Source organism: Crotalus tigris, unplaced genomic scaffold (genome assembly GCF_016545835.1).
Source record: "Crotalus tigris isolate CLP2741 ecotype Arizona unplaced genomic scaffold, ASM1654583v1 scf7180000017964.494433, whole genome shotgun sequence".
Taxonomy (NCBI): Eukaryota; Metazoa; Chordata; class Lepidosauria; order Squamata; family Viperidae; genus Crotalus; species Crotalus tigris.
This window is the reverse complement of record NW_024096747.1, coordinates 139,074-406,089: the sequence shown is the minus strand read 5'-3', so window position 1 is coordinate 406,089 and position 267,016 is coordinate 139,074. Positions and strand designations below refer to the sequence as shown.

The following is a 267,016-nucleotide window of genomic DNA, read 5'->3' as shown; positions in this document are numbered from 1 at the left end:
CCCTTTCATGTTCGTCCTATTTAAAAATATGTTAGGCCACATACCTATATTTTTTAAGCCACCTAAAACCATAGAATTCTTTTTAAACAGAAGTGTGGCATAGAATTCTTTTTAAACAGAAGTGTGGGGTGGTAAAATTAAGAAGAGCCAGCCTTGTAAGACGTTTCACACCAGCACTGTTTATTTGGGGGGCAGCTCTCTGTGAATTGAGACTGCAGCCTAGACTTATTTCATCCTAGGAAAAGAAAAGCTCTGTTATAATCCCCTCTTTGTTCTCTTCTTCCCATCGCCAGCAATGTTTGTACAAGGGGGAGCAAAATGGTGAAGGGCCAGTTTGTCATTCAGTTAGAATTCTGATCAAAAATAACACTATGAAGATTCATTCAGCATGGCCTGGGCAAAAGTGAGTGTGGAATAGCCATGTCCTACAGGACAATCCAACCTGGTTAGAAAACTGAACACAAAAACTCATGGAAATGTTATGTGGGTTTTTTTAAACATTGCAAATCCAGGCAAAAATGTGATGTGTTTTGAACTTACTCTTCAAAATGTATTATCAATGTATAAGATGAAATAGATTTGCGCCATGTTGTGTAGCTATGTAATTGGTAGCCCTGATAGCAAAGGAATAATTTGTGAGTCTGGAAAATAAAGCTGATTTCCATGTGGGTTTTCCATCTTTCTAAATTTACTCTTGAAAACAGGTATGAAATGTGTAAATGCAGCAAGAAAACCACCCACTCTTTGAAATTGATTAGTTATATTGGATACATCATATATAGCTAAAGCTGACCGCTTGTTTGTTTGTTTAATGGATTTATAGGGCCATCCAGCACAAACAATATTATTTTTGACAGTGTATAGCAATCAGGTCAGAAAAGATCTTTTACTGAATGTGGGTTTGTGTGTCATTGAGTCAGTTGTTGACTCCTGACAACAGCCTTGACTAGTCCCTGCAATTTCATGGCAAGATTTTTGTAAGTGGTTTGCCATTGCCTGCTTCCTCAGGCTGAAAGTGAGTGACTGGCTTAAAGTCATGCAGCTGGCTTTGTGCTTTCTCACAGTTTCCCAGTGTTTATCCTAGTGTCTTAACCAGGATACCAAACTGGTTCACTTTTACATTTTTAGGACAGCATAATACCAGTATTATATGAGTAGCATAATGTATCCTGAATACTATTTTGTTCCAGTCCAAATAATTCCTCATTTCCTTTGCAAAAATTCAATGTGTGCAAGGAAAGAGTCACCATGAATCAAACTAATGACCTATCCAGTATTTTGCCTGGCAGAAATTAATCTAGATTCTTGTGGAACTGCTTAGATCTGTAAGAGGTTACTGTACTAATGAAGTGCTTCATTCCTTGCCTTTCCTCCTGAATTTATTCAGACATACTGACGATAATCTCAACATGAACCAATGCTGAAATAAAGCTATGATTACTCCTGTTGCCTTTGAAATTTTGTTGCCCAAAATATAATATTTCAAGCATTTGCCTTTTTGCTTCCAGGCCAATTCTTCCATTGCTGTCCTGTCAGTTCTTCCATTTAAGAAATTGGCTCGCGATGTTAGCAGCTACTACTGAGTATGATGCTCTCTGGCGGGAACAAGATGGGGGTAGTTCATCTGTCTACTTGACTTCTAACTGGCTTTTGATACCGTCAACCATGGTATCTTTCTGGAACAGCTTGAGGGGCCGGAAGTGGGGGACACAATATTGTCCCGGTTTACTTCCTTCCTCCAAGGCTGTTTCCAGTGGCTGTTGATCAGGAGCAAAAGACCTGCAGGGATCAGTGCTTTCTCCATTCATCTGTATGAAACTGCTGGGTGAGATCCTCCACCACTCTGGGGTGAGATATGTCATCAGTATGCTGATGATACTCAACTGTACATCTCACCCATGGTCAGATAAGCGATACTGCAGTCGCCCTCTCTCGGTGCCTGGAGGCTGTTGAGGTCTGGGTGGGGAGCAAAGGTTAAAACTGAACCCTAGCAAGACAGAGTGGCTTTGGGTGTTGGGGCTCTTTGGCTTGTGGGGAATTACCATCTTTGCTCATAGATGGGGTTGCAGTTGCACTGCCTCAGGCAGATGTGGTGCTTAATCTGGGAGTTCTCCTGGACTTCTTGAGGAGTGGGAGGCAATCATGTCCAGGAGGGCTTTTGCACAACTGTGTGTTGTGTGCATGTTCCTGAACCAACTAGTCCTTCTCACAAGTCACCCGCACTATGGCCATTATGTTCCCACTTACATGGGCCCGATCTTGAAGAGTATCCAGAAGCTTCAGTTGGCTCAAAATGCAGTGGCCCAGATAGTTTTGCCAAAGCCCAAATTTATGCATGTGTCACCTCCTTTACAGGCACTGTACAGATTGCCACTTTGCTTCTGGGTGCAATTCAAGCTTCTGGTTATCCTCTTTAAAGCCCTACATGTCTTGGGGCCAGGTTACTTAAAAGGTAGCCTTTTCCCAGTTACATCTACCCAGCCCACCAGAGCGCAGAGCACATTGTGGGTCCCATCTATTAAGGAAATACTTCTCTGGGACCAAGAAGAAGAGGCTTCTCTAGAGTCTCCCTCCCTCTCTCCCTCTCCCTCTCTCTCTCTCTCTCTCCCCCTCCCTCCCTCCTTCCCTCCCTCTCTCTCTCACATTCTCCCACACATAAGATTAGTCCCTATTTTATTACTTTTTCAAATAGTCCTGAAGACATGGTTCTGTCAGTGGGCTTGGGGACCCTGGGTTGATACAAAGCCAATCAAGTGGCTTGTTTGATTGCGCTTGACACCATGGGAAGGGGAGGAGATGAGGTGTTGAGGTTTTAAAGTGGGGCTTTACATTGCTGTATGTCACCCAGAATCACCGTGTATGAGTTGGGGGAACAGTATAAATTTGTTTAATAAATAAAATACTGAGTAGCTAGCAACTGCTATCTTTCCTTTCCCCACCTCTATTCTCTTTTCACACTTAGAATTGGCTAAGATCCGCAGTGCTTGTCTGCCAGGTGTGGTTCCTCTAAACCTGCGAAATATTTTCAACAAGTTGAGAAAGTACTAATATTGCCAAAGTGCCTGATAAAGCTCCTCCAAGATATTGTACAGGAGAATGAAAAGGTTTAGCCAAGTGCTTATATATTGATAAATGCTTTTGTAACTGTTAGAAAGCAAAGGAGACAACTTGCCAAACAATTTGATTGGCATAGTGCAGGCCCGGCATTTTGTGAGATACTGTTGACTCTTGTGTTGACTCAGTGAATTTCCTAGTAGGAGATACAGGAAAACTAAAGGCTCTCCATGTAAAGGTGCCTTTATATATTTCTGTGTGCATGTGTTTTTCAGCCACTGTTTAGCCTACATATGTGCAATGTAGTCTTTTTATGTCATTTGATGTTAGCTCTTTGTTAGAGAATTTTAATTTCTCTATTGGTGAAAAAATAAATCAGAAGCTCTCACAGTTGACTGCATTTAGCTGATTCAAAATAACTTCTTTATATTCATATAAAAATATTTACAATACCGTACATTCTTCTTTACATAGCACAAATGAAGACTTCTTCCAGAGAGATACAGAGACAAACCAGAGACTGGAAATCCAGCTCCTAACTCAATACCTTTTTTGCACAGACTCAGTAGCACTTACTTCACATTAGCTGACTGAGTTACCACATGACTCTTCCTGCTCATGAATATTCCAACACTCCTCAAGGAAGTACAGACCAGAAGCAGAACAATGAGTACCAACTTTATCTCTCTTGTAAGGTTACATTAACAAAATCTTGCAAGTTTGAAGCATTTCTCTCCCGCTTTCCTTTCTGGGAAATTAGAGGGAGTCCCTTCTGAAATGCTTCCTATATCTTCCTTCCTTCTGTGAGCTGAAATACCTTTTACATATTAGTTAGATAACCTTTATTGTCATTTTTTTCTATGGGCACAATGGCTCACATTAAAAATGAAATTTAGTTGCTTGCTGTCAAAGTGTACACATACATAACACACAATTAAACATACCATATACAACATATGTATAGACCTACACCCTTACATATACGTAGCAAATAAATATTAAATATTGTCCATCTTGAATACATAACGGAAGGAGGAAGCTTTAGAATTCACAAGGTTAACACTGTATGGAACAAAACTGTGACTGAATCCGGATGTTCTACCATGCAGCCTCCTCCCAGAAGGTAACAAAGAAAACAGGTCGTGAAGAGGATGTGTAGTGTCCCAGACAATCTTGTGGACCCTGCTCAAGCAACGCTTATGTGCTATGTCCTGGATGGAAGGGAGGGAACTGCCAATAATCTTTTCAGCCATCCTCACCACTCTCTGCACCGCCTTCCTGTCTGAAGCAGTGATACTTTTAAACCAGACTGTGATGCTGTATGATAGGATGCTCTCGATTGTCCCTCTGTAGAAAGTGGTAAGGACAGGGAAAGGAAGATGAGCTTTTCTCATGCGATGCAGAACATGCAGGCGCTGCTGTGCCCATTTCACCAGTGTCTCACTGTTGAGTGACCAAGCCAGTCTATTTGTTAACTGCACACCTAGGAATTGGATGCTGGTAACCATCTCCACAGGTGTATCATTGATGCACAGAGAAGTGTGGCTGTGCCTACTTTTTCTGAAATCGACAATGATGTCTTTGGTTTTTCCAGTGTTTGAAACTAAGTTGTTTTTCTTACACCAGTTCACCAAACCCTCAACCTCCTTGCAGTTGTTCAGTTGTTGTTCAGCCTGCAACTCTTTTTCCTATCTCCCAAGGTCATTCACACATACCATTACATCTTGATTTCCTTTTTAATCATTGCAAATTTTGTACCTTTTATACATTGGGTATTTCTTGAAGTGCTAAATGAATATGGACAACCTTGGTTCTAATGTACAAAATGCAGGGACTTTGTCTGAAAGGAGTTTGTCACTTTGAAGTTTTTGATATATTAGTAGTCAGTGGACTAAACCTGCTCTGTTACCTGAGTCTCCAGAACAATATTGTACTTGGATTGACATTTATAAATGAGTCAGATACATTTCCTCAAGGATGTATGCGTGTCCTTAACTTACAATCATTTGTTTCAGCAATTGTTCAAAATTATGACAGTGCTGAATTAAGGGACTTACAATTAGTCCCCAGTGTCACAGCCATTGCAGTTCTCACAGTCTTATATTGTTGGCAGCCCATCCATGCTTAATGATCACATGGGCACTTCAACCTCTCGCCTGATCTCTGCCCTTTTAGCCCCCTGCACTTCCCAGCCCCGGCCAGCCTATCCGATCTTGGCCTTCTTACTCCTGTCTTGCTCTTTTGCTGACAAACATGTCTGGCTTGACTCTATGCGAAGCAGTTGCTGGTCACACAAGGCTTTCTTCCCCAGATCACACATGGTGGTTTCTTTGTGAGATCTGGAGAAAATGGCCCCCCAAAGCCAGCAGCCGTCTCACGAAGTGCTAGGCCATGCATACCTCAGCAGCAGGACCAAAGACAGTAAAGGGCAGCTGGGGGCAGCAGAGCCCAGGGTGGCAGGGGTCTCAGAGTGTGATATTTGAGGGCAACTTTGGCTAAAACTGAAATGGGGCAGCTGTGGCTTTGCACCACACTGCTGAGTCAGGCTGTGTTTTGTACTGCAAAGGGTTTTGTGCTGCACTTAGGGGCTTTTGCAGCCCAGAGCTTTGCACCATGCTTCTGGGGCAGCTGAGGCTTCTATGGGCAGCTGTAGATTTGTGCTATGACTTAGGAACTTGTAGCCCCTGAGCCAGGGTGGCAAACAGCCCCAGAGCTTTCCCCCCCCCCAGTAGTGGGGTGCTTACTGTCACACGAGGCATGGTCCTGGGTGGCCAAAAGAGCAGAGATGGGACAGGGAGAATAGGCAGTTAGGGGGAATTGAGGAGAGGCAGTTCCTTACCTTGGAAGAATTGAAGCTCAGGGCTGGGAGGGACCAAGTACAGAATGGCTTAGAGAGGGATGGGTCCTTGAGTAACAATCTCATCACTTAATGATGGGAATTTCTGATCCCAATTGCTGTAATATCATCACCCTTAGTCCTGGTTCCAGTGTAAATCATTGACACTGATTTGTATTTTTTTTTCTCCCTAAATTGTATACAGGCCTTTTTAAAAAAAGCAATTATGAGGATCTAAATTGTTTCTTATCTATGATGAGATAGCTACATTTTCTCTGTGACACTTGTAAAATCTGTTCAATGCTGAACTGTGTTCAGATTCATTAGTATTCTTTAATGAGGGGGCTTTGATTTTTACAAAGATACATGGCAGAATTTTAAATAATTGTTTTTAACGTTATATTTAAATTTTAAACTTTTTAGCAGCTTATCTTTTTAATGTATCAAATCTGATATATATTTTTTTAAAAAATCCTTGTTTTCAAGAACTATTTCTGCTGCAAGATCTTCTACTATATATCCACCTTCCTCTGAGTCTGAAAATCGTTAAACTAATTAATAGACCATAAGATACAATCAGCATCTGGAGGGAAAAAGTTGGTCACAATCCCTTGATTTTTTTTCTCACTGAAATTGCTGCATATTTTGGAGCTAGTGGGTTTTTTTCTGAAGCTCACCCATCACCAGCATTTCAGACAAAAGGCAAAGCTTGCCTGTTATTAGGAAAAAGCGAGTGCTGAATGTGAAAAGATGGGAATAGAAGGGGTAATCAGAGCTATCGCTATTATCCCAGCTGGCAGTTCCAAATGTCCTGCCTGCTTTTAGAAAGGAAAGCAAGAAGCAACCATGAACTTAGACTCCCATCCACTTACAAGCCTCATACCAGCTTGTTACTTTTCTCTAACATGTCTTTGTTTCACACAGCCATAACTACAAAACGCTTTCTTGTAATACCTTCCCATTTCTACATTAGCTTTCCTCCATGTTTCTAACCTCATAGCTTTTTCTAGATTTTCTAACAGTATTCTCTCCCTTGCTTCACAGATTAGCCAATTGTCCTGTCATGGATCATTTCTTTAATTTTATTAAGGATCTTGATAGCATACTGTCTTCTGATAACTAATACCGAATCTGAATAAGGCTGTAAGCTCCTGTTTTTCTTCGCCCTGTTATAGAAAAATACTGAAGTAGCTTTTTGCCATGGGAACATTGTGATTCACTTTGTGATGCTAAAAAATATTGCTGTCTCCTCTCCAACCCCCAAATTAAGAATTTGTAGCATTTGTGCTATTTCACCTTCCCCAAGATCGAGGATAGTTGAAGATACTGTTGCAATATACTGTCTGTGGCTGTTATTTTCCCTGGAGAGAATAAATCAAATTAAAAATCAAGGCTCTGCATTCATAGAAGCCAAATCATGCATGGCAAGGATGCCAAGAGTCTGTATTAACATTCCTCTCCTTCAGTTTATCTTGTTTTGGATTTATCACAGAGGGACTTTGGATCTGTGTTTCTTCACATGGAAGTACTCTGAATGCTCCTGGGTATGGAGGTGAAAGCCCTAAGGACTAACTTATCTTTTTTTAAGAAGTATTCTCCTAACATTAGGGTGCCAAATACCAGGTGCTTCTTCACAACAGCTGGAAGAAGAGAGAATGCACAAGTTTTGCCCAATCCCAGCTCCTGATGGCAATAAACATCGGTTTCAAGGCAGCTGATATGATGCAGAACTTATAATTATCTTTCAAGTATACGCTCTGAGCTGCTGGAAGTAAATATTCCGGCTTCTTTCTAAGATATAGCCAGCTTAATCCTAAAATAGATTTCATCTGGAGCAATTACAGTGGAAAGTTATTGATCTGTCCAGAACTTGGGGGGGGGGGACAGGATAATGCAGGGAAGAAAAGTAAATCGGACTAGGCAAGTAGAGAGTATTGCCAAACATGTCAGTTTTATTAAAAAACAGTTTTACCCACACTTGTCCCTAAGGATACAGCTCTACCAAAGACATAATCATTTTCCATCACTCTTCCTTTATGTATACCATATATATATATAAACTGTGAGTTTCTGTATCTGGTCCCTACAGCTTTAAGGATTATAGAAATCATGTGTTTTGTCTTTCAAAACTGCAACCAGGAAGCAGGTTTATAGAACATATCCCCAAATCCATAGATCTTGGAAAAGTATGAAGAATCTATACCCTTCAAATAGAGTGGATCTGTGATTCCCCCTAGTCTCAGCCAACATGCCCTGACACTGCAAGGACCACAGTGCAGAGATGTGCATTGATTTGAATCCAAGCTCAGTGTTTTCTGAGTTCATATAAATGTAAGGAAAACATCAAGATTTTGCACTAGAGCACCATTCAATTTCAGTGAGATGAATACATCTATAAACTCTCCCTTAGAGTGGAAGTTTGGAGCCAGTGTGCTATCCCAAGTCTTTTACCTTGATGAAATGCCATCCGTTCACGTGACTTTTCCTGTTTTCACTGGGTAACGTCAAAGTGGTCATGGGTATAATGAATGAAGCAGAATGAAATGCTTGGACTCCTGGTTGGCCAACAAAATGGAGGATAGGATAGGAATGTGGTGAAGGGATCCTTTGAACATTGATCATTGAAAACCCATTCTGGGTATTAATGGTTTTTGTTCGCACTCTGTCAAGCAAAAAAAAACAACCCTAAAATTGCTTCCTCCAGCCTTGATTGATTGATTGATTGATTAGAGCCATGGTGGTGCAGTGGTTAAAATGCAGTATTGCAGGCTAATTCTGCCAACTGCCAGCAGTTCAATCCTGACTGGCTCAAGGTGGACTCAGCCTTCAATCCTTCTGAAATCAATAAAATGAGGACCCAGATTGTTGGGGGCAATATGCTGACTCTGTAAACCATTTAGAGAGGCTGTAAAGTCTGTGAAGCAGTACTGTAAGTTTAAGTGCTATTGCTATTAGGTGTCATCAAATCAGTGTCAGCTCTTAGCACCCATATACTTTCTTTGACCCCAACCTAGTCCTTCAATTATTCCAGCAGCACAGCCAGTTCTGCTCCAATCAAGGCCATCCACCTTGCTGCTGGTTATCTTCTTCTCTCTTACTTTTCCCAGCATTGTAGACTTCTCAAGAGAGTGGGTTCTTCACATAATATGTCCAAAATATAGTAATTTAAACCTGGTTAATGTGTGTCTTAAGTGAGACCTCTCCCCTCCCCCCCCCCCCGTTATCCGTGTGCAAATAGCAGCATTAACTTTAAAAGTGTGTGATCAAATGACATCTTTTCTATTAATTCTGGCATTGTTTAAAACAAAATAGAAAGATTTTTGTTATAATTGCTGATGTTTATAGTTTAGAGGACAAATAATGTTGAACAAAAGGAGACCAGTGGACTGAACATGCATTTCAATATAGGTAAATATTTGATTTTTTAAAATTCATCTTTTTCCAATTCAGCTGGTTTGATAGGCAGTGGTTGGTCATGCATAACAAATTTCACAGTCTCATTTATTCCAAAAAAGCAGTCATTTTCTCAAACTGTCTAACCTGATACAATGGGAAGCCAAATAATATATCTCTAATGACAAAAGTTTGTTGGACAGTGGGAAAAGAAATCTTTAAATATAGAGCTGTTGGCTGGCTTGCTCTTTTAAACCAAATGGATGCAAATTGGTAATTTTCCCATCTTAAGAAATGCTGCTGCATTACACCCTTTCCAGAATTCAAATTAAGGCAGTATCTTTTGTAGCTAATCTGAAAGCAGATTATTTTTTTACTGAACTTCCAAGAACTATTCAGCAGGCATGATGGTTAAAACAGAAGATAAGTGGCAGGAGAAGGAATAGGTACAAATAGTATTCAATCCATGTCTGTACTATTTTAGTTCTATTTTGAATTTCTCCTTTTCATGAGCTTTTGAGAGAGACTGATACTCCGGGGAATTTGTATGTCTGCAATTTTTAACATTTTGGCTGTGATCACACTATACTAGGCAATGGTATTTTAGTCCAGTCTTGTTGACCTATTTAGTCCATATAGTTAGGTTATGTGAACCTAGAAAATTGGATTAATTGAATAAGTACAATTAAGAAATACAAATAATAGCACAAACACAACTATTATCTGCAAATATAACCTGCTACGAAAATGGCTAGAGCAGCCATTACAAGTGAGATAAAATCTATTTAAAAGAAAATATGGATAAACCTAAAGAGATATGCTACTAAGTGCTTCTATAATTGATATTCCATCAAATTTGTAAAATTATAAAGCTATTTATATGAATGTGCACACACCCATCTCACTGTTTAAAACGAAGCTAAAATTGCCAGTGGCAGAGAAAGTTAACAGATCCTTGAGATTTGGCATCTTTTCCTTTCTCAAGAGAACAAGGCTTCTGCTGATCATAAGTTGCTTTATGTGACTGACAGCAAACAGATATTTCTTGTCTTTATCATCAGCTACCTAATAAATAAAGCTCAAATCTGCAAATCAAAATGATCCTTAGATAAGCAGACATAGTATTGTTGATGCCTGCTACCACCAAGAAACTGAAAATTACATTTAGTTTTAAAATAATAGCCAAGACCTATTTGAAACTTGAAAGTTTAAGAAGTTTAAAAAGTATCTGTACCTTTGAAGAGTAAAGAACTAAATGTTTAATAATTGTTTCAAGTAGCCTGTGATGAAGAATATCTCAGTTTGAGAATGATTGGTTTTAGATGAAGAGATTTTTAGTTGGTTAGTAAGTGCTTTCAAGCCAATGTTGACTTCTGGCAATTATTTTCTAGAACAATTAATCAGTGGAACCACCTGCCTCCAGAAGCTGTGAATGCTCCAACACTGGAAGTTTTTAAACAGAGACTGCACAGCCATTTTTCTGAAATGGTGTAGGATTTCCTGCCTAATCAGGGGGGTTGGACTAGATGACCTCCAAAGTACCTTCATTATTATTATTGTTGTTGTTGTTGTTATCTAGACCACTCCCTGCATTTTTCTTGGCAAGATTTCAGAAGTGATTTACCATGCCTTCTCCTCAGGACTGAGAGAGTGACTGGCCCCAGGTCACCTAGATAATTTTGTGCCTAAGGCAGGACTAGAACTCATGATCTCCCAGTTTCTACCTTGATGCCTTAACCACTATACCAAACCGATTATCTATACATGTAGATAAATCTATTACATTAATTCAGCTAATGTTATTGTTATTTATTTACTTGTTCTACACTGCCCATCTCATCTAAGTGACTCTGGGTGGTTTATAATAGCAACATTTTGTCATTGATATAACTAGTGAGGGTAATGATTGGAACCAGGGAAGCTGTGGCCTTCTGTTCTTGGATTACTAAACCATCTGGTATGGTTTTGTAAATGCCCAGCATTTCTCACTATTGGGTAAATGGGCTGAAAGTAATAAAAGTTGAGATTCTGGAAAGCCACAGCTCCCTCATCCCACATGTCTGCTCTCCAATCCCATCACAGATGATTTTGATCTTCATTTCCTACATTCATCATTTCTCGTCTCTCACATATATGAGCACCAGTCTGCCTTCAATTTGGGTTAGCTCTTCCTTAGCAGTAGCCTATGGCATAGTTTCTGAATTCCCATTTCAGGTTTTTCTTAGCTAACTCTTCCCAACGTCTAATTATTTATTCTCTCTTGCTTCTCTGACCATCACTTAGCAGTAAAGTCTGTTCCTTGTCTATCATCATATAATTGCTTCACTTCTGCAAGCAGCTAGCCTGTAAGCAAGGCACATGGCACTGCAAGCTAAATAAACTCTAGTTAACATTTATTATCAGCTACTGAGGTTGGACATTTTTGGACATCTTTAACCTTATTTCCATTCAGTCAGACTGTGCCAAAACTTATTTCCATCACATTCTACTTGGGAAGTCGCTTCTGCAGATTAGTTTTCTCTCCTCTTGTTTGAAATAATGAAAGCAGCTCCCTTCCCTCATTTGAAAAGTTCCAATAGACTTCTGCTCTTCTGAATGACCTGCTGTTTAAAAAGGTGCTAAACTTTGTGTGGTGTTAATTGGCCCGCCTTTGGCAGAGCAATCTCTATCAGGGTCCTGTAATTGGATTTTTGTAAGTTGGTAAGATCACCCCATTATTCAAACATGGAAATCTAAATGCAAAGTAATAGTGCAACTAGGATAAAATAGGCTGGAGACCTGTTAAATATTATCTCACTTGAGCAAATAATTAGATTTTTACTGCCACTGTGGCAAAGATGAAAGCTTGCCTGATTTCGTAATGTTCTTATGCCACTCGAAAGGCAGCCTGTTTTCTCCCTGTCTGTGACCATGATAGAGAATTAACTTGCAAGACTTTTCATATGATGGGGTGTCTGCAATAATAGCCAGCCTTAAACTGAAGGATCCCAGTTTTGCAGACAATGAGCATCTGAGAGTTGCCCTTCCACAGTCGGAATGGGGACAATACACCTTTGCTTGGAATTCTCTTGTAAGCTCAGCTTCTATTAAATCATTGTAGCAGCATCTGATTAGCCAGCTGAGCACTGGCTCATGCCATACACAGGACATAACCAGGGGTGGTCAGGGCTGTACCACTTGAAGCCATCATTGGAACTGGCAATGGAATATTAACCCTCGCATGCATGGCAGAATCCAATTTCATCAGCTGCCTTAGCCAGGGAGGGGCAGGAATGTTGAGGTTATAAAAAGATCTAAGATTCAGTGCCTGAGACCTAGCATGTCTGAACTCTTGTGTTATTTAACTGCAGGTGTATTGTTTCCCATTCTGGTGCCCTTTAAATAATTATAGCTTCCGACAACAAGAAAGATGACGAGATTTGTAACTTAGTATATCTGGAGGGGCCAGATGGGAAAGGAAAATTGTGACTGGATCTGTTCAAATGAGGGAGACTTTTCAGTCAAAAGGAAGACATCACTGTTCAGTCTGTAGTTTTATGTTCCTGTAATCCTTAAATTCTTTACTATATATAAGATGGTGATTCTGTGACCATTTAAACCATACTCCACTGAATACAGACTTGGAGAAGATCAATGTTTGAGGCCTATAGGCAAATATATTTCTTTTTAAAATATACAGTGAAGTATTCAAGGAGAGCTAGTGTGGCTTAGTGTTTAAGGCACCAGGCCAGACACCAGGAGAGTGTAAGTCAGTGGTGGTGAACCTATGGTACGCGTGCCAGAGGTGCTACTCAGAGACCTCTCTGTGGGCACATGCACCATGCCCCAGAGATGGCAACTGTCCCTCTTCAACCAGCCGCCTGCTAACTCGCAGAGGTCCCACATGGCCGGATGCATCCCAGCACCCATGTGCTCACTGGCCTCTGTGTGCAGGGGCCGATGGTGTCAGGTAGCAGCCACCCCAGCTCCTGCCTCACCTTTCCCTGTGACAAGGGCACCCCCACCCTGTCTTGCCTCGCCTCACCCCACAGGATGAGCCTCCTGCCCACCGCCCCACCTGCCAGGGAACCCCCTGGATCTTTTCCAACCTTGCACGGCTCCCACAGAACAACATCGAGGTGACCACGCCCACCTTGGCCACACCCACCCAATCTGCCATGACCACCACACCCATGCCCACCCAGTGGGCCATGCCCACCTGGCACCCGGCAATAAATAAGTGGGTTTTGGGTTGCAGTTTGGGCACTCGAACTCTAAAAGGCTCGCCATCACTGGTGTAAGTTCTAGTCCTTTCTTAGACATGAAAGCTGACTGGGTGTCTTTGAGCCACTCAATCTCTCTCTCTCTGCCCCCAGCACTCAGCAACAAGCTGGTCTGTCAATTTCTGTTTCAACCAATGGATCAACACTCTGTTGATTCAGGGGTGAGAGGGAGGGAACAGATCTTGCACTTGTGGAAAAACATTGGGGGGGGGGAGTGAATCATTTATACCTATTCCTTTGCTATAACACATGTCCACCATACGTGGTAATAAGTACCTGACTTGTGTTTACATCTCCAACATCTATCTGACATATTTTTAAACATTTTTGCTAATCTTGCTGGTGGCAAGTGCCATCCATAAAACACTTTATATAAGTTTTCTTTGTAAAAGATTGACATTGTCAATTTATAATTTCTTTCCCACAAGTTTTGCCATTTTTCTAAATCTATATTATATCCAATTTTTTGCCCATGTTATCATTGTATCTTTTACTTGTTCATTTTCCATTTTCAAATTCAGTAAAAAGTTATACATTTTCTTAATTAATTTCTCATCAGAGGTTAATAATATCGGGTCAAACAAGGTCTGCTCTTTGTAAAATCTGTACAATTTAACATCTTTATCATATCTCTCTTACATTTGTAAATATGCACACCATGATAAATCAATATCCTGATTTTCCATCTCTTGTTTAGATTTTAAATTTCTTTCAGAATTTAGAATATATTTATATGTCCATATTTTTTCAAAACTAACTAAATTTGGATGTATAAATGCTTTCATTGTTGAAATTCATCCTGGAATTTTCAAGTATATTTTGTTGTTGTTAATTGCGAAGTCGTGTCCGACCCGTCGCGACCCCATGGACAATGTTCCTCCAGGTCTTCCTGTCCTCTACCATCTTCTGGAGTCCATTTAAATTCACACCTACTGCTTCAGTGACTCCATCCAGCCATCTCATTCTCTGTCGTCCCCTTCTTCTATTGCCCTCAATCTTTCCCAGCATTAGGCTCTTCTCCAGTGAATCCTTCCTTCTCATTAGGTGGCCAAAGTACTTGAGTTTCAACTTCAGGATCTGGCCTTCTAAAGAGCAGTCGGGGTTGATCTCTTCTAGGACTGACCGGTTTGAACGCCTTGCAGTCCAAGGGACTCGCAGGAGTCTTCTCCAGCACCATAGTTCAAAGGCCTCAATTCTTTGGCGCTCAGCCTTTCTTATGGTCCAACTTTCACAGCCATACATTGCAACTGGGAAAACCATGGCCTGGACTATACGCACTTTTGTTGGCAGGGTGATGTCTCTGCTTTTTAGTATGCTGTCTAGATTTGCCATAGCTTTCCTCCCCAGGAGCAAGCGTCTTTTAATTTCTTGGCTGCAGTCCCCATCTGAGGTGATCTTGGAGCCCAGAAAAATAAAATCTGTCACTACCTCCATTTCTTCCCCATCTATTTGCCAGGAATTGAGAGGGCCGGATGCCATGATTTTGGTTTTCTTAATGTTGAGTTTCAAGCCAACTTTTGCACTCTCCTTCTTCACCCGCATCAAGAGGCTCTTTAGTTCCTCTTCACTTTCTGCCATTAGAGTGGTATCATCTGCATATCTTAGGTTGTTGATATTTCTCCCGGCAATCTTAATTCCAACTTTTGATTCATCTAGCCCTGCCTTTCTCATGATGTGCTCTGCATATAAGTTAAATAGGCAGGGTGACAGTATACAGCCTTGCCGGACTCCTTTTCCAATTTTGAACCAATCAGTGGTTCCGTGTTCAGTTCTCACTGTTGCTTCTTGACCCGCATATAGGTTTCTCAGGAGACAAATGAGATGGTCTGGTACTCCCATCTCTTTAAGAACTTGCCACAATTTGTTGTGATCCACACAATCAAAGGCTTTTGCATAGTCAATGAAGCAGAAGTAGATGTTTTTCTGGAACTCCCTAGCTTTCTCCATGATCCAGCGTATGTTGGCAATTTGATCTCTAGTTCCTCTGCCTCTTCGAAATCCTGCCTGTACTTCTGGTAGTTCTCGATCCACATACTGCTGGAGTCTAGCTTGTAGGATTTTAAGCATAACTTTACTAGCATGTGAAATGAGTGCAATGGTGCGATAGTTTGAACATTCTTTGGCATTGCCTTTCTTTGGAATTGGAATGTAAACTGACCTTTTCCAATCCTGTGGCCACTGTTGAGTTTTCCAAATTTGCTGGCAAATTGAGTGTAGCACTTTTACTGCATCGTCTTTTAAGATTTTGAATAGCTCAGCTGGAATACTGTCACCTCCACTAGCTTTGTTGTTGCTCAGATTTTCTAAGGCCCATTTCACTTCACATTCTAGGATGTCTGGTTCGAGGTCAGTGACCATCTCATTGTGGTTATCTGGGATGTTAAGCTCATTCTTGTATAGTTCTTCTGTGTAGTTTTGCCATCTCTTCTTAATCTCTTCTGCCTCTGTTAGGTCTCTGCCATTTTGGTCCTTTATCATGCCCATCTTTGCCTGAAACGTTCCCTTCATATCTCCAATTTTCTTGAAGAGATCTCTGGTCCTCCCTATTCTGTTGTTTTCCTCTATTTCTTTGCACTGTTCATTTAAGAAGGTATTCTTATCTCTTCTAGCTATTCTCTGGAATTCTGTATTCAATTGGGTGTATCTTTCTCTTTCTCCTTTGCCTTTCGCTTCCCTTCTTTCATCAGCTATTTGCAAAGCTTCTCCAGACAGCCATTTTGCTTTCTTGCATTTCTTTTTCTTTGGGATGGTTTTAGTTGCTACCTCTTGTACAATATTGCGAACTTCCATCCATAGTTCTTCAGGCACTCTGTCTATCAGATCTAATTCCTTAAATCTATTTGTCACCTCTACTGTATATTCATCAGGAATATGATTTAGTTCATACCTGAGTGGCCTAGTGCTTTTCCCTACTTTTTTCAATTTAAGCCTAAATTTTGCAATGAGAAGCTCATGATCTGAGCCACAGTCAGCTCCTGGTCTTGTTTTTACTGACTGTATAGAGCTTCTCCATCTTTGGCTGCAGAGCACATAGTCAATCTGATTTCTATGTTGACCGTCTGGTGATGTCCATGTGTAGAGCCGTCTCTTGGGTTGTTGGAAAAGAGTGTTTGTTATGACCATCGTATTCTCTTGACAAAATTCTATTAGCCTGTGCCCTGCTTCATTTTGTACTCCAAGGCCAAACTTGCCTGTTATTCCGGTTATCTTTTGGCTTCCTACCTTAGCATTCCAATCCCCCATGATGATAAGGACATCATTTTTTGGTGTTAATTCTATAAGGTGCTGTAGGGCTTCATAGAACCGGTCAATTTCATCCTCTTCAGCACCAGTGGCTGGGGCATAGATTTGGACTACTGTGATATTGAATGGTTTGCCTTGGATTCGAATTGAGATCATTCTGTCATTTTGGGGATTGTATCCCAGTATTGCTTTTCCTATTCTTTTATTGACTATGAAGGCTACTCCATTTCTTCTGAGGGATTCTTGCCCACAGTAGTATACCTGATGGTCATCTGAGTTAAATTCACCCATTCCTATCCATTTTAGTTCGCTGATTCCTAAGATGTCGATGTTCAGTCTTGTCATCTCTTTTTTGACTACGTCTAGCTTGCCTTGATTCATGGATCTTACATTCCAGGTTCCTATGGAAAAAAAATCTTTACAGCATCGGACTTTCCTTTCACCCCATGGACAGTACTAAAAGGAAGTATATTTTACATTTTATTTTTTCCCATGTTAGTAATAGTGCATTTCTAATATAGTGGTTGTGAAAATATTTATGAATTTTATTTTTCCCATACCATAAGAAAGACCGCCAACCGACTTGTAAGTCATGTCCCTCCAAATACAATAACCTTTTATTTCTAAGAGTTATCCATTCTTTTACCCATGTTAATACTGATGCTTGATAATATAAAACTCACTCTGGCAGGCCAAAATCTCCATTTTCCTTAGCTTCTTGAAACATTTTCAGTTTAATTCTAGCTTTCTTTCCTTGCCAAATACATTTCAAAATTAAGGAATTTAAATCTTAAAAAAAATTTCTCCAGTTTTATAGGTATTGTTTGGAATAAATACAATATTTTGGGTAATGTATTCATTTTCACCATAGCAATTCTTCCTATCATTGACAGTTGCAAGTTTTTCCATTTTTCCAAGTCAAGTTTTATTTGATTCACTAATTTTATATAGTTACCTTCTTTTATCATTGAACATCTTGCTGTCAGGTATATTCCCAAGTATTTAATCTTTTTGACTATTTGTAATTCTGTTTTCTCTGATATATATATATATATTGTTTATCTGTAAGATTTTTGACTATCACTTTAGTTTGTTTTTCTGTTTATCTTCAGTCCTGCTATCTCTCCAAACTATTCTATCTTTTCCAATAATTTAGGAATCATTTCTAAAGGTTCCTCTAGGATGAATATCAGGTCATCTACAAATGCTTGCTATTTGTAAGTTTCACCTTTTATTTCTAGTCCTTTAATTTCTGTGTCTTGTCTAATATTTCTATTTAAAACTTCCAAAGTTAAAATAAATAGCAATGGAGATGGTTTCATCTAGTAAATTGTTTATCTTTTTTTCTTGTGCCTTTTCTTATGTCAAAGTTCTCTGTTTAATCCCCATTTACAATCATTTTTGCTATTTGTTTGTGATATATTGTTTCAATCATATTTATAAAATTTTGTCCAAAGTCCATTGTTTTTAGTTGTTGAGTCATAAATTGCCAGGAAACATTATCAAATGCCTTTTGAGCATCTAGAAATACTAGTGCCAGTTGTTTCCCTGGATGCATTTCATAATATTCCAATATGTCCATTATAACTTTTAAATTATTTTTTATTTGTCTCGCTCGTAAAAATCTATTTTGATCTAGATGTATAAATTCAGTTAGGAATCTTTTCAATCTCTCCGCTATTATTGAAGTAAAGATTTTATAGTCCGCATTTAGTAATTATATTGGTATGTAATTTTTTTATCTGTGTCAGATCTGAGTCCTGTTTTGGTATCAAAGTAATATTTGCTTCTACTCATGTGTTTGGGAATTTAGCCACCCAAAAAAAGTTCATTATACACATCTTTCAATGGTACACTTAATGTATCTTGTACACATTTATACAACTCTGCACAGAGCCCATCTGGTCCTGGTGTTTTTTCATTTTTTTGTCTTCTTATAGCCTATAACAATTCCATCATTGTTATTTTTTCCTTTAACATAGTTTTGAAATTTTCTGAGATTTTTGGTAAATTATTTTTTCCATATATTGAATTGTTTTCTCCCATGAAATTTCTTCTATATCATACAGTTTCGCGTAATATTCTTTAATTATCTTTTTTATTTCTTTATTTTTGAATTGTAAACAGCCTTTTTCATCTAGTAAATTGTTTATCTTTTTTTCTCCTTCTGTTTTTTAAGTTTGTAAGCTAGTCATTTTCCAGGTTTATTTTCATTTTCAAAAAAGTTCTCTTTTGCTCTTTTAATTGGCTATGCCAGTTTTTCTGATTCTATTAAATTTAATTTATTTTTATTAATTCCATTTGTCTTTTCAGTATTTTCTTTTGTGGATTTATTTGTAATTCTAGTTCTAGTTTTTTTAAATTCTTCCCTTAACAATATATGTTGTTCTCTTTTTTCTTTATTTTTTTTCGCCATGTATGTTATAGCTACACCTCTAAAGTATGCTTTGGCTATATCCCATACATTTTGTAATGTTGTATCTTTTTTATTTTCTTTTTTAAAAAGCTCCATTTCTTTTGTTGCTAATTCTATAAATTCTTTCTCTTTTACTATGGATTGGTTCAAGGTCCATCTTAGTTTTTTTTATTCCTTTCCATGTCATTTTTAAAGGATTGTGGTCTGCCCAAGTGCCTAATTCTATCTCAATTGCCTGCATGTTAGTTCTTAATTCAGGCATCATCCAAATCATGTCAATTCTAGACCAGGATTTATGGCTATTCGAGTGAAATGTATATTGTAGTTTTTCGGAGCTGGTTTATCTCCAAGTATTTTGTACACCAATTTCCTCTATCGTGTTAAAAAAAGTCTTAGGTAATCTTTTTCTTCCTCGTTTTACTACTTTTATAGTCTAGTGTCCTATCTACTATTGCATTTAAATCCTCTACTAAGCAAATATTTTAGTATTTCATTCCTACTATTTTTCTATGAAGATTTTGATAAAATTCTTGTTGTTTATTGTTTGGTGCATATGTTACTACCAAAAGTATCTGTTTTTGAGCATTTGTTCATTTAGTTTATCTAAGTTGTTTTTTTCTCTCTTCATGATTTTTCTGTATTGATTCTTGGATTAGTTGTAGTGTGGCTTGCATCTCTTTTTGAAAGCTGTTTGTTTTTTCTCATTGTAACATTATTTCAATAGATCCCTGACTTGCTGGACTAAATATTCCAGAAGAAGATGCAGAAGCGATTTTTTTTTTTTTTTTTTTGTAATTTTAGTAAAATTTGGTGCACTCATTTTTCAATTGAGCAGGTTTTGTAAATCCACACAGAGAAAAGGAAAGAGAAAAAAAAGCCAACTGCTGTCAGGTCCAAACTCCCAAGGCTTCCCTTCTTCTTTGTCGTCTCTCCAGGGCAACTTTCTAACCCCTTGGGGTCTTCAGACAGAGCAAAATTGGGCTAGGAAACCGGAGCTCCAATTTCTTTCACCCGTCTTGTCCTGACACCAAACCGGAAGACCACTTATACCTATTCCTAATATGTTTCCATATATCTATTTAATTGAATGATTGAAAATTTAGTCTGTTAAGTCAGAAATGAAGGTAAAATCTCTTGATTTCTATGATTACTTTTGTCTCTTAATTGATTAAAAATCCAAGTTGTGCAATTCTGCAACTCAACTGCAGGTTGGAGACATTTAACGACAATATTATAGATTGTTTCTAACCATTATATGTCTATCTATAGTGAAGAACACCTTCTGATTTCTCTCTTGATTGCCCCAATCCAGCAACTTGCCCACAAGAATCTGAATTACCAAATAGGAAATCCAAGACTCAACGATTTTGTCAGTTACCACACCAGGAATGTTTTTGAAGAGGTAGCTTCAAAATCTATTTTATGTTGAGTAGATATTTGAGGATTCCAAAGTAAGTCCCACTGTGGTCAATAGACTTGCCCTTAAATTTGATGTACCCAACTATCTTCAAATAACAGAATCCCCACTTGTAATTTAAAAATGCTATACAGGCCTCATAAAACCAGAATCACTGTTCAGAAGTGGAACATTTCATAAATGAAAGAGATTTCCCAAATGCTTGATTCATTTAACAATGGCTCAGGAAATATAATGTCTTTTATTCAATTGATTTTTTTTCCAATGCTTTTTTGTTGTAGTTTTGTTGCTGGCATCTAGCAAATGAGCTGTTAGCGCTGTTGCAAAAGAGCAGTGAAATTCCGTATTAGGAACAAAAGTGAAAGAAAGTGGTATGTTCATACTACAATTTGTCTGACAGTCCTTTTCCAAGAGATATCTGATGTCGCTGAAGCCTGAGCTCAGAATAATACATAAATTAGTCCCCTTGTACTGGAGTCAGCAGATGTGGAGAAGATAGGTGCAAGTAAATGAAACTGGTCTCCACTGGCCTTGAGGGAGTTGGCAATTCTTCCAGAAAAAGCTCCTGATTTTTAAAGTTCAAATTTAATTCTTGTAACAAGCGAATATTGCTCCTTGAAAATAAAAGGAAGAGAGCTCTTCATAGTGCCATATAGATATGAAAGAACCTAGGTTGGTGTTGTAGCTAATAAGATATAGATGTGATTCCAGCTTTTATTTATTTGTTTATTGATTAGACTTATATGTCACCCATCTCACCTAGATTTGCAAATACAATGGGTAATAAGAATCATTTGCTAACCAATGCATGCATTTACGACTAAAGTTTGTATGCCTAGCAAAAATGCACATGAGAATAATAATAATGCTATCATAGCTGTAATGAGACAGCAGTTACCAGTGATCTTCATACTCTCTCTCTCTCTCTCTCTCTCTCTCTCTCTCTCTTTTCCTCTTTTACCACCTCTTGACCAATATGGAGCTCCCCCATAACTGCTATTGACATTTTAAAAGAATGATCCTATATTTTACTAGGGAGGTGTCAGATGCAGGGAAACAGAAAGAGGTGATCTTTGCTAAGGACAAAAAGAACTTCCAAAATACAGGACAGAAACATCTTGTTTTCTTAGTTATCTGATGCACACAAATGCAAGGAAGGTATTATAAGAACTAAAGCAGTGGTTCTCAACCTGTGGGTCGGGACCCCATTTGGGGTCAAATGACCATTTCACGGGGGTCACCAAACAATGCAGTCTGCCATTTTTTTCCCCTTTTCCTTAGCTGTGCTACTCCCTTTTATTCTATTGGCTTTTGAAAGCCAATAGAATACACTCTCTTGAATAGAGTCTAATTCTATTGGCTTTCAAAAGCCAATAGGAATTGTCCAGGCTGTCTCTGCCCTGCTGAGCCCGTCAAAAATCCCATTCTGCAAACGGTGCTGCACCAGTTGAGTAGTCCTCGACTTACGACCAGTTGAGTAGTCCTCGACTTACGACTGGTTGGGGGTCGCGGCATTAAAAAGGTTGAGAACCACTGAACTAAAGGAAGATTCAATTGCCAATGTGGATAGGAGGGATCTTAGACAAATATAGACTAATATACTTTCCTTCCTGTTTACTTATTGAACCAGACAGCGCTCAATAAGCTAAACAGAAGTTTAGGTAGAGTGCCCCAGCCATGCTGAGGAGTCCCCTTGCTTTCATTTTGATATGAAAAATGCCATAGAGGGAAAAAAAGTCCAGTTCTCAAACAAAAAAGGAAGGAAGCAGTCATCTTTCGAAATATACTCCCATAAAAAAGGAATATATATCCCAAAATGTTGGGCGAGCTCAATAAGATGATAACCACTTTGAAAATCATTTTCTTGCTTTTTAATTACTATCTAAGGGTGCAAGAACACTAAGTTGGTTGATATTCCATTTCTGTTTTGTAACTGAATTTTTTTTCTATTTTCTTTCCATCTTAATTGATATTCCTCATTTGGGACTTAAAGTATACATTCATTTACAATCAGACTTATCGGGCTTACCAGAGATAAGAAACACTGTTTACAAATAAGCAATAAGAAAAGCCCCAGAAATTGTTTGTGTCTTTAATGCACTAAATGCACAAGTATTTGTTTCCCTTCATCATTCTGGATGGAGAAGATGGTTCACTGTAGAATGCACATATAAAAATGATGCCAAATGAATTGAATCCAGTCTACTTTTGAATATAAATTTTAGTGAGCAAAAAAGGAACAAAGTGAAAACAAATGCCGTGCTTCCTATATTCAATCAACACTGTATACATGTCATTTTAAAATGCAATTTTCTCCCTCTCTATTTTAATTTGAAAATGAGCTTCCTGGAAAGTTAATTTTTATCCACCCCCATCTTTTCTGATGACTTCAAATCTATTTTGAAGAGAAATCCAATTGCAGCACTATAAAATGAGAAGCTCCAGCTAAACCCACATTGTTTGTCTGGTAGTGACTCGCATCTTCCTTGCATGCTAGCTTGCCAAAAAGTAAATACAAGGTTAAAAAAGGAATGGTGGAGAGGAATGAATAAACTGGGCAGCATACAGGCACTCAAGACAGATTAAGGATGCTAAAGTTTCATCAGGATATTCCATGCCTACCCTCCTCAGGTTAGTGCTCTTGAAATGTGCTGAAAGAGAGACAGTATGATGTAGCGGTTAAGATGTTGGATAAGGATCAGGGAGACCCAGGTTCAAATCCAGCTTCAGATATAAGAAGCCCATTGAGAGACTATGGTTGTAGGGAGAAATTGAAGGATGGAATACTAAATACACCAAATTTAGCTGCTGCAGGAAACGTAGGATAACCTCCACCATCATCCACATCACCATGATGTAAGATGTTGACCAATACATCTGGAAAGCACAAAACTGTCTGATGTCATTCTAGATCTAGTGAGCAATACTTATTATGTACAACAAGAATTTATTTGAAGCCCCTTTATTATATTTTTCCTCCAATCATCTGTGGTTTTCTCATCTCATCTCATATATCCTGCTACACCACCACAATCATACACCCATACTATAGGTTGGGCATTTTGAGATAGCAAAAGATAGCCTCAGATACTAGTCTGTGTTCTCACAGCATATTAAATCACAAACTGGTCAACTATTTTAACCAAGAGTGCTGTTTGAAACCAGACCCTGTGCTTAATAGTTGACTTGATGTATGTTGTGTAAACTCAGGAAATTGGCTAATTGAGCAAACATTGGTTCAGCAAGCTGTGACTAATCATAGCATGTGAACACAGCCTTGGTGAGCATCACAGGAAGTGGTGGAGCTGAATCTGAATTCTATTGTAATTCATAATCTGATTGTGGCTGAGACAGCTAACCTAGGGTGTATAACCAAGACTTGGTGGAACCAGAAGAGGGATTTTCCCCTCCATGAGATATGTCCACTAAAGCAGGGGTCTTCAAACTTGGCCTGGCTGAGGAATTCTGGGAGTTGAAGTCCATAAGTCATAAAAGGGCCATGTTTGAAGATCCCTGCACTAAAGGTTTAAGCACGGTACCAGCTGCAACTATAAGGCAGGGGGGATATAGTAGCAGTTGTCAATCAGGAAGTTTTAACAGCTTTCAGAGGCACTGAAATTCCTGTAATTGAAGTTCAGTTTTAAGGAGCAGATGGGGTTGTTGTTGTTAAACCAATCTCCCTGCTGTGAGGAAATATCTCTGCCTGCCCGGCTAATAATCCATCATGTGGTTAGTTTTGGAAGACTTCCATTTGCCCTCATGTGATGTTCTAGAGTTCATGGACACCAAGGTCCTGTCACAGTTTACTGAGGGCTGATTCCTACAAATCATGGAAACGGTATATCAAGTCACCTATGTGTGAGCTGAGTGGCTATATACTGTACATTTATGTAATATAAAATTAATAAAATAAAATATAACAATAATAAAATAAAAAATAAAATACCTTTGCATAATTTTGACATGATCTGAAGGACACAATACTTAGTCCTATATCACGATCAGATCATGTTCTGACTGTTTTTAAATCAGTGCTGCTTCCCCACGCTCTACAGAAATATGACACATTATATCGGTCTGCTATAGGTGACTAATGGACTCAGAAGGGTTTCAGAGGGAACTTGTTTTTTTTTTCAGAGAATCTATTGGACAGTTATACTGGACAGATTATGTTTAAAAGATGTTAATGAAGGAATGACAGAGGTGGAACAAATTTTATGTGACAAGATAGAAAAACTACAGAATATGTAACTATAAATGACAAGAGAATGATTTGGAAAAGGATATACAAAAAAAACTTGTTGAAGATTTAAAAATTAGAAGGGAAATAACAATGATAAACCCAGAGAATGACTTAGAAAATATTTTCTTATTGGATCTACAAAAGAGTCTTAAAGACTTGAAAAAATCTGTGCAGTGGGATAAAGAAAAATTGAAGAGAAATCAACCCTACAACAATATTTGATTGAATTAAAGATTAAAACTTTTAGAAGTAAGACATTTTTTGCAACCTTCTGGTAACCCTTTATGGACTTTTTGCTGACACTAGGATTAAAAAGTTAATGTTTTATATATTTGCTTATAGATAAATGATAGGATGTGGGATGAAGAGGTATCTATTTGTAACCTTACATGGGATGAAGTTACTAAATTTATTTATATTTCTTGTGATGAAGGTTGGAAATTACTTTTTATATATTTCTTTTCTTTTTATTATATTCTTTCTCTTTTTTTTCCTCTTTTTATTCTTTCTTTCCATTCTATTTTCTTTAAGGCTAGGGTTAAAATTCTTAGCATTTGTTAACCAAGGTCAGTTATTATCAATGTGCTGATGATCCTCAGTTCCACTATATTCTACATAGTGATGCCCCTGAAGACCACTTCGAAGCTTCAAGTGGCAAAAGCAGTATTGATGATATGCCCCCAGAATACCTCTGCTTTGTGAGCTACACTGGTTACTAACATACTTCCAAAGTACAGTTCCAATGCTGGTGTTACCTGTAAAGCTTTTCATAATATACAGCCTTGTTACACGGGGGACCATCTTTCTTTTATAGCAGTGATGGCAAACCTTTTAGAGACCGAGTGCCCAAACTGCAATCCAAAACCCACTTATGTATCATGGGGTCCAGGTGGGCGTGGCCCATTGGGTGGGTGTGGCCCATTGGGTGGACGTGGTTGCAGTGGTAATGGCAGACTGGGTGGGACTAAAAAGTTCAATCAATTCCAACTTTGCAAGATCTTTTTTTTTCCCCACGAGAAGTTGAAATTGATTGATTGAATCTTTTTTTTTTTTGTACACGGCGAAGGCCTAAAGCAAAAAGGTTTTATAAAACCCAGCTGAAGGCCTAGGACTGGGGTGACGGCGCCCGTGCCCAAGAGAGGGCTCTGCGTGCCATCTGTGGCACGAGTGCCATAGGTTTGCCACCATGGTCCTATAGTGTCTACCCATCCTGTAATATCTGACAGAGTTGGCATAGTTCAAGTGCTGTCTATTAAAGCAATTCACTTGATGGAGCCCAGGAGGTGTGCCTTTTCTATGACTGAACAGCATTCCCCCAGAAATCCGAAGAGCGTTGACTCTGCTCTCTTTTAGAGAACCATTAAGGTCTGGACCTTTCTTTAGCCATTTGGACTAAGGTATGGTATAGAGTCATTGTGGGTTGATTTTGCTGTTTGTGGCTGTTGCTGTTTGATCGTATCTGTTGTCTTTTTTCTATGAGCATCTTTTCCTTTTTGAGGTTTTAGTTTCTGTATTGATTTTTTATGATTTTAATATGACTGTTGCCCAGAGTCATTCTGAGTCTACAGATGTGATAGATTGATTTTAATTAGTTTGCTTTAAATCTAGCCGAATTATACTCATATCTGCAGGACTATTTCCATACTGCACAGCATCTTTATATATATATATATTAACTACCTTTTCTAAAAGCAGCAATATAAACTCCCCCCCCCCTTTGCTTCTCATTGTTCCTTTTCTCAATTCCCAGCTCCTAATGCAAAAACAATTTAATATAGAATTGTATTTAATTCTTTAATGGGAACTGAAATGATTCACCACTGTAACCGAAAATAAGCTTTGGTACACCCATAGGCTACACTCATGACCAGGAAGCATCTATTTTCAGTTTAGTTCACTGAACATTTCCATGTACTGTAGGTTTATTCTTCACCATCTTCTTATGTCCCTCTTTCTACTTACTTCTTCCTCTGCCTTAACATCAGCCTTGTTATCTCCTCTGGACTAATTTGAGGATCCTTGACATCTTTCAGATGTCATTTAATACTAGATTCCCCCCCACACACACACAAATAAATACCATTGAAATTAAATATTTTTAGGGTTCCCTTTATCTCTAAGTTTACATGGGTGGAGTTCTTTTCATTTTCTTTGATGAATAGGTGATGCAGCTAGAGATGTACCAGATAAGGGAAGAATTTCTACATGTGGTGAACCTTCAGTATTTTCCACAGTTCCTCCCTCTTTCCCAGCCACAGAGAAAAATCATTACAGGAATATTACTAGGACTGCCAGATCTAGGCTACTAAAATCCAGATGACAATTCTGAAGAGATAAAACTTCCTTTGCTATCATGTGGTAGCCATTCAAACTTTTTCAACCTGCAGCAGATAGCCCTAATATTGTAAACAAACAAACAAGAAAAAAAACCATATGATTAACTCAAAGACAGAAGCAAAGGTGTTCTTGTCAGCCTTCTATGTGTTACTCACATGCTTGCTATAGCCTTATCTGTATTTTGCAAGTTTGGAGAAACCTAATGGTGTCAGAAGAGTTGCAGCTTGACTCTGTCTTCCTTTGAAGTAGGTGACACAATATTTCTAAGGATGTTAAGTGGTAGTAGCTCACTCACAATAGTAAATTGTGAGTGAGCTACTACCACTTAATATCCTTAGAAATATTGTGAGTGAGCTCAGTATCCAGGGTCCTGAAAAAGTGAGTGTTTTTAGAGGAGAGACAGCTTAAGAATTGCAGAACTTATTAAAGAGAAGTTGCTGTTTGAGGTTTCTAACAATCCAAGTCAGATTAAGCTGCTTATTCTACTCTTTCCATGTTTTATGCTGTGCTTAGTGCTGTTGCTTCATTTAATCAACATTATTAATAATGAATCATATCAATTGCACTTTGTTTTCAGTATGCTGATTCCCTGATCAACTCCTGGAACCTGAATTACTATTGCTAGTAGAACACACAATAAAACAGAACCAAATGAAGTACTTGCTGTCTTTGCAGGATGTACCAGCCAAGAGTATGGTTACAATTGTTGAATTATACTTAAAGTGCTTTGTTTCCTGTCAGAATATTAGCACCTTAGAACATATTAGACTATGCAAGCATTGAATGTTATTTTTAAAAAAAACATTTTAGACCTTGCTCAACTGTGGACATTGCACCTTTCCTACTACAGTAGCCTGTCACTTTTCCAGCTTTTGTGTGAAGCAGAAAAAAATGTTTGCTTTAATGAAACAAATAATTAAAACAGTGCTTCTTCAGCGCAACCCTTAGAATCATCATCTTCTTCATCATCATCATCCCTTTTTTAGGCTCATATGGAAACTGAAAAAAAGATGTAGGCATTTGAATAAATAGAAGATATAATAGTTATTGTTTTCCAACAAGTAATTAGCACTATAACACCTCTAGAAGGTAAAAATTATATCTTCGAAAACAGGAGTAAGAACCTCTCAATTGAATCCTTACAGGAGCACTGATGATGTTACCTAGTTGGGTAATAAAAACGTCTGCAAGAAAACAGCCAAGCTCAGAGAGCACCAAGGACCCCATAGTTCAACCCTTTTCTTCCATAAGTCCTTACTAATTTAATTTACTGTATAAAATTCAGCTCCTTTGCCCACATGTATATATTAAAGAAAGGGGAACTCTCTTTAACCTGACCATGTGTGCAAAATAAAGCAGTGTTGCTCCATTGGGTTTCCTCCAGAGGACTAAGTCAACCATGCTGGCTGCGGATTCTGGTACCTGTGCTACTACCACAGCTGGAAAGGGGCCTGCCTAAGAGGCCTGGGTAGAAGAGGCTCTCTAGGACACGCCCATGCGACCAAACACCCTCCTGGATGATCGCACAGCCTTCTTCGACCGATTCGACATCAGCTGCTTTGGCATCCCTGATTAGATCCCGGAGTTCTAAATCAACACGTTGGACAGCTCCCTCCACTGTAGAACGCCCCTACTGAATCCAGAGCGATCCTCTCGTAATCCCAACCGGATCTTAGCGGCCTTTCTATCCCCATCCCTTCGCCAGTCTTAGCGAGACGATCGACCCTCTTCCCTCCCTGCCTCTTTCCTCCCGACCCAACCTGCCCACAGTGAAGATGGCGGAGGGGTTTGCTTCACCCGTCTACGCTAAACGGGTGGGCGCTACCACGGCAGGGCGACAAGAAGGGGGGTAGGAGGGCGGAACGGACCATCGGGGCAGCCGGGAGCCATGTTGAGGCTGCAGGAGGCGGCGATGCTGTTGCCACCGAGCAGTGAGAGCCACGGAGAAAGCAGCGCCGCCGCGTCCAGATAGATGGTGGCGGCAACCGAACCTGGGAAGGCGGCAGAGCCCGAGGCGAGGCGGGGCCGGGGGAGCAGCGCCAGGCCAGGGCAGCCGGGCAGGGGGGCGGGGAAAGGGCCGAGGGACCATGGCTGAACCGCCGCCTCAGCCTCCGGGACCAAACCAGCGCCGTCCTCGCCAGGACCGCCGCCTGGAGCTGCTGCTGCTGCTGCTGCTTCTCCCTTTGTTTCGCTTCAGCTTGGGAAAGCCAGCGGGCAGAGGGGGCTTGGGCTGCGTCCACCGGGCGAAGCCGGAGAAGCCGAGCGGTGGTTGGCCGGGCTGCGCTCTCTTCGGGGAACTGAAGGAAAGCTCGCCGTCCGCCAGTGTCCAGGAGGACGATCGGGGCTGCGCGGGTTCCCTCTCGCAACCCCTGGCGGGGCAAGGGAAGAAGGACAGGTTTTCTCCTGGTGGATCCCTGACCCCACCTTGGGAAAAGAGGACGATCCGCTGCCCGGTTGGCGCCCTGGGAGATCCAGGCAGCGCTCCCTCATGCTCGTGGATTATAAACGCTTCCGCGCTTCTTCCGGATCCCCCGAGTCCGGCAAGGCTCGGAGAAAGCCGTGCGCGGACTACCTGGGAATGCCTCGTGAGGCTCGCTGCGGTTGGGGTGGATTCCGCGCAGATGGGCGTCTACTCAAGCCCTTCCAATCCACGCCTTAGTAGGGGGGCGAGCCAGCAGGACAATGGGGTGTCCAGTGGGATGAAGTCTCCCTCCCAAAATCGCCGGGGCCCGACCCCTTTGAACAGGACTGCAGTCTGTATCCAGCGGGTCCACCTGTGTGCGAAGCCATTTCGCCGCCTTCGGAACTGCACCGACCGCTCCTTACTGAGGAGCTCCGAGCGCTCCGCCACCAGAGCTAGGAGAGAAGGCGGCAGTCCCGCCATGCCTTCGTGGTTGTCCATTATGCGACTGGCTTCCTTTTCCCGCCCGGGAGCCCGTCCGCCTTTCTGCAGGTGGTTCACCTTGTTGACCTGCCTTCAGCTCTGCCTGGGGCAACCGGCGCCCCGTGGAATTTCCTTCAGCTGCTGCGCCGGCAAGTGCTGTGGGAGCAGCCCAGAGCAATGCTGCCTTTGTACCTGGACCAGAAAAGGCTGGGCGAGAGCTGTTTCGGCCCTTTCAGCAGCTCGGACAGCTCCCTGTGCTTTTCTGGGAGCCAATCCGAACGTAGATTGGAGAAGGCGCGATCTCCTCTTTTCTTTCCATCCGTTTGACTCTACCAAAGGCTGTTTAGAAACTCTTTGTTTTGAGGTGAATTTTAGGAGTCCGTCAATCCCGGAATTCTTTCCTTCCCTGCCGTTAAAATGCACTCATCCAGCTATGCAGAGTGAGATAACCTATTCCATGTGTGCCAAGAAAAGGAGACGAAGACAAGGGGCGCCTCTGTCCTTGCCGAGGGTTCGGAGGGCAGCCAATCGTCACCCCCTCTTCCCTCAGTATAATTACCAAGTCCAGGTGGCTGAAAACCAGCCTTCAGGCACGCCAGTGATAACGGTGGCAGCCCAAGACTCTGATTCCGGGGAAGCTGGGCGACTGGTCTATTCCATGGATGCTCTGATGAACAGCAGATCTCTGGAACTGTTCAGCATTGATTCCCAAAATGGCCTCATCAGTACCACTGAAGTTTTAGACAGGGAAAATATGGACCTACACTACTTCCGAGTGACTGCTATGGATCATGGGATTCCCCGTCTTTCTGCCACCACCATGGTTGCAATCACAGTTGCAGACAGAAATGATCATAATCCAGTATTTGAGCAGAGTGAGTACAGAGAGACAATCCGGGAAAATGTAGAGGAAGGCTATCCCATTTTGCAGCTGAGGGCCACCGATGTAGACTCTCCACCCAATGCCCATATCAGATATCGATTTGTAAATGAACAAGCTGCTCACTCTGTCTTTGAGATAGATTCACGGTCAGGGTTGATCACTACAAGTGGGCAAGTAGATAGGGAGAAAATGGAGAAGTATTCTTTGGTGGTGGAGTCAAATGATCAAGGTAAGGAGCCTGGCCCTCTATCCTCCACAGTTAGAGTGTATATAACAGTTCTTGATGAAAATGACAATGTCCCACAATTTAGTGAAAAGCGGTATATAGTCCAGGTAAGAGAAGATATAAGGCCCCATTCAGAAATTTTAAGAGTTACCGCCTCTGATTTAGACAAAGACAACAATGCTTTAGTTCATTATAACATCATCAGTGGTAATAGTAGGGGGCAATTTTCAATTGATAGTGTGACTGGGGAAATACAGGTGGTAGCTCCTTTGGATTTTGAAGTTGAGCGAGAATATGCCTTGAGGATCCGTGCCCAGGATGCAGGACGTCCTCCTTTGTCCAATAACACAGGCATGGTTAGTATCCAAGTAGTGGACATTAACGATCATGCTCCTATCTTTGTCAGCACCCCCTTTCAAATATCTGTATTGGAAAATGCCCCTTTGGGCCATTCAGTAATACACATCCAGGCGGTGGATGCAGATTATGGAGAGAACTCGCGCATCGAGTACAAGCTCCCTGGCATCTCTTCTGATACGCCCTTTGTAGTGAACAGTGCCACGGGCTGGATTACTGTGAGTGGCCCTTTGGATCGAGAAACTGTGCAGCATTACTTTTTTGGGGTAGAAGCCCGGGACCATGGCTCTCCTTCTTTATCTGCGTCTGCTAGTGTCACCATCACTGTCATGGATGTAAATGATAATCGGCCCGAATTTACCCAGAAAGAATATTTAATTCGCCTCAATGAAGATGCTGCTGTGGGGACTAGTGTTCTTAGTGTAACAGCAATTGACCGGGATGTGAATAGTGCCATCAGCTATCAGATAACAGGTGGGAATACACGGAACCGTTTTGCTATCAGTACTCAAGGAGGAGTGGGATTAATCACCCTTTCTTTGCCCCTGGATTACAAACAAGAGAGGCGGTTTGTGTTAACAGTGACAGCCTCTGATAGGACCCTGCATGACAACTGCCATGTACATATCAACATTACAGACGCCAACACTCACAGGCCAGTGTTCCAGAGTGCCCATTATTCAGTCAGTGTTAATGAGGACCGTCCAATTGGTAGCACGGTGGTAGTCATCAGTGCCACAGATGATGATGTTGGAGAAAATGCCAGGATTACCTACTATTTGGAAGACAACATTCCCCAGTTTCGGATTGATGCAAACACTGGTGCCATCACCCTGCAGGCAGAGCTGGATTATGAGGACCAGGTTACCTACACACTGGCCATTACAGCAAAAGATAATGGGATCCCCCAAAAAGCAGACACAACCTATGTGGAAATCATGGTGAATGATGTCAATGATAATGCCCCTCAGTTTGTGAGTGCTCACTACCAAGGTGTCATCTCAGAGGACAGCCCTCCCTTCACAAGTGTGCTTCAGATCTCTGCCACCGACAGGGATGCCCATGCCAATGGACGGGTGCAGTACACGTTCCAGAATGGAGAGGATGGGGATGGGGATTTCATTATCGAGCCCACCTCTGGGATTATTCGAACCATCCGCAGGTTGGACCGAGAAAGCATTCCTGTTTACGAACTTACTGCCTATGCTGTGGACAGGGGAATGCCCTCCCAAAGAACCCCTGTCCGTATTCAAGTGTCGGTGCAAGATATTAATGACAATGCTCCGGTCTTTCCAGCCGAGGAGTTTGAAATCTTTGTGAAGGAAAACAGCATTGTGGGCTCTGTGGTGGCCCAGATCACAGCCCTGGATCCAGATGAAGGACCCAATGCCCAGATTATGTACCAAATTGTGGAAGGCAATATCCCTGAAATCTTCCAGATGGACATATTTTCGGGTGAGCTCACTGCCCTCATTGATTTGGATTATGAGACCAAGCCCGAGTTTGTCATTGTGGTTCATGCCACTTCTGCCCCTCTTGTCAGCAGAGCTACAGTCCACATCAAACTCATTGACCAGAATGATAACAGTCCCATTCTGAAAAATTTCCAGATCCTCTTTAACAATTATATCTCCAACAAATCCAACACCTTTCCTTCCGGTGTAATAGGGAAGATCCCTGCCTATGACCCAGATGTGTCTGACAGACTGTTTTACACCTTTGAACGGGGAAATGAGCTGCACTTGTTAATTGTCAATCAGACTAGTGGGGAACTCAGACTGAGCCGTAAACTGGACAACAATCGTCCCTTGGTGGCCTCCATGTTGGTGACTGTCACAGGTAAAGATGATTTTTATTTTTTCAATATATTGTATCGAAGTTGGTTTTCCTTGAATTATAAAAATTAAACAGCTTGTTTGCTTTTGCTAAATCTATGGAAGCCAGAGATAGGAGAAAGCAAGTAAAGCGACTTCGATGATTATGTTAGCAGATCTTTTATTTATTTTTTCCTAGTTTCCTTTAGGGTGTAATAGTTCAGTGGGCACCAAAAAGCAAGATTTGATTGCTTCCTGTTATCTCATGGCAGACTCATTTCATAATATATTAGACAAAGCCAGGTTCCTGCCCTGAAGAGTTTTCAGTCTAAATTAGATTAAAGTGCATACAAAGGAAGGGAGAAAGGATGTAAATTGATAAGTTAAACCTGCCTGCTGCACAGAGAATGGAGATGCTTCCTGCTTCATTTCTCTGTTTCTTTTCATGCAGTAGCAATATAGTTAAACCAAATATGGACACTTGGAAAGTTATAATGATCCTCTGTGGCTTTTGAGCTAGAGAGGAAGCATAAGTTAGCAACAAGTGATGAAACTGGGAGTTTGACTGCAGCTTTCTCTGCCTACAAGATAATTGGAACTTGGGAAAAGGCAAAAATAATTACTCTGAGGGGGGAAAAAAGTATTAACGTGTTTTTGAACTAAAATTGCCATTTTGGATTATGTTTTCCTATTTTGCCACTGGATTAGCCAGTAACATGAAGGTGATCAGAGTTTCATATGGATATCAGGCAGATAGATATAATTAAATATTCTTTGTCTGGATGGGAAGAAGCCTTGATGTAGATTTGAAACCTTGCAATTTGTTCTTAGATGTTATGTTCTCTCTCTCTCTCTCTCTCTCTCTCTCTCTCACACACACACACACACACACACACACGCACGCACACACGCACACACACACCCAGACCTGAATTATTTGGGTGGCATGAAAGGATTTATCAATTTAAAACCATTTACGACCTGCCTTTTCTCTTCAAGGCAATTAATGCAATGTATTCCCACGATCATATTCTGCACATTTATTGCCACTTATTCAATGTGTTTGGGAGTTTGGCTGAACAGTTCTGAGCTTAATGCATTGCATTAAATTCCTTAAATAGAAAGGCTCAGCCCCCAAACATAAATTCATAATGAAGATAATGTCTCAACTTGGACAGTCTCTTCTCCCTAAGGAGCAAAGATTCACAGAACATAACTTCTAGGCACATTTATAACTCCAGTGCATTTCCTTCTAAAAATGAAGTGCTGGATATATCTGCCAAATATATCTAAAGCTTCTGTATCAGGTGCATTTTTCAAAAGCCATTGTCTTTCATTTTATCTTATCTTCCCAAAAAAAGCAAGATAATTTGGTTAGCCCCCCCCCCCCGATAATTGAATGGATTCAGCCAGCAAGCCAAATGCTTGAATTATCACTCCTCTTTACTGCAAGAAGGAAACAGTTTCCACCATTAGGTTTCTTAGCAGATTTAGCCCAGGCCTCAACTATCTCATAAGCAAGGTTTGGCTTCTTGCTTAGATTTCATTGAACTAGCCCTCTGTCATTAAATAACGTGATGAGTCTGATTACCATGTCATGTCAATATTTATGTCTTGACTATAATTTTTTCTTTGTCCTCTCTGCTTACTCTCATTATTCATCTGATTCTATTTCACGTTACATGCAAAATAATCATTTGTTGGTTTGCCTTATCCATTTTTTCCAAAATCTATTTAGAAAATAGATTTACATGCCACTTCTTGTAAATACCGACAAATTATCGGGGGGGGGGAGGGAATGTTGTTAGAACTTTATATTATCTTTACAAGATACGAGCACTGCATTTATGTAAATACATATATCTCTATAAAATAGCTGTTACAACCATTTCTTACATTAAGTCGGAAGGGTTTACACCAATAGCCAAATGCAGTCAAGGAAAATATATACAAGACCAAGAATAGGATTCTAATAGCCTGAGGTCTTCCAGTTCTTTCCTATAAGGCCACCACTCCAAGATGTAGAGCAGGGGGGTGTCAAATTGCCGGGCCATAGGCTGATTGCATCATACAGAGGCCGTGCCCACCCCAGCTCCAGCAACGCAAAACAAGTCACAATACGTCGCGACACGTCACATGACGTGGCGAGTTTGACACCCGTGATGTAAAGAACTCATATCCTGCTTCCCTTCCAGAAGGCTATCAAGACCTAGCTTTTTCTTTAAGCATTGGGCTAGGATGGAGGATGAGACCAGCATTTGCATTCTTCAGGTAGCCTAATAGTATGTAAGAGTTTAAATGCTGTTGCATTTTTAATTGGCATGCTCGGTTGTTAGCCGGTTTGAGATGTTTTATAGAATGCGGGTGGAAATGTCACTTTAAAAAAAAAAGTTTTAAAACTTATCCCTAATGATGCTTAAAAAAAATAAAACAAAATCCTAGGGTGACTTAAAGAAAGCATGTGCAAGGAGGTCCTCTAGAAGGAGAAAGAGGAGAGAAGGTTGCCTCTATATCTCACAGCCTTAGTTACCCAGCTGTGTCTAGGGAGTCTTGCATTATTCATGGCCATCTCCACATCCTAGTTAACTGCCTCCTTTTTCTTCCTGCCATGAGATTATTAGGGGGAAATGGCTGGGGAAAGGCAAGCCCCATTTCCTTCCGAAGATAGGAGTAGGCCAGGCTGACATGTACAGGGTAGCCAACTCTGGCTCAATGCGTGATTAAGGTTCCTCAGGGGTTAATTGTAACTGCAGGGTAGTGCAATATTATATTCATGCCCTGAGAGGGAGGGGGGAGGAGGGATGGGCGTGCAGGCTGATGATTGGAGAACCACACTGACCTTTCCTGGAGTCTGCCAGGGTGCACTCAAGTAAACTCAACCTCTGAATCCACTTAAAGCCTTGCACAAAGGCGGGAAGAAATCACATTTTCAGGCTTCGCATTACATTCACTCAGAACAACACAGCTCTTGGAATGAGGATGTTATCATTTTTTCCAGTGGGAAAATGAGGAAAGAAAAGCTTAAGCTCGGGAAGGCAAAAGGCATGTAAGAGAATTAGGCAAAGAAACCACCCCTCAGGCTATGAATAGGGGAGGGGCAGGGAAGGGAGGGGCAGCCCTGTGCCTCTGGTTGAATTTGATAGTTATTCAGGGTGATTTTGGCCCTTCCGTTGGAGAACAACCAATTTCTTGCAGATTTTACATCTTATTATTGCTATGTTTTAATTCAGTTTGGCCTATGGAACAGCTTCTGTTCTAATTTGATACAGTGGAAACCAGGACCAACCTGATGGTTGAAATCAATGAACAATTAGTCAGGTCTAGAGAGAAAGGAAAGGGGGGTAGTTTGTGAAATGGATGGAAATCTTAGCCTTACTGCATTACTCAATTATGCATGACAGATTGTAATAGAAATGCATTTGTTTTCTTGTAAAACAGGATACAGTCAATTTTTTGTTTTCTTTTAAAAAGCAATACTGATATGAGAATGTAGGTAGGTTTCATTCCAGTGAATGGATTTTTTTTATCCCTTCATTAATTCTAGCCTCTGGGCATGCTTTGGACATATGGCATCAATTTCACCCTGGTACCCAACTAGAATTACCATGGTTAGCAGCTAATATGGATATCGATCTATTTCAAAAGAGTGATATCAATTAAGTTCCACTCTGCTTTTGATGTCATCTATCTATCTGGGTCAAGTAAAGCTGGAAGGCTAGTTCTGATTCTTGGGCGAAATCCAGTTCTTGTTTACTGTAACTAATGCAGCTACTATGTAAGATGTGAAGTAACTCTTGTTTCATTTGCATCCACCTGGCTTTGGCAGATATCTCTCTGTTGTTGTTAGTTGCGAAGTCGTGTCTGACCCATCGCAACCCCATGGACAACGTTCCTCCAGGCCTTCCTGTCCTCTACCATCTTCTGGAGTCCCTTTAAGCTCACGCCTACTGCTTCAGGATTCCATCCAGCTATCTCATTCTCTGTCATCCCCTTCTTCTATTGCCCTCGATCTTTCCTAGCATTAGGCTCTTCTCCAGTGAGTCCTTCCTTCTCATTAGGTGGCCAAAGTATTTGAGTTTCAGCTTCAGAATCTGGCCTTCTAAAGAGCAGTCAGAGTTGATCTCCTATAGGACTGTAGTGATTAAGAAAATTGCTGGAGGAGCCTATGCCCTAAGGCTCAAACTTGTAGTTCCAGATAAATCTTCCCAGCAGAGATTTTTGATATCTTAAAAACTATTGAATATTCTGCAATGCAGAATTTATATTTACATATACATACAAATAAACTTCTGTGTAGATGGAAGATTCATGTTAAGTGTTAAAAGTGCGGGAAATAATCATAATGGAGAAAACAGAAACAGAAACAATTAAAAGTAAATATGGTTTTTAAATTACAGTGATCATTCACCATTAATACATTTCCAAGCCCTAATAGTTAATATATGTGAGGGGATTAAAATATTTTTACTTGGTTCAAATGATGTATTGCAACTTTTTAGTAAGTATAAATTCAAGCAGGTTTTTGCTAGATTCAAAATTCCTTTGAAAGGCGTAGCTGCTTTAAGTTCATTGATTGACTACCCTGAATGTTGCCATTTCTGATGTCAGAATTATGTACAATTATTGTTTTGCATTGAGAATGCTGTTTATTTCTCCTGTGTAGAACGATGAAGGGCACAAATAGCAATTCTGTAGTATAATAGTTAAGGAGTTGAACTGATACTAGAGAGAGACCTAGGTTCAAATTTACTCTCAGCCAAGGAAGTCACCAGGAGACTTTGAGGCAGTTTCTCTCTCTCAACCCAACTTACTCCCAGGGAAGAAAATGAAAGAGGGAATGTTATGTGTGCTACCTTGAGCTCCTGAACAATAGACAGGGCATATATTTAAGAAATAAATAAATTGATAACATATAACTTATTGAAAGATGAATGCTTGATATTGTGGCTGAGCTTTTTGAATCCTTTAATGGTTGAGGAGAGGTTGGGATAGAGTTGATTTCTGGGCCTGTTACCAAGTTCATGTCCTCTTTTGATAACTTCAGTGTCATCCCTTGTTCTCAATTCTGAGCAGCATCTTCAGATTGGGGAGCTGTCTGAAAAATAAAGTAGGCAGCCCAATCAAGGCTTGTGACAGGGAAGTAACTCTTACTAAGATCATCAATGACATGTAGGAATGTATTATTTTCCCTGGGGATTTTAGATGACAAGAAGTAGTGTTTGTCCCTTTTTCCTATAACCATTCTATAAAAGATTACTCATGGGGACTTCCGGTGGATTTTGCGCGCGCGATGGCGGCTACTTTGTAGCCGTCCTCCTGGGTAAGTGTAAGAACCGCTATGAACAGCAGACATCAGCTGTTCAGCGGTTCAAAATCCCCCTCCCGGGCAAAGGGGGGGGGTAGAGAGTGTCTGAATAGTGGTAGAGCCTCTTTTGCACCCCCCAAGTTTTTTTTGGGGGGGGTGAAAGGAGTGCTCCCACGGAGTTCAGACTTGTCTCCACTTCCCAGCTGTTTTTGTCCTCAGGGACAAAACGAGCCGCTGCAAACACCTCCGTGCTTAAAGAGAACTGGTGAGTTTTTTTTTTATAAACGGACAGAGCTGAGTAGAGGATTTAGTTTTTGCTTTCTTTGACTTATTTGGATTTTAAGTTTTAAGACTTGTTTCTATTTTTATTCTCTCTTTTTATTTTTTTTTTCTTTGTTGAAAGGGAAAGTAAAATGGCGATCGGCAAATCTCTCGTTGTTTTTTTTTTGGAAGTTAGAATGCTGACCGGCAGGCTTTTTGGTGTTTCTCTTTCTTTCCTTTCCCTTTCCCTTTTTATTTTCTTATGATTGGAATGGTTGTTTTTGGTATCTCTAAGTATTTTTTTGGAACGGACTTTTTCTATTTAATTATTTTTTTTTCTTCTCCCTTTTTTTTTCTTTTCTTTGAACTCCCTTCTTTTTATTGTAATGACCCTTTTTTGAAGGACTTTTTTCTGTTTAATTTTTGCAATTTTTAAGAAGGAGTAAAGCTTTTTTTTAATTCCTTTTCTCTTCTTTTTTTTCCCTTTTTTCTTTTTATTATAATGACCTTCTTTGGAGGGAGTTATGATTTTTGAAGGAATTTTTATAATTTTTTAAGAAGGACTAAAGGTTTTTCTTTAAGATGGCTCCAAAGCGTCCAGGGATTTCTACAGCTTCTAAATCAACAGTTTCACCCTCTTCTGGGGGTCAGCTAATAACTATGAAGGATTTGCAAGATATGATGGGAGATGTTATAATTCAAATTAGGGCAGAAATGAAAAAGATTTTAGAGGAAAATAATAAGATCTTGAGACAAGATTTTGTTTTGGCTTTAGAAGGAGTTGCTTCTGTTCTTGAAAAGGTGAACTCCCATGTGGAAGAGGTAGCTGAAAAAGTGGACATAATGGAGGGGAAAATTGAAAGTATGGAAAAAGAAATGGAAAATGAGATTCTTATGCTTCAATATGGACAAATGGAATATGCCTTAAGAATTAGGGGCCTGGGAGAGTCTTTGCAAGGAGATCTGAAAGAGATGGTTGCAAAGGACTTTGCATTGATTTTGAATAAAGAAAAAGAGGGAATACTTAGTGAAATTGAAAAATTATTTAGGGTTAACTCTGTGGTGGCAGCACAGAAGAATCTGCCAAGAGATGTGGTAATTTACTTTGGTAAAAGATCTTTACGCAATGAAATTGTGCAAGCCTATTATAAGAAGAGATTTCAAATTGCTTCACAAGATGTTATAATTTTTAAGGAGATCCCATCTAAAATTTTAAGAAGAAGAAAGGAGTTTGCTTTTCTAGCAAATGAACTTAAAAAGAGAAAAAATTTATTTAGATGGGATGTTCCGACTGGAATGGTGGTGAACTACCTGGGGACATGTTATAGACTTAATACTGTTTCTCAAGCAAAAGATTTTTATACTTTGGTCCTGGGGGTATGTGCATCGCCATCTATTAAGTTTAAAGCTTTGGAAGAAAAGAATGTAGAATTACAGTTTGAAGAGCCTATATTTATGAAAACTGGCGAATCTTTGTGTGAGAGGCCTCAACAAGTCCAGGTTGAGGAGCAGAAGACAACTTGTGCAGCATACAATTCCAAAGAAAAGCAGCAACAGAAGAAGGTTAAGGAAGTTTCATATTCAGTGGTCTCTGAATCTCTGGGAGATGTTAGACCTACAAAGTCTTTGGAGCAATCTTCAAGGGTGGAATTGCTGCCTGAAATGGAAATTGGGAAATCTCAGTTTGAGGGGCATCAACAAGAGAGGAACGGGCAGAGGATAACTTGTACAACTTACAATTGTAAAGACCAACACAAGGAGGAATTCAAGGAACCCTTACCTGTATTGGCTTCGGAGTCGATGGGAGATTCAGGAATTTTGGAGCAGTCTCCTAAGGCAGAACTTGCAGCATTTCTTACGAGTTTGATACAAGAATGGAGAATGGAAATGGAAGAATGGAAGAATGGAGAATGGAAAAAACTGGAATGTGAATAATTAATAATAATACTAATATAATTGAGACTGATAAGGATGCAGTTTCTTACGGATGGAATTTGTTATTGGTGAAGATTGAAATGTTTAATGTGTTTATTATGGATAGGCGTATAAGGGAATCTTGTTGTTTTAAGTTTTGAATCTTTAATGATAATATTGTTTAAATTTGTGTTTTGAAGGGATTATAATTTGCTCATTTTACTGAGGGGATTCTAATGTTTTAAATTTTAAGTAATGTTTAAATTTGTGTTTTGAAGGGAGTATAACTTGTTCAAGTTTTAAGTATGCTTAAATTTGGTTTTTAAATATTATTAATATTTTTAAGAGAAAATAATTTGTTTAATTAAATGTCTAGATTTGTTTAGGAAAGAAAGTAATGTTTAAATTTGTGTTTTTGGAGGGAGTTTATATAGAATGATGATTGTATTTAGATTTGTTTAGGATTTAAAAGTGTTTCTAGTTTTCAAATATTATTATTAATATTTTTAAGAGAAAATAATTTGTTTAATTAAATGTGCTTAGATTTGTTTAGGACTTATAGGTTTTTTAAGTTTTTTCTTTTTGGATAGGAGAGAAGATTATGAAGATTGAAGGAAATATGTATTTACTTTAAGTTTTTTAAGAGTATTTAGTTTTAATGGTATAACAAAGGTTTATATGTTTATTTTTTCGTTTTAGGATAAAGAAAGAGGGAGAAATTAGATTTTACACTATAGATATAGATATTCAAAGAAAGTAATGTTTAAATTTGTGTTTTTGGAGGGAGTTTATATAGAATGATGATTGTATTTAAATTTGTTTAGGTTTTAAAAGTGCTTTAAGGTTTTTTTTTTTGTTTTTTTTAAATTAAGCCTGTACTCAGCTCTGGGAAGTCCAGGGGAGAGTTTGGGAGGTTGGGAAGGGGGGGGGGTGAGGTAGGGTTGGGGGGGGTATGGGAAGGGGATTTGTTTTTGTAAAATTTAAAAAATTTTCAATAAAAAAAAAAGATTACTCATGGGTATTGATACTTCTTGTTGATCCATCCTTGGACATCCTTAGACATTGTAGGCCTTGGATGTGAAATCCTTCATTTGTAGGTCTCTGATGAGTCAGAAGAGATGCAGTTGTATCACAGGTTCTGACTAAGCACGTGGTGATTATTATGGTATATTCTGAATAGAAACCAGAAGCAAATAGTTGTAGGTTTCTGATTACAGGTGGTACTTATACTAGTTCCCGATCGCATAACAGTTACAATGCTTATCAGCTAGATCAGACATGTCAAACTCACAACGTCATGTGATGTCACACAACATATCTGAGCTTTTTCCCCATTGCTAGCAATGGGGTGGGCGCAGTTTTTTTGTGACGCATCTGGCCCATGGGCCGGCAGTTTGACACCCCTGAGCTAGATAGTTGGTCTAAAATTGAAATATATGTGTCAATAACACCTATAATCCAAAAATAAAAATACCTAATGATAAAGATGTCATTACTGCATGCCAAATAGAGGATAAGCTTTCTTTGGAAGTCAATATATGTTAATGTGAATAAATATTTTTCTAGTTTAGATATTGGTTCCAGCCATCTAGCAGGCAAATCATTCATATAGTCCTACATACAAAGGCTAGAAACTAGATGCTCATCTCCTAAGTGACTGTGGGCACTGAACAGTCCAGTGGATCACTTGAATAATTGCAAGCAATTCCAGCATGCAATCAGCATTCCTTTGCAACTAAAATTCTCCATTATAATAGGAAAATATCTCAGAGAGGGGCGATAATTTGCCATTTGAATTTCCATTTATTACAAAGCAGCTGACATTCTCTAAACATCATTAGGTAGTTAGATGCACCAGCATGTGCTTGCTTTCATGCCATCAAAAAAACCCATATGAATTATTTCGCTGGAATCAATCAAAATACATTAGGCCTGAATTCACCTTCTGCCAGGTATTTTTATAAAGAGATCCCATCTTTCAAATTTGCCGCCTTATAGGATGATCATAGCTCCAGATTGGTTATTTTCAGGGAGACCTACAAATTACATTTATTTAGGTTAATTAATTAATTAATTAATATCCTGCCTTCAATATTTTTACAAATAAGGCAGCAAACATATCCAAAATGCCTTCCTCCTCCTATTTTACCCACAACAACAACAACCCCCGTGAGTTGAGTTGGTCTTTGGTGGTGTTCCCAGATTGAATGTTTTAATCTCTGCTTTTAAGGTTTCAAGGGAAGCTGTACTTTAATTAATTAAATTAATATAACACATCATGAAAGCATCTATCCTCTAGAGTGCTTCCCTTCTAGAAGGTCCATATTAGGAGTCAATTAGGTGTTTAAGCTTGGCTAGAAATTCATGGTAATAGCACTCCTTTATCAAAAACAGAGTCATCTTTGGGGGGAAGTCCAGTGGTCCTGGGTGAACTATAATTTACCAGATTCAATATATGGAAATTTCGGTGACCCAAAACTAGAATTTCCCCAAATGACTGTTGCAAGAGCCATGGTGGTACAGTACTGGTCAGAATGCAGTACTGCAGGTTAATTGTGCTGACTGCCCACTGCCAGCAGTTCAAGTCTCACCGGCTCAAGGTTAACTCAGCCTTCCATCCTTCCGAGATCAGTAAAACGAGGACCCAGATTGTTGGGGGCAATAGGCTGACTCTGTAAAACCATTTAGAGAGAGTTGTAAAGGACTGTGAAGCAGCATATAAGTCTAAGTGCTATTGCTATTGCGTGTGAACTACAGGGAAAGGAACTCATTAGTACAGATATTTGTAAAAGATTAAATTTGGTCAACTTTTCTCTGCAATTATTTCTGAACGCATTAGGAAGGTTTGGCATATGACTGAATTTGTGCTGCATAAATACAATACAGATATAGATGTAGCCAGGGTTCATCAGTTGTCGAGGACATATTATTAGAGAGAGAAGTTATGGGAGAAGATCAGCCTCCTTGTAAGTAAGCCAACAGATCCTGATTGTAAGTGCCAGTGGACTCAGGTCTGGCTAAGCTAAAAGGCTGCTCTACCTAAAAGGCAGGTGTGGGGGGTTGGAGAAGAAGGTGGAGAAAGAAGGCAAATACCAGAGCATAATGACAAAGACAAACCTGCAGAGGAAACATTGGAAATTCCCCTATCACGCCCTGTATAAACAGATTCCCCACATGGCTATACTAGCTGGTTGGGACCCAGTTCATTTATCATGCACTGTACCATATTGTAAAACAGAGCTGTTCCTGTCCTGGGATTCCTTATGTGGGGAAAAGCGGGGCCAGTGTTTCAACAAGAAGGCATTCACTGTTTTGCTGAGGCTGGGGTATCTATTAAACGTAGAATTTATAGGGCTGGAAGGAACCTCAGAGGTCTTCTAGTCCAACCCAATGCTTAAGGCAGGAGACCTTATACCATCCAATCTATTTTTGAAGACGTCCAGGGATGGAGCACACATAATTCCAGGAGGCAAGCTATTCCATCGATCAATTGTTCTGCCAGAATTGAACTGAATTGAGTTTACTGGTGTGAAGTAGGATATCAAGCCTCAAATTATACTGACTGTTCTAATTTAGGTTTTAATTTTTTTCTCTTATGTACTCATGGTTTGGATTACTGGCATTCCAAAGAGACTATTTTGTTGTTAACCTCTGACCTTGAATCTTAAGGATCTGGGAAGAATAAACTTTAGCTGGTTTTCTACATCTTTAGTGTCAGGTATGTTTGTGTTACTCATGAGTTAGCTCCTCCCCTCTCTGACTACAAGGGTTTGTGCCACAGAGGGGTGAGATCTGGCAATGCCACTGTACAATACTGTCATCTACCCAGAGGCCTGCATTATATGAGGCCCTGTTCCCCTCCTGATAGGTAACTAGCGTTCTTATTTTTTATGTGTATATATTCTGAGACAGAAACTGGAAGAGCCTGGATGTGCCTTCCAGGTCAATCAATAGATATGCATATCCCAAGTGCCTCTTCCCAAACAGTTTTGGTCAGGATGCTGAACAGCAATATATTTCCAACTTGCTTTGCTAAAGCAAAATGAAAAAAGGCACCCAAAAGACCTCTATGCTATTCCCTGCATTTGCATTAAAGAAGTATGTGCCAGGTGGCTCACTCTAATCAATGACCAGAGGTTCATCTTGATGATTGGATTGGATTTTTTTAAATAACTGCCGCAGACACATCATGAAAACAGCTAAAATGGTAGTTGGGTACACATCTGATCCTACCCAGTTAGTGACATCATTTTTCAACCCGTGATGCAAGAGTTGACTAGAGATATCAGAGTGGAGAATAAGCTGGCTGTGTGGATCCTACACTATATGAACTATGTGATAAAAATGTTAGTTCTACAAGAAGAGATTCCTTCCTGGCCGAAACGCAGTAAAAGAGCCACAAAATAGACTCTAAACTGGACAGCCCACAAGCCTCAGAATGTTTGTCACTCTTAATATTCATAGTGGAAGGAATAAGCTAGTTGCAAGCTGACCCTTATGTGCCAAACCAACTGCTGCTATCACTTGAAAGCTACATGTGAGGAAATCTCCAGGCTACCAGAGAGCGTGAATATTCACCAGCTCCACCTCTCCATCAATTGCCAGGCACTGCACTTATTCAGAGTAGCTGATTAAAATTACTCCTGGGGAGGGGGGGGAGAGAGAGAGTTGATGCTTCCAGACAACGTGGGGCCTTTTGAATGTAGGTTGAAAGGTGGGGAGGGGAAAGGGTCATTCTCTTAACCATCTGCTGCCCTTTTACAGAACAGATTGCGAGTTACTTGTAAGGCTTGAGCTATTGCTTGGATTGCATTGCAAGTATTTAGATGATATCATAGATACTAAAAAACATTTTCAAGGAAAGGATCTCTCTCTCTCTCTCTCTCTCTTTCTCATAGGTCTGGCATTCAAATCAGTTATCTAAATAGAGAGGTGTAATTCTCACGGCACATTAGTTTTCAGAGGTAAGGAGGACTTTCCAGTCCCCAAATTCCAAAGAAATGTGTTCAGGTATACATGCCTGGCAAATTTATCCCCATTTCATAAGAGTATTTACAGCCAAGGTGACATAGGTTGTTCCGTATTAACCCCTTTCTCCTTATTGGAGGTCATTTGTTCACTTTATGAATTTGTCTAATTAGGGAAGAAACAATAAGGAATTTTTTTAAAAAGTAGTATTCTAGGTGGAGAAAAGGTAACTCTGACTATAATGGCCAATACTAAATGACAGAGAGATTTTGCTGAACAAAACACTTCTAGGTAAAGATTAGCTTTTGTGTTATGATACCCTCTTTTAAGGATACAAGTTCTTAAAAATATATTAATAAAGTTATGCTAATTCAACATAAAATGTAACTTCACTAGGCTTCTTCCAACAGTGAATCCTTGTTTTCCCTATTGGTGTAGGAAGGAATAATCCATTGGTGGGACAGTCTGAGACTTCTCTTGCTCTAACATAGCCTTTCCTTTACCATTTTAATTCTTCACTCAGCTGATGACAGAGAAATGATAGCCATTTAAATAGACTCTAATATAGAAAGAGCCATAGTTTGCAAGTCCAGTACACAATGACCCTTGAACACAATAGTGTATTTCAGTGGGAAACCTTTTTGGTGGATTGTGCCCTGTGAACCAAACTTTCTTATTTTGCTACCCCTAGTTGCAACCAAATGTCACTGTTAGTCACTTGATATTTTTAATAGGATAGTTTATTTGGCATGATATTACAAATCTCTAAGGGAAAAATATGTATTTTGCATTGTAATCAGCTTAAGAAATCACAGCTGTAGCAGTGCTCTTTTCTGTGGTTCATTAGCCAATATTCTTCAGTCAGCAATAACATCAAGGTGTTTGCTTCAAAAAAAAAAAAAAAACCTATGTAAATCTCAACTAGCCCAGTGCTGACTAGGAGACTTCTAGGAGACTTCTTAGAACCCCAAAAATATTCAGAACTGATAGCACTTTTTAATTAATGTTTAAAAACATTACCTCAAAATATCTCATTTCATCTGCTGTAGATAAAGTTTCTCCATCTATACTGACAATTCATTTAATATAAGAAAGAAAAAAGTAGGGATTGCAATGCCTTGGATGGCTTTGTGTGAGCCATTTGCCCTCATCAGGACTAGAAAAGTATGGGATCTTTTTAATATCCAAATCACTTGAAATTAAGGAGAAACTTCCTAACAGTGAGGACAATTAACCAGTGGAACAGCTTGGCTCCAGAAATCGTGGGTACTCCATCACTAGACAGTCACTTGTCTGAAATGGTATAGGTTCTCCTGCTTGAGCAGAGGGCTGGACTAGAAAACCTCCAAGGTCCCTTCTAGTTCTATTCTATTCTATTCTATTCTATTCTATTCTATTCTATTCTATTCTATTCTATTCTATTCTATTCACTTAAAGGCCAACTCTCAGAGGCAAGAACAGCATTTCTTCTTAAGACTGTGAACTCCCACTGGATATGCTCTTTTAACTCTTGAACCTGTAAAGTATTCCTGGTTCCTTGAACCCCATGGAAGGTGATCACAAGAGTTTCAGTCTTGGTTGTTTTATGGTTTATGTTTCTAAGAATTCCAGGAAGCCAATTAAAATAGCTCCTTGATCATCAGGCCCTAAATTAAAAAAGAGTGACTATGATGCTTCTTGGTATAATTGCAATTAGTATTTCAAATTGAACTCAATGCCTAATTTTTCATGGGCATATTTATATCAGCTTATATATATATATATATATATAATCCCAAATGCTTAATATTTTATCAGCAACATATTGTCTGGGTTTCCAACATTTAACTTACTAATTAATACATGTTAAATTCCTTTCTCTCTACTTCATTTTTCTAGCTATTGATAAAAGGTAGCCTACAGTATGTTCTAAAATATACTGAATCTTATTTCTCTTTCATTTTCAATGTCAATCTATCCACTTCTGCACAATCTAAAAAATTTTTAATTAACTCTTCCTCCGTTGGTAAATCTTCATTTTTCCAATATTGAGCGAATACAATTCTCGCTGCAGTTAATACATGTAAAATTAGATATATACACTCTTTCTCATAGTTTCCTACATTTTATGCCTAGCAAAAATAATTCTGGCTTAAAATCTATATGTTTTTTAGTAATTTTCTCTAACCATATGTGTATTTTTGACCAGAATCTTTTGGCTTTGGGCCATGTCCACCAAAGATGGTAATAAGTGCCTGGTTTTTGTCTACATTTCCAACAGTTGCTAGATACGTTTTAAACATTTTTGCTAACCTCACTGCTTTTTGATAATACTGAAGAGATTTGCAGCTGCTGTCTTTTATGGTGTTTTTTTTAAACTGACTGTCTAGCCTACAGCTCTGCTATTTCCTCGCTGACATCTATCAAATTAAGACCAAACTCTGCTTGGCTTCACAGTCTGAGGCTAGTCAGATGCTACCATTTGCTGAAAATGGTTAATTACTATCTTGCAGTGCTTAGTATGGGCAGAGATTTTCCCAAATGTGCTATTTCATCTTCTCCATTTAAAGTTAACTAGAGCTTTTGTCTGCCAACCTGATACCTAGTTAAGAAATTTGTTTAGTAGCCACATTCTAATGACAGGTCAAAGAAAATGGCAAACCTTTTATTGCGCATTTACACAGTTCACTCAATGTGGAGGACAAGACAATTGGTATCTTTGATAGCTCTGTTCTTAACCATTTCTTTGAGTAAAGTTATGAAACAAGAAAGCCAGGTTTAGAATTCAGACTGACCAAGTAATCATATAATACAAAAAAGAAGTGTTGACAGCAGACTAAACTAAACTCTGAGCACATTTTCCTTTCCTATCCAAAGAAAGCAGTAATAATGCAGGAACACATAACCCAGCTAGCATAAGCAATCAAAAATAGATGCAACAACCAGAAATCAGTGGGAGAAGTGCTGGGTCTGTAACAATAAAAACCAGGAGTCTTCAAACTTGGCCCTTTCATGACTTGTGGACCAACTCCCAGAATTCTGGGAGTTGAAGTCCACAAATCATAAAAGGGCCAAGTTTGAAGACCCCTGGTAAAAACTATAGCCTGCTTCCTTAGAGGGAAGAGAGCTAATTATCGCATCAGTTAGCCTTTCATTTTCTCACTGTTGCCACCATGTCTCAGTCTCTAGTCTCCTTCTCTCACATGCACACACCCTGGCCTCAGCCCCTTTAACATATAAACATTTCTAGAATACCATACCTTTCAGCAAACTCTGCACCGAATATGGAATATAACATTTAGGATTTATTGTTTCTTCTCTACCTTTTCTGTTTAATACAACATTCAGACTGGTTCATACAATAATAAAAATGCAAATTGCAAACTAGAACAAATTTAATACAGATTAAAATAAAACCAGAATTAAAGTATTGTTAAAATAATTTAAAAAAAAAATAAAAGTTTGGTAAAAGATACATATTTTTACCATATTGGGAAACGTATTTCTTAGGGAGTGCATTTTAAAGCCTGGGAATCACACAGCAGAAAACCATGTTCTATATAAAAGAGATTTGAGCTTCTGGCAATAGAAGCGCTGCTTCTATTGACAGGTGAGTAACTAACAAGTTTACAGCAGAAAACATGATCATAGAGATAATCAAGCCAAAGCCATCTGAGGCTTTAAAGGTCAACAATACTTCAAATTGAGGCCAGAAGGCAACTGGTAGTCAATATAAACATCTCTGACACCATAATTTCCACAGTCAGCAGCCTGGCCACCATACTTAGCGACTACTTCTATTTCCAGGCATATTTCTAGCCCCGTGTAATGTATTTTATAGTAGTCTGGATGTGTTGTAACCAAAACATGGATAACCATTGCTAAATCTAACTAAATCAGGGAGGCTCACAATTCCTGCAGTAGCTATAATTATGTTGCTTGCCATATCAGCCACATGCAAACCTAGTGACAGCTCAGGACCAAGAAACACTCCAAATCTGGACAACTGTTCTTTCTGAGAAAGTACAACTCATACACTACAAGCTTTACCACACTTCCAAAATTCCAGCTTTTCCTTTACCTCCATCTTGCCTGAATTTAATTTCATCTTGCTCTTTCTCATCTAGCAGATTATTAAGATAGGGAATTTTTAAGAGTACTGATTGCTTCCTTAGTAAGTAAGTTAGTAAGTAGAGAGTAATAGAATCAGCTGTCATTAGCATACTGATAGCGCACCATTCACAAACTCCAAATAACTGTACCCAGCAGGTTCATTTAGATCAGGGGTATCAAACTGCTGGTCTGCAGGCCGGATGCGTCATCCGGAAGCTGCACCCACCCCATTGCCGGCAATGGCAAAACAGTGACATTGCAAGTTTGACATGTCTGATTCAGATGTTAAGCAACAGAGGATGACAAGACAGTGTCCTGAGGGATACCATAGGTCAGGGGTCTTCAAACCTGGCCCTTTTATGACTTGTGGACTTCAACTCCCAGAATTCCTCAGCCAGCATGCCTGGCTGAGGAATTCTGGGAGTTGAAGTCCACAAGTCATAAAAGGGCCAGGTTTGAAGACCCCTGCCATAGGTCAACTACCTAAATGTAAAACAGTAGATGCCTTGGACACCTTTTGAGCATGTCCCAATAGGAAGTAGCAGATTTATTTATTAATTTACTTATATGACTACCCATCTCAATGTATTTTGAGTCAGGAGAAGGCCTTTTCAGTAGATACCTTTTAGCTGCTAACTTTAGGTATGCAGGGCCACATCCTGCATTCAAGAAGATATCGATCACCTTCCTTAATAATGTTCCAGAAATTAGCTCAGGTGGGTAAAGCCTGATCAAGCAAACGATGGCCCTTTATTTTCTCCATGTACCCCATCTCCATCCATAAGATCTACAAGCTGAGAAGAATTAAGATGAACCTGACAAGCAGCTGCCAAGGTTATTTTCCTGTGACCTGACCCAACGCTGGAGTCTAGATTAAGCTGAATCTGATTGATTGATATAAATTGTTCACAGTGCGCTTCCAACTGTTCTGGCTCCCTCCTCCAGCATCTTGATGGGAGAGATACTGCACATAATAGAAAAGTATCGGCAGCCTATTCTGTGCTGACACAGTGAAGGCAGAGAAGTATCCCTTTTCTCTACACCTACCATGACAGTGTAGGATGCTAAGAGGGGCCCATTCCACGTTCAATCCATCATAAGAGTACCTCCCTTTCCATGCTAGCCTTTTACTTAATATGCTTCATCTCTTGTAGCTCCTTGATAAACCATTGTGCAACTGAGCTCTTTAAAGAGGAAAGGAGGCACTGAGGACCAATAATGTCAACTGCCCAGGCCTCTTCGGCAGATTGCCAAGGCTTTAGCAGTATATTGTCAGCTGATAAGATAGAAAATTCCCCAAGTGCATTTAGAAAATTGGATTCATTACACACCAATGGATCATTGGGATGGATCATTTTAACCGCTTCTTTACCCCTGCTGAGGTTTATAGCAGCTGTCAGATTACAACAGACTAGGGACAACAGAGTTACAGAATTTCCTCCACTTTCAGCTCATGGGCAGCAGCTGAACAGGAGACTGTAGTTCTTTGCTGCCAACAATGATCTACCAGATTTTTGCAGCTCAATTATAGTGGATCTAATATCAATCGAAACAACTCTCTCTTTCAGTTCATTCTCTCATAGTGAGTAATTTAGTATCAGGGCCCAAAGTTCAAAGTTGGATGGATCAAAATTTCTTCTGAATCTTGAGCTGCTTTTTTTCTTCTTAATCTGGGTGCTTTCCAAGTTTCATTTATTTGCACTATATCTACCAATTGTCTTACTTTTTAGCCAGTTATAAGTATAAATTATGTTACTTTTTATACCTTAAGTGCCAGGGTCTCATAGCTTCTTTTCTATAAAATGTTAGAAACCCTGGTTTGATGGGAGTTTTTTGGGAGCCTCCTAGTTTGAACAGACTCTAAAACCAAAAAAGCAATTCATGTACAGCATTTACACTTAACAATATTTTGGGGGAATTGTTTTTTTATCAACAAACGGCAATCAAATAGGCTAACAATAAAAAAACCAGATTAATCAAAAGCACAGATGAAATAAGACAGTGAATTGCTGGCTTGTTGAAATGTCCTGACAGTGAAAATGTGTTTCCAAGAAATCTTGCTATTGACTTGCTCTGAGGGCTTGGACTTTGCACCTTTAAAGGATAGGAACTAGTCATGGATGGTTCAGAAAGAATCAGCAAGCAAGAGACATTGGCTGTGAATTCCCTACCACATCAAATGTTCTCTTTTAAAAGGCTTTGTTCTCCACAGATGGAGGGCAGCACTTATAACACTGTCCCCATGCTTGTGGTGACCTAAGTCAAGTCATCTGGTTGCCTAAGAATGACAAAGCAATTCCCTTCCCTTTTAAGACACAGAAACCAAGCATTCTGGCAATTGCATCACGTCAGTTCTGGTGAAGCATAATGGTATTGTACTGAATTTATAGTTTGAAATTTTGAATTTAATCTAAAAGCTAACTAGATTCTAGGAGAGTTTCCATAAGATCGATCCTAAATAACAGCTGTCATGTTCTGAGTCATCTGAAGATTTTAGCAATAGTAATAGCACTTAGACTTATATACAGCTTCATAGTGCTTTACAACCCTCTCCAAGCGGTTTACAGAGTCAGCCTATTGCCCCCAACAATCTGGGTCCTCATTTTACTGATCTCGGAAGGATGGAAGGCTGAGTCAACCTTGAGCTGGTGAGAATCAAACTTCTGGCAGTGGGCAGAATTATCCTGCAATATTGCATTCTAACTACAGCTCCTTCTATTTTGGAATATTGTTAAAGGTCAAAGTTCCAAAAGTGCCTTCAGTGAAGCATGTGTTATGAAATTCGAGTTGAGAAGTTCTCATGGTAGTAATAGAGCCCTTATGATGGTGGTGGTGGTGGTGAATCTTCTGGTACTGAACACCATCTTTTATCATGTACAAAAAAAATATGTGGCCCTCCATATACAGTCAAAATCCATGTCCTAGTTTTTTTCCCCTATTAGTTATGTTGGTGGGGGCTGTGAAATGTTATAATTCAGTAGCATTTGAAGGTCCAATGTCCTGCAATTCACACAAAAGAAATAATGCAACTGGCATGCCAAACATCTACCAAAGCATTTGCTTCAGACCTGGGAAACTCCCCACATTTCAAGCAATGTATAGGACTTTACTTCATAGCTGCAAAAAAGAAGAGGGGGAAAAATGAACGTAATAAACAGCAGTGATCCAAAATGTACAAAATGCTGATTTTTAATTAGAAAATCCTTCTCCCTCTGTGCATTTAAAGAGTAAGGAAAAATGTGCTCTGGGTATGCTCAAAATTTCTTCAATCTGTTTTTCAAATGTTCTACCATGGGGCCAGTGGTAGGATTCAAATATGTGAACAACCGGTTCTCTGTGTGGATGCCACTTCCAGAGGTCCATTCTGGGCCTGGGTAACAAAAAAGTAGCTACCAGTTCTGCCAAAGTGGTGCGAACTGGCTGAATCCCACCACTGCATGGGGCCTCTGGTTGAAAATTGGTGATTTTGGAATCAAATTCAGGCAAATCCTGGCCCAGATCAGGAGAGAATAATAGCTGATTCCATTTCTGGGTCCAAACATATGCACATTCCAGCCTTGTCCCTGAGCCAGAAAGATCACTCAATCCTTTGCATGGAACCAAGAGGAATATGGAAAAGAGCAAAATACACCAGCCTATAGAACAGAATATCTGTAGCTCAGGGTTGATGCTCTGCGTTTCCACACATCAGTCCAACCTGCTACTAAAGAGATTAGCTCTTGTTTCATTGCACTGGTGCTTCTGTTTTCTCTCCGATTCTCCTCCCTCCCCAGCCTTATCTCCTGAGTTCCAGGGTCCCTGGTGTCAGCACTGGAGGCTCCTTTTGGATATTTGCAGAGTTGAAATATCACTCTTTAGAGGACAAACAAAAAATCAAACAGAAACAACTGTAGCAACAGCAGGGGGGGAAAACAGCAGCAATCATTAAATCCTTCTGTTCTGTAGTTCTGTAAACTACAAAGATACTGGAGAAATTCAAAGAGCTGGTGTCTGGCCCAGCAGTTGCAAAGAGAAAAGGAGACAATCAGATCTAAGTCAGAAGATATAAGGATGTTCTGCAGCAAGACCTGGTTGCTATGGGGTCAGTGTTTCTTTTCTTTCCTCTCCCTCTCTCTTTTAGAAGGAGCTTTTTCTTAAGAGACCATTTCCAATCAGAGCTTGAAAGGGGGCAGCCTTGCTTATTAGGCTTGCCTTGCCCCAAAGTAATCATTATAGGCTGTTTCTGTCTGCATTAGATCCTTCAATATAGTAGAGAGCAGCTTACATCATGTCTTGGGCCTAATTTGTTACAGCAGTTTTCACAACTTCCATTGATTTGAAGGCCATCACAGACTACAGCAGAATCACAGAATCTTAATCAGAAGCCATCTTCTTTCACGTGACGTTCTTTGAAGACTCTCTATTGTAATATTCAGATGGCTGACTAACATGTTGTGAGAACTAATGTTAGCGCATCTCCAGTTTGGAGAAGGTGCTTTAAAAAGATTGTTCTGAAACCACAGGGACAGTGTGTGTGAATTCTTTGGGCCCTTGCACACATTGCTGTGGGAAAAAGTATTTTGAATTTTTGTCCAGAGGAACCTCTCTTGCAACTCCAGCCAGATCCAAAGGTGACCAACAAAGCATTCATTCCAATGGACACAATTGCGTGTTTTGCCTCAAAGTTTAGGTTCTGTCAGCACATCAAGAGAAATTCTTTATCATTCCTTGTCATTCTGCATCTCCCGTATTTGAAGTAAAGACTCCTCCACATTTGGTCTTTTTCTTCTGGAGATTTTATGAATATATCTGTGCAGTTTTCTTAGAACCAGTGCAGAAGTATTTGCTTTAGTTTCCCCCTAGCTGTAGTTTCCCTAGAGGTCATTTATCCGTGTACTAACTAGGCTTAACCATGATTACAACCTGAGCTCAGACAAGATCAGCCTGAGAACTAAAGGGATTGACCTGCTGTGCTGCCCTGAATATATTCCTCCTTCTACTCTCATAACCCTAGGGTTTTTTCCAGTCACAAATCTATTGAGAAAACAAAGATAGGTGTCAGAACCCAGGACTTCATCTTAAGCTATATTTCATTGCTAAGTTTCATCTCTAAAACACAAGGAGAACATCGCTAATACACATACACTGTTATGATTTCCTAAATAAATATTACTTTCCAGTGTTTAGTTTGAACCTTTTCCAGACTTTCTAGTCCAATCTTCAGCGTGAAGTCAGCTGGGTGACTCTCAGCTTTAGGAAGAAAATATTCTGAAATGGTTGACAAAGAAAAATGCATGGACTTGTCCATGAACTTGCCAAGAATGACTGGCCATCCTAGTATGTTAGAATCAAATGTACACATTCATTCTTTCCATTCCCATTTGATTATTAATCACAATCATTTATTTATTTGCTTGTTGGACTCATACCTTACTTTTTCCCCAGGAGTTCCAGATGGCATATCTAACATTCCCCCCCCCTCCAATGTTTTCTTACCACAACTAGCCTGAAAGATAGGTTAGGCTGAGAGAGAGCGACTAGCCCAGTGGTTCTCAACCTTTCTAATGCCGTGACCCCATAATACAGTTCCCCATGTTGTGGTGACCCCCAAGTGGGTGTGGCCACCAATAAGAGGGAGTAGGACAGCTAGGGAAAAGGGAAAAAATGGTGGACAGCGTGGTTTGGCGACCCCCATGAAATGGTCATTCGACCCCAAATGGGGTTCCGACCCACAGGTTGAGAACCACTGGACTAGCCTAAAGCCGCCAATGAGCTTCTGTGGCTGAAGGGTTTTGAACCTGAGTGGCCTGGTTCAGGAATTCTGGGAGTTGAAATCCACGAGTCATAAAAGAGCCAAGGTTGCCTACCTCTGTCCTAGACCAACATCTAAAAACTAGACCATTTTGGCTCTGGTTAATGTTCTACACATTGAGCATGTTCATGTTGCATGTTGAAACAAGGGCATTAACATATTCATTTCATTCATGGTTGCTCATATAGCCCTAAATGTATAACATAGAATAAGATTGTAAATTCTTGCCTGAGATCTTATAAACTAAAATTTAGGACAGGGAAGGTGACAGAAGAGAGGAGGCCAATAGAGGCAGAAGTAGATTGAAAACAATGTGCTTTAGAAGGTTTTAGATGTAAACCCCCCCATTTTGATTATTCATTCTTAGATATACTAATTTCAACATAAATGTTTATTAAACTTAAAAATTTTCTTCGGGTCTTTTCCAGCTGTGCAGTGCAGAGAATGTTTTGCTTGATATTCAGAGACTGTTAGAATCAAGGCAAGAATAAGGCATGTCCAAACCCTTAGATTCTGGTCTTCCTACCCATTCATTTTCTCACATGATGGCCATATATTCTTCACCAAAATGGAAGAAATCCATTACTAAACAATGAAACAAATTTCCATGTGGATGTGGATGCAAAGCAGAAAATAATTACAATACTACGTGTTACATAATAAAATGTAGCATGTGACAAGTTAAAATAACAGCAGATCTCATCATAGGGCAAAAGGTAGCTACTCAAATATCCACTAATGATAGATCATTTTGTTGCCTATCTATTTATGTAGGCATGTCCATTCTGCCCCAGGCCTACAAAACCCTGCCTGCAAAGGAAGGATTGTTAGTTATGCTTCGCTCAGAGTAAAGACCAGGCTAGTTGACTTGAGCTATTGCCATTTTTTTTTAGGAATTAATCAGAGAAATGCTTTAAAATTTCACACTGCTTTTTTGCATTTTATCAATCACAGTTTAAGGAGATGCAAGTTTGTTTGTTTGTTATTCTGATTCTTCATTTGTTACAATTATTGAGAACCTCATGTGCTTCAGAGTGTGTGCATAAAAATCACATTTGTTTTGTTGATCATTTTCCCCTGCTGCCTGCCTTGAATTTATTTTCATTGTTGCCTTAATTCTTTACTTTTATGAAATTCTAATTATGTGCTTTATTTTCAGCCTACCCCTTACTGCAAGAGATTAGGATTTACAATTGTACGGATTCGATAAAATACTTGGCTTTACATCTTTCCTGAAATATATCACCGTATGTTGAATTAAACGGGTTAAGTGTATAGATGCAATTTCAGTAGAAATAACTTGGTGATTGAAATTTCCATTAAGCCTCTGGGGTAAGATGAATGTTATTAAAATGAATATTACAGCAAGATTAATATATATATTTTAAGAGGGATTCCACTGTTAATCCCCGTTAGATATTTTACACAGATAGATAAGTTAATGAGAATTTTTTTATGGCAGACTAACAGCCCTTAAATATCATTAGCCAAACTGAGATTACCTTATACTGAAGGTGGCTTTAACTTACTCAGTTTACAACTACAGGTAGTGCTTGAATTATGACTGATCACTTAGCAACCATTCAAAGTTACAACAAATCAGAAAAGGGACTTACATCCCAATTTTGAAGTTTCAATGGCTTCCCCTCATGGTCACATGATCCCAGTTCAGGTGCTCCACAACCAGACTGCATTTATGGCTGTTCTCCAGCATCCTGTGGTCATGTGACATCAATTTGCAACATTTTTTTTCTGTCAGAAACCAGCATTTACTTCCAGTTTCTGGCAAAAAAAAAAAAGCCCATTGTGAACAATGCGTTCAATTTAACAGCAATGTTGTTCACTTAACAACAACCACATTTGCTTAACAGACATCGTGTTCACTTAGCAGCTGTTGCGAAAAAGATGATAAGACCGGGCCCGTTCATGTGATGACCCACTCAATGACCAACATGACTTATGATTGCAATTTCAGGCTCAGTTATAATCAGTCGAGGATACCTATATAGGTAGTCCTCGACTTATGGTCACAATTGAGCCCAATACTTCAGTTGGTAAGCAAGACAGTTGCTAGGTGAGTTTTGCCCCATTTTATGACCTTTCTTGCCACAGTTGTTAAGTGAATCACGGCAGTTGTTAAGTTAGTGACACTTTTGTAAAGCAAATCCAATTTGCTTGTCAGAAGGTCACAGAGGGTGATCAGATGACCTTGGGCCACTGCGACAGTCCTAAGTAGGAGCCAGTTGCCCAGTGTCTGAATTTGGATCATGTGACCTTGGGGAGGTTGCAACAGTCGTAAGTGTGAAAAATGGTTATAAGTCACTTTTTCAGCATTGTTGTAACTTCCAATGGTCACTAAATGAAGGGTTGTAAGCTGTGGGCTACCCATACATGTTGGACTTTAACATCTACCGTACATTCTTTTGGAGCAAGACTTTCTAATGAATATTCTCCTGTTTGGGTCTATTTAGAGAGCAGATTCTGTCCTCAACCTTCATTCCCCACCCTTTTCTCCCCTTTCAATGTTAATCAAGATCTGATAGATCAGGTCTTCAATGAATTTCTCTCCTCTCTGCTTTTAGACCTTCCTTCCTTCCTTCCTTCCTTCCTTCCTTCCTTCCTTCCTTCCTTCCTTCCTTCCTTCCTTCCTTCCTCCCTCCCTCCCTCCCTCCCTCCCTCCCTCCCTCCCTCCCTCCTTCCCTCCTCTGAATCCTATATATCAGTGATGGCGAATCTTTTAGAGACTGAGTACCCAAACCGCAACCTCAAACCCACTTATTTATCGCAAAGTGCCAGGGCCACATCAGCATTGTGGTGCCCTCGGGGGGGAGGGGGTGAAGGTGTGTGGCCCACTGGGTGGGCGTGACTGCAGTGGTCACAGCAGACAGGGTGGGCGTGGCTACAGTGGGCGTGGCCACCTTGATGTTGCTCATGGTGAGGAAGCCTGTGGATGCCGGGCAGGGTTGGGGGAGATCCAGGGGGTCTCTGGTGGGTGTGGCGGTGGCTCAGGAGGCTCATCCTATGAGGTGAGGCAGGGGGCAAGGTGGGGGTGTCATTGCCGCAGGGCAAGGCAAGGCGAGGCAGGGGCCAGGGTGGCTGCTGCCTGACAGCATCAGCCCCTGCACACAGAGGCCAGTGAGCACATGGGGCCAATGGTGTCTGTCAGCAGTCACAGACTGCTGGCCCCTCAACTGGTGCACTCTGGGGCTCCGCAGTCTGCTGCCAATACCGGGCCAGCCCTCCAGCAGCAGGCAGAGTAGGGGAGGGGGGAGACATGTGACGCAGACCGCTGGACGCTCCTACTCCATCCCATCTGTTTTTGCTTGCAGTTGGAAAGCAGGTCACTGCTGGTCATCTTGGCCCCCTCGCAGATCTTGCCCTTGGCCCACGCATGGAGCCTGTTCCCTTCATGCACCTGATGCACCTTGGCCCTGCCTCAGGCCGCCGTGGTGGCCTAATGGACCTGCATGAGCTCCTGGCAGCGGCATCGGGTGTGCCCACAGAGAGGGCTCTGAGTGCCGCCTCTGGTACCCATGCCATAGGTTCACCACCACTGCTATAGATGTCTCCCTCTTGTACACCATTATTTTAGCTACATAAAGACCACAACTCAAGAAATGTAAGTTTGCTGTTAATATGTAGGATTGCAGAGCCCTGATAATGCAGCGTTTGTGCCAGTTGGGCATTCCAAACTGCTGAAAGCAGATTGATAATAAATACCTACAAGTCCATCTTTCCATTTCTCAGCTGGAGGAAAAAATAAAGAAATATGTCTGAATTACAGTATAAAGAAGGTAAATTATATGTGGTCTGGAGCACAATGACTGGACATCTTCTCTTCCAAGACCTCTTTCCCAGAGAGGGACTGTTCCATCACAAACATGTCATCCCGGAGCTGGATTCCCACCCCCATCCTATTTCCCCCACACACACAATGACTGATGTCAGGTATTGTTATGGCCATAAAGAGAACATTTTGAGAGAGGGGCCCAGCAAAGAAAGAGTCACAATGCTTCTGTGCACATAGCACTGAAAAGGAAGAACATCGGAAATTGTTTCAGACCAAGTAAAACCAATATTCCAGTTATACTGCCAGCCTTCTGTCTGGTCTAAGGTTGCTCCAGGAACTAGCCTTATCTTTATACTTGCCCTATTTCAGCAGCAGATGCAGACAGAGAGAAGCAAGGTACGGGTGAAGTCGGTTGACAGTTCTATCTGACACAATTTGCACCGCCTACATAGCCTATCATTTTTCAGGGGCAGTGAAAGCTGTGGTCCCATCACTAGCATTGAAAAAAGTGACTCCATTGCCAAAAGCTAAGGGAGAGGTCCAGCTTGTTTCTTCATCTCAAGCAATGACATGTTTGGGGCCAGCACTATGCTCTGTAGAGGTTTTAGGAAAAGAGTTTTTTTTCCAGCTCTATCCAGTGGTACCCCCAGAGATAGTCCAAGACTCACACCTTAGGAGGATTCCTAAATAATTGTGTTGATGAGCCCTGCTGTATAAACTGTTGCATAAGCTAGTACAGGGCTTTTCAACCTTTTCACCAATTGTACCACTTTTAGGATATGGCAATATTCGAGTACCACCTAGCAAGGTGTCAAAAACTTGATGACCCCAAAAAAACCTGTTCAAAGTTGCAATTGCACTGAAATGACTTATGACCATTTTTCACACTTATGACCATTGCAACATGCCCAGAGTCATGTGATTTATATTTGGATGCTTGGCAACTGATTCATATTTAGATGGTCACAGTGTCCCAGGGTCATGTGATCCCCTTTTGCAACCTTTTGACAAGCAAATTCAATGGCAGGGCTGCTGATGGCCAAGTGTTAAGGCGGGACTTCCCTCCCTCCCTCTTTCTTATGCCTACCTCCTTCTGAAGGAAGAATTTGAAACCCGCCCCCTATATTTTCTCTCTTCCATATATTCATCAAACTTGGAAAAGCTTCCAGAGACAGAAAAGACAAACTAGCTTTAAAAGGCACACTCCCCCTTTAAGAATTAGTTACTGGCTAGAAAGGAAAGTTAAGGAGCTCAGCTGGCACTTAAGGAAGAAAAAAAAATATAGTAAGTATTGGCTGCCCGCTAAGGCAGCCTCCCCAAATGGCTCCATTCATAAGTAAAGGAGTGCTACAGGCAAAATCAGGATTAAAATACTTCAAAATCCCTTGCAGCAAAACTTACAGCTAAAATAGCAGAGCAATAGAAGCTAACATGAGACATCAGCCACCAGCCAAATAGAAATTGCCAAACACTCCTTAAGAACACAAAGACCACATTGCACAAATTCCAGAACTCCAAAGTCACAAAAGCACATAAGAATCCTTCCACTTTCCATCTCCTTCCCTGTGCCTCACCTTCAGCCATTGCTGCCTTTTTTCATTCCTCTTGGAGGGCAACCCCTCCCCCACTGCATTTCTTGCCTGTTTGCTGCTGCCCGCACAAGTGGCTGCCACAGCAGTTGTAGATTGGCTCATTGCTGGCCTGCTTGATTTTCTCTCCTCTCCCCCCACCCTCTTCCTCCTCCTCCTTCTTCTTCTTCTTTCCCTTTGGTGCAGCTAGAGCTGACTCCAGCTCCTCCCAAGGCTGCTGCTTTTTTTTCTCTCTCCCTCTCCGGCCCAAACTGCCTCCATTTATAGCCTTTCCTGTCTCCGCCCTCTCTCCTCCTTTCTCATGGGGGAGGGTGAGCCAGAAGCGAGCCTCGGCCCTTTGTCTAGTCCCAGCCACTCTGCTTCTCCAGAGGACTCTCTCACAGTAAGTCCTTGCCTGTTTCTGGCTCTTTCCCTCCCCCACTACACTTGGCTAGGCAGGGCTGTGTACCACCTGCCACTTCTTAATGTACCACAAGTGATACGTGTACCACCAGTTGAAAAGCCCTGGGCTAGTAGGCAGAGCCTGCAACTCCATGGTCTTTCTTCCAGAAGGCAGCTCTGGGGATGCAAGTTAGTAAAGGTCCCCAAATGGCATAGAAGCAATCTCCAATGCACACATTCACTGTGCACCTGCAGTTCGCTATTCTTATTCCCGTTCATTTGTTTACCTGCTAAGCAAACACAATGTCACTATGTGGAGCTTATGGACAACAATATATTAATTTCAATGTAGATATCAATATGGATATGTGCGCGCACACACACACACATACACACACACACCTGCATACATAAAGAAACAGGTGTACTTTTATGGAAAAACTGCAAACATTTTGAACCTCTCTATTAAATATTTCTACCCAAAGTTAATCTGGCAGAAAACATGTTTAAATAAAACAATCTTTAATTAAATGTTTAAGCTCTTGCTGTTTGTTTTTTTTTGATCAAAGCAATTTTCCACATCTCTAAGTACTTTTGATTCAAAGAAAAATATATTTTAGTTTTTCCATTTTTTATTTTGACAACAGACCTAGTGGTTAACAACAGGAATCAATTTACATCAATGTACATTCAGAAAAATAATAAAACTAAAGAAGGATTGTCAAAAATGGTTGGGTGAGGTTCCTGAATTCTTCAAAACGTACATCTCAAAGGAATGACTAATAGGGCATGGGTAATTATCTACCATGACTAATTACCAGAGATAATGTTATCTACCAGTTATTGAAAATGCATTCCTTTGATCCTAATCTAATACATTAGCTAGCTTTACTACTATATCACGTAGGCTCTTAATTTGGAGATTGCTGAACTAAACCATCTAGCTGATTATTTGCATTTTATATTACTTTGAAATGTAATCAATATATGACTTTTGAATTAATGTATCCAAAGTTCATATTAATTTATAAACCTAGGAATGCCTGTGTTGAAGTAAATAGCGTGACTTCCTATGCTCCTCCTCTCCTGGCACACTCTATGTCCCCTCCCCAAATATAATTTCCAACCAGCAATCCTGAGGCAGGAAAATATGATTAGGAGAAGAACCATTCTCTATATAAGACAAAATGACAAACTGCATACAAGTTACTATGTCTGAAGATGGAGCACTCAGTTCAGTGGTGAATGGCAAATTCCTGTAGGGTTGCTGTAAAACATTTCTATAGTGCTGTAAATTTCCCCAGCCCTTTGCTGAGAATCAATAAAATATATCCCAGCCATGAAAAACGTACAGATGAAAAATGTCTTATGATTTAAATTACTTGAAGGATCACAAACTTTTGTAACTGAATTTTTGTAGAATTTGCCCTTAGCCACTGACCAGCAAGCCAGGGTCAGTTTATTTTGGGTTGACAGTTTGGTCACTGTAAAATTAATTGCTAATAATTTACACTCTTTTCTCCTGTCCATCCTTCATTCCAATGCTGTTTGCTTATATAGGTGACAACAACCTTTAGTCTATGTCTGGGAATTCACTATTTCTGTTCTATTCTCTTATATACTAGATTGTCATTGAGTTGTATTTTGGAAGAATAGTAGACCCTTGGAACCAACAGTCCTGCCCATAGGTGGGCAGAAAAAAATCGATGAAAATAGCTTACCTTACATAAAGTGAACAATTCATTGATCTGGTAATTGTAGATTTTGATGTGGGGGCATGTCCTAAGAAACAGCTCCCCATTTGATGATAGGGTTGCATTGTCAGCACCATAAAAGGGTTTTAACACCAACAATTTATATTGGACATAATACTAGACTCTGAAATTTAGGAGAATCAATCCACACAAAATGTTATGTAGAAAAATGCGTTCTGTTTCATGATTTTTTCTTTGAGAGGATGAAGCTTTTTCTGTGATATATTTTGGCTGTTTGTTTTCTTCAACCAGTGTTTCTTTGACTAGTTTTTCTATGCATAGGCAATTTCTCCATTAAACACGATCACATTTTTTTTAGTATCACTCAACCATTAATGAGGTAATATAAAACCTATCTTCATTATTGCTATATTAGCACAGTGGCTAAGACTTTAGAAGGTCATGAGTGGGGATCTCATTTTAAAGAAATTTCATATAACAGTTCCTGCTCAGTTTGATGTGGCCAATTCACCCTGAACATAGTAAGCCAGTCTTCAAAACAGTCTTTTGTTCAAAGACCTTGAAATAGTGTAGTGTGATAACCTTAACCTTAGGTCAGATTGAAGTTATCATAGGGCTACAACTTTGCAACACTCTAAAGCGGTGGTTCTCAACCTTTTTAATGCTGCGACTCCCAACCAGTCGTAAGTCGAGGACTACTCAACCGGTCGTAAGTCGAGGATTACTCAACTGGTGCAGCACCGTTTGCAGAATGGGACTTTTGGCAGGCTCAGCAGGGCAGAGACAGCCTAGACAATTCCTATTAGCTTTTGAAAGCCAATAGAATTAGACTCTATTCAAAAGAGTCTATTCTATTGGCTTTCAAAAGCCAATAGAATAAAAGGGAGTAGCACAGCTAAGGAAAAGGGGGAAAAAATGGCGGACTGCGTTGTTTGGCGACCCCCATGAAATGGTCGTTCGACCCCAAATGGGGTCCCGACCCACAGGTTGAGAACCACTGCTCTAAAGCCTGACCATTTTATCCATAAAGTCCATATCATTACATGCATTGGCTGAACTTGTCTATGCAAGCATATGCCAGAATTCTCCAGCCTGGTAGCTGCCCTGATGAGTCATTTACAGTACCAATAATCACCAATCAGAAAACCACCAAAAATTGAAATGGTTGAGTTCGAGTAAAGTTTTCACACTCTGGACGATTCTAGCTTGGGGTTAGCGTAATATATTTTTTTTCCATCATATGATTGGTTTCAGCATATGAAAACTAACACAAAAGTTTCAGTTGGTTGTATGACAAATGACAGTTTCATGTTCTTGTATGCTAAAATGTATTACAGGTCAACTTACGACCACAACTGAGCCCAAAATTTGTTGCTAAGTGAGAAATTTGTTAAGTCAGTTTTGCCCCATTTTACGACTTTTCTTACCACATTTGTTAAATGAATCACTGCAATTGTTAAGTTAATGACATGGTTGTTAAATGAATTTGGTTTCCCCATTGATTTTGCTTGTCAGAAGATTGCAAAAGATGATCATATTCCAAATGATACCTATTTTGAAAAAAGATGTTAATTTAGATGAATGGCAGAAGGTTATCAATAAATTTATTTGGGCAGGGAAAAAACCAAGAGTTAACCTTAAGATTATTCAAGATGTACGTGAAAGGGGAGGACTTAAGATGCCTAATTTGAAATTGTATTATGATGCTGCGGCTTTAACATTGATTAGTAATTGGATTAATTTAACAAATCAAAACATACTTTCTTTGGAGGGATGGGATTTACTATATGGATGGCATGCTTACTTTATTTATAATAAGAAAGTAAATAGGGCTTTTAAGTCCCATATTTTAAGAATTGCTCTACTGCATGTCTGGAAGAAATGTTGTTGTTGTTGTTAATTGCGAAGTCGTGTCCGGCCCATCGCGACCCCATGGACAACGTTCCTCCAGGTCTTCCTGTCCTCTACCATCTTCTAGAGTCCATTTAAGTTCACACCTACTGTTTCAGTGACTCCATCCAGCCATCTCATTCTCTGTCATCCCATTCTTCTATTGCCCTCAATCTTTCCCAGCATTAGGCCCTTCTCCAGGGAGTCCTTCCTTCTCATTAGGTGGCCAAAGTATTTGAGTTTCAGGAAGAAATATTATTATAGATTAAATTATAAAATACCAATTTGGGGAATTCCTGGACACGCAGTAGAGGGGCTATCAAGAGGTGTGAAGTTGGATAGGATTTCTTATAATCAGTTGCTTAAATTGGAAGGGAAGGATTGGCAATTAAAATCGCTGGATGAATTGAGGCAAGAAAATATTGTTTACTCTTGGTTTCAGTATAGGCAATTGTTAGATAGATGGAGTTTAGATCAAAAGGTTGGTTTTACTTTGGAAGATCAGAATTTGATAAAACAAATTAGAGATCAGAATCAAGCTCATATAAAGAGTTTATAATGTTTTAGTGGAATTGGACTCAGAGACGGAATTAGTTAAAGATTGTATGATAAAATGGGCTGAAAATTTTCAAGAGCCGATTTTACTAGATACATGGGAGGCAATTTGGGTTGGAAATGTAAAGTTTACTCAGGCTCAAAATCTACGAGAAAATTTTTATAAAATGTTTTATAGGTGGCATTTGGATCCACAGAAATTGTCTCGCATGTATCCTAATTTACAGCCTAAGTGTTGGAGATGTGGATGCTTGGATGCAACTTATTACCATATTTGGTGGACGTTTAAAAACATAAAAGCCTTTTGGATTAAGATTTGATGGAACATTCAGAAGATTTTTAATAGAAAGATAAAGTTTTCACCACAATTATTCTTGTTAGGTATTATTGTAGATTGTGATGTTAAAGAAACTATTTTAATGTTGAATCTTATTACGGCGGCAAGGTTATTGGTTGGACAATATTGGAAGAAAGATTCTTTGCCTACTATAGAAGAATGGTTGCTTAAAGTTTCTAACTTAGCAGAAATGGCTAAAATTTCTGCTTATTTGAAGGATCATTTACAAGAAAAATACATCTCGGTGTGGAGAAGATGGATAAATTTTGTACAGAATAAATATGGGATTAGAAAGTATTATTTAGTTTTTGAATAACTTAAAGTTTAAAATGGGAATTATTTATATTGTTAATTATGCTTTTGCTTGGAATTTTTTTTTTTTTTTGTATTTGAGTATTTTAGGGATTTTATTATTTGTATAGTTGGGTAAGCTTAGTTAGAATTTGTTTGTTTATTTTTTAACCCTGTAATCAGCTCTGGGAAGTAAGGGGGGGGAGGGTTAGGGTGGGGGGGGGAGGTAGGGGAGATATTGTATTGTATTAAAAATTTGTATAAAACTTTTCAAAAAAAAGATGATCATATGACCTCGGGACACTGCAACTGTCATAAATGTGAGTCAGTTGGCAAGCATTTCAGTATAAATCACATGACCGTGGGGATGCTGCAGTGGTCATAAATGTGAAAAATGGTTATATGTAACTTTTTAAAATTCCATTGTAACTTCAAATGGTCACTTAGTGAACTGTTTTAAGTTGAGGATTACCGTATAGGAATATAATAATATAATATTTTTGAGAATGCTATTTTTATGATCCCTCCTCTCCATTTTGCAGATGGGATCCACAGTGTGACAGCCCAGTGTGTCCTGCGTGTCATTATCATCACTGAAGACATGTTGGCCAACAGTATCACAGTGCGCCTGGAGAACATGTGGGAGGAGCGTTTCTTGTCACCTCTCCTCGCCAACTTTCTAGAGGGCGTGGCTACTGTGCTGGCCACGCCCAAGGAGGATGTCTTCATCTTCAACATCCAGAATGACACAGATGTTGGAGGACAAGTGCTGAATGTCAGTTTCTCAGCAATGTCGCCCCGGAGTGGCCACTTTTTTAGTTCAGAGGAGCTTCAGGAACAGCTGTACATGAAACGCATGACCCTGACCTCAGTCTCCATGCTGGAAGTGTTGCCCTTTGATGACAATGTTTGCCTTCGGGAGCCCTGCCAAAACTATATGAAGTGCATCTCAGTGCTCAGGTTCGACAGCTCGTTTCCTTTCATCGCCTCCCTGTCCACCCTCTTCCGACCTATCCACCCTATCACAGGCTTGCGCTGCCGCTGCCCTCAAGGCTTCACTGGCGATTACTGTGAAATGGAGATTAACCTCTGCTATTCCAACCCCTGCCTCAACGGTGGAATCTGCACACGCAAGGAAGGAGGCTACACCTGCATCTGTCGCCAGCACTTCACAGGTCAGGGCTTAATTCTGCTGTGATTGGAGGCGGGCTATTGGCTCCCTATTTTCAAGTGCTTCCATATTTCATGGCTCTGTTTGGGTGTGAGAGACTTCGCCCATTGTTAAGGGGAGGCTCTGCTCGCTTTGAGTAGTGACCCAACAATGCTAATTCTACAACAATTAATTTGGCAACTAGTTAATTCTGCCCCTCTTTGGTGGAAAGAGAGGGTCAGAAAGGTATTAGCAAGGGAAGGATTTTGCTGTGCATCAGATACCTAGAAGCGGAAGCTAATTAAGTTATGTATTAATGAAGATGAATATGGAGTCATGGTAAGAAGCATAGTTGTCTACCACTTTCTTCATGTCAAGAAATTTTTCAACACTCATGATAGATTTGTAACTTAACTAACCATTGGTTACCCAATTTTTCAGGTACTGGTTGTTGTGGGGAGGACTGTTTTCCTTTTGCTTTTCCATAATGGTTTGTTTCTGCGTATAGAAAGTCTTACTGAGTATTTCCACAATTGCCCATAGCTGCTTTTTACAGTCTTACTAGAAAAGCACCACATTCACTAAATACTGGTTTTTCTGAACCAGGGCAAACTTTTCGGATTGCTTTCTAGACTAGTTTTCTCTTCTTGTCCAATAGTTCAAGAATGTCCCCTCAGGAAATTTAAAGCACCTGGGAGGAACTCAGTGCAGCCATGTCAGAAGCAGTTAGATGGCTAGCTTCCTTAAATATTGAATTATAACGTCTATGCCATTGCAACTGTATGGCTCCATAGTGTGGTGTTTTTATTATGATTTTATCTTAATTTAATATATTATCTCCTATATTGTATTATCTCTATATCTTTGTCTCTATCTATCTATCTATCTATCTATCTATCTATCTATCTATCTATCTATCTATCTATCATCTATCTATCTATTTATCTATCTGCTGACACTATATTTAATCTAAATTTATATATCAGTGATTGCATGACCTCTGTAGATGGTATCTGTTAAATAAAATAAAAATTCCTGTCCAAGATAGCATGGCAAGGGAAATTGGGGTAAAGGATGAGATCAATGCCATGCTGGGTGAAAGCTGCATCCTTTTCATGTGGCTTCTAACAGTCTGGCTATAGAGGAACACAGTTATATCAAATCTTGTCAGATAACATTGTTCTCATTTAAAAATCAGCAGATAAGATCTGCCTTAATAAGTTAATTTCATCTCATATCATTATAGTGGGTAGAACAGGGCTGGATGGTACTTAAATTACATGAACACGTAACAGTGATCTGGAAAAGTTATTAGGCTTACACTTGACAAAGTTGTCTTTACTCAAAAGACAAAGTTGTCTTTACTCAAAATCATAGCAACTGTCTTTTTCTTGAGTACTTCATTATTATAAGGGTAAAAATAAAGTACCAGAGGAATAGAAACCTCAGGTTATCATTAGCAGGATAAGATTCATACTTCTAAGTCTCCCTTGAAAGCATGTTCAGCATTTTGCAACCTGTCTCATCTTTCACAGCAAAAGTACCTGCCAGTTGCCAATATAAGTTCCAACTGCTACCCCGTAATTAGTTTCTGTTTGCTGAGTTAATCCTTACATGGTATTGCCTGGGGGGGGGGGGGAATCTTCAGTTGAGTGATATTTTCTCAAGAATACAACTAGAAATAAGGAAGGAAAATAATGAGAAGTGGCAGTATCAGCAAAGCTGAAGTAAGGCAGTACTATCAATGGGTAGTTGATATAAGGTCTTCCAACAGACCTTATGTACCAGCCACTGGGGAGGGATATAGCTACCTTCCTCTCTATGCCTGAACTTCCCAGATGTACCAGGCTGCTCACTACAGTATGAGGTCAATGAACATTGGATTACAGATAGTCCTTGACTTACAACCATTCATTTAATGAATATTCCAATTTATGATGGTGGTAAAAAAAGTGACTTATGGCCAGTTCTAATACTTATGACCATTGCAGCATTCCTGCAGGGACAGGATTGCCATTTGCAGCCTCCTCAGGGGGCTTCCAACAAGCACAGTCAGTGCGGGAAGCCAGAGTCACTTAATAATAATCAGGGCAATTCATTTCATGACTGTAGCAAAAAAAAAGTTGTAAAATTAGGCTGTAATTTACTTAGTGACTGCATTGCTTAGCAACAGAAATTCTCGCCCCTGTTATGGTCATACACTGAGGACTATCTTTAGTTGAACTCTTTGGCCAAAATTAGCTCTTTAGCTATACTGTTTTTTAAGTTCTGGCATAAACTTGTTTTTTTTTTACCAACTTGTTCACTGTATACTTATTCATAATGAAACAGGAAAAATGCCATTATTGGCATTCGTAATGAATTTACTCTGAATTTGACTTTGGTGTAGCCTATTCTACTAACTAATATGATCCCTGATATGATCCCTGCACAGAGAGAGAAGGAGAAAAATCTTGGCCATCTTTCCATTTTACATATCGTCCCGTCTTCTTCTACCAGTGCAAGAGAAACAAAAACAGGGCCAAACATGCTGTTTGACAAAAAGGGAGGAAAGGGCACCCGCTTAAAATGTGACAACCTTCCTATAGACTTGTCCACTTATTGAATTGCCACTGCTGGTAGAAGAGCAAAAGAACAGCAGGGTACAAATTTTAAGAAAGTGAAAAGGCAAGCTGTGATGGGAGGAAGGAGGACCTATAAACAATAATGGCCTGCCCAACCACCCTGATGAGATTACTCTGCTTCAGGTTTTTCACAGGGTACATGCCTCTTTCTGTGGTACCTTGTCCTTTGTTTGTAGGGGACACCACAACTCATGCAGCAACAGAGGAAGTACAAGATATACCGTATATGCCGCCGTATTAGGCGACCCAGCGTATAAGATGACCCCCGTCTTTATAGCCGGGCCGCATTCCTAGAACGTCGTCTTATACGCCGGAAACTACCAGTATTTCCGGCGTATAAGACGACTCGGCGTATAAGACGACCCCCGTCTTTGGCGCCGATTTCAGCGCTCGCGGAAGTCGTCTTATACGCCGGCATTTATGGTATATTTTAATCTACTTATTTGCCTATCAAAGCAAACATCTGATGGTTCTGAAAAGCAGTCTCCAAGTGCCATTTTCTCTCCCCAATTGTTGTCTGCAATTAATTAGTAAACACTTTAAATATAGCTATTTTTACCTCTCATTCTGTGGGGCTATTTTTCTAAGGTGGGTGGGTGGGTGAGGGAATTACTATTTGTGACATTTGACACAGAAACTGGGTAGTGTCCAGTGGTGGGATTCAAATATGTGAACAGACGGTTTCTCTATGTGGATGCCGCTTCCAGAAGTCCATTCTGGGCCTGGGCAACAAAAAATTAGCTACCGGTTCTGCCAAACTGGTGTGAACCGACTGAATCCCACCACTGGTAGTGTCTGACCTATGTATTTTCCTATGGCAATGTATTCTGCAATTCAAAGAGGCCCAAGCAGAACTGGGCAATCTGCTTTGTTTGTAGAATATGATACAGCTGTTCTGGGTTCAGTAAACTGGCTCCCATAACCATCTGCAAACTAACTTCTTTGCAGATGATTTAAAATAAATCTAATTTCCAGCTGGAGGGAGAGGCTCTAGGGGGCAATTTTTCTCTCAACCTTTGCAAACCTAATAAGAAAAAAAACCCCAAGCCTCTAATTATGAACTTACTGTTTGCATTCATTTATTTAAAATATTTATATAGCTGCCTGTTGTAAGCCAAGTAGAAAACAAACAATATATAGGTATATAATAGGTTGCGTAGCCCAAGCAGATAAAGAACTAAACAACATTGCTATTTACTTATTGAATTCATTGACAGTCTTACCAAACTGAGAAACTAGCAGCCTTTTCCCTCCCCCACACGCCCCCCCCCCCTGCAGACTGAGCAGTCTTTTTAAAGGGGCAGTCATCTGGCTGCTACATTTGTCATTCTGGCTAGGCTGGCTAGGCCAGTGTCCCTTTCCTCCCCCATTGCTCCATAAACTGTGCACTTAATGGAAGAGGATGACCATCCTAGGCAGGAGAAGAGCAATATTAATCCATGGTGGCAATACTATGTGAGTAAGTCTGGTAATACCTTGCCCAACATTTTATGAGAAGGCATCAGCTGTCATGAGCGGCATTTCATGTCATCAGGTGCATGGAGTGGCTGCACCGAGGAGATATGGGAAAGGTGGAGGCACGACTGGGAAGCAGAAATAAGTTGGCCATGCAGATTACATATGAGGCAGATTGCTAGTATCTTATCAATTCACAATTGATAAAGTCCATTGTGTTTGAGAACTTCTCAGATTGCCTGAAACCTTTTAATGAAGGTCAGTTCAGCAATTTCTTACTCCATGGTGCTTTCAAAAGTCCTATTTTTCCAAAATAGCCACTTTGAGGTCTGATAGAGTGTGGTGGGAGGAGGTTGAAATGCTCTTCAGTCAAAAGTAGACAATAGCTGTGCTCCCTTGTTAGAACCTTCAAGACTCGAAAGGCACAATACAGATATAAACCAATGAATTCTCCTACCCAGTCCATCAGTAGTGTAGACCAGGGCTTTTCAACCTTTTCACCCATTGTACCACTTTTAGGATAGGGCAACATCCGAGTACCATCAGTCGCCTAGCAAGGTGTCAAAAACCTGATGGCCCCAAAAAAAAAGAGGAAAAAAGTGATAAAGTACAGGTAATCTGCAACTTACAACAGTTTGCTTAGTGACTGTTCGAAGTTACAATAGCACTGAAAAAAGTGCCCCCCAAGCCACAGCCGAGCAAGACACCTGCCTGCCCACCCGGCAGCGCTCTTCCTCCTGTCTGAGGTTTTCATTGTTCTTAGCATTTCTGTTGAGGATTGGCAATGATGGTGGGGTGGGGGGTGTTTCATTTTTATTCCGCCCGTCTGCTGGGTGGTTGCAGCAGCACTTCACATGACCCTGGGACACTGTGACCGTCATAAATATGAATCAGTTGCCAAGCATCTGAATGTAAATCACAAGACCCTGGAGATGCTGCAACATTCCAACTGATCAGCGCTTCTTCTGAGCTCAGCAGAAGCGCCAGGATCAGTGCTGCTTTCCAGCTGATTGGTGCTTCTTCAGGGTTCAGCAGAAGCACCAGGATCAGCGCCAAGCTCCACCTGGAGCCTGGCGCTGATCCTGGCACTTCCACTGAGCCCTGACAGTCCCAAAAAAGTGCTGATCAGCTGGAAAGCGCCATTGATCCTGGCACTTCCACTGAGCCCTGACAGCCCTGCCGCTCCAGCCAGCTCTCGCTCAGGCTTGTGCGGTGCTGCCACCAGTTCAGCTCATTCCCCTCCCCTGCTACCACTTTTCTAGGATGGTCGTGTACCACCTGCCAGGTGCCAATGTACCACAGCCCTGGTGTAGACATATCTTGCAGCAGAGTTTTAAGAGATCTTTACTTCTGGATTCAGACTCCTTTATTCTGGTCCATCTCATCCAGTCAAGCATCAGTCTTTCCCCAATTAATTTACTGGGCAATTTCCTCAGAGGTGAAAACCTGCTAGCCTCTGTTTCTCACTCCATTGGCTAAGCAATATACCTGAGTTCTTTGTAGCCCCCCAGCTTTCCTGCAGCATTTACCTGTATAGAAGGTGGGGAGGAGCTGGCCAGAAGATGGATGGAGTATCAAGATACAAGCCCAACCCTTGGGTGATTTATATCACAACACACTGTCATCAAGTGGTTAATTCTGACACTCCCAACCTCTACAGACATAGTTGAAACCTTGGCTGGGCAGAAGGCTCCAGGCAGGGAGAGAAGGGTCGTTATTTCTTTTTATAACTTCTGCATACTCATGAGTAGACTTTTTTCTCCCTTTTTTATGAGAGAGAAAAGGCTATCTCAACTTCGATTCATTTACTTGGTCTTCATCGACTGGCCTTTCTAAGGAAACCTTTTTCTCTTTTTCCTAACCGTGGCCACAGGCTAAATATCTTCTGTTCCATTCTGCCTCTTTCCCTCACCCAGGCATGTATCTCTTGTGTTCAACTCCACATCTTATTTTTATGTCTTTATTAACTCCTGGATTTTGTTTCTGGATCCCTGCTCCTTAGGAGAAATCTCATTTGAACAGAGATCCATGATTTTAATTTCTCTACATGCTCTAAACTGCCCTACAGCTATCACTAACTCTTAATTTCTTTGCAAATTCTTTCCTTAATGGAACTGCATCTAGATGGAGAGAGGTATGCAGTGGGGTACCCTAATATTCAGGCCTTGTACTCTTCAATATCTTCATCAATGATTTAGATGACGGGATACATGGGGAACTTATCAAATTTGCAGACAACATCAAACTGGCAGGAATAGCCAATATTCCAGAAGATAGGGCCAAGATACAGAAGGATCTTGACCAGGGGTGTCAAATTGCTGGCCCGGGGGCCAGTTGCATCATGAAAAGGCTGTGCCCACCCCAGTTCCGGCAATGCAAAAAAAAATTGCGATACGTCACAACACATCACATGAAACAGCGTGTTTGACACCCGTGATCTTGACAGACTTGAACACTGGGCCTTACCACTGAATTTTATTTTGCTAGATGAGAAAAGTAAAGTTCTACATTTAGACAAAAGAAACCAAATGCATAGATATAGAATAGGAGATACTGGACTCAATAATAGTAACTGTGAGAGGGATCTTGAAGTCCTAGTGGACAACCACTTCAATATGAGCCAGCAGTGTGCTGCAGCTGCAAAAAAAGCCAACACAGTGCTGGGCTGCATTAACAGAGGAATAGAATCAAGATCACGTGAAGTATTAATACCACTTTATAATGCCTTGGTAAGACCACACTTGGAATATTGCATCTGGTTTTTGTTGCCATTATATAAAAAAGATGTTGAGATTCTAGAAAGTGTGCAGAGAAGAGCAACAATTTGATTTGAACATCTTTATGTTGGCATTTTATGTTATAATTTGTATAAAAGCAAAACATGACTTTCTTTGAGCTCCTCAAATCAGTTAATTTATATACTGCTAAAATGGCTACTTCTTTTTTCAGCAAGAAAAGGAAATTGATTTGGTTTGCCTGTTAAAACACACCCATACAATTTTTACTTTTTGAACTAGTATATATTATACAATACAGTTATTCATCCATTTTCACCCTTCTGCAAACCGTATTTTATAATGCAGTTCCCCATCAAAACAACAATATATACACAAGAGAAAATTGCATAGTAAAAGCCATACATTAGGAAAAATTATTTGCAAAGAGGCATATATCAGGGGAAATGCCTACAAAATTTCAAAGTATATGATAAGAAAATACATGCAGGTTTTTTTTAATGGAGGCGTTCTTTAAAAAAAGAAAATTTAAGAACAAATCCAAGAAAAACTTTACAAAAATGCATATTCTAATAAAAAATCTAAAATCAAATACTGTAGTATATGTAAATGTATTTTTAAAAGACAATTCAGTTTTCATATTTTTCACATAAATGTGAAAGACTGTGAATAGAATAGAATAGAATAGAATATCTTTATTGTCACTTTGAATGTACACTAATCGGCACAAATTAAAATGAAATTTTGTTGCATTTAAATTAAAAATACAAAAAAACCCATTTACATTCTAAATTACATATATATTTTAAAAATGCTTAAGGTAGACAAAAATAACACTATAGGGTATTAAAAAGATAGAATTTCTTCCATTTTAGCATTCTGAAAAAATGTAGACTTGTTGAAGATTAGAGAAAATGAAGCAAGCACATTTCAATGATGTTAGTCGCAGAGACACCTACTGAGATAACATTGACCAGACTGAGCATCATTTGGGATTTTATTTCCCATATTTACTGCGCAAACAAGGAAAAATTATACACTTTGTGGAAAGAAACAGCAAACAAGAGACCAGTTTCTCAAACTGTACCTCCCCTTGTCAAAAGGACTTTGAGATTGCCACTGTCAGGAGCAAAAGGTTTGCCTCTGTACTGGTCTTATGAAACGATAACCAAATCAGCAATAATGAACCCTTAAGAGGTTTTCAGGTCATAGAGAAGGGTTCATATATTTCCTTCCCGTCACTTCCTGACAGTCCCCTGGGGACCTAACTTAAGACATAAGAACAAAATGGAGGAAACGGAGTTCCTAAGCCTCAATTCAGACTGAAAGAAATATGCTTTTTTCCCATGATCATCTCTTCACTTATTTTTTTTCCCGGAATTCCTGGATAAACCCAGTTTGCACCTCGGGATCAGTCACACAAGAGAGAAGCAATCACATCCAATGCCCTAGTCACCTTCTTATTCCAGATGCAGAGTGGGACTATTTACCCGGCTGCTGAGAAAATTTCCAAGCACTTTCAAAAAAGCCATCTGGATCTATCAAGCAGTTGGGGCTGACTGTTCAAATAAGGCCATCATCCTTGCAGAGATCAGAATTTGCAGTAATGTGCATCATAATCAGGAAATGATCTGAACGCAGTTAGGAATTAGTGATGATGCCTCCCATATTTAGATCTTGTGCCATCTGCTCCAAAGTAAACATTAGTTCTAACAAGTGGCTGTCTCTAGTAGACACAGCTGAGATAATCTGGGACAAATTCAGGATTGCCACAGTCATATAATCCTGAGCTCTTCCAAATACCATCCCAAGATCATGATACCAGTGTTCCAAAATCTCAGGGGTTGCCACAAAGAAGAGGGTGTCAAGCTATTCTCCAAAGCACCTGAAGGCAGGAGAAGAAGCAACAGACGGAAACTAATCAAGGAGAGAAGCAACCTAGAACTAAGGAGAAACTTCCTGACAGTGAGAACAATTAACTAGTGGAACAACCTGCCTCCAGAAGTGGTGAATGCTCCAACACTGGAAGTTTTTAAGAAGAGAATGGACAGTCATTTGTCTGAAATGGTATAGGGTTTTCTGCCTGTGCAAGAGGTTGGACTAGAAGATCTCCAAAGTCGCTTCCACCTTTGTTATTTTGATTCTGTATCATAATAGCTGAAATCTTGCAGCTCTGTAATCCTGGGAGAATCTGCCAGAAGCCCAGCAATAAGATCTAGCAGTTCAGCAAGGATTGCTGTAGGGCAGCAGGGAAACTCTTACATTTGCCAGGATGCAAACTGGAAACGTTACTATATCTTTAATGTGCTGAGCATTAGGAGACAATAAAATCATGGCATATAAATTCCTATTCCTTTCTGGATCATATCACCTGCTTTTTTCTATTATCCTCAATGGGATCATGCTGAGTAAGGCAAGCTACTGTAGATGAGAAAAGCACAAAACAGGAGTGAAAGCTATTACACTCATTGTTCCACCTTTCTTAAAAAGCTGTGTTTTATGACCCAACAGCCCCAGGAGCCTGTGTATCTGGGTTGCTTTATATGGCGCTATTATTGGGCAGGTTGCTTAGAAATGATCTAACGTAAGGGCATGAGAAAGATACCCGACATGATTTGATCAAAGGCCCATCTAGTCCATCACAGTTTCTCAGCTAAGTGCTTCTGAAAAGCTAATCAACAGGATATTAACTGGTCCCATTACCATTGCTGTAAATTGATACCAACATAATTACTCTTAGGCACAGCCTTGCCAAAGTTGATTCTGCCTGTTCTATCTGAATATCTCAAGGAGAATTTTCTGAGAATATCCTATCAGTTGGAAATACATGAGCCTTTTCTATAGTGGCCTCTGTGCTGTGGAAGACTCTTTAAAAACACATAAAATCTCACGTCATCGTGAGTAGTCACTTCCATGTTCTAATACTCCATTAAGTCAAGCTTAATTTTGCTACTCAGTGGACATGTCCATGTGGTTTCCTTTTCAAGAACATGAAAGTGATTTGCAGCTGCCTTCTTACAGTTCCTTTCTCTGCCATCTAAGTATTTGTCAGAATTGATTTGCTTAGGATATTTTTTAAGGTTTAGTAAATACATTAACCAACCAAGAGATGGTGATTAGGCTTTCCATAACTATAGGTAGCCTTCAACTTACAACAGTTCATTTAGTGATCGTTCGAAGTTACAAAGGCACTGAAAAAAATGACTTATGACTGTTTTTCATTCTTACAACCGTTGCAGCATCCCCTTGGTCACGTGATCAAAATTCAGCTGCTTGGCAACTAACTCATATTTACGACGGTTGCTATGTCCTGGGGTCATGCGATCTCCTTTTCGGTTTTCTGACAAGCAACATCAATGGGGAAGCCAGATTCACTGAACAACCAGGTTACTAACTTATCAACTGCAGTGATTCACATAAGTGTGACAAGAAAGGTTGTAATATGGGGCAAAATTCATCTCCTTCAGGGACGGTAAAGAGGAAGAGTTTTTGAATTTACTATCTGATTATCTTTCTAGGATAAAATCTGGCAAGCAGGCATTCTTCCCTCTTGGATTTAGATCTGTGTTGAATTTCCATATAGATTCTGAGACAAGGAATCTGAGATTTTTGCTATCTTGTGTAGGTTATTTTTAATCATGAGTATGATTCAGTTAAATGTAAGTATAATTAAAGAAAACTAAACTCTCCGTTTTAGCAATTCAAACAGTTGTCTGACCTCCCCTATACTATGCTGAATGAAGCTTCCCAGCACATGGTCTGAAGGAATGAAATCTCAGTTGTGTAAAAGAGTCTTGATCTCTTGTGTTCCTCTCCTCCTCCTCCTCCTCCTCCTTTTCCCTTTCCTTCTCCTTCTCCTTCTTCTTCCTTCTTCTTCTGTCTAGATCAGGGGTAGGCCAGCATGGCTGGCTCAGGAATTTTGGGAGTTGAAGTCCACGAGTCATAAAAGAGCCAAGGTTGCCTACCCCTGATCTAGATCAAACTTTAGACTGCCCAAATGAAGCCACCTTCTTGACTTTGTCTGTTGGCCAAAAATAAGTCATTGTCAGTACATTGTAATTAATTCATCAATTGCAAAGAGAAAATTCCTTTCTATCACTCTGATTCCTATTGAAAGGAAACATAGCAAGGTAACCTGACATCTTATACTGATGAAGATAGTAAGGAGTTTGGCTTGTCAGAAGAATGATGCATGTGAATGCTGAAGGTTTGGTTGCAAATTCCACATATACTGAATGGTACATAGTGCCATCACATGGCTGTTTAGGCAAATGACAATATAGCCAGGGCTAAATGATCCAAGAACAGTCTTCCCCAATTTGACATCCTCCAGATATATTGGAGTTGCCTTTAGCCACCATGACTAGGAATTCTGGAGTTCTAGCTCCACCATATACAGCTCCACTTCATATGGTAAAGTTGCCCTAGAAGCTATATATTTAGAGTAAATCTGTAGATTGCAGTTTCAGTTGAACTTTTAATGAGTGTATCACTGTTAATGGCCAATGCCAGAAACAAATCATACAATTTATACCGTCAGCAAGCATGATTGTCATGTTGCACTGTCTTTGAAAAGGATATCTTTTAGGGCTACCCAACAACTTAAAACTACCTCGTTGTTTTCTCTATCACTTTTTCACAATTGCATTTATAGAAGATGGCAGTGGTGATGACAAAATCATAGGTAGATTTTAGTATCATTAGCATGCTACACCTTTCAATATCATATCACCAAGCTTCCCCAGCCATTTCATGTGACTATTGAAAAACACTGGAAGTAGAATGTAACCTGAAGGATCTTATCAAATAGCTTCTGTTTTGAGGGATACCTGTTTTAAGTCACACCATTTGGAATCTACCACAGAAAGATAAATGGTACCAAAGCAAAGCAGTATCTTCAATTCCTGATCTCTGAGAGGATTTAGAAGGATGCCACAGTATCAAAAACCACTAATTCAAGAAAGACTGAAAGAGATACGTTTTCTCCATTAGTATAAGCCTGAAACTGGTGAAATAGGAATTGATGATTCTCCAACCAGAAAAGATGTTTTTGTAAACCAGGGACTGATGACCCAAATATGTTAGAACAGTCACAAGTAGGCATATAGTTTTTGAGTTGAAATAGCAGAAGGAAGAAGCCCAGGATTTAAATCTCAAGATTAACTTATACAGAAATCATGATTCCATTTTCTGGTGCTGTTAACTGGAAAATTTTTCACATATATAAGTATCTAATTTTTTTACTCTAAATATATTACTGTAAATATTACTTTTTTTACAATATATCTACTTTAAAATGCAAAGCAGGGAGAAATATTTGATTGCCATATCTGGTCTCAAGCTCTGGCATCAAACAAAAATATTCATGACATCAACAGATGGAAACTAATCAAGGAGAGAAGCAACCTGGAATTAACAGTTAGGACAATTAACCAGTGGAAAAGCTGTCATCAGAAGTAGTGGGTACTTCATCACTGGAGGCTTTTAAGAAGAGACTGGACAGTCACTTGTCTGAAATGGTATAGGGTCTCCTGCTTGAGCAGGGGGTTGGACTAGAAGACCTCCAAGGTTCCTTCCAGCTTGATTCTGATTGATTGATGAGAGTAGCCAACTCTAAAACGTGGCCCTTCAATCAGATGAAATCCACTCAAATTGCAATGTTTCCTCCATGATTACTATTATTTTTTCAATCATTTTACCCAACTGTGGATGTTTGAATATTGACCTCTAATTACTTTTTTTTAAAAAAGATCCACTGCAGGCTTTTTCAAAGTACAAACTCCCTTGAGCCAAGCATCCCTGCTAGTAATCCCATGGGTACCTGCAAGTAACATCCATGTTGCCACACGGGCAATAATATGGACGTAATTTGTCATTGATTTTTTTTCTATATTTTTTTCTGTACTGTCTAGACTGCCATTCTGGAACATCTCTGTGGTTCTCTATCCAGTCCTAACTGTGGTTGACCTTATTTAGCTTTCATCACAAGCCAAAGTCAACTTGGTGCTGCAAGTTGTTGTGGCACAGGGTTTTTTGGATCTCTAATCTGATTTTTTTTCTTTTAATAAAGAGACTTCATGCTTTTGCTCAGAGTGGTCTTTTTGATGTTCACAAAGGGATTTTCTAACAATTTGTGTTGAGAAGTTACAAGCTACATTGTGCAATGATGTTAGAACATACCCTCCAAACAATTTGACCGTGTACTTGGGTGTCAAAAACACAAATTGATCCAGTGTAATTAAGTAAAAGAAGTTATCAGACAGTCCCATAATTCATTTTTCTTTTCTAGCAGCAACCAGGGTGGTCTGAATAGAACAGATTTCATGCCAACAAACACACTTACACAAAAATAAATCACAACTAACCTATTAGAGTTTTGGGATCAAATTCTGGAAGGAAGTGGTTAGTAATGTGAATCTCTCCCAACTTGAAACGATTCAGCAGGCTGCAAACAGGGGCAATACAGACAGGAAAATAGTTCTTTTTTGCTGCAGATCTTATCAAAATTTATTATTTCAAATTGGCTTCATATTGCTTTATCAAATTTGAACCACATTGTCGTCCACTTACACTCTGTCTTATCACTTCAATTTCCTCAAGTCTTCTAAAGCAGACTGGAGAGGACCCTGGGAGTGATTGTGTCAATTACCTGAGCAAATACCTTATTCCATGGCATTGATGGAATCCTTGGTAGAATTACTCATAAAACTTCCTAGATCATCTGGAATCCTTATAGATCTAATTGCCTTTTCAGACAACCATCTTAGTAGGTCCAGTGGTTTTACAGAGATGAGATGTAGCCATTTAAGCAAATGATGAGTCATTTATGACAGTCGGGAGAGCCTTGAGATCCCACCAGAAATATAAATATAGCATATTAACATAATGTAACACAATACAGCAGAACATAATGTAGTATCTGTCTGATGCTCATGTGTTCTTATATGAAAGGAATCCCAGTTCTTTCTTTCACTGTAGTTTTTGCCCTATTCTGTCTCAGAGGCCCTTTGATCATTTCATTTCTTCTGCTCTTCTTTCCCAATAGGTGATAATTGTGAAGTGGATAGTCGGGCAGGACGTTGTGTTCCTGGAGTGTGTAGGAACGGAGGTACTTGCACCAACTCTGCAGATGGAGGCTTCCAATGTCAGTGTCCACCTGGGGGCTTTGAAAAACCATTCTGTGAAGTATCTGTACGCTCTTTTCCTCCCAAATCTTTTGTCATGTTTCGAGGTTTGCGCCAGAGGTTCCACCTGAGCCTTTCTCTTTCGTAAGTTCGGCTAAAAAGCAGCTTTGTAAGAACTGCCTTTATCTGCCATTGATGGTGTTGAATTTTATCTTGCTGAATTCCATTATACATTTGCCTTGACTTTCAAGTTAGATTTCTCTTTCATATTGGGTGGGGGGCATTCCTAAGATATTAGTTCAATCGAAGTATCTCCATATGTGTGAGGGTTTTTAAAAATTTTACTAGGGGAATGATTATAATTATTGCCAGCTCTCACTTTCCTTGAACAAATACTCAAATGTAAATCAAGCAGAATTTCAACAAGTACAGGTTTCCTGAAAATGTGGTACAATGATTAGTTGGGCTCTATCTTGTCAATTCTGAGGGGGGAAAAAGATGGCAAATCTACTCTTTATTGATGATTTGATAGTAATATAATTCTTCTGCAGTCCTAATGGCAATTACACCAGGTGACTTGAGTACAGTACCATTCAGAATTCAGAAGTTTTATCCTAACTTTGTGAAAATGTATCTAGTTTGCTTAAGTATGTGTGAAAATTCTAACTCTTTATATTTCATCACTAGATTTGCTACTGTAGAGCGTGGTGGTCTCTTAATTTACAATGGACGTCTGAATGAGAAGCATGACTTTCTGGCTGTAGAGATTGTTGATGGGCAGGTCCAGCTGAAGTACTCTACAGGTGGGTCTGGCAGATGGGTCCATGCTGTCCTCACTGCTGTCCTCAAGAAGTTGCCATTGTATTATCGAAAGAATGGTACTTACTATAAAAACTTTTTACATTGAGAATCTTATAGAAGCTGTACTTTTTCAAAATTAGTAACTACTGATGAATTCCCTGAAAACTCTTCTAGTGCAACAAATGAAGACACTTGAGACCCTTTAAAGTCCCTTGCCAAACAGAATAGTCCTTTATTACCAAGTGGTAGTCACATTTCCAAGCACAGGAACATTTAAATACCAGTAGCCAGGCAAACATGAAAAGCAAAATATTGTATTTTGCACTAGGCACTCTTTCAACATTTCTGTTTCCTTGGGATAGTCATTTGCTGTTGACAATGAGAAGTCGGTGTTCTAATTTTGAAGCTTCAGAGGTTTCAGAGGTGGCCTTCAGGTATTTCATTTCAAAAAAAGCACTTCAGCCTGCAACTTCTAATGTGGCCCATAATTCAACTTCAGAACACTTCTATATGCAAATTTGTAGTTGGCAGATGTTGCTATAAATGTTTGCTTTAATTAGTTGCAAGGGTCACAGAGAATTAGTCTGTAGGCTAATATACCAGATTCTGTGTTCGCACCCATTACATTTGCATGGCTGATCTGTACAAAAATGTCAGTGTGTACTTTAGTTGGGTCATGTGACTGATTCTGGAATGATAGCCCAGAAAAATTGTGAACTATATATCAACATAAAAATATATGTCTGAATGGCATGATAAGGTGGGAATATGGAAGATGGCAAAATAGTGTATCTATACATGCAGCTCTGTATTCACCTGCTTATATACCGTACATACAGTAAGTGTCCACATATCATATCAAGTCTACAGGTTACAAAGATTCAAGTGCTGTCAGAATGAATGCTAATGCTGGAAGCCATGTTCTGTTTTAAGCTGCAGTTTAAAAGCTTTACTTTCATGAGACGTAGCAATACTCCAAACTATATCCTTTATTCACAAGGTTCTGTCTGATTATGCATAAAAATATGTAAGGCTATTCAACCTTACAGACAAGGTTCAAATGGAAACATCCTAAATATAGTTACTGTACTACAGAAAATGGCTTTCATTCCAGGGAGTTAAAAATGTCAATAAGGCAGACTCCAGTCTTATTACTAAAGCATTCTTCCTTGCTTAGCTGCAGAAAATAAATATCAGATTTGTTGTTTTCACCTGGTCAAACAAGAAAAAGAATTGGTAAAAAGGTGGACATCTACAGTTATCCTTATGAAAGTTTAGCTAGCGAAAAAATATAGCTTGATGTTTATTTCCAAACATCAAAAACAGTTAACTGTAAAAGAGAGGGGGATGGGAAGGAACAGCAGGCAAGAATTTACATTATATATCTATAAGGCTTTGGAAACAGTACCTCCAGGTGGCCTCAAGAACTCTCTAAAATAATGCAAATGATCAGCTCTCTGCAAGGAGTATAAATCCTTCCATTCCCCACCATCCAGTCAAAGCTGAAGAAGCTTCTTGGATGAAAAATGAAACATCTTCAAAGAAAAATAAGGAAGTCCAGTTGCTTTGTGACAAAGCACCTTTGGGAATTTGGTGGACAGGGATAATATAACCAACACTGATACAGAAGGCATTTTTACATTTTTACATTTTACTCCAGATGGAGTAATGCTCATAAATATTGATACGAGTGTAAAATCAATATGCTTTCTTTCACAACATTCTAGCGTTTTTTTAATGCAAAAAATGTTAAAGGAGTATTATGTATCCAAGCAACCTATTTTTTCCTTGTGTATTTGTGTGTGTGTATACAGAGTATTCCTGTAATGTTGGCTTAATGCTAGTATTGGTGATGACATATGAACATTTATATAACTCCCCTTTGATGGATGATGTTCCTGCCAAACATTAATGTAGCTCACTTAGATTAATCAAAAAGCCAAATGAATGGGATTTATACAAAACCCATTTCATGGTTTTAGGGCCTAATTTTTTGTTTTTATTTTAAATTCCTACTTAAAAAAAATTCCTTCGGATCGCCTTCAGGGTCAGGATTATAGGAAAGAGTGTTACTTTTTTAACTCCTTAGTGGGCTGCAGTTCTGATCCTGGCTGTTTCCCCACGGGGTGGAGAATGAAGAACACACAAATGTCATCCCAATCTACTTGCTGTGGGTCTAATATCCCTCTGCCTTGCAGGGGAATCAAGCACTGTTGTTTCTCCATCTGTACCAGGAGGGGTTAGTGACGGTCAATGGCATATGGTACAACTTCATTATTATAACAAGGTAGGCACAAACATTTTTGTGTTGTGGTGGTTTTCTTCTTCACCCTGGTTGCATTTGGAGCACAAGTTGTCTTCCATGTGCTCAGTCCTCTTTTTCCCCAGGAAACCTCCCATATGCTTTTGTCACATAGAAAATGACTAGCCTTCAATATTGTACTAACCTATGTTTTCTTAGACAAACCATTGACACATAATGAGAAGTCCTCATTTGAGTACATTTTCATTTGGGTACAAATGAAAATGGCTGGGTCCATATAACACACAAAAGCAAAATGATGACTTAGCAGATGTGTGAACCCAAGCCAGGTCTACCTTCTCAAGCAGAGCCTGAGGTATTCTGTATAAAAACATTGATAAAAATAAGACAGATTGGTTTGGGCCAATGCTAGCATGGAAAATTACTTGTATGTCCTTTTGGCACTATAATTTCCACAGGAGACAGTGAGATGTAAATGAGATAAGTAAATATAGTAAATAGTTGGTAAATGTACAAATTACAAATGGCACAATGCTACAAAGAAAACCACAGCACTCTTTCAAATTCTTTCCCACTGGCACTTTCTGCATTTATTCCAGGCCAATGATGGTGAATCTTTTGGGCTTAATGTGTCTAAAAGTCAGAAAATGCCTAACTTGACTCTGCTAGCTTATCTCTCATACATACACAGACACACACATCCCCGAACAAAGAAGAGAGAATTGTCTTTCTTTCTTCCCATCTGGGCTATCCCAGATAGTGGAACTTGGCAGCAACTCCAAGGCAGGGCATGAAGTAGAGGCCTAGCCTTGACTTCAGCCCTAGCACCTCAACTTCAGCCCTAGTGCCACTGCTGACACTCCCAAAGTCTGCCTTGCATCATTCCCCAAGGCATGTGAACCTTGGGCAATTGTGCAATTCCCCTTGCAGCCAGGCATTCTTCAGGATCTGCCATATGCTACTGACTTTCAGGCAATGTTCTTTTTCTGCTGACAGGCCCTTGCAGCGTACCTGAAGCTGCTTCAGATCACACAAGGCCTTCCTTCTTAAAGCAGCTGTGGAGAATGCTCTTTTTTGGACTGTGCAGCCTCTGAAAACTGTATGAAAATACACCCTGCTCTTGTTTGATTTTTGGAAGGTCTGGAGGCCCGTGAGAGCACAGTCTCTCACATAATTTCCATTGGGTCCAGATGCCAGCTGAGAGTATACCCCATTCTTGCATGGCTTCTGCAGGCCGTGAAAACCATGTGAGGATGGGACATGCTTTTAATAAAAGTTTGGTGTTAGTGAACAGTGATATGTCATCTAAAACGTTGTGACATGTCACCTTTGATCTGTGTGTCATAGGTTCGCCTTCACTGCTCCAGGTTCTGACCCTGAGCAATTGGATCCCAAGACTGGGAGCGAGAGAAAGTACATCAGAGTGTGATCTCACACTAATAAATGATCTCATCTTAGGCTTGTCCTCATGTTGACCTGCTTAGGTGCCATATTTATAAGTCTGTTAGTATGGTATTCCAAAGATCAACAGAGTTTAAAGTTGTAAATGCACTTTTCAATTATATGCTTATATTTATGTAGCAAGATTTACAAGCAGGGGCTGGGGAACAACAAAGAAGATATATTCAGTGTCAGAAAAATGAGGGTTTTTAATTTTATAAATAGGTTCTTTACCAATGAAATGGAACTACATTAATATTTTTATGTGATCAAGATTTAATGATTTATTTTTTATGATTTATGACTTATTAAGAGGCATGGTGGTGTAGTGGTTAGAAAGCAGTATTGCAGGCTAACTCATTGCTCACAGTCAAGAGTTCGATCCTGACCTGCTCACGGTTGACTCAGCCTTCTATCCTTCCGAGGTTGGTAAAATGAGGACCCCAATTGTTGGAGGCAATATGCTTGCTCTGTAAACCACTTAGAGAGGGCTGTAAAACACTATCAAGTGGTATATACTGTAAGTCTAAGTGCTATTGCGATTTTAAAAGTAGCTGAATGACTTCCTGAATGTTTTTATTGTTTCTGGGGTTTTTTTTCTTTTTTTGTGTATTAAAGCAAAAAAGAGAGAATAGAGATTTTTCATTCCCATGAGAATGGAAACCATATATAAAGCTTTCTACTTTTTTTTTGAAACTTGACACCACACTGAATGATTAAACAAATATGACAACATCTCTTTCTATGGAATATTAAGAAACACCATTGTATGTGCTCGTATGCTAGTTCTCCAAGTGTAGGGTTATTAATTATTTTTTTTAAGTGGAAAGGTATAATCTAGCTGAATTCTGATTTAGAATAGTTTTAGTGGAGTGTACCTTAATCCAGATGAAATGTAACGTTGGTATTAAGGCAATACCTATTCAGCCTTGCTTTATCATTTCAGCCCAAAATAAACTCTCTGGGTTCGGTGCAAGGACCTTCCACAGACAAAGTGGCTATTCTAACAGTGGACAAATGTGATACATCTCTGGCACTACAATTTGGCAATGAGATTGGGAACTATTCCTGCGCAGCAGAGGGAGTGCAGTCCAGTTCCAAAAAGTGAGTCTTTTGTATTTTCAGCTAAAGTAAAAAGGTGCTGAGTCCATTTCCCTGTTCTGTGCTGTCCTCTTTTTCCTTTACATCTTTTTTTTCACAGCTTCACTCTAGTTCATGCTCAAGTGGGCCCTGGAAAAGGGAAAGAGGAAGCTCCATAATATGGTTTATAATACGCTGTAATTTCTGCAGGATGAGACATGTTTTCACCATTTCTCATATGATGCCTGTTCTCTGCAAGCAGTTATTCAGCCCTTGCTTGACTAAAGAAGCTTGCAAAACAGCTGCAACTAAGTTTTGCTAACCTTGTCTTGTACTGCTTTTCCATACCTGCCAAGGGGAAAAAAATTGCTATTCTGCCAGGCAGATCATCTTGAAACTTCCTGTTTGATAGCGCAATGGACTTGCTTGGCCTTGAACACTTAAGCTGGTTGAGAAAAAGGGCTAGGGGATGTCCAGTGAAGTTTTTTAACAGAAAACTTCAGTTCTTCACACATGGCTTAGTTAAATTGTGGAATTTATCACAAGACATTATGGTAGCCACTAATGTGGATGATTTGACAAGAGGAATCAGATAAAAGAAGTGGTCTGTCAAGTGTTATCTATCTTGAGGATTTTAGCATCATCACAGTGACAAAATTAGTATGCCACAAATGGAAGTTGGACATTGGAATTTATTTATCAAATTTTTAGGCCACCCAATTGTTAACAATTGTTAGTGGCAGGAGAGTAATACATCTCCATCTCCAGCTTATAAGCACTACAGAAGCAGCTGGCTGGTTGCTGTATACTCAGTAAAAATGGGCAGTAGCCTCTTCATATACTTCAGTTTTTTGCTATGTGGATTCCGTGTTTCAGTAAGCCTTAGCAAACAAAACAAAACTGCTGATTGAGCACATTTTTCCGTTTTGGACTTAAATGTAACATTGCAGAAACAGATTTATGATGTCTTTGTAGCATTATAGTGTGTGTGTGTGTGTGTGTGTGTGTGTGTAACAACTGTTACAAATACTACTCTCAGGGTTGTTTTTTTTCCTCCAGATCTCTGGACCTTACAGGGCCTTTGCTGCTTGGAGGGGTCCCCAATCTGCCTGAAAATTTCCCAGTGGAGCACAGAGAGTTTGTGGGCTGCATGAGAGACTTGTACATTGATAGTAAACACATTGACCTGGCTTCCTATATTGCAAACAATGGGACTTCCATAGGTAAGGTCAATTGTTTAAACATTCTTGATACATGATCTTTCCTCTTCCACGTCTTCTCTTTTTTCCATTCTAGTATCACAAATATTTGGATTAAAAATTCTCGGAATAAAGAAACAGCAACTGTGATTTCCCAAGTCATCATCTTAGACCACAGCAGTGTTAGCTGACTTATTTCATTAAGAATTCTGGCACAAGAAAAGTTGATCAAATGGCAAAAGACACTGTCTTATTCAGATATCTAGTGTGAATTGTATCTTTTCCATTATGAATGTCTTGGAAATCACACAGTTCAGGAATGTATTGCCAGCTCAATCCTTAGGTTTCTACCTTAGAGGTCTCTGCTGCTTGTTTGCAGTATGTCTACCCTAAATACAAGTCTAGATCCTTCCCATTGGAAAAAGGTAATATTTCACACCAGGGATTTTTGATAACAGGAGTTATTTCTGTCCACGTATCATCAAGCTGAAAATTTCCAAAGCATGTTTTCATAGTCTAGAAAAGTTGGGAATGAAGACTGAAAGAGAAATTAACTGTTATACTAACTGTTAAATTAAATGTTAACTGTTTAGTTCTTTGTATCTACTTGTGCTGTTCCTCTCTCATATGTGCAGGTTGTCATGCCAAACACTCCTTCTGTGATTCAAATCCTTGCAAGAACAGTGGCACCTGTATTGTGGGTTGGTCTTCTTTTATCTGTGAGTGTCCCATAGGTTTTGGAGGCAAGGACTGCAGGCATGGTGAGTATATTACAGAGAAGCTGAATGGGCAATTGAGCATAGGATAAGATATTTTGAGCATTAATGGGAATATAAACCAGTAGATAGGGCCCCAAGAAAGGAAGGAGATGACAGGGTAACCAACAGCTGAGTTTTCAGAGAAAGATAGCTAATAGTGTTCTTGAAATCAGACAAAATATAATTGGAAATGGCTATGTTGAATATTTTCAACAAAGTTGAAAGTTGAAGTTCCAAGGGAATGTTTCATGATCACAGTTAGTCTTCTATAAATTTCTACATGTTTCATCAATAGAGTCTATCTAAACAGAAAACCTTATCTATTGAATTCCCAGTTACTTTTGTGAAAGTAGGAATTCCTACTCTATCTGGACTCATTCTTTGAACTCCTAGTGAGAACTTTGGATAGAAAAAAGTTCTACCTTCCCATCACTTCAGTTCATCAATGAAAGCTTACAAGTGGCCATTGGCAGCCTGTGATAGCATTAGACCAGGGGTGTCAAACTCAATTTCATTGAAGGCCCATCAGCATTATGGTTGCCCTCAAAGGGCCAGATGGCATGGATGGGTGGTCATGACCAGTTTGACATGGCCAGCTCGTTGCTCACGTTGATGTGCACCTGTGGGGGGGGGGCAGGCAAAGCTGGGAGGGGAGATCTGGAAGTCTCCAGTGGAGGAAGGTGAGACCAAGTTGAGCGCCAAAGCCTCATCCACCAGAGGAGCCTCAACATCCCCCAGATGTGAGGCTGAAAGGGGGGGGGGCTGGCCTGATGAGCAGCAGACAGGACCTGGCCCATGGGATGAAAGGTGGGCAGATGAGAGTGCAGGGTAGCACAAGCTGAGCATTGGTGGGGACCAGCTCCAGGTCGCCGTCTCTGTCATATGGCATGGCTGGAGGGGGGAAAACGGCATTCACAGCGAACAGGGAGACAGGAGCATGGGGAGGCATGAGCTGAGTGTCAGCAGGGGCAAACTCCCAGCCATGCTTACCTCCTTCTCGAGGCTGCTGCTGCCGGTGCAATTCACGGGATGAGGCAAGGCAAGACGAGAAGAGGAGAGGCCAGGCAAAGCAAGGCCAGGGGTGGCAAGTTGAGGTGAGGCAAGGCTGGACAAGGAGATGAGAGGCCAAATGTGACAAAGAGAGGCTGGGCAAGGAGAGGAGAAGCCAGGCGTAACAAGGTGAGGAGAGGTGAGGAAAGGATGGGTGTGATGAGGAGAAACCGGATGTGGCGAGGCGAGGCCGGGCGTGACAAGGCAAGTGGGGCCATGTGAGGAGAGGAGAGGTAGGATGTGACGAGGTGCAGCCGGGTGAGGCAAGGAGAGACTGGGTGTGACGTGAGGCTGGGTGAGGAGAGGAAAGACCAGAAGTGATGAGACAAGGAGAGGCCAGGTGTGAGGATGCAAGGCCAGGAGGGGTAGGATGAGGCCAGGCGGGGCTGTGTGAGATGAGCTGGGCAATGCAAACAAACTGCAGCTACTGCTGGGCACCGCATCCTATGCGCATCCATGGGGAGCGCCTAGCGCAGCTGGGGTAGGCTGGGGCTGAGGCAGCAGAAGCTGGCCCCTTGCTATTTCCAGGACGGCCCTGTGGGCCAGATCTAACCACATCGTGGGCCAGATCTGGCCTGTGGGTTTGAGTTTGACATGTTTGCATTAGACACTCATAAAGGATTTCATTTTGAAACTGGAAGAAAGCACAATTCAACCTATGTGCTCTCTCCTATAGACCAAATAGGCACGTGAGAGTTTACTTAGGTATTCATAAGCATGCTCAAAATATAAAATAAAAAGAATCTCAGTCATTTGAAACTGTGTAGTCTAAAGTTCTAAAAGCATTTTTGTAGGTTTTCAAATACATTCCCCATGGTTTTGCCTTTCTACAAATAGTGGACAGATCAGTTTATTTCTTACTTGTTTCATACATCTATTTTTTTTATTTATTTAAACATTCCTATCCTGCTCATCATATATATAATTCTAAGCAATTATATAATCCTATCATTTTCACAGTAATTTGCCATTTGCATAAATTTAAACACATACATTTTTTTTAAAAAAAGTATTTTCTCCCAAAACACATAGTCTGAATGTATTTTCTCTCAAGATTTCTGAACATATTTCATTTTAAAATATGCATTTTATATGCAATTTGGTATGTATTTTGAGCTAAGAACTACATTGCAAAACGCAAAAGTGTGAAATCTGAGAGGTTAACAGTGTTCCAATCTGTTTGCATGTTAATTGGAAATGTGCCAATCTGTCAGTTGTTTTAAAATGCAAATTGAACAAAACCTTGGGCATCTGCATTTCATACTCCTCAGTTCCTGCTACAGGCACCTGGGCATTTTCAGTAAGATTATATTTCCAGCCCCATGCAGATAATCATGATATAAATGTCTCTGAAATGAAGGTAAAGAAATTGCAACAGTAAAAGTAGGGACTTCAAGCTTCCCCCATCTTGAGCTTCTTTCTGCTTCACTGAATTCCAGCATCTTCTATTGTCTTTTTCTCTAGCTATGCATCATCCTCACCATTTCCATGGCAACAGCATCCTTTTCTGGGACTTCAGGAATGAAGTTAAGATTTCCACACCTTGGTATATGGGCCTAGCATTCCGGACACGCCAGGCAAATGGAGTTTTGCTTCAGGCAAATGCTGGGCAGTACACCACCATACTCTGCCAGGTATCTACAATGTAGCTGCTCTGGATCTGTGCTGCTATAAAACCTTGTATCAGATGTTCTGTGATGCAATCATATCTAGTTTTTTTTTTTAAAAAAAACTGAGCTCTTTTGCTGTAGCAGATTTGGAACAAGTATAGCAGCAATAATTCTCTTATGTAATAGAACACTGGGACCCCACAGATTTGTAATATCCTATTTAATGGCACTATTCTATTTAGTGTCAGAGTAGAAAGACTTATTCTTAACTAGAAGAACTCACCATCTGTTTGTAGAGCATTTTGTGAAGAATTTTGTGGAGTACCCGAACTGTCTTACTCATAAAACAGAATTTGCTCTGTGCTGACTTTACCATATCTTTAGTTGGATTCCGGCCTGCTCTCCTTCATGGTGAATAGGGGACCTGGACGCTCTGCCAAGATCCTTCTGGATCAAATGCAATTGAATGATGGAGTATGGCATGACCTCCAATTTCATCTACAAGATGCTCGAAGTAGCCATGAGGCACGTTACATTATCACCCTCAGTCTGGATTTTGGATTCTACCAGGTAAGCTTTGAGATTGAAGGGCAAAATATCCATGCTGGGAAAAAAATTATCTAGATCAGGACTGACATTCTTCCTTGTAGTTCTATATTTTCCTTCCTCCAACAGTGTTTTTGACAGATTCAGGACCCTCAGTTTGACAATTAATTCTCTTTCTGTCTAACTATTTGGGATCAAAGCTGATATCCTTGTTTTAATCCACACTTTTCTTGGTGGCATTGGAGGAAATTTTGTTACCATAGTTTCACAGAGTATAAATGATAAGGAACTAAAAGATTAACCCATAGATGCAAGTAAACAGTGGTGATCACGTAATGTTCCTATTCTTGTATTTCTTTTCTAAAGGATACTGTGGTCATTGGCAATGAGCTTCAAGGCCTGAAAGTGAAACATCTCCATGTTGGGGGAATCCTAGTGTCCGGTAAAGTGCATCATGGTTTCAAAGGCTGCATCCAGGTGAGTTCCAGCAAATTTCCAAATGTCAAGTTTTCTGCATTTTTTATCTTTTAATTTAGAGACAAGCAGCATTCACTTAAATAAATTAAAACCCCTTCAAGAGCCAAAGATAAAAATTAAGTCATAGATTCTTTTTTCTCTTTCTTTTTCTTTCTTTCTTTCTTTCTTTCTTTCTTTCTTTCTTTCTTTCTTTCTTTCTTTCTTTCTTTCTTTCATAATGGCCATGAGTCTCAGTAGACTTTTCTGCTTCACAATAATTAAAATCTCTGCATAATCAGAAAACCATGAGAACATTTTGTAACAATTACTCAGTAGTTTTTCCACCCACTTGCCCCCACTTGAAAATGTTGACTAAATCATCCATTACAATGGAGAGCTAAAAGTCAGAAGAAAGTGTTCTTGGTAGGCTATGCTAGCCTAAATAATCCAAAAATCTGAAGTTCTTTCCATTAAAATCCAAATCTTTTGGTGCAAACCTGAGCTTTATTTTTCTTTTTTCATTTGGGTTTCAGGGAATTCACCTAGGTGACACAGCCATGGGAAATGCACTGCCCAAGCCCAGCAGCACTGTGAATGTAGAGGCAGGATGTTCTGTGCCCAACTCTTGTGAATCCAACCCTTGTCCTGCGAACAGTATATGCCAGGATCAGTGGCAAAGCTACTCTTGTGTATGCAAACCAGGTAGGAGATGGATAAGCAGCCTAGATTGCAAATCTTGTTTTAGTCTTTATTTCCCCCTTTTTCCTTGTTCCATTCCGTTTCATTTTATGGTCCTTTTCTGTATGTTCTGTATTGTGTATTTTTGTATCCTCCTCTTTCCTTTTATTGCTGCTCCCTAAAATTCTCCCTGTGCTCAGATGAAAGCCACCCATCTCTACCCAAAAGAGTAGGCACAAAGAGCTTATTCCACAGTGGAATTTTCTTCTAAATGTGGACATACAATAGTTTCAGAATGTTGGCTTTTGACAAAAAACTACCAGTAATTACAGAGAATCAAGGATGACGAGTGGGGTAGGTAACCTTAAGGAAATATCTGCTTAGTTTTGAATGTGTAATCATGCCCCTCCTTTTGGTCATCTCCCAATAATTTCATTTCCCCATGACACCTAGCCATTCTGAAATTAGAATGAATATTCAGTTCAGTGATCAAATAAGCCAAAATATGCAAATTAAACAAGTTTAGATAATATTCCTATTGTGCCTTTGGCTTTTTTGTGTGTGTAATTAAAGACTGGGAAAAGAATGGGAAAAGAGAATTGATGTAGACTTTGCAATGCCCTGTTGTGACCCACTTTAATAAAATTCAGGCTTTGTTCATGTTGTCCTCTTTAAAAAGGCATTAATGTTGTGACATGACTGTCGGTATTTTATTCTAGGATATTATGGTGGGAGTTGTCTGGATGCCTGTCAGCTGAACCCCTGCAAGAACAAGTCAGTGTGTAAGCAAAAGCCAGGTGCTCCCCATGGTTATATCTGTGAGTGTGGAGAAAATCACTTTGGGCAGTATTGTGAGCACAGGTGAGATCAAGGACAGTTTGTGGGTTTTAGCCTCTTACGGATCTAAGAAATGTTATTCTCATGTTTAGATAGAATTTTCTGCTCTGGGGACTCTGTGTCACTAGCAGTTAAGGGCAGAATGATGGGGAAATTAGCCTCTGATCTTTGCTTCTCATCTAACACCTGACTTAGATAACATTTAACATGACCAATTTGCACATTGAAAGCTTTGCTGCCGCTGTGTCCTGAAATTCACAAAATCAAAGGGTCTCAAGCTATTCATAGTTAGGGGTCTGTGCTCAGCTTAATAGGTCCTGCAGTAGAGTAAAGATTGGATATTATGACATGATGTAGAAGTTAAATGAAAGTGAGATGGATAGCTATAAAAATCAAACAAATAGATAAATGAAGGAAGATGATAATAGTTTTTGTGTAAAAAGAAATCCTTAAACTTCTATAAACCTTTGGTTAAAAAATGTTCCCTGCGTTTGATAGTGTACCATCTAGCCAGTATTTTCAATGTGCATAATTGGTAAAAAAAAGACATGATGACAGGCTGTAAGGAAGGCAAACCGGCAAACCTGTCTCTGCATTTTATCATCCTTCATTGCCTTCTTGCCTAGTTGTCACAAGCAAAATTAAGTGATTGTTTTGAGAATAGTTGTCTTTCTTGGGTGATTTTTTAGTTAAATGGAAGGATGGGGAGAAAGTTGGGAATACTAATGAAAAGTAATAAAAACCAATGACATATGTCTTTATTCATACTGAATATACTCAGTTATCTGAAAAAGAAATTTTGTTTTCTGTGAGCCATTCCTTGGGGTTGCCTTTCATGCCATTTCCAGTCACTGAATAGACCGCATCCCCAATTTCCATTGACCCAGAGACAGAGCAAGGAGTACATGGTTGCTGTTATTTGCTGCTTTGTCAAATGTCTGCATTTTGTGTTGGGAACAAAAACAATGCTTTGAGCAAGACTGAAGCATTTTCCCTAAGAATGCTTGCTTAGTGCTATTATTTGTCCAGTGTTCTGTTGCTTCTGCACCATTCAATAATAATAATAATAATAATAATAATAATAATAATAATAATAATAATGATAATAAAAATCAAGAAGAGTTATATCATATTGTGGGTTCCACAGTGATCATATCAGTACTGAAACACATGCAACTAATGGGAATTAATGTTATTATGACATCACAAAGACAGAGAGGAAACTAATTAATTCTGGATTTGACAGATATTTTTGTTCTGTTAACATAGACTCATAAAAATGTCTAAGGCAGGGGTTCTCAAACTGTAGGTTGCAACCCACAGAGGTCATGAGTAAATGTGAGAAGAAGTTGCAGATATTTTTGTGCTTGCACATGCAGTGCTGCATCATTTTTCAGAAGTCGCTCCCAATTTTCCTAGAGAAGCTCACAGTAAAATCAAAATTTTTTACAGTTGCTTCTATAAAAAGCAAATATCAGTCCAAAATAAATATGGATGGGTACAGGAAGGTCTCAAAAATCCAGATTTTAGGAATTACTAGAAGCTAAGCAAGCTCACTCTTCAAATATATTTTGAATTTTAATTGCTTTTTAAATTTTTAATGACAAATATTTTAGAAAAGTGTGAAGTTCTATCCTTGGTTCATCTGAGATATCAGATTCAGTTATTAGAAAAGTATAGAGGTAATCCTTGTTTAGCTGGTATTTGTTTAGTGACCTTTCACAGGTTTACAACGGTGATTGAAAAATTAAAGTATGTGACCAGTCCTCGCATTTATAACGTTCACAGATCTGTAAAAGCAAATAAAAGTTGAAGTTGCTGGTCCCAACTATAGTTGCTAAATGAGAACTTCCTGCATTCTTTTCTTGTCCAGTCCTAGTTCACTCCCATTACTAGGTTTATTCATGTGGACGGAAGTGTCACACAAAGACACTTATTTTACATGATCATAGAACCACATTGTTTGAGAACTCCTGGCCTAAACAGAGCATTTTTGTGATTGCTTCCCTCCCCTCAAACAAATGCATAAAGGGATGATTTTTCCACACAGCCTTGCATTCTAGAAGCTTGCCGAAGTATAGTGCCCATAGCAATTAAAAACTGAAATTTATAAAATATGCCATCACAAACATATCATAATATGGTATATTTCCACTAGCTGCAAGACCAACAATGAACTAGTGCCCTGGATGCAAATATCCATCCACCTGACTTTTTTCCCTGCAGGATGGATCAACAGTGTCCCAAGGGCTGGTGGGGGAATCCAACATGTGGGCCCTGCAACTGCGATGCGGCCAAGGGATTTGACCCGGACTGTAATAAAACCAACGGGCAATGTCATTGTAAGGTGAGGGGAGAGATATGCCTGTTCTGGGACTCTCTGCCATCGATAGATTTTGATGCAATATATGATTCACTTGCCCGTCACCTGTAGTATTGCCTTTCATCTCCATTCTTGGCTCTTCATTCTCCTTTCCTTCATACCTGGCTTTGGGGTCTACATCTTTCCCTGGTGTCTACTTTCTGTTTCTTCTCTGCTCTCCTTTTAGAACCCATATGGGCTCTGCTCACTGGGTTCTTGTCCATCTTCCTTTCTTCCTTCTTCTCCCAGCCTGTCTTTCTCCCATGTCAGCACACTACTCCTTGTCCTCAGTCCAAAGTTGCAGGACTCAGAAAAAAGGTCTAAACTGGTTGAGTTCCTGTGGGAATTAATCCTTAGGGAAATGGATTTTCATTCTGATGCCTCAAAATAGTGATGGATGGGGGCCATAGCAGAAGATAACTGAAAGCACTGTAGGAGCTCCAAAGGGACCGACTTTTTTTTTTTTTGTAATGTAAGAAGAATCTGTCTGTGCTGCTTTTTATCTTCCTAATCTTACTGGTTGGATTAGCTGTCATTACTTTTCTAATAATGGCCCTCTTTTTATCCCACCAGGCCTCCCCATTTCTCCTGCTGTTTCACTAGGCTCCTTGTTTTGGCCCTTTCCCCCCTGCCTGCAGTCTTGTCAGTCCTTCTCCCTTACTGCTCCTCCTCCTATGACCCAGCTCTCTAACCACCTTCCCTGCCCCTCTCCCTTCTTCCAATAGGATTTCCATTACCACCCTAAAGGGACTGACACCTGCCTGCCTTGTGACTGCTATCCCGTTGGCTCTTCCTCACGGTCCTGTGATCAGGAAATGGGCCAGTGTCACTGTCGGCCAGGTGTGATTGGCCGACAATGCAACAGTTGTGACAATCCTTTTGCAGAGGTGACTCCCAGTGGCTGCCGGGGTGAGTGTGCGCTGAAGATGGACAGACAGACAGACAGACAGACAGACTATTGCAGTGAGGTAGTGGGTAGAAGCCTTCTTTCTCCCTATCAAACAGAACTATTTACCAAATCAGAAGTTTGCCTCCCGCATTGCTATACTTTTTATGGAACAAGAAATTGAACATCTAACATTATGACCTAAAGGACAGAAATCCACATCAGTGGAAAGAGGACTGAGACCTAGTAGTTGGTAGAGATCTCTAGAAGGAGCGATGTGTGGTTCCTTTCTTCTTATGCGCCAATGGCTCTGGCACATATAAATAGTAGAGTCACACAAACTATCTTAGAATGGTTCTTCACAAGAACAGCTTTAATCATTCAGCTTAAAATTAAATCATAGAATGAAAAGGTTAGAAGCAATCTTAGAGATCAACTATTCCCTTTCAGGTCTAAAATATCTGATGTATCGTCTTTAGTTTTTCTGGAAACCAGACCCAATAATTAATATATGTGAAGACTATTTTCACATTGTCAGAAAAAAAGAAACACATTACCCAAAAAAGAATTGTAAGATGCCCAGAATTGCTGCGGAGTTAGGCGGCCTCAAATTTGGAATAAATAAATAAATAAAATACATTTATGGACATACTTATGACATAACTGGTACAACTGACATTAAAATACAATGTATTGTATTTTAATGGAGAAAAAATGTAATAAGATGTGCGAGTACCGTGTGTGTGTTAATGAAGGGCTTTGAGACCCCTCCTACTCTCCATTCTTTGGGAATCTTTAAAATACAGAATAACAGAATTGAAAGGGACCTTGGAGTTCTTCTATCTAATCCCCTGCTCAAGCAATAAACCTTATACCATTTCAGACAGATCACTGTCCAATCTCTTAAAAAAACCTCCAGTGATGGAGCACCCACAACTTCTGGAGGCAAGCCATCCCACTAATTTTTTGTTCTCACTCCCAGGAAATTTCTCCTTAATTCTAAGTTGGATATCTCTTTCCATACATTAATTTTTGTCTCGGATGTTTTGGAGAATAGGTTGACTCTTCTCTGAGGACAGCTCCTCAAATATTGGAAGATCATTAACATCTCTCTCTCTCTCTCTCTCTCTCTCTCTCTCTCTCTCTCTCTCTCTCTCTCTCACACACACACACACACACACACACACACACACACACACACACAGTTTTTCTCTTCATTAGACTAGTAAATAGACTAATACTGTGCACTGGCCAGCTCTTCAGCTGGGGCAAAGATTAGAAATTGATCACTCTCTACATGTAGCTCAATTATAACTCCAAAGAGTCTCAGCATAGTCAAGATAAGGGATGCTGGAGATGGAGTTCAGCCATATTTAGAGGCTACAAGTTCCACACTTCTAAAATGGGAATGATTTCAAATAGAAGACTGGTTTTTCTAAAACATAGACAGCTACTCTAGCTATGCATTTTCAATAAAGATAACACAGAACACTGTAGCGAATCAGTATATTTGTTGTCTGAGGCCACATTACCGAAAAATCAGTTTTTGTTATACGTCTCTCTTTAAAAATAACTATTTTTAACCATTTCCCCAACCATTTCCTCAAATTTGTTTGTATTAGAGGTTGTTTTTATCGTTCAGTTCACTTACTATATATATTCTAGCTAGCTACAAGAAATATATACGTACAAAATTTATGTTTTTATACATTGTGCCAAAGTAGAACACATTAGCTTTTTTTTGCATCCTAATACTTACTCAATTTATTCTAAAACTTTCCCAACAAATTTGGATTTAATCACAAGTTCATACAGGCTTAACACCTGGGTTCTCAATATTTTTACAGTCTGTTCCAATACTTGCTTTATCATTATGCATTGCTAAAAACACCTGAGATGTTGCACATTCCTCTTTTTTTTTTCCAATATAACATAAGTTGGTTCTGAAGAGGCTTCCCTGCTGTCTGCCTGTCCCTGCCTTCACTGAATACTATTCTATGGATCCCAACTTATTTGCTTTCCATGTTTCATTCTACAGTACTCTATGACGCTTGTCCTAAGTCTCTGAAAGCTGGAGTATGGTGGCCTCAAACCAAGTTTGGCCTGGCGGCTATACTGCCTTGCCCAAAAGGTTCACTAGGTAAGTGTACTCCTGTTGTAATAAAATTTATGGACAGAAGAGCTCTATCCCATTGGATTTCAGCTTTGTCAAGGAACTACGCATTCCTTTTTCTCTAAGGCATTCCATGTCTTTCTTCTTTCCACTCTTCTTTCAGCAGTGGCCGGATTGTCAGCAATTAATATTATTAATATAGGTTTGAAGACCTTGGAGTTTGTGAAGTAAAGCCCAAGGTGTTTTCCTGGCAATGCACAGCAGGAAACCAAGAACTCTATTATTCAGGCAGCAAATAGCTTAGTCCATATAGATTAGAATACTAACTTCTCCTTTATTTATTTGACTGATTGCTATAGTCAATGCTACCATATTGTTGATTATGAACCCATCCTAAATCTCTCAGGGATAAATTTAACTAATAGTTTAATAATCTCTCAATAGAAGAGGTTCTTCTACTATAACTATCTTCTTCTCTTACCTTACTGGTGATGAGGATAGCAGTATAAAGGGAGCCAACTAGAGCTACTGCGACCTTCAAGTTCTAGTATGCTGTGGGCAATGAAGCTTCTAAAAAACTTTGTTCTGAGAAGCAGGGAGTGAGATGGCAAAAGCCATCCAAGCCCTTATGAAAGCCGCGGCACCAGTCAAGGTTGCCATTAGCAGGGAAGAATGGTGGTAAAAGGATTTATTAGTGGGAGGTCTCTAGGTTTTTTTTTATATCCCTGCTGTTATTGTTGGCAACATGATGCCATCTTGACCTCTGAATGGGTCCAAATTTTTACATGAGTTAATTTGGGGCTTGGGCCTGTGCTTGGAAGTGATCCTTTACCAATTGTCTTCCTTTTGTTCTTAGCCATAATGTGGGGGCATAGGAATAGTACTTAAACTTATATACTGCTTCATAGTGCTTTACAGCACTCTCTAACAGGTTTACAGAGTCAGCATATTGCCCTCAACAATCTGGCTCCTCATTTTACTGACCTCAGAAGGATGGAAGGCTGTGTCAACCTTGAGCCAATCAGGATCGAACTACTGGCAGAGAGCTGAGTTAGCCTACAATATTGCATTCTAACCACTGCACCATCACAGCTCCTGGGCTGCAATTAATTGGAAAATTGAACAACGCACTGTATGCATTCCCAAGTCTGGGTGTGCTGGTTCTGCCTTAGGATAGCTTGATCTGTTAAGTCCAAGGACATGATATTCCACCTCCTACTCCCAAAACACACATTCTTCAGAATGTATACCAACAGAATAGGTAGTACAATCATCCCGTTTAACCCGTTACTTGCTTAAATCAAGAAGTATTTGGGAGCTGGAATCCCATGCTGGTTCACGCTACGAAATGTTACACAGAAGTCAGAATTTCCTACAGCATAGAAACCCATTCGAGGGCAGGTCATTCTTCATCAGATATATTGCTTAAAAGCTTTTAATGTTGTCCCTTTTCTCCACATTTTTCTTTTGTGCAGGTTTGCGAGGTACAGGTAAGGCCTGTGACTCTCCCCTTTTCCCCTCCTGCTTTGTCAGCACTGCTCTGTGTGGCTTTTCCATTCCCTGCTCCTGCCTCAGGCACCATCAGATCCACATTCCCCTCAGATGCTCCACGGGCTGCTGGCTCTGTTTTGATTGCCTTGCCTGCCTCTGGTTTCCTTGTAATCCTGCCTGACCTTCAGCTTCTTTACCTTGTCACATAACACTAATCTGCAGAAAATCCCTTGTAGTCATCTGCAACCTGCTCACGCTTATTTGTAGTGCCTTGATGCTTTATATGGATTTAGAGAAATTTTAATTGGCTGGGGAAGTCTGGGGTTCTAACTGATGGATGTCATATTTTGGTGGCGGATGCATTTGGTTCCCCTGCTTGCATATGGGCTCTGGTTAAAAGAAGAGTGATATTTGGCACTCATACATTTTTGAAAACGTGATGAAGAAACTAAGTAAGACTTTCATGAGGAAGTGAACAGCTCCTATAGTATTCACTGTCTTGATTTCAACTGGTTAGGAAAGATAGAGAAATTGCTGTTTCACTTCAGCAAAGGAGTTATATCAAAATATTATACATGCTGCCAGTCCCCGCTGTAGGGTTTATCTTTGAAAACCATATATGAAATTGCCATAGGTAGCACTTTCTAGTGAAGGAGGAAAGAAAAACAGTTGAATAAGCCTACACACCAACATTTTTTTTTTCCTGCAAGAACAAATAGAAGTCTATCTACTGTCTTCTAAATTCAGTTTTGGACATCATTAGCTCCTTCATATTTTAACAACAAGGATATTTTCTTCAGCTAGTCAGGCTGGCTTATTAATGAATGATGCCTTTCTGCTCAAATTTTTTCTTCTTCTTGACCCTTTTAAAGTTTCTTTAAAAATTTCCAGGAGTTTTTTTGCAACCAAATTGTGCAGTGCAAATTTTGATTCTGTAAAATACCAAAATAAGTCTCATCAGATCTATGAAAGTGGTTCTATCTCTCATTAAAAAGCAGCAAATATCTACACTGGTTTGCTGCTGAAAATAATTGCATCCTAGGCACAATTAAATAAATAAATATAATGGGTTGCTGTATCTTGATATTATGTAAACATAATATCCTAATCTCCTCAAGTATCTGGAATCCAGTACTTTCTTCCAGTAGCATGGTGGCTGATGATGATCAGCTTTTTAGTCTTCCACATCAATTTAGAAACCAGACTGGAGAAATTTGATTCTTAATATTGACTTATTTCATTCAGTGCTACATGTTGGAATTTTCAGCTCTTAGAGGAAAAAGTTATTTTCTATTTCTTTGAAAAGTGGGCTTTCTGAGTTGACTTGAGATCCTTTAACAAGATTGAATCTAAGATCCTGACCATGCAAAATAAGCTTGCTGCCGCACGAAAACTTTAAGGACTCCTGAAGATAAATCAATGCAATAGTGGCGATAAATTAATGTGCCTAATTTGGTTTGTAAATAGTCTACTGAATAGTCTACTGAACAGAGTTTAAATGTGAGAGCAGAAATTCATCATTTTAAGAATATGTTTGGATCCATCATGCTTGGCCCTAGCAGAACATACACATTTCAGTTTGTAAAGCAGCAAAGTGACCTGCCACATTTGGAATTAAAAAGGATTCAACTGTTCTTGTATAAATATCTTTCCCATCCAGATCATTGCTGAACACACTTCTAGCACCCCTGATGGGATGGCAGCTGGTGCAGATCATGCACAAAATGTTGTTGTTTCTGATGCTGATTTTAGCATTAAGAATGCCACAATGCTCCAATTAAGCACCTATGCTACTTTTGTGTAGTTATAGATAGATATATAGAAGGGGTGTATTTTCTATCTTTGTGATCCTGGAGGTGTTTAAATATTCTAGAAAGCTGCACGGGCTATGTCACAGATATGGACACTTGCACCCTCCCAAAAAAGAAAAAGAAGAATTCAGGCATTGTTCTTCATAATTATCCCACACTATTTTCATTGTTGTAATGTTGTTGGGTAAAAAGCAATTTCTAGCGATAGTGATGTGGCAAGAGTAACTGGAAAAAATCATGGTAAACCTTTCTGTGCTTAACATCTTATCCATTAAATTGTCCAGTTCTATTAAGTCATTTATACTTATGGATGGAAATGTGAGGCTGAGCTCACAGTATGGATAGTGACATGTCATGTGCACCTGTCTTACCTGTTCAATCGTTGGGCTTGCTACATTGGATGGCCAAGTCTAGAATCTGGAATTATTTTCTCCAGAACTCTGGTGATGTTGCTACTTGCAGCAGGCATTCTATTCCTGTTAAAGTGAATACAACCATCTTCAGATCTTGCCACCTGGTACAACATGCCATGGCAGCAATAGTGAGGGAGGGGGGGATACAGGCATACATAGGAAGAGATGTTGTGAGTTTGTCTAGCATGCACAAAAACACTTACTTCTTTAAAAACATTCCACAGCTATGTACATCTAGACAGATTTCTAGCATTCTCTTGTTTAGTTCCTGCTGAATATATTACATAATTTCTCCCTGATTTACTCATTTTTAGACAAAGATTAAGTTTCAGTCAAAGGAGGGTTAACCATATTTATCCCATACAGTGCGCTACATCAGCAATGAAATATTGCTAACACTATTTTAACAAAACGTTCCAGTCAAAGATTTGACAAATGTTCACTTTTGCTATCAGAGAATGGTGTGTTTTTGAATTTCAGTAGCACCTGACATAAATCTAAATGTAAGAACACAGGTTTTCCTTTGGCAATTCCAATTTCAGGAACATACAGTTCATTCTCAAGGATATACAAATTAGAAAAAGAAAAGTAGCATACAGAGACTCATGAAAAAAAAATAGCAAGTAAATATATGTTTATTCAGTAAATCTTCCAGACTTTTAAAAGAAATTATTGGAAACACCAGGTTGACATAACTTGATACTTTATTTTATTTTATTTTATTTTATTGCCACCAAATACTTAGAAGGCATCGTGCCATATCATATCTTAGACACATTATTGGTAACATGATGAATAAGTTCATTTCTCAGTACTGTAATTCTCCCAGCTTGATAATAATTAAACTCAGCATTTGGGAGAACCTCATAAAGCCTAAATTAGTGGAAATGAAATCAAAGTTGTCATCATAGAGAACAACATACAGCTGGTGATGAAGTGTGTGATCTATCAATCCTTCTCTGGATCTGTTCTCTCATTGGCTGGTCTTTAGAATTAGTGAAGTTGCCAAAATGCTATCGCCAAAACCATGCTGTTGGTCTGCTGCTGTTGTTTGAGTCCTGACAATCTTTTTCTGGGGAGCAACCACAGGAAAAGAGTCTTTCCAATTACCACTTTTAAGTTGACATTTTGTCTTGATTCAGGTGCAGCAGTTCGGTATTGTGACCAGGAGAGAGGCTGGCTGGAACCGGATCTGTTCAATTGCACTTCACCTGCTTTCAAGGAACTCTCAACATTGGTACATCTCTGTCTCTTCCCCCCCACACACACACACACCTTTTCTCCCCTCTCTTTTCTTCTCTCTATTCACCTGTTTTCCCGCACACCATGCTTTTCCAGAAATATGGTAGTTACATGAAATGGGCTTCTGAAAATTCAATATAAAAACACCCTAATTTAGGTAGGAAACATGAAATTCTTCCTATAGAATCAGGGCAAAACTGAGCAAATTGGTTCTATTAGCAGTACAAGCAGTGGTTGTTAGTACAAAGAGAGCATTCAAAGGACAAAGCTTGCCTTTGAGGTTAAAATGAATGAGGCTATAAACTGTGCCTTCTTGGGAAAACAAATTCACCGCTCAGTGGAGTCCCAAAAGGCAGTTAGTCTGAAATTAGGAAAGTGGAAAACTGTCTCCTTGCAGAAAGGCTCTTCTATTTTTTATTTTTTTTTGTATAAGTAGACAGATATTTATGTAAGGTGAGGGTGTTTATAATAAGGGAGAATTTATCTCCCACAATAAAATGATTGCCTATGGATACCCTTGAAAGTCTAGTATTTATATTAAGAACATACGTATCACTTGTCAGCTTATTAATGCTTACTGTATTAGTAAGAGGAAGGGCAGGGGAAACAAAAATAAATGTATTTAATAGCAATAGAGGTAGTCCTCAGCTTATGACCACAACTGCATCCAAAATTTCTGTTGTTGTGTGAGACATTTGTTAAGTGAGTTTTGCCCCATTTTACGACCTTTCTTGCCACAGTTGTTAAGTGAATCACTGCTGTTTCTAGGTTACTAACACAGTTGTTAAGTGAACCTGACTTGCTCATTGATTTTGCTTGTCAGTTGGTCGCAAAAGGTGATCACATGACCCCGGGGCATCGCGACCATCATAAATAAGAGTCAGTTGCCAAGCATCTGAAGTTTAACTACATGACCATGGGGATGCTGCAACTCTTCCTAAACCTCTTTCTGAAGATTTTTTTTTATGGTTTTCAAAAAAGGTAGTAGGAAGGCATGGCCCATCTATCTAAAATTAGATTGTTCCAACAGAGAGGGCTATTACCAAGAAGGTTCAACCACAGTGTCCTTGTTGATTGGATTCCTTGACAGTGGAACTGTCATCAAACCATCTCTCCCAAATCTTACTGGACAGGGAAGTTCAACTCTGATAATGAGGTCTCAAAGACATTCAGGGCCTGAATGATAGAAGGCTTGAAAAGTGATGACCAGCATCTCAGAAGCCAACTGATAATAAGCACCAATGATGTATATCAGAGTCCAGATTCCCAGTGCTATTCTCCTAGCTATTCCATCAGTAGCTTGAGAACTTTCCTTTCTCTGTTTAATGTACACATGTTTAACAGAGGAGACGGAGACAAAAAAATCACTTCTGAGAGGTAAAGAGAGAATACCTTCTTCTTATTTCCTGTTCTGATAGCTGGAAAGCCTAGAGAAGAACGAAACAGAACTGAACACCATAGAAGCAAAAAAGCTGGCCCATCAACTACGGGCAGTGACAGAACAGATGGAGTCCTACTTTGGGAATGATGTTCACATTACCTACCGCCTGCTTTCCCACTTGATGGCCTTTGAGAGCAGACAGCATGGTTTTGGGCTGACTGCTACTCAGGATGCTCACTTCAATGAGGTAGGAACCCCTTTTCAGTTGTGATATTGTAAAAGTGGCACAGAATCCAATTAAGTAGGCTTTTTTCTTGATGACCAATGTATATATTTATGTAGAACTTTAGGAAATTGACTCCAAGATATGCTACTCTGGGAATGCAGAATAATGTGTCCTATCAGTTGTGCTATGTGGTTATTTCTAATGCTTTAAGAATCTTTGAGAAAGAATAGTACCTTTTTTGCTTTGTATTGAAATGCTTGTGATAACATTTATTTATATTTATATATAAATATATATATCTCCTGACTTTATTATTTTTACAAAACACTCAAAGTAGTGAACATGTCCAAATGCACCTTCCTCCTCCTATTTTCTCCACAATAACCCTATGAGTTGAGTTGAGAGAGAGTGGCTAAGGCAGAACGAGAGTCTCCTGCTTTCATTGAGGAATCTTATAAGCTTGATACCAGTTGATTTATTAAAATGTAGTTATTATGTATGAAGAATTATTGCACACAGAATACCCTTGAAAAAATATTATCCTTAGTCACTTACTTACAGACCCTGTTTTGCTCTTGAGTTGCCACTGTACAAACAATCCACCCTCATTCCTTACCATTCTTCTCTGCATTACAATTATAGAATAAACTAGGGTGATGTTGGCAAAATGATTTAGCAAGTTGCCCTGGGCTTCCTGAGATTGAGATTGATGCCTTTTCTAGCATTCACATCTTATTTCCCTGCTTTTTTCTTCTTTTCCCTTTGATCGCCACTTTTAAATTTCCCTTGGTGTATCATCAAATTACTTAGATTCCCACAACAGTACTAATCTGAAAATAAAATAGCAATAGCACTTAGATTTATATACCGCTTCACAATGCTTTACAGCCCTCTCTAAATGGTTTACAGAGTCAGCCTATTGCCCCCAACAATTTGGGCCCTCATTTTACCAACCTCGGAAGGATGAAAGGCTGGGTCAACCTTTAGCCAGTCAGAATAAACATCTCTGAATATTTAGTTACCTAGTATCATGACAATGAGGATGATGAATAGTAATGTCCAATACTATATAACAGTGAGGGCGAACCTTTTACAGACCGAGTGCCCAAACTGCAACCCCAAACCCACTTATGCATCGTCAGGTGCCGGGTAGGTGTGGCCCATTGGCTGGGTGTGGCCCATTGGGTGGGCGTGGCTGCGGTGGTAACGGCAGACTGGGTGGGACTAAAAAGTCCAATCAATCAATTCCAACTTTGCAAGATCTTTTTTTTTCTCGCAAGAAGTTGAAATTGACTGATTGATTGAACCTTTTTTTTTTCCACACGGCGGCGGAGGCCTAAAGCGAAAAGGTTTTATAAAACCCAGCTGAAGGCCTAGGACTAGGGCGACGGCATGTGTGCTCACAGAGAGGGCTCTGAGTGCCGCCTCTGGCACCCGTGCCATAGGTTTGCCACCACTGCTATATAAGCAACTTTCCAAAGCAAATTTCTAGAGCACCTGATCTGTGTATTTTTCCCATTGCTGCTAAATTAATTCACTACAGTAGGTGTCACAGCAGGTGGCAGCATCTGGTCAACTTTCATTGATCTAAAAAAAAAAATTAAAGTGCTTTGGACCTGTTCAGTATTTAGATAAGAAATCACTAGGAAATTCCAAGGCTGTAGAATACAATTGTGCAAGTCCTGAAAGTATTCCCTCTAATATTCCATAGAAGCAAACGTTAAACTTTGAAGAAGCAGAATAAGAAAAGCACTGACACTTTTGGACTTGGTGTTGGAGAAGACACGTGAGAATACCATGCACAGTCAAGAAAACAAATCAATGGATCATTGCACCAATTTACTCAGAGTTCTCACTCAAGGCACAAATTATCAGATATTTCAGGCACATTACAGGAAGACCAGGCTCTCTGGAAAAGGCTCTAATGCTGAGAAAGGTGAAAGGAAAAAGGAGAAGAGGATAACCAGCAGCAAGGCAGGTGGACTCAGTTACAGAGCCAATTAGGGTATTATTGGGAGACTTGGAAGAACATGAAGATCTTCATGGTGAAAAATCTATGTTGCTGCTAGAATCAGTGTTTCTCAACCTTGACAATTTTAAGGCATGTGGACTTCAACTCCCAGAATTCCACTGGCTGTGGAATTCTGGGAGTTGAAGTCCACATGCCTTAAAATTGTCAAGGTTGAGAAACACTGTGCTAGATCAAAAACCTCCTGAAGGCACACAATCAGTCAAAATCAATCAATCATAATAGAGAAGGAAATTTAAAAAATCCTGAAAGGTGACAAGCAATCTTCTTCCATATTGCTGCCAAGAAAATTACACTGATCTGTCCATATACTCACCAGAAGTCATATTCTATATGAGAGATTTTTTTCCTCTGAATGCACAGATGAGTCCTGTATGATATTAAACTAGTGGCCATTAGCTACAACAGAGGTCCTAACCTTTTGGGCACCAGGGACTGGTTATGTGGAGAGAGGTTTTTCCGCAGACTGGAGGAGGTGTGGTTTTGTGTACTGCCTGCATCCTGTGGATGGGGCTTTCCTTGTTTGTGCGGACCGGTTGCTGGATGCCGCAGCCCGGTACTGGTCCACGCACCGGGGGTTGGGGACCCCTGAGCTACAGCAATTGCTGCCCTATGGATTCCCCAGCACCCTGCCTCTTCTCCAGCAAACAATATTTCTATGCTTTTAAATGTAATTTTTGGAGTAGTTTACAGTACAAGTTGTCATATAAAGATATAAAATGCAATTAAAATCCAAACAGTGTAAAACCAAAGAAAAATCCAAGTAGCAAAATCTGTATATGAAATCTAAAAAGAACAGAAATATCTTAAGCTAGGAATACCCGGGGAAAGGATTTTAATTGTTGCCCCATCCCAAGCACATTGTGGGTGCCACAAATTAACTTGGAAAAGGCATTTCACACTCCTTTATGCCTCATTTGGAATGAAACCCCCCAAAATATTGATTTAGATTAGGCACCCTGACCCCAAGTTTAAATCCTTTTAAGAATACTGTAGTTTGATTTTTCATTGCTTATTTGTTTTCATCTAGCAGTGGGCAGCTGGCTTTTTGCAGACTAGATTGGTAGCTTTAGGTTTCCATCATTTCTAAAGCCTCAGGATAAATATCTATAGATGTGGATAAGGATGGCTAGGCAATTAGGAGTAATTATTTAAAAACACTTTAACCTGATAGCTTGGGTTGTTGGTTTGCTTATCTGTGGGGTCTTTTGTTTTTTAAGCAATTAGCCTCTTCTATCCAGCTTAAGATTACGTCAACCAATAGATATGCTATTTTTCTTTTTCATACAAAATGATTACATACTAAGACCAAAAGTGATCTTTTGGGAACAATTTGTTTTTGCTTGGACAAAATGTTTAGAAAGTCAACAAGCATTCATTTCTTTTTGTGCCATAAAACTTCTTCGGGCTGTTTTTTTTAAAACAAAGTATCCAGAGGTTTATAGTGAAATGCATAGGAATGCATAAAAAGCAATGCTAGCCCCCCTGATTAAAAAAAGAAAGCCATGCAATCCTGAAAATAACAAGCATGCCTGATCTAGATTCCTATAGAATCTCAGAGCAGTATATTAAAGCTTCATTTTAAAAAGCTCACCTTTTATTATTCTTCCAAGAAAGTAACTTCTAGGGCCCCCATTTTACAAATTAACTGTAGAGAGAAATGGGAAATGTGTACATGCAAACTTAGGATATTCAGCCAGATGTAAGTTCCAGAAGTTGAACTGAATTTATTTCAGTTATGTATTACTGGAGAGTGATGGAATGCTTTGTGTTATTGGCCTATGTGCCATTAATGTTTGAAATTTAGAAACTTTTCATAGCAGAGTCTGCTTGTGGGACGAGGGCAAAAGACATATTGAATTTGGTCAGGGCCTGTGAAACCTTCCTGTGAATATTCACTGAATACCCTCATAAAAGAAAGACATATTTTTTTTTTTAAAAAAAGAAAAAGATGATCTGCCTATATCAGTGTTTTAAGATGTGTGGACTTCTTAAAACTGGTTGGGGAATTCTGGGAGTTGAGGTTCACACATCTTAACGTTGCCAAGATTGAGAAACTCTTGTTTTTATGTGTGATGAAAGGTGGTGGAGAGGATGGTTATATTGATTTAAATCTACCTAAACCAGGGGTAGTGAACCTTGGCTCTTTTATGATTCGTGGACTTCAACTCCCAGAATTCCTGAGCCAGAACCTTGGCTCTTTTATGACTCGTGGACTTCAACTCCCAGAATTCCTGAGCCAGAACCTTGGCTCTTTTATGACTCGTGGACTTCAACTCCCAGAATTCCTGAGCCAGCACAATTCTGGGAGTTGAAGTCCACGAGTCATAAAAGAGCCAAGCTTCACTACCCCTGACCTAAACATTCGTCTTCTCTTTAGAACCTCCTGCAGGCTGGCAGCTCAGTGCTCGCGTTGGAAAACCAGGAGCACTGGGACACGTTGATGCAAAATGATCAGGGAACTCCAGCTCTGATGGAACAGCTGAAAGACTATTCAGGCACTTTGGCCTGCAACATGAAGCTCACGTACCTCAATCCTGTTGGTGTGGTGACCCCCAACATTGGTAAGTAGAAGCCAGGTCAGGGGAGGAAATCTTCACCTTGTAACTTTGAAAGAATAACTCATTTATTTATTTATTTATAAGACTTACATACCGCTTTAAGTGCAAGCACTCTCTAAGCGGTGTACACCACTAAGCAATGTATATATATATTTACATTGCCCCCAACAATCTGGGTCCTCATTTTACCTAGCCCGGAAGGATGGAAGGCTGAGTCAACCTTGAGCCGGTGAGATTTGAACCGCTGACCTGCTGAACACAGTCAGCTAAAGTGGCCTGCAGTACTGCACTCTAACTGCTGCGCCACCTCGGCTCATGGCTCACTCTTGAAGCCAGCATGAACTGATCTTGTTTCTCTAACAATCCATGACTGTAGAACTCTTGGCTGCCAGGCAGCTATGGATTTGCTGAACAGTTCAAGGCTAAGATGCCACAGGATTTTTTTTAGCATTATTAAGAATTCTCCGCTGTCTTATCGCATTTTTATCAAAAGTGAGCAGACAGGGTTATTATTTGGATGGAACTGGAAACAAGAAGCACCTCAACCTGTTTCTAGCACATGGGATGAAGAGACAGACATTCAGGAGGAAGGAGGGCTTGGAAGGAAAAGAAAAGTGACAGCCACTCTTTCTGTACAATAACAAGCAAAGTGGTGATGGTTCCAGCTAGCTGTCATGGATCAGAGATACTTGCTTGCAATTTGCATCTATGCTGATCCACGTGAGACTGCCAGCCTGATTATTTCCAAAGTGATGTTGTATAAATAGATTCCACAGGGCATTGCTTGCCCTTTACTTTAGGGAATTGCTCCCCACGCTTGCACTGTAGTTCCAGAATGCTTGATTTCAGAAGCTGCAAGGCAAATGCATCCCTCATTTAGAACAGATGGATGATATACTCCTCAATTCACGGCAGGATCCTAAGGAATCAACTGTGGAGGAGGGAAGGAAGGCAAATGACAAATGCAGCACTGTACCATTATAATGCAAACCCCACTCCTTTTGTATGTGCATTGAGGTATTGCACACATGTATGAAAGGGACAGAGATTGCATTACAGTGATGCAACATTTTGATGAATGCTTCCAATCCTATAGATCAGATGTGTCAAACTCGCGACGTTATGTGACGTCACGCAACTTATCGGGACGGTTTTGCCATTGCCAGCAATGGGGTGGGCGCGGCTACCGAATGACATGTCCAGCCCGCGGGCCGGCAGTTTGACACCCTGCTATAGATGCTTCTGTCATTGCAAATAAAGTTCAATCAATGGAGATCGGATGTGGACATATCTTTTATGCTTCACAAGAACGTATTTCTTATTAGTGTTGTGGACAAGCTTCTGCAAAATGAGTCACTTCCAGAGTTATTTTTAAATATAGATGTGTACATATTCATGCCTCACAGGGATAACTTCACTACTCATATGTAGAGCATTCCTAAGCAAACTACAGTCTCACACATTTCTCACACCTTATGCAAAAATGTTATCCCCTATCCCTGACTCTACCCATCCTCATGCAAATGTGTAATCCGAATACCTCCATTGGGTCAAGCAATCAAATACTGTTATTCATTAGACTTGTGGTTGAACATATGGAGATCAAGAGTATTAGAAGGCTTTGTGTGTGACTGCTGGAGGCTGGGATGGTTGTAAATGTGAGAGTTAGTTGCAAAGCTATTCTTTTACTCAGTCATAACTTTGAACAAAGAAGAGGGAATTAAGCTATTTTCCAAGGAGCCTGAAGGCAGGACAAGAAGCAACGGATGGAAACTAATCAAGGAGAGAAGCAACCTAGAACTAAGGAGAAATTTCCTGACAGTTAGAACAATTAACCAGTGGAACAACCTGCCTCCAGAAGTGGTGAATGCTCTTCTTTTTAAGAAGAGACTGGACAGCCATTTGTCTGAAATGGTATAGGGTTTCCTGTCTGAGCAGGGGGTTGGACCAGATGACCTCCAAGGTCCCTTCCAACTTTATTATTATTATTATTATGGATCATCACACAGTCAGCCCGATGTTCAGACTGGATTTGGCATTTTGTCTACCTATTGTGTCCTTACCCAGGACCTGGGATAGGTAGATGTGGATGTTCGATGGTATTACAGATATCGTCGCAGGATGGAAGCAGCTCCTAGTAAGGCCGCCTTTTGCAATTGACTAATAGCGAATTTGTCAATGCCAATAGTGTGCTCCAGTTGTTTTGGGATTGCACCCAGGGCGCCTATTACTATTGGTACTACCTTTGCTTGCTTTTGCTATAGTCTTTCTATTATTATTATTATTTTATTATTATTATTATACAAAGCAGTCTGTAAGCAAGGGCTACTTGTACTTCATAAGGCAAAGAAGCCAGCTGTTCCTACCTTCAGCTTTAGAGACAATTAAACTCTGTTTTAATCAAAAGATGGCACTCTCTCTGAGACCTAATGCCTGAGGCCTCTCTTTTCCTCCCCCCTTCCCCTCCCCCCTCCCACAGTGCTCAGCATTGATCGCATGGAGAATCACACCCATCTCAGAAGACGCTATCCGCGTTATCACAGTACCCTCTTCCGTGGCCAGACCATGTGGGATCCACACACACACATAGTTCTCCCCCACTCCATCCTTACCCCCCACAAAATAGAAGGTAAGTGGCAATTTCTTCTGAACACTCCCAGGCCTGGTTGAAAGAACCTGAAAGAAATAGCCTCCTTGTCCCCATCCTTTACAAAATTTGATTCAGAAACTCTTGTTTTCTTTCTTTCTTTCTTTTTGCTATTCTTTTAGCAATGCCGTTGAAGAAAAAAATATGAAAAGTTGAGGGTTTTCATGTCTCTTTTGGACACTAAGAATGAGCTGTGACTTAACATCTTGCAAAGGTTGCATAGGTGATTAATAGCTCGTGAGCCAGAGGGTTTGTCTGCCATTAGAGAAGGTCCTAATTGAACTGCTGGTCCCTGATTGGGAAGTACCACTCACTAAGCCTTATAGCATTTATTTGAGAAGGTGGCTTTACTTCAGAATGTGTGGCTTATTATGCTCCCAGGATACAGCTAAGATTTGAATAAATCTTATCCCATCTGGAACTACCTTCCAGATATCTTAGACTAGATCTCCCATCTTCCCCAGTCCAACACATCAGGAGCAGGCAGATTGGGAAGGTTGATTTAAGATTCTTGGGAAGTAACACACTGACTGTCTCAGGCCTTTCCTTGCTTGGCCTTTGTCCTTCCTCAAAGGCAACTGTGCTATTGATGCCTTCTTGTTTTGATGTCTGAATTCCAGCTCCTACCATGACAATAGCTGCACTCATTAATGCTAAGACCAATGACACAATGGAAAGTCCTCCCCCAAAGCATTCTGTGCAAGAACCTGAGCCTGCTGTAACCATCCTCATTCTCATCATTTATCGCACCCTTGGTGGGCTTCTGCCTGCCCGCTACCAGGTGGATCGGCGCAACCTTAGGTACCAGTTTTCCTTCTGTATTGAGCTCTTTGCAGCCTGGCATGTTCCACCAACTTTAAATGCCTGTGATTTGTTTTATGAATAAAGGCAACTTGCTTGTGATCAATAACATCACAACTGGATTGTTGTGACACTGGATATCAGTATCATGTCGGAAACAATCCATCCTTGATGGTGTTTGTTGCCAAGTAACAAGGCTTCTTGGTTCCATACAGGTTGCCCAAAAACCCTGTGATGAACTCCCCCATTGTGACTGTATCTCTGTTCAGCAACTACACTTTTCTGCAGAACAGTTTGGAAGAGCCACTCATGCTAGAATTCCGCCTGCTTGAGACAGCCAACCGCAGCAAGCCCCTCTGCGTTCAGTGGAATCACTCTAGCCAGTAAGTTGACTGTGGCTCAAGTTTCTCTTCAATGGAATCATATATCCAGGTATCTTCAGGCTTCTGGAAAGACTTATGGAGCCTATGGTGCAGATTGTTGCCCTTCAAGATAGAAAGCATAGGTTCTACTCTATTATTCCACCTGCTAGTCTTTTCCAGTTTTGTTGGACTGCAAATGCCATTGGGCACAGCTAACTCATGGATTGCTATATTGAATGGATGTTGCTGTATTGAATGGGTATGATACAGCAAGTCTGTGGAAAATCCCTGTCACTGTGTCCTCCTCTCCTGCAGTGACCCCAGGTAATTCATAACTTCTGAGCTGAAAAACCATAAAAATTGAATAATTTCCAAAGAATGAGAACTGCTGTGTATTGGGATTCACAGCAGTGCAAACAGTGTCATTTCTGATTTCCAGAGTCTGTACAGAGTACTAATAAGGAGCTGGAAATCCCATCATGGAGAAACAATTTTGGCCAAATAGATATCATAGAAATTTGATGGGAATTATGTTACTACTTGGAACTGTAACTAATAGAGAATATTATCTATTCAAAAGAAATAGACCCAAGATATAAGGAGGTGGGATGGCATGGTAGGTCAAGATACTATATATCTGTGAAAAAATACTTATCACTGAATATTGAAATCTTGTTGAATACCCCTGGATAAGAACAAAAGGAGATAAAGTAAAATACCAGTGAGGTAATTTACTACACAAGTTTGCTACAGGCAGAAGATGAGGCAATTCCACGAGGAGCAGTTGAAATAGTTTCCAAAAGTACTACACAGAAATAGTGGGAATCTGGCAAGAAAACTATTAGCTGTTGAAGAAACAAAAACAATGGGAAATATTTCTGGAATTCAAGCTAATGTGATGGACTGATTCAAAATTTATTAAGCACCAGCTTTTTTATTTTCATACTTAGTTATATAAAGATTTAAGACTTCTGCTACCAAACAACAAATTGTAAACTGTTGGGAAGATACTGAAATGGAAAAGATTTTCAAGAACATAAAAGCATTTTGATAGAATCTGTGTCTCATAAAAGGGAGTTTTATTGTCTCTAAAAGGAGTAAGAAACACAGGCGATACCACTGTCCAACATAATTAGTGCAAGAAAAAAAAAAGGGATCACCTGTCCTGGACCTGTTTCTCCCCAGCAGGAACTGGACAGTGAATTCAAGATGTCATAAGGCACCTTGGGGGAAAGTGAATGCGTGATTCTAGATGACATGGGGAGAAAAGGCTGAGAGAAATCAACTTGGATCTTGGACTTCAAGAAGGGAGATTTTAATAGGTAAAAGCTAGTCAGTATATAAAAGCTTGAAATCCTTAAAGACGGACAAATTAAAGAGGGATAGGACATCCTAAAAAACACAGTACTAAAAACACAGGTATAAATGATGCCCAGAAGTTAAAAAGGGGAAACCATTTTTTTGAAGAACAAGCTCCTCGACAAGACAAGAAGCTAAAAAGAAATGTACAGTATATAAAATAGAAATACTGTATAGGCTAATAATTAAGGAATACAAATTACCAGGTCAAATATACAGTATAGGGACAAAATTAAGAAGGCTGAGGCTCAAAATGAGAAATTATAATCACTTTATGTATTTTATCCATTTCCAGACGGATGTAGAACTTTGATCTAATTAGAGCTTCTAAAACAATTTGTATTGCGCTGAAGTTGGAAACAATATTGGGAAAAGGGAGAGAATTCTAACAAGTTATTGGCTTCTAGATTTAAACAAGTGAAGTAATGCAACATTATACCACTGATTTGGAACGCAGATGGAAATATCTATACAGATTGCAGACTCATTAATTAACATAATGAATTACATTGAAAATTGAGTTTTATTTCAATCGGCACAATAACAATTACTTATCAACAGAAAGGGAGATAGAGTTGTTTTCTTTTGTCTTTTTTAAGGTGTGTTTTGGAATTTTATCTCCTATGGACTGTAGGTTTAGAGTGGATTTAGATAGTGGCAAGATTATTGGTTCTCTTTGGTCTCACCTGTGAAATCCACTCTGTCGAGAACGAAATTAATCAAATTCAGGCACCTGCTGCCAGAGGCCTCAACTCAACTCCCAGCATTCCCCAGCCAGTTGAGGTCTACCTAGTTGTTAAGGCTGAGAAACACCAATTTAACCTGTGATAATGGAAACCACGACTGGCATAAATACAGTCACTGTCTTACATTCATCACAGTATCTGTACTGTGGTGTATGTTTGTCTCTAAGAAAAAAATAAAACATTAAGAATCTTTCGTCTGAAGCCTATATTTTTATGGATTTCTTTGTAACTGCAGGGTTGAGCCCACTGGCTTCTGGACAGCACGGGATTGTGAACTTGTGTACCGAAATACCACTCATGTCCGCTGCCGTTGCTCCCAATTTGGTACTTTTGGGGTGCTGATGGACAGCTCCCACCGAGAGGTAACTAGATTTCTTCAGCAAAGAGCATCTGCTCTTCAGCAGCAAGTGAAAAAAGTATTTTATAGGGGTGAAAAAGTCAGCGAAGAAAATGCCACGGCAGAGCACACGCACACCTCGATTTACAACCATTCAAAGTTACAATGGTACTGAAAAAAGTGACTACAACCAGTCCTCAAAATTACAACTGTTGCAACACCCCCACCTGTTACTTGATCAAAATCCAGGCACTTGGCATGTATTTATGATAGCTGCAGCATCCCAGAGTCCTGTGATTACAATCTGTGACCTTTCCAAATGGCTCACAACAAGCAGCCAATGGAAGAAGCCTGATTCTCTTAATGACCTCATGATTCATTGAACATTGCAACGATTCACCTAACAACCATGGCAAAAAGATAATAAAATTGAGCATGACCTACTTAACAACTGTCTTGCTTAACAACAACAATTCTGGTCTCAGTTGTGGTTGTAAGTCCGAGGTCTGCCTGTATTCATAGAATATATTTGGTGGCTCATGTCCTTCCTGATTGAACTAATATATTTGGTCCCTCGTGTGCTTGCTGATTGAACTAAATTTACTCTGAAGGATGAGAGAATGTGTAACTTCTTCCTCTTACCATGTAATATCGAACCATTTTTTTCACCCCAACCTGTTTCCATCTTATATTATTACAGGATTAGGAGAAAAGATTCTTGAACAGCATTTACTATTTAAGATCATTACTATCTGTTCACAATTGTCACTTTTGGTTATGAAATCAGAACTTTGTGTATCCACTTTATATATAAATGTTATGCTGTATCTTACATGTTCCTAAAAGAATAGGGCTATAAAAGGACATAGTTAGATAGGTGACAGTTTAAAAAATAATTTTAAGGAAGATGTACGTAAGTGTGAAAAGAAAAAATCCCATGCTAGCAACTTTCCTTATTATTATGAAGAGAAATAAGAGAATTGTTAGCACACTTGCCCAAATTGTTTTGTCAACATTTAAATCTAGAATTATACTTTCTCCTGGTTTTCTTCTTTTGAAGTGTGTGTGTGTGTGTGTGTGTGTGTGTTCTGATCTTTCTTGACTATATATTTTGTTTGTTCATTCATAAATATGGCATACATCTGAGTATGCAATGCATACTCTGTCATGTCTAGTTCATTTCTTAGGAAGATCATAACTGACACTTTTGTTCTGCTTGCTGCGTCCATCACCATTTATCATTCTATGTGATACATGTGTATTTTTCATTTGCAGAATTGTTATGAATTTGCAGAAATAAGGGACAGAAATATTTTAAACAAAATATATATGGATTTATGCCTCAGTGAGTGGCAGCACCTGCCTGGCCTTTTCCAGAGTCTTTCCCTGAACTGGTTCAAACCTAGTTAGTCCGTGCGTGGGAAGCTACCTGGGAACAAGATTAAAAGCTAGACTGAGAAGTTGAAAAGACACCCCTGTGAGAAGACAATGACAAACACTGGTATATCATTTCCAAGAAAACAAGCTGGAGGTGTCCACAAATTTACCAAGAAGCATTACCTTTTAATACAAAGCTCCATTTTTAATGGGTTTGATGGAATATTTTCTTCATGGTGATGGAATAATGATTTTAAGATGTTGGTGTAATAGCCATCTATGATGCCAACAAGCCACCTGACTTATTCTCTTGTGTTTGGTTTTTCCTTACAGCAACTGGAAGGCGACTTGGAGACACTGGCCATTGTGACTTATTCCTTGACATCTCTTTCTCTTCTATGTCTGCTTCTGACCTTCTTCTTTCTGATATGCCTGAAAGGTCTCAAGTCTAATACTCGGGGCATTCATTGCAATATTTCCGTCACTCTCTTCTTCTCTGAGTTGGTGTTCCTCTTCGGTATCAATCTTACTGAAAATCAGGTGAGATGGTACAAAGAGGAGAAACAAGAGCCCTGGGGGGCAACATATTAGGAAGCAAATGGGAGCTTCATTGGATGGAAAACAGTAGGCTTAAGAAGACCTCATCTTGTAGGAAATTGGCGTTATAAAATTAGTGAGTTGGGGACTGAACTGACACTTGTGCTAGTTAAACAAATTGCTCATATATTGAAATATCTACATAAATCTGTCAACACAATTCCAGATTGTGGGTATCATCTTATTAGATATTCAATTTATCTGATATTTTGAAATCTTCATTCGGTATCCAGCAGTTTCTGCCGCTATGATGATGATGCCAAAAAAATGATGTTCATGGTGACATCATACATAAATGTTGTGATTATGTACTTGCAGTTTGATGTTTGACACAAGGATATAATTCATGATACATGTCTGATCATTTTATTTGTTTATTATTTTATCAAATTTATATAGTTGCCCACTCACCAGAAATGACTCTTGCTCCTGATTCTCCTCCTTCACTGTGCACCAGTTGTAATCACATTAATGAAACAATTTAGATCAGAAGGAATATGGCACTGCAATCGGACAGACTCCCTGAACTCAAAGGAGAATTTGAGAAAAGTGTTTTGCAATATTAGTTGCAAAACAAACTAGTCATCTAGAATAGGGGTCCCCAACCCCCGGTCCGTGGACCAGTACCGGGCCACAACATGCCATCAACCAATCCGCACAAACAAGCAAAGCCCCATCTGTGGGATGCAGGCAGCACACAAAACCATGCACTTTCCGGTCTGTGGAAAAACCTTTCTCCACGGAACCGGTTCCTGGTGCCCAAAAGGTTGGGGACCTCTGATCTAGAAGCATAATGTTTAAAGGACTTATTTGTATAATGTTGATTTTACTTTTTCAGTTCCTCTGCACTGTGATCGCTATCCTGTTGCACTACTTCTTTCTCTCTACTTTTGCTTGGCTCTTTGTGCAAGGCCTTCATATTTACCGCATGCAGACTGAAGCTCGCAACATTAACTATGGAGCTATGAGGTTCTATTATGCCATTGGCTGGGGGGTCCCTGCCATAATCACTGGTAAGTACAGATGTGCTTAAAACAAAACAGTTTTCTCTAGCACACTCCACGAATCTATATGCTATTAAAGCTCTTGTGTCTGTAACCCTTAACTTGGTGATAAGGAGCATCGCAGGACAAATCTTTTTTAACCAAGATACCTCAGAAGGATTAACGTATGCAAAATCTGGGACCCATGACTCCTGTGGAATTGAAATGTGGTAAATTTTATAAAATATTTTATGACATATTATGGTAAAGCATTTTATGACTTAATACAAAATGTCATAAAATATTTCCTGTTTTATGGTCAATGATTGTGCTATACAATGACTGTGCTATACATGGGCTTACTTTTAACTGATTTTTAAAGAACTTTTCAAGTGCATTAGAAGCTCTGCTATTGTTTGAGAAATCTGGTAAGGAAATATTTCTGAAACAGTGAACCATGGGCCACAGGTCATCCAGTAATCCTCAGAATTCTATTCTGGAAAATTGGTACTTACAATCCCAATACTAGATTGGAAAAGGTTGATTCAGAAGGTAGTATAGGTCCTGAAGTCGATATGTTAAACTTGTATAGTGTGTAAAGCTATGGTCTCCCACCCCGCTTCTGCTGTCAAGATATATTGGGCTGCCTTCCTAAGCAACGGATACAAACTAACCAAAGAGAGAAGCAACCTAGAACTAAGGAGAAATTACCTGACAGTTAGAGCAATTAACCAGTGGAACAACCTGCCTCCAGAAGCTGTGAATGCTCCAACACTGGAAGTTTTTAAGAAGAGACTAGATAACCATTTGTCTGAAATGGTATAGGGTTTCCTGCCTGAGCAGGGGGTTGGACTAAATGACCTCCAAGGTCCCTTCCAACATTCGACTATTATTATTATTATTATTATTATTATTATTATTATTATTATTATTATTATTATTATTATTATTATTTTGCCCTCCTAGCCAGTATAGTCGGTTGAAGATGACATCAGTTGGGGTGTGTGTGTGTGTGTGTGTGTGTGTGTGTGTGTGTGTGAGAGAGAGAGAGAGAGAGGGAGGGAGAGAGAGAGAGAGAGAGAGAGAGTTGTTGCAGCTGGAAAGCCATCCAAATTTAGGGAAAACTGCATATAATCCTTAATTCCCAAATTATATTGTATTGATTGCCAGTTCTTAAAATATGCCAAGACTCTTTATTGTATGCTCAACTTCCAGTTTAAGATCCAGTTTATTTTTATGAGGTAATTAGGAACAATGTCACAGATAAGGATTCTCAGTATCTATGCAGATAAATGAAATCTTAAGTAAGACTTGTGGATAGTTCTGCTTGCAACATTGCAGCTTTTTCTTCATCAGAATCAAGAAAACCCAAAGATGAAAAAAAAGAGCAGCTTTCCCGTAGGGATGTGCAACATACCTCAATCAGGGGCATGGAAATTGCGCTATAGAATTCATCTTTTCTTTTTTATCAGGATTATCAGTTGGTTTGGATCCAGAAGGCTATGGGAACCCAGATTTCTGCTGGATTTCCATCCATGACAAACTGATCTGGAGTTTTGCAGGGCCCATAGCTCTTGTCATTCTGGTAAGCACTTCTCATGATTGATCTATAGTAATCTGTTCTGCAAAACTCCTGAATAGTTAGAGCCATGCAGGTGTCGAGTTGCTTAGCCAGGATGCTAGACTGAAGGCCTTTCTTTTCCGTTCTCAGCATATCTGCTCCCAAATTTGCCATCCCCATACTTCCTTTTTTTGCCATGACTATGTGGACTTTTACACCATGCTCTCTTTTCTACTTTCTATCACTTTGTCTTTATTTTCCTTTTAGCAGCTCTCAAGATTAACATTAATGAATCTTTTAGAGGGGCTGGGGGACTCATCTGTTGTGCTTTTTGCACTTTTTGAAATCTCGCCCAATTCTAGAAAGGAGTTAGTGCACAGAAGGCACATGTTCAGGGTCTGATTGCATTAGCTATACCAGATAGTTATCCTTCCAAGGAAGGTGTGGGTGGAGGAGAATGGAATAGAGAGGCTAAAGTTGTGAGCAATCTGTTTTGCTTAGTGCCAAAGCTACTGTTATTAACCACTGTGTTTGTTTCCAGATGAATGGAGTTATGTTTCTTCTGGTGGCTAAGTTGCTGTGCTCACCAGGACAAAAGGAAGCCAAGAAGAAAGCTGTGCTGTGAGTATTAACTAATTGCGATGAACTGCTGAGGTAAAAACTTGCTCTGCAGCTTACCTTTCCTTCATTGCAAACCTTTGTTCATCGATGTTCACCTTCTCCATAAGTGTTTTTTCTCTTCTAATTAAAAATAAAAACTCTTTGCCTACTGTCCGTCTTGAGATATTCTCCTTTCCAGTCTTCCAAATGTCCTCTGCCTCTTCAAAAATGGTGTTGTTGGAGCAGGAACTGTAAGTCTTACCATTGCTCGCTTATTGCTTGAGCCATGTATGTTGGGGCCATTTCCTGGAGTGCTTTCTGTGTCCGTGTTTGAACCATGACCAATAATCTAATGCTACTGATCTTTCTGCAACAATGTCTCAACGTGTAGTTTAACCACATATTCTAACTTCCATGTCTGCCTCTCTGGGTGGTTCTTTCTCTCTGTCTGTCTCCAGCATGACGATGCGAAGCTCCTTCGTTCTGCTTCTAGTTATTAGCACTGCTTGGCTCTTTGGTCTCTTGGCTATCAACAACAGTGTCCTGGCTTTCCACTACCTCTACACTATCCTCTGCAGTCTTCAGGTAACTCTCTGAACTAGGTTGATAGTTAGGGGAAAACTATGGAGCAGTAAAGAGAGGAAGGTGTCTACTGGCCACTATCCTCCACAGCTAGCTGCTCCTCAGCACTTCTCCAGACAAACCTTGAAGCTTCCCTCTGAGAAACATGTCTCCTTCACTTATGCTAAAGATATTGAACTATTCTTGGATCCAAGGCACTGTGTCTGAAAATCTTCCTGCATGTTTTCATGGGTAGTCTTCTGTGCTGAGCTAGGCTGATTGCTCCATTTTTATGTGCTAATGATGTACAGATATAACCAATTTGCAAACTGAGCTGAATTTTTGCAGAAGATAGCAAGAAGTGCAATAGAGGTTAATACAACTGTCTAATGTGCAAGCAACCCGGGTTCGAATCTCAGAAGGGTATGGCTAGCTGATGAGAGCCAAATAGCTCGAAATAGCTATACTAGTCTCCCTTTAACTCTTTGTCAGTATGTATGTGTGTGTGTGTATATATATATGTGTGTATATATATATATATATATATATATATATATATATATATATATATATATGAGTATACGAAATCCCATGCACCACTTGTCCCACCGTATACATCGGACAAACCAACAGAAGAATAAGTGCACGCATTGAAGAACATAAGAACTCAGTCAAAAAAGAGGAACCAACATCTTCCCTGGTCCAACACCTTAAAGCCACAGGACATGAAATTGACTTTAAAAATACCAGAACCATTGCCAAAAGTGAACATTTTAATAACAGAATAATCAGAGAAGCCATCGAGATAGAAAAACGCCCACACAGCATGAACAAGCGAGATGATACCTCCCGCCTACCAGCCATTTGGAAACCCGCCCTTATTGACAAACGACTCCCTAACCCCAAAATCTTAAACCCCTCTGCAACTCAGACTAACCTGAGCACAACCAAACAGAACACTCCCCCAGCCCCAATCAGAGCACAGCCAAGCTCCCATCCAATCAGTTCATACCCTCACTGGCAGTTAAAAGGAAGAAACAGCTAAAACCACACATTGCTTCTCAAAGCAAGAAGCTAAAAACACCAGCCTGAAGATGACGAATGTGACTTCGTCGAAACGTTGCCAAGACACTTCCAATTTTACGCAGGAGAAAACCCGAACAACCAAAGACCTATATACAAATACCCGCGAAAACCTCAGAAAACATATATATATATATATATATATATATATATATATATATATACACACATATATATATATTCTGAGGTTTTTGCGGGTGTTTGTATGTAGGTCTTTGGTTATTCGGGTTTTCTCCCACGTAAAATTGGAAGTGTCTTGGCGACGTTTCGACGAAGTCCCATTCATCATCTTCAGGCTGGTGTTTTCAGCTTCGTGCTTCGAGGAGCAAAGTATATATATATATATATATATATATATATATATATATATATATATATATATTCTTGATAGCTGCAAATATATATATATATATATACACACACACACACATACATATATATATATATTTACTTTATTGTTTATATTTCCTGGTGGTCACTTTTTGTCTTTTAATATATATACATTATTTATATATACGCACACACATATATATATACATATATACATATACATACATACATACATACATACATACATACATACATACATATATATATATATATATATATCAAATGGAATGATGAAGGATGATAGTCTATCAATTGGAAATAAAATTGCTGGATATACAGTATTTAATTATTATTAGAAAGAGCAATTAAGGATCATGTGAAGAGGAAGGGAAGGGAGGAATAAAATCTATATATCTTTTTTAAAATTAACAGTCATAATGGAGAATCTCTAAGAGATGAGATGGCAGAAGCCAGTGGGGGGAAAATGAAGAGTGAATTTGAATGTGGGTATTAATTCATGCTTGAAGCTGCACTGTGGCAATAGGAAAGGAGAAATGCAGCCACATCTCCATTTTTATGGCATCAGTGGATTGCATCCAGTGGCCTTGTTTAAGGTTGCCCATTCCCTATTACAGAAGGATGGCTGGAAAGAGCTGCAGCCAGGTTACTGTGGCTGTACTCTGCTGATAAAATTGCTCAATTCCCTTAATATTAACTCTTCATTGGCAGAATCTGGTGTGATACCTGGATACAAATGTCTCACTTAACAATAGAAATTTGGGGTTCAATTGTGCTCATAAGTCGAGGACTACCTGTACTGTAGAGTCACTGCATTAGTTGCCAGTATATTTCTGGTGAAGCTCAAAGTGCTGAGTTTAATCTATAAAACCCTATATGGTTTGGCACCTGGCTACTTGCAGGACCCCTCTCTCCTCATAGAAGTGACTTATATAACCCACCTCCTACATGAACCCCAGAAAAGCCCTCCAGTTTCCTGAGTTAAATGAGACAATGTTTTGTAGGTGCAGTCCCCATATTCTGAATACATTCCCTCTTGAAACTAGATTAGCATCCTCTTTATTGGCATTCCAGAAATTAGTCAAAACCAAAATATTTCAGAGGGCATTTGGGAATCAAGGCATTCCATCATTTGCACTTATCTGCATTTCTATTGCGCTTTTATTGGTTGTATTTGTTTTTTGTATTGACTTTATTGTTTTAGCATGTGTTTTATGCTTCTATTAGGGTAAACATGGAGTTTACAGTAAGTTGCTTGATGGTAATTAGCTTCCTATTTGTTTCAGTACTGTTCACTTGCTAATTCACTAAGGCGTTCTTTGGCTCTATTGAGTGCTAGGGGCACAGATTAGGATGCTTCTGTTCTGATTTTTTTTCTGGTCTATTGTTCATAAATAAGCCAATTTCTCCCTCTAGTGGAAAATAAATTACATTTCTTCTGGCTACAGAACTTACGAATGGCACAGCTTATACACGGGAATGGGAAAATGCCCTATAGAAATTGCCTAATTACACATTTCAGGATTTCTCACCAGTGGCCAGGCTCACCTTTGGCTGCTGAGCACTGAGTTCAACAACCCTTGGAGGGCTACACTTTTCTTATTTCTATATGTGGGTTATATAACAGGGAGGAAGCATTTTGAGTGTCACTTCCATACACTAGGTTGCTACAGTAGATGATCAGTTCTGTTAGCACACCTCTATATCTCATGAATGTATTTGGCTGGAAGGCTGAGCTAAGTTTTAATTCTGGTCTGAGACTCTGGAGCAGGATTGCCATGAGTATACATGGTCCTGCCCCTGGTGATATAGGCAATTTGATCAGGAGGCTTTAAGTTAGTACAGTGTTTCTCAACCTTGACAATTTTAAGGCATGTGGACTTCAATTCCCAGAATTCCACAGCCAGCATTGCTTAAAATTGCCTTAAAATTGTCAAGGTTGAGAAACACTGAGTTAGTAGTTTAGCGTGATCGGTATTTTATTTACCCCCCCCCCCCAAAAAAAACCACCACCCTATCTTTTTCTCTCATGTAATTCCTGAATCTTTTCCAACCCAAAGAAATATATTTAAAGGTGGGGAGAAGCATACTTGTTCACTAACCCAGAGGAGGCTACTGCCTGGAAGTATCTCCCATGTTCCAGAGTGGTCCTCTCTCTTTTTCTCTGCAGGGTTTGGCAACACTGATTCTATTCTGCGCACTGAACAAGGAGTTCCTGGAAGCCTGGAAAGGGGCCTGCCTGGCCAAGAAAGGCGAAGAAGCCCCCAGAAGTGGCCAGGTATGGACTGGGAGGAGATAAAAAGAGGTTCATTCGTTCTAATTGTCCCCATTCAAACAGACCTTTCCCCTTTAAGAGTCCTTAAGTAGTGCTTTATTTATTCACTTGATTATTCTTTATTCTATTTATTTACTTGATGAATGAAGGCCAGTGGTTTGATATTCTTGAGAGACTCAGGCCTTCTTCCTACTACTGAAGCTGGTCCTCAAGACAATTTGTCATCTTAATATACAGACAGTCAGATAGATTCCCTCTTGTTGTCCCTTCTTCTTCCATGTCAGGGCCACAATGCCTACAACAACACAGCACTGTTTGAGGAGAGTGGGCTCATTCGTATCACCCTGGGAGCCTCCACAATCTCGTCTGTTAGCAGTGTGCGCTCAGGCCGTACTCATTCTAGCCAGCGGGGCTACCTCAGGTAGGAAGCTTCTCCGTGGCATGTCTGAATACATGCTTTGGCATGTTTGGGGTTTTTTTATATGGAAAGGTGGGATAAGTTTTAATAAGTAAATAAATAAATTGATCTAAGGAAAATTGTCTGTGGCTTAGTAAGGGTACCATTTCTTCTGGGGTCCATAGCAGAGTCCTGGGCCTTACATATTGGGTTCTGCATTTGAGCAGGGGTTTGAAAGCCACTTAGGTGATAATGCACCAGTCTCAACATTATGAGCCCCATTGATTGTTCTTCCCTCCATTCCCCAATATATGCTCAGCTAGAGTTTCATTGAGGCCTAGTGGGTATACGGGATGGGTATTGACAGAAGGAGATGAATTGTACAACAAAGTAAACCTTCTGATTCTAACCCAATAGCTTTAAAAAAAAGTTCTCCACCACTCCATTCACATGCATTTTCACTCTTTAAAATATAATAAACATGAGCTTATCTGAACCATCTCATTTCCCACACTAACCAGCCAGATGGCTTTGGAAACTAATAAGCAGTGTGGCAGCCTTTTCCTGCTGTTGTTTCTCATCAATTTATACAAAACGTCAGGTAGCCCCTGAAGGTAGCATGCCAATTTACCCCCTTTAAGTCAATCACCACATCTATAATCCATTTATACAAATATGTCACATTTGCATATTTGATATTTACCTATAAGTCCCTAAACAATTTAGGATTGGAATGCAGGAGAATACCTTACCGTCCCCTATATAGATCTTTCTAACCACTAATTTGGAGAATTTGGCTCTGCAAATTATGTCACATTCTCTGCGTCCTTTGCCTTTTACTTGACACCAATCAGGGAAAGAACCCTTTTTTTGGAAAGCCCTCTCTCCTGAAAGAAAACACATGAGTATTATTAAAATTGAATCTTGTGATGAAGATCTTTTCACTCATGGTTATTTGAAAATTGACGAGGATACTATTGTTCTACTAATGGGATTTGTATGTGTCGTATTATGATATGTCCTGTGTTTTTATAACATAAATGGAAACATGATACATATATACTTAAAATATGGCTTATTTGTCTGCAACTGGTGATGCATTGCAGTGCCAATTCATGAAGAACAACAGAGTCATTGGTGATGTGCTACATATCACCCTCCTTTGCTGTTATGCAGCAGAGATAAGATTAGTGTTGCTTCCGCACACCAGCCTTCCCTGTTCTGATGGATTGGTAGTTGCTGGGTTTCAACAACATTTATCTAAGGTACAGCAGTTTTTCATGGTTTAGAATAGATTCAGGCTCTGAAACTACTCAAAAGTGCCTGAGAGTTTGGGTTTTGCCAGCTCTCAATGGATCTACGTATGTTCTGTGTTCTGAGTTTCAGAGAGAACATGATAGCACATCAAGGCTCGGCTCTGGATCACAATTTGCTAAACCATGCTGGCCCCACTGACCTTGACGTAGCCATGTTCCATCGTGATGCAGGTCCAGGTAAGGGTAGCTTCTAATGGGTATAAAAGAGAGGTTTCCGCTCCTGGGTCTAAAGCAGAGGTCCCAACTTGAGAAGAAATATCTCTGATGCTGTCTATCAAATATTTCTGATACAAAGACTGTGAGTATCCAAAGGTTTTCCTAAGGAAGGACAGGTTTATGCCTAACCGGGTCTTTCTTATTGAAACATCTTGTTGGCACACTGACTTGACCTGGCAGGAGACTGGTCATTGTGACTGATGACGTGCTTTGTGATTTCAATTTTGCAAGCTATTTAACTTTTGGGTGATTCATATACTGGGAAGCTGTTCTTCCTTACTCTTCTTCCCCCTCTTCAAATATTTCCTATCTTATCCAGATCAAGACTCTGATTCAGACAGTGACCTTTCCCTAGATGAAGAACGCAGCCTCTCAATTCCCTCTTCAGAGAGTGAGGAAAATGTGCATCTCCGGGGCAGATTCCAGCGGCCGTTCAAAAGGGCAGCCCACAGTGAGAGGCTCCTCACCAATCCTAGCAACAATGCACACAAAGGCAAGTCCCAGGACTCTGAGAAAATGCTGAGTCATGGGGGATTGGGGGTGGGAGGGAGCAGGGCTCAGGATGGTCAGAGGCTGGGTTGACACAACCTGCTAGCTTAGCTAACTTCAGAGTAGGAAGGTCAAGGTTCAAAAATAATTTTATTTTTCACAAGTGGATCTTTTTGAACTGAGGAAGACTCCATTTTATTGTAAAGTAAAATATAAGTATGTATTCAAATCAACTTGATTCGTGTATGGCTCCTCTGCGTATAGAAGATCCCTTCCAATTCATAAAAAGTTTATAGAAATTTGCAGAAAAATTGTGATCATCTCAAGAAGATGTCCAGTATATTATTTGTAGTATAAATGTGAAATATACAATTAGTAATTCTGAAGCATAATATGCTAGTATGCATAGGTCCTAGTAACTTCACTCCTCCCATTGGAAACAAATGGATCAGCTAACCCTCAAGAATGAGAATATACTGGGTCAAAATTTTATATTAATTTATGAGATATCCTGTGCTCTCCCTCTGTACATCTGCAATGTTCTTCCCTAGATGTTGATGGTAATGATCTGATGTCCTATTGGCCAGCACTGGGAGAATGTGAGGTACACCCCTGTTCTCTCCAGAAATGGGGCTCAGAGAGGAAGCTTGGATTTGATGTTAATAAGGATACAGCCAACAATAACCAGCCAGACTTGGCTTTAACCAGTGGGGATGAGAACTCTTTCACTCAGACCCAACGGCAGAGAAAAGGTGAGCTGACTTAAAGCACAATCAGCCTACAATTAATTTGGGGTTATTTTCTCTTAGACTAACCTATTTTACATGGCTGTTTGCAGGATTATTTTAGGGAATAAAATAGGAGGGAACAGGAGGGGAAATCTTGGCTGCAAATAGGGGCATCTGCAACAACAAATGACAGTCCCTCACAGGTAAAAAGAAGTGGCCATTCAGTCACCTGACCATGCCTGTCATTTTGAAGCCAGTAACCATCACTGCAGGTCTGCTGGCTGCAAATGTGTGAATAAGGAACCCATTTACACAATTACAGCTCTATAATAACTATCAGTTGTTCATAAACAGAGTAACAAGTTACTGTTCTTGGAATACAGAAACCCCCAGTCAATTTCTCCAGACAATGCATGCTATCCCATGAGCCATTTGATCAAATAGACACTGACAAGGTTTCATGACATCCTCAGCCTTTCCCCCATTCATGGGGCAGGCGGCAATGAGGATGGAGGGAGGAAAGGGAGGAAATGATAAATGGCCAGGGCTCCAAGTCATGATTCACATTAAAATTTACAAGCTTCTCTTTTGAGGTGCTTGTCCCTGATGTTTCCCTCTCTTCCAACAATCATCTGTTTCCCACAAATTGTATACTCATCAGCTTCATTGACGTCCACCCTAGCCCTACTATCTGTTTCAGCACGGCTATCCCTTCAAGCTGATAGCCTCTAACCAATCTCCCTGCCAAGAAGGTCTATGAGAAGAAAGGATCCTGCAAAACCAAACAAAGGAAGAAAAGCAACAGGATAGAAGACACATGCCCCTGTCACAGCAAATACCATAAGTGGCATAAGACCACTCAGGTGGAAGTTGAAAAGAACATAACTCCAGGCTCTTCCCTGGCACCCAGGAAACACAGCCAGACCTAGGAAAACAAGACAGCAAACACAGGATCCCACCCATCCCGGCATGGAAGTGGTGCTTCCCAAAACAATTGTTTTGGAACACCGTTGTTTATTTACATTTGGCAGCATATAACAATGTGCGGGTGAATATGTTCAGAACTCTGGCACAAGAGACTCCACAGAGTTTTGTTTCTCCGCATTTGGAGTGATTGCTTCACTTGGAGTGTACGTATGCAGAAGAAGTGACTGAAAACAGCATTCATATAACAGATAGATTTCCATGTTATAGGTAATCCTCATTTAGTGACCACAGTTGGAATCGACAATTCGGTCATTAACCAAGATTGTTGCTAAGTAAAACCATAAAACTTATAATCTTATTTCAGCTTTCCTTTAAAGAATTGTGAAGGTCATAAATGTGAAGATTGGTTGGAAAGTTACTTTTTCATCACTGTCATAAACAGTGGTCAATAAACAAAGCAGTCACTAAATAAAGACTATCTGTAATGCCTTGGGGTCTTGCCGAATAATGCTCAGATATCCCCCTTCTCTTTTTTTTTCTTCAGTTTCAAGTTTTTTATTAATTTTACAATATTACATTTACATATTTGAAAAGCAGCGTGGCGGCTGAGCACAGTAATTCTGTTACATTTGAATATCATCAGTACAAATCTCAAATTATTACAACAAACTAATTCCCTCTCTTTCCCCCATGATATCTACTGTCATGTTCAAACCAATACAGTTCTTATTCTATTAATCAAACAAAAAGTACCTTTCTAATATTCATCAATAATCTTCAGTCTATACATATCTTAATTAATTTGACATTCCACCTTTTAGACAATAACCTAATAAGTTTTTCTTAACTTTAATTTTCCATTGATATTTAAGTTTAACGTTTAATCTTTATCATTTCCAAAGTTTTAAATGATCCCAATTTCTAAGTCTCCTATCTCACATTTGGAGATAATTTTTTTTTTCTTCCTTTCACTTCCTTCCTTTCTTCCTTTCCAGAAAGAGAAAGAAAAATTGAAAATAAACCACCAACATTTATACCACAAACCCATATACAAATTTAATTATTAGTACTTATACTTTTAAGTTTTACTTAATCTTTGTCTCAACTCATAACAATATCTTAAATTCAAATCTTAATTATTTGTAGACGTTCAGATTACATTTAATATTTAATTTTTTCCAAATTTAAATTAAACACAATTCCTTTATCCCAATTGCTCATACATTCTAATATTTAAAATACACACCTTATATATAACTTCTTCCCTCTATCTTACCCATCTAATGACAATATAATATTCTTATCTCAACATATTTCTAGATTTTATATGACCAAAATTTTCTTTATCTCAAATCGCTACAATGTCTCATGTTCAGAATACATATTCTATCTATTTAGATATATTCTATTTTAGATCTCCTATATAGATCAGATATCCCCCTTCTCAGAGGCCCATAGAAGGAGAACAGATGGCACTCCACCAGTCCTTCAGGTCCAATGGCACATCAGTTTACTTATATGGAAGGGAAAGTACATGCTACGGTAGTACTTCCCCAGAAATGGATAAGGTCACCAGTTGCTATATGAGTTTTAATTCTGAAATGCATCATTGTGAAAAGCATGCTTCCTTATAGATTGGACCTCCAGAGCAACATTTTCTCAGATATGGAAATAGGCACCAAGATTTTTTTCCTTTCTTATGTCAAGTTGCTAGAATATAGAATCTGAAACATCATGCTCCTTCCTTCCTTCCTTCCTTCCTTCCTTCCTTCCTTCCTTCCTTCCTTCCTTCCTTCCTTCCTTCCTTCCTTCCCTAATAAATGTTTTGCTCCGATTTAAAAAAAAAACATGTTTTTGCATATAAAATGGCCAAATGAATGGTTTTGTGCTTATTGAGATATTAAAGCCAAACAGTAACAGTCATTTATTGATCAGGTAGCAGAAAGAAATCAGGGTGGATTTATCATTTTTCCCTTTTCACCTGCAGTCGGAGATGAGCGCCACCCCCTATAGCCAGCAACGACTAGCGGAGTAAAATCCTCAAGGAATCCTTTCCTTTCCCTTCCTCCTTCCTCACCTTTGTTTTTTTAAGGAAGAGAAGCAAAGGAATAGATATTGGTTTGAATCATCTTGAAAAAAATGCTGTTAAAGAAAGGTTTGAATAGACGAGAGAACCAGACTGCTTGGTAAAAGGCAACTATTCCAAACAAGGATGAGCCTGATAACAAGAATCAGAAAAGGTGATTGGGACTGACAGTGGTGTCAAAGACTGGGCAAAGCAGAGAGAGGCGGAGGAGGTATAAATCAGTGAAAAACATATAAGCATTTCAGACTAAAGTTGAATAAGGAGAATAAGGAGAAAAAAAGAGTGCTGTTAGAGAAATGGGAGAGAAAGAGTTGTTGCAGGGATGTGTATCACATCATTACACAAAAAAACCTGGAAATAATTCCAAGAGGAGAGAGCCTTAGACTTCTCATTTGTTTCTACTCTGTTGTATAGGCATCCTGAAGAATCGCCTCCAGTACCCTCCAGCTTTGCAAGGCCTGTCATCTGTGGGCAGAATGACCAATGATCTTTCCTGGTACAAAACCTCCACCTTGGGTCACAGGGCGGTCCCAGCTGTTTCTTATGGCAGAATCTATTCAGGAACAGGCAGCCTCTCACAACCAGCAAGTCGTTACTCGTCCCGGGAGCAGCTTGACCTGCTGATGAGAAGGCAGATGTCCAGAGATCAACTGAGCCGAAACATCTCTGGAGAATGCCTAGAAAATATGGCAAGCAGGCACAGATCCCGGGAGCAATTGGATGCCATTATGAACAGGCCTGGGTCAAGGGATCACCTGGACACAATCCTCGATCAACATGGATCTAGAGAACACCTTGCAAGCATACCCAGCAGGCATGGGTCTAGAGAAAAAGTAGGTGAAATAGCTGCTGAACGTGATCCAAGAGATCACAGGAACACTTTACCCAGAAGGCAGACATCTAGAGACCATCTGGATTCTTTACCCTGTAGATTTGGGTCACGAGAACAGTTAGACTGCGGTGGGGCAGTAAGAGAAATCTCTAGAGAATGGCTTAATACAATGCCTCTTAGGCAGGCCTCTAGAGATCGAATGGACACCTTGCCAGCCCGAGATACTTCTCAAGAACAGTTGGATCTGCTTTTTAGAGGGCAACCGTCAAGGGACCAACTAATACCAGCTAGGCATACTTCAAGAGAGCATCTGGACATAGTGCCTGGCAGGCAGACTCCTTGGGAAAACATTGAGCCTCTTTCTAGGCAGCAGCCATCTAGAGAAAATCTTGAACTTCTCTCCAGAAGACCGCCTTCTAGAGAAAATCTAGAAGCAATCCCTAGCCGTCACCCTTCCACAGAACAATTAGACATCCTTTCTTCCATCCTAGCCTCTTTTAACTCTTCGGCTTTGTCGTCAGTGCAGTCATCCAGTACTCCCTCAGGCCCACAGACTACCCCTACCCCTTCTGTGGCACAGGGGTCTTCTACACCTTCCATGCCATGCGCTTCGCCACCTCGGTCTGCAACCTCCCACAGTATTTCCGAGCTGTCACCAGATTCTGAGTAAGTGTTTCTCCTCTACTGACTACCCACATAAAAGGAGTATGTTTAGAAATTTAAACCTTCTGATTGAAGGGAAAAAAAACATGCGGAGGAAGCTTAATTTCAGGTTGAAGGACTTGCAAAAGTAATTGCATTTGAAGGAGTCTTTGAGTTATCATAGTTCTCACTTTGCCCTGTGTACAGCATGCCAATCATAATTGGGGTTCTTCATCACCTGAAGTGGCCTGAGGCCTAACAGATACCAGGATCGACTGAAATTTCTTGCAGTAAAAGGTTTCAGCTCAAGATTTAAATAAGTTTATTTATGTATTTATTAAATCTATGTGCTGCCCATCTCCTTGGTAAGGCAACTCTAAGCAGCTTACACATCATTAAAAAATGAAAATAAAAGCAATTTAGATTTTTGAAACCAAGAGACGGATAGTACAGGAATGAGGTCTTTTTACCCTGAAAATCCCCTTCAGCAGCAAGCACTGCCTTTGAGCCCCAAGCCAACCAGCAAAATCCAGTTTTAATACCCTTCCAGAAGATCAAAAGAGTGGGAACAATTCTCACCTCCGGTGATAAGAGTATTCCACAAGGTCGGGGTCACAGCAAAAAAGTCTCTTCTCGTTGACCCTGTCCAATGGAACTCCTCAGTCCATGGGGTCCATAGCAGGTCTCTTTCAGTGGCACGAGGGAGGTGGACGAGTCCCATTGGGGGTGAGATGGTTCCTCAGATGCTTGCTGCAAAATTAGGCAAAGGAGTGCATAACAGCACTGCTTTTTTGTTTGTTTGTTTGTTTGTTTTCTGCCATTACATCTTTAGTGTTCTAATTGATGGATGCAATCTAATGCCTCCCTCCAGAATGTACTAGAATAATGCTACATCATAATGTAATGTCATTTAAAGATCATCCTGGGGAAAGATAAGAAGAGAAGGGTGCATGGTATTCCCAAGTTTCCCTTTGAGGGTCCTTCAGAAAATGATAATTTGGCCAATGTTTATCAAAAGACATAAATAGAATGTGAGAAAAGAAAAGCAAAAAAAAAAAAAAACAACAACCAAGAAATGACTCATCTTACCTGCTGGTGGGAATTTTCAATCTGCCATCACCAGCAAACAGCACAGTGATATAAATGTCAACTGTTTATGTGTCACTCTATCTGTCATAGCTTCTTCCAAAGTATATTGGAAATCATAATTCGTGAAATGCTAAACTCCAGCACCACTAACTACAATTCCTAGAGACCCCTTCAGGGGATACATAGTTGGGACATTACTAAATGTTCCTTCATCTCCACGTGGATCCCTAAATCCCATTCTGTCTGTCTTGCTGCTGAGCACTTTCTATCATATCAGCTCCTGGTTTCTTCTTGCTTTGACGGCAAGGTTTTGTGACCTGACACAATGGCAGATGCTCAATAACGCCACTGGGTGATCCATAAAGCCTCAATTCACTTCCTGTGTAGATCTGTAGCCACGTTTTTAAACCCACTCAAACTAGTGGAGCTGTAGTACAGCTAGGCCAAAAGAAGTTGGCAACAAATATTAGAAATATGCTTGCATGCTTATCTTACACAATAATAGTAAATCTCACTGGTAAATTAAAATGGATTATTCATCCTTAGAATCTTAAAATGCCCTGGGAGAATTCTCAGACTTACCTCTTTATGGGTCTTTTTGGATTTAAATTAACTAAAAGCAGCTCAAATACTTGCTCATTTATTTATTCATTCATTCAGTTTACAGGTAGTCCTCTACTTACAACCATTCATTCAGCAACTAGGTTGTGACAGTCCTGAATGAAGGGAATTACAACTTGTGCCCAAAGTTAAGCCATTGTAGTGCCCATATTTCCACTCAAAATGTGGGCACTTGGCAACCTGCCTATTCGTATGTCTACAGAGGGGCCACAACTGCCCCCAACCTATCTCTGCTCCCATCTATGCCCTTTTGACCCACTGCCACTGTGTGCCACTGCCCCAGTTCAGCTTTGCCATCTTGTTGCCCCTGACAAAGCATACCCAGCCTGGCAGGGGTTTATGATCATTTGCCGCAGCCAGCTCGCCGCAGCCAACTTGCCACAAACAACTCACCAAGGCCAATTTGCTGCAGGACAAGAGTTACAGTGATATCAAAGAAATGGTAGAATAGAATCATTAAAGAAAGGATGCAAAAGGAGGGACAGAATGAAATTTGAATGACAAAAAAATTAGATGGATGGATGGATGGATAGATAGATAGATAGATAGATAGACAGATAGATAGATAGATAGATAGATAGAAAATTGAGTCCTGCAGTGAGTTGGCTGCGGCAAGTTCTCTTATTCTGGCCTGGCAGCTGGACCAGGCTGGGACTAGCTTCTCTACTGCAAAAAAAGGGGGGAAGAGTAGTCAAAAGCAATCATATCATACCCCAACACCCCTTTGCAAAGAGCTTCCAGGGACTAATTTTGTGCTGCAAAAAAAAAAAGGGGGGGGGGAAGGGAAGCCTAAAACAGCCCTTTTTTGCAGGACAAAGCCAGTCCAAGTCCCAGCCAGGAGCTCTTTGCAAAGGGCTCCTAGGTGGGGATGGGGCTGGTTTTCTGAGGCAAAGAAAAGGATATTTTGCCTCCCCCCTTTTTTTTCCAGAATGCAGGGTAGCCATGTTGGATGGGCTGGGGAAGGCAGGACACAGGATGCAGGACTGCCAAAAGGGCACATTGGGGGAAGAGGTTGGTGGGTGAGGGAAGTTGAAGGGAAGGCAGATCCTTACTTACTGAATCTTGGGGCAGGAAGGACTCAAACCTGAAATGGCTTGTATTGGGTGTTGCTAAGTGATGTGGTCACATGATGTCTCACTGTATGACTCACCATTTAACAATCACAGTTCTGATCCCAATTATGGTTGTAACTCAATGACAACCGATAGCTGCCCGTCTCCAGTATACGGTTCTGGAGAGTTCAGAAAGAATTTAAAAAACAATATAAAACACCAAAATAATGTAAAAATAATGATTGAAAAACAATAGAAACCATACAGCAAAATTCACAGCTGAGTTATTCTAATATCTATGTATAACCAACAATACAACCAAATTTATCTCTCTTATTCTCAACTCTCCATGCCTGACGGCAAAACCAATTTTCAGAGCTTATGGAAAGTCAGCAAGGCTGGGGCCAATTGGATGTCTTGGGGGATGATTTTCTGGAGGTGGGGGGGAAGAGGAAATGCCATAGTAGAAAAGTCCTTCTTCCTTGATCCTGCTAGGCAACAGTCCCTGGCAGATAGGACCCAGAACCCACCTCTTCCGCCTGATGGAAAGGTACATGTGATTGAAGAGAGGCTGTCCTTCCATTTCACCATGAGATAAGAAAACTGTCTGGCCATTCTTGGGTGTTCAGCTTACGTTCCACACTGTATGAGGCTATTGTGCATTTCAGCCCATCTGACCGTAGTTCACGCCACGTTGACAATGCACAATGTAATTCTTTTATCTTATTTTGAGATGTGGTTTGGAGAAGAATTAGTGGCATAGGGTTATGTTCACACAGCATGCTTATTTAATTCTTCTTTAGTTCTGTTGATTGTCTTCCCACCGTGTTTGTCATCACGTTGGATTTGTGGGAGAGGAGGGGTATTTCTGCATCCTTATTAATCAATACAGCCAATTCTGGGATGCAATGTTGATTTTTTTTTTTTACTTCCTCAAGAGAAGTGGCTATCTCAGTTATGCCTTTTGTTTTTTTTTCCCCTGAGAAGATTAACAAGAAGTGAAGGTCATTCCTGAGGGGCCCAGCTGCTGTGAGAAGAACCAAGAGGCACTGCAGGACCAAGCACTTCCAGCAGAGGACCAGGATCCCTCAGAAGGCCTACAAGAAAGAAAGATGGAGGCTTTGTGGAAGCCAAGACCAACTATGCTCTCCTCCAGCATTCGGTGGTGGAGAATTTGGTGGGATGGGAATCGGCAAGGTGCACTCACCTGACTGTGAAAGAAAGGTGTCTGGGTGCCACAGGACCCCTCTCCCCATTCAAAGGGACACCCTAATGGGAAGGAGGGAAGCTACCACACCATGGGCAAAACTCACCATTGATAGCATCTCCAAACTGGACCAACTGAAATCTTCCTTTCCAAAACCATTTTTCTGTACTCTGTGCAAACATGACAGGGTGGGGTGGCTGCAAGACGTGGGTGCGGGAAGGGTTTTATACATTTTTGTATCTTTGTAATCAGAGAGAAGAGAAATTTCTATGGTTATTTTTACGGTTCTTCTGTTCCCATTGCTGTGATGCTGATCTTGTTTTCTAGCTGTCCATGATGCATTTGGATTGTGGCATGAGGCGATGTTATGCAGCCTTTCCTGGTAAGGCTCAAGGCAGAAAAATGGAGGGACCTTTTCCTGCAGACTTTTTTCAGGTTGTGTGTTAGGTTGGTCTTGTTGAATGTCTATATCTTATCTCCTCATGAGCCAACAGTAAGTGGCAAATATTGTGCTGGGACAAGGGTATTCTCATCCCTAAATTAAGTCAGCGCATTTGTAATTGGGCTCTAGGATCTCATTTGCTTTATCATATATCCCCAGTCTAACAAGCCTGGGACCCGAAACAGCTTTGTATACTTTCTGGTGCTAGAACAATTATACGTTTTGGGAACCTCGTGTATTTATATATTCTAACAGAGTTGTATTGATGCTCCTCTTGGAGTGTCCATTGTATTAGCAGAGTGGAATCTGAACTTGGCCTTAGTTGAAATTTGTTTTGGCACTGGATGCTGTCTGTGAAACACAGATGAAATTAAGTTTTTTTATAATTTCCTTCTTCCTCTCTAGCAAACTTTTCCCCCCAAAGAAACACTTGCATCTGGTAACACACTCACACTCTCCCTCTCTCCCTCTCTCTCTCTTTCTCTCTCTCTCTCTCTCTCTGTCTCTCTCCCTCCCTCCCTCCCTCCCTCCCTCTCCCTCTCCCTCTCCTTCTACCTCTCTCTCTCTCTCTCTCTCTCTCTGTGTGTGTGTGTGTGTAGAACTCATCGTTGAAGCTACAATCATTGATTTTTTTCCCCTTGCTGGTGCATTTTTATAGCACTGTATAGTCAGCAAGAAGCTGTAAGATTGGGATTTTTCTCTCAATTTATAAGCAAAATGGCCTCCAGTAAATCCATGCCAGTTTGCTGCTTTAAATGGGGATCCTCCTGAAGTAACAATCAAGGTGTCAAAATTCCATACAGGTATTCCTCAACTTACGATCACAATTGGGATCAGAATTTCTGTTGCTAAGCAAAGCCATTGTTAAATGAGTTTTGTCTGATTTTCCAATCTTTTTTGTCATGGATATCAAGCAAATCACTGCGGTTAAATGCCGTTAAGCGAATCGGGTTCCCCCACCCCCAATTGGCTTTGCCTGTCAGAAGCTGACCGGGAAGGAAACAAATTGCCGGGATTTGCAACCATCATAAAAGTACATACCAATTGCCAAGTGCCTGAATTTTGATCATAAGACCATGGGGATGTTGTGGCAGTCACAAATGTGAGGACTGGTCATAAGTCACTTTTTCCAGTGCCATTGTAACTTAGAACAGTCGCTAAATTAATGGTTGTATGTTGAGGAGTACCTGTACAAAGAACCTCAGTTCATCTAATTCTTCCAGGATACTTGGATGACCCGTCTCACCAATGAAACAAGAAGAAATTTCTAGTAAATTTCTAAAAACTCCCTTTTAAAGGAGTCCTTAAATGATGTACCCTTTTTCCCCAGTGACACATAGCAGTGGTATATATTGTTTATATATAATCCACATCTGCAGAGATGCTTACTATTTAAATAGGGATCATTAGCAAATTTATTTCAAAAAGATGCCTTGGGGATAAACTTCTATTTGCCTTTTCACAATTTATTTTTGTTGATCCTTTGGATTGAAAGAATTTCCCATCTAAAACAAGTTAAATATTTAAACCATTTCAACCGTTATATCCATACCCATTACAGAAGGATAAATACATTCCTGCTCTAAACCAAATGCATTTCCAGGTGTTTTAGCAAATTATATTTCTCTCAAGAACCTGTTTTGATTTGGCTTTAGAATTATTAAAAAAAAAAACAAGGAGAAAATGAGATTTGTAGCCAAAGTCAACTTTATTAGATGGTTATCTCCTTGTATTACTGTAACAGATGAAATATTGCATTCCTAGCATAGTAGGATCTAAAATCAAAATGAAAGAGGTGCAAAAAAAAGAAAGAAAGGAATTGAAACTGACATTCTGCGTTTTATTTCTCACCACTGCTACTTTCGATGGCCATGAATTTATTTCTTTTTCATGAAGAGAGTACTAAAAGTCTTAACCACCTCTGAACGGGCCAAGCTAATGACGTTTACTTACTGTTGGGAGAGTGAATACATCCAAGTCACAAAGGTGAAAACAGTAATGAAAGCTACTGTGCAGTGTGAAAGAGCATACTTGTGTTGTGGAGAATGAAGGTGTTACACTATAGGCAATAAAAGCTTAATGCTATGTACCCATTCAGATACTCCTGAATTATTATCTTCTTCAGTTCCTCAGACTCTTCTATTGGAGAGTAGCCAGAACCACCAATGCAGATTATCATAACAACATGCCACTAAGGTAAATTTATCACATCTAATTATTTCCTCTGGTTTCCATCATGGACGCATAATTTGACCAGGAAGTCAACAATACTTTTGTTCTTTTCCATTACACAAATGATATAATATGGAATATGTGACCTGTGCTTGAGAAGAATTGTGGTTTGATTCTGATATCATTTCCTGTTTCCCTCTTTCACATCAGAGAGTAAATACCGATATTCATACAAAGAGGGCCTTTCGTGGCTATATATAACTGTGAAATAACCAGTCATAAATGTTTGATTAAAAGATGTTTTGGGAGGGTGAGGATGGGAAAGGCAGCCTTCTCCCTGGTGTGTGTTTATCAACCTCAGTGACTTTTAAGATGTATTTGACTCCCAGAATTCTCCAGCCAGCATGCTGACTAGAGAATTCTGGGGGTTGTAGTTCATACATCTTAAAGTTGCCAAGGTTGAGAGCCACTGCTTTAAAGTATTTTATTTCCAAATACACAAGAGTATTTAGCTTCTTTCAATTTAGTCGCTTGAGGAAGCCCAGCCCTGCACAGAAGCTGCGTCAACATGTCTCTCTGAATGGTTGTCTAGAATATTAGCTCTGAGAGAACCCAACTTACAGTAGAGCTGTAACTATAATTACAATTAATGATTTGGCTATAAGGTTCCTCAAGTTTCAGACTTCCTTGGTTGTGTTCTCTTGTTCATAATACTTTATTTACTGTCGCATTGCAACCCCAGAATTCTGTAGTTTAATTGTTAAACAAAGTGGATTTAATGTTTATACTGGGAACTGTCAATGTTTACACTTTGTGATTGTCAGAGGTGGATGACATCTATTCTTTCCACCACTCCTCACAGAATCCTTTCCATTAGTTTAATTACCATGATTAAAAAAAAGGAGAAAAGGGAAAGATTTTAATTATTCTCCAATGCATTCCACAGTCTGTAGTTTTGGGAGGGAAAGGGCTCCATTTCAGTCTTCCATCCAATCTCTGAGTAAAGGTGGGTCACTGTAACCTTTGATCAGAGTTGTCTTTGTTCCGTACACTCCATCCAGAATGGAGAAAAGCAGTCATTATGCATCAAGCCCTTGAAAAGGTGGGTGTCTCATTTTTATGGCCATTGTATTGATGTCCCTCATGGGAGAGGGTAGGGATCTGGGTCAAGCAATATGCAGACAGTTAAACCCCTTTCTTTTGTCAAAGCGCATGTGTGCTGAATGTAAAAGTCCTATTGTGTGTCCATCAAGCTATAGCAACTGTATACCTAGAAAAAGCTTCTTTACATTATTTTTTCCAATCTATATATGCATATATAGTTAAATCAGAGACCATATTTTTATTTATTACACAGAGTTCAAGAAAGATTGTCTACAGTTCTTTTGGGGGGGGACACTTTATATTTTCCATTCCTCAGTGATTCAATACGTCTTTGATCTTAATTATTAAAGCTGTGAGCACTTGAAATTCAAAGGGAAAAGGGCATTTTGGAGCCCTTTGTTGGCAACTCCTTAAACCGAGCGCTCCTCTTCCTCAGATTGTGCTGCAGTTACAAAGAACTACTACATAATCCTGAAAAAGACATGGCTGCTTTAAGAGTTGTTGAAAAGGGTCAAATGAATTTCCAAAAGGGCACTTTATCCTTTCAATCCAAAATGTGCACTTCCGGGTATATTAATAAACAATCTGGATGGTTCATGGAGCTCTTTTTTTTCTTGTTATTTTCTAAATTGATTTATGTTGGGTTTAGTCAATATTTACCCCCCTTCTGGAAGAGCTTGATAGGAGGTGTGATTACACAAACTTTATTTCAGTTTAAAACAGAATGAGCCATCAGTGAAAACCTTCTGTCTTCCACATATATCCGTATCAGAATTGCTGATGACTGGAAATTTCTTAGGACGCAGCTTCCACAATTGGTTGCTTACGGTAACATTGCACTTCCCGTATAATTGAACACATATATACTTGTACCTTACTGTGTGCAGATTTAATTCTATTGATCTGAGCAATTTTTGAAACTTACATAGTCAGTTTCTAAGATTGAGAAAGAAGGCTGGATCATAGCCAGAAGCACTGCTTTCTGTCTGAATGAAAATGGAGTGAAGTCATTGGATTCCCAAATGTTTAGCTGGCAACATGTGCCAAAAAAGGAACAAAGACACTGATCAGCAAGCATTATCTCCTGCCTTCCTTGCTTTGCAGAGTTGTTCCTGGCAACCGGTACTCTTACTATTGCCTTGAAACTTAGAATATTCCTGGAAAAAAAATCTTTCTTCCTTGTAATTTGCAAATCTCCAGGGACTCATTGATAGTACCTGTGGTGGCCTAGGCTCTGGAAGACATTTGGGGGTCAGTCCATTTTTTCTCTCTCCCTTTTCTTCCTTTTCTTTCTTTATTGGCAAGTGGCAAAGACATTATATACTTTCTCCCCGGCCATCTAAACCTGTACCAAGAAAGTGACAGATTTGGAAATAAAATATAAATCATATTAGGACCTCTGTGTGCATTCTCTTCCTATATCTGCATTTCATTTGCTCCTTTTTAATTGTTCTGTTAATACAATTAAGTTCAATAGAAATTACTATAAGATGAACCACATTCTTAGAAAGAAAAAGCTCTGTGATGGAAATAGGGAAATCCAATCTCTCTCTCTCTCTCTCTCTCTCTCTCTCTCTCTCTCTCTCTCTCTCTCTCTCTCTCTCTCTCTCTCTCTCTCTCTCTCTCTCTCTGCCTCTCCCCCCTCCCTCTGCAAAATGGTATCCCATCAGCATTGATGATGCAGATGTTGTGGCTTGTGTTATAATTCAATTCTAAAAATCTTCACACTGAGATAGTGTCTTGATCTAACCAACCAACCTGCCAACACAACAGATTATGCAGTTGAGTGAAATGAAGGATCCACATGTTATGCAGCATGAAATATCATTAGGAATAAACCTTAAACTAAAAGGAAGCACCTTGTGAAAACGATTAGTCTACAACCTCATGACAATCATCCAGAAACTTAAAGCTAATGATTGCCAGAATATATTCATATATATAAGTTCCACTGATTAATTATTCTGTCAGGAAATTTCTCCATAGTTCTAAATTGTTTCTCTTTTTGATTAGTTTCCATCCATTGCTTCTTGTCCAGATAATAACCATCTAGATATTACAACTGATCAAACTGAGTTTTTTTCAATGTAGTGCTAGCAATTTTGCTCAAGAAGATCAATTTCTTAAAATTATTAATTATATGAAAACCAACTGAATGGCAAAATAGCCATCAAAGGAAATGCTGCTATGTAGCAGCAACAGCTGAGAAAGTAAATAATAGTCAAAACTTGAGCAGAATCTGCAATTTACATTTATATCAATAAATAGAACTAGAGAAGATGTCTGAAGGTGAGGTATAGGTATATGGATAAATGAGATGACATAAAAGTGAAGAATATTGAGAGCTTGAAAGAGTAAGAAAAGAGATAAGATTAAATGTTGAGTTTCACTCTGAGTTTGTGACATTTATTTATATAGCTTAGCTGAGAGATGTTTCCATCTTGCTTAAGTGGCAGAGGCAGCCTTTAATCTACAAAATAAGCAGATAAAGAATAGCAATGGGAAGCCAATAGGCAATTCAGGATAACCAAATAAGATAGTTTATATCTGCTCCGTCTTCTGTGTTGGAACCTGGGGTGGAATAGGAAAAGAGGAAATCATAAAATAATCTACTTTTCCTTCTTTATTTGCTAGAAAGTCAAGGTGGGTATATTTTATTATGCTTCAACCTGCCTGCCTTTCCTCATGGATGAAATGTAATGTAGCGTTCCATGTATCGGTATAGCATTGCCAGAGTCACTTGGATAGCGAGATGGGTGCCATATGAATTTAATAAATAAATAACTCTTGCTGAAATAGTACTGTATCATTCCTAGCAAATGAATTGTATTGCCCTGATTGATAGTACATGGGAATATTTGAGGATGCTGATTATTAGCTGAAGTAAGGAATCCTCCCAGAAATCTGCCAAAGACTGATCAATACCGGAATATCTCATAAATATTTGAAGCCAATCCCCCTTCCCCAAGGCCAGTCTGCCCCCTGCTGCCACCATCTCTCCTTCTGCCTGTTGCTCCCCTGATTAATGAGAATTGCTCTAAATTCTCCTCTAACCCAACCTCATTCTGCTTCCAGGAGGGTGTTCTCCTACTGGTCTTTCCCTGCTCCTTTCCATTAGTTTCCACACAACAATTTTGCCAAATTGACACCCTTCAGATTTCAGAAAGAGAATTCTGGTCAGACCATGTCCCTAGCAGGCTTCTGAATAAAAATGGCTGTGATCCTGAATATTTACAACTTCTTTCTTTCATTCTTTCTAAGCAACCTTGAGTTTTGCCTGGGATGGGGGGAAAGGTTTTATTCTGCCAGGTGATCGGTCGTTTTTCCTCCCGTGCTCTAAAGCTATGATTGGTCTCAATCCAAGCAAAGGTTGAGAATGAGGGGTCCTTGGTGTTCTCTGAGCTAGGTTGTTTTCCTGCAGTTGTTTCATTACCCAAACTAGGTAAGATCAGTGCTAGCGATGAGAAGTCCAGCCTATCCCTGATTAGGGGAAAGATTGTCTGGATGTCCCCTTCTGCCAAATGCACAGTACTTGCATCTTCTTTAAAAGAATAGGTGGGGGAGGGAACTGGCAGTGTCTCAAGTTTGTTCACCCTCATCCATCCATCTTGACTCTGATAAAGTCCCAGAGTCCTGGGCCAAATCATCAGCCAAGCCAGGGCTCTGATCCAAGAAGCACAACAGAAATACCTCTGGAACCTCATCCAAGTGGAGAAACAGCAGGACCAGTGTAGTGACATTAAAGCAAAGAGGGAGTGGCGTCTCAAAGATCACTGTCAAGGATTAATTCTGAGCCAAGCTCAGAAGTCCAGGGTTATAAAGCTGTCTGTCTGCAACATGTGTTATCAATTGAACAGTTGTGTGACATCTATCAGGTAAGAGAAGGCAATCCCTACATTCCCTTACAAATACCCCTGAGAAAAGGCAGAGCCACAACTAATAGATAAATAAGTAGAAAACAGAAATAGTTCTGTTGGGGGTAGTTGGGATGGTGGAAAAGAGTTGAGATGGAAGTAAGAATTTAGTAGCTCTTTGAGGGTTAAAAATTATCTTCATTTGAGTTTAGTAAAAGAAATGTTAAAAATTAATGCTATAAACCAGAACTTTTGGGCACATGTCTCGAGAGCTGGAATTGACTCTAAAGCTTACTGTGATGCATACTTATGTTGAATGTTGTACAAATGGGATTCACAAAATATTGCAATCCAGATTATATCTGTGGCAAGCCATAATCCCAGATGCTAAATTATTCCTGCTCCCATTCCCATTTTATTTTCATGCTTCCCTTGTAAGTGTTAGTCATAATTCCTGACTTGTCAAGAATATTTGTGCTACTCATCATAGGCTACTTTTCCTGAATATCAATTTGTCCTTTTGCAACTACTATGTGATTTAATTTATTCCTGAACGAGCGGTGGGGAGGTAAGATAGGATCTTCCTTAATTGTTGTTTAGCAATCTTAGTGAACTATATACATGTATACATGTTGGGTATATATTTCTTCCTTGATAGCTGAGACATGGATGCAGTTTTCATCACAGAATTGAATAAGTCTTGTTCTGACCTTGTAGGATAAGCAACAATCCAGTATAATTCTTGGTGACTTTAGAATAGCATGAGGAAAGAGGAAAAAGAATTATTGGCCATGAGAATTAAAATATTACGATATCCCGATTAAGGCAAAACTAAGGCATATTTAAGAGTTAGAAAGGTTTGCAAAATAATATTCAAGTTGCCAAACCCTTTTTCAATCAATTGATTAAGAATAATCTGAAAATGAATGTTTAAAACAAGATTACATATGGCTGATGTGTGAGCCCTATCTCTATCAGATTACAGTTTTAGAGGAAAGTCTGTGAACATGAAAATTCAATCTGCTCAAATAAAAAAGTGTCAGGAATATTTGACTTCCAGGATTGAAGTAAGAAAATAATTGTGGGCTTCCATTTTTCAAACATAAACCCAGTTTTTAAAGTGGACATTGTGTCCAGTCAAAATCCTATCCCTTAGTGCAGGGGTAGGCAACCTTGGCTCTTTTAGGAGTCATGGACGTCAACTACCAGAATTCCTGAGCCAGCCAAGCAAGTCCATGAGTCATAAAAGAGCCAAGGTTGCCTATCCCTGCCTTAGTGAAATATATGGATGTTTTGGTGAGTGGAAACAAGAGATAGATCAATGGGAAATCTTACATTAAGAAAACTGGATCTAATTCCAGCTCTTGTATTAGGTAGAAAGAATCAGTAGAAACCAGAACAGGGACAATCCCGAGGGGTCTGGACAGTATGTACCCTCAGATAACATAGTCCCAGCATGTACACCTGTGAAGGGTCTTAGAGCAGAACTAAATTTGGTCATTTCTATGTGACGCAAAAAGCAAACACCGGAGTGTTGACCATGACAGAGACAAGTACAGGATGGGTAACAGCCTTATCGAGTCAACTATTGGAGTCAACAAAGCAGCAAGAGATAATGCATTTCCCACTTTTTGTAATAAGGATAACCTCTGTAAAGCCCCAAGATTAACCTGATAAAGAGTAGCTGGAGTGTGATGGTGCTTCTGACAACATGTAAAGACCTGCATTTTTGTCAATGCAACTGCATACCTTTACAGGAAGGGTGTTTGTTGATTTGCATTCATATTTAACAGAATTAAAAGCCATCCATGATTAGACAATAACTGAAGGTATTTTAGTGAGAAAGAATAAAATTCTTTTTTCTTCTCCTCTGGGAAAAAAAGAACAAGGACTGGAAGCAGATTTGTCTATTCTTGACTGATAATTATGAGAAAAAGGAAAAAGGAACGGAGAGGAAAATCTCTTCATCAAACCATCTTCTATTCCAGGGGTCTTCAAACTTGGCCCTTTTATGACTTGTGGACTTCAACTCCCAGAATTCCTCAGCCAGGCACGCTGGCTGAGGAATTCTGGGAGTTGAAGTCCACAAGTCATAAAAGGGCCAAGTTTGAAGACCCCTGTTCTATTCCTTTTAACATTTTTACTGATGCCTACTATGATGATTCATGCTGCTTGTGAAGGCAACAGAGGTTAGGCTGCAAAGAGTCTGAAAACATGGGTGAGCAATTGACCCACTCATCTCCCAAATGTCCTTCATCATGTCCTAGATTCTAGGACCTAGAATCTCCAGCTTGCATAGAGAGGACTGAGCTGGGAAGTTTAATCTTATCATGTAACTCTGGAACTCTCATTTCCTGATGCAATCCAGGAGATGGTGACTTCTCCACCCAAAACATAAAAGCCAATTAGAACGACTATGAAAACTTACTTAAGACTGGCCCTGGGATAAGGCAGCGTCTCAATGCAGCAAACCTCTTGGGGTACAGGAGAAAATAGGTGGCAGAAACAGCTCTTAAAGGAAACAAGACCCAGATGCTATGACTTCCTCATAGGTAAGGTGAAATGGGTCAGGTGAAATGACTCTATAGGATGGCTTTCTCAATTAGGTTTTGACATGTTCACAAGCATAATCAAAATGTTTAAGTTGCCCAGAGGGAATATAGTAAAGTTCCTATGCACTAGCAGAATTATGGCAAGGATGTTCTTTTGGGGAGGTTTTTTGCCTTATGGTTGCACTTTCAAAGGGAGATATTTTGCCTCTCTTAATATTCAAAATGATTTTTCTCCCCTGAGTTCTGTGGTGTTTAATCATATTGATTGCTCCCTTCTGGTTCCTGATTCTGGTCAAACTCTGTGTATTTGCAAGAATGCATATCTAATGCATCCCAGCCTGGAAGGTAATAATTAAAGAGATCAGAACATTAACTGGGACACCTCTTAGGATCCAATGATACAGTTCTTTCTTTGCTTTTGGCAGAGGAAAATCTCCCTTCCAAAGGTGATATTTGCTTCCGGTAGAATTCTGTACGTTTTCTGTGAGTGAAAAATGTCTCTCCAAACCAAACTCTTTATTTCAAAAGAGAGCTGTTCCCTCGGGTCTTTGGCAGAGCAGAAGAAAATAAAATGCCTTCCCTTGCCTACTCTGACCCCCCCCCACTATCAGGTTCCATCACTACCACCAGCACCAGCACCACCCCGGGAGCAGATGCTCATGGCATTAAGAACTGTTAGAAGAATTATTTTGCCTGCCGATCGTACTTCTTTTTTGTAATTCCTTGGTCCTGAAATGCTCAGGGAAATTTTGAAAACCACAATGCCTGAGAGCCCAGAGTCTATGCATATAGTCATTTGTCCTTTCTGCCAGGCCTTAATCTTCCTTTGGATGGCATTTAGTTTCCAGAAACTAGCCTGTTCTACCTCCCTCTCTCCAAACCAAGCCAAGCTCTAGCTCTGAGCACCAAAAGAAACCTCTTCCAATACATCTGGGCTGCCATATGGTGGGTGGTGTTGATGGTGGTGGGTCTTCATCTCAACCATTAATAAGACATCCTGGTGTAAAACGATTGTTAGGTAAATTACAGTATGTATCATCTTTTATTCAACCAAAAATATCTTCAGCTAGTGAGTTTATTAGTAAATCAGAATATTCTAGTCCACATGCTACCAGATAAATGCATGAGTATTCCTCTGCAATCATCTGTTGTAAGGTACACCTGAGAATTATTTCTGCTATAAATAGTACCCAACCTGATTGAAATAGACACTTTTTCTTTCCCAATCTTCTATTTTAAAACAAGTTTTATGCTCCCAAGTGTGGAGTAATGTAGTACTCAAAATTATTTGTTACAGGGAGAAATGCCTGTATTCTATTCTTCACTGCAGATGAAATCTCTTATATGCATGCTAGTTGCTGTGACATGTGTTTATTTTGAAGTCGTCTTCTTCTCCTCCTCCTCCTCCTCCTCCTCCTCCTCCTTCCTTCCTTCCTTCCTTCCTTCCTTCCTTCCTTCCTCCTTTAAATATGAAGCAACAGGAAGAGAGGGAGGAAGACTGGCTCAAAGTGGCTGCTCTGGAAAATTCTGCATCGCAAGACAAGCTACTTGCCTCCCTTGCTGCTTCCAGTTGTTTCTTAGGTCAACTTCAGAAATTCCAACCTGGGTTACAGTGAGTTGGGCCAGATTGAGCTCAGTCCTGATCATGGGTACTGCAAGATCTGATTGCTCATTTCTCTGCTCCTTGCCTTTCCCAGCCCATGTAGGGAAGGCAAGCCACATTGACTAGTTCCTGTTTGGACTGGCCTACAGTGCCCTTCTTATTAGTCCATGCACCTTTTCTTTGCTTTCCCAGATGCTTGCACACAAAGATGTTATCACAGCTCCTTGCTGCATTACCTGACAGTAAAACAGACCCTTACAGTTTCTCCCCCCCCCACTTTATCACAGCATTGTTGTTCTGATGCTACAATGATCAAAACAGAATACTAGGGTTGTTGTGGGCGAAATCAGAGGAAGAAAGAGCATTATGTATATTTGCTGTTTTGAGTGATTTATAAAAATATTAAAAATGGGATAACAGATTATACTTTCCTTTTTATGACCCTCTGTAGGTTCAAGAGAACTCTGTGGCATAAAGGAATTGATAGTTAAGCTTTATAGGAACAAAAGTTGCAATGTCTCTAAGTTCCAATTTACAGATCATATTTTTGTAAAATAATAAAATAAAGGACATGGAAGTATAGGGGGGGTTGAAAGGCAAGGTGAACATGCCTCATCCAAGCTAGCAGAAACACAAAGGGTGCCCATTGGGTGAGGAAAAGGTTGCAGTGACCGCTCAGAGAACAGGAGGTGGGGTGTGCCAAGCACTGCAGCCAGTTGGAGGTGAAGCTGTCAGTAGAATGGAACAAAGACTCTTTTCTCTGAAGGGTTTGAGGCAGCTGGGGTCAACCAAGGCCAGTTTTGAATCAGAGCTGAAAAACACAAGGCAGGGGCATTTACACTGAGCTGGAGACGGGAGAATGATGACTTAGGGAGATATAACTGGTTTCTACTGGCAATGGGCCAAGCTGCAAGTTAGCCCTCTGTCTTCTTTCTTTTTAAAAACCTTTCTCCTCAGAAACCATTTCATTTAGATAACTACTTGGATATCTACCAGTGGCTTTAAAACATACCTTAGAATTTTAAAACGTTGGGCTCTATTTTTTTAATGAGCCCTTTATTTAAAAAATGCAAGATAGAACTCAAGGACCCTGGTTGAATTTTTTTTTTAATTGGCAGAACATTTTTATTATGCATTTTATTCATTTGATTAATTTATATTGTAATGCAAACTCTGGTTGTCTAAGATAAAATTTAAGAACTCAGAACAAAAAGTATCCAATTTTGTTTTAAAAAATCACATTTTTATTCTGTGTTAAAAACACACGGCTTTGTTAAAACATGCGGCTCTGTAAGCACACACAAACATACATGGCTACAGTAAGCAATTCCAGTCATCATTGAATTAATGTCCATCTCACAGCCTCCACAAACTTTCAACTTCCAAGTTTTTAGGGCTTTCTGAGAACCCACAGAGTTGGGGGCCAACCAGACCTTAGTCGTTTCACCTCTGGAACATTAGCATCGATGGCGCTTCTTCTTCTCTTCCTAGCCCCAAGTCTGAATCACAAAGCAGGTGGGATCACTGTGGCGGTCATGGAGGCAAATGGAGAGCCAGGTCACTCCAGGGCAGAAAGTGCAGGTGAAACACTGAGTGAATCTGAGCTGGAGAAGATCGGCCTGAGAAAACAGATTCCACGAGGGTCACTTTCCACCAAGATCAAGAAAATAAGGTAAAGTATTGCTAATCCTTACTAGCGGCACGAAGAATCAGGGAGCATGTTTTAGATTAGGAAAAGATGAATGAGAAAAGGCCTTGGGAAACATGGGGAAAGTAAGCTGTTGCTTCCGAATGACAGATGCTTGGAAGGAAATGATGACAGAATGCAGACGGTCCTCGATTTACCACAGTTCATGTAGTGACTGTTCAAAGTTACAAAGGCACTGAGAAAAGTGACTTATGACTGTTTTTCACACTTATGACCATTGTAGTCATGTCATAAAAATTTGGACGCTTGGCAACTGACTCATATTTATGACGGCTGCAGTATCCTGGAGTCATGTGCTTTTGCGACCCTCTGATAAGCCAAGTCAATGGGGAAGCCAGATTCACTTAACAACTGTGTTACTAACTTAACAACTGCAGTGATTCATTTAACAACTGTGACAGTAAGGGTGGCAAATAGGGCAAATTCACTTAACAAGTGTTTTGCTTAGCCACAGAAATGTTGGGCTCATTTATAGTGGTAAGTGAAGGACTACCTGTATTTCCACCCTCAGGACTAAGAAGACACGTTGCCCTCAACTCTGAGTGAACAAAAGAACAATATGCCAATGCTACAGCATATAAATGGTTTCTCCTTCATGAAACTCTTTGGTCTCTCTTTTATGTTTAGATGTTTGTGCTATTACATAGGTCAGGGATAGGCAACCAGGAATTCTGGGAGTTGAAGTCCACGAGTCATAAAAGAGCCAAGGTTGCCTACCCCTGACTTAGATGATCCAAAAAATCCCACCAATTCTCAAGACCTCCCTAATTTGGGGAAACCTTGCAGTTCATACAAACAGAAACTATTTCTGTAATACGTGGCTTGACCATGGAGTAGAGAAAACAAAAAACTGAATTGAGAGAGAAGTGTAAGTATCATGGAAGAGGGTATTGTTGACTGATTGAGAACAGAAAATTCCAATATGGTATTTCATGCTGCAACATTAGGCTCCAGGCTGTCCTCCCTAGAGAGTGTGCCTCAGAAAAAGAATCGCATGGCACATCCAAATATTTAGAGAGCTTGTATATAAGAGGAAGTGAGATGGGATTTTGGATCTATAGAAGATGTTTAGTGCTGTCTTGCAAGGCTTCTTCTGCCTGCAAACATTCAAACTTGTCAGATTTTTCTCATACATTATATATACATGCATATGCGTGTGTGTGTGTGTGTATGTATGTATATGCACCCACAAATATATACAATTGTATATATGTAAAACAATATACAATTTGTTTTACAAAGTTAAAAAATAAATCTGAAACTGTTAAATATTTCGTTCGCGTACAAATGATGAAGACACATGGTGATGATGAACAAACACTTTATTCTCTCTCTACAACAACCAAGCAAATGCAAAAGGCACGCAGACCTTTTTATATGGCCAGAAGCCCGGACAGTGTCAACCAATAGGAACAGAGCATTTTCTCGCCTTGCGCATGCGCACAAGGCTGGCGCCACTCTGTCTGGTCCCGGGCAGCTTTTGGAATGCCCGGGACCAATACAACGTCCTGAGCCTGCTTTTGCAGGCTCAGGACACAACACCCTCCCCCCTAGATGGAACATACTTTGCATATACACAGGTACATCGTGCACTGGGAAAGGCCAAATACAGTTGCATTATTCAAATGCAAAAAATGTGAAATACACGAGTCTGCGCACAGGCACCCCTTCAATCTTTATTAACACAAATAAATGTATCCGAAATCAAAATAATGCAAAATAATCTAACCCCGAATTACTCCCTTCATTTAGGGCCTCATAAGAAGGTCCCTCAGGATTTGACAGCAACCTCACAAAGTCTCTCAGATGTTTGGGTGGGCACTTGGCCCGCTGCGACCTTCTAAGGCCCAGAGAGATTGCCTGGCCACCTGCTCGCCTAACAGGCTAGGCAGGTCAGGATGTTGCTGCCCTAAATATCCAGGTGACCCTGGTGAGGGTGCCTAGCCTACCTGCTCACCTACCAGGCTAGGTAGGCCAGGACTTTGCTGCCCCAAGTACCCGGTTGACCCACCCAGCTGCTGACTGGCTGGACTCTCTGAGTCCAACCCAGAATACCTTGGAGGGGTGGAAGTCCCCGAGTCCACAATGGACCCCTCTTGGGAACACTGTCCCTCAATCCCAAGGCCAGCATATGGAGAGGTCTGGGTAGCGGAAGTGCCCCAGTAGTCCCTAAGCACATGCCAGAGGTGCCAGAGTCAGGAGCCGCCTCCATGGCAACCCCCTTTACTGGTGACTTCCTCTTGGGAGCAATTGATGAATTATGCAAGCGCCCTTGATGGAATTCCTTTTCTCTTGCTGTTTGTGATTTATGTGGATACCCCCGGTCAGTCACCCTGTCTGAAGCACTATCTGTCATATTTGAGTATTGTGGATACCCCCAGTGTGACTCCCTGTCTGGAATAATTGTGGATGTGTGGGATGACCCCCTATCCAGTGAATTCCTCTTTGGAGCACTTGTGGAACCTTGAGATGAATCCCAAACAGCCTCAGCAGCAGCTAGTGAGGGCCTGTTAGGCCTGGGAACCTGTGACTCAGAATGCATATTATGGTCCTCCTCCCCCCACAGAGCAGAGCCAGGAGAGAAGGGTGGCAGTCCAGTCTCCAACACAGTTGGTCTATGTGTCTGCGAAAAATGGGCCGTCACCCAAGGCAACTTCGTATAACAACGGCCAAGAGACTTTGCAGACCACAGCTATGACCCAGAGATGTCCAGGCCCATAGTTTCTTGCCCAAACCAGATCGCCCACCGGGAGTCTCCTAGGTGCCTGCGGTTGGGACACCTGTGAATCCATTCGGTCAGGGTGCAGCCTGTCCAGTTTAGTGATGAGGCGGCGACCCCAGCAGAGTTCAGCAGGGCTCTTCCCTGTGGCTGTGCATGGTGTGGTGTGGTGTGCAAGAAGGAAATCTGCTAACCTGTGATGCCTGTTACCGTAAGTCAATTTCTTGAGAGCATCTTTGGTGGTGTGCATCATTCTCTCTGCCAAGCCATTGGAAGATGGATGGAAGGGAGCCAACGTTGCCTGCCGGATCAGGTTGGCCTGAAGGAAAGCCTGGAACTCAAAAGATGTAAATTGAGAGCCATTATCAGAAACCAGGACATCTTGAAGTCCGTGTGATGCAAAAATTCCTCTCAACACCTGGATGGTCCTGGCAGTAGTAGTGGAGGAAACAGGAACAACCTCTAGCCACTTGGAATGGCTATCAACAACAACCAGGAAGAATTGCCCCTGAAAGGGCCCAGCGTAATTTATATGCACCCTAGACCATGGGGTTTGAGTTTCCTCCCACCTATGTACTGGGGCCTGAAGCATTTCAAGCCGTGACTGTTGGCACAGCTGGCACCTGTGCACCTGAGCCTCGAGAGCTTTATCAAGCCCAGCCCATCAAAGATGGCTGTGCGCAAGCGCTTTCATCCTGACAATTCCAGAATGTCCCTCATGCAGAGACATCAAGATTCTAGACCTCAATGAGGCTGGGATAACTACCCTGCTACCCCATAACAGGCAACCCTTGAAAGTGGAAAACTCATGCTTTTTGTGCCAGAAGCTTTGGAACTCAGTATCTGGGCACTTGTCAGGCCATCCTGATAACACCCATGTCAGCACGTGTGTAAGCGTGTGATCAGTGGCAGTTTCTGCAGCCACGTCCCTAGCATTGAGGGGAGATTCAGGCAACTCCTGAATGGAGAGAATATTGATGGCAGGAGCAGGGTCTGCTTCTACCTGTTTTAAAGGTAATCTGTTTAGGCCATCTGCATGGCCCATTTCTTTTCCATGTTTGTGAACTAGAGTGTAGTCATATGCTGACAGGAAAATGGACCATCTCAGCATACGAGGAGAAATGATCTGCAGTGTCTGTTTCTTGGTGGTAAACAAACCCAGCAGAGGCTTATGGTCTGTATAGACCGTGAAGTGGCGGCCATATAAGAAATCATGGAATTTCTTTATGCCAGCCACTATGGCCAAGGCTTCTCTGTCAATCTGAGCGTAATTCCGCTCTGCAGATGACAGAGTCCTTGAGTAATAGGGCACAGGGACTTGTGTCCCATCAGCCTTCAGATGGCTAAGTACAGCTCCCACCCCATAAGGAGATGCATCGCATGCGATGCATACAGGCAATTGCTCATTGAAATGTGCTAAAACAGCATTTGAAGTGAGCAAGGCCTTAACCTCATTGAAACTCCTGTCATGGACTTTAGTCCACTGCCATGGAGCCTGCTTGTCTAAGAGCCTATGTAATGGCTCTGCAGCCTTATGTGGAAGAAATGCATGGTAAAAAATTTAAGAGCCCCAAGAAGGCTTGCAGCTCACTCTTGGACTTGGGGCTTGGGGCCTGTTGAATAGCTTGTAGTTTAGCTTCAGCAGGGTGAATGCCTTGGGCATCAATCCTGAAACCTAAGAAGTCAGTGGAAGTGAATCCTATCTTGCATTTATCCTGCTTCAGCTTAAGGCCTGCTTTTCGAAAACGAATCAAGACAGCCCTTAACCTTTCTGCTAAACTTTGAGATGACTCCCCAGCGATGAGGACGTCATCAAAGTAGGGACAGACCCCAGGAATACCTCGAAGTGTGCTCTCCATGACACTTTGGAATATTCACCCCAAATTGCAGTCTTTTGACCTTGAAGTCTCCTCTGTGAGTTACAATCGTCTGGGCCTCTGCAGATGCCTCATCAACAGGTAGCTGTTGATAAGCCTGTGCCAGGTCCAGCTTCGCAAAAATGCGCCCTCCCTTGAGGGAGGCCAGGATGTGGCTTACAACAGGGACTGGATAAGCATGCTGTTGCAACGCCTTATTCAGTGTACACTTGTAGTCTGCACATATACTCATTTCCCCATTAGCCTTTAGGTGTTACTATGGGGGTTTCCCATGGACTAGAATCCACAGGTTCTAAAATGCCTTGCTGGAGCAATTTGTCCAGCTCAGCATCTATTTTACCTTTGAGGGCAAAAGGTACCCTCCTAGACTTGACCCTGATGGGTGTGATAGTTGGGTCTAACCATAGCGCAGTGGGGGGCCCCTTGTAGGATCCTAGCTCTGAACTAAACACATCTGCAAACTCCTTGCAGACTTCTGCAAGGCTCAATGTTTGCAAATGGTGCAGCCAGTTACCTGGATTCCCAAAGCCTCGAACCAATCGAGTCCAATAAGACTCGTACGTTCACCCACAACTACCACCACATCTAGGGGACCTTCAAAATCCTTATGCTGTACTCTAAGGGTGGCCTCCCCCTTAACACACACCACAGAATTCTGAAAATCAGTGAATATTAAATTTGATGGCCTGAGTTTAACTCGGCCACTGCTGCTACATATCCTTTTGAATGTGTTAATTGAAATAATTGAGAGAGCGGACCCAGTGTCCAACTCCATTGATAAGGGAACCCCTTGCAACCTTACGTTAATGGAAAGTTTCTTCTTAAGGGGCTTGTGTCTCCCTGTCCTCAGAATACTCCTGCGTGATGCACAGAAACCCACCCTATGTTGGTTGGAGACCCTGGTACCTTTCAGACGCAATTCTTCTCGCTGTTGTACCTTCTGGTGACCCAAACAGACGGATGCGATGTGGCCTTGTCTGCCACACGCCCTGCAAATGGTGAAGCGGAACCTGCAGTCAGCTTGCTTGTGGTGTCCTCTGCATCCGAAGCATTGAAGAGATGCTGGGGCCTTGTCTGGATGTCCCTTCTGCCTCCTTTCAGCTGGCTGATGAAGTCTGTCCACCTCCTCTTCAGGATCCGCTTCCGATCCTTCTCGAGTGTCCTCTTGATGGATGGTAGCTGTGTCTGGAGGGTTCCTGGTGAGCCGTAAGGCCTTCACAGCCCCGCCTGCTGCTTCCTCAGCTGCCACCTCTCATAGCGCATCTTGGAGGAAAACATCTTCTCTTGCAAAAATCTTCTGTTGTAAGTCTCTACTCCTCAAACTGCATACAAAGCGATCTCTCAGCCTCTCTTCCAGATCCTTGAACTCACAAGGCTTGGCTGCTTGCCTTAAGGCCGCAATAAAGTCCGCAGCAGATTCACCCAGCCTCTGGTCTCTCTGCTCGAATGCGTGTCTCCAAGCAATGACAGATAACTTTGGCTGGAAGTGTTCCTTCAACATTTTCTTCAAGTCAGTATATGTTACTGACTCCAGAGGTGCAGGGGCCACCAGATTCTCTGCGACGTCAAAAGCTTCTTGTCCACAAGCACACAAAAGAGTTGCTGCCTTCAGGCCACCTTCTCTTATCTGATTTGCTCTGAAGTAGTTCTCCACCCGTGCTACGTAGGAATTCCATCTCTCTGGGTGTGAGACATCGAAATCAGACAAGCGGCTAATCTTAGATATCATAAACTTTGCGATTTTCACCAATCGCTTCCTGTGCAAGCTGCTGTTTGGGGAAAGGGTCCTTTAGCCGAGCTCACCCTCCAGCAATGCTGTACTGGCAGGCTGGGAGGCTGATTTAGACGCCGTCTTCCCCTCTTCAGGACTTCCTGGGTAAGTCTTTAAATCTTTTGTTTCAGCTTGCAAAGGATCCCACCTTCGTCGCCAGTGTTGTATACTTCGTTCGCATGCGAATGATGAAGACACATGGCAATGATGAACAAATACTTTATTCTCCCTCTAAAAACAACCAAGCAAACGCAAAAGGCACGCAGGCCTTTTTATATGGCCAGAAGCCCAGACAGTGTCAACCAATAGGAACAGAGCGTTTTTGCGCCTTGCGCATGCACACAAGGCTGGCGCCGCTCTGTCTGGTCCTGGACAGCTTTTGGAATGCCCAGGACCAATGCAATGTCCCGAGCCTGCTTTTGCAGGCTCAGGACACAACAGAAACAATATACTGTAGAAAAAAGAAAGAAAAAGAAAAAGTTGTTTTAAAACAATAGAAAGAAAAAAACTACTTAAAGAAGCAACTTCAAACTTCTTTTTTGCAGTTATAGCCAGATTCGAAAGCTTCCCCCCCCCATCCGTCTAAATTAGATAACATGGTTCCCTTGTCCCCATATCCAACTCATATTAATCAGTAAATTAAGGGTATGTAGTAACTGCTTTCTCCCTCTACATTAAATAAGATATTTTGGCCTGTTTTGCCTCAACCATCACTGCAGTTTTGTGTCTCTCTCAAAGGAACCTTCCGGTATTCCACAAAAGAAAGTAGCCTTGAAAGGACTTGAGGTAGACATTTCTTGACTTTCTTCATGTACTTCTTTACATTTTATTGGTGATATTTCATTGCTTCTCATTGCTGCCTAAAAGGTCTGGAAAAGTATGTTGGATTTTATGTGAAGAGATGAAGCTGCCAATGGTGGAAGTGTCTATATGGGCCAGCACCTGAAAACTAGCACTGCTCGGTTCCTTTCCTCCCCCCTCTCCACATTTTAATGTGATTTTTGGTATTGTAGCTAACTATTTTTTGCCAAACACTGGAGCAAAACCTTGCCTAACAGCTGCATGCTCTGTTGCACTTTTAATAAATAATAAAAAAGGGGGCAGAAAGGTTGTGGCCATTTGTTGCACACAACTAGTTAGCAGTAGGTGGAGCGGCTCCACCTCTGCTTTTAGCCATCAAAATGTCCAGAATTTCAATATTTGCAACTCTGGAATTTGATCTTTTTACTGCAGCATAATGTGGCACAGCCATTGTGTTTTTTCTTCTTGAGTGTACATCTATGATAGATCCTGGGAGTGATGCAGAAGTTTACCTCATGATATGAACAGATTCCCAGTTCTTTCATTGCTCCACGTCCCTCAAGGTCCGTGTAAGTTCAAGAGTCTGCTTTCCTCTTGCCTTTGTCCACCTCTTTTCCAGATGCTCAGGATCAACCGCAAAGAGCTTGCTATTTCGGTTCCTGCCCATCCTTAGCTGGTTGCCACGCTACCCAGTCAAAGAATGGTTACTAGGGGACATCACGTCAGGATTCAGTGTGGGAATTATGCATCTCCCACAGGGTATGTTATCTGAGATCTTCTTGTGAGTCCTGGGAGAAAGTAAAATATCCTCTGACCAATTATTGGCCCTGCACACATTTGAGAAGAGAACAAGAGTTGTATAAGTAATCTTGCTGTGTCATTGCCATCTGCTTTTCAAAATACCACTTGCCCCCTTTTTGCTTATTTATTTATCAGAGAGAGGTTCTGGGCAGTGCACAATATAATCAATAACATTAACATTCAGATCAGAATAATTTAAGATTAAAAAGTTTAGAAGTATACAAATACCATTATAAAATTACAAAATTCCAAGATGGGGGCTTAGCATTTGTTACTACAGGTGAGTGGGGGGGAGTGTCTCAAGGCTGTGTGGTCCCCCACGCAAGGCTGCACAGCCAGGTTTTGACCCCTTTGCAAAAGGTTAGAAAATTGGGGGCTTTCCTTGCCTTTGGTGGCCAGCTGTCCCACAAAGAAGGGGCGGTGGCAGAGAAAGCCCTCTTCCTTGATCCTGCCAGTTGGAATTCTCTGACTGATGAATTCTCTTCCCCTGGACTGGACTTTCCCAAATAATTTTTGATGCTAAAGCTATAGTAATCAATGAATGCTAAGTAGAAATAGGCACAGAAAAGAAGTTGGAAAGCTGTAGCCTGGCCCTGCCGAATTTCACTGTCAAAATTCAATAACTATATGATTGACTTCAGCAGGATGAACTTAGCTTGGTTTTTATAGAAATCGTAGGAAGCCTCTGGACACAAACCTTCGCACATCATGCCCTCTTGCTTTCTCTCCACAGTGACTTAAATGGTTACTATCAAAACCTGAATTACTTCTAAATTTCCACATTGAGATTTGGGCCATTTGGAAGAGGCTTTTTAAGGATGAAAATGACAGCAATCTGCTTTCCAGATGCTTTCTGTTCTCATTTCTACAATCAACCACATCAGATCTAGGAATCTGATAAACCTAGAAGTCCCAACCTTCCTTATTCTTCTGGTAAGGGCACCTGTAGCTTCCCAGGTGGTTATAGAATCAAATTGTACCTCATTATCCTGGGAGAATGTCCACTTCCGCTGTAGGAAAACCTACTGAAAATCTGTCTTGGTTTTTGCGTCATTATGCTTTGAAAGAATGGAACTGAGTTGCTTAAGGGAAAAATCCTTGACAAAAAATGTATTTAATGCAGATGTAAGGCGTGTTGATCTGGGGCTTATGAGAATTGTGGTTCAAACATCTGGAAAGGCAGCATTGCCTAGTCTTGTCCAAAGTATTTGAGACACATTAGCAAGTTGGTGGAAAATTACAGGAGGAGGCCATAAATGTTTCCCACACAAGTGCTTGATGGGTGAATAAAACTAGAATAAATGAAATAGAAACGAAGTGTTAATGACATGTGTGGTAACTTCCACTTCTATTTCTCCAAGGTTTGGCATATGCACTCCTAGCAGGGCTGCCTCCAGTCCATGGTTTGTATTCGTCCTTCTATCCAGTTCTGCTGTATTTCTTATTTGGGACATCCAGACACATCTCTGTTGGTAAGCAGAGAATACTAATTTACATGCCTGATGGGATCACATTTACTAGAGGCAGAACACCAATGGCACCACCAGTGACAAATCATAGAACTAGAATTCATAATTTTGGGAAGCCCCCAAAAGACTTGTGGAAAGACTATCAAAGAAAGCACTTATTTAAACAACTGGAAACCGTAACTGCAGAGACATCCTTTTTAGACTCCATTTTTTAAATGTGATGCATTTTCCAATTGGCTGACACAGTACTTTTTCCAAGTTAGCAGAAAAAGCTTTTCAAGGAGAAGAGCAGTAGAGGGAAAGTGAGGAGAGCCAGCAACAGCAGGAAGAAGAAGGGAGGGAGGGGAGGTTGAAACAAATGATAGCACAGAAGGAAGATGAAGCAGCAGGACCTTCAAAGTGCTTTGTTTCCCCCCCCCCTTAATTTGGCAGTACCTAAACATAACACTGAATACCACATCTCTATTAACACATTTTGCAGCACAGATTTATTTATTCGCCCAATGGATATATGCCTGTTGTATCATATTATGGTTATTAACATGGTCTAGGAAAATGGACATCCTTTCCAAAATCTTTGAATCAGAAGAAGAGATTAAAAAGGTTCTCTCAAACCTTGGATGTCTTCCCACAGGTCCATTTGCTGTCATTTCTGGGATGTTGGGAAGTATGACAGAGTCACTAGAACCAAATGGAAAATATCTGGAAGTGATCATTGGCACCAATAAAACATTTGTCAATGAGGCCCGGAGGGATGCAGCCCGAGTTGAGCTGGTAGCTGCAGTCACCTGCTTAATGGGTCTGTTCCAGGTAAGAGGGAGATAAAACATGCAGTAAAAACCTGGTTGTGTAAGCTGAATCAATATCTAAAATCTGAAAGTAAGAAATATTGAATTTGCTTTAGTTCCAAGGCTGAAAGTGTTGGTCTTACTGTTATTAGGCAGGATGAGGTAGCTGTAGTTAATGTGGACAGTGGTGTGGATATGTTGGAAGGCAGCTATTTGCAGAGCAAATTAACAAAAAATGAGGAAGTCAATAGGAATAAAAGAGAAGAATGAACATTAGGGTGCATATGCAGAGAATAGTAAAAAGTGAAAAATGCCATCTCCTGCATAGTTAATAAGTGTGTGTTCTAAGGGCTGCTGATTGCCCATTGTGAGTGACTGGGTAGGTACTTTCCACTAAATAAACAGTCTGTAACTGAATTTTAAAAATAGCTTGATCCCAGGGAGCACAATGGCTTCCAAATTATTGAAAGTTGGGCTTTCCTGCTTAGCAATAGTTAAGCATTTGTTCTGCTTTCAGGTCATTAGCTCTCTGGGCTAATGATGACTTAAGAAAAATGCACTAGACAATCCTGGGAGAGTTTTGGTTCAGCAGGTGTAACTTCACCAATGATCTATTTTTAGGTTGCCCTTGGCCTGCTGCAGTTTGGATTTGTGGCCACCTATCTTTCGGAGCCCTTGGTGCGAGGCTACACCACAGCTGCTGCTGTCCATGTGCTGGTTTCCCAGCTAAAATACGTCTTTGCCATCAGCCTGGAAGAGAAATCTGGACCGTTGTCACTGATCTATGTAAGCACAGGTAGAACACCCAGACGTTGTGTTTTCATCAGTATTCTTGTGTCTTCAAATTATAACTTCCTCTATCTTGTTATTTTCCCACAGACTTTTGTGGAGATTTGCTCAAAATTACCTGGAACTCATATTGGTACTTTGATGACTGCCTTGATCTCCATGGTTGCCCTTTTGCTCATTAAGCTACTCAATGACAAATTGGATAAGAAGCTTCCAGTACCTATCCCCACTGAACTCCTCACGGTAACTTATTGGATGATGCTCCAAGAATATTGGCTTGTTTTTTTCCCCTAAAATGACAGTGGAACAACAATATAACCAGTAGTGCAGAAGTCATGACATAATCTTTTAAATCTGTTAAAATTACAAGAAAAAAACAAACTAGCATATTATCCCCAAAATACCCCACAAAAATCTAATTATTAAAACAAGACAAAAACTTGAAAGAAATAAAATTATTGGCATTATACTCAGCGGAAGGTGAATGTTAGCATCCTTTGTAAGAAAAATGCACCATAGTTTGGCTGCCACCAGCCTAAAAAGTTATGTCTAATGTGATTTACACAGCTACCCATTTCACAAGTGCAACATGACAGGTGCCAGAGGCGGCACTCAGAGCCCTCTCTGTGGGCACGTGCGCCGTCGCCCCAGTCCTAGGCCTTCAGCTGGCTTTGATAAAACCTTTTCACTTTAGGCCTCCGCCACAATGTGCAAAAAAAAAAAAAAAGGTTCAATCAGTCAATTTCAACTTCTCATGGGAAAAAAAATGATCTTGCAAAATTGGAATTGATTGATTTAACTTTTTAGTCGCACCCAGTCTGCTGTTACCACCCCAGCCACGCCCACCCAATGGGCCACACCCACCCAATGAGCCACACCCACCTGGCACCCGAAGATGCATAAGTGGGTGTTAGGTTGCAGTTTGGGCACTCGGTCTCTAAAAGATTCGCCATCACTGCCCTATATTGACATATATTCAATAGTGGAAGAATGAAAATATTTTACTCTTTAGCCGTGTGTTTAATAATTATCCCCTACTGCCACATAAAAGTACAGTTGAAAAATGATGTTAAGTCTTTCGGTAGCCACAAGTGGACCTGGTTCTCACTTTACACATGTCTGCTCTAGATATGAATTTCCATGCCAGCATCCAGAAGCCCTCCTGATTTCAAGATTCTCTTTGGGAAAAATGTTAATGGCTGGGATGGTTTTTTAGTTGGAGTTAAAAAAAAGAGAGAGCAATCATTGGAAGGAATTTGTTTCCAAGCAATTCTAGGAAGGAATTAGAATTAGCTCCATCCCTTCTATTACTTTGTGGCAGAGAGGAATACGAATTTTATTCTGTTTCCTAGGAAGAAATAAACTCTCTTCATTGAAAGAAGATTTTATTTTTTAAAGAAACAAACACAGGAGAAATTGAAAGAGTTGGGAACAAAGATTTTAGAGAGCTTGTTCTGAAAACCTGGGTCTCAATTCCTGAGCATTCAGCTGTGCTTGATTTTAATCAAAAGATCAAGGGTTTTGGTGAGCTGCCATCTTGCTGAACCGTCTGCTGCTAAAAATAAGAGACTGACAGTTAATTAATGGATAATGTTATTTAGTTTAGGTAATTTCCTCTGTTAAAAAAATCTCTGTGAGATTTAAGTTACATAATGGCTTTTTCTTATGAACTTTTTATTAAATTATATATACTGCTGCTTTATTGTTGTTATGGTTCATCACATCATCAGCCAGATGTTCAGATTGGATTTGGTAATTTTGTCCACCTATCGAGTCCTTCCCAAGGATGTGGGATAGGCAGATGTTGATGTTTGATGGTGTTACAGATATCATCGCAGCTTATAAAGTATTCTGAGTAAAACTGCCTTTTGCAATTGACTGGTGATGAATTGGTTAGTGACAATGATGTTTTATTTGTTATTATTATTGTAATAAAATAGAATTATATTTGGGTTTTTTTCATGACAACAATTTACCAGTTTATATACTCTTTTTAAAAGAACTCAAGATTAAAACAAAACGAAATGAAAAACTAAGCTGACAGATTTTGTAAACTGAAAGATCACTGTATTGAAAGAAAATTCTTCAATAGAGTCCAATCCAAGCTGAGAATAAGCAAAATGGAGACTGCTTTAGAAAGAAGGTTGCAGTTTATTGAAGAGGAGAGCCAGACAGAAAGATGGCTCTGGGAAAGCTGACCACATGTAGTAGGAAGTGGTGGGTTTTTATACCTTCTTGAGTTTTTGTTTGGAGTTGTTCCTGTGGCATGAACTTTGACTTGAGTCTGAGTGTTCCTTTCTGGTATTCTGATGATGGTGGGTTAATCCTATTATGTCCCAAAGGTCATATCCTGCTTCCCTGGGGCTGTGGCTGATGATTGTTGGATTTTTTTCGTGTGAGGGATTGTTGATTCTAGGGATCTTTGTCTTTCTAATCCAAGCTTCCTGGCTCCAATCTTTCTGTCAAGATTATCACATCTGCATTTCTGCAGACTTGGTTTCTGTTTGGGGCAGAGAGTCTTGGGGGAGGGATGTTTCTGCTTTTAAGATCCTTTGGGGAAATATATTCTGCTTTTAAGATCCTTTGGGGAAATATATTCTGCCTTTTTAATATTTCCTAAAATATTTCTTTCTCTGGATTCTTCCCACAACTGCAATGCCTCTGTGGTCAGCAGCCATTGGTGCTGCATTTTCAGAGTCCCATTTCTGAAATCAAAAAGAAAAGGGCTAGAGTGCTGCAATGGCTGAGTCTCCTCCGCTCTTATTATGCATCTGAGGAACACCTAGATCAACCTTCCCCAATCTAGTGGTCTTTAGAGATCTTTATACTAGCTGACATTTGGGAAATTCTGGCCCAACAGATAAGAAGGAGGCCATCCCATTAGAGACATTGCAACCTATTAAATTCCTTCATCTGTGCCATTCCTGAGTATCATTAAATTACAAAAGAAAATTTTGCCTCCCCGCCTTCTTTTTTTCAGATTATTGTCTCCACGGCAATCTGCTATGGTGCCAGCCTGAACAACAAATTTGGGGTTAGTGTTGTGGGTGATATTCCTAAGGGGTAAGTGTTTCATGCTGCTTCCCCAAATCCACTGGTCTCAGAGCCATAATATGTCAGATTAATTGATTTCATTTGGGCTGCACAAAATGGAGGTTCCCTTCCTGTTTGCTGAATACCCAGAACATAGCATATAAGCTATATATATTGTGTATATATGTGTTATATGTATGTATGGGTAGATATATACTTCCTTTTGAGAACAGGCAACAGAATTCTATTTTTAATGTGATCCAGTGTGCTCACAGAAAAAAAATGACAATAAAGGTTATCTTTTTTTGTCTTAATTTCCCAGCCTGGGAAATCACGTGTTCCTCTCTCGTTTTGCCTTGTGCTACCTGTACATCAGTATTGCCTTGTGGCATCTATGTTTCCTTACTGTAGATTGAGATCTCCTGAAGCCCCCAATGGAAGCTGGTTTGGGCAGGTGATAGGGAATGCTTTTGCCATTGCTATTGTTAGCTATGTCCTTTGCATCTCCCTTGGGAAAATCTTTGCCCTCAAGTACGGTTATAGTGTGGACAGCAGCCAGGTAAGACATTTGTTATGCTTTCATTATCTTGGCTTCCTGGCTTTTTTCCCCCTCCCTCTTTGCCTTGATTTTATTTTCTTTCTTGATTGTCTTGTCCACTATCTATCTATTCCTGTTACAGGTAGTCCTCAATTTACAACCAGTTGCTTAGCAATGGTTCAAAGTTATGAAGGTCACTCCAAGGAATAGCAACAACCCAGCTCTGAAATTTCAATGACTCACATACGCGCACACACACGCACACGCACACACACACACACACACACACACACACACCTGCAGTACCATGACTGCAGATCAGGCACTCAGCAACTGGTCTGAATTTATGGTTATTTGCATCATCCTGTCAAAACCTGGCATTTACAGTCCAGTTTTCGCCCAAACTGCTCCATAACAAATCATTGATTCACTTAACAATTGTGGTGCTTGCTTAAACAACTGCAGCAAACTGCTTTACGACTGCAGTTTACTTAACAACTGCCACAAAAACTATTGTAAAATCAGATTAGTCACCCGGGTGACCCATGTTATAACTATTGTGATTTACGGCAGTAATGGGCAGGCTCCATTAAAGTCCTAAGTCGAGAACTACCTGCGCTGTACTTCTGAGTCGAGGGATGGGCATACAGCCATCCCAAAGCCTCTTCCAAACTTTTTTCCCCCTCTCCAAATAAAGAAACACACATTGACTTCTTCTTAACTCTCTTGCAGGAACTGATAGCCTTGGGACTCAGTAACGTCATGGGTAGCTTTTTCCATTGCTACAGCATCAGCTGCTCCATGTCCCGCTCCCTAATACAAGAAAGCGCAGGAGGACACAGTCAGGTAAAGGCCAGTTAAGCCTGTAGCCTTTTTCTGATAGGAGGAAGGAATTGTGCAGAAATTGAAATCAATCAAATGGATGGACAGCAGAACAGACCTGCAGAGAGCTCAGTGGGAACTAATTGAAAGGCATGCTGGGATAGATGAGTTCACTCTGATGAATGCAGTGGTGCAGTTAGCTTTAGAAATCACATCAATTAGTCTTGCAGTGGACTGAGGGAGGGCTTGTTTATCCCGAGAAGATAATTGTACTTATATTATGAAATATAATAAGCTACTTACATTTAGGGTAATTTTTTTTAGTGTTTTTCCGAGTGGCTCATGAATTTGCTCACAAATATTAAGCAACCTTGAATATGCTACTGGAATTAATATGAAGTTCAAATCTTTATTTTATCAATATTCCCTCTGAATGCATGAGACAAATAACTTATTGAGGGCTGTTTGCTTTCCTGCTTTCAAAAAAAACCCCAGTATCCACCATGACCACAAAAGTGGTCAGTTTTCTACAGATCTTTTGGCACTATGACTGCCTCTATCTCCAGACTGCTCAGACAATTGGAGTCTGAGCAAGGCCAAGCAAATAATAAAAGTAAATATGTCTTGAACTGAGACAGACACCCACTGACTGTGGATAAATATATGCAGTTTTCTGAAAGCGATATGGAAGGAGTTTTCCATTTACTTCCTTTTTTCTTTTTACTTTCCAGGTGTAGTATCACAAATTGTGAGATTTAGAAAGTAAATCTTGGAGATCATCTTGTCCAACCTCCTATCCAGTGCAGGAATCAATTATTTCAGCATCCCCCTCGGTTGGCCATCTCATTCCTTTTGAAATCCCTAGCAAAAGAGAGTCTACCGCCCCTCAAGTCAGTCTGTTCCAGTGCTGAACAGCTCTCGCTCTTAGGAATTTTTCCTGATGTCCAGCTAAAATCACTTTTTAAATGTATTCTTTCTTTTCTTGTCTTAAGGAACATCTCTGAACAATTCTGCCCTGTATTCTATATGACAGCTCTTCTGATATTTGAGCTCCTCTTGCAGCCTCCTTTTCTCCAGACTAAGCACACCCATTGCCTCCAACCATTCCTCATAGGTTCTTCCTTCTGAGACCCTTATCATCATGGTTGCTGTCCTTTAGACTCACTTCAGTTGTCCATATACCTCCTAAAATGCAGTAACCAGGATGCAACATTCTCAGAGGAGATGTCAATATTCCATCCAAGATATTCTAGTTTATGGTCTACCCAGTGGTGGGATTCAAATATGAGAACAACCAGTTCTCTGTGTGGATGCTGCTTCCGGAAGTCCATTCTGGGCCTGGGCAACAAAAAAATTAGCTACCAATTCTGCTGAAGTGGTGCGAACTGGCTGAATTCCACCATTGAGTCTATCCAAAACAGAGTCAAGAAGATTGATTCCTCTACATTTTCACATTTCACTGTTTCAGCCTAATATTGGTATGTGTGTATATGTATGTTTGCAGCTATATCACACTATTTGCTTACGTTCACATTGTGTTACATTCAGATCCCGTCTCATGTAGCACTGCCACATCCAATATTCATACCTTAGACATTTTCTACCAAAATATAAGACTTTATCATCAACTATGCTGATAACCATCTATTAAATCCTTGGTTCGCGTGCAAATGATGAAGACACATGGTGACAACTAACAATGCTTTATTTTCCTACTCCAACTCCAAGCAAAGAGCAAAAGGCACGTAGGCCTTTTTATAGGGCTTGAAACCCAGACAGAGTGAACCAATAAGAGTTCTTCTTTCTTCGCGCCTTGCGCATGCGCACAAGGCTGGCGCCACTCTGTCTGGTCCCAGTCAGCTTTTAGAATGCCCGGGACCATTTGCAACAATTCTGGGCCTTCTGAGTTTCCTCATCAGGCCCAGGACACAACACCCCTCCCCCCTGGATAGAACACACACAATTCCAAATTTCTTTACAATAATAATAAAATAAAATAATAGTCTGCTCACATGCAGACACCCTTTTTATAACTAATAGAGTTAGCTAACCAACCCACTCTCTAATGTGGACTTTGTGTATCTATCTTCTACCCCTCATAGGTCCCATCTCCTCAACCTAGACCTGTAAGGTCCCTTGTACTGACAAGAACCTCACATATTCGCCTAGATGCTTAGGAGGGGCCTTAGCCCGTTGTGACCTACGCAAGGTTAGGGAGGGTGCCTGGTCTGTCAGCTCACCTGCCCAGCTAGGCAGACCAGGACTTGTTCTTAAGGGCGCCTAGCCTACCGGCCCGTCTGTTGAGCTCACTAGACCAGGACTTTTATGCACAAATTTTGCAGGTGACCCCTGGTGAGGCGTGCCGGCAGAATTGCCAGAGCTCTCCCCAGGCTCCGTGAGAGCAGCTGAAATTCCCCAACCCTCTGAATTGGCTGAGGATTCCCCAATTCCCTGGATGGCCCCAGGGAACTTAGTCTCTTGAGCCCACAACCAGTCTCGGATGTGACCTGCATTGCAGGTGTGCCCCAATACTCCCAGTCCTCTGTGGCCGAGGTGCCAGAGTCAGGGGCCGCCTCTATGGCAAACCCCGCCTCAGGTGAATTCCTGTTTGGAGCTCTTGTGGATACGCATGACTCCCTGTTCGGTGCAATAGCTGAACTCTGAGGATGCCCTTTCACCTCCCCTGGGAAATCCCTAGCGACCTGCGGTATGTCCCAGGAACAGTGAGATTGTGTCTCAGAAGGTTGACCTGAAGTGCGACATGGTTCCTGTACCCCCTCCCCCCCGAGAGCGGAGGCAGGGGCGGAATCCACAGGGGACAACCACCAGCGCAGTTGATCGATGTGACGCCGCAGGACGCGGCCATCTCCCAAGGTCACTTCGTATGAGAGAGGTCCAGAGTTCTTACAGATGACAGCAGGAACCCACAGATGACCAGGAGCATAGTTCCTAGCCCAGACCGGATCACCAAACTGTAGTCTCCTTGGTGCCTGCGGTTGCGACACCTGTAAAGCCACCTGGTCTGGGTGCAACTTGTCCAATTTAGTAATGAGTCTGTGACCCCAGAGGAGTTCAGCTGGGCTCTTCCCAGTGGTAGTGCAAGGTGTGGTGCGGTGTGCAAGAAGAAAGTCAGCTAACCTGTGATGCCAGCTACCGAACATTAGTCTTTTGAGTGCATCCTTGGTGGTACGCACCATCCTTTCAGCTTGCAAGGGAGCTGACATTGCATGCCAGATCAGGTTGGCCTGAAGAAAAGCCTGGAACTCAGAAGAGGTAAATTGAGGGCCATAATCTGAAACCAGGACATCTAGAAGTCCATGTGATGCAAAAATTCCTCTCAACACCTGGATAGTCCTGGCAGTAGTAGTGGAGGAAACAGGAACAACCTCTAGCCACTTGGAATGGCTATCAACAAAGATAAGGAAGAATTGCCCCTGGAAGGGCCCAGCATAATCTAAATGTACCTTGACCAAGGGGTGTGTGTCTCCTCCCACTTGTGGACAGGGGCCTGAGGCATTTCAGGCCATGATTATTGGCACACTTGACACCTGTGCACCTGAGCCTCGACAGCTTTATCAAGCCCAGGCCACCAAAGATGACTGTGTGCAAGCGCTTTCATCCTGACTATCCCAGGATGTCCCTCATGCAGAGAGATCAAGACTCTAGACCTCAATGAGGCTGGGATGACTACCCTGCTACCCCATAAAAGGCACCCATTAAAGGTAGACAGTGCGTGTCTTCTTTGCCAAAAACTTTGAAATGTCGCATCTGGACACGTGTCAGGCCATCCTGACAACACCCATGTCAGCACACGTGTAAGCATGTGATCAGTGGCAGTTTCTGCAGCCACGTCCCTAGCATTGAGGGGAGATTCAGGCAACTCCTGAATGGAAAGAATATTGATGGCAGGAGCAGGTTCTGCTTCTACCTGAGTTAAAGGCAATCTGCTTAAGCCATCTGCATGGCCCATTTGTTTTCCAGGTTTGTGAACTAGAGTGTAGTCATATGCTGACAGGAAAATGGACCATCTCAGCATACAAGGAAAAATGATATGTGGTGTCTGTTTGTTAGTAGTAAACAAACCCAACAGAGGCTTGTGGTCTGTATAGACCGTGAACTGGCGGCCATATAAGAAATCATGAAATTTCTTAATGGCAGCCACTAGGGCCAAGGCTTCCCTGTCAATCTGAGCGTAATTCCACTCTGCAGACAGAGTCATTGAATAATAGGCCACAGGGACTTGTGTCCCATCAGCCTTCAGATGGCTAAGTACTGCTCCCACTCCATAAGGAGATGTATCGCATGCGATGCAAACAGGCAGTTGCGCATTGAAATGCACTAAAATAGCATTAGAAGTGAGCAAGGCCTTAACCTCATTGAAACTCTTGTCATGGCCTTTAGTCCACTGCCAAGGAGCCTGCTTGTCTAAGAGCCTATGTAATGGCTCTGCCACTGCAGCTTTGTGTGGGAGAAATGCATGGTAAAAGTTTAAGAGCCCCAAGAAGGCTTGCAGCTCACTTTTGGACTTGGGGCTTGGGGCCTGTTGAATAGCTTGTAGTTTAGCTTCAGCAGGGTGAATGCCTTGGGCATCAATCCTGAAACCTAAGAAGTCAGTGGAAGTGACTCCTATCTTGCATTTATCCTGCTTTAGCTTAAGGCCTGCTTTTCGAAAACGAAGCAAGACAGCCCTTAATCTTTCTGCTAAATTTTGAGATGACTCCCCAGCAATGAGGACATCATCGAAGTAGGGACAGACCTCAGGAATACCTCGATGTGTGCTCTCCATGACACTTTGGAATATGCCAGGGGCTACATTGACCCCAAATTGCACTCTCTTGACCTTGAAGGCCCCCCTGTGAGTTACAATAGTCTGGGTGTCTGCAGCTGCCTCATCAACAGGTAGCTGTTGATAGGCCTGTGCCAGGTCAAGTTTCACAAAAATGCGCCCCCCCCTTGAGGGGGGCCAGGATGTGGCTTACAACAGGGACTGGATAAGCGTGCTGTTGCAACGCCTTCTTCAGTGTACACTTGTAGTCTGCACATAAACATATTTCCCCATTAGCCTTTAAAGGTGTTACTATGGGGGTTTCCCATGGACTAGAATCCACAGGTTCTAAAATGCCCTGCTGGAGCAATTTGTCCAGCTCAGCATCTATTTTACCTTTGAGGGCAAAAGGTACCCTCCTAGGCTTGACCCTGATGGGTGTGATAGTTGGGTCTAACTATAGCGCAATGGGGGGCCCCTTGTAGGATCCTAGCTCTGAACTAAACACATCTGCAAATCCTTGCAAACCTCTGCAAGGCCCAGCGTTTGCAAGCTGTGCAGCCCAGTTACTTGGATTCCCAGACCCTCGAACGAATCAAGTCCAATAAAACTTGTACATTCACCTCCAAAAACCACCACATCTAGGGAACCTTCAAAATCCTTATACTGTACCTTAAGGGTGGCCTCCTCCCTTAACACACACCATAGAATTTTGAAAATCAGTGAGTATTAGATTTGATGGCCTGAGTTTAACTCAAAGGCCACTGCTGCTACATATCCTTTTGAATGTGTTAATTGAAATAATTGAGAGAGCGGACCCAGTGTCCAACTCCATTGATAAGGGAACCCATTGCAACCTTATGTTAATGGAAAGTTTCTTCTTAAGGGGCTTGTGTGTCCCTGTTTTCAGAATGCTCCTGTGTGATGCGCAGAAACCCACCCTGTGTTGGCTGGGGACCCTGGTATCTTTCAGATGCAATTCTTCACAAGGTTGGACCTTCTGGCGACCCAAACAGACGGATGTGATGTGGCCTTGTCTGCCACACACCCTGCAAATGGCGGAGCAAAACCTGCAGTCAGCTCGCTTGTGGCATCCTCCGCACCCGAAGCATTGAAGAGATACTGGGTCCTTGTCCGGACGTCCCTTCTGCCTCCTTTCAGCTGGCTGGTGAAGTCTGTCTACCTCTTCTTCAGGATCCTCTTCCGATCCTTCTCAAGCGTCCTCTTGATGGACGGTAGCTGTGTCTGGAGGATTCCTGGCGAGGTGCAAGGCCTTCACAGCCCCGCCTGCTGCTTCCTCAGCTGCCACCTCTCGCAATGCATCTTGGAAGGAAACATCTTCTTTTGCAAAAATCTTTTGTTGTGAGTCTCTGCTCCTTAAGCCGCAGACAAAGCAATCTCGAAGCCTCTCTTCCAGATCCTTGAACTCACAAGGTCTGACTGCTTGCCTTAAGGCTGCAATAAAGTCTGCAGTAGATTCACCCGGCCTCTGGTGTCTCTGCTCGAACGCGTGCCTCCAAGCAATGATGGATAACTTTGGCTGGAAGTGTTCCTTCAACATTTTCTTCAAGTCAGCATATGTTACTGACTCCAGAGGTGCAGGGGCCACAAGATTTTCTGTGATGTCAAAAGCTTCTTGTCCACAGGCACACAAAAGAGTGGCTGCCTTCAGGCCGTCTTCTCTAATCTGATTTACTCTGAAGTTATTCTCCACCCGTGCTAGTTAGGAATTCCATCTCTCTGGGTGGGAGACATCGAAATCAGTCAAGCGGCCAATCTTCGACATCGTAAAGGTTACGATGTTCACCACTCACTTCCTCTGCAAACTGCTGTTTGGGGAAAGGGTCCTTTAGCTGAGCTCACCCTCCAGCGACACTATACTGGCAGGCTGGGATGCTGATTCAGATGCCGTCTTCCCCTTTTCAGGACTTCCAGGGTAAGTCCTTAAATCTTTTGTTTCAGCTTACAAAGGATCCCATCCTCGTCGCCAGTGTTAAATCCTTCGTTCGCGTGCGAATGATGAAGACGCATGGTGACAACTAACAATGCTTTATTCTCCTACTCCAACTCCAAGCAAAGAGCAAAAGGCACGCAGGCCTTTTTATAGGGCTTGAAACCCGGACAGAATGAACCAATAAGACTTCTTCTTTCTTCGTGCCTTGCGCATGCGCACAAGGCTGGCGCCACTCTGTCTGGTCCCGGGCAGCTTTTAGAATGCCCAGGACCATTTGCAACAATTCTGGGCCTGCTGAGTTTCCTCATCACGCCCAGGACACAACACCATCTTTCTGCCCTGTGTTCCAGCTTGTCAAGATCCACCCACATCATCTCCTAAAGGGCTTGCTATTCTCCCTATCTTTGCATCTTCTGCAAATTTTACAATCTTTTTAAATCTTTTTGTACAACTCATTTTTAAATATATGGGACAACACAGGTCCTAAAATGGCGTCTGCAGTACACCACTTGACACTTTTGTGTATCTAGTTTGATTTTTAAAAAATCATGAACATACTGTATATTTATAAACTACAATTTTTCAACCGGCTCTATATTCATGTAATAGTGGTATAGTTCAGCCTAGTTTACCAGAATCTCATGAGAATCAAATACTTTTACTGACTTCAAAGTACACTGTTCCATGGCAATCCCCTAAACTGGTCTCTCTATGAAAAAGGGAAATCATACTGGATGGGCATGACTTGTTCTTGATAAACCTGTGCTGCCAAGCAAGACATTGTCTTCTGAATGCTCACAACCTGTCTAATAATCTGTTCCAGAGTTTTGCTCAGTATCAGCTTCATACTCATTATCAGCTTCATACTTACCAATCAGTCGTTACACAGGTTCTTTTTTTCTCTTTTCACAGTTCTAAAACTTTGTGTGGTCTCTCATCCATGTAATAACCAGGCCTGATCCTGCTTAGTTTTGGGCCCAAAGCCATCCAAGTGCTACCATCTAATGTCTTTAAAACCTGATAACAAGTTGAAACTGGAAGAAAGTGAAATTTGGGGTTATTTTCTTGCTTTGTGCAGCCTTGCTTTGTATTCAGTTGTTCACTGTTATCTACTTTGCAGATGGCTTCCGTCATCTCTTCCCTCATCATCCTGGCAACCATTTTGAAGATTGGAGAACTTTTCCACGAACTACCCAAAGTATGTTCCAAAATTAGGCTGTTCTTTTTTGAAATATAATTGAGATACAGTAGATATTGAAGGAAACATTCTCCAAATACAGTGGTAATATCAACATATCTCTTTGTGGTATTTACATCATTGTAGAAAAGGTTTATACTGTATTTACGGGAAGTTTCTTCTGTTCTTACTCATTATTTGAATTAAAACTGCCTACTCTAGGTATTATTAAATAGCATCTTTGCCATTTTCTTTTAGGCTGTCTTAGCTGCCATTGTGATTGTCAACTTGAAAGGCATGTTCAAACAGTTCAAAGATATTCCTGCACTTTGGAGATCTAATTTTACCGACCTGGTAAGTAGGAGAAAACTTCAAGAGGAATCCGAAGGCAAGAAAAGACTGATGGATGGCCATAAATTCTGCTCTGTATGAGGAGCTAATCTAGATTATGCATGCAGCAGGGATACGATGCAGTTCTCATACTCAGAAACAGCAAATAATGATAGTATTATGTAAGGGACACCTGGGGAAAAAAATTCCAGTAAAACTGTGCTAATTTTCAACAATATTATAGAAACAAGTAGATGAAGAAATAAAATAGCAAGCAAAAAACTGACTTCTCCCCACCACCACCACCCAACATTGCTACAACTGATAGTGTCTTGCACTATATCTAAGAGAAATAACCCTGTGGCACCTACAGTTTTATTCTATAGTTTGGGAGGCCATTTACCTGTGATGATAATGTAGACCTTGGACAAAGAAATCTTAACATACTCAGAAAAATGATGTGCTAGAACTAGTTTTCAAGATATGCCATCTTTTTTTCTCTGTGGAAAGATTAAAACCATGTCATAATTATAGGGCATTCAGATATAAAAGTCTTCATGTCTTAATAATTACTATTAGTAATTACTTTGTCTAACCCATAAATTGTAGATCATCCACTTCTATAGATTTGAGGCTGTTACACATAGATTCCCAAAGGCAAGGAGACTGGATATGTTCCATACTTTGGGAGGTGAGATAATAATGACGGTGATGATATATTAAATTTGAATGTTACCCAACTCTCAACAATTCTGGGCAGCTCACAACATTCAAATAAAAAAATTACAATGCAACATTTTAAAAAAAAAGATAGGAACTCCGATTAGGATAGTCCAAAGTAGGGGGTAATATCTGAAAAAGTTTTTTTTCAGGCTTCCACAACACCCACCTCACATGGTCTTTTCAACAAGAATGCACAAGACCACACTGCAAACACCCAGAATCAAGCTGGATAGAGCTTTATCATTAATAACAAGCACTTCCAATGGCTTTTGTAAATCAGCAGCCTTGGAGATCACTGCAGTATTGGTGTTCAATGGCTGGATCTGTCCTTCTGATTGGCAAATTGGCGAAACAGTTCTACCAATTATAGCATCCAATAGAAAAAAAAACCCATGAAGAGGGTGTTGCAATAATCTCACTACGAAGTAATTTGTATTTTCAAAGCACCTACTATATACTGTTTCACATCATTGTTCTACTGCCTCCTACAGAGAAGGTTCCAGGATGCCTCATGATGTTTTAAAATCTTTGATGAAGTGGTTCTAATTCCATGTTATTTTTTATGCTGTAGGTTTTGCAATATGGTGCTTTTTTCTTCATATTTAGGTATTCCATAGCTAAGACATAATAGAACAATAACAATGGTCTATAGGGTTATTTTAAAAAAGCATCTCAATAGTCCACCTGACATAAATCAATTGCTTTCAACTTCTTGGATGACTTGACAAGGTTAGTCAGGACCACTGGCCAACTGCAATTTTGCACCAATTCACATTTGCTAATATAGCTCAAAAATAATAGCTATTGAATGTCTCCCTCTTCTAAAATTGAATGGAAATTCCAGTAATGCTTTCAGTACTGTTGTTATTCTCTCATTATCTCCAGTTTATCTGGCTTGTAACGTTTATCGCTACGGTATTCTTGAATCTTGACTTGGGACTGGCAGCAGCTGTGACATTTTCACTCTTCACTGTCATATTCCGGACTCAGATGTGAGTATTACACTAGCTAGCAAGAGGATGGGAGAAATAGATTTGGGAATTGCTTTTTGCTAGACTTTTATAGTGCAGCAATATAAGGCATTTATATTCTGCCCCATTTCAAAAGATTCAGGTTGATTTGTTCAAAGATAAGATCGTATTTAGAAACTGACAAGCAGAATTGTGCTAAAGTAAGGCAAGTAATATCAAACATTTTTTTTTATCAGAGTGTGTAAGCTAAAGATAAACATGGGAACTGTGGTCCCTTAAAGCTACTGAATTGTACTTCCCAGATCCGTCAACATAGTCCATTCTGCCTGGAGGTTCTGGAGGTGAAGTTCAGTATCTAACAGAAGACAGACTTCATCTTACTATTGGTGGAACTTCTAATTTCAGTACATATGCATAATTAAATCAAAACACTGTTATTACAATGAACCAAGAAAAGCACCTTATATCTGTATATGGAACCATTTAACTATATGCTGAGTCTATATGTTTAATCTAAACTGTGCTAACTGAACAGAGTTAAGGCGTAAGCCATTCTTTTTGCATAATCAGAGTATAAATACTCAAAAAGTTGTGTTACATCTTTTTTCATCATTGCAATCTATCAGTATCATGGGTAACATTCAAAAGAGTCATCATACATGGCTGGCTTTATCTACAATTACTTATATAAACAATTACTGTACTAGATAATCCAATAAAGAAACTTTAACATATAACTATATAAAGCAAGCAGCTTCTTTGTCCATGAGGAAGTCCAGATATAGATGTCACAAAGGATCTATTGTGAGAGCAGGCTAAACCCTTTGCTAATCCTTTTTCTCTTTTATTACCTTTCCTAAGGCCTTATTATTCTATTTTGGGACAAGTGTCCACCACAGGAATTTACAAAGACATTGCTGAGTATCATAAAGTAAGTATGTCATGAAAATGATTAAAGGAGATGATTGTCCGCAACTGCATAGAGAAAGATATTTATTTACGGTTAAACTTTCTATGCTGCTCTTTCTGGACTGGCTCTGAACAACTTACAAGGCAATGCATTAAAGAGAAGTTTTTTAAAAAAACAGGCAATACAAACAATATTGTGGAGTACCTGGTACTCTCTGAGCGTGGTTGTTTGCCTGCAGACATTTCATTACCTGAGTAGGTAATATCACCAGTGCTAGTGACTGCAGGGTTTGCTCCCTATTTATATTCAGTGGCTTGCCCTGGCAGTTTTGGTGGGAATGTGGTTCTCTGCTCTAGGGTGTTGTTTCCTGTTTTGATTGTTCTTCTGGAGTTAATCCTTGCTTATCTTATTGCAACATTAGTATAATAAATATCTATCATGGGCAGGGCCAAATAATATCTCCAGACGGTTTTATTGAATAGCCAAGTTTTTAGAGTTCTATGAAAATCCACCAGGGAAGAAGTATTGCAGGTCAGAGTGGGCAAGAAGACTACAAATGCAGACCACCACTGTAAAGGCCCAATTAGGTCCTGATCCTTGCAGTGGCAAAGTCCGTATTGTGCTTATTAATCTTCTGGGAAACCTCCTCTAGCCAAGAATTACAGTTATTAAGTTGGGTTTAAATGACACAGCTGACATGCCTGCCTGTGATCTCTGAGAAATTATCTGCCCAGCAAAACAACAGAGAATGATCAGTAAAGCTGCTGTGCTTATAATCTTCTTGTCCAACACTTCTGCTTCTTTTGTTGAGACTAGCCTCCTGCCAGTCTTTTCTTTCTTATTATGTGAAATAAATATATATATATATATATATATATATATATATTCTAAATTATATCTATTCTAAATTATATATATATGCTATAAAATAATCCGAAACCAGGATAATACTAAAAACAAAACTTGTTTAATTAAAAGCTAAGTCGTTTGTCAGTCAACACTACCGACATCATCAGAGCATGATGCAAGATATATATATATATATATATGTAGGTCTTTGGTTATTCGGGTTTTCTCCCACATCAAATTGGAAGTGTCTTGGCGACGTTTTGACGCAGTTAACAAATATATATTTGTTTTCTGAGGTTTTCACGGGTGTTTGTATGTAGGTCTTTGGTTATTTGGGTTTTCTTCCACGTAAAATTGGAAGTGTCTTGGCGACGTTTCGACGAAGTCTCATTCGTCATCTTCAGGCTGGTGTTTTCGGCTTCGTGTTTCTAGGAGCAATGTGTGATCATAGCTGTTTTTTCCTTTTAACTGCCAGTGGGGGTATGAACTGATTGGATGAGAGCTTGGCTGTGTTCTGATTGGATGGAGGTATGTTCTGATTGGTTAGGAGCTTGGCTGTGCTCTGATTGGATGGGGGGTTGGCTGTGCCACACAGGATGTCACCACCACACGTCCATGCAAAAAGCAAACCCAAACCCACACCGATGATGAGGCACGACCACAAATCAGAAGCCAGACCACAGCTGCATCATTAGCCACTTTAAACCCCTCCAATCCATACATGAAGCAAACTGACACCCACCATGAAGATGAGGCACGACCACGAACGCGAAGCCAAACAATAGCAATGCAGCTCACCATCTCACACCCCCCTGAAACTCAGACTAACCGGAGCACAACAAAGCCCCCACCCAAACAGAACACTCCCCCATCCAATCAGAGCACAGCCAACCCCCCATCAAATCAGAACACAGCCAAGCTCCTAACCAATCAGAACACACCTCCATCCAATCAGAACACAGCCAAGCTCTCATCCAATCAGTTCATACTCCCACTGGCAGTTAAAAGGAAGAAACAGCTATGATCACACATTGCTCCTAGAAGCACGAAGACGAAAACACCAGCCTGAAGATGACGAATGAGACTTCATCGAAACATCGCCAAGACACTTCCAATTTGATGCGGGAGAAAACCCGAATAACCAAAGACCTACATGCATATATATATATATATTTGTTTGTTTTCTGAGGTTTTCGCGGGTGTTTGTATGTCTTTGGTTATTTGGGTTTTCTCCCACGTAAAATTGGAAGTGTCTTGGCGACGTTTCGACGAAGTCTCATTCGTCATCTTCAGGCTGGTGCTTCCTCCTTTTAACTGCCAGTTGAGGTATGAACTGATTGGATGAGAGCTTGGCTGTGTTCTGATTGGATGGAGGTGTGTTCTGATTGGTTAGGAGCTTGGCTGTGCTCTGATTGGCTGGGGGGTTGGCTGTGCTCTGATTGGCTGGGGAAGTGTTCTGTTTGGGTGGGGGCTTTGTTGTGCTCAGGTTAGTCTGAGTTGCAGGGGGGTTTAAAATGGTGAGCTGCATTGCTATTTTTTGGCTTCGTGTTTATGGTCGTGCCTCATCTTCATGGTGGGTGTCAGTTTGCTTCATGTATGGATTGGAGGGGTTTAAAGTGGCTAATGATGCAGCTGTGGTCTGGCTTCTGGTTTGTGGTCGTGCCTCATCATTGGTGTGGCTTTGGGTTTGCTTTTTGCGTGGATATGTGGTGGTGACATCCTGTGTGTTTTTTATGAGTGTGGGTCTGGTGTCATTTTTTGTGTTAGGGAGTCATTTGTCAATAAGGGCAGGTTTCCAAATGGCTGGTAGGTGGGAGGTATCATCTCGTTTGTTCATGCTGTGTGGGCGTTTTTCTATCTCGATGGCTTCTCTGATTATTCTGTTATTAAAATGTTCAGTTTTGGCAATAGTTCTGGTCTTTTTAAAGTCAATTTCATGTCCTGTGATTTTAAGGTGTTGGACCAAGGAAGAAGTTGGTTCCTCTTTTTTGATTGAGTTCTTATGTTCTTCAATGCGTGCACTTATTCTTCTGTTGGTTTGTCCGATGTATGTGGTGGGACAAGTGGTGCATGGGATTTCGTATACTCCTTGATTTTCTAATTCAATTTTATCTTTGGGGTTTCTTAAGATGGTGGATATTTTTCTGTTTGGGCAGAATGCTGTCTTAATGTTGTATTTGTGGAGGATCTTACTGATTCTGTCTGTGGTGCCTTTTATGTAAGGGAGGAGGGCTTTACTGTTTTCTTGTTCTCTGTCTTGGGTTTTAGTCGGGGTTTCTTTTTGGATTAGTTTGGTAATCTTATTTTGTTGGAATCCATTGGATGTAAGTACATTAGTGAGAGTGTGTAGTTCGGTTTTTAGGTGTTGTTCATCAGCTAAGCGTTTTGTTCTAGAGATGAGTGTTTTGACTACAGAGTTGATCTGTGCTGGGTGGTGGTGTGAGAGAGCATGCAGATAGCGGTTTGTGTGTGTTTTCTTCTGGTAGATGGTGTGTCCTAGGGAGCCATTGGATTTCTTTGCCAAAAAATAGCAATGCAGTTCACCATTTTAAACCCCCCGGCAACTCAGACTAACTTGAGCACAACAAAGCCCCCACCCAAACAGAACACTCCCCCAGCCAATCACAGCACAGCCAACCCCCCAGCCAATCAGAGCACAGCCAACCCCCCAGCCAATCAGAGCACAGCCAAGCCCCTAACCAATCAGAACACACCTCCACCCAATCAGAACACAGCCAAGCTCCCACCCAATCAGTTCATACCCCCACTGGCAGTTAAAAGGAAGAAACAGCTAAGACCACACATTGCTGCTCGAAGCACGAAGCTGAAAACACCAGCCTGAAGATGACGAATGGGACTTCGTCGAAACGTCGCCAAGACACTTCCAATTTTACGCGGGAGAAAACCCGAACAACCAAAGACCTACATACAAATACCCGCGAAAACCTCAGAAAACATATATATATATATATATATATAATATATATATATATATATATATATATATATATATATATATATATATATACACATACATACATACATACATACATACATACATATATATATATATATATATATATTCTAAATTATAATGATCTGATCAGGATTGGAACCATCATGTCTGGATTGGAGTAGACTCCCGCCATCTTTAGATCTTATTTTACATATATCTTAATGTTCCTGATTTATCTTTAAAAATAAATAGATGGAGTTCCTGATCAAACTCTATTTATTCTGGTCTTTGTATATTGACCCCATGCTAACTCTCTTTTCTTAACATTTGTGTTCCTTCCTTCCTCCCCCTCCCCCCAGGCTAAGGAAATACCAGGTGTGAAAATTTTCCACTCTTCTGCTACTATCTATTTTGCTAATGCTGAATTGTATGCAGAGGCCCTTAAAAAAAAGGTGAGAAAAACTTTAGAGTTTATTCTTAGTATTTGCTTGGTTGCTCATTCGTGGCAATCTATGACCTCTAAAATAGCTTTGAGCTATATTCCACTTAGAAGGAATCAAGAGACAGGTATTCTTTCAACTCCTGTGTGGGAGTGCTCTTGTGGTACATTTAATTCACCCTTGGCTTTCATCTTTGCTCAGGGAAAAAGAAGTGCATTTTTATTCTGCATATAAAGCTGTTACAAAATGATCAAAAGCTCGGAATTAAAGCAGCAACGTTGAAGGCAGGGCAGGGGGTCAACCTGCATTTCTTATCGAAATCCACACTTGGGCATACACACACACACACACACATATATATATATAGATAGATAGATACGTCTGTGTGTGTGTCTGTGTGGTGTGTGTGTGTGTAATGGTTCCGATAGACAGAGACAAATAAAGCAGAACTCCAAGGCTTGTGAATTCCACAAAGAACATGTTTATTGGTTACAAAGTATCAGCATGGTCAAGAGAGAAACCAAGTCTAAATTTCTCACTAAAAATTACCCAATTACAAAGTATAGATATATATACTCCATTGGGCTAAAATATGTTTTTAATTGATGATTCAGACTAGGAAAAATTTATAGGAATTTCATTTTGCCCAGCCGTCTCAGTGTTGCTCTTCTGATTAAATTTTGAGTTTACTTTCCCTGTTTAGAGTTGGTGTGCCATCTTCTCATTTAGAGTTTCCAAGGGGATGCATAACTGATGATAAATAATAATAGTAGTAGTAGTAGTAATAATAATAATAATAATAACAACAACAACAACAACAACAACAACAAGGGTAGTACCAATAGTAATAGGCTCCTTGGGTGCAATCCCAAAACAACTGGAGCACCACTTGAACACCATTGGCATTGACAAATTCGTTATTAGTCAATTGCAAAAGGCGGCCTTATTAGGAACTGCTTCCATCCTGCGACGATATCTGTAATACCATCAAACATCCACATCTGCCTATCCCAGGTCCTGGGTAAGGACTCGATAGGTAGACAAAATGCCAAATCCAGTCTGAACATCTGGCTGACTGTGCGATGATCCATAATAATAATAATAATAATAATAATAATAATAATAATAATACTGGTGAATGAATAGACTGTGTGAGATGTCAAAAGCAGGGGGAAACAAATTGGTGGTTTTCCTAAGGCACAAGGGATAATATCTCTTGCAGAGATCTCCTTCCCAGAAACATTCCTCCCACCTCCAAAACCTTCTGCCACATTCCCAGAAACCCAGAGGACAGCCTCTGAGGAAGATCTTTGTGAACGATGATAAGTGGACATACTCTGGTTTCTCTTCAGATTGTATAAATCTTTCGCCTTTTACTAAAGAAAAGCCATTTCCAACCCATTCCCCACCTACCCACAGCACATCCAAGTAAATAGCAGCTCCCTGAATTGTACTCAGAAATTGTCCAAAAACTAATAAAGCTCTTTATTAGGAATTAACAGTCTTTTTATGTCAATGGCTGGTGCCAGTTAATATCTTCTGTTTTGAAATAATTTCTGTTTCTAGGCTGTCCCCACAGCAGATCCTTATAATGGCCTAATGCAGTCATGAGCTTACCTGACTTGTATAGCTTTCTCTCTCCAAAAAGACTGTCACTCCTGGATGAGTAAAAAAACCAGTGAGCACTGAGTAAATATACAAGTAGTAAAATAAGGGGTTGATACAAGCCCTTACCCACTCACTGTCTTTCTGTACTGTATGACCATATTTTTTCCACCATTTTACCCATTGAAGTCAGGGGCCCAATAAAAGGAAGTGTGAGGGAAAGTGCAAAACAACTCTTTTTATTTTAGTGAAACTTTTCTTATCACATATCAGTCCACCAGATTATTTCAAATATCAACTCATACCTTAAATGGGACCTTCTCAGCAGGTGCATCCCACCATCCAAAGCTTCTTTTAACAAGCCTGGTGGAATGAAAATGAGTAAAATAGATCATGGTGTCTTCCAGGAATATCTGCAGGATATGATAAAAAAAAAAAGTCAAGATGGGAAACATACCAAAGCTCTGCCTGGTTTTGATGTGCATCGCATGGTGCAAGGCATATCAAAGATAGGCAGAGCTTCAACCACACCACGGTGTCGGCCATCTTGACTTTTTGACCATAGCCCATCACACGTCAAAAAACTGGCAGCTGTCATTTGCATCCTGAGATGTAACTACTTGTCTCTTTTATAGTGTGGCATTGATGTGTGCCGTCTCATTGAAAAGAAGGTGAAAGCTTTGAAGAGGAAGCAAAAGAAAGACAAAAAAGAAGCCAAGGTACCTTTTCTGACTAGTGTTTTTTTTTCTTCTTCTAAATTCCAAGTGGACTATTTTCCACAAGGACACCTGGATCTGGTTTTATCTATAGATAAAAAAAGATGAAGGGGGTTAGACTAACCTTCGCTAATCTGGAGCCCTTCAGATATTTTCTATACTGCATTCTCATTCACAAATAGACATGGATAAAGCTGGAAACAATGGCTGGCTGGATTGTACTGCTGTATTGCTATATTTTCCATACATGATATAGAAAACTTTTATACTGAGAGCACTGCTGGACTGCAACTCTCTGTTTTATTGACAGAGAACAGAACAAAAATCCTAAGAAGCAGGTTTAGACAAAATCAATATTTCTATCAGTTCTACGTCAACAGTTTATGTGCAGAAAAACAACATCTTTACTCAGCTTTGGGTAGCACACCATTATTTGTTCACATACTGTACTGGACTTTCATTTGTTTTAACTATGGCTTGTGCAATAAGCTACCATGGCATGGCACCAACATACCGTGGTCCTAACTTTTGTCATTTTCTTCCTTGATCCAAAATTAATTGTATGTTTCTTAAAATGTCATATGAAGAAAGAGTTCTGTAATTATTGTGATCTATGTTTTCTTCTTGTTTTTGGTAACAGAAAACTGCTAAAAAATCTGGAGAAAACAACCCTGGATTTGAGGATGTAGAGATGGATGCAAAGTCACAAGTACTGTACCATGTACAATCATTTTAAAAAGAGAAAGTACAGACAACATTGCCTAGGCATTTAGGCAGTGGTGGGATTCTAATATATTAAAAACTGATTCTCTGTGTGGATGCTGCTTCTGGAAGTCCATTCTGGGCCTGGGCAACAAAAAAGTAGCTACTGATTCTGCCGAAATGTTGCGAACCAGCTGAATCCCACCACTGCATTTAGGACATTATTATAGCTCAGTAAACCCATTTGTATACTGTATGTATGTATTTCTGTGTAAGTGAGCACTTTTGGCTTCAAAACCCAGCAAAGTAGGGTTTAAATGTTGAATAACCAGGCAACAAAAGTGGTAAGTCTTTGCTGAGCTTCATAAGTATGGATTTACAAGTGACACTTTCTCCAACCAAAGTTTTCAAAGATCTGAGATTTCAGATCAAGCCTGGGATTGAGAGGGAAGTCTCTAGGTAGAGGCTAAAGAGGTACAGCTATCCCATTCAATTCATAGAGATGCACCTGATGAAATCATACTTATATTTACTTATATTTATCAGTACAAGGCATCTTTTTACTTACAGTGCTAATATTTAGTTGATCCACACAATCCCTTCCCACAAATGGATTTCTTACTGATTTGTATGGACCTAATTTTGATTATTGTAAGCAGTGCCTCATCATATGCAGAAGTTGTGGAAGCTTCATCACATGAAGCTTTCAAGAAGAGACTGGATTGCCATCTGTCAGAAATGGTGTAGGGCAGGCATGTCAAACTCGCGACGTCATGTGACGTCACGCGAGGTATCGGAGCTTTTTCACCATTGCTGGCAATGGGGTGGGCGCAGCTCCGGTATAATGAAACTTGCCTGCGGGCCGGCAGTTTGACACCCCTGGTGTAGGGTCTCCTGCTTGGGGGGGGGGGGTTGGACTAGATAACCTACAAGGTCCCTTCCAACTCTGTTATTCTATTCTAATCTATTCTATTCTTATTTGTACAGGTAGAAATCCAATAGTACTGTATATAATATATCCACAATAAGTTTCAATAGATATATCTTTTGGACATTTGACAGATGCATTCTGACAAAAAAAATGCAATTCTGACATGTTGTACCTCTGTGTTCACATATACACACATGCAGTACAACATGTGTGTATATGTGAACACACACACACACACACAGACTTAATTGCTCTCAAGAACCAAAAAGTAGTGAGATACTTTTCACTAGGTTACTAAGTTGCCATGACAGTACTTTCAACATGACACAACCACTACTAAGATAAATACAGGAAGGAGCTATTACTGCTTTAGATTTCTTGTTTCTTTCACCAAGTTTGTTCATATTTTTTTCCTAAGGAAATTTACATACCTCCTATGATCTTGTTCATTGCCTCAAAAAACTAGCATCTGAGCTCTCTGATGTTCCAAATATTTTTCTGGGTTTTAAGGTAACGTGTGAGTACCCAACATATGATTATGTTCTGTCCATAGAAAGGGATTTCCTGTATCTAGTAGAACTAAATCCACACTTTTCACATTCCATGCATACTCTTAATAGCAAAGACAACCAGGAGAATCCCTCCAAGTAATCAACTCTACTTCTCCTTTCTTGCAGGAACCAGAGGAAGGCATAGTAGATATTGAGATCAATGGAACTGTGATGGCTTCGGATCCCCCAAGTCACCACCAGCCACAATATTGTGGCAAACCCAGTTTAAATAGTCTGGGGTTGGAAAAGCCTTCTATCCACTCAATCATTCTGGACTTCAGCTCTGTCACCTTTGTGGACACTGTCTCCATAAAGACCTTAAAAAATGTAAGGAAAAGGAGAGCTTTCAGATGTATGGCTGTGCCCCATTTTGGAAGAAAGGCCAACTGACCTTGTAGGAGGGAGGTGCAAGGAATAAATGCCACTGCCCATATGAAGAGTGGATTTAACTGCTTTCTTTTCCTGCTGAAATTCTGTCAAAAAATCCACATTTGTTCCAATGTCCTGTTTGTTCGAGGGAAGAAATGGTAAAAGTAGTGTTTTCTTTCTGAATCAAGAAAGTCTGGAAATTCCCTTGTGATATTCTCCAAGAAAAATTATTTGACTCTTTGCTTCAAAGTCACCAGGATGATGAAATTGTTTATAATCTTTTACCACCTTCTACCTTTCCCTATAAATTGCCCATCTGAAAAATGTGACTCTCTAGCCCTTAAAGATCATAGAGATCTTGAGATTCCATGAATGTAACATCTATTTGTATTTGTCATGTGTAGAAAATGCTAAAATTGATCATGGTCTCCCGTTGAGTTCTGGACTTAAGAAGGTTATGAGTTCACTTCAATTTCTGACCTCCTAAAAATGGCTCTCCTGCATCTTCTTGATTGCTTTAAATCAATTCTCTCATTTGGACACTTCTCCCCAGCACACATATGTGTGCTGTAATTGAAATGGTTGGCAAGACCTCAAAATGCCAAGAAAGCATTTATTTCCCCAGCTTTTCAGAAATAAGGCTCTTTTCTGTGGCAGATTGCTCATGGATACTGCTGCTTCACTAAACTTAAAAGGATTGAAAGAACAAATGGAGGGGGATAGAAATAACTTTCTAGTAAATCCTTTTCAACTGTGCATCTTCCCATTGTGATGGACTTTACAGTAACTCCCTTTAGCATGCTCTGGGTGGGGGGATAATGGAACTCAAACACCAAAACATCTGGATCATGCTATCTTAAAGGAAAACTCCATTAGCAGTTTTCTTACTTAGCCTTAATTGACCAGCTGGGGAAACACAGGCATTTATATTTCAATCCTGATATTTCTGCTTTGTTGCCTTCTGCAGATATTTAAAGATTTCCAGGAGATTCAAGTGGATGTGTTTCTTGCTAGTTGCCATGGTAAGAAAGTTCTAGGAAGTCATTACCTTGGGAGTGGGTGTACTTTGAATCAAACATTCCTCTTTTGGCTTCAGGCTCTGGCTCTTGTGTGTCAGTCAAGGTCTAATTCATGGGTGAGTTGAAGGAAAAAATCCTCATCGGGGTCCAGTCCAAGCTGGGAATAAACAAAATGGAGACTGCTTTAGAAAAAAGATTGCAGTTTATGGAAGAGGAGAGCCAGACAGAAAGATGGCTCTGGGAAAAACTGACCACATGTAGCAGGGAGTGGTGGGTTTTTATACCTTCTGGGGTTCTTGAGGTTGTTTCCTGTTACTGTTTGAGGCTTTGTATTTCCTGTGTTATGTACTTTGATCTGAATCTGTGTATGCCCTTTTGGTATTGGCGGGTTAATCCTATTATGTCTCCTGTCCTTAGAATTTGGGTGGGGGTATGTAGATTTTAGGTGTCTTTGTTGTCCTAATAGCTTCATGGCTCCAACCTTCCTGAATGGATTATTACATATGCATTTCTAAAAGTTGTCATTTGCCTAGTTTCTGCTTGGGGGAGAAGAGCTGGGGTTGGTTTCTGTCTTTTTAAAGATCCTCTCCATTATTCCTTTGGAGAAATATATTCTGCCTTTTTAATATTCCCCAGAATATTTCCTTCTGTGGATTCTTCCCACAGGCGTTTATGAGTTTCAGCATTACAGATAATCCTTGACTTACGAATGGTCATTTAGCGACTGAAGTTACCATGGATACCTCCACTCCCCCAAAGCTACTTACGACCCAATTTCAGAGTTCCTATATCAGCTCCCTCCCTGTGGTCACGTGACCACATTTTGGATACGCAGAAACCAGCCTGCACTTATGGCCTTTTGCAGTACCCCACAGTCACATGGCCATGATTTATGATGGTTTTGCCAGAAACCAGTGTTTGCTTCCAATTTCCAGCAAAAATTGGCCAATGGCATACAATATACACTTAACAACTGTGACATTAACTGAACTGCTACATTTGCTCAATGACCACCCCAAATAAGGTTGTAAAATTGGGTCCAGTCATGTGATGATCTGCTTTACAACTGTCAAGACTTGTAACATTAATTGCCAGGCTCAATTATAGTCTTAAATCAAGGACTACCTATATAAGTTTCAACAAAAGGCCAAGTTAGCAGAGGCTGAGCTGAAAATATGGTATGCAGAAAGCTACTGGGTGGCAGTAAAGAGACCAAAACATTCTTTGTTGCCTTTCAGTATTAATCTATATATCTTTGCAGCCCAGATACAATCAGACTGAAAAATAGGATATATATCTCATAATTTGGTATTATTTAAGAGTCCCATGGGGATAGCTTGAGAAAAATCATACTTTTTCCTAAGCATAAGTCAACCCCTACATAAATTTCCACTAAAGCAAACAGGAATCTCTCCACAGCATGCCACCCACCAGGCTAATAACATTGTCTCTCCCAGCTCATGACATTCAGTTGTATTGTGCAACATTAGTTGGAAATATGAAAGTGGTAGTTCAATACAACCAGCTTGGGGGAGGTATATAGTATACACTGTACAGTAACAACTAGAAGTAATTTTGATCAAGGAAAGAGTACAAAGTTAAAGGGGGGGGGGGTTTTACAGATCCCAGTCTTGAGTAGACCTTCTAGTGAGAAAAAAAAGCAGGAAATTTGCAAAATAAATGTTCTCACCTGGCTTTATTAAAATGGGCAGATAGCTTGCCCCAATCTTGCTCTTTCCAGATTTGTTGGACTAAATGAAAGTGACATTGACTGGATTCATCACTAGTGTTCTCACCACAAATAGTAGATGTGCCTCTGTATGGTTCTGTCAAGTAATTTACTGTTCTTCTCTCTGCAGGCACTGTCATTACCCAGCTGGAAAGAGGCAATTTTTTCAATGAAACCATAACCAAGAACCACCTTTTTGCATCAGTGCATGATGCAATTACCTATATCACCAGGAACCGAAAACAGAGCATGCCACACATTGACAACGTAAGAGTTACTCTTTTTCTTAATAACTCAGAAAAACCTACTTCTCACAGGGATCATGGAGGTTTAGTACACTGCCTGGGTGCTATTTTGCCATCAGGCACATCTCTTGAAGCAGCAGGGCTGAACTATTCACTTTCCTTGAAGATCTCATTGCATGTCTATGCCAACACCAGTACTCTTTGGTCTTTTCTGGACAGCAGGATTTATACTCCATCTTTATACAGACCTGTAAAGGGAAAACCCTGATTCTTGGGCTAAGACGGTTCTCCCTCCCCATGCCGAATGATAATTTATCTTCCCCATTTAATATAGTTTAAAATAATGTTTAAAAACAACCATTGCATCAAGGTAGAGCGAATGATGTGTGTACACATGCCTTTGAGTCAGTGTTAATTCCTGGCACTTGCCTGGACCAGATCCTGCAGTTTTCTTGGCAGGTTTTTCAGAAGTGAAAATCTTCTATTTCCTTCTTCCTGGGGCTGAGACTGAGTGACTGACCTTAAGTCACCCAGCTGCCTTTATGCCTAACATGGCACTAGATCTCATGGTCTCCCAGTTTTTAGCCCAGTGCCTTAACCATTTATAATTTACAGGAAGTCGTTGACTTACAACAGTTCATTTAGTGACTGTTTGAAGTTACAATGGCACTGAAAAAAGTGACTTATGACCATTTTTCATACTTATGACCATTGCAGCATCCCTATGACAATGTGATCAAAATTTGGATGCTTGGCAAGTGGTTCATATTTATGATGGTTGCAGTGTCATGGGGTCATGTGATCACCTTTTGTGACCTTCTGACGAGCAAAGTCGATGGGGAAGCCAAATTCACTTAACCATGATATTAACTTAACAAGTGCAGTGATTCGCTTAACAACTGTGGAAAGAAAGGTTGTAAAATGGGGCAAAGCTCACTTAACAACTGCCTTGCTTAGCAAGAGAAATTTTGGGCTCAGTTGTGGCCGTAAGTCAAGAACTATCTATATTTTATTTTATTTAAACTTTATGACTGCCCAGCTCCAGTGGACTCTGGGCAGTGTAGAAAACTACATGACACCAAACTGGCTAATGTGCAGACCAGGTTAAATGACTCTTGTCATGAACTCACTAGATTAGATGAGATAAGCCATTTCTCAAACTACTCAGTAAAGCAGGCTACAAACTGAGCTCTTCTAGGGAGTGCTTTGATTTCTCTTTAGATACTATAAGGATTGCTATGTATGTGTGCATCTCCAAAGCAATTCAGTTAAAAATTACGTCAAGGTATTTTGTGTTTAGAAGTAGGAATATGATCTTCCATGGAAAGCAGGATGTAAAAAAAGAATATCTGTGTTCTGGATAATTTTTTCCTTGATGTTTTGTCTCATGAACATGTACAGCTAATATGAGATGCTCAATCTCCATCTTTGTAGGTTGAGTACAGCACTAACATGTAATCCGAGGAGCAGAAAACAGGCCTATGTCTTCGAGATGATGTACTAAACTATGTTGCTAATGAGCTACGATTTACCACTGTTACCAGTCCAGAGAAGAAGTGAACCATTACCAAGTGCAAATGCTTAAAAATTGGAAGTTGGAAATGCCTTTTCCTGGAGACTCAACTCTGGAGGAACTGAGAACTGATAGTGGCCTAGAAACTTTTGTTCTGGATTTTTGAGCACTGATTCTTCTAGTTCTCCTGAGAAAATATTTCATGGATTAGAAAAGAATCCCTCTCAGGTACTGAAACTTGTTGCTATCTGTTGTGTCCTGAGCCTGCAAAAGTAGGCTCAGGATGTTGCATTGGTCCCAGACATTCCAAAAGCTGCCCGGGACCAGACCAAGTGGCGCCGGCCTTGTGCGCATGTGCAAGGTGCAAAAATGGCCTGCTACTTTGTTGTGTTATTGTCCGGGTCTCTGGTCGCTTAAAAAGGCCTGCGCGCCTGTTGCTCGTCGTTGGACTATTGATTAAAAGAGGAATAAAGAGCTGTTGAACTTCGCCATGTTGAGTCATCATTCGCAACCGAACGGAGTATTTAACACTGGCGACGAAGGTGGGATCCTTTGAAAATTAAATAGAAGGTTTTAAAGACTTACCAGATGGAACTCCTATGTTGCAAGGGGGGAGAATTACTTCAGAGTAAATCAAATTAGAGAGGATGGCTTGAAAGCTGCAACGCTTTTGTGTGTTTGTGGACAAGAAGCTTTCGAAATTGCAGAGAATCTGGTGGCTCCTGCACCTCTAGAGTCAGTAATGTATACTGATTTGAAGAAAATGCTAAAGGAACACTTCCAGCCAAAGTTATCTGTTATTGCTTGGAGGCATGCGTTCGAGCAGAGAGACCAGAGGCCAGGTGAATCTGCTATGGATTTTATTGCGGCCTTAAGGCAAGCAGCCAGACCATGTGAGTTTAAAGATCTGAAAGAGAGGCTGTGAGATTGCTTCGTATGCAGTTTAAGGAACAGAGACTTACAGCAGAAGATTTTTGCCAAAGAAGATGTCTCTTTCCAAGATGCTCTACAAGAAGTTACAGCTGAGGAAGCAGCAGGCGGGGCTGTGAAGGCTATACGGCCCACCAAGCACCCTCCAGAGTCAGCTACCGTCCATCAAGAGGACGCTAGAGAAGAATTGGAAGTGGATCCTGAAGAAGAGGTGGATAGACTTCACCAACCACCTGGAAGGAGGCAGAAGGAAGGTCCGGACAAGGCCCCAGCATCTCTTCAATGCCTCGGGTGCGGAGGATGCCACAAGCGAGCTGAGTGCAGATCCTGCTTCGCCATTTGCAGAGCGTGTGGCAGGCAAGGCCACATCGCATCCATCTGTTTGGGTTGCCAGAAGGTACAACCGCGTGAAGAATTGCATCTGAAAGATACCAGGGTCCCCAGCCAACATAGGATGGGTTTCTGCACATCGTGCAGGACTATTTTAAAGACAGGGACACATAAGCCCCTTAAGAAGAAGCTGTCCATCAACTTAAGGCTGCAAGGGGTTCCCTTATCAATGGAGTTGGACACTGGGTCCGTTCTCTCCATTATTTCCCTTAATACATTCAAAAGGATATGCAGCAGCAGTGGCTTTTGAGTTAAACTCAGGCCGTCCAACCTAATTCTTACAGATTTTCAGAATTCTATGGTGTGTGTTAAGGGGGAGGTCACCCTTAAAGTACAACGTAAGGATTTTGAAGGTTCCCTTGATGTGGTGGTTGTTGGGGGTGAACGCACGAGTCTTATTGGACTCGATTGGTTCGAGGCCCTGGGAATCCAGGTCACGGGGCTGCACCATTTGCAAACGTTAAGTCTTGCAGAAGTCTGCAAGGAATTTGCAGATGTGTTTAGCTCAGAGTTAGGATCCTACAAGGGGCCCCCAATTTCACTACGGTTAGACCCAAACATCACACCCATCAGGGTTAAGCCTAGAAGGGTACCTTTTGCCCTCAAAGGCAAGATTGATGCTGAGCTGGACAAACTGCTCCAGCAGGGCATTTTAGAACCTGTAGATTCTAGTCCATGGGAAACCCCATAGTAACACCTCTAAAGGCTAATGGGGACATACGTATATGTGCAGACTACAAGTACACACTGAATAAGGCGCTGCAACAGCACGCTTATCCAGTGCCTGTAGTAAGCCACATTCTGGCCTCCCTCAAGGGGGAGGGGCGCATTTTTGCGAAGCTTGACCTGGCACAGGCCTGTCAACAGCTGTTGATGAGGCAGCTGCAGAGGCCCAGACTATTGTAAGTCACAGAGGGGCATTCAAGGTCAAGAGACTGCAATTTGGGGTAAATGTAGCTTCTGGCATATTCCAAAGTGTCATGGAGAGCACACTTCGAGGTATTCTGGGGGTCTGTTCCTATTTTGATGATGTCCTCATTGCTGGAGAGTGATCTCAAAATTTAGCTGAGAGATTAAGGGCTGTCTTACTGCGTTTTCGAAAAGCAGGCCTTAAACTAAAGAAGGATAAATGTATGATAGGAGTCACTTCTACTGACTTCTTAGGATTCAGGATAGATGCTTAAGGCATTCCCCCTGCTGAATCTAAATTGCAAGCCATCCAGCAGGCCCCAAGCCCTAAATCTAAGAGTGAGCTGCAAGCCTTCTTGGGGCTATTAAATTTTTACCATGCTTTTCTCCTATATAAGGCTGCTGTGGCAGAGCCATTACACAGGCTCTTAGACAAGCAGGCTTCTTGGCAGTGGACCAAAGTGCATGAAAAGAGTTTCAATGCTGTTGCTCACTTCTAATGCTGTTTTAGCACATTTCAATGAACAACTGCCTGTTTGCATCTCATGCGGTGCATCTCCTTATGGGGTTGAAGCTGTACTCAGTGACCTGAAGGCTGATGGGACGCAGGTCTCTGTGGCCTATTATTCAAGGACTCTGTCTTCTGCTGAGCGAAATTACGCTCAAATTGACAGAGAAGCCTGGGCCATAGTGGCTGGCATTAAGAAATTTCATGATTTCTTATATGGCTGCTATTTCACGGTCTTTACTGACCATAAGCCTCTGCTGGGGTTGTTTACCACTAACAAACAGACCCGACGTATAATTTCTCCTCGCATGCTGAGATGGTCCATTTTCCTGTCAGCATATGACTGTACATTGGTCCACAAACCAGGAAAAGAAATGGGTCATGCAGATGGCCTGAGCAGATTACCCCTGAACCAAGTAGAGCCAGATCTAGCTCCAGCAATTAATATTCTGTCCATCCAGGAGTTACCTGAGTCTCCCCTTAATGCTAGGGATGTGGCTGCAGAAACAGCCACTGATCACACGCTTACATGTGTGCTGACATGGGTGTTGTCAGGATGGCCTGACAAGTGCCCTGATACTGAGTTCCAAAGCTTCTGGCTCAAGAAGCATGAGTTTACCACTTTCAAGGGTTGCCTGTTATGGGGTAGCAGAGTAGTGCTCCCAACCTCATTGAGGTCTAGAATCTTGATCTCTCTACATGAGGGACATCCTGGCATAGGCAAGATGAAAGCACTTGCGTGCAGCCATCTTTGGTGGCCTGGCCTCGATAAAGCCATCGAGGCCCAGGTACACAGGTGCCAATTGTGCCAACAGTCTCAGCCTGAAATGCCTCAGGCCCCAGTGCATAGGTGGGAGGAAACTCAAACCCCATGGTCTAGGGTACATATAGATTACGCTGGGCCCTTTCAGGGACAATTCTTCCTGGTTGTTGTTGATAGCCATTCCAAGTGGCTAGAGGTTGTTCCTGTTTCCTCCACTACTACTGCCAAGACAATCCAGGTGTTGAGAGGAATTTTTGCTTCACGCGGTCTTCCAGATGTTCTGGTTTCAGATAATGGCCCCCAATTTCCCTCTTCTGAGTTCCAAGCTTTTCTTCAGGCCAATCTGATCCGGCATGCAACATTAGCTCCCTTTCACCCATCCTCCAATGGACTGGCTGAGAGAATGGTGTGCACCACCAAAGATGCACTTAAGAAACTGACTTACGGTAACTGACATCACAGGTTAGCAGACTTTCTTCTTGCACACCACACCACACCATGCACTGCTACAGGGAAGAGCCCCGCTGAACTCTGCTGGGGTCACCGTCTTATCACTAAACTGGATAGGTTGCAACCAGACCGGGTGGCTTCACAGATGTCACAACCGCGGGCACCTAGGAGACTCCAAGTGGGTGATCCGGTCTGGTATGGAACTATGGGCCTGGTCATCTCTGGGTCACCGCTGTGGTCTACAAGGTCTCTGGGCCGCTTTCATACAAAGTCACCTTGGGAGACGGCCGCGTTCTGCGCAGACACATAGACCAATTGCGTTGGAGACTGGACTCTCACCCTTTTGCTCCTGGCTCTGGGGAGGAGGAGGACTATAATATGACAGGCCATCATTAGCCGCTGCTGAGGCTATTCAGGATTCATCCCAAGGTTCCACAAGTGCTAACAGGAAGTCCCAGGATAGGGGGTCATCCCACATATTCATAAGTATTCCAGACAGGGAGTCACACCGGGGGTATCCATGGTGTTCACACATGGCAGATAGTGCTCCAGACAGGGAGACTGACCGGGGGTATCCACACAAATCACAAACAGCAAGAGAACAAGAATTCCAGCAGGGGCGCTGGCCCAATTCTGCAATTGCTCCCAGAAGGACGTCAACAAGGGGGGTTGCCATGGAGGCAACTCCTGATTCTGGCACCTTGGGCACGGCCTTGGAAGCCACACAGTACTGGGGCACTGCCACTACTCAGCACTCTCCATCTGCTGGCCTTGGGTTCGAGGGACTATGTTCCCAAGAAGGGTCCATTGTGGATCCGGGGACTACCACCCCTCCAAGGTATGCTGGCATGGACTTAGAGGGTCCAGCCAGCCAGCAAATGGGCGGGTCAACCAGGTATTTGGGGCAGCAAAGTCCTGGTCTGCCTAGCCTGGTAAGCGAGCAGGTGAGCCAGGCAATCTCACCGGGGTCCCAGGGAAATTTAAGGCAGCCACACACTGGCCTGCCTCGCCTGGTAGGCGAGCAAAGAGGCCAGGAAATCTCTCGTGGCCCTAGGAGGTCGCACCAGGCCAAGTGCCCACCCAAACATCTTAGGGAATTTGTGAAGTTGCTGTCAAGTTCCAAGGGGTCTGCTTGTAAGGGCCCTGGATAGGAAGATTATTTTGTATTATTTTTTGATTTCAGATACATCTATTCCTGAACAGGTTGAAGAGGTTTTGCTTGAGGGTAGCCTCAGTATTCCACATTCCGTGCATTTGATTTGTGGAACTATATAACACTGTCCCAAGGGATAATGCACTTATGTGCGCGTAGATATGTTCCATCTAGGGGGGAGGGGTGTTGTGTTCTGAGCCTGCAAAAGCAGGCTTGGGACGTTGCATTGGTCCTGGGCATTCCAAAAGCTGCCCAGGGCCAGACTGAGTGGCGCCAGCCTTGTGCGCATATGCAAGGCGCAAAAACGGTCTGCTACTTTGTTGTGTTATTGTCCGGGTCTCTGATCGCTTAAAGAGGCCTGCGCCCCTGTTGCTCGTCGTTGGAGTATTGATTAAAAGAGGAATAAAGAACTGTTGAACTTCACCATGTTGAGTCTTCATTCGCAACCGAACGGAGTATTTAATACTATCCCTGCTCTTGGGATAAGGATTTTCCATGCAAACCTACCATTGGATTTGGTGAGAAAAGTGGGCATTTGCAGCATGTTTTTGCCTTTGTGATAGTCATGATCAACAAGGAAAGGCAGAATATCTCTGTTACATAAGCATCTACTCTCCATGTTTGTTTCTTCTTTCTTGGACCGGAGTTTTAATAGCAGGTCTTGGAAAGTGAGTTTTTTCATACTTTGAATTTCTTTGGTCATGTCTGGATGTCTTAATACAGAAGAAGGAGCTTTAGCCCACATGCTTTGCACGAAGTATTCCTAATATTTCCAGTCAGAAGTATCAGATAGGCAAACAATAAGAAAGTTGAAGACCTGTGATTAAGATGCTGGAAAGTAAGCATAAATCAAGGTTGGTGATACTGGACACGTAAACAAGACCTCTGGTTCTTCTTTCACTAATACTGCTTGATTTCAGTAGACTTGATTACAATTTACTGAGACAATGCATAAGAAACAGGAAGTGGGACTTTTATTGCAAAATGGTAAGAAAGAAAGTATGTATGAATTATGAAGTCATTATTATTTCTTGGGAAGCAGGAGTTGAAATCAGAAGATAAATATATATCTGGTTTTAGAAAGGTTTGGGGGGCAGGCATCCTATTAATATGAATTAAATGTGTGTATGGCTCAGCTCTGTGAATATCAAAATGCGACAACTGTCTCCAGAAGCAGATGTTGTGAGGTGAGACTGCAAGATGTTAGAGAATTCTGAGTTAAATAACCTGCCCTGCCAAATTAAGCCAGCCTGTTCATTATTCAGGCCACTAATCAGACCAGATATATCCTCAGTGACCTAACCATTTTATCAGCAAATATATCTTTATTTGACTTTTACATTTTATGCACTACTGTTTCTCATGCTTTGAATAGATATCCCCCTTTTCTTTGTTTGTTTAGCATTTAACATTAAAACATCTGTCTTGTGGTCTGTATACACTCAAAGTTATAATAAATATCTTTTTACTACAAATGTTGTATTTTGATAACTTTGTAAAGGTGGTCCTCAATTTCTGGCTCCTATAGTCTCCTTTGACATTGAATACTATCTGTTATGAGAAGAGATATAAATAAACTGTTTTTTAAGTTTTAAAGTTGAAGTGGAGGTGAGCACAGCAGGCAGGAGAAGTCTGAGGCCTTTGCCTAATGGTGGCCTGGTCCTGGCCTAACTACCCCATCTGGGACTACCAGAGGTGCCATCACCAAGTGATGTGGTCACGTGATGTTTTACCTCATGACTCCTTCACTTAGCAACGAAAATCCTTGTGCCAGGTATAGCAGTTAGGCACAGACTTCCTGCACTGAATAGATATTAAGGGAAGATGAATTGAAAGATGTTTGCGGTTTTAAAATTGGAGGAAGGAACATCAATAAACTGCATTATGCTGATGGCACTGTCCTGATAGCTAAAAAGGCAAAGGATCTGCAAGTTCCTGAACTAAAATTAAATATAAAAAAGACCAAACTAATGACAACAGGTAGAGTAACCACCTTAAAATTGGCAATGAAGATTCTTGCTTCTGCCTTTTAGGATCAACCATCAACAGTAAAGGATCAAACTATCATGGTACTGTACAGCAGCCATGAAGGCCTTAGAAAAAGTATTCAAATATGATGTCTCTATACCTACAAAGATGAGAATAGTACTACTCATGATAGTCCCTGAGACACTTCGTGGAAGCAAAAGTTGGACTTTGAAGTAGCAGGATAGGAAAAGCATTGATACCGTTGAACATTGGTGTTGGAGAAGACTTTTGAGAATATTATAGATAGTGGGGGGGGGGAACCAAACCAAAACAAATGGCTCATCAGACGAATCAATCCAGAGTTCTTACTCAAAGCATAAATGACCACATTCAAATTATTCTATTTTGGACACATTATGTGAAGATCCAGCTATCTAGAAAAGGTCCTGATGCTGGGAAAGGTGGAAGGAAAGTGGGGGGGGGGAGGACAACCAACAGCAAGGTGGATGGGCTCAGTTACAGTGGCAATAGGTGCAATGTTAGAAGACCTGAGAAGACAGATCCTTGTGAAGAAAATCTACGTGGTTGCTAGGATCAAAAACTACTCGTTGGCATTTAATCAATTCAATCACAATGGTTTCCTAAAGTTGAGGCTTAAGAATATTCAGTCTTACACAAGTCTTATTTCCTGCTCATTACGTACTAGCCATAACTCATCTAAAATATGGATAGGTTAGGAATTGGCAGAAGAAAGAAAACCACCACCCTCTAGTGTACAACTGCAGAAAGGACAGATACTTTTCAAAAATTATTCTAGGAATAGATGCATACAGTATATCATTCAGAATAACAGAATAGCAGAGTTGGAAGAGGCCTTGAAGGTCTTCCAGTCCAACCCCCTGCTCAAGCAGGAAACCCTATACCATTTCAGACAAATGGTTGTCCAGTCTTTTCTTAAAAACTTCCAGTGTTGGAGCATTCACAGCTTCTGGTGGCAGGTTGTTCCACTGGTTAATTATTCTAACTGTCAGGAAGTTTCTCCTTAGTTCTAGGTTGCTTCTCTCTTTTGTTAGTTTCCATCCATTCCTTCTTGTCCTGCCCTCAAGCGCTTTGGAGAATAGCTTGACTCCCTCTTCTTTGTGGCAGCCCGAGATATTGGAACACTGCTATTATGTTGCCCCTGGTCGTTCTTTTCACTCAACTAGACATACCCAATTCCTGCAATGTTCTTCAAATCTTTAGCCTCCAGCCCCCTAATCATCTTTGTGGCTCTTCACTGCCCTCTTTTCAGAGTCTCAATAACTTTTTTATATTGTAGCAACCAAAACTGGATGCATTATTTCGAGTGTGGTCTTACCAAGGCATCATAAAGTGGTACTAAACTTCATGTGATTTTATTATAGCAAAAACAGCAGCAATAGTTGTCAACAAAGACCAGCAGAGACACACTTAACACACACACACACTTAACCATCAGTGGACGAATGTGGGAAAATATAAAACCAAAGTTGGGCTTTCTTTCTTTCTTTTATTGAGGGTTGCTCTCTCCTTTTTTGATAAGCTTACAAATGAGAAGACTAAGGAGAGCCATGATAGGAATTTGCACTGATTTTAAAGGCTGTGGCTTGCAAGAGGAGACGCCTCACCTTACCACTCATGTCTTCTAAGTACTGCTGTTCTACGAGCAGGAGCCCTGCAGAAACAAGAGTTATGGTCTGGTGAGATGATGAATACACATACAAATCAGTAACAGAAAATCTGAAGATGCAGGTTTCTTCAAATGTTTTTGGAAATTGTCATTTCTGATGCCAGAATTTCCCCCGATTCTTTTTCAGTGTGTATATGTGTAGAACTGACTGGTTACATTATTGCTGATAAATAATTTTGTTTCTGAGGGGTCCTTGGTGCTCTCTGAGTGTGCTTGTTTTCTTGCAGACATTTCATTACCCAAACTAGGTAACATCATCAGTGCTACACTGCTACACTAGCACTGATGATGTTATCTAGTTTGGGTAATGAAACATCTGCAAGAAAACAAGCACACTCAGAGAGCACCAAGAACCCCGCATGTCAATCCTGAGCTACAAATATTCTCCTTTATTAGTAACTGCAAGGACTACTGGGTTTATTCCCTGTATAGCTTTAGCTTTGTAACACAGCCTGTGGTTGATGATAAGGAGCTGTTTTTATTTGGGAAGCCAGCTTGCTTACATGTAAATACACACCTACCAATAAAGACCTATAAAAGAGAAAAAAAATTCAGATCACCAGATTATATACAAAATGTATAGCCCTTTCCTAGATCGGGATGCTTTAGACAATCACTTAAGCCCTAGTCATCACACAGCTTGACTACTGTAATGGATACCATAGTGGAGGGGTAGGGAACCCAAAATACTTAAAGAGCCACACACACACACAAAAACACAAACACACACACACACACACACAGAGAGAGAGAGAGAGAGAGAGAGAGAGAGAGAAGCAGGGAAGCGCAATTCCTCTCTCTGTCTCTGTCTCTGTCTCTCTCTGCAAAGGCAGAGGAGGCTGGGAGCCGCAGGGGAAGGCTCAAAGAGCCGCATGCGGCTCCGGAGCCGCAGGTTGCCGACCTGTGCCATAGTGTATGGAGCTCCCTTGAAAACTACCCAGAAGCTTCAATTGGTCCAGTAATGGGCAGGCCTTGATATGCCAGTGTAACATCACTTGTCTGTTGCTCACAGTGAATTCTTCACTATCCCAGAAGTCAGTACAGCTAGTCCTCATTTAGTGACTACTTTGTGTAGCAACTGTTCACAGTTGCAACACTGATTAAAAATTACTTTACAACCAATCCTCACATTTACAATCTTCACAGGTCTGTAAAGCAAAGGAAAGCTGAAGTGAGATCAGCAAAGACACAGTTTTATTTAGCATTTGCTTCATGCAAGGACCAAGTTTCTGGTCTCAATTGTGGCCACTAAATAAGGACTACTGTAGCTTTTCATAACTGAGAATGCTGCTGCCATGTGTTGTGAAAGTGGAAAATACATCAACTATAATGACACTGGTTCCCGAAAAAATAAGATTCCTGGAGTCTGAGATATACACATGCTGATTTGATTCTGCACATCTGTAGGAGATTCTTCCCTCAGACTGTTATATTCTGGAACATTGATAATGAATAGGATGAACTCTGGAAAACTGCCTCTTAGATTCCTCATGTATTTCAAATCCTGACCATTGTCTCTCCTTATTTATTTTTTATTATTAATTTTTTTTCCTATCCATCTTGCCTTGAAGGAACTCTGGGAAGTTGACAATGAACTACAATGCCACTATTTTTCCCAAGGCTGTGGATGACAAAACATAATTTGCCTGACTGGTAGTTTGTGGTGAAGAATGAAGACTGCGAAGAAGTTTCTGTGTGAAAATATTTTGAAAATATTCCATAGCAAGAAAAGTAAGGTTTTACACTTAGGCAAGAAAAACCAAATGCAAAGATATAGAGTAGGTGGTTCCTGGCTTAACAGTAGTAACTGTGAGAGGAATCTAGGAGTCCTAGACCTAGTGGACAACCAGTTAAGTATGAACCAGCAGTGTGTTGCAAAAAAGCAAATGCATTCCTAGATGCATCAACAGATGAATAATATCAAAATCATGTGAAGTATTAGTACTGCTATATACTGCCTTGGTAAGCCCACGCTTGGAATAATGCATTCAGTTCTGGTCACCATTACATAAAAAAGAGGTTGAGAATTCTGGAACTTGAAATTCATCCATAAAGTGGCTGAGATAGAAAAACATTACTGTAGAGCAGGGGTTTCAAACTCACAACGTCACGTGATGCGTCGTGATGTATCGTGACCTTTTTTTCCATTGCTTGCAATAGGGTGGACGCGGTTTCTCTATGACGCATCCAGCCCGCAGGCCGGCAGTTTGACACCCCTGTAGAGTATTGCAAATAGACCCATGGTGGATTTTCAGGAGAAAATTCTTGAGATCACTTTGATTTTTTTTCAACAAGTAAATCCAGAGACAAAATAATAAAAGATTTACAAGTATGAGGACCAGGGATATTACTTGATAAATACTGTATAGATATTGAAATTACAACAATTTACATTTTGTCTTTTTTTCCTCTTCTATCTATCTGCAAGTAATTTTCTTTCTTTTGAAACTAAAACCACAAGCCCTTGCTTGCATTGTCAATACCATATTGCTTAGCAAACAATTGGCGACTTCCAGCAGTCAATCAAACATGTAGAAATGGAGTCGCAGCCATGTTTGTTTAAGGCTAAGTGAATATAGCAGCTGTGGCTGGTAAAGCATAGTTTATAGCTTAGCATATTGTGGAAACCCAGCCAGTTATATTGAACAAGCCATACTTAATCAAACAGTGGCACAGCAATGAATGAATCTGATCATCTGGAAACATTGGGTCAGTGTTGCACTTAAACTGTAGCCAAATTTGAGCAGAAACTTCAAAAATTGTAAGCAGTGGGAAACTTCATAGTAAAAGTGACTGTCAGTTCAACTGCCAAATTCCCGCCTTAGGACTCTTGAGTTTCTTTGAAGCATTCATGCTCAGTTCTACTTGTTGGACACAATAAATCACATTGTCTTATAGGAAAGTGTCTCAGAACTATTGTTTGGTACTGAGTAGATCTGCTATATACAGGTTACAGAACTTGAACCACTGTTAAGGGGCAGCAAAGACTTTGTTTTCTGTATTACTCTGCTGCCATCCAGCAGTCATCCAAATTTTCGCAGCCCAGATAAAGCAACCAGTTTTTAAATCTACCATATGTATGTAAATAACATGGAAGAATATTTTTAAAAAATAAATTTTTAAAAAAATCATTAAAAATGTAATCTGGGCTAGCAAGATTGTACAAGTAGCAAGTGCCAGAGGCAGCACTCATAGCCCTCTCTGTGGGCATGCACGCCATGCCCCGCAGATGGCAACCGTCCCTCTTCAACCAGCCACCCGCTAACTTGTAGCCAGATGCATCCCAGCATGGCTGGTTTCCCCCCCCCCCCTTCCATCCCTCCTGGCCTCGCATGTTCTCCTTTTCCTGGCACGACCCACTGCATCACCTCCTCAGCTGTTGGCCAGCCGTCCAGCTCAGAGGCAGCTTCTCTGAACTGCTGGCGGTGGGCTGGGAAGCCCCAGGGTGCACCCAGTGTCAGGCAGCAGCTACCCCGGCCCGTCTCGCCATGCCCTGCGACAATTGCACCCTCCACCCTTCCTTACCTCACCCCGCAGGATGAGCCTCCTACCCATGGCCCCACCTGCCTGAGACCTCCTGGATCTCCCCCAACCCTGCCCAATCCCCACAGACGTCCCTCCCCACAAGCAACATCACAGTGACCATGCCCACCTTGGCCATACCCATCAAGTCTGCCATGACCACCACAGCCACACTCACCCACTGGCCCACGCCCACCTGGCACTTGGTGATAAATAAATGGGTTTTGGGTTGCAGTTTGGGCACTCGGTCCCTAAAAGTTTCACCATCACTGTCCTAGATATTACCAACTTCTGATTTAACGTTGAATACTACTCCACTTTGCTTTCTCATTCAAAATGCCAACGATCTCATTGGGATACCAAGGTCAGGAGCTACAGTGAGAAAGCATCATAGCCATTGACAGATTTGCGTCTCTGCTTTTGCTTAATTCTAAGGGGGAACGGTCTTGGTTTGCTCTCCAAGCTTGTTTCAATTTAGTTCCTTGATTATTTTTTTTTTGGAAACAAGCTTGGAGAGCAAACCACTGGCAAAATGCAAAAACCCGAGCTACAAGTATTTTCAGTTATTTCACTCGACTACCGTAGCTGGGCTGCAAGAATCCGGAAGACCCTGTAAAAGACGCAGAGAAAGCCGGCTCGAGAGCCGCCTTTGCGGCGCAACCTTGCATGCTGCCATCGCAGTCATTACGACCACGGGTTTTCCTCCTTCCAGGAACGGCCCCCTTTAGAACTGAGCGCATGCGCCTTTCTTGACTCAAAAAGTACGCAGGCGCTGTTCGCGGCCTTCCTGTCAGGGGCGAGATGGCGTCGGCGTCGGTGTACCGGGCTTTGGGATTTGTTGCTAACCGGGCTCTTCTTCGGGGCTCGTACGCACCGGTGAGTCCGTGCCCGGTTGGATCCCTGGCAAAGGAGCGTGCGGCGGGGGTGGGGTGCCTAGGGGAACGCAGACGACTGGGGAAGTCCGCCGGGCTCTGCGTCGCCTCCTTCACCGTCCGCGAAGGTCATAGCAAGGAAAAGCCTGTCGGGCTCGGTCCGTGGAATCGCTTCCTCGGTCCGATCCAGCCCGGTCCGAATAATGGGCGTTCTCAGCCAAAACACCGGCAGATATTGATGCCCTCTGAGGCTCGTCCCGACCTTTCTGCTCCAGTTTTACCCTTTGGGAGGTATTGCGGAGAGCCTTTATTTACACGTTTGAGCTTGTCGTGGACCGAGCAGATCGCGATCAATCAGAGCCACTGAACAAGGGCCGAAGGCTCAGCCCGTCTCCTCCGTCCTTAGCCCCCGACTAAGGATGAAGCATCCCGCCTTCCTTCGCCACCACGTTGCGCGGCTTGTTTTGGCAGCTGAGTAGTAGAATGGCAGGGCTTGGAGCACCTTGTTTCCAAATGTTTTCGGCCCGTTCGCCTGCATACCAGCTCTTGACTGTTATTGTTCATTTATATTCTAATATTGGATAGCAATATTAAATCCGGCCTATTAAAATCAGGATGACTTCTAAAAGACAGCCACTCAAATCTAGTAGGCTGTTGGGAATGCAGAAAGACAAGGGGGAAAAGTTGCAGTAGTGCAACTATGTTCAAGGAAGTTACTGTTGTCTACAATATGGGACAGTTGTAAGTTTCTGTTGGTATTTTACGGATTTCAACCATATGAAAATGAAAGCTCAAGTGGGTGAATTGGACATATAAGGAAACAGCCAAAGAACTTGTTATCTCTGAATATCTTAAACTAATATTTCTCTGTATGTTGCCTTATTTTGTTCTGCTGCTGAATTCAGGCCTAATTGCCACATATTTCTGACCAAAGCCCTAAGTTTTTGAACCGATACACTAAGTAGAAATTTAGCTGCAATGGATAATAACAAAATCTCTTCCCATTTTAATTCAGCCATTACTGGTCACCCAGTTCTGGCTGAAAAAAGTTGCAACTGCTATCAAGGAACTATTAAGGAATATATGGAAATGTTACTGATTTGAAAATTGGGATGTAAATCTTGTTAGGGAATCTTAGAACTATTTGTACTGTATGCAACATTCACACAACATACTGTAAGGTAGAATCTGTATGTTTGGTTTTAATCTAGACAGTGTGGCTTTAATTCAAATGAATGAGCATCATTTTAGCACATTGTATGAACCCAGACATATAAGCTTTGTTAATATTTTAGTCTACGTTAGAGCCCTAGGTGTAATTGCTTTGTGATTATTTTATTTGGAAACTATCAGCAGTTATGTCAAAAATCAGAAATTGCAACTTTGTTTTTATTGGTTATTGTTCATATTCTACTTTGGCTGTCAATTTGGAAATACAGATCTGTGTTTTGAAAGCATTAATTGTAATATTCTTGTATTAAATTGATTATATAAATTATTCTGCATTGTGAAGTGAATTTCATGATGGTTTGCTTCAGGAAGATGTGTACTAAAATTATTTTCCAATTGTCTCTCTTGTTCCTCAGAGAAATATTAGATTGTGTTCAAAGATTCATTAATTTTCTTCCCAAAGTCATTCTGAATATATGATTTTTTTGATATAAGTGCAGTTTATTGGATAGCTTCTGAAATCTCATATATTTGCATGCTATTAATGTTTAGTTATGTATTCCTTTTCCATAGAGTTTGGTGTCTGGTTTTTTTTAAAAAAAATATTTGCTTGCTCTTGATTTGTGTCACAACTTACAAATAAGACACTTGAAATTGAACTAAATAACCCCAGAATAAAATATAATTTGTTATAGGTATCCTATAATTTTAGTGCATATGTTTGTTCTTTTATATTGTATTAAATAAGAAACATTTTTTTAGCTATCCTTGCAGGGCTTGGTGAAAAGAGGAAGCACTGCAACCTATGCTAATGTGCTATCTAATCTTCCTGAGACTGAGGTTACTACTTTAGACAATGGCTTACAAATAGCATCGGAAAACTCAAACCACCCTACATGTACAGTAAGTTTTAATTTGGTTTTCTGAAAAATGTTGGAATCCCTATTATTTCCATTGGGTACCTATTCAATTCAGGTTTGATATTTTTTTAATGGAAGGAATGTAGTAAAACCTTTTACTAAAAGGCATACACTTTCTTAAGCTGCAGCTTACTTTATCAGAAGCATAGGTGGCTAGACTGATTATATTTACATATTTCCAATAGAGAGTAACTTTCCTTAAAAACTGAAAGAAAAGTCCTAAAACCAACTTAGTGAATAGCAGACTCCAAAGTGAGTCTTTTATTGCTTTGAAGCTATTCAGAGAAATATAATGTACATTTTTATTTCAGAAAAGTCATAGATTCCACCATAGAAAGGCCAAAATAGCAGGCAGATTTTTGAAATATGGTCACTATGTTGGGATTTTTGCCGTTCTCTGAGCTTGGTTGTTATCCTGCAGATGGCTACCGTTCCTGTTTTTCCTTTCTTAATGTCTAACTATTGAGTCAGTGTATTCCAGAATTAATTTTCAGTTCAGTTAGAGCAGTTATAAAGCTCAGCTGGACTTGCAATTTTATGTTGTGAAATTTATATTACTTTGAAATTTCTGTTAGCACAGATCTTTCTCAGCAGAATTGCTTACCTTATTGAAGGGATCCTTTCAGTGTAGAATATCAAAACAACTACAGGCATATCTTGTTTTATTGCACTTTGCTTTTAGGCTAAATTCTGGTGTTACTTTCAGCCTCTGCTTAGATTTTGATTCATTGACTAGAAAAAAAAACTGTCAGTATTGACACTCCTTAGAAGGCCAGATCCTGAAGTTGAAACTCAAGTACTTTGGCCACCTAATGAGAAGGAAGGATTCACTGGAGAAGAGCCTAATGCTGGGAAAGATTGAGGGCAATAGAAGAAGGGGACGACAGAGAATGAGATGGCTGGATGGAGTCACTGAAGCAGTAGGTGTGAATTTAAATGGACTCCAGAAGATGGTAGAGGACAGGAAGACCTGGAGGAACGTTGTCCATGGGGTCGCGATGGGTCGGACATGACTTCGCAATTAACAACAACAACAACAACATTGATACATGCAGTTTCTATATTTCTGTTAAAGAAATTAAAGAAAGTTACTTAAATTGCAAGTTAGAAAGATAGGGATTGAGAGGTATAATTATTATCTGTGCAATTAAAGTTGTTGCTTTCAATGGTCTATTGTAATTCATTCAATTTGTATACCTGCCCATCTCAAGTGACTCTGGGTAGCAAACTAAAAATAAAAATTAAAACAGTACAAAAATTGAAATACATAAAATACAATATCAGACTACTTCCTATAAAGCTAGTCTGATTTTTAATATGTTTCATCAATTCTTTTTTTTATCAGGTAGGAGTATGGCTTAAGTTAGGAAGTCGTTATGAAACGGAGAAGAATAATGGAGTTGGGAACTTTATTGAACACCTGGCATTCAAGGTGAGCTGCAGTATGATTCAATAGTACTGCTTCCTACATGTGTGTTACCTACTGCTCTGAATCCAGAGAAACTTTAAAAAGGATTTCTATATTTCAGAAACAGACAGACTCAGTCATTATGTTGCTTTCCATTTTGATTTAAATTTATTTAGGGCATTCTTATTCCTAAGAAATTTCACGATGTGGAGTCTTGGTGCTGCCTGAGCTTGGTGATATTCGTGTAGACGTTTCATTACCAAACTAGGTAACTTTGTCAGTGCACTGTATGTCCTGATACTCTAAAATTTAAATTTATTACTCTCTAACAAGCTGAATTATATTTAAATGATAAAGATTAAGGAACAAAAATTACTGTATAGATATATTATTTGTTCAGCTTACAGGAGGTTTTTTAAACGAAAGAACTAAAATTCTTGAATCATTTTCAGCTAACAAATAAATACATTTAAATGATTTTATCAAATAGGATTCATCATATGCAAGAATTTAAAGGAAATAGAGATGTTGTAAAAGAGTACGTAGTCCAGGTTGTCTCCAGGAGTCAACAACTGATTTGAAGACTAGATATAAAAGATAGTTCTAGCATCTTTTATCAATTACAATTCATTTTGAGCTTTGGCCTTTCTGACTTCATCTGTGCAAGGACACAAACCTGTCATAGCAGATCAGGACTGCAGAATCCTGTTCCTTCACTTCTGCTTCTTAAGAATACAGTAGATGCATTTAGAAAAGTTTTTATTTCTTCTTGTTTTCTGCTCAATCTAGCTATGCCACTTGGGGGTAATACTTGTTAGGGATGTCTTCTTGAATTTCCTCCCAAACCCTATTTTCTCAGTGAGGAAGTTCATTAGCTTGATGGGACATCTTATTGGCTGAAAACCAGAATTTTGATTCTTTGAATTTGTCTATTAGAATGAATGTAAGACCATCTCACCATATGCCACCTCAGGGTAGTCTTCTTTTAAACCGGAGCTTGTATTCTAACTTAGCTCATGTGGCCTGTCATAGATCATATAGAAAGAAAATTCTTGCGATAATATGAACTTCATAAATTCTGAAATTGCTACAAACACTAAGATCCTAAACACAGCATTGATTGTTGATGTTTTATTAGGGCACAAGTAAATACCCTCATGCCCAATTTGAAAAGGAAGTGGAAAGCATTGGTGCCCATCTTGACAGCCACTACTCTCGTGAAAAAACAGCCTTCTATATGAAAATTCTACCCAAAGATTTGCCAAAAGGTAATGTAATTGTCTATGAGTTTGACAGAATTGCTTTGTATGTGTTTGTGCTATCATTGAATACTAGTAGTAATAGTATTATTCTCTTCCATTACTATTGTGATTCTCTTCCATCAATAATACTAATTTATACATTCATAGCAGTTGTCATCTGGAGCAAAGGAGATGGGTGGTTGTAGTTAAAAATGAAAGTATTGCAGAAGAAGTAGACAATTAGTAGGCTAGAAGAGGAATTCATTTATGGGCAGAAGATACAAAAGGGTTGATATTGGCTGTGGCTTGCGATGCCATAAATGCTCTCTTTTTTTTCTCAAGGTATCTTTTTAATGTAACATGACTTGATGATTCAAATAGCATGTCTTTTTTAGCAATTGAGATTCTGGCTGAAATAACACAGAACTGCAGCTTGGAAGAGTCTCAGGTTGAGAAGGAGCGGAATGTCATCCTTCAGGAGATGAAAGAATCTGATTCTTGTTTGTCTGATGTGCTCTTTGACTATCTTCATGCTTCGGCTTATCAAGGCACAGCTTTGGCCCAGACAGCTGAAGGGACAACGGCAAATATAAAGTGAGTTGAATAGAAGTGATATAATTACGACATAGAGATTTTGTTTTCAGTCAGTTAACTGAAATAAACGGTGAGATATATACGAGATTATTTGGGTTGCAGATGTCTAAAGAACAATGTCCAAATAATATTGCACAGAAAAATAACAGCCCTTTATCTTAATTACCACAGTATACATTAGGGGAAACTGAGTCTAAACTAGTGTTAGTGAACCTATGATATACATGTCAAAGGTGATACACCACTACTTTTTGGATGACTAGGCAACATTTACCAACAACTGAGAACAATTATTCTTAAAAGAACACTCTGTTCTCTCACAATTTTCTGGGAAGCTTTCATGGGGCAATTGCACCGATTTCCAAGGCTTGTGCCCCTTGGGGAACTGCATGAGGTGGCCTTTCTGAGTGGCAATGGTGGCACTAGGACAACTGGAGGTCCAAGAGTCAAGTTAGGCGTATTCCGAATTTTTGACATGCCAAGCTTGAAAGGTTTGCCTTCACTGCTCCAGCAGTATCAAGTCAGCTATGCCTAGTGTAATCATTGAGATACAAGTCTGAAATATACAGTTCTGCTTGCTTACTGCTATGTTTTGGCTTCCAAGGAAATATCGCTCAGTAGTTAAAGTAAATGTACATGTGTTCTATGTATTGAAAAAACTGTCTACATCAGTGGTTCTCAACCTGTGGGTCGGGACCCCATTTGGGGTCGAATGACCATTTCACGGGGGTCGCCAAACCACATTGTCCGCCATTTTTTTCCCTTTTCCCTAGCTGTCCTACTCCCTCTTATTGGTGGCCACACCCACTTGGGGGTCACCACAACATGGGGAACTATATTATGGGATCACGGCATTAGAAAGGTTGAGAACCACTGGTCTACATAAATTATGACTGGCAGGGATAGGGTGGGGAAGTGGATTAAAAAAACATTGACAGTTTAATTTTAAAAAATTCTAGAACAGAATTCAAAATAATTATTTTTTAAAAGTATGGAAGTAACCTGTTAAACTTTAGAGAGAGGCCTGTAATTGAAAAAGATTAGTAGGAGAAGTTCTCACCTGGTGTACATCAATATCCATATCCATATGTGTGTGTGTGTGAATACATAGTAGAAAAAAAAGTCTTGACAGTTAACAAGGTTGATACTATATATGGTATAAAGTTATTACAGAATCTAGTTCTGCTTCAGGTTCTGCGAAGCCTCCTCCCAGAAGGTAACAAAGAAAACCAATCATGGAGAGGATATGTAGCATCCCAGACAATACTGCGGACTCTGATCAAACGTCTCTTTAAGCCATCTCCTGGATAGAAGAAAGTGTCTTAATTTAAAATCAATGTATTGGATCTTATGCTAATAATATTATAAAATATTGCCTGTAGATCGGGTGCCCTGGACCGGGACCGGTTCGCAGCATGCCAACAACTGGTCCGCACAAACAAGCAAAGCGCCATCCGCTGGATGCAGACAGCACACAAAACCACGCACTCTCTGGTCCGTGGAAAGACCTCTCTCCACGGAACTGGTCCCTGGTGCCCAAAAGGTTGGGGACCTCTGCTGTAGATAGCTTATATGTACCCATATACACATGTACTATAGAGGCTATGACCCTTAATAAGCTGTTGCTTGGCTTTTTTTACCATTTTTTTTTAAAGAAAGGAAGTAAGTCACCAGGAGTGCTTGAATGGTTTTTTTTTTTGTGTGTGTGTGTATGTTATACGCAGGAGTGAAATAAGTTTTATTGTTTTAAACTAGAGCTTGAGCTAAATCATTATTAGTGTAATCCTTTAAAGCAGTGGTTCTCAACCTGTGGGTCGGGACCCCATTTGGGGTCGAATGAGCATTTCATGGGGGTCGCCAAACAATGCAGTCCGCCATTTTTTTTCCCTTTTCCTTAGCTGTGCTGGTCCCTTTTATTTTATTGGCTTTTGAAAGCCAATAGAATAGACTCTCTTGAATAAAGTCTAATTCTATTGGCTTTCAAAAGCCAATAGGAATTGTCCAGGCTGTCTCTGCCCTGCTGAGCCTGCCAAAAGTCCCATTCTGCAAACGGTGCTGCACCAGTTGAGTAGTCCTTGACTTACGACTGGTTGAGTAGTCCTCGACTTACGACTGGTTGGGGGGTCGCGGCATTAAAAAGGTTGAGAACCACTGCTTTAAAGCAAGGGTTCTCAAACTTTGCCTTAAGCACTCAGAAACCACTCTTTAAAAATCTACAGCTAAGAACCCTTCATTTGCTTTTGATGCTCTTTCCCAGTCCAGACTCACTAGCATAAGATCCTCTCTCTCTTCCAGCCCTGTATTTTATACTTTTAATTTCCCCATCCACACACGGATGTACAGTTACACATTTGCAGTTCCTTACTCATTGTAGACTCGTATCCCCTCATCTTTTCTTCTCCATCTCAGTTCCTTCTGCAAAATGAGATAAAAGAGCTTTGCAAGAATCTGGTCCTCTCCGGGCATAATTACTGTTTAAATTAATTACTCAGATTTCATATACATCTATGGAAATGTCTGGTGTTATGTGGTCAACATATGTGTGCATCAAACGGGTAAGACTGCTCTGAGAGGATATGTGAGGAAGACACTCTAACTTTATTTTAAGTAATTGTGGGGTTTTTTTCCTCCCTTAGCATTTCTGAAATTAGTTCAGTATTATCCTCATACTGCTGAAGTTGGTATAAAACTGAGAGACACCTGATGGCTTATGTATAATGTTTCTAAGACACATTTAAGTAGAAAAATCCTATCAGGGCCAGGAGCTAGCGTACATAAAATAAGCAAAACATTAGTGAATCTAACATTAGAACCAACATAATACAAAGTTGAAACCTTTCCCAAATCATAAAATCAACTCCAGTTTCAGCTGCTACCTTGGACAGAAGAGCAAGGTGGCATTTTGGATCTCCTGGCACCTCCATAAAACTACTGTGTCTTTCAGTGATTTCATGGCTGCTCTAACAGATGCAGCACAATCTAAAGAAGACGGTTGGTTTAAAGAGCACCCTTGTTCAAAAGAGCAATTTCCCTTTTGATTTCAATATGCCGCCCAGCCTAGATTATAGTAAATAACATACATGTTTAAAAAATAAAAAAGAGTATGATTCTAACCTTACGGATGTCACATTCAACACAGCACCATATTTTTTACAAATTGTAAACTATTGAAAGTATTACATTTCTTTTAGGAAATTGACTCGTGCAGATATAGCAGAATACATGGAAACTCATTTCAAAGCGCCTCGCATGATCCTGGTAGCTGCTGGAGGTTAGTATAAACTAGCGTTGTTACAAGACCATCTTTTATAAATTGGTTCTAGGATTGTTATAGGATTGTAATCATGACTACCTGATACAAGCAAAGACCAATATGGGTAGGATAGGGAAGCACATAGAGTCAGATCTACCCATTAAAAGTTAAACTAAGTGGAAAATACCCATTTCTGTTCTGGCAGAAGCAAGGCACTGGGAAAAAGTGGGCATGGACAACTCTGGGGGATATAGGTTGTGCTAAGGGGAGTGGCCTCTCCCTCTACCACTTACACGTTGGGCTTTTTAACTGTTCTCCCCATTTTCTACCCCTTCCCAATAATTTCTACTCAGAACAGCCTGTGCATGCCCCAAATGCTCTACTGGGCAAACCCCAAATAATGGATTTAAATTATAGGAAGGCAGAAGAAATCCTGATACTGGGAACAGTTTGACAGTAGAACCAAAGGGCCCAGTGTAGACAGCCACAGAGTTGACCGTGAGAAACTCTGCAGAAATAATTACAGAAAATATGCACTAAGCCCAAGAAACAGAAAGAATGAGAAAGAACCTTGGACTGGATCAACTAATTTGCTGGGGCATAAGAGGGAAGGGAGAGAAAATACAGACTTTCAAGATTCTGCTACAACTGCCTGTATCACGGTCTAACTTGTAGAGTCTGTTTCCTGATCTGGCCTGTTCTCAAAGGGCTATCATCCAGAGAGATTTCACTGGTAATGTTCAAGAAAGTCATATGGGGATGTTTTAATTTGGTATCAATTTGGAGAATAGTTTTGCAACCGTTTAGCAAAGATTTCTGTTTAGCAGCCACTCTTGGAAGTAACATTACTCACATTCCCTTTTATTTTTTTCACCAGATGTTGTTCATAAAGAACTGGTGGATCTCGCCCAGCAGCATTTTGGCAATGTTCCTTTTAGTTACAAAGGTGATACCATGCCTATTTTGCCCAGAAGTCGTTTCAGCGGAAGTCAGGTAAAAGTCTTCCTGGCCCGGTGTTATCATAAAATAAAATGTACATGGAAATAATACAATATAAATTCTACTTAGATCGTTTTTATTAAAGTGGCTTCTTGAATACGAGTTTGCTGATGATGCCCAGCTGTACATCTCCACTCTGGGCTAACCACACAATGCCCCTGGGGTCCTTTCCCAATGCCAGGAGGGTCTGAATGGGGAGAAAAGCTTTGGCTCCCACCCTGACAAGACTGGTTGGCTATGGATTTTAATGATTTTTCTGCTCTGGAGATGTTTCTATCCTTAACTCTGCCTGTGACAGCCTTTACTGCAGTGGTTCTCAACCTTTCTAATGCCACGACCCCATAATACAGTTCCCCATGTTGTGGTGACCCCCAACCACTTATACATCACCAGGTGCCAGGGGCGTGGCCAAAGAAAAGGGGGAAAAAATGGCGGACAGCCTGGTTTGGCGACCCCCGTGAAATGGTTGTTCGACCCCAAATGGGGTCCCGACCCACAGGTTGAGAACCACTGCTTTACTGTGATCTTGCCCATTGTGACTATTGCTTAAGTCATTTCCCAGTTTGATTAATGTAATGCCCTTTAGGTGGGACTGCCCAGAATGTAGTGGCAAGGAAATGTTTTGGCATTTCTTGTTACAGTCATATCACATCGCTGCTCTGCAAGCAGAAGGGCTTTCAATAGGCTTTTGACTATTAATTCACAGTGATGCTTATCACCTATAGGCTTATCATCTATAAAGCTCTACATGGCATAGGGCCAGGCCCTTTGTGGGACCAGCTCCTCCACTTTTTTTGTTTGGCCCTCCAGATCTATCAAAGAGAGTATACTCTGGATCTTCCCTATTAAACAGTGTCATCTTGTTGGACCCCTCTACAGTAGTGCCCATAGTATTATGGTGTATACCATAATAAGTGGTAGTGAAGAGCATCTGGTAATTCTGTCTTTTTCCCCCCCCAGCCTTTTGACCAGAAAGTTAAACAAGTTCTGCTGCTGGTGTAGGTTTTTGTCATTGAGGTTTTGTTTTATCTTGTGCATCATGGTTTATTGGTTGTAGCTGTTACTTTAATCCTTGTACACAGTCCAGAGTCACTGTTGAGAGAGGAGCAGCCATATAAATCATTTAAATAAATGTGTGTCTGACCTTGAATTGTCTCCTCTCACAGTACACCTATTTTTAGCTATTCAACACTTCTGTGAGAAGTAGCTACATAGTTTACATCTGAAATACATTTAGCACTAAAGCAGGTCAGGATATTAATGTTGGCTCTGTCTTATGCTCATTTTTTTCAGTTAAATTCACTGCACAATTTTTTTAGCTATCACAGCAATAAGAATGCTGGATGTTCATGATTATCACAGTCACTCTCGCATTCTGAATCCAAATTCACTAATTTTTAAAAAGTGGGATGAACATATTTTAAAAATAAAGCAAATAAATTCTCTGTTTTGTTTTTGTTTTAACAGATTAAAAAGGGGAAATGTTATCTTTTTGCAAAAAGCTATGACTGGCCTTTTCATTCTCTTTCCTTGCCTCGTATCCTTTTTAGGTCACAGTCAGAGATGATGCACTACCTTTGGCTCATGTTGCTTTCGCAGTGGAGGGCCCTGGCTGGGACAGTCCAGACAATCTTGTCCTTCTGTTAGCTAATTCAATCATAGGACGCTATGACGTTACCTTTGGTGGAAATAAGGTAAGGCACACTGATTGGCATATTCGTTTTGATTGATTAGTAAGTCAATGTTGACACTTAGCAATCGCATAGATAGATTTTCTCCATGACAATCTGTCCCTAATCTGGTCCTTCAAGTCTTTGAGTAGTGCCCCCATCTCCATTGTAGCTAAATCCATCCATCTTGCTGTTGGTCATCCTCTTCTTCTCTTTTCTACCATCTTTCCCTGCATTAGAGCCTTTCCTGAACAGCTGGGTCTTTGCGTAATACTGTATGTCTGAAGTACCTGATAATTTGTGCCTTGAGTGAGAACTTGGAGTTGACATGTATGATGATCCATTTCTTTTCTTGACTGTCCCTGGAATTCTCAGGGGAAATCCTTGTTCACACTCCCCGCAAGCCATCCTGGTCCAGAAAATCTGGTGATCTACTGGTGATCTAATTTCCCTAATGTTACAGATGGATAGCATAGCTAATATTCTGGTTTAACTAAAGTCCCTTTTTTGCATTCAGTTTATTTTTTGTAGGAATTTAGTTTTGTTGGACAGGTGCTGATTTGCATTATGGTATCTGACTTCTGTGGCAAGGGTTTTTTTAATGCCAAGTTTAAGATATTCTGTAATGACTTACTTAGGCTGTGTTACTTGTCTGACTTAGGTGATTAATGTACTCATATAACTGAATAACAGCTATTTTAAATATAATGACTGTGAAGGAATACTTTGTTGGTTATGTCTGCATTTTTGCATAGTAAATTATACCTATCTGTTTATAGAATCTGTATAGCAAAATGGCTGCTGATTTTGCTGAGAAAAACTTCTGTCAAAGTTTCCAGACCTTCAACATTTGTTACTCTGATACAGGACTTTTTGGTTTCTATTTTGTCTCTGATCGTTTCAGTATTTTACATTCAAGTGATTGGGGAAGATATGAATGGTAAGTATAGTTTCATTTCTATTATGTTATTTTTATTTTGTAAGAAAACCGTGCTATACGGGGTGGCAAATGGACTTCAAGAGATAGTTCTCCAAGGATTAATGAAAAAAATATTTGGAAATGAGAAACGTGAAGTAGAAGCAAAATAAGCTCAAAACCTGTTCTGAAAGTTTCTAGTATGAGACAGTGTATTGCCACTTCCATATTAGAACCTAATTGTATTTATTATGCCTCCACGGAGAGAGTTTTCATTTAAATATCAGCCCTCGAGTATACAACCCTTTCTGTTTTATCTGTCTACACAGATAAAACATTGTGGTGATCTTCTTCCTTCATCTTTTATGTAAAATAGCAAGTCTGACTTCATTGCTGTCAATCAGCATATGTTTTCTGAAGTGGAAGTGTTATTTAAAGATGTATCACATTTGATGAGTATCTTTCTTCAACTCTGCTGCTTGTACAGGATGCGCATGTGCACGGATTTGCCTGAACACGACTTGGAGAGAGGCAAAAAAGTTCTTCGAAGGAACTTGGTGGCCCAACTAGACGGTATATCTCCTTATACAATTTCCATTTTAACACCTCCGGAGCAGGTTTTTCTTTCTTGTGAAAAGTGTAACAAAAGTAACATTTTTTTTTCTGAACTCCCCTCTATTTAAAACGTTTGCTAGTCTGTCTTCTGTGCCACTCAGAAAGACAGCCCATTTTAATATTTAAAATTAACCGTTCTGCAGATGAAACATGAAGATCCTTCTGCAAGCACAGACCCTGCAGGTCTCTTATCTTCTTTTGAGTTGTGTAACTTCCTATTCCTTTTGGCTTTGTAGAAGATACCTGTTAATCTCCCTAGAAAATTTTGTAGTCTACCATACACTGTAAAGAAAATTATCCAATCAGGACAGATTCTCAAAAAACAGAAAAAGCACTTCAGAAGCATATTTTGTTTTTTAGATCATGCATAAATGTTACAAAAGCCATTAGAAGACACTCACACTCTTCTATGGAATACTGTTTCTGAAGATAATGCTTACTGTCTTCAATTTCTATTGTATTTTGTATGGATTTATGCATGTATATAAATATAGATGCACACTTTTTGCACACTTCTTGGAGAAAGGGACAGCACTATTCCCAAATGTTCCAAAATATATAAGCGTGTCATTGTGGCAATTTATAACATGTGAATAATATTGGTACTACACAAATAATGCAAATTATATAATTTACTATATCTAATCTCCTTGGCATAACTTTCCAGAAATGATGTAATTTGTGGGGAAATGACACGTATTACTCAAATGATATAAACCATTGCAGATGTTTTAAACTTAAGGTAAAATTAGTGTCAGTCAACTTCCAACTTCTTCATTTAGATACTTTGGATGCTCAGTTACTTCTTGAATGGATATAACCTAATTCAAACAGTCTCCATGTACACAGAATAAAACTAAGTTTCCAGAAACCAAAGTTCTTAGCCTCCTTAAATCCTTTACAGAACAGGACACAATAAGAAATCATTCCCGTGTCAATCCATAACTCTGTAATTTGATAATATCTTCATAAAGACCAATCAGTATCACACAGAATAGTATTACAACTCATAAAAATGTAGGAGTGTATACGCAAGCTTTTGTATTGAATATTTATCAAGCAAATTGTTACAAAATTAGGAAAAAACAAGACTAAGCTTACTATTTCAGCCATGAAATTAAGTCTCCAAATGGAAAATATAAATATAATAATAGTATTTTGTTAATGGCAAGTATCATTGGTGCAGGATTACACCTAGTATTTGCTGCAGGTTGAAGAAATACAATTTTAAAGTTTGAACCTCTCTATTAAGTAATACATTGTAGACCAATTTGACTTAATTAACTTTTTATCTACCTAGCGACACAGTTTCTTTCTGGGTTTGATAGTACAAAGTTACTGTGAAAAGGGGTTTCATTGTTACTGCTCTCTGTGCATTTTGCCACAGAACAAGAGACAGTAGGTTTTCAGAGTTGGAAGCAACCATTGTCTTTATCCCTCAGTGCTAGGTGTAGCCTGATAGTAATAATATCTACCACTAAAAATATTCAGTCCACAATTTCTGTTTTGTAGACTAGCTTTGAAAGGCAGGTGGTTGACTCAAACATCTGGCCCAAACATCAACTCTTCTGCCTTTTTATAATATCATTGAAGAACTTCAAAGTTTGCACACTAGTAACGTCATATAAAAAAGAAATTCTTGACTGCAGAGTTTTTGAATGTTATTCATTAGCAATATGTATTGTTTGTGTATTGTAGAATCTGCTTCACATCTTGAAAAGATACCTAATGATTCCACTGACAGTTCACTATTATTTTGCAGGCACTACTCCAATGTGTAAAAGTATTGCGACCCAGCTGTTGAGCTATGGTCGTCGGATACCTCTGGCAGAATGGGATGCCAGAATTTCTGTAAGTATTAGTGTTTGTTTGATGAAAGAGGGAGCTTAATTTTACTAACCTTCTTGCATTCCTAGATAGTAGTTCTTGCTGTTGATGCGGTAGTTATTTGCGTGACTGTTTGATAAATGCCAGGACACAACGTTCTACTCGGTACTACAGAATCAAGCATAGACATGTCAGTTTTCTGCAATTTTGAAGCCTGCCTTGCAACATGTAAAAATCCTTAGGGGCCTTGAGATGTTTCTCATGAAGTTCAAGGAGTTCTAATTTGTGGGGTGCTGGTTTCTGATTCAGGTAATCACTGAAGGAAGTAATCTATGAAAGTCTTCTGTATTTTGGGAGAGAAATATTGTATTCTTAGAAAGTACTCAAGTAGATGAGACCAATGTCAATTTGTGTTTCGTCAGTGATGTACAGTTTTAGTTGGTAGTCAGTGTATATAGTTAGCAAATTGTCTTAATTTTCTGCTGGAAGTATATCTGTTTTTTCTGTCACCTAGGAAATTAATACCCAAATGGTTCAGGATGTCTGCAGTAAATACGTGTATGACAGATGTCCTGTTGTTGCAGGAGTTGGTAAGTTGTTATACTTTGAGTTGTGATTGCTAAGGAAGGAGGAAACAATCTGTTGTTTAATTTAGTATGCTTAAAATGCTTCCGATTAACTTTGCCAGATCATACTCTGATTATTTATGACAAAACTGAATTGAGTATAATCCCAGATTTGCATGCTACCCTTCATACAATCCCACTTTAAGACAGCCATAATGCAATTGGACTCTAAAAAATGTTTGTGAAAATATTATTTCTGAGATCAGATTTGTCCTCCGACATGAATTATCTGCTTGTAGTTATACCCTTAAATGTTAACTTGTCAGCCCAGGACAGCTTTGTCTTGAAACCTATCTGAGCAGATAGGTGACTTAGAACTGCTGGTGATTTCTCCCATCATCCAGTGCAGTTGTTAAGGTTCGGTCTGAAGCTTTAAAAAAGCAAGCCTCTTTGAAGGCAGTTTCCAGAGAAATGGGAGATAAAGTCTTCCTCACCCTCAAGTGCCAACTTCTTTCAAAATGTCTGACTTGGATTTTGAGGTATTATTGAATCCAATTTATATTCAGAGGGATTAGGCTACTTGGAAACCTTGAACAGAGATGTGTTGTCACATCTGATCTGACAATTGTTCATAGAAGATCAGTAAAACTTCTACCTAGCGCAGAGGTCCCCATCCTCGGCCACTTTATGACTTGTAGAATTCTGGGAGTTGAAATCCACAAGTCATAAAGTGGCCGAGGATGGGCATCCCTGATCTAGCGCCTCTCTTCTACCTTATTAAGTAATGCCAGAGGTTTCTTTACACCAGCGGTTCTCAACCTATGGGTCACGACCCCATTTGAGGTCAATCGACCATTTCACGGGGGTCGCCAAGCAAGGCTGTCCGCCATTTTTTTTTCCCTTTTCCGGCGGGTGCCTTACCTCCCTGGTGGCCCAGACGGTGGTAGGCCTGCTCCGTCTCTGCCGCTTGCCAGCTACGCCTCGGCCGGCGCAGGGGGCGGCACCACGCATGCGCGGCGCTCCCGGGCAGGGAAAGTCCTTGACTTACGACCGGCTTAGTCCTCGACCTATGACCGGTTGGGGATCGTGGCATTAAAAAGGTTGAGAACCACTACTTTACACAGTATCTCAAACAAATTGCTTCTTTTTCAGGACCTGTTGAGCAACTTCTAGATTACAACTACAACCGCACTTGGACATATTTGAACCGTCACTAGGCTGTCCACTGCAAGATGGAGAGCCTCTGGATTGTCTGGATTTTCTTGTGGTCTTTTGTGTCCCAGCGGCAAGATGGATCCCATACATTCTGTATAAAAATGCTTTATAATTATATAAGTGATATCAGAGAGAGCACAATAAATTTAAATGAGTTGGTATCCAGTATTTATGTCAATGAGGTAATAAAAGTGAATTTTGGGGATTGAGGAATTATGCTTGCACTTGTTTGTGTATCTATTTAGCTCAGATGTTGAGTTCCTTAATAGAGACCTGCATTTGGCCTTCCTATAACTTAATTTAAATTGAAACACAAAAAGAGTTTTAAATAACTAGAGATATCCCTCTGTTTTGCATTGGTACATAACACAGACTTCATTTCAGCTGCTTCATTCAGGTTGGCCATCCTCTCTGCCCCTAGAACACTATTGCATAAACTTTTCAAGACTACAGAACACTAAGTAGATGTTTATAATAGAGAATACTTATTTTTGTTTTTTCAATGTACCTAATGTATTACCTCATCTTACAACCATAATAAAGCCTGGCGATTATGGTCATACATTGTGACAGTCATAAAGTGAGTCATCACATGATTGACCAATTTTACTTTTGTTATGGTCAACGGTCAACACCGTGATCGTTAAGCAAACACATTACGGCTGGGTTTTGCCAGAAACCAGTGTAAACACCAGATTTTGGCAAAAAAAATGTAAATCGCTTCACATGACTGGAACACTGCAAACGGCCATAAATGAGGCCCAACTGCCAAGCACCTCAAGTGCAGTCATAGGACCGTGTGTGTGTGTGTGTGTGTGTGTGTGTGTGCGCGCGCGCGCTGAAACTTCAGAACCAGTTCATAAGTACCTTTGCAGGGGGGATGGTGTAATTTCAAATGTTAGCTAAGTGACTAGTCAATACAAGGACTACATGTGTAGTATACATACATATATGCATACACACACAACCTGTTGATCTGCAGCCAGAGGATCTACAGTCATGTGCTCTACTTTCAGGATCTAGTAAAAAGGAATCCCAATAACAGCAACCACAGCAGGGATCAGCCAATGAAATTGGTTTGCTCTGCCCTTTTATTCAGTGGGAGGTTCCACTAAAGATTCCACATCACATCACCCTGAAAGATTTGCACATCTTATGTACACTATAGCAGGTCAGCAGTGGAGCAGGACTAGGCCACAAGGTCCAATTATTTTTGCAAGCACTTGCACACAGGAGACCTGCAATTTACTTGTGAAGCATGCTTTAAGAAAAAATACTCTTGAAGAGAAAGAAAAGCATCCATGGGAAGTAGGGAACAGTAGCATTTGGATTTCTTCAATTTTTTATACTACCCTCTAATATAATTACAAGCTTCCAAAATAAATATTTTTTAAAACAATAGTGGGCAGAAATACTTGTACCGTATGTCCAATAATGAATAACCTAGATCAGTGGTGGCGAACCTATGGCATAGGTGCCAGAGGCAGCACTTGGAGCCCTCTGTGGGCACACGTGCCATTGCCCCAGCCTTGCCTCTCCCCTCAACCCCCTCACCAACAGCCCCCCTGGGGGAGAGTCGCCCCCGAGCGTGGTCCACATGGAGCAGCGCAGCCAAGGACATGGCTACCCCATCGTGCACAGTTGATGCTGCGGGCCAGGGCCAGTTTTTGGTCTCTAAAAGGTTCGCCATCACTGACCTAGATGCTTTTCTTCGAAATAAGCATGGAATGCCTCTGCTACACCATGACTTTGTTCTGTATCACTATAGAATTTATAGATGGATACAGTTCTGCTAACTGTTGGGGTAAATCATATAAATAAGGTGTACAATGGCTTAAATAACAATGTCTCTTGTGAAATAGTAAGTAGAATTCTCAGAAAAATGGACATATCTATTTCTGATCCATATTGATTTTTTTCTGATTTTTTACTTATAATTCCATTTCCAATATAAACTTTTAAAAAAACTCTACCTATGTTTTATTTAACTGCTCGTTCGTTTGATCTTTTTTTGTTTTACAGAACCTGTTTTAGACTAACAAGCCTGACAAAGATGTTCTTTGAAGTCTAAAGTCTACTAGCACTTGGTAAACAATGAATATCCTGGCAAAAATATTTGGATGCCTTGATATATCTAGAGATATAAAGATCAGAGTTGTGTAGTCAGTGGATCTTCCTGTGGCACACTGTGAAAATAAAATTTGGATTTTGAAGAAGCCAGAAGAGAGTTCCAATGCTTTTGAATTTTGGTATTGGAGAAGAATCCTGAGAATACAGGGGACAATTAAGAAAGCAAACAAATGGATCATCAGACAAATTAATGACAAGACTCAAATTATCCTACTTTGGATGCATTATGCAAAGTCTTTGCTCTCTGGAGAGAGCTCTAATATGGCAATGCAAGGAAGACGGGGGACCTACTCGATTATAGCAGCAAGCTGGGGACAGATCCAGAATATCTACAGTGCATTTAGAAAGTATTCAGATCCTCTTCACTTTTTTTCAGTTTTGAAATTTCTAAAATTCTGTTTTCACTTTGTCATTATAGGGTACTAGATGTAGATTAATGAGGAAAAATGAATTTTAACAATTGTAGAATCGGGCTGCAGCATAACAAAACTGACAAAAGTGAAGGGGATCTGAATATTTTCTGAATGCACTGTATAAGGTCAATAAGTTCACTTGATGGTATATAATCTTCAGGCACTTATTTTGATTGAGTTAAATTGATTGAGTTAAATTGAGAAAGCCAATTTAACTATTACATGCAGAGAAATGCCAAATCTGGTGGCTACGTCAGTAGAAACTTGACCAATGTAGAATAAATAATTTTGCAGTGAAATTTGCATAGGAGAATTCCTTCTCCTTTGATGGAGCTCACTGAGTGATTTTTATTTATGGTTTTTCATATATAAGTGGGAAAGGCTGAGCACAAAAGAATTGAGGCCTTTGAACTATGGTGCTGGAGAAGACTCCTGCGAGTCCCCTGGACTGTAAGGCGATCCAACCGGTCAGTCCTAGAGGAGATTAACCCCGACTGCTCTTTAGAAGGCCAGATCCTGAAGTTGAAAGTCAAGTACTTTGGCCACCTAATGAGAAGGAAGGCATCACTGGAGAAGAGCCTAATGCTGGGAAAGATTGAGGGCAATAGAAGAATGGGATGACAGAGAATGAGGTGGCTGGATGGAGTCACTGAAGCAGTAGGCGTGAGCTTAAATGGACTCCAGAAGATGGTAGAGGACAGGGAGACCTGGAGGAACGTTGTCCATGGGGGTCACAATGGGCCAGACACGACTTCGCAACTAACAACAATATATAAGTGGAGGTGTATGCACTAAACTTTAAAATAGAAATAATAAAGGGGAATGTTCTATGATCAATTTGGAATATTTCATCACACTTAAAAAGCTCAAACCTGCGCTACATTGTGCTTTCCAAATCTACATTGTGAATACGGCAAAAATTAAAAATCCCACAAGATGGCAGTAGTTTAAAGGAGGTGACAGCTATGTGGTTAATCTCAAAATTCTGTGTTTGGGTTACATGTTTGCAATGCAATTTTTATTTTAAAAAAGGTCTTTTATCAAGATAAATAAAGCAAATTTTAGAAAAAGAAATAAAATAGATAAAAATAGTGTAGTGAATAGGGAAGAAAAGAAATAGGAAAAAGAAAGAAAATAGAAAAAAGATTGTAGCAGCTTCCAATCTGAACAGCAGTTATAAACAGTTCCTTAAATTGTACTTTCTAAGATTATAACATAATTTCCTTCTTTCTATAATCCACCTTTCTATAGTCCACCCTTTGTAATCATCAAAGCCATAAATCATGCTCATTTTCTTTTTTCAGCAAAAGTCCATAAGGAATTTCTAGTCTCTAATAAATACAATGATCTTTTCTGTAATCAAGGAAGTCAGTTTTGCCATCTCTGCTAATTCTGTCATTTTTATGTAACAATTCTGCCAAACAACCTAAATGACACAAATTTGTACCTACTGATTTTAGCCTTTTTTTTTGTTCCAAATTACACCTAGACCTTCATTTCCTGTGATTACCTTCATCAGCTTCGTTCTATAATATCACGCTATATCCATATTTCAAACTTACTGCATCTGGTCCTGTTTGTATACAAAACAAGTAAATCTGTGTTATTAGACATAACATTAATGCTTCATTAAAGCATATGTTTTGTAATGTCCTAAAGATGTTAACTGCTGGGAAGAAGTATTATTAACCTACAGAATCAGCTGTCCCCTCTGGTCTCTGCCCATCCTGTTACATGTAGCAGGAGGAACATGCTCCGGGTCCTGTTCACAAGAGGGTTCCATCTGGTGGGTCCGGGAACAGCCTTTTCTGCCATGATACTCACCCTCAAGAGATTAGACTTGCCTGAGCCCTGCTGGCCTTTTGCAAGGCATTGAAAACCCATTTTTTTCCCCATCAAGCCTGGGGCCTGGATAGCATGAGTAAGCCCTTTTCCCAGTAATGATTGTGTAAAATAAGTGTTCTCAGCTGATAACATTATTTTGTTATTTCTGTTCTTTTTAATTTTGGTTGCTTTTACTATGTTTTTGTTCTGTTTTTATTGTTAGCCATCCAAAGTCATGCATTTGAGATGGGAGCCATAAACATTAATTAAACATATATTATTTTGACTTTCGGACAGGGCTTAATATTTCAGACATACATTTTTCTTTTAAAATGCACTGCTATTGCATGGAAACTGATGGCTGGACAATGGAAAAGAATGTCTTATATCTTTCATATATCATGGTGGTCAATAGATGGCCCTGAATATTAACCTCCATCACCCAGCATGGCTTTGGTGCCACATCTTTCATTTAATGTTTTAATAAGATGTGGACAAAATAATTATTTTACCAGCCTTAGTCTCTGCTAATGGTAGGGAAATAAAGCTAGTCAGTCTTTGGCACATTGAAGCTAACATGCTCTAGTGCAAACATACCCCAATTTTGCCCCAAATTTGCTTGCCCTGTCCTTTCAAGCTGGGATTTCTAATTCAGAGACTAATTTGCAAGCCAACATATTGTTGACCATATTCCATTTATTTGGAATATGTGCAATTGTTATCGCTGATGAATAACACCAGACACAAGGTACAGGTTTTGTTTCCTTTTATTGAAGCGCTCCAAGAAAAGGGGTCCTGGCTAGAAAATGCCAAGGAACTTCGAACAATAGAATTAAGAAAGATTTGTTAGATTTTCACTAAAGCGGAAGGCAGGATAAGTCGGGATATATAAAACAAATCATCTAATAAACATTTTAATAATGAGCAAACAATTGTCCTATTGGTCTCTAGCCATCCCTATTCCTAACCCTTGGCTAATGAATGCTCCAGGAGTTACCTAATACACATTCTATTTCCTCCAAGCCATCCCTATTCCTAACTTCTAGCTGCAGGATGTCTAACTCTTCCTTACTGTTTTCAGTCCTCTAATCACCTAGAATCATTACAAGTGCTACACATGCATATTCTCTGTGAATAAACGTTCTTTGTTCTTGCCAGACAGACTCCACATTTACAGGCATTCCAGTTTTCTTTCACGTGCATGCCATAGCCTTGCTTCCTTTTAGCAGGCAGCCCATCACAATATATTGATATGCTGAGAGCATGTGGAAGTAACGTTTCAGGGATTCTTCTAGAAACTGCATATATAAACTGGAATCTTGAGGTAGGGCCATGGAGGAGTTGCTAAAGGTATAGAAATGGAACTGTGATGGAATTCTGCCTGGAGCTTTACAAGGAGCTTGTAGTTTGATCATATTTTAGTGGGCTGCTGAGTCACTGGGTTGCCATGTACTTGCTCTGCTGGCTCAAGAACTCACTGCCTGGAGGACTTGAAAGATGAAGCCAGCTGGCACAAAGCCACCGCTAAATTAGCAGCCCAGATCAGCTCTGCCATTCATTCGGGGGTAGCTTTTATCTGAGAAAATCTTCCATCTGGAAAAAGACATATCCTTGCACATTGCTACTCCAAAAACATGAGGCCACCTGCTCTCTCTTGCCCACTTTTTCTTTGTTTCTCACCTACAGTATATCAGTGGTAAAGCCACAACAGAAAATGCGCTTTACAGCAGAAGGGCCATTTCACTTACAACAGGCTCTTTTGTTGACTAGTTCCACCGTTTTGTCCTAAAATTAGTGGAGCGCTGAATTTAGCTAGTTTCCTAGCTTGAGCTGATTTCTCTAAACAAAGACTTTCTAACTGAATTATAGTTCAGACCTTTTTTTTTTTTTTTGTTGACCAATGCTTGCATATCTCCCAGCATATGATAAAAGTCATTTGTGTACATCTAGCAACAGCTTTTCCCACCACCCTCTACAGGTGAACCCTTTGGCTATCAGGTTCCTTCATTACCTCCTGGGTAGCTCTATGGCAGCGGTTGGCTCCCCTATCTCCTCTCTGCCAAGAGCAAAAGACCCGGAATAAGTCAGGAAAGGAAACCTGCCCATCTGGGCACGGTGGAACTCTCAAAAGAAGCTTTTGTTTCAACTTGTTTCAAAGTAAATGGTTTTCCATTGGAACTGAATTACACTCTGCTCCCAGCCTAGAGGTTGTCGGCCTTATGGAGCAGGGAGTATTTTACTTTTGGAACAAGCTAACTCCTTTGATATATGAGAAGCACTTGGTTGGAATTTTCATCTCTTGCCAAGGGACATGCTGTAGCAGCCAATTGACTGTAATTGCCTCACCTGCACTAAATTACGGCCCCCTCCCCACTTTGGGATTGTTCTCGATACTCACCAGAGGTACAAAGCTCTGCTTGTCCTCAAAGAACCTTTCAACCGGAAAGGATGTCAATGTTTCTTCTTAATTTCTATAGGTTCATTTTGGGATGAGACCAGGGAGCTTCGCCTGGCTCTGAGCCCTGCCTAGATCTAGGATTCCAAAAGGCTCAGTCCCTTTCAGTTTATGCTGGCTTATTTTCATGTTCACAGGTTGCAGGCACACAGGACTGTATTTGTAGCTGCAGGGAGCAAAGGGCTTAACTCACGTTAGGAAGATTACAACAGCAGCTGGAAAGCAGAGTTCTTGGACAGGATTTCTGTGGCATGTGGGAAGAGTTTGAAATCCAGTCTTAGGGATCATGCTACAGATTGCTGCGAGCTGCTATCTTCACCATCAGTTGCCTACACATTAATATTGTTATGCTGCAAATTAATGTACTTCTCACCAAGTTTCAGCACGAGGGGCAGCAGTTTCAGTTAGCCGCAGCTGCCAAGTTAAAATTCTGCCTGATAAGATAGGGGAATTAATTTTGTCTGTGCAAAAGGATAAATTAAAAAAATGGAGGGAGGGAAAAGGAAAAAGCACATATCCCTTTTATACTTATCATTTTGATAACCAGTATTGAATATATTTACCTTCTGCCACATTATCAGTAACATTTTACTTAATAGAAAAAGCAGGAAATTAAACATATAAAATGTATAAAATTTGGTCCAAATTTCTAAACAGTCCTCCAATTAGGATTTCAGCAATGAATACTGTATGTAGAATGTGAGATGAGTTTGTCAGATCACTGTCTGGATTGCTAGTTAAAGATACCATTAGGCTAGATTACCCTGTGATCAGTGCAAATTTTTCAATCCAGTAAAATATCTACAGAGTCCAAATCGTGTATCTGAAGTTTTGCAAATTAAGACTGTACAAATGATTCCTTTGGAATAATGTTTCACTCTTTTTTAAAAAATCAAGTGAATTCCTAAACATTGGGATAAGGAAGTTTTGAGGAAACCTTACAGAATAAAGATTTAATTAGATTTAACTGTGTTCTTTTGAAAAGAGATATGGAAGAAGTATTTGAAAAGTTATCACTTCATAGTGAAAAGAATTATGAAGCCTGCCCCATGTATATCACATTTGCATGGGACATATAGATACAAATAATGTATCTGTATGACCAACATGTTTCGCAAATCTGCACTCTAATTCATTATAAATCCTTCTAATGACAGGTGGAAAAAACTGCCAGAAATGGACCTAAAAAGAGCTGAGAATTAAGATGGCCAAAATGAATTTGTTTAGCAATTCCCCATATTTGTAGAAATGTACAAAATGTGTGGCAAAAAGAAAGATGTCATGGTTACCATAGATAGTAAAAAAGAACTCTTGAGGCAAAAAAGTTTCCTTAAAGAACATATTTATTTGGCTACATAGTATCAGCAGGATCAAAAGTGAACCCAACACTGAAATCCCTTCCCAGAGGTTACGATGTTGTAAAGTTGAACTTCCCACCCCAGTAAAGTGTCATGAATCACATTCCCCAATTAACTACTTGCCCGGGCTTTCTAACAGAAGCTTTAGCCCGCCAAACTGCAATCAGCAATGACCTTGGTTCCCACAGAACAATTCATCGTTTTGACTAACTAAAAAACGCTCATCCCCCCCCTCCCAATTCTGTGGCAACCGAAAACGAGGGGGAAATGGCTTCAGCCAAATTCTTTTGTAGAGTTGACAAAAGACAGGCAATCAAGAAAGATGGCTCGATTATCAAACTTAGGTACTGTACTTAAAATGTAGATATTAAGTCTACCTATGACTGATGTGCTACAAATTAATGTACAAAATAAGTACATTAATTTGTAGCCTATTAATCTTAGGTCAGTGATGGCGAACCTATGGCATGCGTGCCAGAGGCGGCACTCAGAGCCCTCTCTGTGGGCACATCTTCCGCCACCGCCACCAACTCCCGTAGGTCCATTAGGCCACCACTGGCACCCAGAGGGGCAGTCCCACCCAGCACAAAGGAGGCAAAGCAGCTGGCTAGCAAGCTTGAGTAGAAGTGGTAGAGCATGTCCCCATGCGCTTGCTGGCCTCGCCTTGCCCCGCAGCAATGGCACCCCCGCCCTACCCCCTGCCTCACCCTGCAAGATGAGCCTCTTGCCCACTGCCCCACTTACCAGAGACCCTCTGGATCTCCCCCAATCCTGCCCAGCCCCCACAGGCATCCCTCCATGACCAATATCAAGGTGGCCACATCCACCCCAGCCATGCCCACTCAGTCTGCCATCACCACTGCAGCCACTCCCACCCAGTGGGCCATGCCCCCCCCCCCGAGGGCACCACAATGCTGATGCGGCCCTGGCACTTTGCAATACATAAGTGGATTTTGGGTTGCGGTTTGGGCACTCAGTCTCTAAAAGGTTCGCCATCACTATCTTAGGTATACTCAACATGGAAAAACATTTGTGCTTAGCACCAATAAAGACAAAAGGTAACAGTGGTAAAAAGAAATATGGAAAAACCAGAACAAGAAGACAGAATGGAACACTGGGCCGTAATTCTCAGCAGGAACAATTTTGTAAAAAGGAAATATACATTGTGATATTTTATTTTTAGATCCATTGCTTTACTGCCTTTTATAAACAAAAATCAATAAATGTAGCACACAAAGGGGTGGTTAAAGATGCTTTCCTCTCTTCCCCTCTATTCCGTCAGCAACCACTTGTGGCATGTTAAGGCACTGCCATACACTTCTACGTTTATCATTAAATCCATCAAGCTAAGAAGAAAATATAGCCGCTAACCATCACTACACATTTCCCGCTGCTATGTGGTTACAGGGCTCTTCAGAAAGCTCAGTCTTCTTTAGAGAGCTGCTAGAAGTCAAGAAGACCTACTGGGATTATTTTTTGTTTGCTTGCTTGTTTTTACAGGACCTTTATTTAAAGATTAGGACAATTCCATTTACAGACCTAATTTCAGCTCTTAATAGGTTTCGGGGCTGAAAACCCTGGACTAACACTGTTCTCTTCCTACATTTATGGTTTATTTATTGTTTCCTGTCCATAGAAAACATTCTCCAGAGAAGTTCTCCTGGTGCCAACTTTAATATTATTTTCATATACTTAAGGATCAATCATTTTCCAGAATTTTCAACTGAATGTGATTTATTTCTGTGTTTGGATTGTGCTGCTTTTATCACATATATGATGTTATTCATCGTGTTTAAATTATTTTTGAAAACTCTGAAGAATCTGTTGAAAAAACTGAACATAAGTTATGCTAATTAGGTAGAAAGTTCTCTCTCTGCATTTTATGCATAGAGGAATTTCCAAATCCCATCTTCTCAAAATATTCTGAACAGTTAAGACTTGCTGAGCTTATTTTTCCTCATCCCCAAAGTGCTACAGTAATACCTGGGTGTTTTGCTTTTAAAGGCAGGTCTATGAGCTTGGCCATATACTTCACTTTTGGATGGGTTTTTCTGCTACTAATGCCAAAATATGCATCAATATTAATGTGATGACAGCATTGTAACAGAGAGGAAAACCAATCTAGGCTTTTTACTGATGGTGCATATTCTTCTGTCTTGACAAAGAAATAGTCACTTTTGCTTGTTTTTCGTGTGTGTGTGTGTGTGTGTGTGTGTGTGTGTAGTCTAAGCTGTGCATGATGTGGCAATGAAATATGCAGAATCTAAACATCCCTTTACACAACTTTAATGTATTTATAGCTTTCTTCCAGGGTTAAAAACATGCCAGAAAGTTGCCATGCCATCTGTCACAGAGATTATGGTTTAACAGTACATAAAACAAAAGCAATTTTCAAAATATAAATTTTCATAAAACATCAAAAAGAAAAGCAGGCTAAAGTATAATGAAAAGCAGAGCACATTAACCCCAATTATGTAGTCTAGAACAAAGACGTCTCTGCAAGTTTCCCAATGGCCAGCAAAGTTGGTGCTGTGCCTATTTCCACAGGGTGGACACAACAACGAAGTGGAGCTATCACCAAAAAGACTCTTCATTTGCATTTGTTTAAACAAATATAAATTAAGACCTGCCAAACCCAAAATATTTGTTTGCTGGAGAGGTAAGTTCTGTGTGAGAAACTAGGACTTCAAGATAATGTGAATACCTTCCCTTAGCAAATGTCGTTGCATTTCACAAGAGTAAGAAAATCACATCCCAAATGCTTTCCTCCAAGCTATGAAAGCAGATGGGTGGCAGCTGAAACTGTCAAACAGGGTGGCACAGTCTACCTATTTCAGAGAGGTACGAAGTCAGCCTGCGTGGGACTTTATAGGGAAGGGGTTCCCATGGTAACAGGTAATAATTCACCTTGGAGGGGCAGGGTGGGTACTATATCTGGCCTGTTCTCTTTCTAGAGCGGGCTTTCATCCAAACCATGCCAAATTAAAGAAAACACCCAGGACGAGCTGTATCATGCCAGCTACACAAAAAAACTTCGGGAAGAGTTTTTGCATTTAGCTTCCTGTGCTGTTAAAAGATGGTGCTTTTTGTTGGCTTTTATGTATCAAGTTATGTCCAGATTGGCCAGGTAATATTTTGACACAGAGTCTGGAGCTCAGGGCTGTGGGCTGGTGTGGAAAATGGCATCATAATGAGGGGAATCCTGAACATTGCTAGGTAAGCAACTAAAAAAATTGGCTTGTAAAGGTGAAGCTGAGAGCTGCCACCTGGACCTGGCAAAACTGTTCTGCAAGAAAGGAATCTACAGCATGTGTCAGCATTGTCCTTACTTAACTTAGCAGAAAGGGTTGCCTGCGACAAATACTTGGCACCAAGGGCAAGAGAGAAAGCTTTAGCCAGCCGTGATACTATGTTCCAAATTGCAGCATCTGACCCACTTGCCAGTCTCTGCCTCTGCTTTGGAAAATTAAGAGAAAATTCCTGCCAACCGGAGCTACGAAGCAAAACAAAACAGCTGTTAAGACATCTTGCTTGCTTTCCCCGATTGTATTCTAGTTACTTCTCATATGTTCTTTACACCTTCTTTATGCATGGAATCAACAAACAAATAAATGTCTTATTGCCTTAAGCAACTCCCTATTTACATACTTTTGCTATCAGATGGAGCATGTAGAAGCTTGCAGGTTACAAGATCCAAGTTATTTTACATGTTATACTAAACTGAACCGAGATAAGTCCCCTTTACACATTTAAAGGGGGGGGGGAAATGTTTTGCCTGCCAGGAAGGAAATATAAGAGTTCTAAGATAAGTAATACCTGGGTTTGGGGTAGGGATAACATTACACACCTCCAGCTTTAGGCAAGCAGAGTTTTTGTTCCACGAAGAAAGCTTATTTTTACTTTCTTTCCTCCAACTGATGTCCCTGAAATCAGTTCTGGAGATTCTCCCAACCTTACAGAACAGATCAGCATAGCACACGGAAGAGATTTTATGGGGAAGAAGACTTAGTCTAATACAGGTAGCCCTCAGTTAACAACCACTATGACCATTGAAACATGCAAAGGCAATTAAAGATTGGTACTAACGACCAATCTTAACGAGGTTTTGACCGTTGCAGAATCCTTGATCATTTGGTGATTGCATCTTATGATCTTCCCTGCCTGCTTCCCATAAGCAAAGTCAATGGGAGAGCCAGCAGGGAAGGTTGCAGACTGCAGCCACAGGAGCTCCTTGTTTAATGACCCATGGTGATTCACTTAACGATGGTAACTAGGGACTGCTACAATTGCCCTAGCTCGGCGATGTGGCATCATGTTTTACAAATGCATCACTTAGGGAAACTCTGGCCCCAACTGCCATAGTTAAATGAAGATTACCTGTAATGAGCCTGTTCAGCTCTAGAAGGATGTTCTCCCAATTAAATCACTCTGGGGTCCTTATATTTCAGCCCAAGTAATTCTCAGGTCACAGACTGTGGAGTCACTATCGTTATGTTGCGGGGGAAAACTACTATCCATGGTTGCGTAGAAGTAGGTCTCACTGAATTCTAAGTTTTGAGTAGACAAGCCCAGGATTTGCTGCATTTAAACTAATTGGTAAGAATGTTTCTAATTACAGAGAATCTTTTTAAAAAAATACATTTTTTACAATCATTTAAATCATTTTTGCTAGATGTTCTGAGAAAGCTTCAAAAAGAGAGATGTATATGTCTACAGTAAGCAAACAAAATAATAAATAAAACTGTAGGAAACCAGACCAGGCATGAGTCATGCGTTGTTCCCAAAGAATTAAAATAACCTGATGCTGATAATTAGTAACTTCAAACTATACAAGTAGAAACATCCGATAAAGAAAAAAAAAATCTGGATTGTCTTTCTCTTTCTTTCCAATGCAGGATAACAAGTTGCATACATGACATCTGGGTTGTAGTAGTGACATTTAAAACATTTATGTGTAACTCATTGGAAAATTATGAGATGTGAAATAGATGTTTCCCACAGCTGCAGAGAAAAAAACTGGATTTTCCATCTTGTGTCTCAGAAAGTGACGCTCTCAGATGAATCAGTGGAGGAGCTGAGGTTTGAATAAGACCTGCAAGCTAATGGTAGGCCACCCCCTCCCCCAGTTAACTCTGTGTTCATGAAGCAGAAACCTAGATGCCATCGCTACTAAGAGGATGGCTGGAATCAGGGCTTAAACTTAGGCACCTTCCTACAGCCCATTTCCTCACAGTAGTGCCAACAAGAAAGTCAATGGTGAGCAGACTGGCTTCTAAAAATCTATAAATAAACATGAATCATAGCATGATTTTCCATTCCAGCATAGGGATATGCCAGGGCATAGCCATGGCATCTGAAAAGCAGGCTAGGTCATGGCAGCAGGCATAAATAGTCCGAGATCATTTTATTCAAATAAGGAAATGAGTGCAATTTGAGGAACTCTTCAGATCCCCAGTATAGATGAAAGATAATGAAACAACGAATCAATGAACACCTACAGGCAAACAAAGTCATTACTAAAAGCCAACATGGGTTTGTCAAAAACAGATCATGCCAGACAAATCTTATTGCTTTCTTTGACCAAAATTAGTGGACCAGAGAATGCTGTGGATATAATTTACTTGGACTTCAGTAAAGTGATAAAGTAGATCACAACCGACTACTTGATAAGATAGAAAAATGCGGGTTAGACAGCATCATCATCAGATGGATCCATAGCTGGCTGACCGGTCGTACTCAGCATGTGGTCCTCAATGGAACTGCATCTACATGGAGGGAAGTGTGTAGTGGGGTGCCCCAGGGCTCTGTTCTGGGCCCAGTGCTCTTCAACATCTTCATCAACGATTTGGACGAGGGGATAGATGGGGAACTCATCAAATTTGCAGACGACACTAAGCTGGCAGGAATAGCCAACACTCCAGAAGACAGGCTTAGGATACAGGAGGATCTGGACAGACTTGAACACTGGGCGCTATCTAACAAAATGAAATTCAATGGTGAAAAAAGTAAGGTTCTACATTTAGGCAAAAAAACCCAAATGTACAGGTATAGTATAGGGGGTACCTTGCTCAATAGTAGTAACTGTGAGAGAGATCTCGGAGTCCTAGTAGACAATCACTTAAATATGAGCCAGCAGTGTGCTGCAGCTGCCAAAAAAGCCAACACAGTGCTGGGCTGCATTAACAGAGGGATAGAATCAAGATCACGTGAAGTATTAATACCACTTTACAATGCCTTGGTAAGGCCATACTTACTGCATCCAGTTTTGGTCACCATGATGTAAAAAAGATGTTGAGACTCTAGAAAGAGTACAGAGAAGAACAACAAAGATAATTAGGGGACTGGAGGCTAAAACATATAAGGAACGGTTGCTGGAATTGGGTATGTCTAGTTTAATGAAGAGAAGGATGAGGGGGGACATGATAGCAGTTTCCCAATATCTCAGGGGCTGCCACAAAGAAGAGGAAGTCAAGCTATTCTCCAAAGTGCCTGAAGGCAGGACAAGAAGCAATGGATGGAAACTAACCAAAGAGAGAAGCAACCTAGAACTAAGGAGAAAGTTCCTGACAGAACAATTAGCCAGTGGAACAACCTGCCTCCAGAAGCGGTGAATGCTCCAGCACTGGACGTTTTTAAGAAGAAACTGGACAGCCATCTATCTGAAATGGTATAGGGTTACTTGCCTGAGCAGGGGTTTGGACTTGATGACCTCCAAGGTCCCTTCCAACTTTATTATTATTATTATTATTATTATTATTAATATTATTATTATTATTATTATTATTATTATTATTATTATTGTGGATCATCGCACAGTCAGCCAGATGTTCAGACTGGATTTGGCATTTTGTCTACCTATCGAGTCCTTACCCAGGACCTGGGATAGGCAGATGTGGATGTTTGATGGTATTACAGGTATCGTCGCAGGATGGAAGCAGTTCCTAATAAGGCCGCCTTTTGCAATTGACTAATAGCGAATTTGTCAATGCCAATGGTGTTCAAGTGGTGCTCCAGTTGTTTTGGGATTGCACCCAAGGAGCCTATTACTATTGGTACTACCCTTGCTTGCTTTTGCCACAGTCTTTCTATTTCTATTTGTAGGTCTTTGTATTTTGTTATCTTCTCCAGTTCTTTCTCTTCTATTCTGCTATCTCCAGGCACTGCCACGTCCACTATCCAGACTTTTTTGTCTTTCTTATCGACAATTGTTAAGTCTGGGGTGTTATGTTGCAGGTGCTTGTCTGTTTGAATTCTGAAGTCCCAGAGCAGTTTAATTTTATCATTTTCTATGACTTTCTCTATTTTATGATCCCACCAGTTTTTGCTTACAGGCAAATGATATTTTTTGCAGATCTTCCAATGCACCATTGTTGCTACTTTGTCATGCCGCTGCTTGTATCAGTCTGTGCAATCTTCTTGCAACAGCTTACCAAGTGGTCCACTGTTTCTTCAGCTTCTTTGCATAGGCGGCACTTACTGTCTGTTGCTGTCTTCTCAATTTTGACTTTGTATGCATTTGTCCTTAAGGCTTGGTCTTGTGCAGCCAGAATTAGTCCCTCGGTCTCTTTCTTCAATTTTCCTGCTCTTAGCCATTGCCAGGTTTTATTATTATCTACTTTCCCAGCTATTTTTTTAATGTATTGGCCATGTAGTGCTTTGTCTTCCCATGCCTCTATTCTGTTCTTCATTTGGTCTTTCTTGTAGGCCAGTTTGGTCTCTCCAGTAGTTAGTAAGCCTTCCTGATATACTAATTTCAGTGCATCTTCATCATTGTTCTTCAGATATTCTTCCAAAGCCATTTTTTCTTCTTCAACCATCTGATGTACTTGTAGCATTCCACGCCCACCTATTTGCCTTGGTAGATAAAGTCTATCAATGTCACTGCGTGGATGAAGGGCATGATTCATTGTCATTATTTTTCTGGTCTGCCTATCCATTGCTTTTAGTTCTGCTTGAGTCCAGTCCACTATTCCAGCTGTGTACCTAATGACTGGGATTGCCCAGGTGTTGATTGCCTTTATGGTATTTCCTCCATTGAGTTTGGACTTTAAGATCTTCTTCACTCTCTTGATGTATTCACCTCTAATCTTTTTCTTGACTTCAGTGTGCTTGATGTTGTCAGCTTGAAGGATATCCAAGTATTTGTAGTACTCTTCCTCATCCAGACTCTTAATGTTATTTTCGTGGGGCATCTTGATTCCTTCAGTTTTCACTATTTTTCCTTGTTTGATAGTAAGTGTGGCACATTTGTCCAAGCCAAACTCCATTACAATATCTTGGCTATATATACGGACAGTGTTGAGCAGCGATTCTATTTCAGATGATGTTTTTCCATACAGCTTCAGATCATCCATGTAAAGGAGGTGGGATAGTCTAGCAGATGTTTTTGATGTTTGATAACCATGTCCTGAGTTATTCAGTATTGTTGACAGAGGAAACAGTGCAATAACAAATAGTAATGGTGATAATGAATCTCCTTGAAATATTCCTCTCTTGATATTAACCTCTCCCAGCTTCTCACCATTGATCTGCAACTCTGTCTTCCATTGTGCCATCGATTTTTGCACAAATTTTCTGATGTTTCTACTTACTCCTGTTATTTCTAGGCACTTGATTATCCAATCATGTGGCAGAGAGTCAAATGCCTTTTTGTAGTCAATCCATGCCACATTCAGGTTGGTCTTCCTTCTCTTGCAGTTTTCCAAGATCATTTTGTCTATTAGGAGTTGATCTTTTGTTCCTCTGCTATTGGGGCGGTTTCCTTTCTGCTCAGGTGGAAAGAGATTGTTTTCAACTAGATGCTGTTGTACTGCATCAGCTACCACACCAGTTAGTAATTTGAAAGTTGTTGGTAAGCAGGTAATTGGCCTGTAGTTACCTGGTGTTGCCCCTTTTGCTGGATTTTTCATTATTAGGTAGGTTTTCCCAGTTGTTAGCCACTTTTCAATTTCTCCTCCTTGTAGTATATTGTTGAACTGCTTGGCAATGAGTGGGTGTATAACAGTTAGATGTTTCAACCAAAACCCATGCAGTTCATCTTCACCTGGTGCTGACCAATTTTTGATTTTCTTTGCTCTTTTTTCTACCATTTTTGTTGTTATTACTAGTTCTTTCATTTCAACTTCTGTTTTATTTGCATCCACCTCTTTTAACCAAGCCGCATCCTTGTTGTATTTCTTTGGGTTATCCCATATCTGCTTCCAGAACTGCACTGTTTCTTCCTTGTCAGGTACTGACTGATTCCTTGCAGTTTCTCCATTGATGGATTGGTAGAAACGTTTCTGATTGGATTGAAATTGGAGGTTCTGCCTATAGTTTGCAATTCGAGCTTCATATCTACTGATTTTCCTGGCTATAGCTGTTATTTGTTGCTTTATTATTTCCAGTGCTTCCTTGATCTTCCTTGTTTCTAAGTGGTATTTCTTGATTAGGTATTCTTTGGTCTTCTTGTTCTTCAGCTTCTTTTCTTTCATCTGTTCTAGCTTGCTTGCATGTGATCTTAACTTGCTGATCTTATTTTCTAGTCTAACCTTCCATTTTTCTGGTGCACTGTTTGTTTGTTTTTCTTTTTTGTTGATTTTACATCCCAGGTATTCTGTTATAACTGCAGCTGTGCTGTACATTAGTTGGTTTGTTTCTTGCAGTGAATTGGTGCTTATACTTGCTATTGCAGTATTTGCATCTTTTAATGCTTGTGCTATGCTTTGTAGCCTTATTCTGTTGTTTTTGTGTTTTAGATGCTCAGTTATTCTTTGTTTCAATTCTTTTATTTCTTTAGTTAGAGGGTTTTGTTCTTCCTGAGGAAGAGGTGCCTGGTTTCCAAATGAGAACAGTTGTATATCTCTGCTGGATTCCTTCACTGCCAACTCCCCCTGGTTTGCCTCTACATTCTGAATTACTTCTGGTAAGGCTTTGATTTCTTTGCCCTGGGTAAACCTTTGCAGTTCGTCCAATTCTGTTTCTGTGAATACTTTATTTCGTGTTATAAATCGGCGTTGATCTGCTAGTCTCTGTTCTGTTATTTCTGATTCTGGATGTTGTTCTTTCCAGAACTGGTGCATTCGTTTTAGATATCCTCTTCTTGTTGGACTTGATCTGTAGTAACAGATCATTATTTCTTTGTTTTCCATCACTGTGTATCTGCGACGGGTAAACACCTTTTCTTCCAGTAGTTCTGCAGCTGCTGGCCCTGGTTGCTCAGCCAACAGTCCTGAGTCCTGTAACCCATTTTTCACCAGATATCCAGGAACTCCAATATCTAGTGCGGACCTTGTTAACCCGGGCGACGTCCGAGCCGGTATGGCATTCTGAAATTTACGTCTCACCATATTTTTTATGGGAGAGACACTCTTTGTCTGACTCCTCTGATGAGACCTGTCCAGTATGGTTGGACCTCTGGAATAGCTCTCATCTTCCTCAGAGTACACAAGCCCCACAACCACGTCAAGGTAGTGCCTCACTGGGGGTTTATTATTATTATTATTATTATTATTATTATTACTATTATTATTATTATGGATCATCGCATAGTCAGCCAGATATTCAGACTGGATTTGGCATTTTGTCTACCTATCGAGTCCTTACCCAGGACGTAGGATAGGCAGATGTGGATGTTTGATGGTATTACAGATATCTTCGCAGGATGGAAGCAGTTCATAGTAAGGCCGCCTTTTGCAATTGACTAATAGCAAATTTGTCAATGCCAATGGTGTTCAAGTGGTGCTCCAGTTGTTTTGGGATTGCACCCAAGGAGCTTATTACTATTGATACTACCCTTGCTTGCTTCTGCCACAGTCTTTCTATTTCTATTTGTAGGTCTTTGTATTTTGTTATCTTCTCCAGTTCTTTCTCGTCTATTCTGCTGTCTCCAGGCACTGCCACGTCCACTATCCAGACTTTTTTGTCTTTCTTATCGACAATTGTTAAGTCTGGGGTGTTATGTTGCAGGTGCTTGTCTGTTTGAATTCTGAAGTCCCAGAGCAGTTTAATTTTATCATTTTCTATGACTTTCTCTATTTTATGATCCCACCAGTTTTTGCTTACAGGCAAATGATATTTTTTGCAGATCTTCCAATGCACCATTGTTGCTACTTTGTCATGCCGCTGCTTGTAGTCAGTCTGTGCAATCTTCTTGCAACAGCTTACCAAGTGGTCCACTGTTTCTTCAGCTTCTTTGCATAGGCGGCACTTACTGTCTGTTGCTGTCTTCTCAATTTTGACTTTGTATGCATTTGTCCTTAAGGCTTGGTCTTGTGCAGCCAGAATTAGTCCCTCGGTCTCTTTCTTCAATTTTCCTGCTCTTAGCCATTGCTAGGTCTTGTTATTATCTGCTTTCCCAGCTATTTTTTTAACGTATTGGCCATGTAGTGCTTTGTCTTCCCATGCCTCTATTCTGTTCTTCATTTGGTCTTTCTTGTAGGCCAGTTTGGTCTCTCCAGTAGTCAGTAAGCCTTCCTGATATACTAATTTCAGTGCATCTTCATCATTGTTCTTCAGATATTCTTCCAAAGCCATTTTTTATTATTATTATTATTATTATTATTATTATTATTATTATTATTATTATTATTACTGAGCAGATAAACTATTGCAAACCACCTTCATCCCTTTTCTTTGTAAGACCCTCTAGTTCCCTTCCTCTCAGAGGACTTCCTTGTGCCTTTTATCAGCCTATTAATGCCTCTCTACTCCTCCTGCTCTCCTCTGCCACCTCCACAGTCATACATATATTTAGGGCATTTGGATTTGGGGTCTTTACCAAGAGAGCCAGGGTGTTGTGGTGCTTTAAATATTGGACTTTATCTGGATCACAGCAATCCAGATTGCAAGCCACAAAAATTCATACAATATTTTTAATTGAGTCAAGCAAGGCTGTTATGTGATGACCAGAACACATACAATTAACTGTGAAAATTAAGCAAGAGCACTTAATCTTGGCCTGCAATTGCCCTGGGCTCAGCTGGGTTGTGTAAAAAGGGTTAAGAAAGGGTATTAATTCTCTGAAATCAGGCCTTTCCAAGACACTCTGCCTTTACTCCTTTTTTATTTATTTTTTATCCCACTGCCTACATGTCTAAATGGAAGGAAAAGAAGCAGAAACTCTGTCAGAAACAATGAAAGAAAGAACATTAACAGCCCTCTACCTTCCTTTGGTCAATCGCTGTTTCTCAGCTGAGCCTACCTCACAGGGCTGTTTGTGGGAGGAGAATGAGGGGGAGAACTTTGAGCTAAGTATGGTATTTTGAATTCTCAAAGGAAACATGGAATAAAGTTGAAACACCTATGCACATTTCCTAGCCCAGGGGTAGGCAACCTCGGCTCTTTTATGACTCATGGACTTCAATTCCCAGAATTCCTGAGCCAGCCACGAGTCATAAAAGAGCCAAGGTTGCCTACCCATCCTAGCCAATAATTAGCTTTCCATTCTGCCCAGGGAAAATGCATGTTGGGCTGACCTATCTTGCTTCAGTAATATTACCAAAATACTGATACTGTAGAAACTTCAATAGTTGAATAGCTATGAACCTTCTGATCCGGTTCTGCCTGAAGTTGTTAGAGGGCAGGAACCATCATGATTAACAGGTTGGGAACAAGGGAGTTTATAAGGGTTTGAGGAAAATTTAACAACAGGTAAAAGTCCAAGATTCTCATGGAGAAGAATTTATGATCAGACTAGGCAGAAAAGCAAGAAGAGTACCGGTCTAGGACTAAGTATGTGTGGATCTCCACACAGGGAGGTCTGTTTCTGTTTGATTTTAGCTGTAGCTGAGTTTATAACTCTACCATATGGTGAAGTGTTCTTGGAGACCAGGGATGCAGATTTGACTCATGTAGCATAAATACAAGCTGACCTGCTGTTCCTAACTTTAAAGATAGAAAAATCTTGAGTCATCCCACAGCCAGATGCAAAATCCTTCCTGCCTGCCTGTTCAAAGCAGGAGTTCTTGAACTGTTTGCCAAGATCTTCACACCCCACAGCCCCCTCAGATAGTCTCTTGGGCCCCAAATAAAGAAGACCTCCTCTTTGGCACAGCTTAACTGCTTTCTTAATGCAGCGCAACTGTCCTCTTCATTTATTTGTGATCTCCACTGTGACTAATGTTGCAATTGCCAAAAGCAACCTCCAGTTCAGTCTGCTTTAATTACAAATCTGGGTAAGGAAAGGATTTTCTCTATTGCCAGAGAAAGAACTTTTCTTTGCGGATTCCCTGAAGACTGAAGGGGTAAAGAAAAAAGTGAGCAACTCTGAGATAAACCTAAGCAGGAGCGGCATCAAATGGTTCCAAAGCTTAGAGGGAATTACTATATTGTGGACCGGAAATAAAGTTTCCACAAACTAACTAAGTAGCTGGCAAGACCGACTCCAGCTTTATTTTCTCCCTTGTAATACTTGGCTGGCTCCTGGGTTTGAACCATCTGGATCTGCTTCACAAAACGTGTTAGCGTTGTCTAACAAACATCTGTTGTGGATGATCCCTGCATGTTCTGCTTATTGCACTCTCTGAAGTCTCCTCTTTCTTCTGCCTGTTGGTAGGGTTGGACCTGTTGCCATCTTTCACCATCTAGTCCAGGGGTAGGCAACCTTGGCTCTTTTATGACTCGTGGATTTCAACTCCCAGAATTCCTGAGCCAGCCATGCTGGCTCAAGAATTCTGGCAGTTGAAGTCCACGAGTCATAAAAGAGCCAAGGTTGCCTACCCCTGAAATTCTAGACCTACATTTTTTTTGAAGAATGTTATCATACTTTCCTTTTTACTTCTGTGTTTTGTTGTTTCTTGAAAGTGAAAGAGCTGCAATCATGCTCAGATATCTGCAAATGAGGTTTTTATAATTGTTCCAGGTGAGTTCTGCTTTTTGTTAATCTTCCAGAAAGGCCAAATTCAGATTTCATGTGAATAATGAGAATAAGTTTCAGTGAGACTTGGCAAGTATTAAGACCCTACGATGTTTATGGAAAAAAAATAAAAGTATCTGCATTTTTATTTACAACACTATTGTGCATTGTCTAAGGTTAGGCTGTACCCAATCTTTGGTGAAAAGAAGTCAGAAACAATAAAATTAATGGTAATTTCTCAGGTCTAGCCACAGCAGTGGTCCCAGTAGTGATGTGTAATTCCCAGGTTAAATAAAAATGTAAATATGTGTATTACTTTCATTAAAAAAATGCAACATCTCATTGGATCATTCAGAATGTGCAAGATTTCAATTTCCGCATGTGAAATCTAGTTAGATTTTAGTACAGACTGAAGGAAGAGGGAGGTACATTCATTCAGCTTGCACTGAACTGTAGTCTCAGTATGAGGTCTAAACCAGGTCAGCAAGCATTTTAGAGGAAGAATGGCCTGCAGATTGTAACGGAGTGAAAAGAAGAAGCCCACCACAAAATGCACAGCTGGCTCAGAGGACTCTGCTAAGTCAGCTTCATAGACCTGCTGCTGTTGGGACACTGGTGTTCTGACTTAAAATCTGAGAAGTTTCTGAATCATCGCTTGCAGATGCTCAGCCACAGCCCACCCAAACCTGAATGAACAATGAAAGGATTTTATCTGGAAAGAGATCAAAGGAGCTGAATGCAGCCACTTTGAAGCAATTCAGTGATTATATCTGCCTTCCTTTCCTCTTGCTAATTTTCTGATGATAATCTGATGGGGTGAATTACAGCTTTCATCAATTCCAGCATATAGCATAACTATTAGTCATGTTGGTTAAGACTGATGGGGATTCACCAGGAGGGCATCAAAACTGAAAAACCTAAAGCGTGGTCATCGATCAATGTGCCATCAGAAACCAATCCCAGTTAAATCCAGAGCAAGGGACAAATTTTGAGTCATTCTTCTTGCTGCCCAGTGAATCACTCTTAGGTTGCAACCAAAAAAAGGCAACAATATTGTATTCTCTTCAGGTTCTCTTCAATGTTTTAGGCTTTCCATCTACAGTACTTGCTTTTCCTTCCTTATTTAAAAATAGGAATCTGATGTCCTATATTTTAAAATCAGACAATCCTTAAGTAATGAAGACACAATAAAAACTTACCAAGAAATTCGTATTTTGTAGCAAATGGAACAATTTTTTAAGAGCAGGTTGTTATCCAGTTGATTTTCATGCCTAAGGAAGTTTGTTATTTATATATAGTATGTTACCTAATTATACTGTGTTTTATATCCAACCCAACACAACGCCTCTTCACTCAATGTAGCCCAGACAAGCCAAGAGGTTGGACAACTATGATCTACATGCTTCTTATGCACAAATATTATATACAAAGATCTCCTCCTAGCAACTTATAGTACCTTCACAGCATCGCCCAACCTGTGCTATAAAGTCTGTCCTCGTTACTATTACCCTGATATATGGATGACTTGGATGATGCTATGAGTAATTGTTTCTAAATGAGCATCTCTACATACACATTTGACAGATATATATTTTGCTTGATTATCTTGCTCTTTTTAAACCTTATCTTTGGCAGTTTAAGTACCATTTTAACTTTGTCCCAAACTATCTAGAATAAGATCCCAGTAGAATGTGTATTCCCTGGAAAATGTATTCTCTAACAGCTGGCAATTTCTTCAAAGACATATGAAAGGCAATTCCCCACAGTGGCTAGATAAATATATCTACAGGATATGCATGTATGCACTCATGCTCACATTCAAAAATTTATTTCTTTTTTTCTGGCGCGGGTGCTTATTTTTGAAAGAAATGCACTATAGGTCATCAAATCACAGCCTATGTGTGACTTTTTTTTATCTCTTTGTATATCTGGTAAGTAGCAACAGCTTACATACCTTGGCTATTCTCAAAAGTCAACATAGTTGGATCTAACTAGTAGTACCTGATGGGAGATCACCAGGTACTAAACTAAAGGATGAATTTCATGGTGCCAAGAAAACTAAATGGATTTGTCCAACAAGTAGGTTCAATTCAAAGATGGATCATACCTGCCCTTTACAACTTAGACCGTATTGTTCATATACTTATGGCTCAAGAACAAGAAGCTCCATCTGGTCATTCTCTTCTATCAAGCATGACATTTGTGAGGGATGCACATGGAGCAGTGAGAAAGGAAGATGACCCCCCCCCAACTTAGCTAGATAGATCAGATCAACCCTTCCATGACAGATTGCTTTGGTGGCTTATATAGTTAAATTGGAGCAGTACAGAGAAAACTTTGTCTGGATCCTGCATAAGGACAACATACGACTCTACCAATCTCATGTTCAGTACAGCAAGGGATGCCACATAAGGTAGATACCTACATATAAAGCTGCCATCTTAAATCTGAAGTTTTCTTTCTTTCAGAAAAAAAAGTGCAAACCACCATTTAAAACCTCTGGCCACCAAAAAATAAAAAAATAAAACACAAACAGGCTGAAATGATCTAATTGCTTTACTGTGTGGCTTTGAAGGTGGAGTCCTGGCACTGTGGACTGCCTATAAATCAGCTCTAGGGAGCATGCCCACCAATGAGTCAGTGGTTAATCCAGATCTAGGCAGCCCCCCACACTCCAAGTGGGCCAAAGTAACAATCCAGGATGTGAATAATTAAGCTGTCTTCCTGAAGAAGTGTGGAGTTCCCTTGTTACACATTTTGATAAGAATAGCGTTAGTCATCTTTACAACAGGTCCAGAAGCATCTGCTGGCATTTTGCCCAGCTGCACTCATAAGACCCAGCAATTCAGCAACCGGCCTGCCTCCCACCCACGGCAGACCTGACTCCACCTGCTGAGCCTGAGCCACCTTGTCAAGTACAGCACGTAGACAGCATACAGTTAGTCAGAGGTGGCTCACCAGAACTTGTCAATTTGCAGAGTGCATTGAGAATGGGTGGGTCAGAGGGACCTGCAGCTCTCCTTCCTCTACCCCAGGCACAAAGATTTGCCCCCAGAATCCACCCCGAGGACCAAAGTAGCCTGCCCAGAGGACCCTGTGAGACAGGGGGCCTCCTGCAGGGGCTGTGGGATTATGTCAGCCTTCACTTGGCTCAGTAAACAATCAGGATTTCCTGATTGCAGACATGCAGTTCAATTTGGCAGCTTTGCAGAACTTAACAGGCGCCATGTAGTGTTGTAGTGTAGGGCCATCTCATCATATGCCAAATACACTGTCCTCCAGATATTACTGGAGGAAGTCATTATTCAGCAACATATATTGGTGGAAGTTGTTAGTCAACAACATCTGGAGGGCCGTAAGTTCTTCATCTTTGAACAAAATGCTGAAATGAAAATGATTTTGCTTCCTATCCACTCCTGCTAGCACTAATCTGAGTAAAAAAAAGTAAAAAAAAATGACGAGTGTTATAGACCAGGGGTCCCCGACCTTGGCAACTTTAAGATCTGTGGACTTCAAGGCCCAAAATTCCCCAGCTGGGGAATTTTGGGCATTGAAGTCCACAGGTCTTAAACTTGCCAAAGTTGGGGATCCCTGTTATAGACTCTTCACTTTCAGTGAAGAGATTAAGAGTCAAACACCCACTTCCCTAACCTCTGTGATCCTGCCTGCAACAGCCACCTTACCTCTGCCCATTCAGGCTTATTTACAATTACCAAGCAAGCACAATTTACAAATTGCCTCCTACACTGATTGGCTGAAGTGCTTCTGCAAGGCAACGTATTGTACATAACATCGGCTAACTGCATATTGGAGGGAGGGGGAATATTTTGGGACACATAACAGAAGGGGGAATTTAACCTGTGTCTCCTGCTCCAATATACAATACAGGTAGTTCATTTAGTGACCGTTTGAAGTTACAATGCCACTGAAAAAAGTGACTTATGACCGTTTTTCACACTTACGACTGTTGCAGCATCCCCCATGGTCCTGTGATCAAATGTCAGAGGATTGGCAACTGACTCGTATCTATGACCATTGCAGTGTCCTGGGGTCATGTGATCACCTTTTGCGACCTTCTGACAAGCAACGCCAATGGGAAAGCCAGATTCAATTAACAACCGCGTTACTAACTTAACAGCAGCAGTGATTCACTTAACAACTGTGGCAAGAAAGGTCGCAAAACGAGGCACAATTTACATAACAAACGTCTCAGCAACAAAAATTTGGGTCATAAGTCGAGGACTACCTGCAGTGGGAAGCGCACCTACTGCCTATTTTCGGGATCGGTGTACAGCTGGGAACTGTCTATAGGAACTGCCCTCTTTCCCAACGTCCACCTCCTCCGGTCCGCCCAGAGGGCCCACGAGGGCTGCCTCGGCGAAACGTTCCCACCTCCGCCACTGTTTGCGCCTTCTCTTTGGTTGCTGCAGGCGCCGGTGAGGAGGAGGAGGAGGAGGCCCATCTGCTGCGGGAAGATGCGGAGAAACAAAAACACGACAGAAGCTGGAACGCTGGGGGGGAGGGGAGGCGGCCTCTCTTGCTTCGGCTGTTAATTGAGTCGGTGTTTGGGGATTCAGGAGGCTTCTGCTCAGACGCGCGAGAGGCCACCCAGGGGAAAAAAGTGACTCGCTCCGCGCGGCAACCGTCTTGGACCCGGCACCGAAGCAGCTGCCTTCCTTTCCCGCCCTTGTGGATCTCCCACGCGCTCTCTCTCCCTCGGCTGACCGGTTGCTTAAAGAACTTTTGGGGAGGACACGAGGGAGGATAGGATGCGTTAGGTCAGGTCGAGGAATTGCTCGGAAACCGGGTACTCAAGTGAGAACCTCATTTCTATGTATCCTCGGAGCAAATGGCACCCTAACTGTGCGGGGGCTGTGAACCACTTAAGATCTGAACAAAGAACCGCCTTCTGTTTGAAATCTGAACTCTGCAGACTGAGCCTGATCATTAAGCAATCGGAAACTTTGGCAGATTTTGGAAGATCGATTCTTTTGCTCTTTAAAAGCAAGGCAATTATCAAAGGGGCGCCTTCCTTCTGCAAAAGAGACTTCTTGGGTCTGAGCGATGGGCATCCATCTAATCCAGAAGCTACTTTCCGATTCTGGACTGCAAAGAAATGTTTTTGCAGCACACTTTCCAAAGATCTGGAGTGCTTACTGCATCAAGGAGACAATTAATTTGTTCCTTTGGAACAGCTCAAAACAGACATCAGGAAATCTAAAAGAACCTTTCACAATCTGGTCTCCAGATGTATTGACTCAGTTTCCTAGATTTGCCCAGTCAACATGGCCATTGCTCAAAATTTCAGAACTTGAAATCCACATATTAGGAGGGACCCAGGCTGGGCTGATATGAACTCTAATTTTTTCTCATCTGTTTGAGCTATATCCAGATCAAAAGGCAGTGTGCTAGACCATTTATCATAGTGTAAAGTGATGATGAGCCAATTATGGTTGCTCACTCCATTTCAGGTTGCCATGTGAGGAGCCATAGCTGGGGCTACTCTACACCTGGAAGACAGAAATATTAAGATTGGAGCAAAGAAAGTAGATAGCAGCAAAGAGAGTGTTCTGTATCTCTTTGCTGCCATCTATTGATCAACTGGGGTTTTGTAGGCCAAGTAGAGTAGCCCTAGATTTGTTACACTGTGATAATCTTAGCCAATCCAGGTTTTATCACATCTCAGAAACTACTGGATGGAACATTACCCTTGTGATGACTAGCTCTCAATTACATCTTGTTCAATTATATGTAGTGATTTTGGAAATGTTCACATCTGTTGAGGAGGAGAGAGTCCAAGCCATGTAGAATGGAAGCTTTATGTTTTAGATGTCAGGGGATATAATGGGTCTGGAACCATTACAGCAGACTGGTGTTGTCTGGGAGAATGGTTTGGCTTTAGACCAAAAGGCTCCAGGGAAGGAAGTGGAGTGTCTTGGAAACTTTTAATCCACTGATGTCTTTACAAGCATGAATTTCATCTTAAGAGACTTTGAGGCCAAAAGACAATGTTTACCTCATGAATTCCAGCATGAATTCCTTTCTTCCTACAAATAACCTAAAAGACAAAAAAAAAAAAAACCCACAACCCTCCCTGTCACTAGGCTTTGGTAAAGAGGACAGACCAGAGCAAGAATAGTAGTCAAACTTCTTACTTTAGCTGATGTGGCTTCTTCCTTTGACTGCTGGTCTTCATCAGTCTGACGTGAGAGCAACTGGAGGAGGAATGGGAACAATCCAGCACTGAGGTCCTGCTGGTTGCTGGCACTCTAGGAACATTCCTGCAGCATGTTTTAGCAGGTCTGGGGCAGGGCTGGAATTTCAGGGTCCTCATTTGTCTGTCTCCATCCAGGACCCAGAGGCACTTCCTGTCTATCTCCTCTGGCTGCTGACCTCTTCTCAGGGATATCCCCTTTCCACGTTAATGGACTTGGCTGGCTGGGTGGAAGCCTTACACTTCACCCAAAGGAGAAATTCCACATTAAGACTGGCCAATAGCTCTTCAACTGCTTCATCTACTTTACTAAGCAGCCTGTGTGTTTTGAGCGAGAAAAGACTTAAAGTAGATTAGCATAGATATCCCTTCCCAAAGCATTCTTCAGTGTCCTGTTAGATGATTCTAAAACCTAAGTCTCATAAATTTGTCCTTGAACAGAACCATTTTGGGTTGTACTGTAGATGGGACAATTGCATCACTAAATATTCTAGTCAGGTTCTCCCCCATTAAAACTCTCAGATTTATAATAATAATAATAACAATAAAGTTGGAAGAGGCCTTGGAGGTCATCTAGTCCAACCCCCTGCTTAGTTTTCTGTGTTTTCCTACATGGTTCTGCAAGCTCCCCAGATTGAAAAAATGATTACATTTCAATGACTGAGGATCTTTGATCTTCATGAATCCTCACTAACCTTCATAGAGAAGTGGGGTATCCCCTTGCACCACTTTGTAGTCTGGTATATGACCTTGAATTTTGGAATTTGTACTCATTTAAAGATAGGTAGGTATGAAGGCCAACAGAAAAATAGGCTATGGCAAGGCAGAACAATACCAGGGACTCTGTGATATTTTAAATCTGTTACAGAGTTCACTGAAGTACAATTTCTTTTCTGGTGCAAAATGTATGGCTGCCCACAAATCAATGATTTATGCCCTGTGTAGGGGTAATTAAGTTCATTTCTGTTCAAGGGAAGGTCTGCTTGAGGAATTCCTGCCTTTATTCATCTGCACCTATTCAGCAGATATGTCAGTCAAATTGCCCTTATGGTGGGGAATCCACTAGGCTGCCACTGTAGCAACATCAATCCATGGTCCTACTTCTAAGCATGAGTCACTGCCAAGCCCCAGCCGGTGCCTCTGGGTCTAATCTCTTGCGCTCCCAAATAAAAGTACAGACAATAGATCAGCCCTTGGCTGACTTCTTTTCTTGTGGAGCAAGTGAGGAAAGGCCTCCAAAGGATTAAAACAAATGGCAAGCAACCTCAGCTGTGCAATTGAAGAATATGAGAGGGTTGAGAGACCTACACCTGATTGATCATGATAATGCACAATGGTTGACTAAATAAGGCACCTCTGGACTATTCATGCTAATAGTAAACCATTAAATTATGGTTTAATAAACCACAATGGCAAGTTTTGCACAGTGTTCTCTAAAGCAATATCAAAATATTGACATTACAATTTAAAAACCTATGTGAAAGCAGGCTTAAGAGGTTCGCTTGGAGTCTGGCTCTCGGAAGTCTTATTTTCATATTTCTGTGGAAAAGAAGCTCCTCATATTTTTTAAATTCTTAATTATTTTAGGAACACAGAAAAGATATACATGTATCTGTGTTATTTAGTTATAGGAGGTTCAAACACATGCTTTATTAGGAAAAAAATGTAAAAAAGGAAGGCTTTTTAGCATGTTATTTAGCATGACCCTAACCCTAACCTTAACCCCTGAATATGATGAGCAAATAGTCTTCTCAATTCTAACTCCATTCCCTCTAATTCTCAGCTAGCAGCCATGAAGGAAATTGTAGTCCAACTCTTCTAGAGGGCATGAAGTTGCGAAAGAGCTTGCATAATCCATTCTTGAATTTATTAAATAATTGATCATTGTCAAATGTTGATTCTCCAAGGAGAGCTGCAACCAGACACCTCATTTATTTGAATAAAGGTATTCCTAGCCCTATCTATCTATCTATCTATCTATCTATCTATCTATCTATCTATCTATCTATCTATCTATCTATCTATCTCTATCCATTCTCCTGCCTGCCTAGCAGTTCAAAAGCATGCAAATGTAAATAAATTAATAGGTACCACTTCAGTGGGAAGGTAACAGTGTTCTATGCATTTTTGGCGTATAGCCATGCTGGCCACATGACCACAGAAATTGTCTTTGGACAACGCTGGCTCCCTCAGTCAAGAAATGGAGATGAGCACTGTGCCCTAGAGCTGGATACGTTTGGTTAGGGAAATCTTTACCTTTTTATTTCTAGCTGTAACTTCCATCTAACCATCCAATTACTAGGTTTCGCACCTGTAGGCTGCACAGTTAAGCAAATGGAAAATGATAGATAATTCATCAAGATTCCTGAAATTCAGAAGCATCATTATTTCCGTCATCTCTGAATTCTATTTTGGTTAGCTTCTTTGGTTGCAGTTCTACCAGACATTGACAAAACTACTGTGCCTACATTAACAAAGTAGAAACAGCCAGAACAACACGTAATGCTGATTATGGCGTTGGCATTTGTTTTTCATTTCAAAACTACAGCATCTTTCTTTTGATGGTTTCAGTAAAATACTGAGTAGTAAAATATGGAGAGTTATTTATACATATTAGGTTGTCCTCTAAAGAGTAAGGACCTAAAATATAGGATTTGTGCCAGCAGATAGCAAATGTAGCTTATGTACAGATGGACTTGCTTAACCCACGTGTGTATATTCAAATGACAAGATGTTTGCTTAAAAATGTACACATTGGATTAGGCATTTCAGTTTTTTTTCATCCACTGACTAAATGGAAGGTATGATTTATTTTACTGCTCATTCCAAGAGACTACAGAAAATCACAGAGAGGCTATAATGATTGTTTTATTCAAGATGGGGAAAAAGGATGATGGGAAATTGAACTGTAGCCAGCCTGTGACTCCAGTAAAGGTGGTTATTTTTTGGCACCTAACTTTCTAGCAAATTATCATTTTAGTTAGTTTTAGATAGCTTGGTTCACCCAGAGGGGCAGAAATGGGCACATGGCTTTTGAGGGAGAACCACAGCTTGTTTTACTTGTAAGAACTGTAGGAATGGATTGCTTCTGACTTAGAGATGAGAGGGACATGGGCTGTGTCAGCTGAAAAGAGCAGGATGACCCAAAAGAAAAGTTCCAACACAATATTGAAAGGTTTTAGGCAGGCACTAAGTTAGTCTTTACTTAACAGTGAAGGTTACATTCAAACTGTTGCAGAAGCTACTACTTCCTCTTTCTTTGCAACAGCTTTCCATCAATTCTGTGAAAAGTTAATCTATCTCCAAATTCTTTTTCATACAACATTTGTACTTATTTTTCCTGCAGTTGTTCTATTTTCACTCATATTTCTTTCACCTTTTTTCTTTCATATTCAATTTTACTTAACATCTACTCAGGAAAAAATTGATTTATTTGTCCAACTTTAGGAACTCCCTCTTCAGCCTTGTATCCTTCACTGGTTCATCAAAAAGAATCAAATGCATTCTGCTTTTAGACTGATATTCATTTCTTTACCATGGATACATTTGAATGGAACTATTATGGTATGTCGCACAGACAGATGTTCATACTGGATTTGAACTATTATTATTGATGTTGTTGTTATTGTTATTAATTTTTAGGTAGCCTGACTCCCAGAGACTCCGGGCAGTAGATATTGATGCTTGTACTGCATATTTAGACTTTTTTCCAAATCGATATTCACCAGTCACTATTTCGGGCTCTCTCAATTCCTTCTTTACTCTCTGTTCCGATTCTCATCCATACATTCATGACATCTAGCAATCCCTCCTTCCAATTTATACATAAATTTGCACAATTCCCCCCCCCAAACAACTCTGGTTCTTTCATTATCATCATTCACATGCAACAATCATGAGCCTTTGAATTATTATTTTTTTCTTTCATATACTCTCCCAGGAATCTAAATGAGACTAATTCCTACTTTCTGACATAGGTTTTTTTTGTGTTATTAATAATTAAACTTATACTTCATTTTCGTGTTTTTACATAATCAGCGCCTCTCCACAAGATAGACTACCTTCATTCAGAACGACAACTTTCCCTTTCAGTTTCACAGAGACCTATCATAATCTATTTTCTTTGATTTGCTATTACCATGGACTCCTCATACATTTGAAATCACAATCTTCGGCACGCCTTGTTATGAGCAGATGGGTCCGTAGTGGTTGATCTCTTGGTTTTGGTTAATCAAAGTTTTCATAGAATGCAAGATTAGATTATCAGCCATAGTTGATGTCATGTCATGTGCAGTATTCCTTCTTAATAACAAGGATAGACCTAGCAATGTTACATTTCAGTCAGGATGCCCCAAATGCAACAATATCCCTATTTATTCCAAGCACGCACACACTTCTATTTAAGTTACAATCTCTAAATATTATCTTGAAAACCAACATACTGTGACTCAAATCACACCAACCAAGAGCTGTATGCAGTCTATTGACATACACTCAGGGTCAAGTACTTGATATTTGTGCTCATGTTACTTTAAAACCTTGTGGGACCAAAGATGAGAGATAGAAAGGAATGGAAAGAGACGTTCTCCCAACTCTGCCCTTAAGTGCACTGGCATGAATTTTGTGTATTTCTATACATTTTACCCTCTTTTTCCTTATCTAGATGTCATAACAACCAAGAGATAAGTGTCCCAACCTCCTTTCTGGTAGACTGACTCATTGGCAAACATGCACTGCAAAGTCTTTATACTGTGGCAGTGTCTGACTTATGTAGTCATCTGTGTTGTGCAAACAGAGCTAAAGAAACAGACACACATGCTGCAGTTAAATATAATTCCAAGCCTCATAAGGCTGTCAGATTACTGGAGTCAAATGGAAATATCATTGTTAGAACACATGCAATAGGTTACATTTTGTTATTGCTATGGGTTGTGCTTATCTCTTGCCCTTACGTTAGTACAAAATCCCAATGTGCATATCATGTACCGCAAATGGGAAAAACATTTCTCCATAAACTAACCAAGTTACAGAAACTTCCAGTGTGGCTTGGTGGGCAGTGAACACATATCTTTCAAAACAGTGTTTTGTTGTGTTTTGTTTCCTTCAGTTTTGGGATATGAGTTAAATTGTAATCTGCTGCATATAGGAGGTCAGATGAGATGTGTTGGCAACTGTTTGAAAGGAGCAATGAGATGAGAAAATGACTGTCTACTGATCTTGCCAGATTCCCTATGCTGGAGCTGTGTCCTAATTTTTCATGCACAGAATGAAGAGCTCTCCCCCCTCTCTCTTTCGCTCAGATGGAGGGGCTCCATTGGGCACAGTGCCTCCTGGGAGACTGTCAGGGCCTGCAGGAATGTGAGGTGCTGCTGATGCTCAGCAGAGATGTAATTAGGGGAGCCATCTTTGTAAAAAAAGATGTCACTGTCTGAGCTGCCCCCTTTAATTTTGCTTCTTTCCTTCTAACTTTAAGTAATTAGTGCTGCCACTCAGGCTTTGCATGTGGCACCATTGTGGAGTCATTCTGTCAGGGCTCCTAGCATTTAGCACATGCAACCACCTATTCCCTTCTGCTCCCCACACCCATACACACACATTGAGCTATGCTCCCTCTCTTCCATAGAGCACATTGCCTTTAGTTCTTTGTATTTAAAGTCTTAGCCCAGAATCATCTAAATTCAGTCTGTTGTGAACAAAATACTGCCATCTTGTTTGCCCTACAGGTATGCCTCAAGAAAGCATCTTATTTTGCCTTTATTTTCATCTAAAGGCATATGTAAAGGTCATAGGCAACGCTTACTGGAGACACGGTATGGGATTTAATGTCTCTAAAGTTTCCCAACAAACTCTCTACATCTGTGCCTGGTCCAGCATTTGAATGGACCAGTAGCCTATACTCTAGTATAGTGATGGTGAACCTTTTAGAGACCGAGTGCCCAAACTGCAACCCAAAACCTACTTATGCATTGTCAGGTGCCGGGTGGGCGTGGCTGCAGTGGGAACGGCAGACTGGGTGGGACTAAAAAGTTCAATCAATTCCAACTTTGCAAGATCTTTTTTTTAGGTTTGCCACCACTGCTCTAGTAACTTCTGCTTGGATTATTTTGAAGTACTGTACTGTGAACTCTTTCCTTTAAGGCAGGGGGCTTCAAACTTGGCAATTTTAAGAGTTGTGGACTTCAACCCCCAGAATTCCTCAGCCAGCTATACAGTACTCCTTTTTACATCAAGAAGAGGATTTTTTTGTATATGGTTTCACCACAGTTTACTTAGTCATGCACTGACATTAGTCAGTCCTTGGGTGTAAGTGAAGAACTATTGTTTTACTGTCACAAATAGGACAGTATCTGTAGCCTAACTGTTCCCTTTGTTCTTTAAGGTGTATTATTATTATTATTATTATTATTATTATTATTATTATTATTATTATTATTAAAATTAAATTATTTCTTTTGCATAGTTTTATTGTTGCTTATATTGTGGATTGCAATTATCAATGAGTTTGTCTAATGGTTTGAAAAAGAATCCCTCACAAAAGACTACAGGAATGGGGTGAGATTGAGTGTATAAAATGTAAATGGCTGCATTTCTCAATGGCTGTGTTGTTGCCATAGCTGCAAGCCCATATTAAATAGTTGCAAAGCCTGAATTGTGTGCAGACAGTATGCTGGCAAATGTATATTCAAAAGCCTTATCTTTCTGAATGACAGTTAACCATAGCATCTTCTTATTGAAAGGGGGCATGGGGTGGGGCAGGCTTGAGAGAAATAAAATCTCTCTAATGAATACATTTATAAATACCAATATATTCAGGGCTAATTGTTCTGCTTTCACATGGAAATAAAATCGTGAATCCAAGGACAGCGGGAGAATATTGTGAGAATTTCTTCTATGTAAACCAGACTGACTCCATAGACTGCAAAGATGCAGCTGAACACTTCATGTATTACCTAGGATAGGATAGTAAATTGCCGATTTTAAAGGTAAAAATGCTTTCCCCCTTTTTACGATCTATGGAACATATACTATATTAGATTTGGGGTGATTTTTGTATCATGAAAATTTGCAGGAGGCGAGGTCAAATACTTTGTTAGAAAAGATGTCTGAAAACCGCCTGTGCCTAAATCTGGGATCATCAACAATTTTTACTTGCTTTACATCAAAAACTAGGGCTTTAGATTCAGTTTAAAAGTCAGGTTCCCAATCAGAGGGAGGAAGGATTTAAAAAAAAATTCATAATGAATTCTCCATTATAAAATGTTCATTCCATGAGCAATATCTTTATTTGGAATCCAAAATAAGTACTGTTTAGACTAGAGTATCCTGCTTTTCTACTAATGAAATAATTTACATAAACAAGACTGAAGAACACTTTGCCAATCCACACCATAGCATAGCATCGCATAGCATCGCATCGCACAGCATCACATAGCATAGTAGGCTATCATTTCAAAATTGCCACAAATTAGGTCGGGGGGGGGGACGATAAGACCACAGAGACAACATAGGAATGTAGCGATTTGGCAGTGATCTCGTCTGGATTCCCTCTAAGAACTGAATGAATACAGAGTGAACCAAAGAGGTAGTATGAACAAAAGGTAAAATTACCTTTTTCTATTTTTGTTGAACAACAACAACATTCTAACATCCATTTTAAGTTACATAAATTGTACAATCGATTATCTCTCTCATACACAGAGGTTCATTTGCCATATTTTACTATTTGATAATGCTTGAAGCAAAAATCTTCACCCAATTATTTTTCTCTTTTCATGGATCCTGCCCTGTAGTGATGAAGAGTCTTGCTATGACTATACCACTAGGTGTGCACATTCCCAGAAGCATCACCCATGACTGACAATCAGAGGAATCAGACTAAATACAATGACAACTCATTCCAATTATTCTGCTAAGGAAACCAATTGGGAATTCACAACCAGAAAAATGGCAACATAATACAGGTGGTTCTTGACTTATGATCACAGATGAGCCCTAAATTTATGTTGCTAAGAGAGACATTTGTTAAGTGAGTTTTCCCAATTTTACAACCTTTCTACAGTTGTTAAGTTAATAACATGGTTGTTAAGTATATCTGGCTTCCCATTGACTTTGTTTGTCAGAAGGTTGCAAAAGGTGATCACATGACCCCGGAACACTGCGACCGTCATAAATATGAGTTGCCAATTTTGATCATGTGACTATGAGATGCTGCAACAGTCGTAAGTATGAAAAATGGTCAGAAATAACTTTTTTCAGTGCTATGTAACTTTGAATGGTTACTAAATGAACTCTTATAGATGAGGACTACATGTACTAGGCCAGTGGTTCTCAACCTTTCTAATGCCGCGACCCCATAATACAGTTCCCCATGTCGTGGTGATCCCCAACCATTTATACATCACCGGGTGCCAGGGGTGTGGCCAAAGAAAAGGGGAAAAAATGGCGGACAGCCTTGTTTGGCGACCCCCGTGAAATGGTTGTTCGACCCCAAATGGGGTCCCGACCCACAGGTTGAGAACCACTGTACTAGGCAATGAACACCCCTCAAGTTAGAAGGTATCCAGTGGGTAGTAAAGAAAGGCCAGAAAAACAAATACAAATAGCACAGAAGTACTTATGATATGGTTGGATTAAAGCCAAAAAGGCATCCAGCTGCTGAGCTATCTAGAGACAAAAGGAAAGTTCAAAACTGTAAAAATATGCATTCTTTTGTTATATGGAATATCAGAATCACAAACTCAATATTAGAAATATCAAAACTGACCACTGACATTCTGGGAATCTACCAACTGAAAATGATTGAAATGAGTCACTTCATATCAGCGAACACTAATTCTTCCATGGTGGACAGAAGAAACTGAGTACCGTGTTTTCCTGAAAATAAGACCGGGTCATATTAATTTTTGCTCCAAAAGACGCATTAAGGGCTTATTTTCCAGTTAGGGCTTATATTTGGAGAAATACGGTACTAAATGGCTCCATCTGGTTGACAATCTTAACTGGGGCTTATTTTTGGGGTGGGGCTTATATTACGAGCAACCTGAAAAATCATGCTAGGGCTTATTTTCCGGTTGGGTCTTATTTTTGGGAAACACAGTAGTTGTCATCATTCTCAAAGTGGTGATGAAGTCACTGGTCACATGCAACTCCCCAAATTATTTTAATTCAAGTTCACAGCAAGCCAACTGGCTTATCATGATGCATATCTACCCCAAATTTGTACACAAAGCAGAAGTTGAATAGTTCCTTGGTGAACTCAGAATACTTTGTTGACACAACATAAAAAAGGGCATCTTATTAATTGTAGGAGTATAGCATGCATCTGGAATAATGCAAAGGTTTGGCCTTGATGTACAAAACAAAGAGGACACAGAGTTCTACCAAGAAAAACCAATGCTTATAATAAATACCAGCTTCCGACAACTTAAAAGAAAACTCAACATATGGACATCACTGAAGACCAAACTCCAGTTGACTGCATAATTTGCATGCCAAAATAGTGGATTTTTATTCAATCAACAAAAAAGTGACCTGATGTTGAGTGCGGCTCAGATTTTGCAGAATTATGGTCTAAATGAAAGAAGATAAAATTGTCAGACTAGCAAGATATAATCTGAGCAGCATTAAATACATACTGTGAAGATAAAGAATATTTTAAAGAGTTAGATCCAGTGCTTTTTTTCAAAAAAAAAAAAAAAAAAAGGTGCCGGAACTCACATGTCATACAACCCGCCTTGCCTATCTTACAAGGTTCCATACAAAAAAGGTGCCGGAACTCCGTTCTGGGTGTTCTATGACAAAAAAATAAAAGCCCTGGTTAGATTTGATCAATAGAGTGCCTGAAGAAGTCTGAATTGAAGTCCCTAACATTATTAAAGATGAATCAAAAATATCCCCAAATGCAAAAAGCAAAAGGAGGCAAAGTGGGTGTTTGCTTCTACATTCAAAATATTTAAATAAAAATAAGATACAAATGGTAATAGGGACAGAGTATAATTTACCCAACAAAACTCTGAATTCCAGAGAACAGACTGGGAGTTATATATAAATAAGCAATTCAGGAAATTGTGGATAACAATCAAATGGGAAAGATAAGAGTTTTATGACCTTTAAAAATTAAAGCAAGGGAAACTTTTAATACAAATTCTGATTAAAAAACCAACAAACAAAAAAGAGATTCTCAAAGAATCCAGTGGTATTTTCCCCTGTGATTCTGGTGCCTTGAAAACCATGATAGACTGCAATCTCTCTATGTATATAAGGAAGAAATATCTATTCATAAGTAGTAAGGTTCCCATAAAATATTTAATATGACTAAAATGGTGGTAAAGATTTATATTTTTATTATGGTAATAGTGTGATTTTTCTTGTTATATTTTGTGAAGTCAATTTTATTTATTAAAAATCTGATTTTGGCAGATTTTATAAAAGTTGCTGCTATTGTTACTGATAAAAGACAAATACACAAGGATCTACTGGAGAAATAAAATAAAATGAAAAGATGTCACAGAACAATTATACAAAAAAATATCCCCTAATCAATGATGCAAACAAAGTTTTGATCACTGGAGAGAGCCAGACATTCTGGAAAGTAAAGGAGGACCTAGAAAATATTGTTAGCAACAAAGCTGTAGGGATTGATGAAATGCCAGCAGAACTATTTAAATTCATATAACATAGCTTTTTTTGCCAAATCCTGAGAGTTTTTTTTTTTCCAGTTCAGTTTCAGGGAATGGGGCATGTTGCTGAAGGAAAACCAAAAGCAGAGAATTAGGAGTAATGACTGTAGCATAAGAACTCTCTTCCAAGAACCTTACTTCCTCATTAGACTGAAATGAAAATATTTCTGCTGCAACTATCAATTTTGGGAAGAAGGATGCAGCACCAGGAGAAAACCAATGGTAGGTAAAGAAGGAATAAGCCTGTTTCACTGCGATTGTGTGAGTATCCAATATTCAGAATTAGATGTTCCGGTCTTCAGAACTGACATTTTCATAGGGAAATGAATGTGTTTCTTCCAACTTGTATCTCATTGACCACAAAGTTTCTTGGAAAAGAAAAAAGACATCAACATGAAAATAAACTCTCAGGACAGTAAGCAAGAACTTCTTAAAGACCTTTTTGTGAAAAATTGGTCATAAAGTAATCCTATCTAAAAAGTGCTTATGTGTTTAGCACAGGGTATTAAAACAAAATTTAAAATAATAATAATAATAATAATAATAATAATAATAATAATAAAGTTGGAAGGGACTTGGAGGTGATCAAGTCCAACCACCTGCTCAGGCAGGTTACCCTATGCCAGTGGTAGCGAACCTATGGCACGGGTGCCAGAGGCGGCACGCAGAGCCCTCTCTGTGGGCATGCACACCATTGCCCCAGTCCTAGGCCTTCAGCTGGATTTTATAAAACCTTTTCACTTTAGGCCTCTGCCGCTGTGTGCAAAAAAAAAAAAGCTTCAATCAATTTCAACTTCTCGAGGGGAAAAAAAGATCTCTCAAAGTTGGAATTGATTGATTGAACTTTTTAGTCCCACCCAGTCTGCCGTTACCACCACAGCTATGCCCACCCAATAGGTCATGCCCACCCAATGGGCCATGTCCACCCAATGGGCCATGCCCACCCGGCACCCGGCGATACATAAGTGGGTTTTGGATTGCAGTTTGTGCACTCGGTCTCTAAAAGGTTTGCCATCACTGCCCTATCCCATTTCTGGGCTTTTTTTTTTCTTAGAACAGCCATAATCTTTGTCATGAAGAATGCTACTAGATATTTAATTAAGCTCTAATAGCAGGAAGCCCACTTTGCAAATCAGAATTTTCCCTCCTAGTTTCTCTCTTTCTCTCTCTTTTTCTCTCTTTCTGTCACACACACACACACACACACACACACACACACACACACACACACACATCTGCTGTTGTCCATAGTGACTTTGGTAGAAGACAATCATTCAGCAAATGCCTGCCAATGCTGACTCAACATACTGGGAGGCCAAAACTGTGATTGGGGCCTACAGACAAAATGCCATTTCTCTTCTCTTCATCACTTTCCCACAAGTGGTTCTCCTCCAAATGTTTTGGAATAAAGCTTTCATCAGCTTTGTGACCAGTGGTCAGAAATTGTGGGAGTGATGGTTCAAAACATCTGGAGGAAACCTGGATTCTCAATCATCAGAGCCTTTAACTTAAATGTGTAATGAAGAGTAGAGTTGTACACTATGTGGCTTATTTCGTTTTACTTAGCCTTTGGTGTGAGCTCTGTAGTTGTGGTGCGTTTACAAGCTATGATTAAAACAAAGCACAGCTTGGTAATATAGCTTAATGTACTTAACATTAGAAAAATATTGTTTTATTTAAGATGTTGATTGTTCCAAGTGTTTAATATACAGTACATTATCTCCATAACACTGTAAACCTCTGCTAGTCAATTAGATTGTGCTCTGGAGATGAAATTAAGAAAATATAAGTTTGCCAAAATCCTCTGCTACATTTTTGGCAGTCCAGATTTAATCTGAGTTTTTTTCTGGCTCACAGATCATACTCTTAAACATCTGATCTGCCTTTTCAAAATTGGTTTCCCCAGATGTGTAGATTGCTTACTGCTGGAAGCAAAAGGAACTGTAGTCCAGTAGGCTAATAATATTTGGGCTGCAAAACTCTGGATGACATGTAAAAAGAGTTTTCTCTATCTATTGGTCCCCTGGAGTTTTGCATCCCAAATATGATTGGCCTCTTTGAGCACATCTGGAAGGAATTACCTCCAGGAAGACATATAATATATACCGTATTTTCCGGCGTATAAGACTGGGCGTATAAGACGACCCCTGACTTTTGAGAATTTTCATGGTTCAGAAAGTCGTCTTTTACACCGGAAAATATGGTAATTGAAGCTTTGTCTGAAGATTTCACAATACTGTGGGACCTGCAAATCATGTATTTCTATTCAGAGTTATAGTTATCCAATCAGCTTCCAGGATACTGATTCTATATGTGCTTCCTGAATGATGGCCTACTATTCATGTTCAGCAGTTAAGACTTCCTCGCTCTGTAAATTCTATATCCCAGAACTTATCTTGCTTTGCTATACACATTGATGTTTCAGTGATAAGTTCTCAGATCTGCTGATAGGGAGGAACATATATTGGGAAACTGAGATCAGTCTACATTAGAATACGTTAAAATTGTGCTTCAGTCCATTAATATGGACACTAGAAGTATCTAAAGCAGCCTTCCTCGGCCTGATGATTCCCACGTTTTCAGACTACAACGTTCAAAATTACTAGCTAATAGTCCTGTGAATTTAAAATCCTCAAGATGCATTATCAAAAGTTCTAGGAAACATCAGCTTGGGAAAGCTTAATTAAAATGTTAAAAATATATAAAATGGTATATACTTATCCCATTTTTATCTTCTTGAGTTTTCAATAAATAAGAATGAGGAAGGGGGGGCTTCTGAGTGACTTATTCTCCCCATAGAATATACTTTCTGCAGGTACAGAAAGGTCTAGGAAAGTTCATTCATTAATTTCAGGTGAGGCATCAACTACACATTAGTGATGTACAGTTGTCTGCTGCCCACCCAATGTGAAGTAGCAATGCTATTGAAATGATGGCCAAGTACATGAAGGTTATCAAGGCTATGATGTGTTTAAACAAATTCAAAATAAATTTCTGGAAGACTGAGTTCTTGTTTGTTGGTGACTGATCTGTTTAATTTCAACTCAAGTGCTGTCTTTGAATGGAAGGGTTCATAACTGGTTCATAATTTGGGTGTCTTCTTGGACTTATGGCTGCTACATGAGAAGCCTTGGAAAACATTGTTGATCTTGCAGAAAATCAGGAAGGGATAGATTAAAACTGTTTGATTTAAATTTATTTTGCAGAGAATAGGCAAAATAGCATTAGAAAGATTGCAAAAGCTGCCCAGTGAGTGAACCAAATTACATTGTTCCTAAAAGTATATCCACCAGTGGAAGCAAGATAAATTAAGTACTGGAAAAAGAAATTGCAAGATATTATTGACATTTATTTCCAGGTGGATTGATAAAAGCTTGTGCTTTTTAAAATTATTTTCTTGTAGGATTCCAGAAATAATAAATATATAATAAGAATATGTTGGCTTAAAATAGTTATTAAAGTTTTGGTTTTAATTATATACATATATAGAAAATTATTTAAAGGATTTGATAGAAAAACTTCCATATTTCTAAATACAAAAATACATACATTTCTATCTCCTTTTCATCTGTTACGGTGAAAAGCAGAGTGATTTATTTCCCAATTACTACGGTACAATCTAGATAGCAAATTTGATGGTGCCTTTCTTTTGATGCTAATAATCTTTTATCTTGAATTCTTTCCAGCTACACTACCCAAGCAGTGAATGTAACATGTCTGTGAAATGTAAGTTCTTGAGTCTCTTTTTGAAAACACAGATTAATGTGTGAAGACAGATAGAGGTGCTGGTTCTATCAAAAAATTTGTGGCTTGCAACTAACAAGAACTAAACACTGAATAATGCTGCTCATGTTAGATTTCAGATGTATTCTAAATATTCTCCAAAATACTAACCATCTCAAGCTCCAAAGACTTCTGCACTTGTAAACAACACTTAAAGTCTCCTGCTTGGATTGCTTGCTTAAAACATGCTACCTCTTGCAAGGAACCTATGCTGTTCATATTAATTTCTCCCCCCCCCCCCAAGATTGGGATCATGCTTCAGAGGGTTTAAAAATCACTATTCCTACATTGTTAATCAATCATACACTTATTTTCAGTTCTGTAATGAACACAGTCCTCTCATCTTCATTTGATAGGTCGTCCAACTGAAATGGTTTTCATGTTAGAAAAATAATTAATGAAGGAAGGATTTTGATAAGCTTGTACCAATTAAACAAAACAGCTTCATTAAACAAGAGACTGATGAATCTGCTAAGAGAGTTGGATATGGCTTCAGGCCTAGGACCAAAGTGTAAGATGCTTAGAAAGCAATATTTGTTGGAATTTGTAATAAGAATTTTCCTTTATATTTGCTTCTATCTTGAAACTTATTGCTAAGTTTACATATGATGCTGTCATGGTTTATTTTACCATGCTTTGAATAATCCGCAGCTGGTTGGTTCAGACATCCTGCAAAGACATAAACTGTAGTTTATGTAACGCACTGCATTAAGTTAAAACCAAATCAAATTATATATCATATATGAAACTAGCTACTATATTTATGCAAGCAGTTAGGACTCATCCCTACAATAGAATAGATACTGATCTAAATAGGGATGTGCTATTCTGTGTTCTTTAAGCATTCTACTGGAGAAAAGGAAATTAAAGACATTTTAGAGTTTGGTGATACTAGCTGCTGATGAAAAAACATTCCACATTGTTCTGTTCTTATGAGAAAAATATATCTGAATCCCATTTAACTGTCAATTTAATTCATGCCATCCCAAAACCTCTCCTAGTAAAAAATAAGATAATTTTTTAATAGCAAGGACAAGGTAAAGGAATTAACACACATACAAATAAAGATTATTTTGGTTAAAGGTTGCCAAGAATGATGAGGAATGATGAAATGTTTGGTAAATGGTAAAGTAAGATTCTGATTTTAAAATAAAACTGTTCTAGCAATTGCATTATGCTGGTGAGCATATCTTACAATCATGGATTCCCCGTTTCAAGATTCCTGGAGTGAACGGTAGGATGTCTTTGGATCAGGTTCCACCAGAAATTTGGCTGAATAATACAGGTTTTTAGAATTTAAATGGAATGAATTGATACAATCATTGAGGTGAAAAGGATATATAATAGCAGGAATGGAAAGATAGATTGAGAAGGCAGGAGTAAAATGCATGATAACACAAGGCATTTGAGGCAGAATAAATATCCAGGCCTTTAAAGGATAAAAATATAAAAAATTCACCCAATTCAAGGTGACACTCTATTATTATATCTTTTGTTTTTGTACAATTTAATCATACGTGAAATCCAAGAAAAATAAAAATGTTTTTAATTTGAAAATGCAGAATTCCACAATTTGCCATGTTTATCTATCATGTATTTCATAGTTTCTTGTAAGAGTAGTGATATAAACCTAAGGGAACGGAGAACCACATATTTTTGATTGGTCTGCAAAACCAGTTGAAATTATAATCTACTGATGGAGTGATCTGCCTAACTGAAAGAAAATAAACTGATTATTGCAATACTATTATTTGTGAATGGTTGTTTGTACATGTTCCAGAAATACATTTCATCTAGCATGAATATAAGAAAAAATATATGATTCTATCGTGGTCAGCAGAAATCACAGATAACTCCCACTGTGGTTTTGCTTTATCATCAACCTATTTTGATACTCAGTACAGAAATCTGAGGTTTATGTATCATGTATGCAAGAAAAGTTAGATTAAAGGTCTTGATTTGGCCGTTTGACAATGTCTAATGGCTTAGTTCGTAGTACAAATTTCACAGCATATGGTTAGAATTCCTAGAATTTTGTGAAACAAATGTACAATAAAGGTAGAGTCTCTTCCTTATTGTATATATTTTAAGGGCACAAAATTTAATCAGTATTCATTTGTTTAAAATGTAAAGTATGTGAAATCACAATTAACTGGTGACACCACCAATTGATATCATCAATTACTCCAATCAATATTATTTGGAAAACAAGAGAAAGGGCTTTTAAACACTATTATTAAGAGATTTTTTTTCTTTTCTATAGGAAAAATTACTTGATTAAAATAAATAGCATAATTTTGATTTCTAAACATTTATAAAATGTTACTCAACATGAACCTGGAAGATGATTACGTTAAAGACTGTATGGTAAAATGGGCAACAGGTTTTTTGGGTATAATGCTAGATAAATGGGAGAATGTATGGACGAATGGACTAAAATTTACAATAAATTATAGCTTGAAAGAAAATTTTTATAAAATGATGTATCATTGGTATTGGACCCACACTCACAAAAACCACACAGGATGTAACCACCACACATCCACGCAAAAAGCGAACCCAAAGCCACACCGATGATGAGGCACGACCACAAACCAGAAGCCAGACCACAGCTTCATCATTAGCCACTTTAAACCCCTCCAATCCACACATGAAGCAAACTGACACCCTCCATGAAGATGAGGCACGACCACGAACGCGAAGCCAAAAAATAGCAAGGCAGCCCAAAATCTTAAACCCCCCTGCAACTCAGACTAACCTGAGCACAACCAAACAGAACACTCCCCCAGCCAATCAGAGCACAGCCAACCCCCCAGCCAATCAGAGCACAGCCAACCCCCCCAGCCAATCAGAGCACAGCCAAGCCCCTAACCAATCAGAACACACCTCCACCCAATCAGAACACAGCAAAGCTCCCACCCAATCAGTTCATACCCCCACTGGCAGTTAAAAGGAAGAAACAGCTAAGACCACACATTGCTCCTCGAAGCACGAAGCTGAAAACACCAGCCTGAAGATGACGAATGGGACTTCGTCAAAACGTCGCCAAGACACTTCCAATTTTATGTGGGAGAAAACCTGAACAACCAGACCTACATACAAACACCCGCGAAAACCTCAGAACACACACACACACACACATATATATGTGTGTGTGTGTGTGTGTGTATGCACATGTACACAAATATACATACATCACACACATGTACATACACACACACATACACACACATGTATGTATGCATGTATTTTCTTTTCTGTGTCCAGCTGAAAACACAGATTAATGTGTGAAGACAGATAGAGGTGCTGGTTCTATCAAAAAATTTGTGGCTTGCAACTAACAAGAACTAAACACTGAATAATGCTGCTCATGTTAGATTTCAGATGTATTCTAAATATTCTCCAAAATACTAACCATCTCAAGCTCCAAAGAATTCTGCACTTGTAAACAACACTTAAAGTCTCCTGCTTGGATTGCTTGCTTAAAACATGCTACCTCTTGCAAGGAACCTATGCTGTTCAGATTAATTTCTCCCCCCCCCCCCCCAAGATTGGGATCATGCTTCAGAGGGTTTAAAAATCACTATTCCTACATTGTTAATCAATCATACACTTATTTTCAGTTCTGTAATGAACACAGTCCTCTCATCTTCATTT

General features: G+C 40.3%; 3 protein-coding genes and 2 long non-coding RNA genes across 11 annotated transcripts; 3 read left to right on the top strand and 2 right to left on the bottom strand.

Annotated features, from left to right (window-relative positions):
- The first annotated feature begins 28,265 nt into the window (after positions 1-28,265).
- On the top strand, positions 28,266-140,339 carry CELSR3 (cadherin EGF LAG seven-pass G-type receptor 3). 4 transcript variants are annotated; one of them, XM_039345578.1, is made up of 36 exons: positions 28,273-33,390; positions 66,787-67,419; positions 81,254-81,476; positions 82,020-82,135; positions 84,332-84,420; positions 86,783-86,940; positions 87,976-88,139; positions 88,751-88,876; positions 91,388-91,557; positions 91,918-92,103; positions 92,446-92,556; positions 93,069-93,237; positions 93,933-94,074; positions 96,277-96,397; positions 97,138-97,321; positions 99,337-99,438; positions 100,887-100,901; positions 104,269-104,363; positions 105,787-105,996; positions 110,385-110,568; positions 113,045-113,194; positions 113,833-114,013; positions 114,229-114,396; positions 116,716-116,842; positions 118,528-118,734; positions 119,630-119,804; positions 121,247-121,359; positions 121,877-121,956; positions 122,394-122,520; positions 126,098-126,205; positions 126,487-126,623; positions 127,986-128,092; positions 128,451-128,624; positions 129,172-129,372; positions 132,776-133,859; positions 137,582-140,339. In XM_039345578.1, exons 1-36 carry the CDS (start codon positions 29,289-29,291, stop codon positions 137,610-137,612), a joined length of 10,470 nt encoding a protein of 3,489 aa, XP_039201512.1. In that variant the 5' UTR covers positions 28,273-29,288; the 3' UTR covers positions 137,613-140,339. The 4 variants fall into 4 exon arrangements, 3 of the variants coding, with proteins under 3 accessions (XP_039201515.1, XP_039201512.1, XP_039201514.1); XM_039345580.1 differs by having other exon boundaries at positions 28,274-33,390; positions 137,585-140,339; XM_039345581.1 differs by lacking the exon at positions 129,172-129,372 and having other exon boundaries at positions 28,269-33,390.
- On the bottom strand, positions 37,395-61,121 carry LOC120308912. The gene is made up of 3 exons (XR_005556957.1): positions 61,061-61,121; positions 41,858-42,017; positions 37,395-38,460 (listed from the first exon to the last, which is right to left on the bottom strand). It is a non-coding gene; the product is annotated as an uncharacterized LOC120308912 (long non-coding RNA).
- A 144-nt stretch (positions 140,340-140,483) lies between the features above and the next one.
- Positions 140,484-202,347, top strand: SLC26A6 (solute carrier family 26 member 6). 4 transcript variants are annotated; one of them, XM_039345585.1, is made up of 21 exons: positions 140,484-141,520; positions 151,023-151,203; positions 159,027-159,166; positions 160,570-160,680; positions 161,312-161,487; positions 162,087-162,251; positions 162,345-162,497; positions 165,235-165,317; positions 165,699-165,846; positions 166,558-166,671; positions 174,487-174,564; positions 174,802-174,897; positions 176,482-176,588; positions 177,429-177,498; positions 181,642-181,734; positions 183,963-184,046; positions 184,684-184,752; positions 186,354-186,554; positions 187,564-187,618; positions 189,475-189,611; positions 201,453-202,347. In XM_039345585.1, the coding sequence occupies exons 2-21, from the start codon at positions 151,067-151,069 to the stop codon at positions 201,510-201,512; spliced, it is 2,277 nt and encodes a 758-aa protein (XP_039201519.1). In that variant the 5' UTR covers positions 140,484-141,520; positions 151,023-151,066; the 3' UTR covers positions 201,513-202,347. The 4 variants fall into 4 exon arrangements, with proteins under 4 accessions (XP_039201519.1, XP_039201518.1, XP_039201516.1 ...); XM_039345584.1 differs by lacking the exon at positions 140,484-141,520 and adding an exon at positions 144,663-145,397; XM_039345582.1 differs by lacking the exon at positions 140,484-141,520 and adding an exon at positions 147,834-147,928.
- Positions 150,753-159,074, bottom strand: LOC120308911. Its single transcript, XR_005556956.1, has 2 exons — positions 158,920-159,074; positions 150,753-151,150 (listed from the first exon to the last, which is right to left on the bottom strand). It is a non-coding gene; the product is annotated as an uncharacterized LOC120308911 (long non-coding RNA).
- A 1,777-nt stretch (positions 202,348-204,124) lies between the features above and the next one.
- LOC120308910 (cytochrome b-c1 complex subunit 1, mitochondrial) lies at positions 204,125-220,882 on the top strand. Its single transcript, XM_039345586.1, has 13 exons — positions 204,125-204,279; positions 206,208-206,348; positions 207,711-207,797; positions 208,912-209,041; positions 209,410-209,608; positions 212,800-212,879; positions 213,739-213,854; positions 215,411-215,554; positions 216,310-216,470; positions 216,934-217,019; positions 218,824-218,912; positions 219,403-219,478; positions 220,607-220,882. The coding sequence occupies exons 1-13, from the start codon at positions 204,205-204,207 to the stop codon at positions 220,669-220,671; spliced, it is 1,449 nt and encodes a 482-aa protein (XP_039201520.1). The 5' UTR covers positions 204,125-204,204; the 3' UTR covers positions 220,672-220,882.
- The last annotated feature ends 46,134 nt before the right edge of the window (positions 220,883-267,016 follow it).

Bases quoted from the DNA above. Each gene is read 5' to 3' on its own strand.
- SLC26A6 (XM_039345582.1), top strand. From the start codon at position 147,838: ATGCAGCAAACCTCTTGGGGTACAGGAGAAAATAGGTGGCAGAAACAG. The intron at 176,589-177,428 runs GTGAGTATTACA...ACCTTTCCTAAG, and splicing joins GTCATATTCCGGACTCAGAT to GCCTTATTATTCTATTTTGG. The intron at 177,499-181,641 runs GTAAGTATGTCA...CCCTCCCCCCAG, and splicing joins ACATTGCTGAGTATCATAAA to GCTAAGGAAATACCAGGTGT.
- LOC120308910 (XM_039345586.1), top strand. From the start codon at position 204,205: ATGGCGTCGGCGTCGGTGTACCGGGCTTTGGGATTTGTTGCTAACCGG. The intron at 206,349-207,710 runs GTAAGTTTTAAT...TTTTTTTATCAG, and splicing joins CAAACCACCCTACATGTACA to GTAGGAGTATGGCTTAAGTT. The intron at 209,609-212,799 runs GTGAGTTGAATA...CATTTCTTTTAG, and splicing joins GGGACAACGGCAAATATAAA to GAAATTGACTCGTGCAGATA.
- CELSR3 (XM_039345578.1), top strand. From the start codon at position 29,289: ATGGCTGAACCGCCGCCTCAGCCTCCGGGACCAAACCAGCGCCGTCCT. The intron at 114,014-114,228 runs GTACCAGTTTTC...GGTTCCATACAG, and splicing joins GTGGATCGGCGCAACCTTAG to GTTGCCCAAAAACCCTGTGA. The intron at 128,093-128,450 runs GTAAGGGTAGCT...TATCTTATCCAG, and splicing joins CCATCGTGATGCAGGTCCAG to ATCAAGACTCTGATTCAGAC.